At 36.4% G+C, this 249,872-nt stretch overlaps 1 long non-coding RNA gene across 1 annotated transcript; it reads left to right on the top strand.

Moving 5' to 3' along the window:
- The first annotated feature begins 15,380 nt into the window (after window positions 1–15,380).
- Window positions 15,381–228,009, top strand: LOC311431346. The gene is made up of 6 exons (XR_014689367.1): window positions 15,381–15,489; window positions 56,935–56,981; window positions 143,520–143,571; window positions 167,509–167,622; window positions 225,927–226,025; window positions 227,771–228,009. It is a non-coding gene; the product is annotated as an uncharacterized lncRNA (long non-coding RNA).
- Window positions 228,010–249,872: the final 21,863 nt, after the last annotated feature.

The raw sequence follows: 249,872 nt of genomic DNA on the forward strand, positions 1-249,872 counted from the left end.
CTCCCTCTCCCTCTCCTTCTCTCTCTTCCCTCTCTTTTGTTTCCCCATGGGCTAACTGGCAAATATATCAAAATACTTTTAATTCATGGGAATAATAACTGAAAATCTTCCACATGCTCGATACTGCTTAGGAACTTAGAGCATGATTTGAGTTCAAGTGTAAGGGACCTTTTTTTGGGCTTGCATTCTCTTTTTTCAGTTCTATTTTATGTATGTTTGTATATACATGTATACAACTTTGTTACTGGAAAGCTATTGTGTGTTGTTCCATGAAGTCTCTGAGAGGGAGGATGGAAACTGAAACTGGATTACAACAGCAGTTTTGAAGGGAAGTGGATCCTACTACCTAGAGATGCAGCCTATAATGAAGCTTATTATGTGTTTCACAAGACTACAAATTCCCATAACCTTAATTGAAGTTTTTGGGATTTTCTTGGTGTAGGTTTTTAAAGCTTTGACTGTTAGGCTCATATATTAGGTCTGCGCGGTTTTACTTGAGAGTAACTTTTATACTCATGGTAGTACAACTAAAGCTTTCTAAGTGATTTATTTGTATATAACCTATTTGTCAAAAGCCAAATGGGAAATACAAAATAACTTCACATGTACTTGTTATTCAAAATGATTTAGTGGGAGCTGATGTGGATTTTATTTTCTTTAAATTCTCAAGATTGGGAAAAAATGTTACTGAAGTTTAAATGTCCTAGTATTTACCTCCACTGCAATCGTGGTGTCAAGTATTGTATCTCTTTTCCTGTAGTTGTTGCTGATTTCTTTTGTGTTTTCTGCCTGAGAAAGACTGTGAAGTCTTCATGTCACAGCAAGATACAAATGGCTATCAGTACTGCTGAATGTTTCTGTTATCTTCTGTTTCCAAATTTGCCCTGAAAAATTATTTTATTAATTGAAACAATTTCCAGTATCAGCCAGAAAATGTCTTGTTATTAAAATTCATATTACATATATGAAATATAAATAAAATCAATTAAAATACCTAGTTCTGCTATGTTCATTTAATTTCTTCCTAACTGACAACGTACAAAGACATTTTGTATGGGATTTTTCTTTTCTATCTCTCTTCTGAAAGCTTGTTGGGATTCAGCAGTCACATTCTAGATCATAGTGTACTATTATGGGATATTAAGGAGACATCGCAGTGCTATCAATGCCACCAGTGTTCCAGTTCTTCTTTAGATTGGTTGTTCATCACCTACCTTTTTATTTGCCTTCTCTTTTTAGTATTGATGATGTTACCAGTTGTCCCATTGTTGAAAGGAAATGAATTCAATAAGATTTCAGTAATTCTTACTGAATTCACTAAGAATTCAGAAGGAAAGGGAAAATATTTCAAATGACCAGACGTATGTGAAATTGGTAGGTGCTCTATAAGCATAAGCAACAACAGGTTAAAAAAAAAAAAAAAAAAAAAAAAAAAAAAAAAAAGTGTTGCTTTATGTTTTCTTGTTTTGTTACGGAAGATTTTATACCTGCTTTTCAAACAGAGTAATTCTGTTATGTTGTAATATACTCTGTAATATACTGTGTTGTATTTGATGGGCAGAACACTCACAAGACAAATTTCCATTTTTTGAATTTGCTTTTAGAACAAAATTGTGGCTTTGTTCAGTGCTGTTTACTTAACACTTAGTATCTACAGAAGACTGGTTCTGATTTTTAAAGGCCATGAGATAGGCCTTTTTTTTGGTCTTAGTATAAGGAATACACTAACACTGTGCATTCTTTAGATCTCCATTAGAAGTTCAGACGTCTTGAGCTGTGCTATGTTTGTACTTCCAGGAAAGCAGGCCTCATGGAGATTTCTTTGTCTCCGTTTTTTTCTGTCATAAGAGGTGAAGCAGTTTTGCAGGATGAACACAAGTACAACTAAAAGAGAAGGAAAAGCAAAAGCTAAAGTTGAGCTAAAAAGACTGAGTTCTGAAATTATTGCCTAGACATTACAGGGATGAACAATGTGGGAGGCAATGGATGTAAAACTCCATGCCAAAATTGTGTGTGGTAGTGATGGGAATAAATCTTAAGAGATTCTTTTTATTAAAATCTAATCTTTTAGATTAGATTAGTACTGAGGATTTCAGTCCAAGTTCTAAAGGATCATTGCACTTGAAATTATTGTTATTTTGACTGGATGGTGGAAGTAGGACAAACTGTATAGAATATCTCAAAATACCTTGGCAAGACTTGTAGGGAAAAAATCTCTCTCTATATATATATAGATAAACTAACTGATTTGAGGAGAAACTGGTAAGCTTTTGGTGACACAAGTGCATCTTCAGATCTGCCACAGTAATGCACATCTATTTTGATGTTGCAATTAGTATTTCTGCTAACTAGCTATATTTCCCTTGGTAGTACAAAGAAGGTGAACTGGAGGTTCTTTAGATGAATATGGCCCTTATGAAACATTTGGGGTTTTTGATGTTAGAATTCTGATATCTTGTTCTTACTTAGCTAAGGATTTCTGAGATGTCTGGGATACAGTGTGGTGGTTTAACATCAATGGGCAGCTAAGCACCACCACACAGCTCTTTCACTCCAGTTCCTCAGAGGAAGAAAGAGACAAAATACAATGAAAATAAGCTCATGGATTGAAATATGGGCAAGGAGATCATTCAGCAATTACCATCATAAACAAAACAGACTCATCATATGGAAAATTAATATAATCTATTGCTTATTGATAAATTAGAGCAATGAGAACTAAAGGCAAACTAAAAACACCCTCCCCCCACCCCCATACCACTGCGTTCTTCTTCCTTCCCCTGCGTGGCACAGGGGAATGAGGAATGTGATTTGCAGTCTCTGCTGCTCCTTCATCTCCACTCTCTTTTTCTGCTCCACGTGGGGTCCCTCCCACAAGATGCTGTCCTTCCCAAACTGATCTTATGTGGGCTTCCCACAGGCAGCAGCCCCTCAAGAATTGCTCCAACATGGGTCCGTACCAAGGGGTCCATCCGTGAGGAGCAAACTGCTCCAGCACGGGTCCCCCATGGATGGCAGCTTCCCCCCAGGCCCCCTGCTCCTGCGTGGGCTCCTCTCTACGGGCTGCAGCTCCAGCTCAGGGCCTGCTCCTGTGGGGGCTCTCCATGGGCCGCAGCCTCCTCCAGGCCACATCCATGTGCTCCACCAGGGGCTCCTCCACAGGCTGCAGTGTGGAGATCTGCTCCACTATGGGACCCATGGGCTGCAGTAAGACAGCCTGCTCCACCAGGGGCCTCTCCACAGGCTGCAGGGGATCTGGCACCTGGAGTGCCTCCTGCCCTCCTTCTTCATTGACCTTGGGGTCTGCAGCGTTGCTTCTTGCACATTTTCTCTCTCTTCTCTCTCTCCTCTCTCTGCTGTTGCACAGCAGTTGTTTCTGTTTCTTAAGTCTGCTCTCTCAGAGGCACAACCAGCTCTAGTCAGTGGTGGGTCCCTTTTGGAGCTGACTGGAGCTGGCTATGATAGGACATGGGTTTCTGCTCACAGAGGCCACCCCTGCAGTCCCTCTATTACCAAAACTTTGACACATAAACCCAGTATACAAAGGTAAAAACAGAGCTAGAAAGAAAATATGTCTGTCTGCTCTGTCATTTTTCTCTTGGTTATTTGTCTGCAAAGTATATCTTTTACTGTTAGTTTCTGGCTAAATATTATTATCTTGTCTGACAAGACTGTGCTGTCATCCTACTCCTATTTTGCTACTAGAGTTGTAGAAAGTCCGCATCTTATTACATCTATTTTTCAACATCTATAAGCAAGTAGCTTCTCAGAAACCAACAAATGTTTTCAACTTTAAACTTCAGAACAAAATGGACCACCAGCTCACAATTTCTACTAAATCTTTCTGCAGATGAATGAACCATAGCACTGATAATCATCCTGTGTTAAGTATCCATTTTGTTAACCACCCTGCTCCTATTTACTAGGAAAAATGATGCCTTTGAGTCAGCTTTTTTTGCACTTGAGTTAAAAGCAGCTACTGCTAGTATCATGCTGGGTAGGTAAATGTATTCACAGGCACAATTAGAATCTCTGGATAAGGCATCTTCTATTAGAAATGGGAAAAAGTTCTGTTTCTGCTTCAGGTTTTGAAATAATTTTCTTTTTCAATATAAGACAGTTATAGACTAAAGTAAAACCAAAATAGTTTGAAATTATCAAATGTAATCTTTTTTTTTTTTTTTTTTTTTTTTTTTTAAGCCTTTGTATACATTTGGGGAGGAGAATGAATTTTGCTTAGGCCATGTTTAGTGCTTTAGGCTAGTTATTAAAATGTACCAAATGGAAAACCTGTGTAGATTGTATGTTTCTTCTCCAGGATTTTAAACTATATTGTGTCACAGAACTGATTCATGGTCCACTTGACCATTTGTGGACCATTCAAGTGGGCCACTTGAATGTCCATGACATTCTTTTGTGTAGGAAGCAAGCTGGTCAAAGTAGAAGCTGACCAGTTACCCATAATGCTCCTCGCAAATGCATATGACAGATGAGACGATAATCGATTAAAACAGGAGTACAAGACAGCTTTACTACGAGTGGTTTTATAAGTTTTCTATTTATTAGATGTGAAAGCTTGAACTTCAGGGAGCTCTTGGAATGTCTCAGTGAATATTACAAACTCCATTTGAGGTTTTGCAGAAGTTACAAGGAAGGCAAGTGTGTCTGGATTTTTCATGTATGAGAACAATAAAAAAAATGTTATGACTACAAGCTTTCACAGTATAAGTAAAACTTTAACTAAATCCTTTTTTATTATCTATTTATTAGTATTATTATTTATTTTTATTTTTTATTTTTTTAACTGGAATATATGGGTTATAGCTGAAACTAAATGAACACAGATTTCCTGTGATATGGGAGATGTGTCCCTGTGCTTGTAAGCACTGTCTGGAGAAACAGGCTCTCAGTTGCTGTTGGGTGGTTATGCAAGCCTTCACGTCTATATCAGGGACAAATGCACTCCCTGGTCTGGAGAAGTTCTAGGTTTACATATATATATGAAATATAAAATATATTATATATATATAATTATATATTATATAACATATATAATATTATATAACATATATAATATTATATTATATATTATATTATATAAATATATTATATATTATATATTATATATTATATAAAATTCTGGTTCACTAGAGATGTTTTTCTGAATGTCAGATTTAGAATTTTGGCTTTTTTTTTTTTTTTTCTAAATTTCTGTTGTTTACCTTGCTCAAATCAACCCTAGGATTGCCTTAAATCTTGATTTGGTCAAAGCTTTCTGACTTTTATGAAAACAGCAGAATCATTTTCATTAGGGATAGATTCTGGATTTTTGCATTATTAAATACAAAATGATGAGCTTTAGTGATTTTTTTGTGGGGGTAGTTTTCTAAACCTGAAGTAGAAACTGGAAGTTATCAACATCTTGTTTTTATGCTGAATCAGTTAAGCCTGAAATATTAATTTTTAATTCACTTAAGACTGAAAAACTAATTTTTCAAAAAATTAATATGTATATTTTTTTCTAAATACTTTTGGTCTCTCATAGGTTATAGATAAGGTTTTTGAAGCCTGTTCTTGTAGTCAATATGGTTCACACTTCTGTAATTGATATACTGAGTATATCCCCCAAAAGCTTAGTTATTATTAGTAGTCGCCAATACATTTAGTCGTGTTGATTTCTGTGGATAAAAATTGCAACTTTACAAGTTTCCAGCTTGCAAATTTTGGCTTTTTCATTTAGTCCTGAAGGGATTTTAGGTCCAGACAAGGACGCCTCATACATTTGTAAGGCAGAAGCATCAGTTTGAGCTTCCTCTCCTTCATCATCTCCTTCCACTCCCTTGTAGAAGTTGCTGTTGAAAATATCATTTTAGTACCCAGTTTTCCATTAAAGTCACTCTCTACTACAACTCATATAGCTATGAATCATTGAAGTCAGACATGATCCTAAATATTGCCTTTCAGAATCTGTATACTTTATACGTTATACTTCTGTATGACTTTACCCCACTATCCTGAGGATAAAAACCAGATTAACTCCAGTAATGTTCATAAGCCAAAACTTGAATCAGCATCTGTTCTTAGGTCCAGGAGCACCTAAGTCTCTAGAGTTGGTAATGATCAGTTATTTTCCATCAAGAAATGTCATCATGAACTTTATATAATTTGTTATTAACAATTAAGGACTCCCAAAATTATATCTAATCTCCTTTAATCACTGTTATTTTTTACTAATTTCCATTGCATGATGGGAGGGAAAACTTTTACTTCTCTGAGACACCATTGTCACGGTATTTCTTAAATTTTAAGTCTTTCTGGCTTTAGAAGTGCAATATATTTGCCTTCCTGTTAATTGCTAATACTGAACTTCAAAATTCTTTCCACAGTTCATCAGCTGTAGCGAACTGCCTTTCACTATGCTCACTTCACAAACTGGTTTGATTTCATCTCGTATTCCCACTGTGGGGCAGATGGCAGAAATGGCTGATGTCTGTGCTACTCATGCATGGTGTCTTCAGATCCCTGCGTCAGAAATGCATAATGTAGAGGGAAGCAATTTTTGGCTGCTCACTCAATATAGCTCCCTTGAGTGATGAGGCTTGTAAGCCTTCAGGCTCAAATCACAGAACTGTTTTGTTTTCCTTGTCTCTGCTCTCTCCCTCCTTCTACCTCCTGTCTGTCCATCCTTCCCTCCCTCCTCTTCCCTTTTTTGGTGAATTAAGATGTTAGGTTATTAATTCTGCTCTAAAACATTGCTGAATGCAAAATAACATCAGCTCCATGATTCATTCTGCTTCAACAGTTGGAATAAAGCAGAATATGCTATTATATAATATGAATATCAATGTATTATAGATTGCAAGTGCTGACAGAAAGCTTACTGGTGTTAAAACAAAATACATAGGCTGTAGTCAATCTTTTTAGCTTTCATGAAACCTTAGTATCAGTATTTGTTGCATAAAGCTGTAACTATTATTCCAATGTAAAAAATAAAGCAAAATAAATCCGTAATGTAATTTCTATACTTCATGTTATCTTTATTCGCTTAGTCTTTTTAAGTGGTGTAGTGCTTATGTTATAAAGAACAAAATTATCTTATTCTAAAAACCATTATTTCATCTTCTGTAATATTCATGCCACTCTGTTGACAGCAGGGCCAATGAAGGTCACAGCAAAAAGCTATTTAATTTGAATTTTTCCACTGTATAGTCCAAAGTTTTTATTGCATCTGGTGTTATGTGTTCCTTTAGCCCATTTGCCCAGAATTTTTATTCTGTGTATTACTCCTTGAACTTTAGTTCTAAAATCTAGTGTTAGATTTTATGCTTTAAAAACTACTGTAACATGCTACAGCTCTTTCCATGTTCCATTATGGATGGTGGGTTCTGAAGTTTAAGTTATGGCCCATCTTTGCCCCTAGTATTGACTGATGATGTTTGATAAGGACAACAATGGAATTTTGATTTTCTCAGGCAGAAAATAGAAACTAACTGTAGGACCTCAGTGTACATTTCCCATCTGAGGTAGAGTAAGATGTTAAATTCTTACACACCTTTCAGCTATTTTTTTTTTTTTTTTGGTCATTGATCTGTTATCAGAATACCAAAATACTATCCAAAGCTTGATCACTTTCTGAAATTTTTGTTAGTATCTTGAGAATCCAGCAAAAATCCAAGGTCTCCACTGTAATAAGGGCTATAATATCTCAGCTCATGTACTTTAGAGATCATCCTCCAAGAAAGAAATGGAAAAAAAAAAAGTAAAGGTGAGTTGAATTGAGTGACTTGCCAGGATTTATGGAGCTGGATTCAGAAACTAGTTCTAAGATTTCCTAATTTTGATTTCTGATCACTTTACAATAAAAGCAGTAATCTTGTATCAGAAAATCGCATTTATGCTGAGTAAACCTAGAGAAAAACCTGTAAGATAAAAAAGGATACTGTACAGTTGAAGCAGAAGGTTTGTTGACAATACAAACATACATTAGCCAGTCTGTAAGTATTCTAACAGCAAATTATTTTATTAAGCTATATAAACTTTAATGATTTTTAAATTTATTTGATTAATATTCATTTGTTCCAGCCATATAGAGCTCAGGCTTTATGTTACTTTTGTTCTTGTTCATAAACTCTCCATTAAAAATTCCCAAAGGTTCCGAATTGAATTCTAAATGGAAATTCTATGTGGACACACATCATTGGAAGCCCAAGGAAACTGTATAGAAAGTAAAAGCACAATATGTATGTGGCTCAAATGCATAAACATGTTAGAAACTGCTTTCAAATGACATCGCCTTTAGAGCTAAGGGCAGAAATGACATATAAGCAAGTTAAATGGCATTTTCCACTGAAAGGAATAAGTATAAATATCTTTCTTATGAAAAAAAAAAAAAAAGAAAAAAAGAAAAAAAAAGAAGATTAAAATATTTTCTTCTTTGTAAAAAACAAGATTTAAAACTTATCTTTAAACAGGCAAAAATATAATTCGCATAATTTTAAAAACATTATAATGTTAAATTATGCTATTAAAATTCTCTAAATCTGTGATAACTGACAGTTAATTTTCTGGTTTTGATGTGCAGTTATCATTGTGCGGATAGTTTTCTGTGTGCTCAAGTTTTGGACCACATGTCTGTTGAGATTTGCAAATCTACATCAAAAGTTTTAAAAGATATATGGAAGTCAGGGAGTTAAAATGAAAATAGAAAACATTAAAAACATGGGCTTTTATCCTAGACATGAGCTTATCAAATATCCTTTAAAGATACTAGTTGATCCTTTCCAGTTAGTAAGTTCAAAACAATAGTCACAGCTGGGGTTATTTTTGGAGTAATATTGTATTACACTCAGTATGTGTGACAGTACATGTACAGAAACTGGAATGAAATATATACTGCAATATGATGAGTTACAGAGAAGTGACAAAAAAAAAAACAAAAAACCTTAATTGGTTGGTCTCCAAAACAGAAACACTTGGTTCAAAAAGCACATTCCTTTATAGTACTATAAGAATGGAAAATAAATTACAGTACCTTAAAGGGCCAGATATCAGCAAGCTTTTGATGACATTAAGCATGTCTAAAGTCACAAAATGAAATTATCAGTAATTCAAAACTGGCATAAAATTGAAAGGGAGATGTATACTAATGTTGCTGTTTTGACTTCAGTGTGCTGAAAAAGGCACGCTGGACTATTTGGATTTTTTTTTCAACCTTTTACAGCTTTCCCACCTATGAGAAATGAGGCGGGAGTTTAAAAGTTTTAGGAATCAGAATAAAGAATAAAAAACGCAATATAGAAATATATTTTATTGTTTTTCCAATAAATTAATATAACTAGTAATAAAACTAAGCATATGTGCATAACAGTTTATCATTCTGCCTGAAATTTTTTATATCTTTTTTTCTACACTATATTGTTCTACCTTTTAACTCAAAACTCTCAACTTAGTCTTTAATGAAGACCATGTCAGTAATAGAAAGACCCATCCAACAAACAAACAAATAAATAAATAAAATTCAAGGCTTCCCTTGAGATGTACCAAAAAAAAAAAAAAAAAAGTGCAGCTATCATTTTGCTATGCTCCATCAGTAATTCTTGTGAAGACCTCATCTGATTTTCTTTCAAGAAATATGGAAAGTCTTGAGATCTTTCTTAGTGAGTTAGAATCAATGATCTTGTACCCTCTGAAGCTTGAACAGATTATTTTATTCCATTATTTGTGAAGGAAAGATTTCTGTTGTTATTAAATTCAAAATGGTCTGCATATTTCTCTATCCAGTATACTGGTGTAGGATCTAAACTGTGAGCTTGGCATTTTTGATTTTATGTTTAGCCCATGTTTTGGATTTTAATTGCAAATTTTCACATTTATACATGGAGAGGTATCAAGCTAGCAAGATTTACCAAAATAGGGAAGTACTAAAGTTTCAAGAAGTGATTTGTAAGTATCCTTAAACTGAAAGGGAATAAAATAAACAAGCCTCTTTTCATTACTGTTAAGCATAATAAAATACTTTTTATTTGGTGTTGACTTTAAAAACAGTGTTAAAGTCTTTGTGGGTAATTGTGATGAAAAGAAAGTAAAACTAAGAAAGTAATGTGCTATCATAAAGGAAGTAGAGATTATATGGAAGATAGGAAAGGAAAAAATGTAATTTGCTTAAATACTTTGAATGCATGAATATGAAGATCACATTAATTAATCCATTAGGATTTTATTCACTCAAACTTTGAAAATTTAGCAGTAAGAACTTGAAACCTGATAAAATGTCATTCTTCTCAGTGTTGTAGCTAAAAAAAAAAAAAAAAATGAATTTAATAAAGGAGGTGAAATACAGTACATTTTATCATTGAGGACTTACATAAGTGCAATATTTAAGACTGTAGCTATTATAAGCAATAAAATTTTAGCCTATTAAACCAACAGCTGCATTTTTATGGTTTATTAAGCCTGAAATATTGCTAGCTTTCATGTATAGCCATATAACCTGTGCCTTTAAGACTAATGTCTTTATAAAATAAAGTACACATGTAGTTTTGTATACAAAGTCTGCACTTATGCTATGTATGTTTTAACCATACATAAACCATATAGTTGTTTTTTTGATCCCTGTATACTTTGCTAGAATAATAAATACGTTTTAAAAGGTGTATACTATGAACTAGATCTTTATTGTTTCACTTTTTCTCATTCTTCTTTCTTTGAAAGTTATTCCATGTTGGCATTATTTTTATTAGTTGTAGTTCTTTAATACCCTTGTCACCTTAAATCAGAACAGAGGTAAAAAAAAACAAACAAACAAAAAAAAAAACACACATTTGTCCCCAAAGTATTTGTTTATACTTTTTTGTATTTTTATATTTTTATTTTTTTATTTTTTATATTTTTTATATTATTTTTATATTTTTTTCATTTTGAACTATATATCTTAGAAAAAATAAATCAACTGCTTTGTAAGGGAAATATGTCTTTTTTTGTACCTTTATTCTTGCTTAAAGGAGATGCTACATGATTCATGTTATAAATTTTAAGGCTTCTAAATTACCTTTGTTACAGACCTGAGGACTTGGATCAGTGAAAGGTGGGAATTACCTCAAATTGGCTGGTACCAGAGGTTAGTACCTAGGCAGTTGTGGCAGAATACTTGTGATCACCAAAGGGAAGAAAAGGATCAAGGACAGGTTTTCTTTTAGCTTTCAAATCTTAGTAAAGAAATGGAATCTTCCCACAAAACAGCTGAGCACTTAGCTGATAACTAGAGCTGATAACATAGAGCCCTATTATATAATAGAGGGTAGGGTGAGGTGATGTCTATATTATTTTTTTGTAACATGTCAGCTATGCAAGTTATAGACAAGACACTTCTGTTGCAGAATATGGGGACATTAAGCTTTCATCACCCTAAAACAGTGTGAAGATTAGAAAAAGATAACTCTCTCTCTCTCTCTCTCTCTCTCTCTTTCTCTTTCTCCATCTCTACCTCATTTATATATGCACATATATACATGCTTACCACACATTCAATACAATTCTAAGTTCTAACCATATGCTACATGAAACTTTTATTTGTTGGTTCTGCAGCAGAACCTCTACAGACATTCCTTGGGAGTATGGTAAGAAATATGTTTTTCAGGAATGTCAAAGTAAAACATGCCTAGGTAACTTGAAAATATTGGGCAAAATTTATACATAGTTTTAGATGTGGATACATCTGGAGATGCTGATCTGAAGCAAATTTTAATATCTAAGATTTCTTTATCAACAGTCAGAAAGAAACATTGCTTAGTAATTTGTGGTATCTCAATAATATAAATGTTTCACATAAATTCCATTATCTTTATTGGTAGAATACTTGAGACTTTTCCAATAATACATTAAAAATGTGACTAATATCTTTAATGTATATGTTTCCTGGGAGCGAAAATGCGGCAGTATGTGTTTTGATTTAAGTAGTAGATTTAACTGATTTTTCTCCTAGAGCCAAATGAATCAACCCAGAGTGAAAATATTGACAGAAGGGATTTTTGTTGTTGTTGTTGTTATTGTTTTGTTTTCAGGAAAGCTCTTATAAAAACTGTATTCCTTATTCAGCTGAAAAATTATAGTTATCATCTAACTGTTTTCTCTGTTGCATAATCATGTCACATAATCTCACCCAAAATGGCAAAATAATGTTGCTCTAGAGATTTTGATTGCTAACATTAACATTATTATGATATATTAAAAATATAACTATTTTTTGATCACTTCCTGACCAGTACCAGGTTGTCTCTGAAAATTTTTATTGACAACTCTAAAATGGATATTCAGGAAGAGAACTACTGGTTTTAAAACTTGTCCATGCTAATGCATTTTTTCCAGAGTAAAAGGGACTGAGGTGTGCAGATAAGTTTGAAATTAGGATTACTGTTCAATACCTTTAAGATTAGTCTAATGTTTTGTGTTTTTTTCTGTTTTATTCCTTGCTGTGCATAAATTAATGTAACAAGTATGCAGTATCTTAGAGCTGCAGCAAACAGCTGGAAAGACTGGAGCTAGTTCTCTTGAAATACAGGATATTGATTTTTTTTTCTTGATATAAAGCAAAGAAACATAACCCAACTTTTCTTTTCATAGATCTTACTTGTGACTGTTTCACAGTGTTGCTACTATTCTGTTTATCAAAGGAAATGGATTCTTGAAGGACGTGAACCAGACATGATATTTTCTTTTCTCTGTGACTAATTAGGCAAGAGTCAAATAAGGTAGTTTGACATATATTGGCAAAGATTTACATCATATCATCCATCACCAAGAGCTCTACAGGCAGATAAAACATAGACTTCTTTCATGTCTCTTTCCAGAGTATTTCCAGAGTATTTTGGGGCCAGCTGCTGAACATTTTCTCCTGGAGACAATAAGGGATTTTTCCTAAAATGTGATATATTTTTTTTTAATGTTCCTGGCAGCTTTCATTGCTTTCATGAAATGGTAACGGCAAAATGGACTTTCCTTATAGAAAGCTAATATTCAATCTCTATGCTGTTTTGGATGCTTATAAAGTTAGCAGAGGTAGGGAAGAAACAACATTTTAAAAGCCCGTTATCATTGCTCAATACCTCACCTGTTTCCCAGCCTTCTGAATTCATGAGTAGTACAGAGACACACAAAGAAAATAATCGTTTCCTTCAAAGAAATCTCAATGATATGTTCATTATCACTCTGTGGTGGGTCAAGAGTGTTATTCTGCTGTATGGAGGATTTGTAAAGTATGATTTAAAAGTAGTAATCTTAGTACGTAAGTTTTTCCCTCACAGTGACGTATTAGACTATCAAACACCTAACTCTTCACATTTCAGCAAAGCAAGGCTGCCATCCTTTCTACTGGATTTGAGTTGGATAAGTATTTTTTGAGGAGGTATGATCAAAGAAAGCTTCCTCTTTCATGTTACTGTTGGCTAGGTTTTGATAGTGATTATATGCTAAAATGGTGGTAGAAGTAATCCTGCATACATGCATAAGCATAAAAATCTTCTATTGATTCAGGCAAACAGGTGATATGTAAAGGTAAAACATAATGCTGGACATTAGAAAGAAGTATTTACGTCACAAATATGTATGTGTAGTTATGACAACAACAAAAACAAAAACATGGTCCAGAAAGAACTTTCCTAAATTGCTAATACATATTCAGAAAAACATATAGATTTAATAATGCAAAATGTAATGGTTTCATTAGTGGTATAAAAAGATTTTTACCATCTGTACTTGCTTATTTTCAATAAGCATGTTTGAAAAAAAACCTAAGGTTTTAAAATTATCTACTCTGATTTAAAAATATGTATATTTATGAAATAGCATAGGAATATATATAAAAAGTGTGATGAGATTGTTTATTGTTAGTCTAGAACAGGCAACTTTACATTGCTATCTATGTATCTATTTTAACAAAATTTTATATCTGCTTTTAGAAATGACCAGTTCAATAGAGTTACTCAAGCAACAAGAAATACACGTTTTGCATAAAATAGTCTTGTAATAAAAATTCTGTGCAAACAGAATTACCATACCCGCTTTTAACCATACAAATGGTTTTGCGTGGTAATATTTATATCATATGCTTCTAGAAATACAAATTCTGCACTGTTGATCTATGAATGAGGATGTGAATGCTGAAGATAGCCTGCTTAGAAACTCTGGGTGCGTTCATACTTTAAGGAAGTAATTTGTAAAATCAGGGTTCAAACACCTTTAATTTAGGAATTCAAATATGAACTGCATTTAGCTAATTATAATAAATTGTATTTAGCTAATAAGCTTGGAGTTGTATGTATGAAACTGAAGAACATTAATAAAATTTGTTCTACAAAATAATAGGTCTATTCACATCTAGTTGTCAAAATGTTTTAAAGTGCTTCATTTCAAAGAAAGAAACATCTATAAAATATAATTCTTCTCTCTCATCCTACTCATTTTTATTCTCTATTCTCTCTTTTAGTGATATTTTTAAATACAAATGTCTTGACTTTCTGAGGTGCTGAACCTCTCCAATTATCTAAAAAGTGAGCAAGCAGAGTGGACTCTGTTTTATTTCATATTGTCATATATGATGACAGTGATTAATGTGACCTGAAATTGCATGTAAAATATGAAACTAATGAGAAGAGATGAACTGAGATAGGTAACTTTTCAGAGAGTTTTCCACAAATTGTCTAAAAGAAGCAGCAACTCATATAATGCTCTAAGTTAAGTAAAACTTCTACATTATTTAAAGTGTTTCCTCTATATAAGAAAACAAGCAAACAACCAAACAACTTTGTATATCCACTGGACATAGGTGATAAGCTTTTAAACAAGAAAAGGAACTACAGAACCCCAGGCTGGGAAAGCACCAATCAAAGTTTTGATTGATTGCCCTTACATTTCTAGAGAGAGAAACTTCAGTACAGTATTCTCAGTCCTGGTTATGCCAGCAGTAGCGATTAGTCAGAGCTCTCTGTAAGACCTTGCGGACAGCCCTTTCAAATTGAGCAAACAATTTGGAAACTTCTCCCAAGGTGTTATGCACTGAAATTATGTCTTCTCTGATAGTTGTTATTGTTCAGACTTCTAATTGAATTGGAACTCAAAAGGTAAAAGGTCTCTCTCAACTCCATCTCTGTGCATACTGCCTCATACACACTGTCCTTCAATTCAAGAAATTGTAGTTTGTCTCTATGGGAAGAAGCCATGTAGACTACTACCTTCACTTCCTTTGAAAGCAACATGCTGTTGTGTTATGAATATGCTCTTCTTCCCTTTTGCTGAATAATCCTACTTTGGGGAGATTTTGTACCAAGGAAAGAAGTGAGTAGCTAAACCCACCCACTGAATGCTGGTATTCTTAAGTGCAGGACTAGATTCAAGTAGATACTGTTGGTCTAAAAAACATCCCCAACATGCTATATACATGCACTAGGAGAGGGATTTGCATGGACGACTCCTCCTAAGAACCACAGACTTTGGAGGGTGAGTAACCATTCTCTTTGTTCTGAGAGATCAGTGAGACAGTATCCAGTAGGCAACATTTTAAGTGTAGGTAAATAAAAAAGTTTCTCCTTTTCTGTTAAGCAAAAGTGTTGTCATGGTTTTTATCTGAAATACTACAGATCTAATGAAGAGTTCAGTGTTTGAAATCTCTTCTCTAGTTGTATGTTTTGTTGTGTAAAATAGAAATAATAAGCACTGGAAAGCGGGCATAAAGGAAAGGTCACTAGTTTTGCATCTGCAGTTCTATATTTGCACAGGTTGCTAGGCAATGTGAGAAAATCATAGCTCTTAACTGCAAGATTGTGTTTTCAGGCATCAATTATTAAAAGGAAATCAACAACTGTAATTGCTAAAACAATTCGACACAATTACTTTTCTCTGATGTTACTAATCCTTGCAACTAATCCTTGGCAATTATTAGAGGTAATTAGTATTGTTTAGTTTGCATTTACTTCAAAATGAGTAGACCCCTCCTCCCTCTTCATGGAACATCTTATATTTGTTTTATAATAGCATGATAAAAATCTCTTTCCTTCTTTGAACATAGGAAGTTAGTTATTCTCTTAAGCTTTTGCTTCTATAACCATTGAATGTTGTGATAAGTGTCATATGAGTTATCACATTTGAGAAATGTACCTACCCTCTTCTGGTTTTATGGCAGCTATTGAAATGAAAAACATGGTTCTGGCTGGTTCTCCAGAGGTGTGAGACATCTAACCTATTTCTAATAGGCATGGAGAAATTCCTCTCAAAAGATTTATGAACTGTGGTATCAAAGTATTGGGTTTGAATTTCAGGATAGAACTGTAGAAAGAAACTTCAAATGCAAAGAAGAATAAAGAAGAGAAGACTGAATCAAAGGAGGAGACCACTGCCTCCCCTGGGGGACAGTCTGAGGCTCTGCCTGCATAGATTGGGAAGCACAGTGACTCATCAGGGTGCCTGGGGATATAACCATGGTGGGGCGAAAGGTGAAAGAAGCTTCTTTTCTAGCTTGCAGTGTCACTTCATATTATACATAATGGATGAACGCAGTGATGTACAAGATCTAAATGCTTAAGAGTCTGCTTCACTTCAGAATTTCTGTTTCTGTTTTTGGTAATCAAGATCAATTCCTTTTATATCTCCCAAACTGTACAGGTGGGGTAACAAAAACTGGATTCACAAATTACCTCCCAGTTCACTGTCTCAAGATTTCACATGAGCAACTAGCTAGTTGTAAGAGCAGAAAAATAGTAGGAATCTCAATTTAAGATTTTAGTTTCTGTGACATATACAATTCTGACTGTTCTTTAATAAAATTTTCACTGATCACTATGTTTTACCCAATAAAACACCATGCAGAAATGTGCTGCTAGTAACCCAAATTCCACTTGTTTAAATTAATTATAATTAATGACAAACAGTCCCTTATGATTCCTCCTCCTTACAGCCTGGTGCTGTTCAGTTAGTGCTCTGCAAGTTTATGTCTCAATGGCTCAGGTTAAACTGGTTTTAAGCAGAAAATCCCTGTCTGAATATCTGAAATGCTTTAGTGACTACATAGGGTTAGAATTTTCAAGAGTTTGAGATTGTGTTAATATAATCCAGAAGGTGAAAGTGTCTTTTACTGTCTAAACTGATCACATTAGGGGCCATGATTCATGAAATTTACAAGGAGACTTGCAATGTAAATCATGTAAATCTTTCAGGGACCTGCGTAACTTATAACTGAAATGTAACTTTAGTTGTTGAAGCAATAGAGATGAAGCAGAGGAAGAAGGTATAGAATCACAAAATGATAGGATATCCAAAGTTGGAAGGGACACACAATTTGAAAGAAGGATCACTGAGTCTAACTCCTGGCTCCACACAGCAACACCTCAAATCAAACCATATTTCTGAGAGTGTTGTCCAGACATTTTCTGAACTCCAGCAGGCTCAATGAAATAACCACATCCTTAGGGTTCCAGTGCCTGACCACCCTCCCAGTGAGGAACCTTTTCCTCACATCCATCCTGAACCTTTCCTGTTGCAGCTTCATGCTGCAGTCCTTGGGTCCTGTCATTGGTCACCAGAAAGCAGAGATAGAATCTGCCCCTGTGCTGCCTTCGTGAGGAAGCTGCAGGCTGCCATGAGTCCTCCTCTCAAGTCTCCTCTTCTCTGGGCAAAACAAAACCAAGAGATCTCAGCCACTCCTCATAAGTCTGGACTGCCCAGAGAAGTGGTTGGGTCACCATCCCAGGAGGTATTCAGAAGACGTTTAGATGTAGAGCTTAGTGATATGGTTTAGTGGAGGACTTGTTAGTGTTAGGTCAGAGGTTGGACTGGGTGATCTTGGAGGTCTCTTCCAACCTAGATGATTCCGTCAAGTCTTCCCCACTAGACCCTTCACCATCTTCATAGACCTTATTTGGATACTCTCTAATCATTTTATGTCTTTTTTATACTGTGGCACTCAAAACTTCACACAGTGCTCAAGGTGAGGCAACACCAGCCAGAGTAGGGCGGGACAATCACTTCGCTCGACCGGTTAGTTATGCCATGCCTGATGTACCCCAGGGTATGGTATATCTTTTTGTTGCCAGGGCACACTTTGTTGATACCTTTCCATGGGGCTGCTCATTCTCTCTTATCCCCTAACCTGTACATATATCCAGGGTTGTCCCTTCTCAGGTGCAGAATCCAGCACTACTTCTCGTTAAACTTCATACTGTTGGTGATTGCCCATCCCTCTTATTTTTCAAGATCTCTCTGCAAGGCCTCTGTACCATTGAGGCGGTCAACAACACCTCTTCATTTACTATCATCTACTTGGTATACCTTTGAGTCCTGTGTCCAGGTCATTTATTAAAATACTGAAGAGAACTCACACCAGCAATATATTATGTCCCACTAAAGGCTAGTAACTATTTATAGGGTGTTCAGATTTTAACAACATAATATAAATGAATGGCCAATGATACCTGAAGCCTAATATCAAGATTACTTTAAATAATATCAAGTCAAAAGAAACCTGTCTGCTCTGATTCTCAGCTCACTGACGCAGATGCTTTATATTAATTCAGATATTCTCAGTACAGTCAGATACAAAAATAAACTTCAATAAATATTTGACACTTTCAAATAGAGATTAAATTTTGCAGTCATGATCAGCAAAATTTTGTAACACATTTATAAAGTTTGTTCCCTAAAATAACCTCTGTGATAATATAGGCATGTGCTTTTGTTGCTTGGCATTCCTATTAAAAGACAAACTGGGCAACTGGGCCTTTGTTTCTTGTGTGTGCCTGCACATGTGCACACTGCTTTGTAATGGTGCTGTTTACTCACAATGTGTTTCTGAAGTAAGATGGCCTTCCTTCTTATCAATGGCTGCAGAGGGCTTCAAAGCATGTGGATAAAGAAGATGTACAATAGCTGCACAATAGCAGCTTGCATGGTTACAGACTATCCCATTATCTGCTTCATATTGCTAGTCTCAGGGTCTAGTGAATGTCAGTGCTACTGGCTTTAGGATATAAGCACACTACAGACAGAAAATGTTATTAGAAAGTGTTGTGTGATTTACTTTGCCAGTTTTGTTCATTTTCTTTGTGTCTCTTAGAAGAATACATCTAACTTCAGAGTTTAACACATTCTATACAAGGAGAAGGGGTCAGGTAATGTTTGGAAAACCTCTCTGTGTGGGCCCATATACAAGTGACTGGCTGCTTCAAGCCTTTACTCCATATGGAAACATACTCTTTTACTGTGTTATGCATTATAGTTAGTACTTGTTATTCCAATTAAGGCAGATAATGATCAAATTCTTTCCTCATTTCCTTCCTCCAGTCCAGGTATTTCAGTTGCAAAAGGTAATTTTCTATAATTTCTAGGTAACCCAAGTCTGATGCATTGTTCTTTTGCACCAGGAAGGCCAGCAAAGTATTCTTAGCATGTTGTTGTCAGACCTTATTTGCCTTTACAAGAGGAGCAGGTATACAGAATTTCCATCAGCTGGCAGAAGTTGGGGGCAATGTATGTGACAGCTGGTTTCATGGAAAGGGCAGTGCAGGTGAGGACAGTGATGATTGTCAGTATGGTTAATTGCATGGCACTTCTCAAAAGGGAAAGAAGATGCCTGCAGGAAATGTGTGTGTGCAGTGAGAGATGGCAACTGAGTACTGACTCAGTCATACTCACGGTCATGGTCCTTTGAAGGCTGTACAAGGGTCATCTTCTTTGTCTCTAACAACACGATATTTCTCTGCAATTTCATTAATAAAAAATAGATTAACATTAGGATACAAACTCAAAATTTTAACTAAAGTATATTGAAAAACTTTATCTCTGTGGAGAATCATTGTGTGGAATCCTGCAGCCATAATATAATTTTAAGGCATTGTATGAAAAGATCTAAACAAACTGTATTGAAAGGATCATCATATATCAAATTATAAAGGTACTTTCATTTGGTGAATTTCTTATTCAAAAATAATTTGCCACCTAGTTTACCATGATTTTCTTCATGAAAATTGCTCTTTGGATTTTTTGATTGTATTCTTGGACTGTATAGCAGTAGAAAGTGCTGAAAGACTGTATTTGCTCCTTGTAGCAGATTTGTTGTCTCAATATTCAATAGAATAACAAAATTCTAACTTTGTTTCAAGAGCTTGCCTTCTTTCAGAACGTGTTGAAAACTAAAGTTGGGAAATATTTAATTTTAATTTAAATCACTGGAGGTTCTGGTTTGCAGTCAAACATTAGTAACCACAATATGGTTTAGTAATTAGAGCTGATTTAGGCTGAAATTTGAAAAAACAACAACAACAAAAATAACTAAATCTGATCAAGGGTTATTATTATTATTATTATCATCATCATAATCATCATCTTGAATAGATCTGTAGTCATGGGATTTGCTTTTAAGTTGTTTATGCATTTATACACTAAGATGAGAATGACAACTAGGATAATTATACCCTAGCCAAGTGAAATCTATTCTAAAATAAAATCTATGAGCAAAGGAGAGAAACTTCTATGAGGAAAATAACTATGATATCAAATACTGGAGAGAGAACAAAGTCCTGTTCATCTTTTGTAATTAAGTTAGGTCAATATTTTGGTACTATAGCTCTATGTATGTACAGTTATCCCTATTAGTATGTTGCACTTTGTAATGTATTCCTAAGAAGAAAAACGCAGCTATTTAATTAAGGCAGGATGCAGAACACTGTATTCATCCCCCTTTTTATGTACTAAACACCTAATACTGGCAAATGACTGGTTAATCATTACTTTTCTGTTCTGTTTTGTTTGTTTATTTGTTTGTTTCTCTCTCTCTCTCTTTTTATTTATTTATTTTTATTTTTTTATTTTCTCCCCAGGTTACAACTTTAAGTGACAAGGCATGTTTATATTTGCTGATTTTCTATTTGTTGTTCTTGGAAAGCAAAGATTTTCTTGATAGCAGATTTGGCAGCAAACACTACTTTCACCTTAATGAAGGCAGGCAAGTACCAGGATTTGATCCTAGCTAGGTTGAACTACATATCTATGCTTAGCCAGGAAAGTAATACCAAAGTGAGCTTTCTATCTCTCAGAGTCTGTGCCATATTATTATTTGCTGAGTTATTTCATGATTTCTTCAGTAGGATGTATTTTAACAATCAAATACAGGCAATTATAACAGCAAGACTTCTGCTTGCTGTTATATTAATATATTATATATATATATATAAAATACACACATGGTGTGTGAAGCAGAACATAGCATATTATACATATCATATAATGTGTATATTATATATATTATGTTTATAATGTATATATAATACATATATTACAGAATCACAGAATCACAGAATTTCTAGGTTGGAAGAGACCTCAAGATCATCGAGTCCAACCTCTGACCTAACGCTAACAGTCCCCACTAAACCATATCCCTAAGCTCTACATCTAAACGTCTTTTGAAGACTTCCAGGGATGGTGAGTCCACCACTTCCCTGGGCAGCCTGTTCCAATGCCTCACAACCCTTTCAGTAAAGAAGTTCTTCCTAACATCTAACCTAAAACTCCCCTGGCTCAACTTAAGCCCATTCCCCCTCGTCCTGTCACCAGGCACGTGGGAGAACAGCCAACCCCCACCTCGCTACAGCCTCCCTTGAGGTACCTATAGAGAGCGATAAGGTCACCCCTGAGCCTCCTTTTCTCCAGGCTGAACAAGCCCAGCTCCCTCAGCCGCTCCTTGTAGGACTTGTTCTCCAGGCCCCTCACCAGCTTCGTCGCCCTTCTCTGCACCCGCTCAAGCACCTCGATGTCCTTCTTGTAGCGAGGGGCCCAAAACTGAACACAGTACTCGAGGTGCGGCCTCACCAGAGCTGAGTACAGGGGGACGATCACCTCCCTAGCCCTGCTGGTCACACTGTTCCTGATACAAGCCAGGATGCCATTGGCCTTCTTGGCCACCTGAGCACACTGCTGGCTCATATTCAGCCGACTATCCACCATCACTCCCAGGTCCTTCTCTGCCTGGCAGCTTTCCAACCATTCCTCTCCCAGCCTATAGCTCTGCTTGGGGTTATTGCGCCCCAGGTGCAGGACCCGGCACTTGGCCTTGTTGAACTTCATGCAGTTGACCTCAGCCCATCGGTGCAGCCTATCCAGATCCTCCTGCAGAGCTTTCCTACCCTCAAGCAGATCGACACATGCGCATAGCTTGGTGTCATCTGCAAACTTACTGAGGGTGCACTCAATGCCCTCGTCCAGATCATCGATGAAGATATTAAAGAGGACCGGCCCCAGCACCGAGCCCTGGGGGACACCACTAGTGACTGGCCTCCAACTGGACTTGGCTCCATTCACCATGACTCTTTGGGCCCGGCTATCCAGCCAGTTTCTAACCCAACGAAGCGTGCGCCAGTCCAAGCCATGAGCAGCCAGTTTCTTGAGGAGAATGCTGTGGGAGACGGTGTCAAAAGCCTTGCTGAAGTCAAGGTAGACCACATCCACAGCCTTTCCCTCATCCACCCAGCGCGTCACTTTGTCATAGAAGGAGATCAGGTTCGTCAAGCAGGACCTGCCTTTCATAAACCCATGCTGACTGGGCCTGATCGCCTGCTTGCCCTGCAAGTGCTGCGTGATGACTCTCAGGAGGATCTGCTCCATGAGCTTCCCTGGCACTGAGGTCAAACTGACAGGCCTATATTAGATATATAATATGCTGTATTCTGCATCACAAACAATGTGTGTCTACACTTATTTGAAAAAGCAATATTTGCCTTGAACCAGAAGCAAGATAAATGATAAAAATGTAGTCCTACAACATCCATCCAGTTTAATCCAACTAAATCCAGAAAGTAAAGAAAGTTGCATTATTTATTTATTTATTATTATTGTTTTACTAATTTACAATTAAGTATGAAACTGCACTGGCAGTTTTCAGTAGACTACCCGCAATTCAACCTACAACAGCCAGAAGCTCTTGGGAAGTGCCAGGAGTTTTCATCAAGGAGGAACCCAGTTCTTCTTTTAGACAGAATTTTCTTCTCTTTACTTGAGATGGATTAAAGAATGGTGATGATTTCTTTATTCAGATGTCAGAATATCCACTCCCTCACTTGTAAGAAACTATTAATGAAATCATCAATAAAGGCTCAAACAGAAGTGGAATCGAAATTAACAGATCTTCTATAAAAAATCTGAAGATCAAATTGGTTAAAAATGGTCAAATTCATCTGCTCTGACATACAGAACTTTTGGCCTAATCAATACTAATATAAGACATTTACAAACTGGAAAAAAGTATTAACTTTGGTGAATTCTCTTCTGATTTTCATTTTAAATAACATTTCAATCCAGGCAGCAAATTAAATGTGTATTTATGCAGCAATAATTTTCAGTTTGCTTTAAACTAAGAGCAACAGTTCAAAATTGGAATCATTTGTATTATCATTTTTTTTTTTTTTTTTTTTTTCAGAATAAATGTTTTTCTGCAAGGGATATGACACAATTGATCCTGATCTTGCTGATATTTTACAAGTTTTTATCTGGGAAGAGTCACATTTCAGAAATGTACAAATTCTCAAATAGTGGTGACTATTCTCAAATAGTCACCCTAGCTTCCTCAAAAAGTGGAAGGGAAAATATTAACATTTACTACATATCTAATTAATTTCCAAAGAGAGATATTATGAAGATATTTAGGAAAACTTGTAGATGCAATTACTGGATAGGAGATGGTTAAGGTAGTGTGTCCCTGGATCCTGAACTTTGATATTTCTGGATACTGAATTTTGTATTGCATTGGACAATATATGCATTTAAAAAAAAAAAAAAAAAAAGTCAGTATAATTAATTTATTGACATATTTGATGTTTTGTTCTGTTAAATTGAACTTGTTATAACTGGAGACATTGCTGGACTGAAGCTACAACAGCAAAATATTGATGTGTAATTTGGAGCTTCTAAAGCAAAAGCTTGGGTTTTCTCCAAAGTATAAGCTGCATACCTTCAAAAGAAACCAAGACACCACTAAACATTCTCACTACAAAACAAATATTCACAGAAATTGCACTATTGTAAAGACTACGGTAAGTGGTCTTTACCCTTCTGCTTAGGTTTCTTGTAGTAGCATTATACAATGGTTACTGGATTGATCATATTTTTGATCATCTTTGTACTTCAGAAGTAATAAGAAGTCTATGATTTCTACTGTGTGGAAACATACTTGATACATAGCACTGTTAAGTATTTGTTTTCAGTTGCATAAAAGAAATGCTGAGATGCATTTCTTACATATAGTAGTAATTTCCTTCTTCATCCTATGGAACCAAAAATGCCTGTAATTCTGAAAATAAATTTCAACTTTGAAACGAATGCATTTGGGGATCTGATTTTAAAGATTTTTACAAGTGTTTTTTTTTTTTTTTTTTTTTTTTTTTTTTTTTTAGAATTTTTAACTACTATCACACCTGACTTTCTGGATGTTGATGAATAATAGATAAAAAGAAACAAAGCTCGAGTTACATTTCTATATAAAATGCCATTTCATTCTCAAAAGTAAAGAAACCATTTCATTTTCATTTTCTGGGATTTTCAACTTCTGTAGCAAACACTACTTGTAGTAGCAGACATTCTTTTTTTCCTACAGTTGAGGTACCAAGTTGCAAGTTGCATTGTACTTTTTTTTTTTTTTTTTTTTCTTTTTTTTGTAGGCTCATAACAGCCTCATAGGCTCATAACAGCCTATTAATATTTGTAACAGCTTTTTTTTCCATCTGTTTCATAGCACTGGAAATAGAATTTGGGAGTCTTATGCACTGGACCTCGATGTTTATATATACCAAAAAATATGGTATATAAATCTGATAATCACAGTGAGAAAGCCACAGGCAATCGACCTCCTTCCATACTGAGTGTCTTTAAACTCCATGAGAAAGACATCAAATATGAAATGATGATTGTTTTAAAGGGGGTTAGAAATCCACTTGGGTATACTGAACACACTTTGATTTTACTGATAGCTGAAATTATTCAACAGTTTGCAGTAGTCTATCTGGTTATATTGGCACCGAGCATTCCTAGGTCTAATAAATTATGATATGAATGTACCATATGAGAATGAGAAGTCACAGTACTTTGGCAACTATTTTGTGAGAACACTTTAATATATTTTAGTGAATGCTGTCAGAATTTCTCGTTGTGGTTATTGACAATATGTCCCTTTCAGAATAAAATCCTGGGGGAATCCTGTGCAGATTAAAACAGTAAGAGTAGTATACTTAAAATAAATAGTAGAGTGAAACTGGTTGGATGGCTGAGAGTATGGAGAAGTGATAAATACATTTCTACAGTTTATTGCAGTGTAAATCACATTTCTGGTACTACTTTAACAAGCTTCCCTACTTTTCATATGTATTATAGTACTGCCTCCTTGCGAACAGACATATGTTCGATATGCAAAAAAAGTCCTCGGGTCTTTATAGACATAAATCTTGACATCACAGCTTTATGTATACAATATTTTAATACTATATAAATCTTGTCTATTTCCTCATACAGCATAATTTACAGAAGTTTTCTGCATTGTTTCTATGCTGTAGATGCATAAAGAGAATCATTGAGGAAGAAAATATGAAAAATGACAATTGGAAAAATACAGCAGTCATATTAAAGATCAAGCAGAATCAATTTCGAAATGGAGACACAATCAAGGATAAAAAAAAAAAAAAAAAAAAAAAAACATAAAAAACAACAAAACAAACAAACAAAAAATATTTCAGTAATTATATTTACTACATTTGTTATCCACTTAAAGTAGTGTAAAACAGAGTACTAACATAAGGGCTGTTTTTAATCACATAATTTTATCTTAACTCTGAATAATATTTTTTGATCTGGCATTGCTGAATTACAGTTTTATTTATATTAAATGTTATTGATCTAGTATTTTATCCATACTTGTGGTGATTTTCTTATGTAATTATTTGATTTCTTATATTTCAAGGATTTACTAGTGTGAGATTACAGAGGTGAAGAAACGTTGTGTAATATTTTCTGTAATGGAATAAATTCTAATTGCTTAGGTCATTGATAGGCTGATTAGGTTGAAATTTTTTACGCTGGCTGCCTGTTTCTTGGCTGATGTGTTTTTACTTGGTTTGTAAGGAAACACAATGATGCCATGTCAGTGCCTACTTATTTTGTCTGCAAGAGCCAAACTGGGGGACGATCACTTCCCTAGCCCTGATGGCCACACTGCTTCTGATACAAGCCAGGATGCCATTGGCCTTCTTAGCCACCTGAGCACACTGCTGGCTCATATTCAGCTGACTATCAACCAATACTCCCAGGTCCTTCTCTGCCAGCCAGCTTTCCAACCAATCCTCTCCCAGTCTGTAGCTCTGCTTGGGGTTATTGTGCCTCAGGTGCAGGACCCGGCACTTGTCCTTGTTGAACTTCATGCAGTTAACCTCAGCCCATCGGTGCAGCCTATCCAGATCCTCCTGCAGAGCCTTCCTACCCTCAAGCAGATCGACACATGCACCTAACTTGGTGTCATAAGCGAACTTACTGAGGGTGCACTCAATGCCCTTGTCCAGATCATCGATGAAGATATTAAAGACTGGGGACTAAGTTAAGCATTAAGGAATGCTAGAACTAATGTCTGTTGTTGTCTGTTGAATCCTAATTTGCACATCTCACTTAAAAATTACCATATCATGATTTCTATCTGTGTCTGTTGCTATGGTTAAACATAGAGAACTAATCTGCAAACAATCGGGTATGTCTTATTATTATTTGCTGTGTAGCTCAGGCCTTTTTTCAATCACAGTACTTGAGCATGGAGATATGTGGGGCTTAATTTTGTGTGTATTTCTTCTGTGCTAATTGCTGTTGTACTCTATGGGTACTGAACTAATTAAATTAGATTTATCTCAACTGTTACTTCTGTATTTATTTTTTCCCGGTGCTGTAACTGTGTTTATCAGACAGATGTTAAACTAATTTACTAGAATATACGCTGTTTATGTATGCTGCACAAAAAAAAACCACTACCAACCAAACAAACAAAAACCACCAAAAACCAGGTTCATGGACAGTGTAGGGGAAACTACTGACATGCTGTAAGTTGTTGTCTTGCCAGTTTCTCATGTGATTTCAGGGTACTTCCAGATCACAAGTTTATCTGTCTCTAGAGTACTTTGCATTTTATCTGGCTCTCTTGCTGTTATTCCAATGCCTTCAGATACAGGGGTGAACATTTAACATTTCCCCAAACTGAAAATGGGAAACTTAGTGGAAGACAATCAGTAACATGTCCTTTGCTGTGAGCTTGTGAAAATTCTGGTTTAGACATACCAGAAACCTTATGACCCACTTAGGCAGCATTAAAAGCATCTTACCCATGATCTCTCTTCTCCCTTTACTTGTTCATGTTTGCAGCACTTCTAACAAAGGAGTCAAGCTTTTTCTAGAAAGGTTGGTATCGTGTAAGGACTATTTATAATCTTCTGAGGTAATTCCCCTTGGAAAAAAATCCCCTTTTCTAGTCCCCTTGGACTTAGAAAAAGAACAGTGCCTCAGTCTGTGATTTTAATGTAGTGTACTGTATACAGAGGACAGTACCTCCTTGAAGAGAAATACTATACATTTATACTGCTGTCAGTATTCTGTTTTGGCTCTTCCTTTTATGCATTATGTAAATACAGATTGCCAGTATGTGTCTGGAAGTTGTTACACTGTTGGAAGAGGTTCTGCAGAGACTTGGAACCTCTACGGTTCTTCAATAGGTTTGTTTTCTAAGTAAAAAAAAGTCTGTAGGGAGATGCAGTAACTTTTATTAAGTGTTCCTGTCCTTCAAGGTAACTTTTGTCTTTGGTCTAAGAAGTAATTACAGTTTTTCTGTTGGCTGTAATGGGAGCTAGGTGGGGAAAAAGAAGCCTGAGCAGGGTCTGTTTGGCTGTTATGTAGGTAGCAGCAGATGCAGGGCCAGATGGTCTAAGGAATGGAAAGTGTGACAACCAGTGTGAGTTCACTAGCTTTGCCCCCATGGGAAGAGACAAAAAGTCATCTGAGTTGTGAAGCTACAGCTATGAAAGCATATCAAGTGTTAATCCAGGGAATGGCCCAGAGGGTTAGGCTGGGCCAATTACACTGAAGAGATTTTAGTGATCTGCAGTGTAGGCTTCTAAAGTTGAGCTCCCTCTAGCAAAAAGAAGGCAGTGGCTCTCAGTACCTCGTGTAGTTTCAGTTCTCTCTACAAAGCCTTCTTGACCACCCTGTGGGTGAACAAACCATTTCTGATATGTAATTTTGTTTAGCTATTAGAAATTGCAGTAGATTGATGGATAGATCTCATAATAGTCCAGCTAGTTTACTTATGTTTTCTAATATCATTTCTTCCTTAAACTTGAATACTGTAGACTTTTATTTATATATATATATAAATATATATGAAAACAAACAAAAACCCACAAACTTCTGATATACAAAGAAAAGTCATGAAACATGGATCTTACTCTGTGCCTGTCTTCCATTTTCAATGTCAGCATGTGTATATTTATATGTCAGCATGTGTATATTGCAGATTTCTCTTTTGCAGGTATTTGATAGTATGAGACATCAAGGATTTTTTTTTAGTCATTATTTTACGTGCTTTTTGTATACATATGTTTATTCTTAATGTGAATCTTTAAGGATTATTTAGAAAGTTTGGCATGTGTTCAGTATCTTTATTTTATGACATTTTCCACCTTCATGTGGTAATACTGCTGAATTTCAAAATAATTGAGATTATCAAGTCTGATGCATTGAAGGCCCATTCTGTTTGTGATTTTATAAGTCTTCCACCACATGTTCATCTGTATTGACATATCAAACTTGCTGTGAAAGCTACAAAGGATAGCCTTCCTTTCTGTTCTTTGAATTGAACCACACAGCTGTATGTCTTGAAATGATATATGCAGCCACCAGCAAAGAAACGGTGATATGGCATGATAGGCAGCTGTGTCAGTGGACAAAGTTTTGTAGCAGGGCTTTCTGTGGTAAAAACTTTCAGGGATTTGCATGTGATGCTTTCACCAATAGAAGTACTTAGGCAGCAGTTCTTGCTTCTCAATTTACACCTAGTAAGAGGCAACACCTACTAAGAGGCAGTATGAGTTTCCTAAGAAATCTTTCTGAAAAACTTGCAGTCTTCAGACATGAGATGTTAGTGCTTACATAAGTTATGGAGTAAGATTTTTAAGTATACTTTATCAAACTCCTTTGAAGTTTGTATCTGTATTCATGAGCTTAGTTTGTGCTGTAGTTCTTCCCCAATAAATGCAAATTTTCCCCCTCCTCATTAGAACTAATACGTAAGATGTTCCTGAGACCACCCATCCAGACAACTTGACTACAAATTGTCACCTGTAGTAGGTTCCTCCTTCTATGGAAGAAGTTTCCCTAGAAAATAAATTCAGTGAGGGAGGCTGCCTCATTTCAGTTCCTTTGTGTTATAGTACAGCATGGAGCTGTAGTACTCTGCTAGGAAAGTAGGCTTGAGTTCAGTACCTGGTCCACTTTAGGGTATAAAAATCAAGGCCCCAGCTGCTTCTTGCCTTCTTGTGCAATAGTGATGGTGTTTCTGCAATGGAGGCTTCTCCTACTTTCCTAGCATAAAATAGCTCTCAACAGTGTGGTCTTGTTACACAAATGGGAAAACTGACACTATAAAGTCCAGATGTTTTTAAATGTCTAATTTTGTTTAATGCTGTAGAAATATTCTGAACAGAAACCATCATCTCAAAAGTGACGCATTATTACTTCACATTATTGTAGGAATTGCTGCATACTTTTCCAGGGTGTTATGAGATGCAATTATCATGTTTGGGACTTAAATGTCAGTAATAACAACATGGGCCATGTAGTTTACCTCATTATTTGCTTCTGGAGGTGATAGTAAGGATCAGAAAAATATTCTGTTGATGATGGAGTTCAATGGTGATTGTTTACTGGTAACAACTGAATAATTTATAGAGGCAAGAGCCGCATACAAATTGTTTGTGTGATTTATTTCAACAAATTGGTGTGAGTGGGCTGGAAAGGAAGTATGCTTGATAGAGCTTTGGATTTTAGAATGCCTACAACTTAAAATCAGGATATTGGTAGTATCCAATAAGTGTAGTATCCAAGCTATCCCAGTGACTTTCACTACCAGCACTTGTCACTTAAAGTTAAGGAAATGTTCCTTACTTCTCTAATTTTACTCACAGACAAAGAGGACTGTGGTCAGCAGTGGTAACTTCAGATGTGTGTACTTGCATGGTCAATGTACAAAGACAACCAGGCCAGCATACACAGTTTAGAATTTTAGCTAATTTGTAGCTAGGCTTATATTTTCTTTACATGCCTGTATTATCTATTAACACTTGCTTGATTTTTTTTTTTTTTTAACAGCATGAATAGTAACTTTTTTAATGAGTAATTAGTCTGAAAGAAAAAAATCTACAGGATTTTTTTTTGAGAAACTCTTTTACTTTGACTGATGTACTCAGTAGTTGATTCAGGTGCTATTTATAATCCAAGTAGTATTTATTACTCAGTTGAAGCTAATTTTGCAATTGACAAATGTATATGTTCTATAACAAAAGATGAGTCTGACTTACTGGTTTATTCTTATTCAAGTGTCTGGAATATAAATCACATGTACAGCCTAAATATCACAAACACAAAGTCAAACTAACTTGTGGTAGCACAAGTTATAGTGCAGTACTGTCCAGAGGGGAAAGTAAATATTAAAAAAAAAAAAGTTCTTATTTCACGTAGGTCAAGATATAGAATATAGTGCTATAAATTTTTAATGACTAATCTTTCTTCATTTTTGTAAGAAGGTAACTAGCTGTGTTTTCCAAGTCTCTCTGCATACAATTATATTGTAACTGTGGAATTTGACAAATGTGAAAACAGTGAGAATGATTACGACTTTGCAGTCTTGTGTTAAGGCAAAGCAGCTGTTGTATAAATGCTTTTTTAAAAAAATATCCTTAGGCATATTAAATATTAGTATTTCTAAAACAAAAGTCAATACTTCTACCAACCAAAGCATTGAACTTGTTCCCTTGTTCCTTACTTTTTGTTGGCCATTTTCAATGATCAATGCCGTATCTGTTGTAAAAAGTCGTTTTCTTTTTTTTTTTGTTTTTTTTTTTTGTTTTTTTTTTTTTTGTTTTTTTTGGGGGTGGGGGATGGTGGGAGGGAAGGGGGGAATGTATGTATTCTACAAGCCTGAATTGAAATATATTTTCATTTCCTGATTAGATGCTCAACCACTTAGAGACTAATGAACCTTTGGATTTTAAATTCCTCTTTTGTCAATGATTTAGTCCAGCATCTAGCAGTCAGGGAACCAGCATAAATTATTTTCTTCTCACTGCAGCAAATTGCCTCCTTGAGAGGAGAGTGGATGTCTCAAGCTGCAATTCAAATGTGGGATGATAATTACATTGGTCAACAGGAGAAACTTGCTGCTAGCAACACACCTGAATTAACCTGAATGCAGGCATGTCTCCTAGTGAAAATTGAGAGAAGCTGCTAGAATCAAAATAAAATAAAATAAAATAAAATCTGATCTCTCTCCACTGCCTAAAGGAGACCATTATACAACCCTGCTAGTATCTCTTGCTACAAGAGCTCAGCAATCTTGCACCAGATATAATACTGAAGGTGACAACTAGTATAGATTTCTCAGCTTTCTGGAGTGTTTTGTTTTGTTTTGTTTTTTAAGAAAAAGCATTCAGACTTTTCCTCTGCAAAGCCCTGACATGTTGCCGTTTCAAGAGGAATTTGTGCCTTTGGTCATCATTCTGCTGATTAAAAGTGCCTGAATTGTATTGTCATATGTTAGAGGACCCTCTGCCTTCTGAAGTTCTTCTGCAGTTCTTGTAGTAATTATAGTTCAGGTGCTCTGGATGTGGCTTCTTTAGTAGTGTCTTAGACAACTTGTAGGCAGAATCTTACATATTTGGACAGTAAATGTAATAATTCAAAGACACTTCATAGCAGGATATGTTCAGCTCTGTATCTTGGTTACATAAGAACACCTACAAGCATTTATTTCTATGTCTAGTTGTAGTCAGAAACTTCAGAAATGCTTTTCTCTATCTTGACTCTGAAAAGTGTATCAAGATAGTTTTTTTTTTTTTTTAAATTCTACTTGATCCTTTTCATACAGTTACACTTTCAACTTTCCAAAGAAATATCTATAAATTATTTTTAAAATTATTAGGGTCTTTGTATGATGAATTTGGTAATATGGAAAATGTAACTTCTAGGAGAGTAAATGCCTTTAGTTAATTGGTTTCTGGCTCACTCAACATTTTAAGCAATTGCATAATTTTTTATAATGGCTGCTGGTCAGTCAAGTACATTCCATTTTGATATTGGCAGATAGAATGAATTTAGGTAGGGGTAATTATAGCACAATGTTGTCTATCCAGGTAGTTAATAACTAATTAGATGAACTGTGATTCTCTCAGAAAATTATACATTTTTTTTTCTGAAAATGAATATTTACTGTGTATGTCCTGGCTATTATGCAAATTATTCTTCTTTAACTTTAATGCAAGGAATCAATTATTTTCATCAGATTTAAATACTTTCTTAAATTTCTTAAACTCTACATTTCCTCAGAATACCCATGTCATTCCTTTCAAACTTTTGATATCAATAGGCTTCCAACTGTTCTCTTGGCTAAGATGTTACTTTATTTGTTTAGAACCAAAAAAGGAGATTAGAATACGGCATCAAAAATGCATGATGGCAAAAGTATGTAAGAGCTAAATTAAAACCAGGCTTTCTGTTTTAATTCTAGTCTTAATTTAAGTAGCATAACTGGTGCTTACAGTTACATTATATACTATATATATTATAACTATATATTATATAGTTAGTTATTTAGGTATAAATATAATATTTATATATATGTATAAATTATATTATGAATATAATATTTAGTTATAAATATTAGCTATTTTTATAGTTAGTATTTTATTATATAGCATAATAATTAGTATATAATTATACTACATATATTATATATATAATATAACTGTAATATATATATTACAGCAATAGTGGTACTTTAGTTTAAAGTTATGTTGGTAACTTCAAGCACTTAGTTTTAGGTAATCTCTAGAATAAAAGGGTAAATACTACTCCTGTGAAGAACCTGCCTTGGTTTTTAGCACGTGCTCTCTTCCCTACCCCAGAGCAGCCTGCAGTAAGTTCAGATATATCCATCTGCTTTGTTAAAAAATGAAACCCTTAGTTAAATATATTGGCTATTTTTACGACTGAAAGCATTTCTGGAAACAATGTTGTTATATGAACTTTCACATGACAGTTGTTCCTAATGTCACATGATAGAGTAATCAAACTAGGAAAAGTATTTGAAAAACACAAAATGTCTACTACTACTTAAGATAAGTTTGTTTGGTAGGAATACATCACTGGCATGTGATGTTGTTATTTGGGCTGCTCAACTACATCTAATGATTAGGAAGCACTTGCCAGACCTAGGTAGTCAGAAAAGTGTATGCTGTAGTTGGTCAAGCAGACAAAAAGTAGTGATAATATTTATTGTTTGAATGCTTACTGAAGACAGTGGAGCATGCAAGCTATCTATATCTATATCATCTATATCTATATCTATATCTATATCTATCTATATCTATATCTATCTATATCTATATCTATATCTTTATCTAATCTATCTATAATAATAGATCTTCTCCTCTAAAGAACCCAGAGCTGAAGAAACCATAGCAACTGGAAGGGTGAAAATGAAACAAATTTCATGAAAATGAGAGGGGTAGGTTGATAATATTTTGTGGTTATTTAGTAAGGCCATGCTCATACCTGAGTTTTGCTTTATTTTTGTAGCTTGAGACTTCTGAGGGCTTAGAAAGCATGAACTTCACATGAACTCTGGCTTTCTTGGGTGCCCAATGGCTGAGCTGCAAGGTATATTATTATATATATATAAATATACCTTTATATTATTGCTTTATAGATACATTATAATTGAGAGCTGCAAGACTCTCAAGCTACATTATGATTGAAAAGACAACATGTAAGTGATGTTTCTTGACATAGCAGTATATATATTTTGCATTTGAATCTTAAAGATTCACAATAAGAGACGTTCTATTAAGAGAACTCACTGTTAAGAGATGTTCCCTCAGGTCTAGGATAGCTATTGTGAATGGGTGCTTATAAAAAAGAAAACAAGTGCAAATTTGAGATTTGTTTGTTTCCATGGAAAATTAATTCCAGTGAAGTTCATGGGAAAACTAGAATCACTTGCTTTCTTCAAGCATGCTTTCATTTCAAAATCTGTATGTATGGGAGGGAAAATAGCAGTATAATTTCCATTCCAAGTGTATTGGATCTGACTTCCTGACAAACTCTTTCCCAGTAGATATTGTTGAACAGGACTCAGTCTTCACAAAACTGCTGTCCTGTACTTCTAAGTGAATCTTCTGTCTCCCTATTTTCTTAAAGTAGAGCTTTAGTTCTTTGAGTTCTTAGTATTGAGCAGACCTGAAATAGGACCCTTCAGTAGTACAAGTGTCTTAGAGAAGTCCTAAAAGTGGTTAAGAAGTTTGGGATTAGTGAGCTGTTAAATGATCCTGCTCTCCTCTACCAAGGCTGACAAATTTGGAATGCTAAAGGTCTTTCTCAAAAAAAAAAAACAAAAACACAAAAAAACAACAGAAGTTTGTCTTCAATGTTCTACTGTTACAAACTGACAGAATACAAATGATAGCAAGGTCATCTTATTAATGATGTCCTTAATAAAATACCTTTTTCCTTTAATTAGTCTTCCTCCTGTTATTATTGTGAGGCTTATATCATGCTTTGAGTATGCAAATTTAACATCAAGTGCTAGGACTGCATCTGCAGTCTGGCCTGGAAAAGGACAGCAAAATCCTCAGCAACAGAACATCTTCAGTCAACAAGGACTGAATGCTGTTTTTGAGGGGGAATTGCAGTTCAGTTCCCTCAAGAGGAACAAGTTGAGTTTACCTTAGTCCTGATATTTTTTTTTTTTTCTAGGCTTGTCTTGCTCACACTACTTGGAGCATAAGACAGGCTTTCAGGTGTTAGGGTTTGTTAATTTATGCAGGAGAGGGGTAGATAATGTGTTAGTAAATAACTTATCCTTCTAATTATTTCACCATTTTCTGGAAGATACTATGTAAGTACTGTAATGGTTGTTCCTTTCTTCTGGTCACTCCTTTTAAAACCACTGGTCTGAAATTCTTCAGGAAAAGAACTTAAAGAGAAGAGATGTCCCAGCATTATGGGTGGAAAACCTCTAACACGAAGCTTAAGTTTGAAGCAGCACACAATGTTCTGGTACCCTTGTGATACTCAGATCTTAAACTTATTTATAAGAATTAGAAATACCGTGGAGAGAGAAAACAAATACCTAACATAAACATAAGACATAAGACTTATGCAGAAGAAAATCTAAGAGGCATAAAGTTTTTTTCCTTAATCTAATTATTTACTTAAGCCAAAACAATTACAAGGAAAGCTGTTTCCCATGTATCTCACTGGGAGATACATGGGAAACACTGATCTTCTAGTAACATTTGAGAAATAATTAAGGATAACTTTAAAGACTCTATTAAATTCTAAAATTATTCCACAGAATCAGTGAGTTCTTTAATCCTATGGTTACAGATTAATAATATGGAATCTCATTAGTTTCCTGGGCAAATATTGTAGGACACTTCAGCAAATTAATTGATGATAATTGTAGTTTAGAATCTAATTCTTGAGTTAAAATTGTCTAGGCAAGATTTACTTAGATTCTAGGAAAAAAAATCTATGTAGGTTAGTGGTTTTTTTTTTTTTCTTTTCATTTTTCCCCTCTGCTTTCTAGTATATAAATGCATGTTTAGTGTGGACTGAGGCTTTTTTTTTTTTTTTTTTTTTTTTTTTTTTTTTTTTTTTTCTGGGCATATAAACTGGGCATTTTCTGACACTTACTGCAAATGCATACTGTGGAGATAACTGGAGAAAGAAGACATACTTTTCATTTCCAAAGTTAATGCTTAAGTTCATATGATGGTATGGTCAATGTCTCAAAGTCACTCTGGGGAGTAACATCTGAGTTTCAAATACACACTGAATTATCTATGACAGCAACTGTAGCTGTTTCTGGAATAGGCTTTAGCATGTCAGATATAATAGAAAGTAGGCTTATTTTTGTAGAACTGACCTCCTTGACTTTGGGAAGGAAGACAAGGGAAGTATGTATGAGTGTGCCTTTGTGTAAAACAAACAGGTAAAGTTGATCAGGAAGCATTTCCTTCCCTGTAATATACCTGTCCTGGTTTCAGTTAAGACAGTTAATTTTCTTCCTAGTAGCTGGCAGAATTCTATGTTTTGGCTTAGGATGAGAAGAGTGCTGGTAACACCCTGATGTTTTAATTGTTGCAGAGCAGTGCTTACGCCAAGCCAAGGACACAGCTTCTTGCTCTGTCCTGCCAACGGGCAGGCTGGGGGTGCATCAGGAGCTGGGAGGGAACAGACCCAAACAGGTGACCCAAACTAGCCAAAGGGGTATTCCTCTGTCCTAATTCAAACCAGGACAATACCTCACTTAAAAATACCTCTTTGAACTATTTTTGATTGCTAGACAAAAATGAAAAATTTAATATTCTTGATTTAAAAAAATAAATAAATATGAGTTTGACTGAAGGTTCTTAAATATTTTCTTGAAGGAATTTTCTCTCTTTTCTGAAAGATACCAGGATCAGCCAGCCAAACAAAATGACAGTGGCTGGTTGTGCTACTACCCCCTGAGGTATAAAGTTTAAATTAAATCAGGAAGTGTCTTAGCAAATGTCATCCAGGTGTTTTTCTTCTCTTTTAAGACATGATGCACTGTATTCTTTCCTTTCCAGTCTTTGGTAAAGCATGGTTCTTCTGAACCTTTTTGTTCTGTATATATATTAAAAAAAAAAAAAAAAAAAGATCTTGAGTATAACAATCTTCAAGAAAAGTACAGTTTCCATTTCAGAAATTGAATGTTAACTCAAAAGGGAGATTCAGTTAAGTAAATTCATCCTATGCATTTCCAAACAGTCCATTACTTGCCAGCAAACCATGGTATAACCTATTCAGTTTGAAACAAACATTGAAAACTGCTTAACTGTCTTAAAATATAAAATTATTGGACAGTCTTAAGATTAACAACTTCAACATAATTGTTCTTTTTTTATTCTACTCTCATCTGACTTTGAAAAAAAATAGTTATTTAATCTAAAGTTATTGTTCTATTCATGAAGTGCTGGATGATTAGTTCTAAGAAACTTGAATTTGATCAGGGACTCTCAAAGTTTTGACTTAAGTTGGACCTTTTCCAGGTCTGATACAATACATTACCTTCAGTGAAGTTCTAAGTGTGAAGTATTTGCACTGGCAGTTAACAGTTGAATACTATTTTTGCAAGTAATCAAATCTGATTAAATATAGTCCTTTAGTATTGAATAGTTGTAGGGATTCATGTTGACATACTTTATCTGTAACTGTGGCCACTACATAATAGCTACTCTGGGGAAATATATTGTAAAGTGTCTGTAAATGGCATGAATCTGTTTTGTCAACATTACTTAAAGCAAAATGATACCTTCCCTTAAAGGAAAGTGGTATAGATATGTTGATGCCTATGATGGGTTCAAAAGTGGCTCAGCTATGTAGCTGTTAATCTGGCTAGATCAGATGGCTTGTTGCAATTTCCATTGTATGGGAAACTCTGGGAAAAGCCATTAAATCATGTAGTCTTTAAATTATGAAGATGGTCACGATATATATTTTTGCTGCTTTAGGGTGGATGAATAGTTAAGTGTTCTTAAAGCCATCGTTATTTGTGAAGTGTCTATTGTGTTATGTGGCCACCATAAGTTTCTACAAGAGCTAAATCATCACCTGCAGAGCCTTTGCTTCCTGCTTGCTATGTCATAACTAGTAACAAAATGGCAAAACCTAAAGAAAATACACTTCACTGGGGTGTTACTTGTCACCTAATGCAGTAGTGGAGGGATTAGAAATAAGACAGAGCTATTGCAAGTATCATACATGCATTTTCATGTGTGACTGTTAAATTGTTTCCTTTGGGGAAGATTAGATGAGCAAGAAACCTAGCTAAACCCAAGGGAGAGTGATCACTCTGACAGTAAGTAACACACAGAATGCCTCCTGCTGTAAGCAAAGAGCAGGTGCAAGGCCATCTGATGAAATCAAATTTAACAAGTACAAGTCTATGGGATATGATGACATGCATACCAGGCGCCTGAGGGAACTGGATGGTGGAGTTGTCAAGCCACTCGCCATCATATTTGAGAACTCATGACAGTCAGGTTGAGCCCCTGGTAACTGGAAAACAGGAAATATCACTCCTATTTTTTAAAAGGGTGGGAAGGAGGACCTGGGAGCTACAAACCAGTGACCTTACCTTTGTGCCTGGAACAGATCCTACTGGAAGCAATGTTAAGACACATGCAGGAGGTGATCCAGGACAGCCAGCATGGCTTCACCAAGGGCAAAGCATGCCTGGCCAATCTGGTGGCCTTCTGTGATGGATTGACTGCATCAGTTGACAAGGGAAGGCTCACTGATGTCATCTACCTGGGCTTGTGCAATACCTTTGGCATAGCCAAACATGACATCCTAATATCCAAATTAGAGTGAGATGGATTTGAATGGTAGACTATTCAGTGGATAAGGAGTTGGCCTGAAGGCTGAACACAGAGTAGTGGTCAATGGCTTTATGTCCAGGTGGAGGCTGGTGATGAGTGGTATCCCTCGGGGTCTGTCTTGGGACTGGTGTTTTTTGTTTAATATATCTATCAATGATATAGATAGTGGGATCAAGTGCACCCTCAGCAAGTTTGCAGATAACACTGAGCTGAGTGGTGTAATTGATACAAATGAAGGAAGAGATGCCACCCAAGGGACCCAGACAAGCTACAGAAGTGGACCCATGTGAACCTAATGAGGTTCAAGAGGTGCAAGATGCTGCACCTAGATCAGGGCAATCCAAGACATCATTACAGACTGTGAGATGATCTCATTGACAGTAGCCCTGTGGAGGAGGACTGGGGGGTTCTGGTGGATGAAAAGCTTGACAGAAGTGCGTGCTTGCAGCCCAGAAGGCCAGTTGTATCCTGGATTGCACCAATAGAACTGAAGCCAGCAGGTTAAGGGAGGTAGTTGTCCTCCTCTGCTCTGCTTTTGTGAGGGCCCCTTTGGAGTGCTGAATACAGGTCTAGAGCTCCAGCAAAAGAAGGATATAGAACTGTTAGAGTGAGTACAGAGGAGGAACAGAAAAAGAGGTTTTGGAGCACCTCTCCGACAAAGAAAAGCTGAGAGAGCTGGGGATGTTCAGCCTGGAAAAGAGAAGGTTCCAGAGAGGCATTATTGCAGCTAAAAGAGGGGAGATTTATATTGGCTGTTAGGAAGAAATTCTGTACTTTGAGGGTGGCAAGATGTTAGCCAGAGAAGTGAATGACACATCCCTGGAGGTATTTCAGACTAGTTTGGATGGGACCCTGAGTAACTTCATCTAGTGGGTGGTATCCCATCAGATCTAGGTTGAAACTAGATTGTCTTTAAGTCCTTCCCACCCAAGGTGTTCTATGGAAACAGTTTTTTATATTTCTGTGACTTAGCACTGATCTTGAAGCTCTTTTAACAGTCATGACATCAAATGTTTTAGAAGTGAGAATTTATTCTGCTGAACTTTAATTTCTGCTGTCTTTATTGTTCAATATAGACAAATTGTACTGTTAAGGGTTTTGAATATCATCCTCTTCCAGTTCTACTTATTACATCATCCAATGATTTAGGTTTGCTGGGTTCAAATATTTCAGCTATAAGATCTTAGGTGAAAGATTCTGTATAAATACAAGGTCTTATAAGTGAGGGAATCCATCATCAGGAAAAGGAAGTAGAAAACTAACTGTCAGAACCTGTCTGTATTGCAGCAACACACATGTACTTTCGCCACAACACCTGAGGTGCATGAAAGGGTAAATCTGTGAGTTATGTTAATTACAATGTATAGTTCTAGCACACACCAATTACTGTTGCCTATACAGACCTTCAGGAAACCTGTTCCTAACTGCTGTTGTTAACTTTTAGACTTCATTCACTTAAGTGCAGTACTTATTCTGGCAACTTCACTTTAATAGCATAAAGTGTAAACAATGCTCTGGTAGCACGGGATGGCTTTACATACTTGCTAGAGTTTAGAAAACTGTTTTTTTTTTTTTTTATTATTATTATTATTTTTTTTTTTTTAAACACCTCTCCCTGAAACTAAATGCATCATTGTTGGTAGATTACATATTGACAAACTGCCTTTGGAACTGCTAGAAAATGCAAACTGCTGCTTATATTCAAACCTGAAGACATGTTACAGAAATAATTACTGTTAACAACAACAACAAAAAAAAATGTTGCTTCTCATCAAGTTCTGGCAAAAAGCAGGTATAAGGCATTGAATTTGGCTTTCTTAAACAAAGGTATTCAGATAATGGTAAACTAGGGAGACACTTAAACAACAACATAGAAACATAAGCAATCTACTCCCATGTGACAGTAAAAATTAGGGAAATAGAGACATTAAAGGATTCCTTTTATTTTTTTTTTTTTTGGGGGGGGGGGGGGAGGGAGGACACAGACACATTATTGCTGCGTTCATTTATTTTACTTATGGTCTTTTCCCAGGATCTACTTCAGTGGATATCTGCAGCCTACTCAGTCCAAACATAAACTATCCAAGAACCTTTGTACTATTTATGGAAACTGTTCCTACAAGAGGCTTTTATGCTGATGTTACATCCTTTATGAGAAATAAAGTGTAGTAACAGAAAAAGTAAACTATTTTAAGTATGTTTTTACACTTCGGAAGAAACACTCAATTAGTCTTATTTTTATTTATTTATTTATTTATTTTTAACTAGGAAACAGTAGGAATTGGATACTACTTTTGAATCCAGTTCTCACCTCCTGCCTGCAGGATTTGGTCTTACCCACTAAAAGATTATAAACAATATTGTCAGAGTTTGAACGATTATAAAGACCTTTATTTCTATGCAATGTATTAAGAAGATAAAATGCTAAGATTTCAGGTAAGATTTGCTTCCTCTTTTTTCTTTTTTTTTGGCAGGATTCTGAAATTTGACTTGATAATGTTCCTGAACCTGTTTAGGGCAAACTGAAATCAAACCTGTCTTCAAAGTGACACAGATTTTCAGTTTTATCAGATAAAAAAAAAAAAAAAAAAAAAAAAAAAAGATTCCAGAAAAGAAGAGAACAAGAGAAGGGGAATAGAAAAGGGGAGGAAGAAGTAAAAGGGCAAAATGTCTGTTCTGTGTCAAGTCCAAAAGCAATGAAGTTCTGTATCTCCAGCAATACTGTAGCTCAATAGCTGTGAAATTACTTTATGAACATAGTAGCAGTAAGATGGAAGGACCACCTACAGAATCACTCACCCTATTTCTAGTATGCACTGGTTTCTATCTAAAGTGAATGAGCAGAGAGAATATCACTTCATTCCTTCAGATAGGACTCCTGTATAAATACTAAGATAAAAGTAGTTGTTGAAAGCTTCTTCTTGGAACAAGAAATGCCTATAAGATCCAGAAGTCTCACCTCACATTGATATTACATTTGAGAAGATTGCTTAAAGTCATTCACTAAAACCAGGAATGTAGTAAAAAGACAGACATGACATTTCCTGTTCAGATATGTCTTCAGTAAAGCACTCTTCTTGCAGTGTAAGTTCAAAGATATATTTTCCTCCAACTGTCACTAATCAACAGAAGGGTTCCTGGCTATCAGACAGTTAATCTTGCAAGCTTCTTAACAGAGAACTACTTAAATCACAATCTTTCCTTCTAAAAAAATATCTACTATTTGTTTGAAAGCTGTACTGATGAGACCAAGGAATTCAGTGGTCTGAGAGAGGTCAGTTTTGATAGATAGTTATTCTTTCCTTGAGTTATAGCACATTGCAGCTGGTTTCAAATAAAACAAACAAACAAACAAACAAACAAAAACACAACACAACTAGTCCCCTCCATGGCCCTCCCACTTTCCATAGAGTCCTTAAAGGAACCCACATAACTGAATACAGATTGCCTGCTGCATTACATTTTAGATTTATTTGGAATGCAAGTTCTTTCTAAGCACAATGAAGACAAAAATGCTTACCTCTCTTCCTCATCCCCAATCTAGGGAAAAGATTTGATTGATATTTCAAAACAGTATATATTATTTCACTACTTAGAATATAAAATACAACAGAATAAAATAGTTGTTTTCCACTGTATATTAGCTGCTTACTCCAGTTCATTTTATACTTGGAGTAGTACAGTTTATTTGCTCAGTAGTCCTGTTCCACATGAAGTGGAGTGAGAGGAGAGACTACCTATAATGATGGGTAGTGTAGAAGCATTAATATTCTACTAAAAGTAGAGAGAAAATAAATCCTGCAAAAAAATGCATTAGGTTACAGAACAATCATTGTTTCTTGTAGTATTTTGGACCTAGTGTGCTTATGATTTAACTTTAACTGCTTTCAGAGTAAGAATATCTCCCTTATCTTTCATGCATACTAGATGCTTAAATAAGGGGTGGTAATAGATTTGATTACTTTGTTAGAACTTATTGAATGTTCTAGATGGTGAGATTCTGGAATTGTTGATACATCATTAGTAAACTGGAAATAACTTCCTTTAATCTTATCAGCTGTAGGGATTTCTATTTGTTACTCAGCATTCCAAGTGTCTATGGTACAAAAACATCATTACACAGATGCATTTTATCAAATTTTCTTGACTAAAAGGACTGAAACTTAACATCTCTGAAGAAGGCCAATAGTGATAGTATTTTTCACATATCTGTATGACTAACATGATGAAGAATAGTCTCCAACCCTAATACTGTTCCCTTCACAGTAAATATGCAGAATTGAAGAACACTGACCATAATAACAGCAAACACAAAAGCTGTTAAAAAATCATTCTATGGAATTTTAAAATCTGCCAAGTGCTATAGCAATAAAGAATCACAGATCTGTAGGGTCTGGAAGGGACGTCCAGAGATCATTGGGTCCAAGCCCCCTGCCAAAGCAAGTTCCCTAGAGCAGGTTGCCCAGGTAGGCATACAGGTGCATCTTGAATACCTCCAGAGAAGGAGACTCAACAACCTCCCTGGACAGCCTGTTCAATGCTCTGCCAACCTCACTGTGAAGATCCTTTACTTCTTTTGCATATTGGTGCGGAACATCCTGTGCTCCATTTTATGGCCATTGCCCTTTGGCCTGTCCCCACAGACCATTGAAAAGAGATTGGTCATATCCCTTTGTCTCCCACACTTCAGGCATTTATGAACATTAAGATCCTCTCTGTCTTCTTTTTTCGAGGCTGAGCAGACCCAGGTCTCTCAGCCTTTCCTCATAGGGAAGATGCTCCAGGCCCTATATCATCTTTGTGGCCCTCTGCTGAACTCTTTTTCGGGAGATGCCTGTCTTGCTTTTTGTACTGGGAAGCCCAGAACTGGACACAGTACTCCAGATGAGGCCTGACCAGGGAAGAGTAGAGGGGGAGGATCACCTCCCTTAACTCGCTGGCAATGCTCCTTTAAATGCACGCATGCATCTAAATGTAGTTTTGCCAATAATATTAAACATAAAGGTACTAGGGCTTTTTTTTTTTTTTTTTTTTTTTTCTTGTTCAGTTACAGTGAAATCTCTTAATTGAATAAACAAGGTCATCTCAAAGCAGGACTAAGTTGTATTTGTCCTCCACTCCCTACATAGATAATGGTGTTGTCAGGTTTGATTGTATTTACAAATGAAATTAAAAATAAGTAAATGCAGAATTCTGCACTTCCTGCTTTGGTCAATATGTGCCAAGAGGAAGCTTATTAACTTATTAATAGTCTCTAAAATAAAAGATTTTTTTTTTCAAGCAATCAACAACAATAATTTTCCTATATTAACCAGCATAAAAATTAATAGCAAAGGGTTGCTTAAATGCAGAATGCTTCTGAAAAGGTTTATGTGGGATAGCAGATACAAGCTCTTAGAAAGAATATTTTTAATAGAATTTGAATCCTTTCTTAACATGAATTATGCCTTGGATGTGTTGAAGCATAAATATTTTCAAAATGAGACAGTTCACTCTACTCTAGGCCAGGGAAGATACTCTTAGCAAGGGTAGTCAGATTTTTTTTCAGGGCTTTTAATGTTGGGTGCTGGATTTCCTTTCCTTGCACTTCTAGAAATGCCCATCTATTTAAATAGTTCAGAAGCAAGATGGACTAGACTTTTAACTTAGATATTCAGTTAAGGCCTTAGCATTAGGTGAGCTGCATAAAGATGTCATTTTTCTTTATTTCTAGCAATAAACATTTTCTATTATAAATTTATCAGATATTTTCCTAGCTTTGTTGTTGTGTTCTTCCTATGTAGCAATTTAAAAAGTCCATTTTCCTAAAAGTTATAAAAACCATATCCTTAGTGAATGAAATGCGAAAAGAGTGTAAGTGATATGAAATAACCCTGTATCTCTCTTACAGACTAATTTAGGTAAGCCTTAAAATTATTGTAGTAATCTGCATAATGTCGCAAGTAAAAGTCCAGATTTTCAGACTTCATCATAATCTTAAAGTCAACAAGCACTGTTCAGATTCATTTTCACGTTTAATGCTTCATTGCTGTGCAACAATAAACTGTTAAATTCCCAACGTTCGTTCCCCTTCCCCTTCCCCTTCCCCTTCCCCTTCCCCTTCCCCTTCCCCTTCCCCTTCCCCTTCCCCTTCCCCTTCCCCTTCCCCTTCCCCTTCCCCTTCCCCTTCCCCTTCCCCTTCCCCTTCCCCTTCCCCTTCCCCTTCCCCTTCCCCTTCCCCTTCCTCTTCCTTTTTTCCTTTTCTTTTTTTTCCAGAAAAGCAGAACACAAGTACCTAAACAATTCACACTTTAAACAGCCAGCTAATGTCATAATTCTCAATATAAAATATCTACATGTATATACATGTACATGGGCAACATCTTAGTATCTGTCAAATTTTCTACAGTTCTTTCAAGTGACTGCAACCTAAGTTTCAGTGCTCCTTTGGTGGACCATAGTCTCTGGGAAAGGAACATATGCAGCAAAATCTGTAGATAGTTGAAGATGACTTTTGTGGAACATCATTTTACTTACAAAGAAAATCTCTAAATCCAAAACTGAAATAAAGTTGATGTAAGTAAGACAAACTGACTTCATGGTGAACTTGTAAGCACCGAGACGTTCTAACAGCATCTAAAATTAAATTGCCATCGTCAAAAGACACTTAGGGTCATATAATCATAGAATGGCTTGGGTTGGAAGGGACCTTAAAGATCATCTAACTCCAACCCCCTCCAACTCCATCTAACCCCCTGCCGTAGGCAGATCAGGTTGGCCCACTAGATCAGGTTGGCCAAGGTCCCATCCAGCCTGGCCTTGAACACCTCCAGGGATGGGGCATCCACAACCTCTCTGGGCAACCTGTTCCAGTGCCTCACCACCCTCTGAGTGAAGAATTTCCTCCTAACCTCTAGATCTCCCTCTTTTTGTTTAAAACCCTTCCCTCTTGCCCTCAAATTACGTAATTTTGTGCTTATCTAATTGCCTTCATGATCATTAAGTTTTTCAAATATTTTTGAAGTTTTGTTTTCAAGACAGTGCAAGCAATTCAAAACAAACCTTAGTGAACAATTTAATATCTGAAGAGCTGTTCGAGAAGTCATTTTCTATTATTGGGAAATGTTGTTGGAAAAAATAATGTTATCTGAGGGTATTAAAGATGTTTACATCTGTTGCATCTCTAAAGCTTTATACCTAAAGTACTTCCAGAATGTCATCACTCTAATATCTGTTAAAAGTTTAGTCTCGAGAATTACAGGATCCAAAGCCACTACAGGCTAATAGAGAAGCAATGTGTTGAACATGATAGTCTACTCAAGACTTGATTTCTTTTGCTTTAGTTTTATTTTTTAGTATGTTCACACAAAAGCTTTGGGAAATTTTAACATAAAATGTAAGGGAGGAAGCTTCACAACTGGTGGGAGCACCTGTACTGTGGGAAGGGGATAAAAAACATATAGGATTGCATTTTTTTTTCCTTAAAAAAAAAAATAATAATCCCATGCAGATTAAGAAAAGCTCATTTAAGACAATTAAAAACTCATAACAGTGCTTGTCTGAGGAATAGGCCAATGAGGAAGGAAAAGATTAGGCTTGTTCAGAATTATAGAATCATTAAGGTTGGAAAAGGCCTCAGATCATCTGGTCCAGCCATCCCCCCCCCCACCAATGTCACCCGCTAAACCATGTTTCTAAGCAATAAGTGCAATTTTTCCTTCAGTAACAAGGGTGACTCTACCACCTCCCTGGAACCTCCCTGGTTGGCAACTTGGCAAGTTGAGGCCATTTTCTCTTGTCCTATCACTAGTTATCTGTGAAAAGAGGTTGACCCCAAGCACTCTCACCTTCCTTTCAGGTAGTTGTAGAGAGCTATAAGGTCTCCCCAGAGCCTCCCCTTCTCCACGCTAAGCAACCTCTGTTCCCTCAACTGATCCTCACAAGAAATATGGTAAAGAAGAAGAAATCTATGTTAATTGGAATGGGCTGAGGACTACTTTGTAGAATACTTGGCACATCTCGAATGAGACTGGTAGAAGTTATTTTTGTGAGTGCAATATGATTAGTTCAATAGAGAGTGCTAATGAATACTGCAAGAATCTGGAAGGCCTAAATTTAGGAAGAACAAAAGTGTTTTAAAGTTGAGAATGTAATAAATTGTGGGTAAAGCCACTATCCATCATATTTTAGATATTGTAGCAGTCAGGTGAAGTTTCCTGTGACAGGAAGACGGGAAACATAACCCCCTTTTTTTAAAAAGGGAGAAAAGACTCAGGCCAATCTGTCACACCTCACTGCCTGTCAATGTCATGGAGCAGACAGTTTTCGTCCTGGAAACTGTACTAAAGTATGTGGAAAATTAGGTGACAGCCAACATGTCTTCACTAATGGCAGATTGTGCCCTTCTTGTCCTGTCAATATCTGATTGAGCAAAGAGTTGTTTTCCATCTTTTTTTATGGAAGTAAAAAGATGAGTAAAAAGCCCCTTCAAGTACTGAAACACTGCAATGAAGTCAACCTGGATCCTTCTCTTCTGTAGGCTGAACATCCCCAGCTCTCTCAGGCTTTCTTTGTCAGAGAGATGCTCCAGCCCCTTGATCATCTTTTGGTGCAGCTCTAACAGATCAACATCCTTCCTGTGCTGGGGGCTCCAGACCTGGATGCAGTACTCCAAGTGGGGCCTTACAAGGGAAGAGCAGAGGGGGACAGTCACCTCCCTCATCCTGCTGGCCACTTGTCTTTTGATGCAGCCCAGGATGCAGTCGGCCTTCTGGCCTACAAGCACACACTGCTGGTTAGTGTCAAGCTTTTAATCCATCAGAAGGATGTGGAACTATTAGAATGAGGAGGGCTGCAAAGATAATCAAGGTGCTAGAGCACCTCTCCTATGAAGACAGGCTGAGGGAGTTGAGGTTGTTCAGCCTGGAGAAGATAAGGCTCTGGGAAGACCTTAAAGCAGCCTTCCTAAAGGTCTTATAGACCCCCTAAAGGGAGTCTAAAATAAGGCTGGGGAGGGACTGTTTGTCACGGAGTGTAGTGGTCGGACAAGGAGTAATGGTTTTAAATTAAAAGAGGGTAGGTTTAGATTAAATGTAAGGAAGAAATTATTTACTATGAGAGTGGTGATGCACTGGAACAGGTTGCTAGAGAAGTGGTGGATGCCTCATCCCTGGAAGTGTTCAAGGCCAGGTTGGATGGGGTTTTGAGCAACCTGATCTCATGGGAGGTGTCTCTGCCCATGCCAAGGGGGATTAGAATTATATGATCTCTAAGGTTCCAATCCAAACCATTTTATGATTCTATGAAATTAAGTAATGGCAGGAATAAAAGAAGTTAGTAGCTGGCTGTGATAAAGTAATCAATTTCTCTGGGAACTGATAATATTGGAATTGACTGATGTTGTCTAAAACTGATTGAATGATGAAACAGTGATGCAGAAGAGCAATGTATTTTTTTTTAATGTCAAAATTATTAATAAAATTAAACTCATAAATAGATCATGGAATAAGTAAATTAATTTTAGGGAATTAAAAATGCTGACAATTAATTATGGAGTGAGATATGCAGAAAAATGATTATATATATTTCTTCAATTATAGTGTTAATTTAAACATTCATTTATTAATTACAAAGGGAGCAATCAAAGAATTAATGTAAATGTAAAGTCTGTGAAAAGCCTGACTGTATCAGATGTTTTTGGTGCAGAAAAAAGACCGGAGGTTGACAATGGAGAGCATGATAGCCTGTAACTTTTAAGACCCTACCAGGTCTACTATTTTTACCATATCACTTAAAACAGGGTAACAGAGGAGATGGTAGATTAAAGCAAGGTTAACACTGCTAAAATCAACACAGTTTACTGTAGTTCAATTTTGAAGAACGCATCAGATGTAGGAATTGTATTCTATTTGCACGGTTTATAACTGGGTTGGATAAGGAAAACTTAGTTTCCATTTAGGTGTCTGATTGCTGTGGAAATGCAAGATATGACTGCAGAGTAGGTTATCAGTGTCTGGAGCAGGTACTGCATAGTCCAGAGATAGTGTCTAAGATCTTTGGTAGGTTGAAGTGCGAGAGTTAATAAGAATGAACATTGTCAAGCTGCTCCTTCCTTTCCTGTCCTTCAAATGGACCCTCATTTGAAATATGGACAAATAAACAAATACTACTAGTTCATCTAATCAGACAATTCAAAATACTGTACACTGTAAGCCAATTGTTTTCAAAGTAAGAATCAGCGACTAATTCTTGAAATTTATGGCTTTTTTTTTTTTTTTTTTTTTTTTAATAATTATGCTGTTTAATGCAGTTCAGTGGCCTATAGCCCCTCACACCAGTTTCACAATGTTTCTGAAGGTTTGGTACTTATTGCTGTTGCTAAGAATAGGTTGTAAATCTATGAGCTGATACAAGTTAATAAAGATATAAAAATAACTAATACATGTACTATCCAACTGCATCAACACATTAGAACTTCTCACAGCAATTGTCAGAAAAAACTGACAGTTATTGAAACTCCTCCTACTCTATAGGTAAAAGGCAAGTGATTAGAAGAGGAAGTGGTTACTGAGTATGGAAAGCCTACTGAGGAAAGCAGTGAGCAACCACTAGACAAATTATTCATGTCAAAGGCTAATATTCCAGTGGTGCAACAGTAGGAATGGATTGGATTTGTACTTTTGCATTCCTACTCTGAGAGCACTTAATATGTTGCCCACTAGAGACAAGGGTTGCAATCAAGGCTGGGAACTAAATTAGTCATATAGATCAGTTGTAGTTCCTCTTCAGCTGTTACAAATAAAGGCTATTTGAGTGTCAAAATTCTGAAGAACTTTTTCCTCCTTCAGGAGTAGAAACTGGAAGTCCAGAAAGGTAAATTTATTGTTTGTGATGGTGCATAGTTGCACCATCTATGTTTCCAAGTATGTTCCATCATAGTTTCCAACTATGCCACGGAAACTAGTGTTTGGGGATAAAGAAAGGGGCCCTCAGAGCCAGGTCTGTCTCAGCAGCTATTGGCATCAAAGCATTTCTAGAGTTGCTGAATGTTGGATGCCATAAAGTTGTGATTCTTAGCAGACACAGAGACAATGTTGCACTTCCAGCCAATGTGGGTAAGAAGGTTATTGCCTGGTTTTCACTATTATTACTTTCTGCCTGCTTACTTTTACTAAATTCTAAATGAAAGTGACTGTCCACAGTGGCATGCTGTAGTTCTTTTTTAGTAGTGGGAAATGATAGGTGCAGAAGTATTTCAATTTGTTTGGAGGATTAAAATTGAAAGTATGGGAAATCAGAATGTGTCTTCCTTTCATCTCAGTTTTGTTCTAGTGTGACTTGGGGTGAGTTACTGATTCAGTTCCAACGATGACATTATGTGCAGCATGGGAAACTTACTGGGTTCTTCATAAAGCCATTTGAATAGTGGAATTTATTAAAGGGCAAAATACTGCGGTTGCTACTATGCTTGGAAGATTCAGGACTGTAAGCTGTTATGAGGGGTGAAGCTGATAGCAGCATTGGTTAGTAATGCAATTGAGTAATTTTTTGTTATATTGTCTTGTTTTCAGTTGCAGTTGCTTCTGTAGTTTAAAATGCTTATATTTTTTACTGTAATATAAATATTAGATTATAAATAATGTCTCCAGACAGAAGAAAGGTTAATAGCAATTGAGACTCAGTCTTGGGAAATTAGGAGAAGATGCCAACTTGAAAACTCAGGCTTTTATGGAAGTACTTAAAACGCTTTTCTTGATCCTCTGTGGTATTTTCTACTGTGAAGGAGTTTATAATGCATGTATAAACTTATCCTGGAGATATTCAACAGAACCTACACAAGTGTCACAGATTCTGTTGCATGCTTTTTTCCTCTCTCCCCTCCATAAGTGTTAGGCATGGTCTGGAAGCAGTCTACAAGGTCTGTTTTTTGCTTTTAATATACTGAGCAGGGCGTATTCTAATGACAGACATAAAACAGTGGCAAATCTGGGAATGGTTACAAATGCTGTTGGTCTGAACATTTTAAACGCTCGACATATTTGAAATTAACTTATTGTTTTGGGGGATGAGGTCTTAGAAAAGACTTAGAAATTTAATTAATTCTTAGAAATTCAAAAATGAATTCCCTCATTTTGTATTTCTCATTTTTCTTCAGTTCTTAGTTATGCTTTCTTAAAAATATTCTGCTATGTGGTGAAGAACTGGTAATAGAAGACTACCTACTACATGCAGAGAATTTTGATCATCAGTCATAGTTCTGGATGAAACTATAGTGTTTGGAATGAGCTACGCAGGCTTTTTCTTCTAGGTGAGAAAAGAAGGTAGACTGTTGCTGATACTGAATATTTGCATAATCAAAACATTCAATCATTACTTTGAAGCGTTATGTAATCAAATTCTTTCTTGTCAAACCTCCATTATTACATCTCTCAGAAAGCAGATGTATCATGCTTTCACTGATATCTAAACAAAAACAGAACAAACAATAATAGAAAAAAGTTTTTTTAAAAAAAACAGTGAGCTTAAAACAAGTTCAGGCAAAAAGTGCCGAAGGGAAAATAAGCTTTCTACTTTAGTGGTCCTCTGAGAAGATCCTCCTGCAGTTATCTTTTCTATTCTATCAAGGGTGTTCAAAGTAAACTAATTTTTAAGTTTTATTCATTTTACCACACAGGGACAAACGAGCTCGGTGGAGTAACTCAGTAGAGAAGGAGTCACTGACAAATGTGTTAACAAATCATATGTCCTGTGGAGCTCCCTTCACTTTAACTTTAATTTTTACAAGGTTAGTTATAGTTCAATATTGTAACAGTGGCATTATGGCGTGGTATGGAAATTGAAAGGATTTTCATCTTAGTCTAATTAACTAAAATGTTACCATATTTCAATGGAGAAAGTCTCATGTCCTAAGTGAGAGAAAACCATTATCTCACATCTAATTGGCACAAATTAAAAACATTGCATAGGTGTTTAGGATGGGTGATGGAGTGTTTATGCCAGTAGCGATCTTCAACAAAAACCCACTGACTCCATATGGGGTATTTTATACCAACATCTTTGCATAGCAGATGTCTCTTTGGGAAAAGCTTTTAATTATTGGGATCAAGAGCAGTCTACCACTGATCATTAGAGTGTGGAGATCCAAAGTGGAATGACTGGTACCATACACAAGTACTTCAGTCTAAGCATGGGTCATTACATGGATTTGTCTGGTTTATAATGTTTCTGCAAAACTTTCAGAGATTTCGGTCTATCTAGAAAATAAGGCAATTCCTGGAAAATATTTTCTTGTTGTCCTTGTGATTTCAGAATATGATTTGTTGGGAATGTAAACAAATAGTGCAGAAAAGATTTCTGCATTGTCAAAAGTTGCGCCAGGGGAGTTTTAAGTTTTAGTTTTAGGTTGGATGTTAGGAAGAACTTCTTTACCGAAAGGGTTGTTAGACATTGGAATGGGCTGCCAAGGGAAGTGATGGAGTCACCATCCCTGGAGGTCTTTAAAAGACGTTTAGATGTAGAGCTTAGTGATATGGTTTAGTGGAGGACTTGTTAGTGTTAGATCATCGAGTCCAACCTCTGACCTTGAGGTCTCTTCCAACCTAGAAATTCCGTGATTCTGTGAAGTTAAAATATACAAAAATTATTGGAGTATAGTTTTATTTATTTGTTATAAGTATATGAGCAAATACAGATTCTCTTGAAGGCTTTATATATTCCTTACTTTTTTTTTTTTTTTTTTTTTTTTTTTAAATCTATTTTGTAAGTAACCCTGTTAGAAATAGTGCCTCTAATCTCTGGTGACTTGTCTTCTCCACAACCCTCTACTCCACAAAGAGTTCTGAGAGCTTTCAAGGGTTCCACCCCTTTAAATACAGAAGCACTTCTGTTGACAAATAAATAAATAAATTAGAAAATGTACTGAACATGACAAGAAAAACTTATTTGCTATTTCTGGTTAGGAGAAATAATTGAAATCTGTTTACTATTAAGTCTTTCACATTTTATATGGAAATGAAGAATCACCCACTCCAAGGTTACCTGCTGTTCACTTTACCATAACACCTACTCTTTCAACGTTTGTTATTTGAGTTCACGTTCTGACTGTCTTTTGCAGCTCATTTTAAAATGAAACATAGAATAGCCAAGCTTACTGTCTCTTAGTATTAAAATTAAATAAAATAAACTGATGGATTAACTCCAGTCTGAGGAAATTGTAGTCACATACCTGTTTTAGCAAGCAGAGAACATAAAAATAAATGCTCATAACAAACTGTCAGGTTATTGGTCCATTTCTCTCTGTCTCTCTTTTTAAAGTTGTAGCTATGCTGCTCTGCTTTCCAGATGTTTAGAAAATTTTGTTGTTTAACAGCCCATATACTACAATTGCTAGCTTATTTTTGTGTCATTATAGACTTTATCTTAACTATTTCTTCTTCCTTGCTAATACTGCTACTACAGCAAGCATATTTATAGACAGCTCTCTGCCTTTCTTATTGCAGTGGTGAATAAGCAAAGTGTTTTTAAACATTTATTGTAGACTAGAAAGTCTCCTGATCTGATTAATTGGTTTTGGTTCCTTTCTGGTTTATCTGGGAGATTTAAAATGATAGACAGTAAAAGATCACAGAACTGCCATCTCAGCATCAAAGCCACTCCTCATATTAGAACAGGGATGAATATGATATAGCCTTGAAAGACTTACAGGACTGAAGTTTTATGGAAAGTATGGGATAGGCCCCTTTGATATGCAATGGCAACCCAGGGCAATGACTTTGAACTTCAGCTGGAGAGAGATCCACAAGGGCAACAAAACATTTTCAGTATCTGGTAGAGAAACAAAACAGTTGTCATGATATGGTGCAGCCCAGTTCTGCACTGGTGTCAAGGCAATCTGAGATAGTTTTCATTGTAGGAACAAAACGCATACCAAAGATAGAAAATATCAGAAGTCATGTATTTTCTTGAACAGGCTATGTGCTGGGGACTGGTGGCAGCTTAACTACCATGGAAGCTGGGACCAAAGGCTGAGAACAGCAACATAAATATAGAAGGTTAAGGGCATGACTGAAAAATGTCTCCCTCTAATGATAAAGGCATAATACATAAATTCTGTGTTACATAATATTACATAATATTATTACATGTATTACATAAAATACATAATATTCTGTGTTACTAAATCCTTTTAAATGAGTTGAAACACAGTAGTAGCTATTACATTTTGTCATATCTTATTGTGTTGATGAGGCAGTAGACTAAGATGGAGTTAATAGTGCTGGAGTTTCTATTTGCTTATAAAAATCAATGGAATTTGGAGAGTAACAAGTATTTTACTGGAGAACTAGCTGCAGATTAAATTGCATATTTTTTCTTCCAAGCTTCTATTGTCCTACTGATCCTATAAATGTTTGTAGTAAATATGCAATCAAAGCAAATTGCAAAAACATGAGAAACTGTGGGGAAAAATTCATTTGCATTCACTTTTAATAAGGCTGTAAATCCTCTTAATGATCTACTGTTGTGGTTTAACCCGACTGGCAGCTAAACACCACACAGCCGTTTGCTCACCCTCCCTCCTACCTCTCTGGGTTGGGGGAGAGAAATGGGAAAGTGAAGCCCATAAGTTGAGATAAAGACAGTTTATTAAGACAGAAAAAAAATAATATCAATAATAACAATAATGACGATAATAGTACTAATACTACTAATTTGTATGAAACAAGTGATGCACAATGCAATTGCTCATCACCTGCTGACCAATGCCCAGCCTAACCCTGAGCAGTCTGGCCCCCCCACCCTGGCTAGACCCTCCTATATATTGTTTAGCATGACGTCAGATGGTATGGAATACCCCTTTGGCCAGTTTGGGTCAGCTGTCCTGGGTTTGTCCCCTCCTAGCTCTTGCTGCACCCCCAGCCTGCCCGCTGGCAGGACAGAGTGAGAAGCTGAAAAGTCCTTGGCTTGGTGTAAGCACTGCTCTGCAACAATTAAAACATCAGCATGTTATCAGCACCCTTCTTGTTCTAACCCAAAACATAGCTACTAGGAGGAAAATTAATTCTGTCCTAACTGAAATCAGGACAACAGTGATTCAGGCATTTGCTAATGTAAGAAGCATGCAGTAATGCCGGGACCCACTCTTTTTCTTATTGAAAATGATTCCAGGCTTGTTAGCCACTTTTGAGAGCTACTACTTACTTTCATTTGTATATTAAATAGTGGACAGTTATTGCATTCCTAGACAACCACTGACTATTCCTTTATAGCTAAACTATTGAATAATGAATCATTCTCTGAATATGTTAAGCACTTTTTAATCCCTTTATAACTTAATTGGAACAGAAATCACATTTTTTTTTGAAGTATTTTTCAAAAACTAACTAAAGTTCTGATATCAAAAAATGTTTCATCAAACAAAACTTATTTTCAGAAGCATAAGATCTTTACAGAAAACTAGTTTATTTCCAGGTTATAAAATGCTTCGGAGATTACATGTATATTGTTTCAACTGACCTGCACTGGTCTTTATTTGGAGAATCGCTTTTGCTCCAGCTCAACCTGTGAATTAAGGCTCTAGAGCCTTAATTCACAGATACGCTAATTTGAAAGTAGAATCAGTCTGACATGTGAATGTGTACTCATCATCAATGCAAAGTCATTTTTTCTTTTTTTTTTTAAAAAAAAAAAAGCTTTTTGCACTGTTTCAAAACTCTAGAGAGTGATAACTATATAAGAAAAAAATTATAATTTGTTTCCCACAGGGTCTCATATTTTCCCTCATGTCTAGGGAAAAGTCCACAGTGGGTCAGATTCAAGAAGACAATTACTTTGGCTGCAGTACAGCTGCTGCAGCTTACAGTGATACACCTCACAAGTGCCCGAATTTGTTTTCTTTTGTTGTTCTTCTGAAGATGGTGGTTCAAGAACTTCAGACTTTGTGTTTGTTTTTTTTGTTTGTTTGTTTTTTAATGTATACTAGGGCAAAATTTTCCCCCAGTAATGCTGAGTGTTCTTTCTACTCTTTATTTTGTTCTTCGCCTGTGTAGTAGTTGCTGTCATAATGAGGAAAGGAGAAGAAAAATATGCTCTAAAAATATTCAGTCTTGTTGTTTACATTACATGGCACTTTACACTAGTTTTTCAGGGGGCGGGGATGGGTGCTCAAACACCGTAAGCAAAATTGCTACACTTCACATGTTAGTAAAGCTTGTATAAAAACAAAATATGCAGAATGGCTTCTCTTTATAGCCAAATGGACAGTCTTTCTTACATTGCAAAAAATGTATTTTTGTGTCCTCCAGGAGTTGAGCTGTGATTAAAAGTTATTTTTAACTGACAACTTGTATTACATACAAAGACATCTACTGGCTTGGGTCACACATTGGTTGAAATGAAGTCACTCTGTACTTCAAACAGTGGAACAAAGTATATTCCAAATAAATATTTGAAAGCACATTAAAAGCTTGATCTTGTCTCAGTGATTCTGGTCTTAGAATGTCTGAATGTGCAGCAGATAGAGATTGAGGAAGGAAAGGAAAAGAAGAAAAAGAAACACATTTAAGAGCATTGCTGCAGTTTGCCTTTGTTTTCACTGACCATGTTCCCAATCCGCACCAAGGCTGTAGTTATGTTTTACTTCTCAGAACTTTGTTACTCTATTGTGCAGAACAATGATTCCATCCTTACATTCCCCTAAAAAATAGTAAACTGTTGTGTTAAAAAAAATTGGTTGATCTCACATCAACAGAAACTACTTGGAACAATTTGCCACAAACATTGCAACAAAGCTATTACATCCTTTCATTTTATTTGCATATGTAATCATATTTCCTGGAGGGGCTTCTTGATATAATTGTATTTTTAGTTAAAGCTGTTAGACAAGTCTCAGCTGTTATTTCCGTTTCTGGATCAATGGAGTCTAAGCAATTGATCAAATAGAGGATTGGATTTGAATTCTTCAGTACATAAAATATTAAACAAACAAGCAAGAGTATCTATTCCTTTGATGTAGTAAAAGTAATAGGAAAAAATATAGTTACTTTGCAAAAGTGCATTTCATTCTTGAGCTACACTTGGAAATTTTCTCCCTGAAAAAAAAAAAAATATATATATATATGCTGGGATATATTGGGATATGTGCTAGGATGCCTGATCAGAATTTTAGATGACCTGTGGTTTGTATCCAGGATTGGATGCCAATAACACTTTTCTATTTAATTATTTTTAGGTAACTTAAGTTGCCTGCAGGAAGATTTGGGAAGAAAAAAGACCTCTGTGAGTCCGAAATGATAGTATGATAAATGATAACTAATGATATAACAAAAATTTAAGGAGTTCCATCACCCAAAAAATTGATTGCAGTTTGAGATTTCATTTCTAAAAAAATACTTTTATCAAAATGTCAATTTACCAACAGCTTTCTGTTTAAGCCACAGTTTTGCAAATATTATTTAGCTTAGTAAAGAGAGGTTGCTCAGATTTGGATTCCATTCTAATTTAATTCCTTGTTCTAGTTGTTTATGAAAACTTCCTTTAGAGATGAAATTTCTTAGAATTAAGAATTAAAACTCTTGTTCTGACAAACTGGAAACTCTAGAAGAGTTGACAGTTATTCCTGTTCATCACTCAGCACTTGTAATTGCATGGGTCTTATGAAATGACCAAACAACTCAGTGAAAAAAATTAGATGATAGAATATTATCTGTTTAGCTACTTTTCTAAAATATTTCCTCTGTTTGCTAGAGCAGTCAGAATCTTTTATATAAAATGGATTTTAAAGGAAATTAGAAATACAATTTCAGATCAAATCAGAATTAAATGTTTCTTAAGGTATAAGTATGGTCTTTTATTAGTCACTTCTTTAAAGTAGAGAAAATATCATTTTGAGTCTCTATCACTAGTTTTTCAAGGATTTTCTATTTCAAATGTTGTTTTGCACTTATTCCTTCAGCAACTGGTAATATACATTTTTACTGGGGAGGCTTTTTATGTATGTAGGAAACATCTCAAGTATGGATTTTCTATTTTTGTTGACATATATATTAATATGGAACATATTACTATGGCATATAGTAATATATATATGGAACATATATAGATGGAATATATATATATAATATGGAACAATTATATTTCAAAAAACAGTATGTAAATTTTCATACAGGTATGTAAATATTGCAACTTAGAGGACCTGTTTACTTGCAAAATAGACTTTTCTCATTTTATTCTGCATGATAAATCTTAGCCCTTTAAAGAAAAGTCAAAGGTAACTGACCTGCATGAAAGGGCATGCAGCAATTATTTTCCTGAGGCTTAATAGGAAATAAAATATTTCAAAAGGAATGTGAAATAATGGTCAGTTGAAGCAGGCAGAGTAGAGTCTGGATAACTTTAATCTGTAATATTTTTAAATAAATAATCACAGAAGACAGGACAAAATACGTCTTTAGTGCTGGGATGGGTATATGCATTGACAATATTTTGTCTCACATGAGCACAGAAGTGCAAGTAAAAAGAAAGAGGCACGTAAACTCATTCAGGCTGCCAAACAGAAAGCTGATAGTAGCTCCATTTTTGCTGCTACAGAAACAGATAGAAAACAGTAGACAGAAGTTTTACTAGTAACCCATGTGTTGGTCTGTGGATTCATCTCAGATGAGTTGATTGTTCTAGTATGAAATCTAAGTTAGCAGCAGCACCTTTCCACTATAAGCCCTTGCACATTCTGCTTTATGGTTCATTTGCATAAATTACTTGCAGAACAGGAGTATGTCTACAAAGGTCACTGTTATAACTAATGATTTTTATTTCTTTTTTTTTTTTTTTTTTCCCACAAACATAAATGCCATATGCAAATTTAAATGACTGTGAAGATGCAGTGATTATTATTCCTGGTTCAATTTGCTTATAGACCATGGTAATGAAGATATATGAAAAAAAATCTCACAAATACACTAATATTTCAAAAATGCTTATAAGTAAGGTGAGTAGAGTGAATGAACATGAATGTCTTCTATTTAAAAACCATTTTTATTCTAAAAATTGAAAAGTTTTGACAACAAATGTAGCTTAGGCTAAGTAAGCCACTTTCTAGTATTTTAAACCTCACATCTGAAAGTGCGTTTGTTTATTTGTTGTTGTTTTATTCTATTATTTTATTATTATTATTATTATTTTTTTTTTCAGGAAACTATGCTCTTTGAGGAATGTTTGTATGGTCTAGTCTCTGTCTACTAATTAGTAGGCATAGGTTTCTGATAAATATTTTACAGCTTAAATTGCTGCCCTTGCAGAAAGGGTTATAATTTGTATTAACTCATTTAAAATGACTACTGATTAAAGTAAAGAGCAGCTGCAAAATAGTCTTAAATATTTTTTTTTTTTCATTTTTTAAATATGAAAAACTCCAAAGTTTTCACTTAATTGTAAATATATATATATATATATATATATTTTTTTTTTTTTTCCATCTTCTGTGTGTAATACCATTTAGATAGAGCATTCAGTAGGTAATATTGAGTACTTGCTTGCATAATTTTACTATAAGAATATTTGGCATGCCATTCTACATCCTAAATCACCAGTCTTGATTCAGTCACAACTAAAAATATAGGAGATCATATTTGGGATCTTCATTACATATCCTCTGCCCTAGCTTCAACTTTCTTATCCTTTCTTCCCCCCTTTCCTTTTCACAAAGTGGTTGTAGTAAACAGCCAAGGTGAAGGACACCTTCCCTCTTCCCTGAGCAAGGAAGATGTCTTCAATGCATGTTATGTGTAGTTAGTGTCTCTTAGCACACTGCAAAATCATGCTTTTGTTCCTGAGATCTTTCAAAAGGTGCAAAAAAGCTGCAAGCATCTCTACCTGCTTTTATGCTACGATCCATAGCTTATTGTAAAAAAGAGGCTATTGTATCAGAAAATCTAAGACCATAAATAAAGCTGAAGACCATAAATAAAGCTTTTGTCACAGCTTGCTACTGAATACTGAGAATGTGTGCATTACACACTGCTAGCTTCTGCCATGTCTGCTCTAATGATCTCCTGGCTTTTGATACAGTAGTGTGGCACGTGCTGTATTAACCAAAATGAAGCACATTTTGCAACTGATGAATATTTTTTTCTAAAGCTGGACTTTCACCTTTTTGTAACATATGTATTGTAACATATTTATTTAAAAAAAAATAGGAAAAATAAACTTTTCTCATTCATGATGAGATGCTAAAAATCTACAGTAAAATTTCCTTATCATTGGACAGTGTCCCTTCAAACTCGTATGTTTGCTAATTCATTTCTCTTATTTTTTGACTATTATATTTTTAATGCATCTTCCAGTGCTAATATGTTTATCTTAAATGCATATACATCCTGTTCTCATGTGGAAAAAATCATCGTTTGAGATAGATGTCAGATATAGTTGATAATACATATAATTATTGTAAATCTTTTTCATCAGTGGGTTTAGCAAGCATAGATACCTTAGTACATCTTGAAAACATTAAATTCATCTGTTCATATTTTAAAAGTTAGTGTAGACACTTAATGGAGGGATAGGAAATGTATTTAAAAGGCAGCAAAACAGCTATTAACCAGTCATAATACATCTGTTTAAATCCATGATTGGTAGAAATACAATTTAATCCATGTTGTCAGTAAAATCTTTGGATAAGTAGGGATTTATCCATCAACTTCATCAGTTGTTAGTTCTAATGATTTTTTTTTTTTTTTTTGGTCTGAAATATTTGTATTTTGCAGAGTAGGAAGCAAATGGTGCAGAGCAATGATATTCTTCCTAATTTACTGGAATGCAACATCCTAGTTTAGGGAAGTAACTGCCCTTAGAAAGATAATTTTTAAGGTTCTTGTTGAAGAACTTCCTGAAGCATTTGGTGTGAACCACAACCTGCCGTGATTGAAGGATATCTTTTCAGGTCAAAAGTTAAAGCCAAGGAGATAGCAGAAAATATTTAGAAGAATTATCACAGAAGCAGAATAACTATCATTTATCATTAACGATACTAATGATATTATTTAGCACCCACTGTGGACATTGGAAAGCAAAGGTGACAAAAAATAGTAGACTTGGCAGAGGGAAGAACCAGAAAAGTTTTTGTTCATTAGAGGGTCCTAGTTTAGACCTGAACCAGTCAAGAAGGAATTAGGTGCTTATATGGCAGAGGACAATATTTCTTTCTTCCAACGTACTCCGTACAATTAGAGGACAATCTGTGAGCAGGAAAAATAAATAAATAAATAAATAAACAACAACATAATAAACAAAAGAAATGTAAAAAAAAAAAAAAAAAAAAAAAAAAGGTCTCTTAAATTCCAAAGGAGTTTCAGTTCTTTGCTCTGGTGAAACAAAAATAAAATAAAATACAGATATTTAATAATTTTATTATCTGTATTCAGATTATGCTAGGCAAGCTGAAGAGTAGATAGGAAACCCTTTGAGAAGTCCATGCTTCTAGCATGTTTTTGAAAAAGTAATCAAGCCAAACAAATAAATGCAAGTAATATTCAAAGGCATTCAGAAAGACATTTCATATGTATGTTACAACGTATGTTTGTTACTGTAACATACTGTTACAAGTATGTTACAACGATGTTACATTTCACATTGACATCAAAAAGGGTAATTTTGCTCACTAAAAAAAAATAAAAATATTCTTAGGTTAAAATTTTGCTTTGAAAACAACAAAAATGTTAAAAAAACTCTTTAAAGTGTTTTACAATTTGTTAAAGGTTTCATATTTGTTTCATATTTGTTTCATATTTGTTTGATTTTTCTCTTGGGATAAAGATTGAGTTTAATGAGTTTCACCAATATATACAATCTCTGTATCAGTCCCCCTAATACAACATGACAGCTCACAGGAAACATTCCTTGGAGAGAAATGTTACAGAGTATTAGAGGATTAAAGACTAAAATGATTCACTGGAGTTGACAGACCAGTTATTTTTAAAACAGCTTCAGATAAGTTTTAAAATGCAAGAAATGCCCTTACTGCCAAAATCTGTCTTATGTTAGTTATTTCAGGCATGTGAGTGACTTGATTTCCATTCTTTTTCAAGGCATTTAATAAAGATGTTTTTATTTTATAAAATTAAATTTCAGAAAGCGATATTTCTGACCCTTCTTGGAACAGGAGGGCATAGCCTAGTCTGTTAAGAATTATTTAGGTTTGGGCAGAGTTCAAGTTCACAGGTAGATATTTCCCTATAACTGATTTTACAGAATGTAATTTTAGCTACATACCACCTAATTTTGCTTCTTATCTCAGAATAACATCTTGTCCACGTTTATACATACATACATATATATATATATGCATGCTTGTACGAAACCTTTCTTAGCCAAGACAATAGCTATACATACAATAACTAAATACTACAATCCATGGAAGTTAATATTTCAAGGTTTTTTTGTTGTTGTTGTTGTTTGTTTTGTTTTGTTCTTTAGAAATCCAGGAGATTGCATTCACAATAATTTCTATGAAATAAAGCCACTATTGTAATCATTACAGTTGATTCCATTGAAAAATTATAGCTAATTTGGTTGGGCAGCCTATGAAGAAATAAAAGCTAATTTGTTGGATATATTATTTATAGCAAATAATTTTCCTTCATTTCAATGACGTTATTTAATAATTTCTTACATGCTGCCTTAGAACAGTGAATCTCCTTCTCGTGGTTTCTTTTCCCCGTACTCTTTGAAGTTTTACTGCAGTCCTAGATGGCTTGTCATGGCCTTTATTTTTGCATACAACATTGTCAGTTCTTGGTACCTTTTTTTTTTTCTTTCAGCCTTTCTTATTTTGAATTTTAGGAAAGATTGGTTCAGAGAACTATCTTTCAAAAAAAGAAACAAAGCATCAGAAAAACATCAGTGATTGGATGCTTTTAGGGTCTTAAATGCAAATTTCTTTATGTCATTCTTCTATGTGAGATACTAATCTAAAAAGTCTTGCACAACTGTGAAGGAAAAAGGAGACATTTCTTGTCTGAGAAAAGAAATGTAGGCAGTCTTTTTTGATAAGTCTTCTATTTCCCTACAATGTCCAGGGCACTCTTTTCTTACTATGTTTGTTTAAAGCTGCTTTTTCAGTAAATCTTGAATTCAGACTGTTACAGCCATGTTAGAGAGCCATTCCAGCACTGATGAATGAAGTGGGAACAAAAGCTAGGGACTGCTCCTTCTAGCAAACTATATGTGGCATTTTAGTTTTCTATGGACGTTAAAGGAACAAGGAATAACACTGATGGCTTTAGCAGTCAGCAAAGTAGATCTGTACTTGCCCTTCTACCCAAGGACTCTGGTGGATTTCTGCTCTCTGAAGAAGGTGCTGCTCTGCTGCTCATCTTGTTTCTCTCAAAGTACCCTCACTGGCATTGTATGCATCCTTCCATTCAGTTAAGGAGGTGTAGGGGTAGTGTTGTGATCTCGAAGTTTCACGGCAGTTCAGGCTGCTTGGAAATTCTGGTAATTGTTCATCTTGTGCCATTTCATTTAGATTAGTATCAAATATTACAGAACTATTAAATGTTTATTATTTGTTTATATATTTTTTTTCTCTCTCGTCATGCAGACTTCCAAGTTTCAATCACTTGGAGGGAGATCAGGCCCACTGTATAATCATTAGCAACTTTCAAAGGTGTGTGGATTAAGTAATTGTTTTTGTCAGTTTATTCATGCCACAGGTCTGATCCACACTAGAATTCATGCAAGTGCTTATGCATGCCTGGAAGTGATCCACTGACTAAACATGGAAGTCTAAACATGACTAAAAGAAAAGTTGCTTTGCTTTGCATAAGCTTAGGCTATTATGTTATTTCTGCTGTCTTAAAGATGGCAGATGTGCCTCAGTGTTTTGGAAAGATTGACTCAACTGAATGGTTCTGAGCAGAAATCAGGTTCATATGCTACACCAACTCAGCAGAGTAAAAGTCTGCATGGTCATGTAATGAACACACAAACCAGATGTAGCCCCCATAATTGCAAAATTGCATGACAAATTGCAAGTTACTAAAAAGCTCTTTGTAGGAGACCAAAAGTATACAGTCTTAATATCTTGTATGGTTTTCACTATGAAAAGAGGTGCTAGAAAACATTAAAAAAACAAAAGCCTTGGTGTCAGAGTAAGGCTTGAATCTTTACTGCTGCCGAAATCAAGCAAATTTCATGTCCAACATTCTTGCAGCCCACAACAATGCAGACTAAGCTGTCTGTGGCGCTTTTTTTTTTTTTTTTTTTTTTTTTTTTCCCAAGAAGCTACTGAATTCCTTGCTGCTATAAAGATGGAAGACATTCCTCCAGTCATTTAGCATAGAAGATGATACTGCAAAGTCCTGTGTTCAGTTGTGACCTTTTTTACAGTGTTCCCTATTAACTTATTTTTGGGCAGTGGTTCAAAGCAATCTTAGAGGACTTACCATACCAATCTAGGTGCAGTGACGCACATATAAAAAAAAACAGGGTTGTTCTTTCTATATATTACTGCCCAGGTAATGAGTCCTAATTATTTTTTTCTCCATAGGTAGCAGTAGCAGAGCTGTGGTAATGAATCATTTGCCATCTGAAACAACCCCACTGCAATGGTCCATTTTCCCTCTGAAATGACCCCTTAGCTTCCTCTTGCCTCTGGCATGTGCTTCTTTATGGGTAACATATCCATTACACTTGGTATCCTAGGTCCTGTGTCAGGTACTGCTTTCAGATAACCCTGCCCTTGTCACACACTCAAATGAGTTCTTCAAAAATGCTGGAATAACTAGTGTGATATCTTTTTAATGGCTAACCTGTATAGTTTGCTTAAATCCTGCTTAGCTCCAGTTATTACCACAGTTCTTAATGTTTTTGATTTGATAATCTTGGATTCAAAAATGAAGTGCTGGGTGGGAGAGAAAATGCTACTTGGAGCCTAACTGAAAAAATATATTTCTTACCAGCTGTTATGAAACATTGGGATGTTTCCATCATCGTATTCTAGTTTTAATGATTGAGACTGAAAACCACTGTGGAGATTAATAAAAACTCCACTTCTTTTGTACCTAATATTTAATGAATTGCATCTGTTCAGCAGTTAGGGAATCTGCTAGGTTAACAAAAACTTGTTTTCTGTGGATTGTTTTGAAAGTTCAGTCTGCCATAGCAGTTATCACAACTTGTGTGTCTAGAAACACTGAATCAGCCTGCAAATCTGTCATTCAGCTGAAAAAATAAAGTGGAAGATGACAAACCTTCTGAAACAGTGCAATTATTTATGAAAGCATAGGTTCATTGAATTACTGGTACTGTTTTACCTTTCATGTAGTGATTTTTTTCTTGTCAAGAAGAGAACATTTCTTATAATTTGTTACTTCTTATTTGGCTTCTTAACTGCCTTAATTTTAAATGGAATACAGTCATCTGCTTGACTGACCCATCTTCCTCTCCTATTTTAAATATGCTATATATATAATTTATGACTCTCTGAATATGCTAAATCTTGTGCTTTTAAAACTATACTCATGGTTATTGCTTTGGACACATCTAGATACAAACATTTCACTGCTGATTGATAAGAGGCAATCTAATGAGTAAAATGATTTGAGATCACTTAGGCTTCTAAATAGGGAAAGTATTAATTTTAAATGTAAAATAAATAAACTATGGGAGAAAGTTAAAATACTGTTCACTGAAAATTATGGCTATTTCAAATTTTTGAGGCATTCTATCAATCTAGAAATATCTATACAGTGAGAGCATTACAGCCAGCAGCTGTTCTGTGATTTACTTGGAAATTGACTCTAGTGATTTGTGATGTAGTGTTTCACCAAACAAAGCTATTGAAAAATTCTAAGCATTTACACAACTCCTAATTTCTAGTTATGAATCCAGGTAATTTGCTATTAGCTTGCAGTCTGCAAAGAGCTACGTCTGTGCCCATCTGCATGAAACTCAAATTAAACGAATAAGAGCTATATTTTGAGTGTGCAGAGCTAAGAGCAACAAGGGGCTATAAACATTAGAGACCTAATTACACCACAAAAGCTTCTGCAAGGTTCAGGCTGGTAAATGTTTGCTGAACTATGATAGGAAAAATGACTTTGGTTGCCTGGCAACTAGATTGCACAAGCTACTTTGGTGGAAAATCTTTGAGTTTGATAGCAAATTCAAAATGAACATTTCAAGTGAAGAGAATAAAAATGGTTCCAGAATCTTTAGGCAATGAAAAAATTAACTACATGTCATTCCAAATTAAAATGGTAATGTGTCTAGGAATATTAGTGGGGCTAGGAATATTTCTTGGGAAAAGAGCAGCTAGTTAATATGGCTTAAAATCTTGTGGAAAATGATGACTTGGCTTAACATATTCAAAGATCCCTCATTCCCCAGTTTCAGAAAACTAAATTGCAGCAGCCTAACCCTGTCAGATGCTGTGCACCCAACTGCAGTGACACTTGCTGCTTCCCTAAGCTTCAGAGCTGTTCCCTATATCCTTGAGAAAGAAGCATCCTGAGATGTCCCAAGAATGCACTGTGCTATTTGTATCATACTGGATGTGTTAGGTTAATATATTTACCATGGCTGACGTTGCATCTATCACAGGTAAACTACTTCTGTTTCTTTTTCTTCATATGACAGAACTTTCTTACCATACAAGCTCTCTTCTCATCCAGTGCAAACCAGGAACATTTATTTGAGTAGTATCTTCTTATATTTTTTTTTTTCTGTTACACACATTAATCAAATTCATGATCAGTTTATTTATTGATTTATTTTAATCTATGGACAGCATATATCAAAAAAAAAAAAAAAAAAAAATACTCTGGATCCCTCTGTGGGTGCTAGGAGATCTGTGGAAGATAATATTAGGTTCAGCACACTGAAGTAGATCAGGACCATGGGATATTAGCTGGGACACATGCAGTACCATACAGAACGTAAATTCACCAGATAATTGTGTAACAGTGATTTCCAGTTGTGTCCAGTGAGCCCATGAGTATGTGGGTCCTATTCTCTTCCTCCTCCAGAGCCCTAAATACATACAGTTCATGGGCTTAAATTGTAAACTGTGATACTGCTACAAGCTTTGTCCAATTTTACTACAAGTCTTCTAGATCTTCCAGTAGAGGTTCGTTTTTGCTAGAAAATGAAATAGGACATTTTTTCGTTCTATTTGCTAATACATAACACTATTTTAACTAAGGCGTGAGTTTATTGGTCTTTTTGCTGCAGGAATGTTAAACTTGTAGCTTATGAATGGGAAGGGGTGAAATATATGCCATTTGTGGAAAAGCTCACTGTACTACTACTCCTTTCCAGAATATGGAAAGAACTCTCATAAAATTGTAAGGCAATTAAAAAGTGGAATATTTCTGGGCATTTCAATGTGTTTTGTATGTTAGATTGCAGCCTCTGGTTCCTACAAACATTTGTGAATTCCAGTTACTTGTGAAGGGCCTGTTCTTTTGCCTTAGTTTGCAGGTTATAGCGTTTGTAAGGGTGGGAAAAAATACATGTACTTAGACTTATAATGAAAACTAGTCATTATAGAGATAAAATTATGATAGGATAAGACATAACTTCTACTCACTTAAAAATTTTGATATAGGAAATTTTGCTACAGGAAGTTTACTATTGTCCCCTCCCCATGTATTTGTTTTGTAGCTCTATCTTCTGTTAAATATTAAAGCATCTTAAAGTTGGATTGTAGAGATTTTAGAACAGTTAGTGCACAACATGTCAACTAACCTTCTTTCTGTTCAATGTAATGAGCTATAACTGCAAGCTGATGTTCAAGAAAAAGCTATCCAATTCTAAGATGTGGATTAACTTTTTTTTTTTTTTTTTAAATACAGGATTAATAGACTGTCAAATTCTAGCCTTATTCCAAATTCTGTAAATAGAATCTATATAAACTTTCGATTTTAAATTGAACAATATTTCTCTTAATTTAAATACCTGAGGCAGCTACAGTGTGCTAATAATTACCTCTGTTTCAGTTTGTGGGGCAAACTGGCTCCTGTAATTAAGACAGTTTCTAAAATGCTCTGGAAGCTTTTGATAAAGGTATTTTAAACTTTATAGTTTATCTTCCTTCCAGATTGGTAGTCAGAAAGAAAACGTAAATGTTCTTACTTATATTTATATGCTATATTTATTTGTTTTTAAAGCATGAGGAACTGTTTTTCCTTATTTTAACCTAATCTTTAATTTAAAGTAGCAATCCCTTCTAGCAAGTAGGTATTTTAAATAGATGTGCAGTTCACAAGCCAATAAAAAGCAGACTATATCTGTGTTAAGTTATAGATAATCCAACAGAATGAGCTTTTAATGATTAGATTTGTCTGATCTTAAGTGGCTTATCACCTGCTTTAAACAATAGCCAAGTTTATCAAAAATCACAGAATAAGTTGGATTGGAAGGGAACTCTGGATGCCACGTTATGCTGCCCACTTTTACTGGGTTTACATGACAAAACGTTGGCAGGGCCTGCTGCAGGGCTGCACCATGCCAGCCACAGCTGGTTCCAGATGGCTCTAAAAGCCCACCACAGGGCATGGCTGGGTGCAGCAGCCACAGGTGGGAGCCTTTGGGAAAACTGTCTAATAATATTATCTCGGAACACATTTATTTATTTATTTATTTCCCCAAATTGGCTTTCCACACTCAACCAGATCATAACTTTCCACACACTTTAAGTCTCTGTCTTCCATGTATCTTCCTTCCATTCCTCCTCCAGCAGTTGCTTGTCCAACAATACAACACAGTAGGCCCAGTAGTTGATTTTGAGGACCCCTTCTGCTTTCCATGTCATTAGTGAGCTGCTGCTGCTATGTCAGGGAAGAAGGAGCAGTGCATACACCATGCAAGTGACAGAGAAGTTTACCAGAGGGTGTCAGGTCCTGGGCTGCTACCAGAGCGACAGTTAAACCAGGGAAACTGTGTGGTTTCACTGGAAAGCACAAATGGCAGTGTTGGACCACAATTTCTACACTGAGCCTCTTTCAGTGTTTTATTTAACATTTCCCAGCCACGTGTCACGGGGTTAAATAGACTATTCACCACATGCTGCAGCTTGTTTATGCTGAGTAGGCAATCCAAATATACTGACACTTTGAGACAGGTGATGAAAACAGTTTTTTGGTTTGTTTGTTTGGTTGTTTGTTTTATGATTAAACATCAGCTGGGCTGTGCCTGCTAACAGCCAATGAAAACCCAGTTAAAAAACCAAATTTGGTAAGAAGCTCTACAGTTTATAAATAGAAGAAGCCTAATGTTCAGCAACATTTAGAATTCAGAATGATAATACAAGAAGCTCTTTTACACTTATTGGAAAACTATTTTGAAAACCATTGTTAACAAAAACTGTTAAATTTTATTTTGTGGGCATTACAGCTGAGAAGTGCACATGTGTCTCTTCAGGTTAAGTGTCTGAAATTCTTTAAATCCAGTATTAAAGCTAGCAGGTAAAATAGATTTGTAGTTGTTTTGAGGAGAAAGGGAATTCTTGTAGCCCAAACCTTGTATATCAAATAAAAAGAAACTGCAACATTGTCCTTCAATAGCCAAGGGAAGTGATGTTGTGCGGGAACATTTAGACAGTTACAGAATAATACTAAAGGGTTATATAGAAAAGAATGCAATAAACTCACAGTAGACTAGAGCAAGATGAGTTAACTTCGCATAGTACTTAGCCAGTGCTAGGACACAGACCTGAATAATTATGCCTTACTCTTTGAAGTCCATGACCCACCAGGAGAGGCTCAGGGTATTGGGCTTACTTAGGCTAAAGAACAAAAGGTGAGGGGGAGAAGGGATGTGCAATGGGAACATAATAAAGCCTTCTATTGCCTATGGGAAAGTTATCAAAAAGATGGAGTCAAGCTCTTTACAGATATGCATAACTGGGACCGGAGACCTTCTGAGGTTTCCCCAGCCTGAACAATTTCAATTCTTTAGTGACTCTATCCAGTCTTTTCTGTGTTTAAATAATAGTAGCTTTTAAGGAAAATTAGCTCTGCTTTATTAAGGTTTCTAATATTTTCCTTCAGATAGGAATCATTTGTGGCTGACTTTGTACCTGTGCTGAGAAGCTGTGCAAATATACAGTTCTCATTTAAAATGTACTATGGCTTCTCTGATTTAGACAGATTCATGCCTTTAAGTTGCAGCCAAAGTCAGCTTTTACCTTGTACTGTGCTGCTTTTTATAAGCTCCTTTGCACAAAGATGTTTTGATTTTTTTGCATGCTGGGAAAAAAAAAGAAAAAAAAAAAAGAAAAAAAGACTCATTCTTGACTGAATGTATTAAAACTGATGCCATGAAACTTTCATTTGGTCTAAAATGAAGTGTTTTGTACCTGCATGCCTGTAAGTAAACATGCGGAGTGAGGGATAGATTTGTAGGAAGCAGTGGTGATGGAAATTAGTTGAAACAGTTTTTTTTCATATATCTAGTACACAGTGGAATGGGTTGCCTATGCAGACTGCACAGCCTCCATGCTTAGGGGTTTTTGAGGTCTGACTAACACACTGAGCAACCTAGACTTATCACTGACTAAGCTGGAGGCTTGAATAGAAACAACTTTGACTTACCTTCAGTCTAAATTATTTGATGACAATGTATCCATTTTATCCAAAGGTTAACCTACATAGGATTGAGAATGACCCCACTGTTGTATCAATGGTCAATGTAGATGACAAGCCATTAAGTGCCATACTATACAATGGTTTGGTCTCTGGAGGTTTCACAACTGGTAACGCTGTGATTTCATTAAATTAATGAAACAAATAAAAGAGGCTGTGAAGTTAGCCTCTTCGGTTTTACTCTCTTCATTATTTAAAAAGAATAGGAAAAATGAGAGAGAGTATGTTATGGTGGCTACCTAATAGGACACATCATATATTCAGTATTTCAGAGTGGGAATTTTAATTCCTTACAAGACAGAATGTGCTCTCTTCCCAACCCCAGCAAGTAGTATCTATCCCTCCCTCCCACAGTTTTAGACAGGAACATCCCTGATATGCATATTCTGATATTCTTGAGGCTCCTTATGAGATTTCTTTACCATGCCTACAAAGGCCATATTTGTTCTAATCTGGATGATTTATTTCTAATACCAAAAAATCTGAGGGCTTAAAGGAGAAACAAACAAACAAACAAAAAAACTGTGAAAGAATGGTAACAATAAAATATTATAGTAGTGCTCTTAACAAAATAAAATTATGTAAAAAGATCATTGTATGAGAGCCAAGGAATTGCACAGCTGTAAGGGCAGGACAAATTAGCTCCTATTAGGTTTTATTAGTAATTGTGTATATGAGAAAGAAGCATTCTTATGACTCTGTGCCTGAGGAATATTTAAAGAGGTGGTGGTGTTGGAGGCATCAGGATCAACTGATGCTTTCTACATGTGGAACCCTGCAGTGCAAATTATGGTATCTGTTTTCAGTGCAGAAAACAGGACTGCAAGGAATTTTTATTGTTTAGACAAATATTATATGGCATGATAAAATAGTCCACTATAAAAATTATTTGATCAACATACTATTTAGTAGTGATGTAGTTGGGAAACATTAAAACTGCAAGTAAATAAATCTACACTACTTAGCATATAATTAGCATTCTATTAGCATAGAACTCCTTGAAGGAGTGCCACACTTCAAATGATTCCTGATTCAGGCAATAATAGAGTGCTTTCATCCAACTTAATACAAGAAAGGTGTGGGAGAGAACTGGGCGGGGGGGGGGGGGGGGGGGGTGGGAAATAAAAACTCATTATTTGAGATAAAGACAGCTTAATAGGAGTGATGATGATAATAATGATAAAAGAATGTACAAAGTATGTGGTGAAAAATGCAACTGCTTACCACCTGCTGACTGATGCCCAGCCCCTCCCTGAGCAGTGGACCCACAGTTTTATTGTTCAGCGTGATGCCATCTGTTATGAGATACCCCTTTGGCCAGCCTGGGCCAGCTGTCCTGGCTCTCTCCCCTCTCAGCTTCTGGTGCACCCCCAGCCTACTCATTGGCAGGGCAGCACAAGAAGCTGAAAAGCAGCTCTGTGTAAGCACTGCTCTGCAACTACTAAAGCATTGGAGTGTTATCATCATTATTCTCATCCTAAATCCAAAACACAACAGTGTACCAGCTAGGAAGAAAATTAACTGTATCACAGCCGAAAACAGGACAGACACACTCTTGTAAGGGGAAACTGAAGAACTTGGGTTGAGTTCAAAGCTTAATCGCTTAGACTTTTTTATAGCAAAGCATTGCATTTGTGGTTCTGAGTGTAGTAATGAAAACTGATCCTAAGCATTCATCATTAGACTTTCAGATGAGAACATAGTAATTTTTTTTCCACATTAGTAATTAGTCACCAGGAAGTGGGTAAGCATTCCTGAGCTAAATTGTCTGAATGACTTCAAACCATATCAGTATATATTAAATATATACATACATATATATATATATATATATATATGAAATACCCTAGAAAAATTTTTGTTGACATTGAAACCAGACAGTCATACTGAAGGTTCAATGGACATCAGCTGTCTGATTATTTTGCCTTGAGCTACATGCTCCCTTTTTATTTATGCAATTAATTTGTCATGTAACTTCAGTTCTAATCACATTTTTGTTGTTATTTGCCAAGATGAGTGATTTTTTTTTTGTTTGTTTGCTTAGCTTCACAAACAACTTATAAGTAGAAATTTTGACTGTGACAGAATGCAACTTTTATCCTGTTCTACATCCCAACAGCAACTTTTTCAAACATGCAACTAACATGAAATGGAGTTAAGCAGCAGTTAATACTGCATTGGTTCACAATTACAATTTCCAGAATAACAGAATCATGAGAAAGCTGTGATTAGACAAAGAGGCATTGTTTGGTTATGACTTAATGGTAGTAGGTGGAAATCAGAGTGGAACGTACAGAGTTCGCCATAACCCAAAAAGCCATCAAGTTGACCTGTTGCAAGATTGCAACAAGTAAGACCAGCAATAGTACACAGTGGGAAGGGGGAGAGTTTCTGTAAAGATATTTTCTATTTCTGTTCTTCCTTCTCTAATTACCAAGTTTGCTATTTAAGACATTAACTATTCTACTTTATGTTCCAGTAAAACATTACTTTTGAGATTGAAAGCCTTTCATTTCATCCTCTTTGTGTCTAAAAGATGAGCCTGCAAGAGAGAGCTAACTATAATAAGGTCTAGAGAGACCAAGTGCAAAGATTTTCTTCACTCAGATGCCTGGGAATCTGAAACATAGGTTGATATAATTAAATCTTATTTTTTATAACTTTCTTTTAGTGTGGAGTATTTTTCATGAGTATGATTTTTATTTTTATGTACTGAGAATTATCACATCTATCCTTTCCTATATATATATGTTATCCCTCACTGAAATGAAACTGGTGTTACAATCCTTATGTATAGATAAACGATATTTACCTGTTTTTTGAACATGAATGACCTCTTGTCCTTCAGAGGAAAATGGAAAAGTATATATTTTTCATATTACAGGTGAAATAAATATAAAAGCATTTTTAGTCTCTGCTCTTTTATTCAGTTTGCATATGCTTATCTTTAATATAGTTAAATAACCTAATTGACTTCAGTGACTTTTACAATAGTGTAGCTATTCTTAGCAGTAGGTTTAATCATTTACTTTTGATAATCAAAGCTCTTTGTATGGCTGATGGTCATTACACATCTGATTTTGAATAGAAGGTGTCTGTTAGCTTGATAGAAAAAAAAAAAAAGCTCTTGCTTTTTGAAGCAAACACATACTGCAAGAGAAGTTCTAGCAAAAGCACTTTCATAGTGCATTTTTAATTGAATTATTCAGAGCTTATTCTATAGAGGGGGAATATGAAAGAGAATATGCGGGTGGATGTGAGTAAATTTAACAACACAAATACGTAAATGTGTTCACTTTAAGGACCTGTCACATGTCATTATTCTAAATATATGCTTTAAGAAATTTTAATATTTATTTGTGTGACTTTGTCTTGGAAACACGTTTCAAGTGTTTTGTTTTTCATTTTCAATTTAGAAGACTTGGGTTTAATAATTAAAACTAAATTAGAAGGGAATAAGTTTAACTCAAAAGAAAAAAAAATGCTCATTTTACAGCTTTATTAGACACCATTTTCCTTCACCCTGCTTTTCCTCTATGAGCTGCAGCACTCCCTGGAAGCAAGACTCCTCTACCACAAAGCACCTCCTACTGCTCTATCCTTCATGTTCCCTCTGCTGTTTTTTCCCCTTCCTTTCTTTCCGCCGGCTGCCGGGCAGTGCTGTGTCCTCCCTTCCCCAGGCTGTCCCTGAGGTGAGGCACCACCATCTTGGCTGCTGGGCCCAGCCGTGCCATGCCGTGGGGCTGTTGAGCAGCCCTGGCATTGCCCTACACAGCAGCCCCGCAGTGCCCCACTGCCAACACCTTGCTATTTACAACCAATACAGTCCTACGTCCAACACAGGCATTGCCTGTATAATCACAATTCTCTTTGCCGTGTAACGAGAAACTTTTCAGGAAACTTCACCTCTTCCATACTCAGTCTTCCCAGTTTATGTTCACCATGTAGTTGGATTAAACACTTGTTTCTACAGGTAGATGTATGTATGTATATATGTGTATGCATGTAAATGTGTTCTTGAGTGTGTGCATACACCTAAATGAGCTGATTTTGCAGGCCACAGGAGTGCTGTGGCTGGAGCCATGCCCTGGCACTTCTCAGCCCATGTTGTTGTTAACACTTAAAGCAGGAAGACACTGCCACTCTCACAGGGCCTGGGAGGACTATCCATGAGGCAGTACCACCTGGTGCATCTCTGTTATAAGACCTGGGTAAATCGTGCTGTTGAGTGTCTTGAAATTTAGTCTGAGTAAAAAATTGCGTGCCTTCCCCATCAACAAAAAGGGATGCATATATGTATGTAGCAGTATACACACACACACACACGCTACTGTGGGAAGTATTCAGAGACACTCTCAAAAGCCCACAAGGGAACAAGCAGGAGATGTGGGATAAGGCCTGTACTTGCATTCATGTAGTTTGGTATAGATGGCTATTAAATTTTTATTTATTTATTTATTTTTCCTGTTAGGATCATTTCATTTAAGAAAGCAGTAAGGTTAAGGTTAATCTATAGTTTAGTGGAAACAAACACTGCAATACAAAGATCTGTAGTCTGGTTTTGGAAGTGACATCCCAGATTGGGGTGGAACAAAATATATGATTTGGTTAAAAAAAAAAAAAAAAAAATTGCATTTCTCCGTATCAAATGCATACGTAGTGGACTCCACTACTAGCAGCTATTCACATGGTGTTTGATGCAGATACTGTTTCACTCTGTTGCATAAGACAAATATATAGCTATTAGTTATTAGTTACAAACACTGAATTTTAAAACAGAGCTGTCAACATCACTGTCAGAGTATGTCATCTATCACCAGACTTCGAGGAATCAAGTTTGCTTTAAAAAGCTGTTCTGAAAGCAAAGGTCATACAATAAAATTAAAAATGCTTCTTTTCTACTTCATGTAAATATATCATACTTGGAAGGAAGAGCATCAGTAGTCTCTTGTATTTGATATTCCAATCTTTAATTGCCGTTTGATCATAACTTTGTATAATTTCATTTCAAGATAGGTCTGTTTTCAGAGCAATTCAATAGATTTCCCTAAGCTTGCGTCAAAGTTCCTATGTAACCATGTAGTTTTACTCAGTGTCAGCTGTCTAGTGTGTATCACAAAGAATAACTGTTTTTTTGTTTGTTTGTTTGTTTGTTTGTTTTGTTTTTTCCTTCTCAATTTTCTATCCTTTTGTTATATAATTTTATCCCCATACAGTTAGGTCAGTAGAAGGATCTCTTTTTGCAGCTAATGAAGTTTAGATGCAGATCCTCTCTTTTTCTTCTGACATTTAGCAGATGTGAGAAGCAAATGAGTTATTCACTGCCCCAGATGTACACTACATTTTCCTTTCAGCCTGAATACCTAGCACATGACAATCTGAATTCTCTACCATGTTTTCTCCAAGCACATAAGACCATTTCACACGTTTATATATTTACATTTAACACAGACCAATCAGAAGCAAGTATCGGAGAAAATATGTTCTTTTGTAAGATTGCATTCTTACTCTCTTCAATATGCTAGTTATTGTCTTTCAAACAAATGTTTGAAAGATGTTTTAGTGAAAATAATTATTTTTTTATTTTGACCTGAATTTTGTTGAAGCTTGGTATTTAACAAGAGCACAGAAATTCACAGATACAACAGAGACATTCCTTTTCAGGAATCTGGATGTCATTATCTTTGATTGTTAAAACACTATCAGAAAGGCTTACTAAATAGAATTTCAAAGCTTTTTGTGACATTTAGTTAGCTTCTAAGAAGTTATCAATATTTTTTGTGACAATGCACAACATGTGTATGGTTGCAATATTCAATAGTGACGTGTTTTAACAAGTGAATGAAGGTGTAAGACATAAGTTTTGTAAAGAAATATTCATCTTACTGGTCAAATATAGAAGACGGAGAGCATTAAACATGCTCTTTAAAGTTACTACTTGTTCTCATATAGTAAATTACATTTGTAAAATGTGATATTTATATTAAACATGGGTAATAGCATATATTAAATTTGATTGCCTGGGGTATCTTAATACTAGCACCAAAATCTGTCTTAAAAATATCACATCACAATTATTAGCTTGCTACATTTTGTTATCTGCTGTGACTCACTGCAGCAGTAATTCTCTGTACAAATTGTTGATGTACTGTTTTGTCAAGAGAGTTCTAGCAGTATAAATTTAATCTTTGCTATCACTAATAGTTGTGCTGCAAGGCTATGCTTATACGCAAAATTTGTTTCTTAGTAAGATGAGGTATTCCTCTAAGTGCAAAACTATGATCATGTATGTACAAGTATATATGGATTCAAATGCTACATTTAGGTTGGAATATATAAAGAATGGAATAGTTTGTCATCTATCCATGCAGCTCCAAATGTGTCTTAATAACATTTCAGGTGTTTCTCCTGGCTGTTTTTGTTTGTTTCTCCTCTTGTTTACCCTGAAGATATTCTATTAAGTGATGACATTTTAGGATGTACTGTTTGATTTGCTTTATTATGGTGGTATCATTCTAAATACATGAAAGTTCCTAGGTGCTTAGAAGATAGTTCTAAAGACTGTAGGCATTACTACATGGTTATTACCAATACAGTTTTAACAAGTAACCAAAGTAAAATAGTATTCTGTAAACATTCTAAAAAAGGATAAAAGCTCATTCAATGTTTTCTCTTCTGTCTCTCGTGAGTTCTGACCTTGGGTTAATACATTCTTGGAACAAAAATAAAGTATGGAAAAACTGCATTCATTTAAAACGTTCTGTATATTTGAAATGACTGGAAATGAAATCTGATCAAGATGGCTTTAGCAGCAGCATCTACAATAAGGGAGCTAGTGTTTTGTCCCAGTGTAGGGTATCGTACTAGGGCATTTTGTTCAACTATTTGGTCTAAGGGTTCCTAACCCTGAGACAGCTTTGTGCAGTCTCTGGACTACATTTTTGGTGGAACTTCTTCTGATCAAAATTATATGAGATAAAAAGAAAGAGAGAATAAATCCCACTGTAATATTAAAAATGTATGAAAAAGTGCTGAGATTTGGACAATACATTGGCTTTTACTGGGAGGGAATTATCTTTGTGTTGAAGGGAAAACCATCTTAAGTTTGAAGAAAGGTTTAATTAAGAGTTGTCACAGAACACTGATGAGGAATGTTAGTAGGTGGAAGTTGGGGCAAGAAGGGACAGCTTTGAGAGGCTCAAGCTGGAACATGGAGGGCAACCTGGAACAATGTCTTCAGTGAAAAAAATAGGTGGAAATCTGTACCGATATAGAAACACACGAACACTGCCTTGACTTAACATTGAGGTTTTGAAATTTCACTATTGCCTCTTATCAGCAGAGAATGTACTGCCAACATCTTTCATGTCTCTGAAGTGCTTTTTGAAGCAGAAATTAAGAAAATACTGCCACCAACACTCCTGCTCACTGAAGTGGTGTGTTGGCTATAGTTTCCAGCCTTGATTGCATCCAGGTAGATTGTAATAGTTTACCAGCTGATTTAATTATGCTTCAATTTGCTTTTCAAAAAATGGGGCAATGCACAAAACTTTGCTTCTGAAGTTGTAGGCCAAGCATTCAAAAGTAGTTAAAAATGAGTATTAGTTGCCTATATGGTCTTCATTGGAACAATGAAGAACTTTGTCATATTCTTGGTCTTCATGAAAATTTTATTATTTTGTATTGAATATTGTATAGGACCAAAATCAATTCTGTGCTGGTTGTGGGCAATGCTTGATTACAAGCTTACTTTTTTTCATCAATTAAAAAGCATGCAGGAAACACGTCTCAGCAGTTAAGCCAGTCAGGTCTTTCCCTGTGAGTACTCAGTTTTGTTCCTGGCACTGAAAAGATTTCATGAATTAAAAAATGAAGAGTTTATGGGTAGTCATTTGGTGAGGTGCTTGTTATTTTTGCTGTTTAAGGGGGATACTAGATCACAGTTTCTGCAACTGAGATTAATGGGGACTGTGTTTTGAACATGAAGTATTGCAATTATCTAACTATTCCAGGGGAAAAAGAATTGTTTTCCATAATCATTCTGGGTAAGCAGATTTGTGAATGCTTTTCAAGCTTTATCCACCATTGGAATCAGGGCATAGAGATTTTCATGATCCTTTGTTTTGCATACATATTGTAAAACTAGTCTAATATCATTAAACACCTAAGTGTTTTACAAATGACACCCATAAAAGAGTGCATGAAATATGCAATTCTTTTGTGTATGCTACCAACCTGGGGACTAATAAATAAACAAATAGATAAAATAGGAGGGAGTGATTTACCTGGTGTGTAAAGATAAAAGAAAAATGAAGGAATCTCTTTAAACTGATAGTCCCTGGGTTAACGAAAGTTTTGTTGTTTTGTTTTGTTTGTTGTTGTTGTTTGTTTGTTTGTTTGTTTTCCTGTTAAGGCTTATCTGCTGTGCTGCTGTTTATGTCAGAAGTGAAAGCTATTTCACTTGCATGCTGAAGCTGAAGTAACAGTTGTTTTTATTTCAGCAGGCCCCTATGAGTGATAAGTTTATAGACATGTAGAAGTCTTGCTGTAAATCAGAGCCTGATTTTACAAAATGGACAGCTTTAACGATTGTGCAGAGGATACCACAGCCTTGAAAGGATTTAAGCTGTTATTTTTTGATAGCATAATTTAGTGTTCTGATATGAGACTCCCCAATTTATGTTTATTTTAAAGTTACTCCAAGACAACTGGTGAAACTGCTTACAATACAGATTACTGAAACTTTAAAAGGCATTGTACACTAGATGTAACAAAATTCCAACATTGCTGCTATTTTAATTCTTCATAACTTTTGTGAGTTGTAACCTATTTAACATATCTTTATTAATTTAAAGGATTTCAAAAGAAAACTTAAAATACCCCAGTAGAAAATGAGAGGATTTTTTAAATTAGTAATTATTTTCCTCTTCATATAACTGTCTCGTATACAAAATAAAACAGACAGTCTTTAACAGGACAGCATTTACAAATCTTTACAGAAATTAAACTACTGGATTTGCAGTAATTAAATACTGTAAATACGATACTAATTCAAACTATAATAATTTCAGTTGTTTTCTAAGATGAGATTTAATTTATGAGCAAAAAGTTGGAAGCCTCCATTTCTACAATAAGAAGAGAAGGCTAATCACATTAAATAATCACTTTCTTTACATTTCAAACTAAATGTTTTTGTACTAAGTCCTAGAAGCATTCCTTATTTTTCTGCTGTGATTTCTGTTATCTTATCTGGACCTTGTAAGAAGAAGAGAATATATCTCGCACAAGACTGTGTACAGATTTCTTCAGTTTGACTTCAGGGCAAAACTCAGATTAAAACTTCAATTGCTAAACTTATCAAGTAGATTGCTCCTTTTGGAACTATGTTGTCTGCATCACAACAGTCCTTTCTGACAGGGGCTTAGCATAATGGTGAGGTTGGAATTAGATGCTATGTAAAAGTATGATTTCACAATAGTAGCAATCCCTCTCATGCCCATGTGAATATTGCATGCAGCTGTTGCCATTATCCTGTTCTGTGGAAAAACAAGTAGTTGTTTCTTGGGCTATCAATCCAAATTTTATCCTAAGTATTATATATGCTCTGATGAGATCTCGAATCCATTTGTGTAGCTGCTTTAATGCTCACCAGCTAATCTGTCTAACTTAAATATAGATGCTGAGACATCTACTTTATGTGAAACAGTTGTTCCAGAAGGCTATATTTAACAATAGCTTTTTTTTTTTTTTTTTTTTTTTTTTTTTTTTTTTTTTAATGTGTGATCTGGGACTTATTTGCAATAGTCATCTCTAGCGTGTAAGAGAGAGCATATGTATACTAGAGGTGCAGACATCCAAATCTGGCTCACTTTTCAAAAGTCTGTAATAAAATGTAGTCCTTTTAAAGATAGTGTTCTAAGCAACACATTTTAAAAGAAATGTATTTAGGAGTACTGCTGTGCTGTTTTCTTAACTGTAAAGGAACTGTGCATATGAGGACTCAGACACTTGGAAAGCAGAAGTACTGAAAGCCAAAGTAACAAGGAGACTTCAGGCCTTCTACAATGTAAAACAACACATTGTCAGAGAACACATTAAAGAACATTTAGTAAAAGTTCATAAGGATGGTGAACATGCATTCATTTCTGTATATCATGGATGTTTAGTTATTCTTCTGCACATGTTTTGAAAACTAAAGAAAGAATTAAAAAAAGGTTCTGTAACGTGAAAGTCATGCTTTCAGTCATGTTAGTCTCAATGTTTAGGTGTTCAGTTTGGCTTGAACTTGGGTTTTTATTTAGAGTTTTGTCTAGAAACTGGGCTTGATGTTTTGCAAGATTGAGGGACTCTGTTTCTACTAGTGATGTAAAATATTCCTGTAACTATTACTTATGTTATTTGAACACTTTACTTGGTTTCCATTCCAGGGTGAAAGTTCTGGAGTTCTGGAAATTTCAATTAATATTATTACAGGTGAGGGTCAGAGTTCTGAATTGCTGAGTTTTTCTAGGGTAGGTATTTTGGGGAAAGGCAGAGGAAAGCAAGAATGTTTAATGCATTTTGTTTTCCTGGAACTTCCATTTTAAGAATTTAAGATTAACATCTGAGGAAGAGTTTTTATCCTCTCCCTTCAAGGAAGAAGCATTCCTGCAAAAGTGTCTTTTCACATCTAGACCTTGTGAAGCAGAGCTATTGTCCACTACTAAACAGTTATAAAGCTTTTTAGATTCTGTAAAATTGAGCATGTGTATTTACAGAACAGAGTGTTCAGAGGACTGTTCTAAAGGGCAAGCAGCCCCCTGATAGCAGCCACATTGTCATTAACACATTTCTCACAGTTTTTAACCAATTTTTAGGATAGACTGGTAGACTAAGGCTGGTTAATGTACAAAATTGGTCTTATTACATTATGAAAAGACAAGAAGCCAGTGTTCAAGCTGTGATGAAGGAGTGTTTGTCTTTCATAAGTGAAATACAACAGAAGTGTAAAACAAAATGTTTCTATATGTGCAAAGACCTATTGTGGTCTTTGTTTTCCCACCTGCTCACCTATGCAATAATTGTGTGTGTGTTCATTTGCTTATTTTTCTTTCTCAATCTAAGCACTTTAAGTGGGGAAATATTTCACTCATCTGAATTGTGGGCATGCTTTTACAGAACATCCCTCTACACTTGGCCATGTGTTCTTAAATGTTGATGCTGCATATCCGCGCTGTATTTGTAGCTGTGTGCTGCAATAAAGTTGAGGACAAAGCCCAGGGGATGGATTCTGCAGCTTTGTGGAGGTATCTGAGCAAGGTGTACTTGAAGCCAGTGAATTGCCCCCTCCAGTTAGAACTGGCAACTGTATGCAGCCCCTTGCATGATCGAAGCAAGGCTATGTGCCATCCACCTATGGAGGACTTTGTTTGAAGTTATACTTTTGTAATGTAACAAGCCTTTCAGAGAGAGAGAGAGAGAGAGAGAGAGAGAGAGAGAGAAAGATGAAGCAAAGCCTTACCTTTGCTTTATAACAGTTATCCTCATAATAATATCCAGCAATAGTCTTAAGTATATTCTATCATGAAGCTTTACAGTGGCTTGTGATCAGATTGAACATTTTATCTGAATGTGAATTGTTGGCATTTTTTATTTCAGAAAGCTGGCCTTTTTCTTACATTCTATATCTTCCAGGACTCCTCTGGGAATGTCAAAAGGGTTTTTTTGTTTGCTTTAAAGGTTTTTGTGTTCAAGGCTATAACATATATACAGCACTCTACCTGTCATTTAACCAGAATATCTTCATTTTGTTTCAGAAAGCCTGCTCTTGGTCTTGACCTTGGCCATTTCCCCACCTGTTCCTTTTTCTGCTATAAGGCAATTGTATCCTGTATAGGCAGTGAGGCCTTTAACTCACAAACTCTCAGTGTTGGTAAAACTACATACCAGTGTCAGTTTGCTTTTCAGTGAAATATAAAATCTACCCCTCTCAGTTATTTATTTATTTATAATCTTCAGGTGCAACAAGATTGCAATTGCATCTGAGTAATCCCACTTAGAAATTCCTAGGTTCTATTTTTCTCCTTCCAGAAATCTTACTTTCATCCAGTAAGGAAAATAATCTTTACTTTCAAACTCATCTTTATTGCTGTGGTCAGCAGCACTAGAGAATCACTGATATGTTTTTTCTTTTTTTCTTCCTTAAGAGTATACTAGAAGCTATCTTAGTATGAACTCCTGCCTGCTGCATTTTTGCTTTAAGTGTGTTTGATTTTCTGTCAATTATGTTTCCTTCTTGTTGTGGGTCTCAGTAGACTGTGTGTGTGGTTTTTTTTTTATTATTATTTTATTTCCTTTTTTTTTTTTTTCCATGTTGCATGTTCTGGGCAAGAAAAATAATCAGGAGTCACACTGATTTTGAAAGCAGTTTATACAGAAGTCCCAACTTCAGTTAGATTTCTACCATGTGTATACAATGATGTAGGTATTTGTTCCATTCTCTTTGCGACACATTCTCTACGAGTCAGGCATTCATATGCTTCCTGTGGGGACCTAAGATTCAGGTCAAGCAACAATAGAGCTGAAAGGTCAAGGCAACTACAGTTCAGAGAACATGAGCATAAATGGCGGAGGAACTTTCTCATACCAGAGCAGATATATCTGAAACAAACAAAAAATCTAATTTTCAAAAATATGATTTCTGAAAAGAAATATTTATTGTGTGAGTCCTAAGGTTAAATGTTACAAGCTTAAGTTTTACAATGTTGATAATTAGTTTGGCAGTAGATTGAAGCAGACTAAGATTTGGGCTGTATTTAAATTGCTGTTCAAACTGAAGTTAGGTTAGCACACTGAACACTACCTTCTTCCAAGACTGAGGTCTGGGCGAAGTCCAGCCTTCTCAAATCATTCTGATCTAGGAACCTACATGGTGGTTGGGTCTTCTGCCCACAGGACACATCTGTAAATCATCTTCACCACCATTCATTGCAGTCAGAATGGACACAGAAAGAAACAGACTGAGACAAGAGAATCTGAGTCCCACCAGGGCTGCGAACAGAAACTACTAATGATCTACAACTGGGACTCAAAGTAAGAGGATAGGCAGGGAGGAAATTTGAAGAAGAAATGGTCTCAAGGGTAGACTCATGCAGACACAAAATTATATGTTCTTTGCAGATTTATGCATTGTAAGACAAAGGGTTAATTCCATGTTTGAAAGGCATTGCATTTGTCTGTGTCAAATAGACTTTACTGCAGCTATTGCAGATTAAAAAGGTATTTTATCCTTACATGTACATGAATTAAGAAATTTTATTTTCTTAGACACCATCTCCAGTCTGGATGAGTGCTCACTTCCCTCTTCTCCTTATGTGATTACATTACAGGACATGTCCTTCAAGGCTGTTCTACCTAGCATCTAGGGTCTGTTACAGTAGCTGTATTAGATGCCAGACTCTCCTGATTGAAACTCTTTAGGGAGGCCCTGCTGCAACAAAGGGAGGTTTTGGCACATACTGTCCAGTCCTTGGAAAGTTTTCTAGGAAACATTAGGAAACATTTTGGTTTGTTTAAGCATTTTGAAGATAAAATAGCACATCTATAATAGAACATTTGGACTATTCTTTTTCTTGTAAGCTGAATTAACCATCTTGTCTCAAGTACTCTAGACTTGTCTACAACATGTACACCAACAAAGTTGCTGTTTATTTGGAACAGGTCTTCAGCTCATCCATCCTAAAGAAAACTGAAGAAAACATGGTTCCCTTCACAAGCGAAAAGTTGAAGCCTAGAAACATAATGAAATTTATATTTGATCTAACTAGCACCAAGTGCAGTGAGATGTCACCCTGTAGGAGACACACTCTTAGGTATCTAACAGAGGTATGAACATAGGATCTCACAATCCTTTGTGAATGATTAATGTGCTTTCCTGTGACCTGCACATAATTTTCTTAATTGATCATGTTTCATCTAAACAAACTAAAATATTAATGAGGAAGATATCTGCATATGATCAAACTCAGGTGTGCATTCCTAGGAACATGTAATCAGTTATTTGGCAGACTGAGACTGCACTTCAACCACAGACCAGCTCATAAAAAGGTTGATTTTTTCCCCCCCTCTCTTAGAGAACAGTTCAAAAATATTCTCACTATGCCTGTGTTTAAGTATGTAGTTTGTCACATTTGCCATAACTGAGGCTTTGTGTCAGAGTTGGGGATTCTATGTAAATAAATACTCATTGGTGTAGAATTTTCTTGGTAGAAATGGGGTTTTAAATCAATCACTCTTAAGTGTTTAGGGAAGAGGTGCATAAAGGCACCTGGTAAAGCCTTCAGATGTTTCTGGAGGAGAAGATTAAATGTAACATCTGCTATGTTGGGGATAAAAATGAATACATTTCTGTAGGAAATAAACAATTTCCATGAGTGAAGACAGTGAATCAAGAAGGTTAGTATGAAAAGAAATCACTATGTCACTATAACCTGGAAATTTAATCTACATTTCATCAGGATGTTGTAGAATTTTGGATATATCGTGAAGCAGTTTTTCAGACTTTAAAGGTCAGATCTTGTATTTTATGACCATTTATATATTACAGCTTCCTAAAATCCCTTTGAATGGCAGTTTTTCCTTACATTTTGTAATGTTTCTCCCATTCACTTCAGAGGATTTTATTCACATTGAGAAGTATAAGCTGTTTATTCTTGCTTGCTAAATTCAATTTTAGTTTGGAGTGTCCACTTGAGCTGAAGGAGCAAATTTTCTTGTCTGTATTATTTCTGATAAAAAAGTCAGTGTACTCCAGTGTTTCATGAACACTTCAGTGACTCTTCTACAGTTTTAGAAGATTAGATAAAAAACACGTTACCCTTCAATGGATTTGTGTGCAGAACCCTCACATTATTTTATGCTAAAGAAGTCCACAGCCCAGATGATAGTGTTTCTCCTCCATGTATGATGCCACTGAATCTCTCTTCAAGTTCCTTGAGTGCTGAAGACAGCCTAGTAGCAGGTTTTTGTCCACCACAGCTCAGGGAATTTGGCCCTGAGAATGTAAAAGATGTGTAAGCAGAGTACCTGGTGTAAAAATTATCTCCATTTTAGAACCTCACTCAATATTAACTTTGTTTTCAAGGGACACGTGGTGGACATTTAAAAACCTAGTTAAATATGTTTTGTTAGTTTGCTCTTCTAGGCCCAGCACACAAGTTAACACACTGAATTTATCCAAGTCTGACAAAAAGCAGAAGCACATTAATTTTGCTCACCTATTCAAAGACCCTTTCCTGGGGTCATCGGGTCACATCTTTAGTTCCCATACAACAGATTTTTTAGCATAAGAGTAGTTACACTGTGCAGCCTCCTCCAGAAGCCTCCAGAAGGAGTCTCTGGCCATCTTCAGCAATTGTTGAGGAAGTTTATTTTGAAATTCATGGGCAGCCTGGCTTCTTACAACCTCCTAAAAGCAGCTTTCTGAATGGAGGCCCCATGGTGCATCAGAGCCTGATTGTCCAGCCACTTATCAGAAATGTTCTTCTGAATAGTTTCCCAAGGCTGGAGCTACCAGGTCTCTTAAATCAGGTCTCTTAAAAAGGCTCTTAGCTATTATGTAACTATTATGCTACTACTAATTTACCTAGAAGTTTTTAGAGTTTTGCAGCACTTTACTTTGTATTTTGTTTGTGATTGTGTTCTTTCAAGATGGTATCCTAAAACTGAGCGTTGTTGCTCTGGTTAGCAGTACTGGAGCAACTGTTCTGCTTTGAGAAAAATTGGAATACACTACAGACTATTTTTTTAACCATTTCCATGGTTCTAAATCTAAACATAATTAAATTCTGAGCTGTCATTCAATATATAGCTGAATTTAGCTCACTTATTTTGAAAGAGATGAAATAAGAAAGATTAAAAAAAATATATCCATAAGATTAAATTTCATGTTGAATTACAGGAGAAAAAAAAAAAAAAAGACAATGAACACAGATACCTCTGAAAGGAAACTAATTAGCCTTACAAAAAAATCTGACAGAATTAGAGCAGGTTAGGTAAAGTTCATTACTTTTTCTTTTTTCTTCCTGTCATTTCCCCCTTCTGTATCAAGCGATAAAGTTCTAAGCTACGCAATTCAAACTAAAGTGAATATTCATTTTTGGTTTATTAATTTTGTCTAATCTAAGAAGAGAAAAGTGAATAATTGTGACAGAGGTAATTTTAGATTACTAATGTTCCTGAAATTGTGGTGCTGGGTTCCTGTCTTGTTCCAAATTTCACCTCCTGATTTTGTGCACTGAGTCCATTTGTTTGTTTCTTGCTGTGTATCAAGAACAGCATTTTAGCACAGTAGGTAAAATGATGATGTTATTAACACAGGTACTGCTTTAGTGGAGTTCAGTTTGATATTTAATTTTTTTCTTGACTATATGATTTCAAAATTCTACTTGTTTTCAACCAAAGAGAGACTTTAGTCACAGCACTAGCTCTGGTCTTTGATATATGCTTTAAGAGTAAAAGGAACCAATCCTTGGACACTGAGATCTTATTTTTAGTTGAGACTTTCCTGAGGTTTACTGGCAAACAGTAAATATCATTCCAGCTGGAACTCTCTGAATCTCATGGTATAGGGCAAGTGTTGTACTTTTACAGTTCCTCAGAAATTTAGGACCTGGAAAAATTAGAGGCATTTTTATTCCATTTAAATATTTGAAGCTGCCCAATTTTCTGTTAATATATATTAATATATATATATAAATATATATATATGTATATAACTCATGAAAGTAGAAAATACCTAGTTTATTTTAAGAATAATATAGAATTGGCTTTTTATTGGGATCAGTGGTGAAGCACTGCTGTGGATTTACACACAAACTTTCTCTGTAAGTGTATGTCAGATTTGCTTATCCTAAAATTACACTTATACAAGCATTATTAGAGGTTAAAGAACAAATTAATAAAGACCATTATGTTCCTGATTCCTCTTATTCTTGTCTGCAGTATGTCTGTGATGCAGGCAGATGTGGGCTTACTCTGACTCTACTACATGTATAAACTACTTAGTTATGTAGATGTGTTAGAATAGCTGAGAGCCCAAGTTAATATATGCTGCCTACACAGGTTTCAATTCAGTTCAAGAGCTGATTCACATTAAGTAAATACTGACAAAGGGAGCCTTTACCTTTCTCAAGAAGCTGATATATCCTATGGCAAGCATTTAACAGCCTCTGGGAGGTGGTTCCCAAATTAAAATGTGTGAACCATTAGCTCAGGAAGCTACTTCAAAGTAGACAGTGCATATTTCCTGAGCAATAGAAATCCTTGTGCATGATGCCTAGCTCAGAGCTAGAAGCAATCAATGCTATTACTGCTAGTATGGGAAACCTTACACCTGAGAATGAGTCTTCTCAGAAGTCATTTTGAGTTGCACTTGGTACCTGTCTTCTGGAGATGCACTGTGTGTTCAAACTTAGTGATGTTCATTAATGTAACAAACTTAAGGTATTGAAATAAACTTCTGAGCCTCTATGCCCAGTCAATTAGTGGCAGATTTTGTGATTAGCTGTTCTTTTGAAGTGGATGCCCAGAATAGGACAAATATCATGACACAGCACTGATGTATAATATATAAAGATGCACTGTTGCAATACAGAGCTGACAAATACTGATTTGAGATAGAACTGGTTAATCACAATAGAAGTTTAAGAGAGAAAACAAACAAACAAAAAAGTAGCTCAAATAACCTTTTATTATTATATATATATATATATATATTTGGTCACAATTATTTTACTATTAACAGCAAGAAAAGCAAAGCTAAACTAAAACTAGACTACTTTGCATACCATGTGCCAGTATGAACTTCAAGAAATAGACTTAATCATAGGTTGTCTAATTTGTCTTTAACATAATTTGCAATTCCTTCTTTTTTAAACTAAACATGTTCTGGTTCTCTTTCCCACAATATCACTGTGTTTCAGGTGAGATGTTACTGTGAAGTGAATGAGGGGAAAAAATTGTCTGTATGTCTGTAAAATAAAGTAACTGAGAAACAGCATCACAGAAGTAGTTGTTTTGAATGACTTAGTATGCTTCTTAACTCTGCACTCTTAATTGTCCTGTTAGTCTGTTAATGTAGGACTAAATGCCTTTTTTACTTTTTTGACCATATATGATTTATTCCCTTCCAGTTACTAACTCAACAGTTCAGCTCTTACATGTTTTGCTTCTGTTGCACAAATTGCTCACAAAACCACAAATGCTTCATCTATTCTTACCATCTTTGTAACAACAGCATCCTAACAAACTTATTCTATTTCCATTAAAGAGTCACCTTAAAACAGGTAAAATAGGTGAAAAAATGTTCTTTGCATAAAGTGAATTTGATTCAGGCATCATTTTTTTATGTAGAAAAGGCTATATGCATATGTTTGGTCTCAGCGCCATAGTACCTTACAGTTGCTATGGTAACTAGAGAGCAGCTGAGGTTTGTTTTCTCTATATTTAGAAAAAAAATAAATCTAATATATCTAAACCAATTTAACCTCTGTACGGCTGAGAACATTTCACCTAGAAAGGAGCTTTCAATTATGTGATAAAAGCCTCTGACTCACCGTTCTAAGGCATGTCTACATGGGGGCACACAAGAGCAAACCTGCAGACTTGACTGACAAGATGTGGAAGCTGTATAGCCCATGGCTATGACAGGACAGGTGAATTCAGGTGTAGCTCCAGGCTTGTTTGGGCTTCTAGATTACAGCTAGTCTGGCGGGTTTATGCAAGGCACAGGCTAATATTATGCTTATTATGCACCTGCCCATAAAAAAAATACTCAAATTTTCAGCTGGACTTCCAAATTGTGAAGTTGTTGTTCCTCTAGGTTATCCAGGCATTGCAGATGAACCATATGCAGCCTTCATTCAGCGCTATTGCTGCAGATACTGCTGCAGAGTACAGTGAAAGGGTTGAAGGCCTCAATCCCTACAGGCATGTCAGAAAACCTACAAAATGGTGAAAAAACATGGAAGACAGGGTGCCAGAGACAGTCTGACATCTGTTTAATCTTACCTGACCTGAAGCTTTGTAGAGCAAGGCTGCATGTTACTTTTACTCCCCACAAATAAAATACAAAAATACCTAAATATTAATGAGAGTTCTGTTTTTAAATCATGTGAGATTGGAAATTAGTTTATGTGAGGCTGAAAGGGAGCACTAGGTGAAAAGTTGTTTTGTGCTCTAGAAATCTAGTTACTTACTTGTGGAAAAGTGATTGCATGGAATAGGTTTTTAGGTATTTTAGGTAATTCATATTTGTTTATTCATAGGTAATTAGGTATTTTAGGCAATTCATAGCTGAAACACATACTATGACTGAGCACAATTTGCGCAACATCTCTTAACTGTCTGAACACTTAGCCAAAACTACATGTCTTGTAGGAATTTTCTTCAGAATTTTTACTGCTGAGCAGTCAAATTCAAGGATTCAGTTAAATATGGCAGTGCATAAAGACCAAGTCATACAAAATCATCCTTCCTAAATTTTACTGCAGATTTCCAACTGAATGCCTGTTTGCACAGCAGGTGACCCAGCTATAGCTACATATTGGTACCTGTGCCTGTCACTAAGGAATTTTGAAATATATATATTATATATATGTTCTTTGGTTAAAAAGTTAATTTAATATTTTTTGACCATTATCACCCTATGTCTCTAAAATATTTAATTTTTTTCATTAAAAGGTTCACCATATACCTGCCTTTGTGATAAAGTTAAGGCATATTAATACTGAAATATTGTTTCTTTCTGTTTACTTTTTTTTCCACATGTGGGTCAGAGTTGCATAGAAAAAAACAGAAATTTGGCAGGATGGCTGTTTACATTGTAATTATGGTTAACACTGGGAGCCTTAATGCTCCTAGTTATCTAGAGATCTAAAGTGCAATTGCAAGCTTTGTCAAACTGTCAGACCACTTTGGCCACCTCCAGTTTTGAACACAGTGCTGTACACAGGTCTTATTCTCTAAAAGATATGGATAGTTTATTCCTACATTTCAATTGCATGCATGCTCTGTGGTTGTCAAAAATGTAGAGTGAATAGATACTGAATGCATATAAAATTACAAATAAATGTAGCGCAAAGTCCTGTTGCGAGGTTGCCCAATGACGGTGTTGATACTTTAACACCTTTTTCCTTTGGGTAGTTGCAAGATGTTTACTTGTATAGAGTGGTAATTGAAACAAACTGAAGGATTCTCCAACATCAGAACATTTTCATAAGAGGCCAAATTTGGATCCAGAACATAAATGTCCTCATAATGTGTCTGTGTTGATTGCTACTATTTACAGTTTATAATCACTCCAGATGATGTGTCTGAGGGCTTTCCTTTCTTGTAGCTTGACTACAGATTATTAATTATGTGAACTGGTTCAATAATAAGTGCAGAGTAGTTTAGGAGAGTGGCTTTAATTAATTCTACAAGCATTGACTATCTTATTTGAATTAAATCATATAATTGACTTGGAAAGTTTATGTTTTGGAATTTTGTCAGTGATGATCACATGATACTAAAGAAGATATATATTTGATTGTAAACGTATAATTTTTTAGTTTGAAATAGCTGTGTTTCTGGAAGAAGAGAGATGCAACTACATGCTGATGCATCTTCCATCTCATTTATGTATAATCCCTGGCAAGTGATGCTTTATATCCTACATCCTATAATCTGGACTGGATTTTAATAGGTTATAAGTGCAATTTAAGGTTTGGAGATGTCTTCTCTTCAAAAAAGCCTTTTAATCATCTATCTACTGAAGTCTGAGATCATAGTTTCCAGATAAACCTGGAAAATTTTTCAGTGAAATTCCTGCTTCAAATATGCTTTTTCCTTGGTTTATAGCCTCTCTCTGTCCAGATAATTTTCAGAAACTCTGTCCCCATGCTCTCAGTACTAACGGTAATTGAGCTGATAGTGTGATTATAGGGAACAAGAAATTTCATTTTTGATGGAAATGAATTTTGGATACTGGTATTGCTTTATGTGAATCTGAATCCTATATATATATTAAATGTAATTCAATTTCAGCACAATGTGATTATTTATTTATTTTCTGGAATGACAGTAGATAAAAAAAAATAAAAATGTCAGAAGGGAATTTCCACTGGCTATCTCAGCATGTTTAGTCAGTTTGAGGGGTTCTAGCTGCTGGCTGTTATTTGAACAAGCTTCCAAGTAAAGTTCGTGACAATGTCTGTGTGATACTGCTATTTGTTACGTTTCAGTGTTCATGTCTATGTTTAATACAAGTGATTAAATTCTATGTGCTGACTATAATAAGTGGGGGAAGCCACTGCATGTTCTCTTGGAAAACAAAGCAAAAGAAAACTGTACAATACTGGTACATATAATGTACATATACTGGTTTCTCACAAAGTCATTACAGTCTGTAAAAGTAGCCTCACTCTCACAAGGTTACCTAGGAAACTAAAAGACTGGTATAGATTTTGTGATTCTAAGGAAGGAATAGATTTGGCAAGCCCTGCTGCTTTCCCTCCGTAGCTGCTGAACTTGTATTTTCTCACTTGCAATTTTTTTTTTTTTTTTTTAATGGAAGCATTTCTCCACCTGCTGGCTCTAAGGAAGTCATTGCAGCCTTCTAAGCAGAGAGCTACATTTAGACAATGTGTATTACATAATGGATTTCTTGTGTAAGAAAAACCTGTTTGGGACTAACATTTCTATGCTGATACTTGAAAAAGGCTTTTTTAGTGAGTAGCTTCATAGCAGAGTAACCTGTTTTTAATTTTTCCTTCAGACTAGATTTGATGTATTCCAACAGATAACATTTCTCCATGTATCTCAATTACAAGTGAGACAATATTGTGAAGGCAGTTTGTGCAATTCTGTTGCAAGGAAATTATTTAGGATCAATTTCTAGCACTTTCCAATGGCTCAGATATATACTTGTATGAATAATCAGTTATATAAAATGCAGAAATATTAGTAGTGTATAGGGTAATATCTACTGACAGGTAGGATCATAAGAAACGACACTTTCAGGTATGTTCTGAAATTTTCAAGGTCTGCATCAGTAGGCAACAGATTTATTCCAGTAGTAATTCTTACAAGCTGTAAGCAGAAGATGAGGCAGTGAGTATGGCTATTATACGGCCTTGCTGTGTCTCTGTGCTGGCTTGGATTTTTTTTTGTGTTTTTACTTATTTATATTTGTTTGGGTTTGTTTGTTTTGCATTTTCCAGTTCAATAATACCAAAGACAAATATTCGTGGATTTGGAGTTGTTGGTATGCACTCACTTCATTCTTTACCCTTTACCAGCCAGTCTTGTATGATTTGGTGCCCTGTGATGATATTACTTGTTCCAGGAATAATAATGTATAGAAAAATCTAAGTAAAACCTCCAGAGTTGATAAGACTTCCTGTAGAAGTGGATGCAGCTATGTAAATTTTGCTTTGCAAAGCATTGGCCTTGTAGTTACTTCTCTCCTTCTGCTGCACACCTGTTTGCAGCATGTGAAAATAATACTTCTATGAAGTGCTACTATCCTGGGCAAGTGCCAAATACGTTATAAAGGATAGCACTGTTTGTAAATCCTGCACTGGACAGGTAATGAAAATCATCTCATTTTCCTCTTAGTACTTTATTTTTTGCTTGACTTAAACTAGTGTAAAAGACTCCTGCTGTTGAAAATGTTACCTTTTTTGTATATTCTGGGACTGATGCTTGTGTGTCAGCTACAATCATACATATACATTAGCCTAAAGTGATAGGTTTGGAGTTTTATTATTTTATTTTATTTTATTTTATTTTATTTTATTTTATTTTATTTTATTTTATTTTATTTTATTTTATTTTATTTTATTTTATTTTATTTTATTTTATTTTATTTTATTTTATTTTTAATTGTTTCCAGTGTGTCAGACTTTTGATTTGGCTGATTGTATAGCTGCATGAGCTGAAGAGAGGGAGGAGGGTAGAAGACACTGAAGGGAGGAATATGGAATCACCACTTACAGAAATAGCTCAAGTTAAGACTGGCTTTTGAAAATGTATCCTTCTTTGGTAGAAATTTGGGATTCATAGAGAACATACGAATGCAGGCACAATTATTTGAAATCAGTTGTCACTGTTCATGTAAAAAAAATTTATAGCGTGCTACTCTTTATACAAGCTGCTTTGTTCCTAATTGTTCCTGCTGTGGAACAACTGGGCTCCTGATGTGGAGCCCATCAATCAGCTAAGTGCCATACAGGCACTTGCCCGCTCTCCCCAGGTGAAATGGGGGAGAGAATCAGAAAGGTAAAAGTGTGAGAAACATTGAATGAGATAAGGACACTTATGTCACTTAAGTTAACTAGGTAAAGCAAAAGCTGCATGAGCAAGCAAAGCAAAACAAGGAATTCACTTGCTGCTTCCTATTGGCAGGCAAGTGTTCAGCCACTTCTGGGAAAGTAGACTTCATCGCACATAACAGTTCCTTGGGAAGATAAACACCGTCACTCTGAACATCTCCCTTTCCTCCTTCTTTACACCAAGCATTTATTGCTGAGCATGACATCATATGACATCATATCCTTTTGGCCAGTCTGGGCCAGCTGTCCTGGCCCCTGCTCCTGGTGCACCCCCAGCCTCCTCACTCTCAGGGCAGCATGAGGAGCTGAAAAGGTCTTGGCTCTGTGTGAGCCCTGCTCTGCAACAACTAAAACGTCCATGTGTTACCACCACTATTTTCATCAAAAATTGAAAACAGCATTGTGTGAGCCTCTACAAAGGAAATTAACTTGACCCCAGCCAAAACTATGACAGTCTCCTTCAGGAGAAATTTAGTAGACAGAAGGTTCTCTAAATAAGTATGTATGAAATTGATGAAAGCCTGACATTTTAAGGCCACTGTCAATATCCTTTGTCTACAGAGATGTACAACTATCTCATTCTCAAATCTGAAGCAAAAAACCTGTTATGTCTAGCAATAATTGATCCCAGATGATCTTATTAACTAGGACAGGCTGTGGGTTTTCCTAAGAACATAGAACTCTTTTCTTCATGAAGTAGGAAAGAAAGTGGAAAAAGTCTTTTGTTATCTGTCTTGGCTCTTTTGAATTTTAAAGTTGCCTCTGCTCTCTTCTTTAAAAGAAACTATCTGTAAGCCTGAGGTCAAATGAGGTATAGAGCTGGCAGATGAAAAGAAAACACCAGAGGTCAATTAACATTATTAAATCATATCACAGAATCACAGAATTTCTAGGTTGGAAGAGACCTCAAGTCCAACCTCTGACCTAACGCTAGCAGTCCCCACTAAACAATATCCCTAAGCTCTACATCTAAACATCTTTTGAAGACTTCCAGGGATGGTGAGTCCACCACTTCCCTGGGCAGCCCGTTCCCATGCCTGACAACCCTTTCGGTAAAGAAGTTCTTCCTAACATCTAACCTAAAACTCCCCTGGCTCAACTTAAGCCCATTCCCCCTCGTCCTGTCACCAGGCACGTGGGAGAACAGGCCAACCCCCACCTCGCTACAGCCTCCCTTGAGGTACCTATAGAGAGCGATAAGGTCGCCCCTGAGCCTCCTCTTCTCCAGGCTGAACAAGCCCAGCTCCCTCAGCTGCTCCTCGTAGGACTTGTTCTCCAGGCCCCTCACCAGCTTCGTTGCCCTTCTCTGCACCTGCTCAAGCACCTCGATGTCCTTGTAGCGAGGGGCCCAAAACTGAACACAGTACTCGAGGTGCGGCCTCACCAGAGCTGAGTACAGGGGGACGATCACCTCCCTAGCCCTGCTGGTCACACTGTTCCTGATACAAGCCAGGATGCCGTTGGCCTTCTTGGCCACCTGAGCGCACTGCTGGCTCATATTCAGCCGACTATCCACCATCACTCCCAGGTCCTTCTCTGCCTGGCAGCTCTCCAACCATTCCTCTCCCAGCCTATAGCTCTGCTTGGGGTTATTGCGCCCCAGGTGCAGGACCCGGCACTTGACCTTGTTAAACTTCATGCAGTTGACCTCAGCCCATCAGTGCAGCCTATCCAGATCCTCCTGCAGAGCTTTCCTACCCTCAAGCAGATCGACACATGTGCATAGCTTGGTGTCATCTGCAAACTTACTGAGGGTGCATTCAATGCCTTCGTCCAGATCATCGATGAAGATATTAAAGAGGACCGGCCCCAGCACCGAGCCCTGGGGGACACCACTAGTGACTGGCCTCCAACTGGACTTGGCTCCATTCACCATGACTCTTTGGGCCCGGCTATCCAGCCAGTTTCTAACCCAACGAAGCGTGCGCCAGTCCAAGCCTAGGGCAGCCAGTTTCTTGAGGAGAATGCTGTGGGAGACGGTGTCAAAAGCCTTGCTGAAGTCAAGGTAGACCACATCCACAGCCTTTCCCTCATCCACCCAGCGCGTCACTGTCATAGAAGGAGATCAGGTTCGTCAAGCAGGACCTGCCTTTCATAAACCCATGCTGACTGGGCCTGATCGCCTGCTTGCCCTGCAAGTGCTGCGTGATGACTCTCAGGAGGATCTGCTCCATGAGCTTCCCTGGCACTGAGGTCAAACTGACAGGCCTGTAGTTTCCCGGGTCAGTCCTCCGGCCCTTCTTGTAGATGGTTAGATCATTATCAAGTTCATTCTGGAAAAATTAGATTTTTTATTTTTTATCTTTTTATTTTTGTCTTTACCAAAGAAAGGGGAATAACTATATGCTCAAGGGTACATATTTTCCTGGACTAGCAAAGGCATTGCTGCTTTAAGTAATGAGTGTATTTCATGATGAAACACATTATGTGTTAGTTGAAAGATAAAAAGTAAAATGTCTGTTAAGGTGTTTGTTTGTTTACTCTGTTTAGACTTTCTATTTTAATTTGTTCATGTAACATTAAAATCTATTTCTATATATTTCTATACATAAAGAATTCCAGAAGAAATAGCTGTCTTCAGGAAATTAATTATCTCTCTCTGACATTTAGTTTAAATTTATCTTTGTCCAAACAGAAGTTTACAGTGATATTAAAGCATTTCTTTTTACCACAAACTTCTTAAATACGTGCAGGTACCAATAAGCTCACTCAGAGTCTCATATCTTTTTGGGTCTCAGAAGTGTTCATGCAATGACATCTCCCATATAAAGCAGGTATTAGTGCTCACCTCACAACAGATATTTTTGTAGCTTCAGATTTGAAAACCTGTGTGGTTTGTTCAATTTATCTGTAGGGGGTAGGCTTTGCCTAAAAAAAAGATATTACTTAGAGGTACTTGAATTCAATCTGAATTCCTTTTCTGTATATGTCTTAATTTACATACAGTTACTGTAGGATGACTATATAAATTTAAAGAAAATACAAATTCATGAATCTGAGATTGTTCATGAAAATATGTTGGTTTGTGTAATCTTTTCTAGTAATGGCTAATTATGTAATGTGTGCATAAATGTCCACAGGAAACATAAATATCTTTAACATTAAAAAACAAAAACAAACAAACAAACAAAAAAACCATAAATATACTTTATTTTAAAACTTTTATTTTAGCCTCACTTGTCAGGATGGATGAGGTTGAATAGCAGATCATTATAATGAATTTGGTATATCCTTGAGGAAAAGTCATGTACAAAGACGAAAATGCCACTTCCTTATCAGAATAACTTTAATTTCAGATATGAGAACAAATATACTTCCATCACTTTAATTTTTCTTTTATCATTTCAAACTATGTCTTCTGAAAGCCTTTCACATGAGGTATTTGGAGATGGAATTTGAGTTAGACTTTCCTATAACTATGTGGAAAAATAGGTATTACCTAGACCTGAATTCCTGAAAGAATCGACACTTCCAATACTTAAGCATTTTGAATTACGTACATTATTATCAGGCTTTTTTACTGGTTGTATATCTGACGGGAAATGCTGAAATGCTCAGTCTTGTATGAAACTGTGATATCTTCTGAAATGACACTACTTTGGTTAAAAAATAGCTCTGAACTTTCACATCACCATTGTTAAGAAGTCTGATGGACTATCCAAATTGATTGATTGATAGACTCTGGGCAAAAGTTCTTCAAATGTTTATTTGGGGAAGAAGCTGTATGTACACTAATACGCTCCATTGCTCTTGTAGTGAAGACAAAAATGTTTGGTTATCTTCTATAAGTAATGGAAGAGGAATATTTAGGCAGCCCATATAGTAAATATCTATAAGTAAAAGAAGGTTATAAGAAGGTTAATCTGTATAAAATGCAAGGGTTTATTTAAATGGGTTTATTATTATTATTTATTTATTATTACTTAAATGCAAGAGTTTATTAAAATGCAATTTTAATATAGCATTATTTTATATATATATATATAAAAAAGAATCCCTTATTTTTGTACAATTTTTAATTGATTATCTTTTGCATCTACGAGCTAAAGTCAGGAAATGCTATTCACTTATAGTTGTGCATTATATTCTGTGTTTTTCAGGCATTTTGGCCTATGCTGTAGCTATTTCTTTTATAGCCCCGTGATTCAAATAACGAGGTATTTTAAAGTCCACATTTAAAACAAAATTCCTTTACTAAACTCTGTGTAGAGGAGCACAAAAAAAAGTTATAAAACTACTGAAAATAATGTGAGAAGTACTTCTGGAGGTATCAGCCTGAATGCAGGATCAGCTGATATTTGTGATTATCTAAATGTATCTAAATGTACTTTGAATTAATATATGACCAGTAATTTAGGGAAGCTTATGCAGGTTTATGCAAATCTGAATGTCAAATTTATATGCTACTTTGATTCCATAAAATCTTTTGATTATTTTTCTATGGACAAATGCCAATGAAATATTTTTAACCATCTTTTCAGGTGGAAACCAAAAACTAATTAACCCCTTCAACAACTTCAATGGTGTTTGTTTGTTTGTTTGTTTGTTTTGATTTTTGTTTTTAAACTTAATAACCTTGAAAAAATTAGACTTTTCAAAAATTCCTTATTGCAGTACTGTTTATTCTGTTTTAAAAAATGCATGAGAATTTCTCATAGAACTTGTTCTGTTGTTCATTATATAAACCATATTTGTTTAATTGATTCCAAGTATTTATTTTTAAAGGGACTTAGAACTCATATTTACAATACTTTAATAAAATATTCATGAGCAGTTGCAGTTCTTTTCAATAAATACTTCATTTTCAATACTTGATGTCCCCTAACACTTCTTCTCATGCTGAACTAAGCGTCTTTTCCTGTTACAGAAAGCACTTGAAAACAAATGTAGCTCCATCTGTTGCATAACTATTTTGGGGTGCAACTTTTAACAGCAAAAAAAAGCTGGTCAAACTACTTATTTTACACAAGCGGTAAGACGAGGATATTACTTAAATTACTTTCAGCAGTCTACAACTTGAGAAGTTTTGAATGCATTTGATATTAAATTGTTTTATGTGGGTAGCTCAGGCTTGGTGTGTATTTTCTGCGTTTGTCACCTTAGACATAGGCCAGCAATTCAATCTTCTCTTTCCATCTAGAAAAAGCACTGTTCTAAAGCTACAGCTTCAAGGTTGGCCTAGCAAAGCAAATGAGATGTTCCAAACAAGCTTGTTTACACAGGTTACTCTGTAGACTTTTTTTCTTTATTGGATTTCGCAGAAGGTGAATCTATCAGTGCTAGCTTTCTTCTAAAAGTTTTCATAATAGTATCAGTCAGGTCTAGTGCGATGTTGGACCCCAATACTGAATCTCATTTTTGTTTGCATAAGTGACACTGTAGGTGATGTCATACACCTGCCAATTTACATACCTTTAGAAATCCAGTTTGCAAACTTGTTATGATTGCTGCAATTTTAGGACCTAGTTTTACAAAGTGTAGTGGGTTTACATGGCAAGGTTTTGGTAGCAGGGAGCCATAGGGGTGGTTTCTGTGAGAAAGATCTAGAAGCTGCCCCATGTGTGGTAAGGGCCCCACTGCTGACCAGAGCCGAGCCAATAAGCGATGTTTTGTGCCTCTGTGGGAGCATATTTAAGACAGGGAAAAAAACGCTGCGCCACTCAGCAGCTGGGAGAGTGAGAGGAGTGAGGAACAGCCTTGCAGGCGCCAAGGTCAGTGAAGAAGGAGGGGGAGAGGTGCTCCAGGCGCCGGAGCAGAAGTCCCCTGCGGCCTGTGGTGAGGACCATGGTGAAGCAGGATGTCCCCCTGCAGCCCATGGACTACCACGGTGGAGCAGGGTTCCACACTGCAGCCCGTGGAGGACACCACGGTGGAGCAGGTGGACCTGCACCGATGGAGACTGCCGCCTGTGGAAGACCCCTGCCGGAGCAGATTCTGGGCCAGACCTGTAGCCCGTGGAGAGGAGACCACGCAGGAGCAGGTGACCTGTCAGGAGCTGCTGCCCATGGGGGAGCCAGCTTGGAGCAGTTTTCTCCTGAGGGATGGACCCCGTGGTACGGACCCATATCTGGAGCAGTTCTGGAAGAGCTGCTGCCTGTGGGAAGCCCACGCTGGATCAGTTCATCAAGGACTGTATCCCGTGGGAGGGACCCCACAGCACAGGGGACTAGAGTGGCAGAGAAGAAGCACTGTAGACTGACCATAACCCCCATTCCCCCATTCCCCTGTGCCGCTCAGGGGGAGGAGGTGGAAGAGGGTAGATGGGGGGGGAAGGTGCTTTTGGTTTCTTTCCTTTGTTTCTCACTTCTCTAGCTTGTTAGTAATAAGCAATAAATCTCACTATCTCCCTATGCCAAGTCTGTTTTGCCCGTTACAATAATTACTGCGTGATCTTCTTGTCCTTATCTCAACCTTTGAGCCCTTTTCATCGTATTTTCTCCCCATTCCTTTTTGAGGAGGGGGAGTGAGAGAGCAGCTGTGGTGGAGCTCGGCTGCCCACTTGAGCTGAACCACGACAGAAAGATGGACTTTGTCTCTTCTCCCTGTGATAGTCTTCACTTTTATGCTTGAGTGATTACTAAATAAGCCTGCAGATTTTGGTTAAAATATTAAGCTTACATTCACTCTTAAAGCTGACAAGACCACATCTGGTAGCATTGTGTACATTATGGATTTTCTGCTCTGTGTAGACTACTACTATTATGTAGTAATTCTGACTCCAAAAGGCAAACAACGGTATAGATAAAACTAAGTATTTGAGCTTTGAAAATATATATACATATACATATATACATATATCATATATATACATATATCTGAAGATATATGTATATATGTGTATATACCTTCACACAATTCCTATACATTTGCTGAGAATTTGATTTCACATTTAAGAAATAGCCTGTGTATGGAGGAATCATACTTTCATCACCCATTTAAAACTCCTGAACTAACCATTAATAATTTAACTTTGCCTTTAACATATAAATATGACAGTCATTAAAGATGACATTAGTGATTAATATATATATATATATATATATTTGTCTGTTTTTAAAATAAATGAAACTGTCAAATAAGGCAGGAGTGAGGGGAAGAGGAGTAGGATAGGAAATAATAATTGCTAAAGCTGGCATTATGCAGGATTGAAAGACTGAGTTGACAAATCAAGCAAGATTTACAGATCTTTTAACTTCATGAATACTTTGCTCTGTGTACAAATATACAATTCAAAACCTGTAAATATCTAGCAAAGTGATAGTAAGGCTAGAAATGAAAGTTTACAAGATGAACATTTTTAACTGAAGCTGGAAGATAACTGTGTCCTCCTCCTTTCCCCCCCCTCCCCTCCCCCATAGCATCCTATCCAACCCTAATGAGGTTAATGAAATATGGCTATTTTTCCCAAATCAGATCTGGACAGAGGCCTACAGTGCTCTTTATTTTGAAAATAAATTTTGCTCACAAATACAGCATAATGTAACTACAGCATAATGTAACTACATCAAAAAACTTCCAAAGTGAGGTTATGAGTTCTTTAGCCTTGGACAAAAAATATATGTCAAAATCATACTGTCCTAAATTTGCAGCCCTTTTAGAACCATGAAGACATTTTGCTTCTCAGTAAAACAACTACTGTAATTGGCTTTCTGTAAAAGTAAGAAATACTAATCTTGTAAATGAGGTCAGCAAGGTGAAAAAACATCTGATAAGGACACAGTTGAAAGCTACTGCAAGTAAACAATATGTGTTTGAGTGTTGCAATAAAAATAAGCACTTTGGTTAAGGGACAGCATAATTAACATCACTAGTGAATGTAGTATAGTACAATAGGGTTCAATTCCATGACACTTTCTGTGTCAAGAATGTACCTCGTTAAAGCAGAGGATGAACTTGTTCTTCAATGATGTAAAGATTTTGTAGAAATCCAACTCCATTGTCTTCAAAACTTAGAAATTATACACTGAATAGATTTATGAACAGAATTCTGTCTCTAACTACAGAGGACTCCTACTAGCCATAGGATCACTTCCTTAATTGCAATACAAGGAAACCTGAGTACACATTTTGGAGGCCATCCATTCATTCTGAATTGACAAATTTGAGATTCTAAAGGCTTAATTATAGAATGTTGAATACTTAAAGTTGCAAGATAAAAATCTATTCCAACTGTGCTTGGAATGTGTGTTATGTAGACCGCTCATTCTCTCAAAGTGGGCACTCAAAATTATTAGGCCATAAAAATATTAAGCCTTTGAATTCCATCTTCAAAATGAGATTAGAGTGCTCCCTTGCTTAAAACATATTGTAAGCAAATATTAACGATCAAAGTCTTTAAATTCTACAATGATGTGTGGCATTGAAAAGCCTCAGGGAATTTAACAATGTAGTTAGTCTTCCTTTAAAATGGAGTCAAATAGTGTAGTAAATAAGAGTTTGGAATGATATTGAATAAGAGAAGAAACTATTTTAACAGCTGCTTATTTAATGAGCAGCATCTCTTTTGGAAACAAAAAAAAAAAAGGTTGCAGTCCACTGGAAGATGGCTGCAAACATGTAATCAGTCTGGATTGGACACACAAAATGAAAAAAAGCATTTTATTTTATTGAATATAATATTGTATATGACAGACAAGGCTCTTTGAAGCAAGCAGTACAGTCCACAGAGAAACTGTCAGCTCTAGTCTACAGCACCTTGTATGGAAAAGGATGGTATCTATGAAGAGATGATACCAGCTTTGCCTAGAGGGCGTGAAATACCTGCAGATAGTGTTCACAACAAGCTGAACTATTATTTTTTGATAGACCTGAAGCTTTCTGCCTTAATGTCTCCTCTCCATGTGTGTTTCTTCACCACCATTCCCTTGTCGTCATCTGCCAAAGACCGTTTTCCCCTTAGGTTTATCTTTGCTGTCCCTGAATGCAGAAAATCCTGTTCCCACTTAATGATGCCCTTTTGACAGTCTTTACCCAAGAATTCATCTGTCTCCTACCCCAACTCTTTTATACTTACCTGTTTCTGTTTTGTGCTCCTAGACCAAATTTCCTTTACCAGTAGCTGAGGTCTTCTTCCCCCTCCAACTTGTTTCCTTTACTTTTTCATTCTCATAAATCACCCAAAACCGTTTACTTCCCAGTATTGGTCAATAGCCTATTTCTTTTCCAGAAAATAATACTTCCCTTATTTTCCCTATTGTCCTGCACAGATCTGTTTCCTTCACAGACATCACCATCCCATGGTCCAATAGCGGTTGTCTTGGGCAATCTCTTTTTTCCCAGTCCACAAGACTATCTCTTCTGCTCCCAGATTCAGGCCATTTGAGGGCCCACAATCTCTGGAAAAATTTCTCCCAACACAAGTCTGAAAATTGTACAGTAAGCATAGTCCCTTAGATAATGCTGAATAACAACAATAATAAATCTTATAAAAGTTTAATACAATAAATTATTTTTCAGAAGAGTGTTTGATTATATTTGATTAAGTTTCATCAGTTTTTCATTCAGTACAAAACTCCACACATTAAGTACACACCTGTCTTTCAGTTTCACCCTTCAATCCCTGTGGAAAAGTGTGGGTTTTCAATGAAGTCTCCAATGAGTCACTAATGTTTTAATGTGGTTTAGAGGCAGCAGAAAAAAAAGGCATTCTCCCTTCAGGGAGAAATGGCATTCTCCCTTTCAGACCTTCCCACGGGTCTGAAAAGTCTGACTTGACTGTATTAAAAAGAGAAATTTGGAGTGTGACAGAGAATATACATTTAATTTTGTCAAAAATAAACTTGCAAATTTGAAAGTGTAGTAGAAAATAACAGGTGACATTCCAGTAAACTAAGGTTTACTGGAAAAGGAGAATTTTAATATGCTTTTAAAGTACTTCTATATTGCTCATTAGGCTGGGTAGCACTGAATATATATATATATATTTATATATGTGTGTTTCCTGTGGGCACCCTAACGTGTCTGTCTAAAGTTCTAGTTGCACTGTAATGTTGAATCATGTGATCATCTTCTGTTATGAAATGATTGGCTTGGTAGACAAGGCAAGAGTAGTGAAAATTGCTTGACTTAGTACTGTAGTGTACCTTGACTTCAGTAAGGCTTTCAACACTGTCTTCATTCAGATTCCCATAGGGAAACTGATAAGTATGGGCTGAATGTGCAGACAATGAGGTAAATTGAAAACTGGCTGAACAGGCCAAGAGGGTGGTGATCAGTGGTACAAAGTCTAACTAGAAGCTAGTAACTAGCAGTGTATCCCAGAGGTCAATACTGAGTCCTGTTTAACAACTTCAGTAATGATCTGGATGGTGGTACACATGCTGACAACACAATATTGGGAGGGGTGGCTGATTCATCAGAGGATTATGCTGCCATCCAGAATGACCTGGAGAGGTTGGAGAATGAAATGAACCTCTTGAAGGAGGTTCCTAAGGAAAAGTGCAAAGCTGTGGATGAGGGGAGGAACAACATCATGAACCAGTATATGCTGGGTGCTGCCTAGCTGGAAAATAGTTTGGCAAAGAACTTGGTGGACCTGGTTCAATGCCAACATGAACCCATAGCAATGGGCCCTTGCTATGAAGAAGGCTAATGGTATCTTGGCTGTATTAGGCAAAATGTTGCCAGCATGTCAAGGAAGGTGATCTTTCCCCTCTGCTCAGCACTGCTGTAATTCCACCAATGGAGGGCTACCAAGATGATCGAGGGACTGGAGTCCCTCTTCTGTGAGGAGAGACTGAGAGAGTTGGGATGGTTCAGCCTGGAGAAGAGGAGGCTCAAGGGGGTTCCTATCCATGTATACAAATACCTAAGGGGAAGTTGCAGAGAGTTTGGAGACAGACTCTTCAGTGGTGGCAAGTGACAGGACAGGAGGCAATGGGCACAACCTGGAATACAGGAGGGTCTCTCTGAACATCAGAAGGCACTTCTTTACTATGCAGGTGACAGAGCACTGGCTGCCCAAAGAGGGTGTGGAATCTCCCTCCTTGGAGATCTTCAAAAGCCATCTGGGCATGGTCCATGGCTGTAGGTGTCCCTCCCTGCTTGAGCAGGGGGGTTGGACCAGATGGACCCCAGATGTCCTCTCCAACCTCAGCTATTTCATGGTTCTGTAAATATTACTAGCAATCAAATTTCAGGTGGAAGAGCATAAAACATAAAAAGGTCAGGTGGTTTTGTGGAGAGCAAATGAACTATTGTCAGATAGGGAAACAAGTGGCTGGGGAGTAGCACAGCAGAAAGGGACCTGGGGTTGCTGGTCGACAGCACGTACAGTGCCCTGGCAGCCAGGAGGGCAAAACACATTTTGGGGTGCATTAAACACAGCATAGACAGCCAGTCAAAAGAAGTGATTCTCCTGCTATATTTAGTGTTGGTGCGGCCTCACCTTGAATACTGTGCATAGTGCTGGTCTCCACAACATAGAAAGGACATTAAGGTCCTTGAAAGTGTCCAGAGGAGGTCAACACAGCTCTTTAAAGGGCTGGAAGGCATGTCCTGTGAGGAGAAGCTGAGGACACTTGGGTTGTCATGTCTGGAGAAAATGAGGCTGAGAGGAGGCCTCATGGCTCTTTGCAACTTCCTGAGGAAGGGAAGCAGAGAGGGAGGTGACAGTCTCTACTCCCTGATAACCAATGACAGAATGCATGGTAATAGCACAAAGCTGTGCTGGGGAGGTTCAGACCAGATATCAGGAAAAATTTAATGTGAGGGTGGTCAAACAGCAGAACAGGCTTCCTGGTGTGGTGGTTGATGCCCTGTGCCTGTCAATATTCAAGAGGCATTTGGATAATGTCCTCAATAACATGGTTTAACTTTTGGTCAGCCCCAAAGTTTTCAGGCTGTTGGACTAGATAGATGATCTTTGAAGGTCCCTTCCAAATGAATCTCTCCCTTCCCCTCCCCTCACTCACTCCCACTCCGCTATAATGTGAAAATTTGTCTTTTCCTTTTTAGAATGATGTTTTCTTCCTTGCCTTTTGAGCTCTTCAGTGCTGTTGTTGTAAATATAATTTTCAACAAAATCAAGCTGGGGAGAGTAAGTACTGTCGCTAAGAAAAAATCTTCACAGAATTGCAGTCATGCCCAACTGAAACTGTATAGCTTTTTTTCAGGACATTGTCAGTTCAGAGGAATGACCTGTAAGACTGTAACGGCTATTGATTTAAGAGCTGGGCATAATGAAAAATCTAATTTTGATTATAAATATTTGCTATTGAATCTAGTCAAATAAATATTTTTGTTTTATGAATAATTAATTTTATTGATTAAATATAAAATACATTATTCATAAACTTATTCTAAATGTAAAACAACTGTTGGTATTATGACTTTATAGTTGCTGTGTCTTGGTGAGAAAAGTATTGATACGAAGATGAATAACTGCATTTTAAGAAGGTTGTAGTAGCACTGAAATCATGGTGACAAAGTTGGATAAGGACAAAGTTGATGAAGAAACACAGAAAGCTAGCATATTATCTCACCTGTCTGAATGAAAATTTAGACAAATTTACTGATTTTGAACCATCTGGCTGCATAGACTCAAGTACTCATGTAAAGGAGACGTGTCTAGCAGCCCCGTCAATCTAGATTAGATTGGTTTGAACTACTGTGGAACAGTAGGTTTAGGAAAATTAAAACAATTTAATGCCTTAAAAGAGTAGCAGGGCTAAATAATGTTAGCAAATTAAGTGCTGATCAAGACATATTGGCCAAAGCACTTTTTTTCTACAAATATAGATTTGGATCCCCTGACACATTTGGCAAATTTCCATTTCTATTTTTCTTCCAGAACAGTGCCTCCTCTTGAAATGATCCCCAAAGTATTATTGTTATTTCAGGTCAAAGTTAATACTGTCCTGAAATTTAGCTATACTAAGGAAAGTGCTGTGAAGCACTTGAATAAGTTATTGCCATGAGAAGGCTACTCTTTTTTCCCATTTGGTTTTGTCTTCCGTCTCTCTCCCCTCTCTCTTTCTGGCTATGTATTCCAGCCCACACATATTATTTCACTATTACATTAATAAATATTAATATTAATAAATATTACATTATTATCCTGTTCTTACCCCTGCCATCAGAGTGGTTCCAAAGAGTGTTTATCAATACAGTGATAGGCACTTTATATAAATAAATATATATATATATATAAAACAAAAGTATTAAATGTTCATGATAAAATTAAGCCGAATACGTTATAAATTTTATAATTTATTCCTCCATAGAAGTTATTTTTTTTAACTATTTTAAAATTATTTTTTACCTGATTGTGACAAATCAGTTATTTGCACAATTGCATCCTGGGAAGACTGACCATATGTTGATCAAAGGTCACCTAAGAAGGATAACCTTCTTAGAAGGTTAGCTATATCTGCCTACTATGATGGTTTTCTGTTTTGTCATTCTAAAGTTTGTGAAATTTTGAGAATGGTCTCTAATTAAAGATAGGATTTGGGTCTTGATATTCTGGCAAATATGGTTTAATTATCTGGGGGCCTGATAACACAAACAAGTGTTCATATTCAGACAATCCAGCTAATATAACATTAATAGACAAGTATGTTTGAAATGCGTTGAATTTCCTTAAGATAACATTACTGGAAATTTTAAAATTTCCAGTGGAAACTTGACTCCAAACTCTTTCAGCTTTCTTTGAAATAGCACTCCTAAAATCCAGTATGATAAGTTTCATTGTCAAGCTGACGTTACTCTCATATTCACCTTAAGAATTATAACAAGCTTTGGAACGTTCTTATGCAAAATGATCTAAAGTAGCTGATCCAATTTCCAAAATTTTCATTTGTTTCAGGCTCTTGTTATTGTAACTGGTTGCATTATTTATACTTCAGAGACTGCAGATAGACTGTTTGTATGCTGTATCTATGCTGGTAAATTAAATAGTGCCCAGGAATGTCTCTGTGCACTGGCATTCAACCATCTGTACTGCCAGCCAGCTAGAACAATACCTAGTATTGTTTTTGGCCTGTGCCAAGTGGCACTCCCTCAGGCTATTTGAGTTCACAGTCTGTGAATTAGAGTGATCATTTCCAGGAATCAGTCCCAACTGGCACTGTGAGTGGCCCTGTTCTGAAGGATAAGAGAATTTAACATTATGAATGCTGTCTATTTAGTGATGGCTGGCCTCAGCATTGGACAATGGTCTCAGGCATAAGTATTTTACTAACCTAAATGCAGTCACAGTGACCTTGATAAAATTAACTTACCATTTGATACATAATTTCCTATGTAATTTTGTAAGGAGTATCTTTCCTTATTTTTTTTATTTTTTTAAAATATTATTGTTCTGAAGTCTTGAGTCTATATGTGTTCAAAATTTCTCCAAAAGCCAAGGCTGGGTCCTTGTTGTTGTTATTATTATTATTATTATTATTATTATTATTATTATTATTATTATTATTATTATTATTATTTTAAGTCAACATTCATCAGACTCTTCTTGCATATTTCTACTTGGGCCATACACTACCACTGAAGCTGTACAGAGTCTAAAACTAGCCATTTCCTGTGATGCAGAAAAGTGAGTGATCCTAGCCACTTCTCATTTCCTATTTAGATGGACAAATAGTGCAAAAGATCAATTTACATATGATGTGTTCAATGTTTTCATGTTTGTTCCACTGAAACTCCTTTGTAGCGAGAAAAAAAATCTCATTCTTAGCATAATACTTCATCAGTAGTATCATGCTTTAACTTTCAGCAGTTAACACTGATGAAAAAATGTTGAAACCAAAATCTAAGCTAATTAAAGTTTATGATCCCATGAACACATGCAGTTTGAGCAATGGTATATAAATGCTTTTGCTTATGTGTAGTCTTAACAGTCATACACACTAAATGCTGAACATATTTTCCACAAGTGTTTTGTTTGCTTGTTTGTCACAGCATTTGGCTTGTATGTCACAGCAGTTTCACATTGGCTACTGTTACCTGAGATGCAGCCCTGGATGGAACAATGCTATCACACTTTAATGATCATTCTTCCAGCTTGAGTGTTCCCACTCATGTTGCACAGATTAATAATCCTGAGATCTGATTTTATTACACTGTCAGGAAGATTCAGGGTTTTCTTCCTTTGAGGTAAAAAGACACAGCTTTCTTCAAATGTCAAGGAGTCCTCAGAAATTTTGTGAGACTGAGTAGGAAGTGGCAGAGCTCCTGGGAAAACTTGCTTGGAATTGTTTTCCTTCAAAAATGAGATCAAATTCCTCAGGTTTATTTTCAATTAAACAATGGTAGAGCATGATTGATATGGAAAAAAAACCACAAACACAAAACAGCTCTTTCTGGTGAAGCTAGGCAGGTACCCATAAAATTTCCTCTTAAAATTAAAAGATTATTTTACACTTTATTCTCCTTGATATCAGGATTTTTTTTTTTTCAGTAGCTAAGCTTTATTTCACAGAAAACTATTTTGATCCACTCCTAATTTGAGCTGTAAGGGGGCATTTATATAATATAATAATATATCATATTATATATAAATATATTATATTATATATAAATATAATATAATATATTTATATATTATAAGGGGAATAATATTTATTCACCTTTCTCTTGGAGTACCAAGACATGAGTGTACCCACTTTATTAATATTATTAATTAAAATATTATTAATTATTTTTATTACCATGACACTGTGATTAAAATATTTTGCAGGCTAACATTAGTTCTAATTCTGGAAATTAGGGTGAGTGTGAAAAAAATATTGTGAATATTCAGTAGCTACAATACTCTTAAACTGTTCAAGGAAAAAAAAAAAAAAAAACAAAACACAAAACTATTTTGAACTATTAATTCTGGTGTTATGTTAATCAGAGCACTATGTTTTCTTCCTTAAATTAGGCATAAGTAACAGAAATTCTAGTTTGTTATCCAGATGAGAAAAAAAAAACAAACAAAAAAACCAACAAAAACAAACAAACAAACAAACAAAAAAACACTAGATGGAAATCTAGAATTCCTTATATGGGAAATTATATCTCCAATTATTCTTTCTATCAAGTTTATAAAAATTATATTTCATCTTCAATTCTTTTTTTTTTTTCCTCTCAAATATGAAGGTTTATCTGTTATAACTCATCTATACAGAACTATTTTCAAATGTTCTACAACTAAGGCTTGAGAATTTTTCCACACAATGGAAATAGGCAACTTTTTTTTTAACCTAATTATATTGCTTCTGTCGTTTTAATGTATTGCAGAGCATTGCAGGCTGTTTTCCTGTTTGGGACTTTATCATCTAAACTGTCACAATGAATACCTGATAAAGGCACAGAACTCAGTGTAATTTGTATACTTACACAGTTGTCTTGCAGGGTCTCACAAGAGCCTTACAGATTGAGAATATGAGGTGTCGGCACACAGTGAAACAGAGAAAGGAACTGAGAAAAGCACTGTTGTCATTGGCATACAAAATGTCTCCCCTGAACAAATGGAAACAAATAGATAAATGCAAATATGTAGTTTTAAAACCCAAAAGGATGAGTGGGGCAAACAGACTTAAAATTCCACTTGGTTGTATAAAAAATATTAATTAATTGATTTTCCAACAATAGGTATGATGGCTATTAGGCTGCTTATTTTGTTTTTTGCAGTTTTGTGCAGAAAGTTCTGGAAAGTATTTTTCCAGTCTCACAAAAGCTGATAAGCTGTTTAATTCTAAATTTATATTTTATGTTCAGCCTGCTTCTTAAAATGTTAATTTCTTCTGTTTATTTAATGATATAGGCCATCAACTTGTTCTACTAAGCAATTCAGATAGTTGTTTCAACAGAAGTTTCAATAATTTCACCTTTACCCTATGTTAATACCATATACAAGTCAAATCATTTTGCATCAGTGGTCCATTGGTTTTGTCAGCATTTATAATATGTACAGACTCAATTGTTATGAACTTTTATTACTTTCAAGATTCTCTTATAAAGATCTAAAAATTAGACTTGATTTTTCTGAATTTATAGTTAATTATAGTATGCATAGCTCTAGAATGTTAACTTATCTGATATAGCTTTTGCAAGATAAATTGTGGTTGTTGCTTCAAAGCCTGGCTGTAAGCCTGTAGATGTTGTTATGCAGTGTCAAAAGAAGGGAGTAATACCATAAGCAATGCCTATTATCAGTACCCTAAGTCACTTAAGGAAACAAACAATGTAAATTAAGTGATTAATTGAGCTCTTTTAATAGATATAAGAGCCTCTGCCTGGAGGGGATACTGAAAACTTATCTAACTTATCCTCAAGGCATGGGCAAGCCCAGATAAACTCAGGTCGTTTCTGATAGTATCTGTGGGAACCATTAGTCTTATTTTTGCAAATACTGATTTCTGTAATCTAGTTTCACATTTTTCAACAAGTCTAAGCAATAGTATATGGAACATAGATTACTGTGGGTGAACTGAGGTTTGAACATGTTTATTCTGGTCAAGATCTTAACGCGGAAATGCTAGTTATTGTGTGTACATCTCTTCTGTTTCCTAGCACAGGCAAATATTCTCTTCATATGATTTTTCTGGTGTCTGTGTTTTCAAAATGTTTCCCCTTTATTCTCTTTTGATTTGACATAGTTTTGATATAACATGCATGGAAAGCAATACAATAGAAAAAGTATTTAGCTCATTAATTGCTATTTACATTTTGTAAATTACTTCTGTACTTTGTAAATTATTTCTGAAATAACTTTGAAGTGTCTGTGGCTTGTGCAGTGTATGTTAATATTTTAATTTCAGTGCACATGAGCACATTGAACAAACAGCAAAAATCAAATTAATACTACCAAAGCAAAATTATTCTTGTGTTTGTGGAAAGAAAAATATCATTGGTCTTCTTGGAGTGTCACAATGAAAGGATGAGGGACAATGAACATGAGATGCAACTAGAAAAAATCCTAATAGGTATCAGGAAAAAAAAAAAAAAAAAGGAGTGATTGAATACTGGAACAGGTGGCTGGAATAGGCTGAAAGATCTCTGCCTTTGGATATGGGATCTCTGCCCTTGGGTCTCACCTGGATACGGCTGGGATTTCTGCCCTTGGATTTCACCTGGATATGGCCCTGATCAACCTACTTTGAAGCTGGATTTCACTTCAAGTTTGACTCTGATTTGATCATGAAACTGGACTAGGTGACATCCATAGGTGCCTTTCATCCTAAATTATTCTGTGATTCTGTGATGAAGTTAATGAGACATAAGGCATGCCCCTCTAATAAACAGATGTTGACTAGGGACCTCTGACCAGAATTATTTTCTGAAACAAGCTTGATTTCTCATTGGGTGTAAGCCAGATATATAGACTTTCTACCAGCATTTTATGGTCATTTTTGACTATTTTTTATGGTCAATTTTGACATGTTATGACATTAAAACTCCCCTACATACTACCTAAAGGCAACAGGTGGAAGAAATCAAAATGCTAACACCATGAAAAAAAAATATTTGCAAAAAAATCCTTGTTTGAAAACAATATTTATTTGTTTATCTATTTATTTATTTATTTATTGCATGATAGGGGAAGAGGCATATGTTGCATAGGCTTTATGCAGTCATATTCCTAATTTAACAAATTTCTACTAACGTTTGCAATATGCCTCATCTGTATTTGTATATAATTGCTTTCAGTGCAAAAGTTAGTCTTTTCACTAAATATAATTCATTACACCTCTGAGACAAATTTTTTGACTTACAGGTGTTCTAGTAGGCTATCTCAAATGAGTGTTTGTGGATTTTGCTTGATTCTAGCAAGCATACTATCAGTTAAGTGTGGATCTCTCTTTTTTAATGATGTATTGCATTTAGGACTTGTGAATCACCATTCAGTCTTAACAGGTCATTCACCTTTGTGGAAGTGGATGATTCATAGCCAGATCTTAGACACAGTATCTCAAGGGTGTAATATATCTTTGGATTTCTTACAAATGTCAGAAGAAATGTGTTTACTCCAAAAGATGTTACGTGGACAATGTACTATGATCACACCTACTTTTTAAAATGAGTAACATTCTAATGTAATTATATGGAAGATATCATTAAGCAACCTTAAAATAATAATTTCCAAGAGAGAAGATACATGTATGTTTTGCAATGTATTTTATTGATCTGAGGGGTTTCAGCTCTCAGTTTTCCAGTTATACAAGATGAAAGGGGGGAAGACAGTGGGGTGGTAAACTGGAGAAAGAAGAAGAATGAATATTCAAAGTACAGTGGGATTGTAGTGGGAAATAGTAAAATGGAAGATTAGAATGAAGAAGTAGTCAAGGTACTGACAGCTCAGGTGGCAAGACTCCTTACCAATTTCTAGGGAAGCCAGCTGCTACATTTAGGTTTATCATTTACTGTCTGATTCAACAACTCCTTAATGAAATTCAGCATGACACGGAACAGCCCTAGGATGTTTTTGCTTATGCTCTTGCTTTGAGTGCTGCATAGGAGGCTACTAGCCCAGGCTATCAAATTACCAAAGTTAGTGAACTCTTCTTGCACCTTTCTTTGATCTGGTGCATACGAGCCACATCAGAGAAGCAAGCAATTAAACTTATTTCTTAAAAACAATTCCCCCCCCCCCCCCCCCCCCACCAACACACACAAAAACAAACAAACAAACAAAAAAACCACTTCATTATTTAAATGGAAATCATGTATGGAAATTGTGCCTTGTATAGTAAATGTTCAGCAAATCCATTTTTGTTTTAATACTACCAATCAGAGTCTCTCATATTCTTTTACATGTTTTGAGCAAGAGGGAAAAGTATTCAAATAAGACTAGTCTTGTGACACTTCTGTATTACCTGAGTATAGTACACCCAGACTTCACATGTTAGAAAGTGCCATAGAAGTCATTCAAAGTACTATTTGTTCCCCTCCAGAGGAAATTACATTCTTTATTTGTTTTAAGTCAATGCAGGCTGAGAAAAAAAGTAGTAAAGAATTCTAAACAAGAAGTTGTAGAGAAGATAAAACAAATTTGAAAAAGAATTTAGACTTATTCATACCTAGGGTTTTCAAAAGGAAGTGTACAGGCAGGAATAATATTATTTGGGAACTATGACATTGCTTTTCAGTAGAGCAGAACTTATCACAGTAATTCTTTAGATGACATTTTTTTGCAACTAAATTTAAGAGCCAATTAGTACTTATTTTCATAGGATAAGTCCTTATTAATTCTAGTATTTAGAAGTTAAACTTCTATGAGAAAAAGTATATTACTTCAAGACTTCAAGTTACATTTTATAATTATCTTTCCTTCTTATTTATAACGTTATTGGTTGATGTTCTCTATGTATTTTCTGAAGGATTTCACACCATTATTTTAAAAATAATGAAAGACAAACTGTTAAAAATTAAAAACACTTATAGAAATGCATATGGTGGATCTTGTAAGCTGCAGCCTACATTCAAGAAAACCTGCTATTATAAACCGGTTTGCAAATGCAATGACTGCTTTTTAATAAATGCTTTTTCTAAGTACTTGTCAAAGAAGGCATTTTGTGATAGGGAATGATTGTTTCTGAATACCACTAAGAAATTTCAGATATAAGACTGCAACCCTGGGTGGTCTATAACAACCCATGCAAAGTTGTTTAAAGCTAAAGAATGGGTTCATCCCCAAACTAAGCATCAGTGTTACTACCAATAACTCCTGAGGGGAAAAAAAATGCTACAAGGGTTTATGGCAAGTTAACCTTAAAAATATGTACTTTTCTAATATAACATGTTGGCTGATACGATTTTCTCTGTTTGAAAAAGGAATAGAAAAGATTGACTCTCAGCTTCTGAAGATGGGAGGTTATCTATCCAGAAAAATATTGGGAGCAAAATCCACAGTGCAAGGTTTATTACCTCTCTTCAGTTCTGAATTACTTGGCCCATCTTCAACAAGAACTGCAAAAAAAAAGAATCTCTTAAACTGAAACAGAGTCATGAAAATGATCAGAGAACTAGAAAACATTATAAACTTCAGGAACCTAATCCATTTTTAGAGCCAGTTTAGGTGTAACTGTCAGCTATCTCAAGTTTAAAGTTTTGATAACATCCCTTGAACTAGTCAGAGAGATAAAAATAAGATCCGGTGGATGGGTGCTGAAACTGGACAAATTCAAAAAATAATGAAAAATGCAAAAACTTTCAGCAATAAGGGATATTGAAAGATAAGCAGGAGTTAGAATTCTCTATCCATAAAAACTTCTTGTTCAGTTTTAGTATTTTTTTCCACTAGGTGCTAAAGTACATTCAGAAATGAATTTGTGTAGTCCTGCTATACTGGAAATATTCTTAAAATGATTCTTTCTAGTTTTATTTTGATTTATGAAAATGGGATAGTTCAAGATATGTGCTATATATTATCCAGGCTCCTGTGGTGTATTCACTGGTCATCGCTAGTATCTGAAAATACAATGAATGGCTCTGTTTTACTGTTCTTCTCTTCATTATCAGGAAGGTAAAACAACAACTCTTGGTTCATAGCCTGAAAAACAAGCAAAATTATTCAATCCCAAGAGCATTTTTTCTCTTTTTATTAAATAAAGGAAAAAATAATCTGAATGAGGTAATAAAGTCTGGAGTTACGCCTGTTTTTTGTTACATTAAAGACACCCACAAATAGGTATCCATAAGTTGAAAGCTAATTGATTCCACATTTCATAACTCACAGGCAAGATTCCAGCTGCCTGCTGAGATATGCTGCATTGGGATCTCCTTTAAAAAACAGCTCAAGAACCATATTTGAAAAAAATAAAATAAATTACCACTATTAAATTCAATAAAGTATGAAATGGGCAGGACATGAAATTGACTGAGATGACAAAGTCAACATAGATTTGAGTCTAGGTGTGATGATGACAAGCCTTAAAAATAGTTTTTTGGAGTTATTCTTTTCATACATATTGTTTCTGATTATTTGTGCATTACTCTCTGTTACTTGTAAGGTGTCCAAGCCTATCTTTTTTTTTTTTTTTTTTTTTTTTTTTTTTTTGATAGTGTAATGGCTATAATTTACCAGATACTCCAAACTGTGTCCCTTGGAGCTACCTCTAAGGAGTATTAATACAAAGGAACTTCCAATTTTTTTCAGATTTACCTAGTTCTATACTACACTTTAGAGCATATTAAACTTCTGAAAAGATGAAACAAGTCATTTTTCCTACTTAAATAAATATAAATAAATAAATGAATGAATGAATAAAGACATATTCATCAAAGAAGAAAAAGCCCTGATTCAGTTTTACTAAAAATAGTCACAGCTTGGCAAACTACATTTCCTAATTTAAACTGGAGTCCCAGGTAGAAATTTAAGCTTTAAGAAGCCACTTCAAATTAGTTTCAAACCTTATGGCACAAAGCTTGACAAAACATTGTACTTTTAGACTTATCACTAGAAATTTTATGGAGGGGTAGAACAGTGCAGCAGCTGAGGAGACTCCTCAGGGCTTAAAGAGCAAGTCAAAGTCACTGTGGGAAACCAACCAACTGAGAGGGACTACTGACTGAAAAGGACACCCAGGCACCAGTGCAAAGCCACGCAGAGTACAGTAGCCTTCTGTCTGAGTGCAGAGGCCAGGGCACAAAGTCCTTATGAGGCAGATAGAAGTTTAGCGGCAGATGGCGGGAGCTGGACAGGGTCTGGCATTTAGGGATGGAGACAGCAAGAGGGGTCAGCCGGATTGAATAGACACAGATACCTCTTTAAAAAATGATGGTATAACTACAGGCAGAAGGTAAGGTTATACCCTATGTCATAAGTGTCATTGATATTAAAACCTTCCCTTTGTTTAAAGCACAGTGGATTTTCTGGTTCACACAGACGTATGTCTTGTAACCATTCTAACAGTGTTCAAAGCAAAGTGTGTGGAAAATCCTTTTTTGGTCATTAGCACACAGGAAATACGTACTAAGAAGCAGTGACTCTGAAGATGATCAAAGCATTTCTGCAGAAAAGCTTGCATTATTTAATGAAATTGTTCATGGTATATCTGCATGGGTGCATGAGGGTGACCTGAAGATCTCTGCCTAACTTTGGAACTGACTGCATGAGAGCAAGATCTGCCTTTGATGCAGCTTAGCCATATTGCTGAGTTATTTTGCCTCATCTAACAAGATAATTCTAACTTTTGTTGTTGTGGTTTGTTTTTTGTTTGTTAGTTTAATGTAGTACTCTACACTAGAGAGCTCAGCTCCAGTTACCATCAATATGAGTTCAGTTGTCTCTTTAGCTTTCCTACTTAGCACCAATACAGATGTATTTCTGTATCATCTGGCAAGGTCACAAATTTCCAGACCTTCATTCAGTCCTGGTCAGTCCAGATTCATCTGAATAAACTTTTGAAAATACTTACTGTCCTTTTGGACTAAGTAATTATTATGCAATATATATTTCTCCATGCACTGATCATAACTTTTCAGATGGCAAAATTTAACTTACTTTGGCTAAGTCATCAAGACATCATTTCTACCTTCCTGTTTATCTCAGGATATATCCTCTGTAGCCTCATAATCATAATCACACACACACACACACATATATATTTGTTATACTAAATACCATACTAGTGTGTATGTGAAGGAAATTCTAACATTTTTACAAATACTCAAAAAAAGCAGAAGAAAAGAAAAAAAACAATTATTCTGCCTAGGAAGTATTAAATTCTTTAGGATGAATAGTGCTTAAGAAAAAATGTACTCTGAAACATTTATCACAAATAAATAAATAATAATAATAAAGTAAAATAGAGTGGGCTTATTTATTTATTTATTTATTTTTCCCTGGGACATTTAATTAGCTAAGGAGATAACAGACTTTCAAAAACAGAAGAAAAAGATGTTGCTATGGATTTCTATCAAGAATGGGCATATGTTGCTGGTCATAGACAACTGTTTTGGAGGTTCTAAACAGAAATTCTTTTTTTCTAACACAATCATATCCTGCTCAAGATAATTTTGTATTAGGTTTCAATCTAAGTACAAAAGTGATTTGATCACTGAACTAAACTAAATATTCACTGAAACATGCCTGATTATACTTAAATACATAAAATAGAGAAATATTTAAAAATGGAGAATGAAAACACTGGGACAAATGAAATTATAGCAATGATATTTTTAGTAATAAGAAAAGACAAGATACCTCTACAGGAGGCTTAACAAGTGAAACTTTTAATATTATTACTGCTTATTTATAAGAACATATATAATATTTACAGTTATCATAATTGCTTATTATTTATCCCAGCTAGAGAGAAGATAAGTTTTAAAATGTTCCAATTATGACAAGAGATGTTAAACTCATGAACTTAAAGAGCCGAGAAACACAATTTGTCAATGTTTAAAATAGATCTCAGAATACCTGGAAAATATCCAGGATCTTAGGCAAGGGAGATATTTATGTGTTAATGCTTAAATTATTATTGATTTTGGCAACTAAAGTGGTAAATTTGGTATTGATTCTAGCCTAAAATGCTGAGGAATTGGCTGTGTGAAAATCTCCTATTGAAATATATATGTCGGGGGTCTCCCGATTTATTGAAAACCAGTTTGATGAACACCGAAAGTTCTGTCTCCAAATAAGACCTGAAGATTTGGCAGTAAGCTGAGCTATCTTCCAGTTTCTGAAGATATGCCAGTCCAGATTCTAACAATAAATTAATCAACCCCTATCTAGAAAATAGAGTCAAAACAAACTCCCTGATAGATAGATAGATAGATGTATTGAGACTGTGTAATCTTCTTTGGAATTGATAGCTTGGGTTTGGCATTCTTCACCAGAAGAATATATGAGATTCTATGAGATTAGAATCACTTCCTTTAAAATGTGAGATACTCAACCATAAGAAAATCAGGAAATGCTGTGAGGAAAGAACTTATGAAGTCCAAAAGAAATAATTCCTCGTCACATCTCTGTTCATTTTCTTTTCTCTTATAACGAGTCCTGCTCTTTTGAGGCCCTAACAGCAATCTTCTGAGGAAAGTAGAACTAAAGAATGATGAAAAATAATGATGTAAATTATTACAAAAGCCCTTTCCAAGCATATACTTCTCCATTTACAGAAATTAGGCAAAATCCGTCATCAAAATCCATCATCAAGATAAAAAGCAGAAGAAGAGAAAAAGGTTTAAATTAGTGAAAAGAAGAATGAATAAAATTAAATGACAATATTCTGTAAAGAAATTAAAGTTACTGAGAATAGCAGAGCTATACTATCTATGACTTAGTTGTAGTTAGAAAATGGACAAATTACAGATATTTGAACAAAGAAACACTGTCACTAAAACGTCTGTGGAACACACAGAATGAAACCCAGCTAAATTCTAAGTAAAAATCACGTTTGCTGCTGCTATAGACCTCTGTTTTGATTTCTCAAATGTGTTTGACTTCTCCTAAACATGTTATGTGTTCTCATTTATGTTCTCAGTTGGGCATGCCTGGGTTTTTGAGAGCTAAACACAGCTAAATGTGCCAATTAACTGTTCTACAATGTGAGGGAAAAACAAACAAACAAACACAACACAACACCAACCCCACCACCACCAACAAAACACCTTCAATAGGCAAGCATTCTATAAATCAATAAGTTAAAGTTTCAAATGAACATAGGACCTAACTCACTTATCACATGTTTTTGAAATGACTCATCATTGCATGGTTTTACCTCGCTTAATTAGGTTCATTGCTTGTATCTCTCTAAAACTGAGCAAATATTTCTGTTAACCTTTTTATCACCAGTTTTCATGCTGTCAAGAAAAGCTATTTCCTTTATATATTGTACTAAACTTTCTGAGTGATGTCAAATATATAAAACAGTAAGACTGTAGCAGAGTAACAAGTATTATTTTCTGAAATTTTAAGTAGCGGTACTGAATATAATTGTTATGAAAGGGTCTGGATTAATTTATAGTTAATGTAGTTCTAAGACCGATTTCTATGTACAGCACAACCAACACTTTAAGACTGTAAAGTCTTCAGATATCATACTTCATCTAAGTGTAAAAACATGGGAAGCTGTGTGCAAATTTATCCATATTAATTTATTTGTAGGTGTGGTGGTTTTACCAGACCCAGTACAGTAGGTTAACTACATTACTTACTACTATTAACAAGTGTTTTATAAGCTGTTCTAGAGCTATGTGAAAGTGAATCAAAACTCTGATATGTTTATCCTCCAGTTTATAGAAATATCAATTAAGAAGTTTGCTTCTTAAATGAAGTTTTCAGAGAACTTGAAGGTTTGGCACAGCAGAATTAATATCTCACCACATGGAGTTTTAATAGTTTAAAGAGTGCGACCATATGCATATCCTAGCAAAGACTTTGGATAATTTCTTCATGTGTGGGCTCTGGTCCCCGAGCATAATATTTTGCAGACTGGAATTGAGAGAAAATGGGTGTGTGACAAGCACTGGTTTATTAAATGAAATTAAGTGCACAATGAGGAGTACAGAAGACAAAGAAAATAAATGTAGCAACAGCACTGAGTTTGGAAGAGATGGTAGACAATAAGCCAAAAGCTAGTCAGCAAATAGAAAACATTCGAATGTTTATTTGTTTATTTATTTATTATCAATAATAATTTGTTACTTGTAGTGGCATCCAGTGGCTGTGTGAGTACACTGCATGGGCCACGATGTACTCAGAAGCTTGCTCTGGTAGGAAAGGTTTCTCTGTCCCTATGTCATATTAGTGCTGAAAAAAAAAAAAAAAAAAAAAAAAGGCAGAGATTCATTTGAAGTGCCACAATAATGGAAGAGCTATCCAAGAATAAATAAATAAATAAAAATGTTCTCTTTGAAGCAGCTGCTTGTCTAAGAGTTCTGTACTTCAGCGATGATGTATGCAAAACCACTTTCTGCATCAATCTCTACCTAAATCCACGGTGTAAAGAGGAACAGGTTAAAGAACTAAATTCATACACTAGATGACAATGTTTGTGATAAAAGAAGTCTTTTTCCAATATTTTTTGATTAAGAACAATTGTTGCAAAGACATACATTTAGGTAAACAATATTCTTCAAATGCTGCTTTGAACAGCAGCGAGGAGAGGAGACAGGTCTTTTTAATGCCTGTTTAATGTACAGTTGAGCCTGTGGGCTGTATTTCTTTACATAAGTTTTTACATATTTTCCCTAAAAGGTTTCAATTTGCAGCTCTCAGCAATTAAAGTTCTCTCATCTTTTTAGCTAACAATAATTCTGTCTTTGAAGATGGCTTGACTACTTTCATTTTCTTTCCACTTCTGTTCCCACAGATGACACAGACACAATTTCTATTGTTCTCAGAGTCTTGGCACTGCTGATTAAGCTATGGCTAGTTTAGTGTCCAAGTTGTGGCTATGATTTTTTTTTTTTTTTTTTTCCCCTTCTAGTTCAAATTGAGCTGGTCTGTTGTCCAACCCCTTCCCCTGTCCCCCAAAATCTAAGTGAAAGGTAGGTCTTCAATGCCTGCATTTACTGTTAAGTTACTACTACTAAAAGGTGATTGCTGACAAGTGCAATTACACAAAAACTTAGTATTTCTTTTTTTTTTTTTTTGGTGGTGTATTTTTGTTGTTGTGTTTCTTTTTGCTTATCATTGTACAAACCTTGACAAGTTAAAGAATCTGATCTATGTGAGCACATATGCACCATCATTGTAAGGACTTGTTACCTGATATAAAAACTTCCACTAAATTATTTAAAAAATTGGAAAATAATAGGTAGAGTATGAGTATGGCACTATAGAAATTCATTGATGTCCATTAATAGGTATCTAAATACTGGATGTTGGGACTGAAGAACTCAATTAGCACCTTTATGGCAAAAGCTTTAATTCCTTCCATCTTCAAAGCTGCTGTGTACCCCATAGATCTCTTAGACACCTCTTGGGCTACACTAGTGACCTCTTTCATGGATTTTGTCCCTGCAATTCCAACCTATACATATGCTTATTTTTCAGCTTGCCACACTGGGACCAGGGACAGAGTTTGTGACTAAGGTTAGAATCACTTCATCCAGGCTGAGATACACTGAATAACCTAACCTAATATTTCTCAGATTATATTTTTTTTTTTGCAGTCTTCCTCGTGAAATTTCTGATGCGTATTCCCTTCAAGGTCAGCTGCTTGAACAATATGAAGCACCACCTCTGAAACGGCATTTTTAAAAGCATTAGGTTCTCTCCTTGGATAGTGTCTTGGCAGTTATTTTAATTCTCTGATTCTTTAAGACTGTGTAAGTAAGAACGCTGATCAGAACGGATATTTCCCTATATTAAGAAAACAGCATCAATTTGTAAACAACCAACCAACCACCAGCAACAACAACAACAAATCTCTGGACTTTTCTAACTGCTTGACAGTTTTAACAGAAAAACTATGAACTCCAGGATGAAATTTTTATTTGAAGCTCAGGGAAGATCCACTCACCCTGGATTAGCCAACTGTAAACAGATAAAAAGCAGGACCTGTGTGCAAACCTTAAATGGCATTCAGCTAGGTTAGTCTAGAGCCAGGTATTGTATACTGTAGTACCTCAAAGGATTATGTTTTATTTTTGTTTAGTGTCTGAAAGAACTGTTTTATTTATCCTGGAGAAGAGAATGCTAAGGAGATTTCTGTTTGCTCTCTCCAAATACCTCAAGAAGATTATAGAGAAGGTGGACAGTATTCTCAAAGGTACACTATGGGAGGAAAATAATATGGTCATAAATTGCAGAAAGTGAGGTTTTTGCACTGACTTTCCATTTTTAAAGAAGAAGTCAAGAAACAATCTTAATTGTGGAGTTGCTACTATCTGTGACATACTACCTGTGACATACTACAGACTGGACTTATTTTTCAGTGATTCTTAATATTTCTCAAATTTATCACTATAAAAATGAGTATAATAACTACTGTGGTGTAAAATCCATATATTCAGTTTTCTTTATACTTTGGCAAAAAATGGAGAGTAAAAAATACTATCATTTCTGTCTTAATTTCTTCTAAAATGTGGAATATTTTTTAATGTACTGCATTTTTACTCTTTGATTGTAAATATGAAAAGAGTGCAGAGGACCAAGCACAAATAGAGGCTCACAAATTAAGTCAGGTTGGCCTGGGCAGAATACAAATATGACTTGGCATATTCTGTGTCGAAGAGCTTAATTGATTACTTTTTTTTTTTTTTTTCTTCTAATTTGTTGCGATGTTGATTTTTGCTGTTAGAAAGAGTATGTGAAATATTTATGATTAGTTTTGATGTTGAACACCAAGTAACTCCATTATCTTCAGAACAACTACTTTGAGTTTTTGAGTTTGCAAAATTACAAGTAGAAAAATTAACTCGCTTTGCTGTAACATATGTTAGTATAGGAAAGCTTCAGGCTTTGAAATATTTTTAGTTTGGCTACTATGTTTACAAAGCATTTATAATATCAGTGCTTCTCTAAGACAGAAGATAGTGACAGAAACCAGAGCATAACTTCTGCTTAATTGACCTTTGACCTCAAATTGACAGACAGCTGGTTGCATGTGTTTGCTGAGCATATTCTAATGGCAAACTCCAAAAGTATTAAATGTTGGCTGAAACTTATTAATACTTTGCTATTTATCTATTTATTTCAGGGGAGGGGGAGCAGATGAGAGAATCAATGCCCAGAGGAATGTAGGACAGAACTATGTGATTTCCTTCTAAGCTCAGCTCCATTTGGGTGCACAGCAATGAATTCCAAGGCAAGCATTGTCTGCAGGGAGTGAGATATTCAAAGAAAATTGAAAGGATAAAGATGTCAAAGCAAATCAAAGAAAAAAATTGAAATGAAAAGAATATGAAACCAAGCTCCACAATATTACTCAATTGCTATTGGTACTGACTGCCTGCTTTTCACAGATGTGAAAACAAAGCTTTTCTTCTGATGACTTTACAGTCTGAATTACCTTTACCCTAAAGTGGTGGTGAGAGGAGTATGAGTTCCATACAACAAGTTGCTAATGAGATACTTCACTGATTGTGCACTTAGAAAGACCAACACAGTTGTGGGGAAGCTTAAGATGGAGAACAAGTTGTTGCACTGCCTTCAGCATGGTATTCATTTAGTTTTGTTTCCCATGGGTCAGAGACATTGAATATGGCCGTGCTAAGAAGTTCATGCAAAATTTAATTGTAGAGAGCTGCAAATTGTGCTTCTTCTCCATTACATGATATTCCATTTTGAGAAATAAATCTTTTTCTTGCCAGATTAGATGGATTGGTGACAGCTGTGAAGTGACTACTGTTATCATAACAAAACTATAAAAATTAGCTGCAGAGACACTATTATCATTTGCAAAATATGGCTTGTTTTATAAAGTGCTTTGCACACACAAAGAATTCTCAAAAATAAAATAAAATACAATAATTGTGATAGAAGTGGGGAGCTATTAAACATGAATAGCAACTCTTTACAATAACTGTGTGGCCACCATCTCTGATGTAAAGTAAGTCATGTATTATTTAATGATGGCTTCAGAGCTGCACTTAAAAGCTCTTTTACTTCTTCAGAACCTATTCATATAGATGGACTCTCAACCATTTTATTAGGAGGGAGTTTATACATCCTGTCAAAATGTTATGATTCTCTAACTGGCAGAGTAAGAAAATAAAACTAACAGGTATGGAAGATGTTCAAATGCGCAATGCTTTTCCATTCACATGTGGATCTACAGCAGTCTAGATTGGACCTGAAATGTTAAATAAGAATACTTTTTGTCAATTATGATCATAATAGTTAGCTCTGGAATCTGATGAAATACAGCCACTAATTTCAGGCAGACATTAAATCCATAAGAATGTGTTAATTAGTGTTAATCATACAGCTACATAAGTATAAGTTGTATAAGTAAATAAATAATTCAGTGAAATAAGAGAAAAAAAAAAAGAAGAGAGAAACTAGAGACTTGCTTCTGATGTAGCTTACTGTTTTCAAGCTCAGGTACTGGCTAAATTCTGTTTAGTGTTTGATATATTGCAATCTGACAGTAGAACATGTTAAATTTACTTAAAAATTATGTCTGTTAAAGTTTTTTTTTTTTTTTTTTCCTGATGCATATTTAATTTGAACTGCTTTTATTAATCAAATACCTATATAATATGTGACAAACTATCAGAGATTCACAGTTTTCTTCTTTCTCTGATTTGAACAGTTTGCTTGCAAAGGTTGTTTGTAGGTGTTTTAAGTGCAAGTGTTGCACCCCACACATGCTGAATATAAAAATTTAACAGCAGTTATTGCTGCTATTAGTTGAACTAATGAAGCAAAATAAAAATAAATGACATAATCATAACATCGATAGTCAAAGATAACAGGTTTACTTTGAAAAGTAAATCACATTTCAGAGAGCAAATGCTTTAGCTACTGCTGTTTGGACCACAGTCAAGCTAAGCAATTTATGTGAAAAGTGACCTCTGTTGTGAAAAGTGAATCATGCATGCAATTTCATTCTGATGCATAATACTGGCTACATTCATTAACAACCCTTGAGGAAAATATCCTTATTGTTCTTAGGTTTCTCTCAATTAAAGCTGTATAGAAGCTCTGTGCAAATATTTAGATGATTAAATAAGGAAAAAATCAGAATGTGGCATCTATCTTTAACATGTGATCTTGCAGGGACTTTGAGGAACAAAGTATGACAAATGAACCTGGAAATAAATAACACACTTTTTTTCCCCAGTTCATTTTCTTTTTTGTACTGTACTAAGTCTCCCTAAAGAGCCATAGAGGACATTATCTTTATATATATATATATATAACTTAGTTTATTTATATTATGTAATGCTTTACAAGTGTTACATATGTTTAAAAGTGTTTAAATGCTCTGCTTGCTTCTGCAGTACTGCTCACAAGCAATCTCTGAAAAGTCTGCACTGCACACCTGAAGAGTATATTATAAACAGTCCCAGTATACTTATAGAGTGGGAGTCTCAGATAAGACTTGGCTCTCTGAGATGCAAATTAGGTGGTCAATCTGTTCTAATTAAAGATATCAGAGAACAGGCTATTAAGTATAATATGTTGCTGAATTTTGCTTTCATTAATCATGAATAGCTTTAGTTTACCAATATAGCTGTGGTCATAAAGTAGAATGTATCCTTACTCTCATTAGCTGTCTTCTAACAAAGTTATGAAAGAGACAAAAGCAGCTCATTTTGTAATGTATCAATTACATAAGAAAAACAAAACAAACAAACAAAAAACCACAACTGCTTTTTCTGCTTTTTAATATTTTTATAGCTATAATATTTTATAGCTTCTGGAGGAAAACTAGGTCCACTTCTCTGTCCATCAGATACATTAAGACAGCACTGGGCTGTAGTCCAATCAGGCAAGAACCATTTAATATGTAAGATAAAAGATGTAGCTGCAGAATAGGGAAGGATGGACTAGTTAATTACAAGAATATGGCTTCTTCAGGAAATAGGATTGCACAATGAGGTTTACTTTTTAAATGAATAAGTAATAATCAATATTTTCCTACTTGTTTTGAAGAGTAAATAGTGAACTGACTGAGGAAGCATAAGATTGAATTTCTTTCTTCTCAAAATTATTCTTTAGTCAGTGGTAGGTAACCTGACAAATCTACCAAGAAAACAATGGGTAAAAATAATAATAATAATAATTCAACTAGGATGATTATTAGGTTTATGACAATCTGTAACGTAAATGGTGTAATGCACCTATACTTTTAAAATTAGTTTTTCTTAATGAAGCTAATGGCCTAAGATTTGTAGACTGCATAAGTGAAGTGTGTACAAGGATGAGGAGGGGATTCAAATAAGGAAGAAAAAAGAATTGGTATGTTATCTGTACCAGATGATATTGATGATCTGGTTTGGAACAGCAGAACCCTGATGAAAAAGTTTAATATACCAAATCACTTAATAACTAGATTAAATTTTAAAAGCTATTAATTATATTTAGATTGCTTTTTCCACCTTAAATTTAAGGTCACATGAAAGCACAGATTAAAATTAAGCTTTGTCTAGATTTTTTTAAAAATCATTTTCTTAGTGGAAATGCATATGAATACATGAAGCTTTGGTGTGTACATCCACATTCCTTTCTAAGGAAACTAAACTACAAACTCAGGGTGGGAACCAAATGCACTTCAGATTGTAGTGGGCACACATAAGTGTGCAAGGTAAAAGCTGGGCCTTCAACAAGCAGCTTTGAACAATTTTGCTTATGTTGCAACCTTAGACTGTCTGAAAGTGAAAACCTTCATACTTCATGTAGTTATCATGTTGAAACCTTAGCACCAAATGCTTTGATTTAGTAATTAGCTACTGTTTTCCCAAATTATTTGCTGCTGTAGACATCTGTAGAACACAAAAATAATCTCATTTGTTTTTCTGGATAAAATGATGGTAGGAATTCTGCTAAATCACACTCCTTTTTGTTATTTATTATATTTGATATCCAAAAAAAAAAAAAAAAGTAATTTCCCAGGGAGGATATAATAATGATTCACAATTTTTTAAATCTAGGAATTATTTGCAAGCTTATATTTTTGTACTTTTATGTAATGTTATTCTATAACTACTTGTTTTTGTCTATAGATCCCCAGCTGTTGATGGTAGCATACCTCCAGAGAGGTGGTTAGTGAATTCCTGGTAATATGTTTATGGAATATCTTAGTTGGTGAAAACAGATTTTCATTAGGAAAAAACAAACAAACAAAAACTAAGCATTTGTGTTAAGATTACCAAAATTAATTATCCTCAGGAAGCACCTGACCTTTATCTATGCACCTCTCCCAACAGCCCAGCACACCTTCCCTAGCATTCTTTGGGACATTCTTCAGTGCCTAAATACTTTCTTCAAAGTAAATCCTTGCATGTAATTTAGGACCATTTCTTCCCTCCCCAGGACTTCACATTGGACTGAATCAGTGGGAATTTCCTTTAAAAAGTTAAAGCTGTTTTAAGCTGTTCATACAGCACAGATGAACTGACACTGTAACTGACTCAAGCCACAGAAATTCTGTTCTGAGATGGTATAGCTTTTGGCTATTCATCAACTGCAGCTGTCTTTTGTGCCTGTCTTCCTATCTTGTTTTTCAGCTGTAGAATCTGTATGTCTTGCCTGTCTCAACCGATTATCTGCATTTGCAGAGAGAGCTATTTGAGGCACTGATAACATTAATTGAATTTGTATCCTCATTTTGAGCTTCTGTATTACTGATTTTTCTGTTTCTCACTTCTTTTGCAAAATTATTTGAACAAGACACTCATCTGTAATTTTAGGCAAAGAGCAGAAAGTGCATCTTAACATCAAATGAATCAACAACAAAAGTTCAGGCCATTTTTGGTGTATTCTTTCTAATGGGGCATTGTGCTAGCTACCCAATTACTATAAACAATTGTCAACATGTTTTATACTGTTTTAGAAATTTTCTATTCTAGCACACTCAAAAATAGCATAATGCAATGTCAATTCTCTTAGTTCTGTCTAGAACATATGCTTCAAAATCTTAGCTTTATACGGCAAAGTGTCCACAGTTTTATGTCTGTTACAGAACCACCAACCCTGCTTTTGTTTTGTTTTGTTTTTAATAATAATGTTTTCAAAACCACAGCTGACTAGATACTTTTCCTAATTTGTGTTAAGTACTGAAGAAGTGCAGTCCTTTTGTATCTACTCTTTATTCTAAAGAGAACCCTTCCTCTAGACATTAGGAAGAAATTCTTCACTGTAAGGGTAGTGAGGCACTGGAACCAGTTGCCAAGAGAAGTTGTGGATGCCCCATCCCTGGAGGTGTTCAAGGCCAGGCTGGATGGGACCTTGGACACCCTGATCTAGTGGGTGGCATCCCTGCCTACAGCAGGGGGGGGAGGGGAGGGAGGAGTTAGATGACCTTTAAGGCCCCTTCCAACCCAAGCTATTCTATGATTCTGTGATAACTCTGGCCCTCAGCACACAGACTTCATTACAGCTGAAGGTTAAATTTCTCCGAAATGCCTACTACCTTGGCCTCAGGAGAAAGCAATCTAAATCCACCCTGTACATTTATGGTTTATGTACGGCTGAATAGGGTCAGTCAAGGACACAACTTAGTGACCCTTGTCTCTTTATTTGGCCTAAAAATCGTGTATCAACAACATGAAAAAAGTAGTCATCAGTCATAACGGGAAGGGTAATGTGTCCCATTCTGTTTTGATTCCTGGGTTATACCATCGTTGAAAGGAATTCCTTCAGAAATGATGCTCACTTTAATCCTAGAGTTTTTAATTTCCTCCCAAATATAATGTACCAATATCACTTAGTGTTCAAAGTTCATAAAACAATCAAAACTAGGATTTGATTAGTTCATACCGGAAAACAAATCTATTGTTATTTCAGAAATACTAAAATTATTTTGTCATTATGTCTAGAGGTTTTGTAACAAATAGCATTCTTCATTAGGCCAGGTTTGTCTCAGTGTTTTGATTCCCATTGGTCATACTCAAGACTGATTCAGACTGGGAATCTTTGCTAAATTTTTCAAGGGACTATAAAAGGAACAGTCCAAATATCACCATTTCCTTTGAACGGTTTGTAGCCTGATGCTCACAGTTGCCATATTTTTTTCCTGACCACTTTCAAATTTGGACACTGTTCTAGAATATCATCTACCCTTCCCCCCAAAAAACACAAAAGTCTGGCAATACATAAAAATACACAGCAAACTTTGTAAGACTTTGTCTTACAGGTACAGAAATTCAAAGATGCTTGTTTTTGAACAAGGCCATCAATGACTCAGTTTTGAGAAATTAGGACCCAGAACATAAATCCCAATCTTTACCCCTCAAAACACCTTGGGCTGCACATCTACTGTTAGCTGCCTAGCTTAGGACACAGATGTAAGTGGCTGGAGCTAGAGAGTGACTGTAAATATTTAATTCAAAGTAATTCAATGTATTTTAAAATCCACCTTTCCATATATGAAACTGAGTCATCTAGTGGTCAAAGTATGTAAGAAAGAAATTAGCTACTCAACCCTGTTTGAACTAGCAACGGCTAGAGTAAGTTGTGGAACTGGAAAACTCACAGCAGATTCCTGTAAATAGGCACTTGATTGAAGCAAGCCTTCCTATACATTTCCTGGATTCTTAAAACTGCTGGTGCTTAGTACATGTTTAGAACTATGAAAGCGTAAGTAGTTGATTTTTATGGATAATCTGGATATGGATAATAAGTTATTGTTATCACAAGAAACAATCAGACTTGGGCCTTTATCACAAGAATTATTTTCCTGTAAGTAGAGAGCTTTACTCCTTAAGATACAAGTGTTATGTGTAAGCTCTACTAGTTTGAGCTATTAAAATTACTGCTAATTATTGTGTTTTCTTCATCTCCCTAGGCATATATCATGTTCTCATGATGAACAAAGGACTAAGATTTAAACCTCCTGTGCTGTAATTTTACTTGTACATGAGATGCTATCTCAAATAAATAGGATAGGAGCTGAAAACCCCGATGTCACAAAGGAGGAAGCCATTCCTCTTCTTTGGAAAAACCGAGTCAGCATATTACTTTTAAGGCAAGGCTACCACCTAGTGGTCTTCATTTATAACGACTGACTGCAGCTATAGATTTTGCAGATACCCAGATGAGGAAAAACAACACTCGCTTCTGCTTCTGCTTATTGTTAACAGGATCAGTCTTTGAACAGGTAAAACTCATATATATTTCAACAGAAGAAATTTAGAAAGAAATAAAACAAAAATTTATTTGACTTTATGTATAGCTGGCATAACAGCTGCTGAATAATATACAAAATTACAATACAGTTGGTTTGTTGAAGCCAAACTGTGGAGATGCCAACTTCTGGAAATGTGTCCTGTTAATAGAGAATCACAAACACAGGAGTCTGTGTTACAGTCCCTCTGTTTGACATGCATGAGTGTAGTGGTTTAACCCGTCCGGCAGCTAAACACCACACAGCCATTCACTCACCCTCCCCTCTCCCTCTCTGGGGTGGGGGAGAGAAATGGGAAAGTGAAGCCCGTGAGTTGAGATAAAGACAGTTTATTAAGACAGGAAAATAATAATAATAATAATAATAATAATAATAATAATAATAATATGTACAAAACAAGTAATGCACAGTGCAATTGCTCACCACCTGCTGACCCAGCCTAACCCCGAGCAGCCTGGCCCCCCTGCCCTGGCTAGTCACCCTTATATATTGTTCAGCATGATATCAGATATGATGGTATGGAATACCCCTTTGGCTAGTTTGGGTCGCCTGTCCTGGGTCTGTCCCCTCCCAGCTCTTGCTGCACCCCCAGCCTGCCCGTTAGCAGGACAGAGCAAGAAGCTGTCCTTGGCTTGGTGTAAGCACTGCTCTGCAACAATTAAAACATCGGGGTGTTATCAGCACTCTTCTCATCCTAAGCCAAAACATAGCATTCTACCAGCTACTAGGAAGAAAATTAACTCTGTCCTAACTGAAACCAGGACAATGAGGTTACTGCTGTTTTCTGGCAGCAGTACTCTGACACAAATAAGAAGCAGGGCAAAGAGTTGATTGTCTTCACTGATGCTAAAGTTTGTTCAATATAGACTTTTTTGAGTAATATAGCTGATTAAAATTGTTTACAACTTGGCTTTACTGTGTTAAAGTGCACTTACTGTGGTATCAGGATAAAACTGTGATTTAAAGTTGAATGTCTGCCTTTGGTATTTCATCTGTATTATGCTTGGGAAAACTGCCATCTTAGCACAAATGAGGTCAAAATTTATGAAAGCTGGGGGATAGCTGCCTTAATCATATGCAAAAAAAAAAAAAAAAAAAAAAGATTTATGTTTTACAGAGTAGAAAAGGAAAATACTGCTTTGCTACATTGTTTACCATTACACAAATTCTATGCTTACTGTTGTTCTAGTATACTATGTTACGTCATTGAGAATTAATACTGCAGGCTTTACACTTTACATCTATGTATATCACATTAGAAAGAGGATCTTTTTTTTTTTTTTTTTTTTTTTTTTTTTTTTTTTTTAAGTCTTTGTAACACAGGTGTTGCTCTGATATCAAAGGCCTTAGTGATTTTTCAGCAATGTCCATTGGAGACATTGGGGAGTCTGTCTGGTAGAGATACCAGAGCTATTTCTTGCATTAGAAGCAGTACCAACATTGCTTCTTCTACTTACGTTGGACTTATGGACCATTTGTAGAGGTCAGGGAGCCCACATGAGGTCTGTCACAAGAAAGAATACAATATTCTCTCAGTACATCAACAAAAGCACTCCTGCATCTGATTTCTCTTTGCTTTCCTCAAGGCTTGTATTAAACCAGTGGGGTAAGATGGAGATCTATTAAACCAGGGCCAAGCCAGTTACATTTACTTCGAATTTACTTACTAAACTTTCAATTTACTTTGTTTATCTTCCATCAGTCTGAAAACTTAGGAGAGGTAAAAAGACATCCAGAAAGGTAGTAATAGAGAGTGAGTCACTCCTTTTTGAAGGAAATTCGGAGCTTTACTTTCCCCAGTGGATATTAATATTATCAGGAGCAGAGAATCCTCTTCCAGCTTTACCATGACATAAGCCTTCCTTATATAAATGGGTAATGGAGAGCAGGAGAGGTGGAAAGGCCATAAAAAAGAAAAAAAAAAAAAAAAAAAAAAAACATAAAATCACGCTTTACCATCTCTATTTTTTCTCATACAGATGAGGAAAATTGGGATGAGGATACTAATGTACAATTTTGATAAAACACAAAAGGGAAAATACATGCAAGTAAAGTTGTTAATATCTTGGTGTATGTTTGAGAAAAGATCTCCTGACTGGGGGAATTTCTTTCAGAAAGATCTTATCTACTCAAAGAATGTGAGTTCAGTGTTACATCTCAAAGAATTTCTGAGTTCTGTTGCAAAGACGGGAAACTATAACAAGTCTTCCTGATGTTTATCATTTTCAGATAAGACATATAATAAGAATAGCTAATGAGCTGAGTGAATACACAAAATTATTTGAAAAAGAGGACTTCAGGAAAAAGAAATGCATACTTTCTAAAAGGCTTTATTAAAATTGGATGGTGTCAGCATGTATTTCTCCAAATAGAAGCAAAATACTAAAACACCAAAGAAGTGCTGAGAAATGAGTTCTTCACTGTAGGAAATGTTTGAGTACAATTTATACCTATTCATACATTATGTTTTGAAGTAAAATGGAAAAGATTCACTTTCACAAGCAGCTGAAACACTGGAGCGTGAAGAGAATATGACTTCTGCTTTAGATGTGGTAACAGTCCCCAAAGAAATTCAAGTTCCTTAACTGAGCGGACTTCTGACTTCTGACTTTTATGTGCCAGGCATATCTGTATCAGGGAACTGTTTTATATTTTCTCCTTGACCAAGAATATGAATTTAGTTGTCATAGGATATTTCAAGTTGGGCAGGAACCCACAAGGGTCATCGAGTCCATTGTGTTGTGTGTCACATAAAATGATTGAAAGACTCAAGGAAAATATACAGACTGTATTTTTTTTTTATGTAAAGTACCAATCTTTACTTTTAAATTATTGCATATTTGCCAGTGCAAATATTGTAATTAACTTTGTTTTGTCATTTTTACATGTACTAAATGTATAGTCACCAGTAGGTGTAAGTCATAATCTCTCTTTCCAAAAATGACATCTTGCAGATACTTTTAGGCTGCTTATGTCATTTCAGCTTATGTCTCTTGCCTCTCATCATATCATTATACAGGCATGAAAAGCTGTGTCATCCCCTTCTCACAGTCCCTGTGCTTTGTCCACCTTAAGAAATGTGGGGTCCCAGGTGGGCATTTGCTGCTTCTTGGTAATTAAATTGTTAGTGCAGGGAGTCCAAAAATGGATCCAGCCCACTGGGAGGGAGTCCCTTTTCTCTGTAGAGGTTCAGCCAATTTTCTACTACCTTTTAAAGTCTGACTCCTGTGTATATTTCATGCATTTGGTTCTAAGGATACTCTGAGAGACTGTCTCAAAAGCCTAAGTAAAAGTAAAGGCTAATAGATGGCTTACTTTCTCTGTTTTCCCTGAAGCAATAACCTCCTCCTTAAAGGAAATCCAGTTGGCCAGGCAGGATTGGTCCTTTGGAAACTGAACCCTGAAGACTTTTCTCAATATCTGTCTTGACCTTTCTGTGTCTGGGGAAGGCTTGCAGGAGGAGTCATTCCTGATCTCTGGACTGTATTCTCTGGTTGCCCAGAGAACTCGTAGGCACTTCCCATCCCTGGAAGTGTTTAAGGCTAGGTTGGATGGGGCTTTGAGCTACCTGGTCTAGTGGTAGGTGTGGATAAATGGTCTTTAAGGTCAAACGTGGCAGTTCAGGTCTCTGGATGCAGGGAGTGCCTGAACCTGTTGCTGACATCTGAGGGTGGCAGAGACATCATGTGTGTGAGGTGTGAGCAGGTGGATGACCTGCTCAGCCTGGTGGCAGCGCCCAAGGAGGAGGTGGAGAGATTAAGGACCATCAGGGAGTGTGAGCAGGAGATAGACTGGTGGAGCAACTCCCTGCCAGGCCTGAAGGAGAGGTACTGGGAGGAGACACCCCAAACAGGGGTGTCTCTGTCAGGCAGAAGGAGGGGACCTAGGAGGTGGGGAGGAATGGAAACAGGTCCCTGCTTGCCGTTGCAGGCAACCCCCCTCCCTACCATCCTTGCCTTCTCAGGTGGTCTTACACAACAGGTTTGAGGTCTTGGAGCTTGAGGATGAGGTTGAAAGTCTACCCAGGAGGTTGCCTAGGGTGAGGAAGTCAATTCCATGCCTCAAGACTGCTTCCACTAAGAAAAAAAAAAAAAAAAAAGGGTAATCATTGTAGGTGACTCCCTTCTGAGGGGAACAGAGGGCCCTATATGTCAGCCTAATCCTACCTGTAGGGAAGTCTGCTGCCTCCCTGGGGCCTAGGTCAGGGGCATTGCCAGAAACAAGAAGGCTTGACCTGTTCACAAACAGAGAAGGACTGGTGGGAGATGCAATGGTCAGGAGCTGACTTGGGCAGAGTGACCACAAAATTGTAGAGGTCTCTATTCTCGGTGAAGTCAGGAGAGGGACCAGTAAAACTGCTGTCTTGGACTTCTGGAGGGCAGACTTTGAGCTGTTCAGGTCACTGGTTGACAGAGTCCCTTGGGAGGCAGTCCTAAAGGGCAGAGGAGTCCAGGAAGGCTGGGCACTCTTCAAGAAGGAAATTGTAATGGCTCAGGAGTGATCTGTCCCCACGTGCCCGAAGACGAGCCGGCACGGAAGACCAGCCTGGCTGAACAGAGACTTGTGGCTAGAGCTTAGGAAAAAAAAGAGGGTTTATGATCTTTGGAAAAGAGGGCAGGCCACTCAGAAGGATTATAAGGATGTTGTAAGGATGTGCAGGGACAAAATTATTAAGGCCAAAGCTCAATCAAGGCCTGGAGCTCAATCTGGCTACTGCTGTTAAAGATAACAGAAAATGTTTTTATAAATACATTAACATGAAAAGGAGAACTAAGGAGAATCTTCATCCTTTACTGGATGAGGGGGAAAACTTAGTGACGAGAGATGAGGAAAAGGCTGAGGTGCTTAATGCCTTCTTTGCTTCAGCCTTTAGTGGCAAGACCAGTTTTCTCTGGATACGTGTTGTCGACGGAAGGAAGACACAGACGCTCAATATGAGTGAACAGTGAACTTCAACTTTAATGGATAGCTCAGTCGCCTTTTATCTAGTTCGAACATAATCAACTCATACATATTGCAAAAACTAAGCTCAGGATTCGCTAACATTTCCCGCTCTTTTCAGGTAGTTCCTCCTTCTTTTAGCCACCGTCCCGCCTTAGGGACTTTCCCAATCGCTCAAGGGCATCGTGTCCTTGAGCCTGATTGGCTCTCAGCCAGCTGCGTACGTGCCCAGACTCTTGTGAGTTGAGTACGGTACTTTACTAGCCCATTGCCTCTTAACTGCCCAACATCCACATGTCCTATTTCACTTAACCATTCCTCCACAGATACGCAGTACCCTAAGCTGGTGGAAGGGGATGAGGAGAAAAATGTGTCCCTCATAATCCACGAGGAAACAGTTGGTGACCTGCCACAGCACTTATATGTATGCAAGTTGATGGGTCCGGGTAGGATCCACCTGAGGGTACTAAGAGAATTAGCAGAAGAGCTGGCCATGCCACTTTCCATCATTTATTAGCAGTCCTGGCTATCAGGGGAGGTCCCAGTCAACTGGTGGCTAGCAAATGTGACACCCATCTACAAGAAGGGCCGGATGGTAGACCTGGGAAACTATAGGCCTGTTAGTTTGACCTCAGTGCCAGGGAAGCTCATGGAGCAGATTATCTTGAGCGTCATCATGTGGCACTTGCAGGGCAAGCAGGCAATCAGGCCCAGTCAGCATGGGTTTATGAAAGGCAGGTCCTGCTTGATAAACCTGCTCTCCTTCTATGACAAAGTGACACGCTTGGTGGATGAGAGGTGAGAAAAGGCTGTGGATGGTGGGAAAGGCTGTGGATGTGGTCTACCTTGACTTCAGTATGGCTTTTGACACCATTTCCAACAGCATTCTCCTGAATAAACTGGCTGCTCCTGGCTTGGACAGGAGTATGCTTCGTTGGGTTAAAAACTGGCTGGGTAGCCAGGCCCAAAGAGTCATAGTTAATGGAGTTAAATCTGGTTGGTAGCCACTCACTAGTGGAGTCCCCCAGTGCTCAGTACTAGGGCCAATTCTCTTCAATATATATCTTTAATGATGATCTGGATGAGGGCATTGAGTACACCCTCAGTAAGTTTGCAGACAACAGAAAGTTAGGTGCATGTGTCGATCTGCTCAAGGGTAGGGAGGCTCTGCAGGAGGATCTGGATAGGCTGCACCGATGGGCTGAGGCCAGCTGTATGAAGTTTCATAAGGTCAAGTGCTGGGTCCTGCACTTGGGGCATAACAACCCCAAACAGAGCTATAGGCTGGGAGATGAGTGGTTAGAAAGCTGGCTGGCGGAGAAGGACCTGGGAGTGTTGGTTGATAGTCAGCTGAATATGAGCCAGCAGTGTGCTCAGGTGGCCAAGAAGGCAAACGGCATCCTGGCTTGTATCAGAAACAGTGTGGCCAGCAGGGCTAGGGAAGTGATTGTCCTCCTGTACTCGGCTCTGGTGAGGCCACATCTTGAGTACTGTTTTCAGTTTTGGGCCCCTCACTACAAGAAGGACATCAAGGTGCTCGAGTGAGTCCAGAGAAGGGCAATGAAGCTGGTGAGAGGTCTGAAGAACAAGTCTTACGAGGAGCAGCTGAGGGAGCTGGGCTTGTTCAGACTGGAGAAGAGAAGGCTCAGGGGTGACCTTATCGTACTCTGTCGATACCTTAAATGAAACTGTAGCGAGGTGGGGGTTGGTCTATTCTCCACCATGCCTGGTGATAGGACGAGAGGGAATGGGTTAAGTTGTGCCAGGGGAGGCTTAGGCTGGATATTAGGAAAAAATTCCTTACCAAAAGGGTTGTTAGGCATTGGAATGGGCTGCCCGGTTGAATCACCATCCCTGGAGGCATTTAGAAGTTTAGATGTAGAGGTTAGTGATAAGGTTTAGTGGAGGACTTGTTAGTGTTAGGTCAGAGGTTGGACTAGGTGATCTTGGAGGTCTCTTCCAACCTAGATGATTCTGTGATTCTGTGGTTCAAGCCTGTAATCCAAGAAGGGCTGAAGAGGCAGTTGGCTGCTAAGGCTGTAAAGGGTCGTAGATAGCCACATAGGATCCAAGTAGAGGGATTGCAGAGCTTCCCCAGGATCCCCATGTCTATTTATAAGCCAGCTTGACAGTCAGGTATTGTTTTCCCTCCTCAACTGAGAACTGTTTTTAGTGAAGCTTGGTTTGCTTTCCTATTGTGATTTCAATGTGGAGCTATGAGAAGAGCCTGGCTGTAGAGGAACCTGAAGAGAGCAGAATGTGCCACCTTGGCTTTTCCTCTCCAGAGTGACTCAAGCCAGCTGTATCAGTGTTACTTCATATGTCCTGTGCTTTGTCCTCATGCTTACCTGGGCCTCTTGTGCATTTGCTGTAGCTTGTTAATGATCCATGTTGTGGTGAGTCCTAAAATGGACCTGGTCCTCCTGCTGTGATCAAGCAACTGCTGAACAGGGCTAAGAATTGCTTCTCCCACCCTGCTGGCATGAATACAATTAACAGTTTGGAGGGTGGGAAGTGGAGAGATGTAACCAGTGTGTCAGACACCATCATGAGCACAAAGAAGCTCAAAAAATTTGGGCTTAGGCTGTAAGGACCTTCCAACAGCAATTTGAGAATGTATTTCAAATGTGTTGCTCAAATCTAGACAATGAACATCTACTACTTTGAATAATTTATTTTATTGCAGAAAGATATCAAGCTGGCCAGGCAAGATATCTGTTCACAATTGTTGAACATGTAATTCACAGCGCAATAGACAACCAGAGTTACTGTAAATTTATTATACTTAGTCTGCATTCTTGTAGGAACATGTCATATTCACTATTTGTCTGGTGTGTATGCTTTTCTTTTAGTCCTCCTTATACTGAGCCAAAGAAATGAAGGATAATTTACTGAAAAATACCGATCACTAAGTTGCTGTGGAATTTTATTTTATCATGTCTTATTTAGGAATATGATTGTAATCTTAAGCATGACTGTATATCTTCTTGGACCTAAGATTTTATTGCTGCTTGGTGCTTGATATGACTCATTCGAAATACATCTATGGACAGCCTGCTACATATTTCAAAGTCTCTCTTATGACTTTTAAAAAGTAATATTTTAAAAAGTAATATCTTACTGCATCTTACCAGCAAAAAACAACCTCCTCCCCCTCTTTTTTTTTTTTTTTTTTTTTTTTGTTTGTTTGTTTGTTTGTTGAGGCATGAAAAATACTTCATAAACAACACAAGGGCAGGCAATGTATGTTTATCAGTGTTACTGGAATATCTATGTTAATGAAATATGTAATTACAGTGCTAATGATCATTAATTCTCCAAGGCAAATGATTATTTGAGAGAATGTGTTGTCATATCAAAAATTAGCAGAGCAGAATAGTTATAATTACTACAAATTTAACCGAATATTTTCATAATACAGTTACACATGGAAAACTCTATTTAGGGGAAAAAAAAAAAAAGTTTCCCTAAGTGAAATATGGTTAGTGAGCAGCTTTCCATTGACTAAGTGATTCTGTAGGGTATTAATGGATTTTTACAATTTTATTTTATCTGAAAAATATTCTTGTTTGATTTAGGGATGTATTTTTGATAGTTTGTAAGATGTCTTTATTTTTTTTTTTAATAAACTAAGCTACAACAAAGGAAAACAAAAACAAAAAAAATTAAAATAATCCAAAGAAAAGCAAACACCAATTTTCTCTATACAATTTCCATTGCATTTTTTCCTATGTTTTTTCTGTACGTTTTGAAAAACAGCTATTTTTCTCCACTGAAATATCAAACTGCTCCAGTCCCATATGATTTCATGTCAAATTCAGTAGTACCTATTTAACTCAATTTCCTCTACAAAGACATAAGAAATCTCTTGGGTTATCAGAAATAAGGGGGTCCTCGTAAGGGGGTGTCGAGAGGCAGGAGACCTTTTCTCCATTAACACCAGAGACAGGACCCGCGGGAATGGGGTTAAGCTGAGGCAGGGGAAACTTAGGCTTGACATCAGGAGGGGGTTCTTCACAGAGAGGGTGGTTGCACACTGGAACAGGCTCCCCAGGGAAGTGGTCACTGCACCGAGCCTGTCTGAATTTAAGAAGAGATTGGACTGTGCACTTAGTCACATGGTCTGAACTTTTGGGTAGACCTGTGTGGTGTCAAGAGTTGGACTTGACGATCCTTAAGGGTCCCTTCCAACTCAGGATATTCTATGATTCTATGATTCTATGAAATGCATGGGTCTGTGGGCTTTTCATAGCGAGATGCCATTTTAAAGCATTTAGAGTGGAAACCACAGTAAAGTGGTTTCCAGCTCCTCTGAAGTACATTTCATTTACTCCAGGGACTTTGTGTCTTGAAGGAATAGTATTGAGCAATACATTAAAAAATATCTTCTTAGATCTGTGACAAACAGATCCTAATAAAATAAATGTTACATGTGTTCATCACTCTTCAGGGAGCACAAACCCCAACTGGATTAAAATCAAAATAGTTTGAAAACTCATTTAATTCCTCTAAGTATCCAGAAGAACATCTAAACAATTGTTGGAAGATACACATACATTTGCATCATGGGAGGTTCAGGTTGGATATTAGGAAAAGGTTCTTCACTGAGAGGCACTGGAGCAGGCTCCCCAGAGAAGTGGTCAAGACACCAAACCTGTCAGAACTCAGGAAGCATTTGGACAACACTCTTAGACACATGGTTTGATTTTTGGGTGGTCTTGCGCAGGGCCATGATTTGGACTCAATGATCCTTGTGGGTCTCTTCCAACATGGGAAATTCTGTTACGTACCTGTAGAGACCCTTCTTGTTGCCCTTCACATCCCTGACCAGACTGTACTCTAGGTGGGCCTTGGCTTTCCTAACATGGAATACTTTCACTCTCTTTATATTTCTCCTAGATTACAGGACCCTTCCTCCATGTCTTGTATGCTTCCTTTTTATTTTTGAGTTTTCTCAAATCTCCTGACATCTTTGATTTTGTGGTCATTGGGTTGGACTGTTCTTGAGCTTGAAATAGTTGATCTCTGCAAATAATTCATCTCTTCTGGAACTGTCTTTGTTCCAGGACTGCTGAGGTGGTTTAACAGTGATGGGTAGTTAAGAACAACCATGTCACACTCCCCTTTCTCAGCAAGGCAGGGGGATAAAATACAATGAAGAAAAAAAAAATAATAAAAAATGCTCATGGGTTGAGATAAAGGTGGGGAGATCACTCACTAATAAAAAAAAAATAATAAATAAATAAATAAATAAAGTAATAAAATAATAAAACAGACTCAGTACAAGGGAGAATAATGTAATTTATTGCCTGTTGATAACAGACTAGAACTTAAGAGCTAAAAAGAAACTGAAAACACCTTCCCCTTCTCTTCCACACTCTACTACTTCTTCCCCTCAAGCAGCACATGGGGATGGGGAATAGGTGATGTCAGTCCACAACACTTTGTCTCTACTGCTCCTTCATGGTACCTCTCTTCCCCTATTCCAATGTAGGGTCCCTCCCACAGGATTCAGTCCTTCACAAATTGATCATGGGCTTCCCACAGGCTGTAGTTCCTCAAGAACAGCTCCAGTATGGGTCCCCTGTAGAGTACAGCTCTTGCCAGATCTCTTGTTCCACCATGGGCTCACCTCCATGGGCTACAGTTCTAACCTGGAATTGGCTCCTGTATGGGGATCTCCATGGGCTGCAGCCTCCTTCAGATCATATCCACCTGTTCTGGAAGGAACTGCAGGTGCTACAGGGAACAGGTGCTTCCTCCACAGCCACAGTGGATCTTCTCTGCTGTGGTACACCATGGGCTGCAGGGGGACAGCCTTCTCTACCAGAGGCCTCTCCACAGGCCACAGGGGAACTTCAGCTCTGGCACCTGGAGCACATCCTCCCCCTTCTTCTGCACTGACCTTGGTGCCTGCAGGGCTGTTTCTCTCCTATCTCTCACTTCTTTCTCCCAGTTGCAGTTATGCAGCAGTTTTTTCTCTTTCTTAAATATGCTCTTCCAGAGGCCCAACCAGTATCGCTCACTGGCTTGGTTCTGGATAGTGGTGGGTCAATAGCTACTGAGCTCTGAGTATGTACATAGCAGAGTGGAGAAGAGGAATTATACTGAAGTTTTCCATAGTATTCTGCTCATGGTGAGGCTGCTTAACACAGTGACATGCCCCATCATCGTTACAAAGAGTAGAGATATTACCTTCCATACAGATCATACAGTTTTGTTGTTGTTTGTTTGTTTGTTTTGGGGGGGACAATGACATTGGTTGGTTTCAAAGAAGATAATTGTTGTGGCCTACAGAAGTTGTGCTAGAACATATTAATGAGTAAGCTTCATATTTACTCTGAGTGATAGAATAGGCGTTTTACACCATTTCCCACAGCATTCTCCTCAAGAAACTGGCTGCTCTCGGTTTGGACTGGCGTACGCTTCGTTGGGTTAGAAACTGGCTGGATAGCCGGGCCCAAAGAGTCGTGGTGAATGGAGTCAAGTCCAGCTGGAGGTCAGTCACTAGTGGCGTTCCCCAGGGCTTGGTGCTGGAGCCAGTCCTCTTTAATATCTTCATCGATGATCTGGATGAGGGCATTGAGTGCACCCTCAGTAAGTTCGCAGATGACACCAAGTTAGGTGCGTGTGTCGACCTGCTCGAGGGTGGGAAGGCTCTGCAGGAGGATCTGGATAGGCTGCACCGATGGGCTGAGGTCAACTGCATGAAGTTTAACAAGGCCAAGTGCCGGGTCCTGCACGTGGGGTGCAATAACCCCAAACAGAGATACAGACTTGGAGAGGTTTGGTTGGAAATCTGCCAGGCAGAGAAGGACCTGGGAGTGTTGGTTGATAGTCAGCTGAATATGAGCCAGCAGTGTGCTCAGGTGGCCAAGAAGGCCAACGGCATCCTGGCTTGTATCAGAAGCAGTGTGGCCAGCAGGGCTAGGGAAGTGATTGTCCTCCTGTACTCGGCTCTGGTGAGGCCGCACCTCGAGTACTGTGTTCAGTTTTGGGCCCCTCGCTACAAGAAGGACATCGAGGTGCTTGAGCAAGTCCAGAGAAGGGTGACGAAACTGGTGAGAGGTCTGAAGAACAAGTCCTGCGAGGAGCAGCTGAGGGAGCTGGGCTTGTTCAGCCTGGAGAAAAGGAGGCTCAGGGGCAACCTTATTGCTCTCTACAAGTACCTTAAAGGAGGCTGTAGTGACGTGGGGGGTTGGTCTGTTCTCCCACGTGCCTGGTGACAGAACGAGGGGGAATGGGCTTAAGTTGCGCCAGGGGAGTTCTAGGTTGGATGTTAGGAAGAACTTCTTTACCGAAAGGGTTGTGAGGCATTGGAACGGGCTGCCCAGGGAAGTGGTGGAGTCACCATCCCTGGAGGTCTTTAAAAGATGTTTAGATGTAGAGCTTAGTGATATAGTTTAGTGGAGGACTGTTAGTGTTAGATCAGAGGTTGGACTAGGTGATCTTGGAGGTCTCTTCCAACCTAGAAATTCTGTGATTCTGTGAACACACATGGATTCATTGACCAAGTTGCTCTTGTGACACAAAGTAGGTATCATGCATTAGTTTTTCGTTTCACCTTCACTCTGGCTTTATCTTTGGCTTTTGTTCAGTAAAAATGAACCTGTCATGTCCAAGAAGTTTGAAATCTTTTTAAACCATCTGTTCTTTTCTGACAAGGACAGTAAGTCTATTGCAAATGGGTAATTTATTGTGCTTCTTCCCCTGTTCATTCTCCTATCTTTTCTGTCGCCTTTTTTTTTTTTTTTTTCAATAGTTCTTCCTTCCCATCTCCTATTACACTCTTTCAGAAATATTTACTAATTTTTGAATGTCATGTTTTATGCATATTGAAAATATAGCTATCCCTTAACATAGGATACAGTGTTATAATACATTTACAGCAAAAATAGAACTTTGTTATCTGGATTGCAATTCATGATTCTGCATGTTTTCATGATTGTGCATGTTATCATGGAAACAGGTATTGCAGACTGCACTGCAGACTGCAGTAAAATGATGGAATTTTATCTTCATTGATGAAGTACAGCTTTGTTTTCTCACAATAAACTTTTTTTTTTTTTTTTTTTTTTTTTTTTTTTTTTAGTATTTACTCAAGATGTACTTCCTATTAGTTTCTGTGTTTTCTGTGTTCCAACATCTAAAGTAATTGATTCATCAGATGACTTTTTTTTTTTTTTTTTTTTTTTTTTTTTTCCCCAGATCTGCTTACTTCTCAGCTACACTTAATTGATGTTCCTTTCCTAGAGCAGAGGTAAGCCTTTCTAAAACTCTTAGGAAAAGGTAGAGGTGGGAAACTACTGTGAGAAGAGCTGGATTGACAGGTGGGCTGAATTGTTTCTGGTACTACCTGACCAGTGTGCTTCATGGTAAAATGCTTTCTTGCAAAATGTATCTTCACTTAATGCATAATTTCATCATTAGTACACTCTTCTTTCATATTTAAAGAAGGGTGAGTGGATGTAACTTTTGCTTCCTTTTTGCCCTCTTTTCTGAACTGTAGATGTCACTCTAGGGCTGTCCAATATTGTGTCCTTCTTTCTTATCAAAATAAATCATTGGGGAATGGGGTTGGGGTGGGCGGAAGATGATCAAGATTTTAATTGTTTACTCCTGAAATATTTTATTTTTATTTTACTCCTGAATTTTTTATTTTACTCCTGAAATATGTCGTTATACCTTATCCTGAACATAGAATAATTGCACTAAAACTCTTGCACTGAATTAGAAATTACAGATCTTGGAAAAGACATCAAGTTTTCAATATGTTAGCTGAATGAACAATTTAAGTGCTGTTCAGAAAATACAGTTCCAGTAAACATTAATTTTATTGTGTTTGGGAACCCTCTGAAAGCCAGATTGGTATCTTGCAATAATACTAACACACACCTAAGCATTACAGGCAAGTCCTGATCCCTGTGACATCAGGCCAATACAGTGCCTTGAGTTTTTTACTAATAATAGCAAATTCAGATTTGTTGAACTATATATAGCTCAAACATGCAGGAAATCATCCATGGAATCAATGATGGGTTTTATGTTCAGTACCTAACAGCACCATAATTTGGAAATGTTACATCCCAGACTAGCCTTGGCCTATACCCATTACCATGGAGGTGCCTGGCATTCAGAGCTGGGGCTGCCCTTGGCCCCTGGTATCCTTCTCCTAGTAGGGCCTCAGAATGGGTCCAGGCTCTGCCTGGCCCAGATGAAGACACCTCATACTCAGCCTCAGGCAGCTGCTGGCCCTTGCAGTGACTCAGCAGATAGTTCAGGAAGGGGCTGTATACCCAGGGCTGAACTGTAATGGGGTCCTGGGATGGGCAGGGTCTGGGGGAGGGCACTTGGGATGATGGGCAGAGCCAGGAAGGGCTGGTGGTGTCCCCAGGAGCTTGACAAAACAAAGCTGTGAACACCAGCTGCTAAAAAGAAGTGCTGGAAGGTAGGTGAGGTGAATACTAACCTTATTTCCTCCAGATGTTACCCTGCTCTGTCTTAAATTATTAAGATTTTCATCAATAAGCTTTAGGTTGTATTTGTTTTTGTTCTGATCCTGTAAAGTTTTGTCTAGGGAAGAACAACATATACATGTTGATATCCCTGCAGAAGTTTCATATTTTTATGGGTACAATGTGGTGGGTACCCCACCACAATATTAACTTTCTCATTCAAATTGCTAAATTGCTTTCTGAAATCTGCTGAGTGTTTCAGGTGCACTGTTAAGTGAATATCAAGAGATTTAAGAAGATAAGATTTTAGATCAAGTTTTGAGTTCTAAGAAAGGGAAATCAGAATCTAAATCCTCTCCTTAAACTGAAGCAAATAAGAGCTGTTGCAAGGAGCTTACATGAATATCTCTTAACTTTGCGTTTTTGAAAAAAAAGGATTTATAATCAGGCAGGTAAAAAGGCAGTTTGACAGAGAAGTATCAGCTTACTTTTTCTGGTCTGCCAAATGTTCTGAATAGTGTTTGTTGAAATGTCATATAAAAGCAGCTTTCTGTTTTACGTCTACACTAAAAGATCTGATAGCATGTTGAAAGTTACAATTTAATTTCTGTAAGAATTCTTCTCAAACAAAATCAGTGTCTTCCTTTTAGTTATTTACCTCTTTACAACTTGCACAGTAGTATAGGTTTTTTTTTATTCCTCCCCAGCTGGTCATTCTCTATTGAGCCACCATCAACTTCTTTCTTAGTCCATTTTATAAGTATAATCAGACCTTTAAACAGTCATACAAATCCTTAAAAAAACTGTTTCTACAGCACCATATGCTGAATTATTTCCCACTCATCTTCAATATTTCTATGCATTCTGGAAGTGATTGTTTTCCTATTACGATTTTCCAGTAGGAAAGCTGGGGAGAAGCTTTGCAAAAGAGAAAAATGTTATTATTAACATGAAGAGGGTATGAAGATTCTCAGTATGAAGAGGATACCCTCCCAAAGTCCAGGTAGCAAGCTTTCTGTGTAAAACTGCACCATTTCATGATTACTGCATCCAAGGCTGCCCTCGAGTTTCACTTTCCCCACTATGATTCTATGAATAAAAATTCTTAATCCAAGACATATGGACTTGCTACCAAGGAAGCTTTCAAGGGCAGTGCTTTAGCTACCCATTTTCCAGGCCTTCTGTGATCCAGCCCAGCTGTGTTCCCTTGGGTCTGGCTGCTACAAGAAGACCTGTAAGAATCAGAGATCACAGAATGGTTTATGTTGGAAGGGACCTTTAACAATCATCTAGTGCAATCCCCCCCCTGCAGCGAGTAGGGATACCTTCCACTAGATCAGGTTGCTCAAAGCCCCATCCAACCTGGCCTTGAACACTTCCAGGGCTGGGGCAACCTGTTCCAGTGCTTCACCACCCTCTGAATAAAGAATTTCTTCCTAGTGTCAAATATAAATCTACCCTCTTTTTATTTAAAATCATTATACTTTGTCTTGATATTACAGGACCTGGTAAAAAGTCCTTCTGCATCTTTCTTATAATATCACCTAATTTATTGAAAGACTGCAATGAGAGAGATCCCTGGAGCTTTCTCAACTACAGGCTAAACAACTCCAGCTCTCTCAGCCTTTCTTCAGCGGAGAGGTTCTAGTCCTTTGATCATTTTCATGACTTTCCTCTGGACCCACTTTAACAGGTTCATATCTATCTGATAAAAAGAAGCAGCAGGTATCTGGCTCAAATAAATCTTACTTCACCTTTAAATGATAATGCTATATGCTTTCTGTGAGACTTCTTTGCTGTGGGAATGGTTGTTCATAGAACAGGCTATAACTCTTGAAGTAAATAGGATACTAAGGATTCAAGAAAGCAACATTGCTTTGGGGGTAAGCAGTTGCAGGCCTTTTTCCTTGGAGGGACATTTAAGTCACTTAAGCAGTGCTGTGCCGTTTAGTTGAAAACAAAGTTGATTTATTACTGCGAATAAACAAAATGAAAGAGTAGCGTGCACAAAAGTCAATAATTTAGTAGATATGGTGTCAAGACCACAGCAAGTAGAATTAAACTGTGACATTGTAACCATGGTAAAAAAGCTGAAGTGATCAATAATTAAATTATTCAGCTTCAGATAAATGAACAAACAGATTTGCCTCAGATTTCAGGTCAGAACCTAGTCAAAGGATTCCTCATCCAGCTGATGGAAAATTATGTGGGTGTGAAATTCTGCTTGAGCAAATGATCTGATTACTCCATGTGTATCAGGTAGGGAGTTCTTCAGCATGGTAGCATGCAACTTGTGTCTAACCCAGTTTTGCTAAAAGTGAAGGATTGAGTATGGACCTTGTGCACAGCATGGTTAAAGTCCATGGCTGTGGAAACTTCTGTCTGGTTACAAGTGAGAAACATTATACTGCTTGTGTCAGCTCTATTTCTCACTTTCATCTTCTCCGCACATTTCATACATGGTGTATATTTGGAAGGTAAGATGGAGGCACAGGGCATTGCTAGTTCATGTAATTGCGCAGTCATAAAGATCACTGGGAATCCTTATTGCTCTAGGAAAGCCACAACAAAATAAGTTTTTAGGCCCTCTGTTCTGAAATTGGCAATATTTGTAGTAATGCTATTTTTATATAATAATTAGGTCTTATAGTATTTACAGTCTTTTAATTTCTAACCATTTCTAGACAAATTTTCTGTAACATGAAAAGGAAAGCTATAACACACTCAAAACCCATAACTGAGAAAAGAAATAATCTCCTAATCTCATGGTTTTCGTTTATGAAAGAAAAGCTTTCAGATTTTTTTTTTTCTGACTTATGTTCTAGGGTCTGTTTGGAGTACTTTCTGAATATGCTAGGGTAGCCTTACCGGCTAGGTTGGCTGACTTGTACTTCATAGAATGGCCTGCGTTGAAAAGGATCTTAAAGATCATCCAGTTTCAATCCCTCTGCTCTGGACAGGGTTACCAACCACTAGAGCAGGCTACCCAGAGCCACATCCAGCCTGGCCTTGAATGCCTTCAGGGATGGGGCATCCACAACCTCTCTGGGCAACCTGTTCCAGTGTCTCACCACCCTCTGAGTGAAAAACTTCCTTCTAATATCTAACCTAAATCTCCACTGTCTTAGTTTAAAACCATTCCCCCTTGTCCTATCACGATCAACACATGTAAACAGACGTTCCCCCTCCTGTTTATACGCTCCCTTCAAGTACTGGAAGGCTGCAATGAGGTCCCTGGAGCCTTCTTTTCTCCAAGCTAAACAAGCCCAGTTTCCTCAGCCTTTCTTCATAGGAGAGATGCTCCAGCCCTCTGATCATCTTAGTGGCACTCCTCTGGACCTGTTCCAAGAGGAATCTTTCTTGTGCTGGGGGCCCCAGGCCTGCATGCAATATTCCAGGTGGGGTCTTACAAGAGCAACCGTTGTAACCACTGCACCACTCAACTTGGTGTCATCTGCAAACTTGCTGAAGGTGCACTTGATTCTGTCGTCGATGTCATTGATAAAGGTGTTGAAGAGCACCAGTCCCAAGACGAAACCCTGAGGGACACTACTTGTGACCAGCCTCCACCCAGACACAGAACCGTTGACCCCAACCCTTTAGCTGTGACCAGCCAACCAATTCTTTATCCACCTAACAGTCCATCCTTCAAATCCATACCTCTCCAATTTAGAGAGAAGAATGTGGTGAGGGACCATATCAAAGGCTTTGCTCAAGTCCAGGTAGATGATATTCATCATCCTCTCTCTGCCCATGAAATGTTCTTCACAGAAAGGAGACCGTGGGAAGGACAAGTATATTCTCTTCCCATGGACTCAGTTTTGTAATTTATATCATTACCTGTTTACGAAGAAAGCATACTCTCAGACAGTTTATGAATGTTTAATATTTGAAATATACAGTTTACAGTCATGATCTTGAATTTTGCAGGGACCAAAAATAGTCATGAAGATGTTAGTAATTTCAGTTAATGGGATTTTAAAAAGTCAATCAGAATACAATGGATATTTCAGCATCTATTTGATAGGGGTTTACCTGAAGTCCCAAATTTTCATCTCTATTCTTGATGTAGTTAAATAGTTACTGCAAGGCTTTCATTTTTTTTTTTTTTTCCAAAAGTCATGCTTTTCAGAGAACTAGCTGTGGTCTGTTTCAGGGATGTTTCAGGGATAATGTTTAATTCTTTCTTTGAGTAGAAATGTTTTCTTCAACACATCAAGCGAAGCTAATTACTAATGTTCTTACATTGTTTCTAATACATGAAAAAAAATAATTAAAAGATGTTTTGTATAAGTTTCTTCAACTTCAGTGCTATTCAATAATTTTCAAAATCTTCATTACAGACATATGATTTCCTTAGGAAGTGACCTTCAGAAAGAATGCCCTGGACACAAGTTACTCAATTTTTAGAATTAAGCAAATTACTATCGGGTTCTACATATATATAAAATACATATATCGGTAAGTAAGGAACTAGAAAAGCTAGTCTAAATGCAGGGAAACTGTAAGAGGAGTGCTCCTAATACTTAGATTACCTTGTAAAAAAGGCTGCATCATAATATACTTGAGTGATTTTTAAGTTGTTTTTCTGCTTACTCTTTGCAAATAATCTAAAGTATGATCTTACTTTGAAGAACAACGGAAAAAATACATCTTCTTTAGTCTTAATGGCAGTTCTATCTGTTACTCTACTGATTCATAGAATCATAGAATACCTTGGTTGGAAGGGACCCACAAGGATTGTCGAGTCCAACTCGTGGCTCCACACAGTTCTACCCAAAAATCAGAATTTAGACCATATGACTGAGAGCATAGTCAAAATGCTTCTTAAACTCTGACAGGCTTGGTGGAATGACTACATCCCTGGGGAGCCTGTTCCTGTTCGTGACCACCCTCTTGGTGAAGAACCTTTTCCTGATATTCAGCCTGAACCTCCCCTGTTGCAGCTTGACTCCATTCCTTCAGGTCCTGTCGCTGGTCACCACAGAGAAGAGATTAGCACATGTCCCTCTGCCCCATGAGGAAGCTGTAAACTACCATGAAGTCTCCCCTCAGTATCCTCTTTTCCAGGTTGAACAAACCAAGTGACCTCAGCCACTCCCCATATGTCTTCCCCTCTAGGCCCTTCACCATCTTTGTAGCCCTTCTCACAGAATCACAGAATTTTCGATATCACAAAATCACAGAATTTCTAGGTTGGAAGAGACCTCAAGATCATCGAGTCCAACCTCTGACCTAACGCTAGCAGTCGCCACTAAACCATATCCCTAAGCTCTACATCTAAACGTCTTCTGAAGACTTCCAGGGATGGTGACTCCACCACTTCCCTGGGCAGCCTGTTCCAATGCCTCACAACCCTTTCAGTAAAGAAGTTCTTCCTAACATCTGGACACTCTCCAATAGTTTCACATCCTTTTTGTACTGTGGTGCCCAAAACTGCACACAGTACTCGAGGTAAGGCTGCACCAATGCAGGATAATCACTTTGCTCAACCAGCTAGCGATGCTGTGCTTGATGCACCCCAGGATACAGTTGGCTCTCCTGGCTGCCAGGGCACACTGCTGGCTCATATTCTTCTTGCTATCAACCAAAACCCCCAGATCCTTCTCTGGGAGGCTGCTTTCCCCCAGTCTGTATGTATAGCCAGGGTTGCCCCTTCCCAGGTGCAGGACCCAGCACATGCTCTTTTTAAACTTCATACGGTTGATGATTGCCCAGCTCTCCAATTTGTCCAGATCTCTCTGCAAGGCCTTTCCACCCTTGACAGAGACAATAGCTCCTCCCAGTTTAGTATCATCCACAAACTTACTCAAAACACCTTCAACTCCTACATCCAAATCATTTATGAAAACATTGAAAAGAACTGGCCCTAAAATGGAGCCCTGGGAGACCCCACTGGTGACTGGCCATCAGCCTGATGTAGCCCCATTTACCATAACCCTTTGAGCTCTACCCATCGGCCAATTGTTCAGCCATCGTATTATGTTTTTGTTTAGCTGTATGCTGGACGTTTTGTCCACTAGGATCCTATGAGAAACCATATTGAAAGCTTTACTAAAATCCAAAAAGATGACTTCAACTGGCTTCTCTTGATCAACAAGATGGGTTATCTCATCATAAAAGGAAATTAAATTTGTTGAACAGAACCTACCCCTTATAAAGAGATCAGCACACGTCCTCTCTGCCCCATGAGGAAGCTGTAAACTACCATGAAGTCTCCCCTCAGCATCCTCTTTTCCAGGCTGAACAAACCCAAGTAGGATGCATTGTCCCCCAGATGCATTCCAGTAACTCCCAGGATAATCTTCTCCATAATTTTACCAGGCACTGATGTGAGACTGACAGATTTGTAGTAATCGGGGTCTTCTTTCTTGCCTTTCCTGAAAATTAGCACAACATTGAAAAATTCTGATGCATTTTATCCCCATCTGATATTGCAGTTCAACAAGAATTGACTTAAGTTATACACTGCTAGCAAAACAGGAAGAAATAATCTTTTAATACACAGTTATGTTTTGTTTGTTTGTTTGTTTTGATTTTTGTTTGTTTTCTCTTTAATTATCCTTTTAGTCAGAGCATTTATCCAGGACAAGGTTTCAGATTTTCAGATTCCTTGAGCTGCCTCTCTCCCTGCTACATTTCAAACCCCAGGAGAAATAGTTTGACACCAATGTGTGAGTTCTAGTACGGAATTATATGAAAGAAGTCAATATTCCTCCTTTACAGATGAGAAGGAAATAGAGGTTCATTTGGACAACATTTCCAGTGAGGCAAACATTTAATTCCTGGCACAAAATTCATGTACAGTGCTGCCAAGAGCAGAGCAGAACTGACATAAGAACATAATGATTGTGCTGTGAGATATCAACGATCTATCTAGCCTTGTAGCCTCTCCAAGTGTGCCAAATCTAGGCAAGAATATAGGAATGAAACAAAGTAAGTACATTTGATACATACCAGAGTATGTATCCTTGGAGGAAAAATCAAATTAGTTTTGCAACATTTACAAACTATTATTGTCTTCTGTCTCCTGTGTCTTTTATTCCAGATTGTCTATCAATCATGCGAAGGAAAAAAAATCTTTTTTTTTTTTTTTTTTAACTGCCATCATCTATTTTCATCTGGCATTACTTAATTCTTGTTTTGAAAGAAAGGACAACTTTTTTTTTTTTTTTTTTCTTTTTTTTTTTTCCCCACACTATCCCTTGTGGCCATATTAGCCTCTTTTGTGTCTCTCTTAATCACCTGTTCCTCCATTTCCACTGTTTAGTGCACAGAAGCTGTTACAAGTCACTCTTGTCATCTTTATTCTGTACCTACTCTGAGATTCCTTTGAATCTTTTTTTTTAGATGGAGGGTATGAGTACTCAGAAATACTGTATTCAGGATGATACTGAAATATGTAATCATAGTGTGGCATAAATCCCATTGTTTCCTGTTTATTTATTTATTTATTTATTTCCCTCTTGATAGTTTCTAGCTTCAAATTGATTATTTTAACAGCTTCTGAACAGTAAACCAACATTTTTTTTAAATCTATCTGCTATAGTTCCATTTTTTTTTTGTATGAGCTAGGTTAGTTGAGAGTCCATTGTTTTGTCAGTTACATTAGGTTTGATTTCCCCTATCCAACATAAACCATTTTACATTTATCTACACTGATTTTCATCTGCCAGTATTGAAAAGTGTTTCTGTAGTTCTTCCTCGAGTCCCCATCTAGCTTTAGGAAGCCTAGTATCAATAACAAATCTTGTCACATTATTCACCCCTTTCGAGAATATATTGAATCACACAGTTTCCCTTAGAGATCTCTACAGGATGCTACTGGTAACCTCCCTACCTTGAGAAAATAAATCATTTTCTCTTGTCATGTCTTACCAATATTTTGATTAATTATTTATCCACTAAATAATTAATGTACCATGACACTGTCTGGAGAGGTCTTCAAGAAAAGTACTAAGAGCAAGGCAATTTCCACATTAAATACATAACATACTGTTATGTTTCCACAGTACGTCATGTTACCACTCTTGGCCCAGACGAGCTAAGAAGATGTGTCCTCAGGTATCTAACAGAGCACAGAGAATAGTTTCTGGTTTATAGTACAAAAACCTTCTTTTGACTATACACAGACTATTTGGCTGATGCACTGACCATGATCTATTAACTAGTTGTACTGCTCTGTGTGGAGGAATGGTTAAGTGAAATAGGACATGTGGATGTTGGGCAGTTAGGAGGCAATAGGCTAGTGAAGTACCGTACTCAACTCACATGAGTCTGGCACGTACGCAGCTGGCTGAGAGCCAATCAGGCTCAAGGACACGATGCCCTTGAGTGATGGGGAAAGTCCCTAAGGCGGGACAGTGGCTAAAAGAAGGAGGAACTACCTGAAAAGAGCGGGAAATGTTAGCGAATCCTGAGCTTAGTTTTTGCAATATGTATGAGTTGATTATATTCGAACTAGATAAAAGGCGACTGAGCTATCCATTAAAGTTGAAGTTCATTGTTCACTCATATTGAGCGTCTGTGTCTTCCTTCCGTCGACAACAGCTCTGTGCTTTCAGATGTGTAGGAAAGTATTTTTTGTGCCACTAAAAGTAAGAGCCTATTAATCCTTTTTTTTTTTTTTTTTTTTTTTTTTTTTTTCTGCAAAGCAGACAGGATTAACATATTTGAATTAATTTAGGATTTAGATTAGTGGTATGGATGTTCCTAGAAAAAGAGGTGTTTTAAAATAAAGGTGTTTCTAGAATTCATGTGTTATGCACCATGACTGCATGATTAGTAGCATAACAGTGAAGTTAAAACAAAACTACAAAAGGAAGAAGATAACATGCTCTCTTAATGGTATGTAATCACAGAATCACAGAATGATTGAGGTCGGAAGGGACCTCTGTAGATCATCTAGTCCAACCTCCTGCTCATGCAGGGCTCCCTAGACTATATTATCCAGGACTGTGTACAGACAGCTTTTGAATATCACCAGGGAAGGGGACTCCACAGCCTCTTTAGGCAAGGTGTTCCAGTGCTCAGTCTTTTGTAAATAGATTGCCATGCATGTTTAGTGAATGAAAATAATTATTTACCATGCAAGTATATGTTTTGCAGGAGAAAAAGTAAGAATAGATGTCAGCCCTTATATCCAAAAATATATGTTTTATGAAGAATGTTTGATGAGAAAAAAAAGTATGTCACTACAAATGAAGACATAAATAACTATACCATGTCTTTTTGCATCATTTTTGTTTATGTTAAAATATCAAGTTGAACATAGTGCATATTCCAGAACAATATCTGTTACATTACCTAAAATGTTCTCTAGTTCAAGAAGTGAAAGGCAACAGAAACATGAACATTCAGTTTTGAAAGTATATCACAATGTTGGTGCCATTTAATGTTGTGATGTTCTGACACATATTAAAGTTTACTATGGACCTGTAAGAATCTGAAATTAGTTCAAGCTGGTTAGTCTGTGCCTTCTGTTCTCCATAAAATAAATCAATAGGATAAAATTATTTGTAAAACAATGTAGAACCATGCCACTGCCAGCCACTGTCATATGCCATAGCAGCACAGTGAAGTGTTGCACTTCATTGTTCACTTTATTGTGGTTCCCAAATAATTGAAGTCTTTTAATATTTATTTTTTAAAAGGGTTATGCTATGTTATGTAATTTTCTATTTTTAAGGTCACAAAAACATATATGTCTAACTCTTTTAAAGTGAATTAATACTTTAGCAAAGCCTATTTAATTCAACGCAAGGAACTGGAGATGAGTTTCTTCAGTTAGTTTTGTGGTCAAACATAGAATCTTGTATACCTTGTCTAAAAACTTTGTATAGAAACATATACATGTATACCACATATATATCTATGAAGGGGAAGGGGAAGGGGAAGGGGAAGGGGAAGGGGAAGGGGAAGGGGAAGGGGAAGGGGAAGGGGAAGGGGAAGGGGAAGGGGAAGGGGAAGGGGAAGGGGAAGGGGAAGGGGAAGGGGAAGGGGAAGGGGAAGGGGAAGGGGAAGGGGAGAAACCTAGGTAGAGTATGAGCATTCCACAGTCACACTGTCTTGTGAAGCAGAGACAGTATGAAGTCAAGAGTAAATTTTTTTCTTTGCATTTATTATAAAGGCCTCAACTCTTTTACACCACCTTCTAATTCTATGATTATTCTCACTTTATTTAGCCAACTAAAATGTTGGCTATTATCCAAATATTCAGACATTATTTATTAAAGTGCCTAAGGCCTCATTTAATGAAGTAGGTATGGCAACATCGGATATATATATATATATAAAAATGTATCTGGGTATCAAAGGAGGGATAGGTCAAACTGACCTGGAGAAATACTTGTCTTTGCCCTAAAGGGTTTCTAGACAGCTAGTTTCAAAAGGATTCCTAAACTTCAGGATTCTTAAACTTCAGATAGTTTAGTCTGAAGCTTTGCTATTTTCAGAGCCCTAACCACTGATTGCATAGATATTTATTAGAAACCATTTGTGGTAGCTCAAAATTTTTTTTCAAATCGAGCTAAATAAAATAGACTTCATATGTCCAAAGGACAGAATGTGATTCTCATTTGAGAATTGTTACATTACAGAAGACTGCCTCTTTGAGAAATAGGAAAATAGGAATGTTTATAATCCAGAAGAGGTTTTCTGGCTAATTTTCAAACATACACTGCTAGAGCACTTTTCATTACTTACTACTATTCCTTGTACAAGATTTATGTGAATCTTTTCTACCACATGCTTCGATGGTTGCACCTTTGGCAGACCTGCATAAGATGAGAGCTGTCAGTAGGGAAGATTCTATAATTAGAAAAGTACTCCTGTTTTACAGACAGAAAACTTGGATAAAATTGAAAAGGTCTTTCTTTGGTTCCCTGGCAAATTTTTGCTGTAATAGTATATTTTTTGTAATAGAATTTTCTTCCACAGTTTAAATAAATAAATAGTGAATCTAAATAAGATGCTAGTAACAAAGTTAATTTCACAGTACATACCTTAAGAAATACAGGCGTTAGCTAATTTAGGAAGAAAATGGTTTAAATGCTTTCCTTTTTTAAAAGAAGTGTCAAGGAATTTTTGTACAATGATTTTTATATCAGTCATTATTCTTACAGATTCTATACATAAAAAAAGAAATATCAGCATTTAGATTTAAATGGTTGATAATTTGAAAAGTATAAATTTCACAGTCAATAATTGTCTAGTGTTTTTAACAGTCAGATTACTAAACCTGCAGTATGTAATTTTATTTTCAAATGTGTTGCTGTTGCCTTTTCGCTACCACATATAATCAAATATACTTCATATAAAAGTCTCTAATGTTCTTTTTCTGTCAGAGTAAAATATTTGAGATGACTTAAAAATAGAGAGACATGTTTTCTAGGATATAGAATTTGTGAAACCATTGTGTTTTTTTTTTTTTTGTGTCATTTGTTTGTTTTTTCCTTCTTTTTCTGATGTCTTGTAGGATTTGTTTTATATCTTAGAGATACCATCATTATCTTTGACATCTAGTCAGTGAGAGGCCCTTATATTCTCCTAGCATCCTTGGATTTAACATGTGGTTAGATATGTTTTTCATTTTGTATGTATATGTTGCTGATTATGCTTATTATATGTATATGTTTATGTAGCTGATTATAATGTTGCTTCTATCAATCTGTACAGAGGAAAATGACCTATTGCATATGGTACCTGATGAGCTGACTGTTTTACTGTATTTGTTAGTGAGAAATACAACTGCAATAGTTAACTATCTGTGAGTAAGATCTATGCTGAGAAAGTAGAAGAATGTATTATTACAATACATTCTGAAACTTCAGAATTTGTGGTTAGTACAGTAAAAAAAGGAATTAGCCAAAAGTGTCAGAGACTGAGGCAACTCACATATTTCTATTTTATAGTGATTCCCCATGAGCTGATGAGTGGGAGAAGAGGAAGATCCATTCCCACAGTTTTCTGCAAGACAGTCGTCAAACTATATTTGTAGATGGGTCAATGGGATGATCTGCTGAATCTCAGTGACAGCCTGTAAAGCCTTCTTAGACACGACAGAACTTCCAGCAAAGATTTAGTACAAATTTTCCATAGTTCAGCTGTACTTGAAACTGTCAGAAACCCTTAATTATACGTAGATGCTGTGCTTGAATACTGAGCCTCCCTGTGCCAGCACATAGAAAGCAATAGCATTTGCCCCACAGAGTGAAATTCCAGAGGAAGAAAATGAGGAATCAGTGTCCTAGTGGCTATGGTGCTCAGGCATCACTGTTCAATTTTGGGAAACAGAGCTTTTGACTTCCTCATATTCGGTGCCTTTGCCTTAACCCAGAAGCCACATTATTACATACTGAAACAGTGCAGTATTCCTGATTTTTCCACTATATATATAAATATATATATTTCATGTTTCATATGATGGAAAACAACAGCTATTAACAACATCTATAAATTAACTTGAGGTTTGTGAGATCTTCTAGCTGAAATTACTTGGAATCACTAGTTGTTATAAGAAGTGAGAATCAGGTATAATTTGTGGTACCAGAAGGCAATACTGATGCTCAGAGTTTGTAACTTTGAGACAAATAATTTTTAATTTCCTGATGCAAATGTAAAATGACTTCTATTAACATATAGTTAGTTTCGTTGTGAACTCTATTTCTTTATGTATTGAAGTGAATTCTTGGATAAAATATGAAATTGGAAAATCATGTTTCTTAGGAGAGAAATGTTTATCTCATGGTGTTTTTATTTCTCTTTTCTGTTTTACTCTGTGTTTGTAAACTGAATTTATGAACTTGCAGTAAAGTAAGTTGAATTCTCTGATATTTACAGTACCTAAGAAATCCAACCTCAGCAGTTCAGTCATGAATCTTTCACATTTTGTATAATTTAGTCATCAGTGTCTCAATTTCTTGATTGATTGTCCAGTATTCTATTATATGTTATATTAGGTTTATAAATGAGATCTTAGATCACTGTGCACAGTGTAATATAAATTTTTCAATTTTGATTGCAGCAGTCAGAAAATGCTACATAAATCATTTTCTCACACCCTGCAAATCAAGTGATATTTTCCCTCTTGAACTGTAAACAAAAATCTATCACCATAAAAAAAACAAATTGCTTTAGTAACATTGGTGTAAACTGGAGCACGTCCAATAACTGTGGGCTTCAGACATAGCAAGACCAGCTTGTAGCTTTAGCACTTTAATAATGATAACAATGGTAATGATGATGACAATAAAATACAGAGAATACAGTACTTATACCAGGAGAAAAAATAGTCTGGGTGGGTTCTCAAATTTGGGACCTTGATTACTTCTTTTTATGTTGGGGGCTGAGGGGTGGGGCATTACGGGCTTGGAGAAAGCTTCAGAGCAAAACTCTACTGTCTAGTTTAACTGGTTTTAATAAATTTATTTTTCCACTCTTCTAACACTCAGAGACTTTTAATGTAAAATGATAGAATGATAAAATGATAAAATGATAGATGTGCTTTGTTAATAACAGGCAGATGTGGAAAATCTACTGTAAATATTATGCTCATATGTGTTTCCTTCACTTCATCATCTCATGATGATTTCAGTTTTAAGTGGATTTAAGCAGCATACATAATTCACAAAGTAAATGAGATGAATAGTTGGTATGCAAGTAAGATTTAGCAAATGGCTACAAGTAAAGATAAAGTGTATGAACTGAGATTGCATGCCTTGGATACTGGTATAGGGTTTGTTTCAGCAAGTCTTATACTCAGCGGTGATTGCATTCCTGTTTCTGTCAATGGGCCTGATTCTACATTCATTAGTGGCATTTAATACCCTACATTGTATGTAGCTTCTTGTGGAATTAAATCTATGTAATTATTCACTGTGAGTATGGCTAATGAATTTCAGCCCAGTGGGATTATTTTGAGAGAACCTATAATTTGTTGATGTATTGACACTGGTATTGCTTGCTTTCTTCCATCTGTATCTCAGTTTAACCAAGACTTTTACATGTTTCACTGTAACAAATGTGTGAAAATAAGAGTCAAAAACTTCCAAGTCAAACAATTGAAGTGACAGAATATGACAAAGGAAGGATGAAGGAATCGTTTCTTTACAGGGAGTTGAAAGTTATTAAATATCTATAGTATATTAAGCAGTACTATGAAAACTCCTGTTCATGATTCTAGATTCTCTATACATTCAAAATGGAATCACTTTCTACTGATGTCCCTAGTTTTAGTACTGTTCTCAATATATTACCATATAATAAATTTTGAAACTGTATCAAGCATAAGAGTTTATATTTGATGTCCAGAAGGATACCTTAAAAAGCATATATTGTAACTTCTGTAGGCAAAGTTGTAATGTTCAGATTGGGAAGATGATACAAATGTTCATAATGTAAAAGGTTAGCGTGAATTATCAAAAACTGTGATACATGCTCTAACCCTGCTGGAGAAGTGTTCAGGAAGGTATCTCTGCTTGAAACATGTGGCTGGTAGTGTGAAGGATTGCAGAGTGAATATTTGTACTTGTTCCTTTGGGCCCCAGCCTTCTGATCCTAACTAAAAGAGTGTATTAGTTTTCCCCTATACGGCACATAATCCTTTTGTACAATTGTTTTTCCTTCTGCAGGCACATCTCATTATAAAACATACGTTTCGGTGTTAGGTGGGAACAAGTAGGAAGAGACAGTGTAGGAAGAAGGCAAATGATAATGATGGTATTCTTGCCTTTATCTGTATTATGACTTTCCTTGTAATGCTGATACTGCTCTAACCTTTAAGCAAATGTTAATTGAGACTGCATCAAAGAAAATATTTTGTTGAAACAGCCTAATGTGTATTTATTATAAATATAATAACTATATAATTAAGAATTATTATATAATTTGTTGCACATTAGTTGACAAGTATAATTTAAAGGATGACTTTATAAAACATATAAATTTTATAGATATATTCTGAACTTAGAAAATAGTATTTTATGTGGCAAGTGCCTCATTTAGTTATAAAAATACCTATAAATAATTCTTACAATATAAACAAAATATATTTTAATAGCATTTGCTCTGTTTCTGTTATTTTTGTATCTATGATTATTTCTGTCTACCTAACACTGTAATAAGTAGAACAGTATAGGTTATAAGATGTTTTCTACTTCAGTGAGCGTGTATTTAATTAGATGTCTGCAGTGCAAAATGAGAGGAATATACCAGTATATATTTTGAATACAAGTTAGAACAATCCTTCAATTAAAAATTTACAAAGAAAAGTGAGCAAGAAAGGTCAAAAATATACCTCAAGGAAAAAATAATGTTCTAAAAGAATAGTCTGTGGCCTTTGCAGTTAAAATGTCTCTAAGTATGTCACTTGTACCATTGTCCATGGAGCCAAAGGATACCATTGTCCATGGAGCCAAATATCATACCACCACAAGGCCAACCTCTCAGGTCACATATTTTAAGTGTAAACTCATCCCTCTAATCCCTTCCTGGAGATGTTTTCCCACCGCTTACTTTAATGCCCTTCAGAGGTATTTATGACTGAAGTCACAGGTTGGCCACTGCAAATGAACCTACTTCTAGGGCTGTAGTGAGAGAGTAGGAAATAGTGCAAGATCCTGGAGAACTGGGTCTCTTCCCTGGTAACTCATAACATGGTGGGGACATGTTCCCTGCATGAGAGGAGTATCAGAAAACATACTGTTGCACAAAGTAATAGATTTGTTAGTTTCCTCTAATTTCACAGGAAGAATTATTCAAGGACAATGTTCATACTTTTCATACTTTTTTTTTTTCCCACACATAATAAAAAATACTTTGTAGAGGTACATTATTACCATTCTCTATCCAGCATGTACTTATTTGGAGAAAAAATACATCATCATTGTGTTCTTAAAGAATGCAATATGGCAAAATAAATAAATAAATAGATAGATAGATAGATAGATAGATAGATAGATAGATAAATTATCGTGCTCATTATGGTAAGCAAGAAATGAGAACATTTTAACTAAGGAAGAAAAACTGCTAGTCTACTTTTTTTAGGATCCTGTACTTGTTTTTTTTTTTTTTTTTTTTTTTTTTTTTTTTTTCTGTGAGAGTGAGATTTCTTTTAATTTAATATAACTCTGTATTTGAATCAAGGAGTTTGGAAGCAATGCTAGTATGTAAGGTCATCATATTTGAATTTCTAAATACCTACTGACAGCTGTAGTTTTTGGAAAGGAATTTAGTTTGAAATGGCTGATGTCACTGTGAGTACAAAATAAAAGAGTTCTGCCACAGGCAGTATATATAAAATAATAAACCAAATTGATTACTATCATATATTTACAATTCTGTGAAGCTTATGCTCTTAAGATGATTTCAACTGAAAGTAGTGATATGTTAGTGACAACTACAAGACAATAGCAATAATATGTAGTCTGGTTGTAGACCACTTCATAAATAAATCAGGGTATGGGGAGACATTTATTCAATATTTTGGTTTAGTTCTCAAATTAAAGTTTTCACATTGTGTAATTTTCTTAAAAATAAATAAATAGTTTAAATCAATAAAGAAGTCCAAAATATATGTAAAAAAAAATGTAATAATGCAATTAATTTTCCTCTCTTCCTTTTCTTATCGTGCATATATACAGTCATCTTTGCTAAGTTAGTGAATAGGTGGGAAAAGTACTATTAGATATTTCACTGAGTCTAAGAAGTTCACAACTGTAAATCATAAAAAATACCCCTAACTAATATTTTGACTCTAAGATCAAAGTAAGGCATCGGCTTTAATATAGTTGCTTAACTTAAATATGCACATGTTAAAAAATCATGTTAAAATAAATAAATTTCATGCATCTTTTCTTCTGTTGTTAGCAATAGCAGGATTCTACCTTCTCTGTTTTTCCACTATTTTTTTCGTTAAGGAAAAGACATCTGACTAATTTTGATATGATTTTTTTAGGGGTGGAAAGTGCAAGATTAGTGGATTAATCCGTTTTTGTTAGGGTAGTGTCCTTGTGGTGGAAAATATAAATGATTAGAATTTATTGTTTTGAAGTCAAATATCTTATTTTTGAAGAGCATTATGGAAGTCTTCTTGTTCTTGTATTTGAATACACATATTATGTATTTGAATACACATATGAGTGTACATTGCTAGCTAATGGTTATATAGTGTGTTATTTATATTTTAACAATGAAAAATACAGTAGCTAGTCAAGATCTGCTGAACTTTACTTTCTAAATACTAGACCCCTAGAAAAGCATCTTTTCAGATGCTTTTATCTTTCATCTTTTAGTTTTATAATCTATATCTCATATGCCTAATTATATTGGTTAATTGAATTGCTTAATTGTTTATACATGATGTTTGTTTGTTTAATTACTTGAAATATATGTCACCAAAAAAAAAAAAAAAAAAAAATCAAAGAGATGAGATCTGCCTGGAATGTCTCCCTTGTTTATTTTGCTAATTTCCCACTCTATAGAGAGTCTCTGTTTCTTAGCTCCTAAGAAGGTTTTCCCATTTTGTAGGTGGCATGTAACATCGTTTGTGGAGTGACTCATAATTTCTTATTTACGATAAAACATGTATTTGTCCACTGTGATGATTTGGTTTATATTATACTACTCCAGACTGTTGCAGCACAGGCAGGATTTCCCTAGCCCTTGTATTAACACCAGTTTTTCCTTTTGTCTCTATGGGAAATCTACAGGAATCTTTACAGGAAATGAACATGAACAATTTAGTTATACCATTTGTCTTTATAATGCCTCATTAAGTTTTACACTTTGTGTGTCTGTTGGTGGGACAGGTACCTGGTGTTTTCTTGCTGTTTGTTAGACATGTAACTTCCTAGAGCAGACAGTCATACTCTCAGCATGATGGTGTTCAGTGAAAGCATGGGGAAAATCAGAGGCCGCTTTCTTTTGTTATCCATCTCTGTAGATGTTCAGAGAATGAACAGGTACAGACTCTAAGCTCAATGAGAATATGTCTGAGAAACTGGGAGTATAAATTATGGAGATTTTTTTTTTTTTCTCAGTAGTACAGAAGTAAAGCTCCAAAATACAGATTAAAGCTTTCCAGGACAAACATTATCTAATCACTTTTATTCAACTTTTCATGAGTTAAGTAAAATTAATTTAATACAGAATATAAAGTCTTTTTTTTTGGTTTTAAGGAAACAGGTTAGATCTTTTATCTGAAATAATATTAGTCACTCACTACTCCTTGAAGGAAACTTTTATACTCTAATTCTTCCCTTGAGTGGAATACGAACTTTATAGTCTACTTTCATTTATAACAGTTCTTTCTATTTCTGTTTGTAGAATTTCATTTTCATGAAGAAGTAGAACTGGATGTAGATAAGCACTGTCTTTTTTCAGTATTTTTTCTTAGGAAAATAAATTTTTCACAGAATTAATTTCATTAAAATATTTCTAATTGAATCTCAATTTACAATGTTAAAATGATTCCTTTTCTCCCGTCATTCTTTCTTTTTCTCCATGGGGGAAGAGTGGGCAAGGATGAGGCAAGATGGGGAAGAGGGGGCCATTTTCTTGAAACTGTGATGTGTTGTTAAGCTCCATTTGCCAGCCTTGGTCTTATCACTTCAGAAAGATGCTTAATTTCCATTTGACACTGTAAAGAAAAGTAAACATATGGGCATCTTGTAAGAACTGGTAATGTCACCATTTCATGTTTAAGATGGAGACAAGCAATTCATGTTTTCTCATGGAAATTAAAACCAACGGGACCACTATTCTGTTCAATCTTGCTTCAAAGTTTGGTTGAACAGCGAGAGAGGTGGGATGGATCTTTTCTTTCAAGTGCTTATTGATCATTGCAACGAGAAATCCAGCCCAACATATAGCTCCACATGTGACAATAAAAAGGGGAAAATCACTCAGCTGCACATTTTGACAGTGACCTCAGCGGACCAGTATGTTCCTGTGTGTTAAAGAGAGTGCCAAAAACTAGTCCCAGCTGCCTGCCCAATGCTCTGCCACAACAATGGGTCAAATTAATTCTACAAAGTGAGGAACCATTGTTTGATGTAGCTCAGGTTTTGTACACATTGGAACATCCTCCATCTCTGTGTGCTTCCAAGTGTCTTCATTCTGTATCTTGGTCATTAGGCTAAATGGCATAACTGTTATAAATTGCCACTAGGATTCTATTATAATTAAAAGATTTTATTTAATATTTTTTTTTCTCACTTAGTGGAAGCAGAATAGAACATTAGTTCTATTACTGTATACATTTTGAATTGTTTTAGTATATTGATTTACAACAACTATTCAATATATTCAATATTCAATAAATATATTTAATATATTTAGAACAATGCTTTAGATGTGAATAAAGGGTTTTCTTGTTACTACAGATGAAACAAAAAATAAGGGGAGCAGCCTTATTACTAGAGGTAATAAGTACTCTACAACACAAATTTACTCATTGCTCTTAATTTCCTTATCAGCATTTCAAAACATCTCCAAGCACATTTATTCAACATTTGGAAGACCTAAGGTTCACCTCAGCTTCCTCTATGCTCGGAGACTGTCTGTTTGTTTGTATGAGTTATAAATTTGGCCCAGTCTTACATAAGGGTTTTTAAAGTGGTTTCAAAAATATTTGCTGTACAATTTTTAAATATTTTATTTACTATAATGAGATATATTAATGTCCAATAGTAAGGCCTAAGACTTAAACAGGTGAAATTTGATGATTTTTCAGAAATTTGTTAGCTTAAGCTGGACAGAATAGTCATTCAAAAAGTTTTTATTCCCTATCTGCATGAGTATTCCATTACATAAAACATAAATACTGCAGTTTGAAAACTTGCAGTTCTTCTTATTATTATGATACTACTCTGAAATTAACTTCTCTGAATCTATTAGCACTAATTCTTTCAGAAAAAAAAATGCTGCAAACACTTCAAAATAAATTAATTGCAAATTTAAGTGAATATCCACCAGAATTTTTTTGTGGTATTCACCTAATACCAAGCATTTGTATTATTTTACACATGCAGCTTTCCAATTTATTTATTTATTTGTGGCTTGGCTGTAAAAACCCTCAGTTGAGGATCCATATGAACAGAACTCTACCTAAACTATGTCGTTCTTGCTTTGGTCCACACTTTCACATGACTGAGAAACAGACTGCACTCAAATAATCATCTTTGTCTATTTTCCTTTTTAAACTTACGCCTCTGTTTCAAGGTTCAAGCCAATGCTTGAAACTGCTAGTGGGTAGATACTTCAAGAGCTGGTGTACAGTAGTCATTCAATATACACATCTGAGAGACAAAAATGAAAACTCTTGTTTTATTTCAGCAAGAGACTGGATAACAATCAGAGCAAGAGGGCAATTTATTATTAATATTACTAGAGGGCAAAGTGTCAGGAAAGCAATCAGCAGATGAGCAGATAAAATGGTGGTGGAACAGTACCGCATATCAGATGAGTCTGTGAAGTGATGATCAAGAAAGGCTAGGAAAAGATAGAATGGATATGAAGAATAATTCTGTCATTGGCTCTCCTAAATGGCTTGCTATACTTGATACAAAACTGCTGAGGAAAAACAATTTGACTGTATTGTAGGAAAAATTACATTTGCCACAAAAACAAAACAAAACATAACAAAACACCTTCAGAACTGTATTGTGTTCTATTGCCATGTGCATTTTGTCATTTGCCAAAATGATCTTCATTAGGTAAACATGACATTACTTGAACTATTTCCTAGTCTCAGAAATATGTAAAGCCTTACATGACACAGATCATTAGTACAAAGGAAAACTACTCAGTAAAAGCAGTCTTACAAATGTTAAATAAATTTTAAAATAATCTTAAATGATCGATTTTAGAAAAGGTATTTTAAATAGCCTGAACATTGTCTTTTCAAAAACTCATACCTGTTTTTCTTTAAAAATGTGAAAATAAATAAAACACTTTGATTCTTTCCAGAAGTCCACATTTTTTGCTGACTTCAGGCTGAAATTGTTTGTAGTTTTGCCTATCCCAATACTCAGTTCTTTACATTACCTTGTCAGAACCATGGGTGAGTGAAGTCAGACTGAATGAGTGTGTGGTGCCAAACCTTTGTCTGGAAACAAGTATGCTTAGGTTGATGATACATCCTATTAAAGTGTTGTTTTCTTGATAGTTCACATTCTCACTGGAGATATGAAATGCCCAGGTTCCAGATCTTGTCCCAGTAAATTTTTCCCAATTGAAGATGTCAGCAGGAAAGTTTAACGACAGCCTGGCAGTTAACGCAGTTCTCTGGGCATCAGTACTGTGGCTTCAAATTTTGTCAGAGGAGGTCATTCAGTAGAAGACTAATATCTTTGCTATATATCCTACCCTGTACTTATTGAGTGAACAGACAGAGGAAAGACAGTTTCTTCTTACCTGAAAATGTAGTTCATACCCTCCTATTTTTCTCTAACAAAAGTTATACCTCAAGTCAAATCTTATTCTAAGAAAGACTGCAGAATATAACAAAATAAAGAAATATTAACAATGTAAAATGTAAAGTAAGACCTATTTATTGTTTTAAAATTAGTATTACAGAAATATAGCTTGATTTTAATTATCGGACATGTTCTCAGTTATTTAATAACTGTTGGTTCCATTTTAGTTGGCAGTGTTTTATGCATTTATTAAAAAAAAAAAAGGGGGAAAAAAAAAGTGAAGTTTCCTGCTGCGTCTTCTTCAGCCATAACACAACAGTATTTTGGAGGAATATTTGTAGCTTGAAAAAATAGTATAGAGGAGAAGTTGCCTTGGGCTTGGCTTGTTGTCTTCATGCTTGTCATGCCTTTTGCAGCTCTTCTGCTACAAAGGAGCCTGAGGAAGTTGACTAGTGCAATCTAAGAAATATAAAATATAGGTTTACCTTAAAAAAAAAAAAAAAGGAATCAATAAAAATTAGTATTAATATCTGCCTAGCTGATTTTTTTGTTTGTTTGTTTGTTTGTTTTTTTCTTCCTCCCCTAGAGGAAAAAAATCTATAAAGCAGTAACAACTGATTTTATGATTTTACTCTTAAAGATGTGCTTGATGTTCATTATCAATATATGCAAGAACACATCAATGTGTAGGGTCATTTGGAAACGCATCTCTTACTTTCAGTTTGCAGTTAATAAAAGTGACTTATTAGTACACAGGGCAGGATAAAGTATTCTGCAATAAATATACTTAAAATATATTCACCTTCATATTTTACAAACATTAAGGAATTATCTGTGGGATGTAGCTGGAACAGAAAAGAAAGGCATTTTGAATCAGTAAAAATAGTCATGGTAACTTTGTATCTGTTACTTCCTCTTTGCTATGGTGTATGAGATATAAGTGGTTTTTCCAGCACACAGTGCTTCTGTCATAATGACATAGAAATTAGTTTTAGCTCTTCATTACCTTTGAACATCTTCATAGACTAATTTAAGATCATGTATTTCTGTTTTCCATACAAAACTAGCTACACTGAAAGATTGTATAGTTTTTAATTGTAAATTTGTTAGGTAAATATTTATTCTCCTACTGTACATCTCAGAGTGTAAGTTTTAATAGATGAAATAGTCTATTTGGGGGTTGCACTATGTGACCTCCAGAGGTCCTTTCCAACTTTAGCCATACTGTAATTCTGTTAAATGAAACAACAGGTACATCGAACTGCCTGTAGGTAGGACTATGTTTGTGTTTTCAGTACTTCTCCTGTTTTGAATTTTCTACTACAGGAAGCATCTGGAGTTTCCATACTGAAGAGACTATTTTTCTGGCATGTGCCAAGACACTGAAAGTAATGCTGCCTTGGGGAAAGGATCACAGATGCTCCTTGATTTCTCACTGAGGTAAGTTTGTCACCAGTCTCCAGATCTACTATCATTCTTTGCTGTCAGATTCTTTTGAGAGAGAACTGGAGAGGTCTGTGTTGTTCTGGTCCACATCCCCTTAACACGTTAAGCCAAGGAAAATGGGATTTTGAAATGGAAAGACTAAGCCTGCCATTGGCCTTTGTTTTTTCTTATTTTTATAAGTGAATCACAGAATCATCTAGGTTGGAAGAGACCTCCAACATCACCGAGTCCAACCTCTGACCTAATACTAACAAGTCCTCCACTAAACCATATCACTAAGCTCTACATCTAAACGCCTTTTAACTGGCATCATTATATTCAAAGGGATCGTCCGATGCTAATGAAAGATTTATTTTCCCCTTTTATATGCTTAGTGTTTTCTACTGGGTCTTTTGCAGTTATTAGCCATATAAACAACCTGTACAATTTCTAGTGCTGAGACAAGGGAAGCAGTGGAGGCTTAGACAGAAGAGCCAGACAAAGCTTTTTTGAGGCAGGGTACAACTCAATCTGAATTTAGTGATATTTATAAAAGGCAAGTAAACAGTGCTGGGTGCGCAGGGAGCCTACGCACTACCAACACGCATGTACAAATGTTGAACTTTCAAAATATATAGAACATTGTTTTTACATATTCATAACAAACCCGAATACGCCTATACATATGTACAATCAGAAAAGTTATTGATTGAAACATAAACATGGCAAGGTTCCAAATTCTGGCAAGTGTTTAATAAACAATCCTTTAAGTCTATTACTATTAATGTCCATGACTGGGGGAACATAGTTGGAGGTGGTAATCCTGGCTGAAGTGCTCCCATATCTTCTATGACTTCATTAATTTTTCTCAGATTATATAACAGTCTCCATTTTCCATTCCTTTTCTTGATTACAAACACTGGAGAATTCCAGGGCTAGTCGTGCGAACAATATGTCTCACTTTAAGTTGTTAAGCATCTTGGCCTTCGGGCCCTATGTATCCTATTTTTCCCGGATCAAAGGGAAACATATCCATCTCCTTTTCAAGGCCAGTAGGGCCTGGGTCAAAAGGCACGTCTAGGTCACCAGGGGGCGTAACAGCAAAGGCCTGCGATGGCAGTAGCGGCGGGGTAGCCGATGGTGTAGCAGAAGTGGACGAGTGTGGACGAGCCCACAGCTCCCTCACTGGCAAACCACATGTTTCTGACTGTGGTCCCACATGGCTCTTTAAGGCCTCAGAGATTGCTCACCAAGTGCTGAGCAATCCCACCGCAACTTTGTCATTTTTAGTAGCAGAGTCCCACACCTTGACCTCAATTTGGTCCCATATTTTAGGATCATAAACTGTTAATAAAGAGAATAAGCTGTAAGATTACCAGGACAGTCTTTGTTCCTAAGGACGTATGATTCCCCATGATGCGCAACTCCTTACCAACGAGGGGCAGTTGTGTGCACGGGTCTGCTTCCCTCAGCTCGAGCTTCTCTCCAGCTCCAGCGCACCTATTTCCAGGGACTTTCTGTATGAGCTTCTTTGAGTGTTTTGCTGAGTTTGGCCGAACCTATCTTCATGAGGCGATCAATGTCCCTGTTCCTGTCTTGGTCTCTGTGTCTCTGTTCTGCTAGCCTGTCCCTATTCATTCTTTTTTTTTTCTACTTCTTTATTGATGACATAACTTTGTTATATCATGTTGCTTTTTTTTTTTTTTTTTTTTTTTTTTTTCTTGAGGACAGGCTCCCCTCATACCCTTCGCCCCACAGCAGTCCTTTTCAAACAACTTTTCATTGATCATGCAACTTTGCCCGGCAACCAGGAAACACCCAGCAACTTCCATGCCTTAACGGCTGAAGAACAAGCAACTCGAAATGGCATGGTGTCTCCTGAATCACCCTTTGTTCCCTCTAAACTCTTTTACATTCAAGATGGCCTCATTGTTAAGAATCCGATGTTATCACCAGCCATGGAGCTTGTTGACCCCCATGGCCACACTCCCACATCTCCCCCTTCTTTATTAACACCAACCATCTTCTAGACAGGAATTATTACTCCATATATCACATTATGATACAAAATACTAGTTATCAGGTCAACATTGCTTTCAGCAGGATGTGTACATACTCAGAAGTAAACTCTCTGCTTCTGTTGTCTGGGAAAAGATTTCCCTTATATTGCAAATGACTGATAATTGAATAGCTTCAAATATGTGCTATTATGTTATGTCCACAGGAACATTTAAATAAGATTCTGTTCTATTGTTTCTGAATTTCATTGCAGAGAGATGGTGCTTTCAGTGGAAAGTAAATGAGGCTGACAGCACTTACAGTTTTCAGAAAAAAATATGCAAGCTGTTCAAGGATGTGTAAAAATGCAGATTGACATAAATTGAGTCACTATGATAGAAACCATTCATGCAAAGCGAGAAGTAATGCCATGACAAAAAGTAGAAAAGTAGAGTGAATATGGGGGAATTACTATTTTATTGATAGTGAGTCACATCATTCTTTTAGTTGTTTGAATGCTAGTGTAAATTCTATTAACATGGGAATCTTGGATATAATTTTAAAACAACAATAATTTCTGTAGAGCAAATCAAATATTAAAACCAAGCTGTGTCACTTAGATTGAATTATTTGAAGTATGACATGGATAAATTATCCTGATCAGTAGAGGAACAGAAATTGATCTGAAGGGTGCCAGGATGTCTGATATGTCATTATATCTATCAAGTAAAAAGGAAAGAGCCATGAATTGAGGACAAGGGCAGAAGCTCAAATCACAAAATTTATAGCTGATAAGACCTGAGGTATTTCTCAGAGCTTTCACCTTTTGCTGTATAACCATCTGTAGTTAGCTAAATGACTGTGTTACTCTGCAATAAATTTCATCACCAGTTTTATTGCCAAGTGACTTCTATCGTATCCTTTGTGGTGCTGTGCTCACTTTCAGCATCTCAGCAGACCATCTCACTTCCTACCTGTCCCAATTAAGACTAATCCACAAACATCTCTGTTACCACCAAAATGCTGGAAGGAACAAAAAGGCTTTCTAAGATAAGGATCATGGCATTTATTTGAAAAGATTATTGCTATCTTTAATAAAGTATTTTTGAATGTTTCTATGGAGGACATGCAGGTTGCCCTAGGCTTCCTTGGCTGAATGAGGACTGGCAACAATGTTGTGGTTGTAATTAAAGATTTATTATTGCAATTGGTGTAACTTATTATCTATAATATCTCTGCAGATTGGATCAAAGTCTTATCACTTTACAGTCATAACACAGACTCAGATTTTATGTAAAAGATTTTGAATCACTCAGCCTTTGGAGGAGGCTAATGATGGTGTAGGCACCCCTGGCCATCAGGCATCATGGGTTTTGATGTCCAGTAGCAGCAGGTCTGGTCCAAGTCCCACACAGGACTTGATGCTGCTTGGTTTCATGGACAGAACTCCCTGTACTGTTATGTTTCCTGGTTCCATGAAGTTGTCACTGCATCCTGGCAACCCAGCACCTTGGCTCAGTGGGTGTGGGAGAGTGGCCATTGGGGTCGACAAGCCCCATGGCTGGTGATAACATCAGACTCTTAATGATGAGGCCATCAGGAATGTAAAGAGTTTAGAAGGAACAAAAAAGGGTGATTCAGGAGACACCATGCCATTTCGGATTGCTTGTTCTTCAGCCGTTAAGGCATGGAAGTTGCTGGGTGTTTCCTGGTTGCCGAGCAAAGTTGTATGATCAATGAAAAGTTGTTTGAAAAGGACTGCTGTGGGGCGAAGGGTATGAGGGGAGCCCATCCTCAAGATGGAGATGCAACAGGAAGCGTGAAGTTATGTCCTCAATATGGAAGATAAAGTTAGGCCCTCAGTAAGAGAGATGAAATTATGTCACCAATAAAGAAATATCAGTTACTGATCCTAAAAGAACCCTGGTGTTCATGTGGTCATTATGGCACAATTGGGTGTCTCCCTTCCTCTTTGTGACCTAGCACTTAGGTCAACTTGTTCATGAGTGTCTCCACACCTTGGCACCAGAGAGAGAAGGCTGGGAGCACCAAGTAACTCTTCATAATCCTTTAATTTAGACTTTTGTGAATAATCTGTGTATTATCAGCATGTTTTGTTATCAGCGGTTCTTTCTTTTCCAGCCACTTCTATGTAGGCTGCTATCATCGACTGCTGACATTTTAGTGGCATCCATATTTAATTATATTCTGCTACAAAACCCGATTACTTTATTCCTACACTTTCTTATATTTCAGGTTCTCTTTCAAATAAACTCTCTTCTTTTATCACATAAGTTTAATGTCCTGAAATTTGCTACTCAGCTACTTACCTTCTGTGATGAAATAACTGTAATAGTTTCTCACTGGAGGGTGTCTTTGTGTTTCCTAATTATGGCTTATGCTATAACAGGAAAACAGGAGTTTTCCTGTTAAGTGTCTTTGTTATTACACATATTTTTATTATACAACTTAGATTTTTATGGTTTAATTCAAACTATAATTAGTAAGAATGACTGTAAGTTTCCAAGGACTTGGTGTATTGTCAACACATGAAAAATCTGTAATCACACACTTGACAGTTATGAGGAATCAGTGGTCTTTCACCACTGAACTGCATCCTATCTAATGTTATCCAATTATTTAATAAACATTTTGCATGGATAAGAAGGACTACAGGGCTTCACTCATATCATCTGGTTTGGAGTTTCTTTAGTTTTCCTGGATCTCAATTTGTGTATAAACTCAAATGTCCTTCAAACAAGTTAAATGATGTCCTTCATCAGACTTCACAAATATTTTTGAAAAATGAGGAGGAATGAGAAGGGGAATTGAGAGGATTATTGTTCATAGCTTAAAGATGAGAAAACTTTAGTACAGTGATTACGCAGTCTGACATCAGTAACTGGATCCATGGCAAATCTAATACTGGAATAGAGAATCCTAGCTCTTTCAGCTCAGTTTTAGCTATTGCACAGCTATTGCTTAGGTCAGTTAGCCCAAAACTCAGAGATGTCAGGTTTGCATATCACAGCAAATTTGAAAATTATAATGAGACCAGAAATATTTCTATCACTCATAAAATATTAATGCTGAAAACTGAGGTTCTCAAGAAATCATAAAAATATAAGCTTTCCCCAGGAAAAAACATCTCAGCCGCATCTACATCCCATCTCTCTTACTGGTTGCATTAATAAACACATCATTTAGTGCACTAAGCTTTATATTTAACAAACAGTGACGGAAATATTTTTGTACAGAATTTATAAACTAGTGTTGCAGGACAAACATTAGATGAGAAAATTTCCTGGATTTCTTGAGTGCCTACCGTCTCTATGGTAAAATAAAACAAAGCATGTCCTGTCCTTTGCACCCCAATTAAATTCTTCTCTTTTCTGTGTTGCTGATATGATAAAAGAAATTAAACACTGAAAAAATCTCAGGCTATATCAATCAGCCTATTTTTCTTGAGGTAATGTACTGTGTGTAACAAGAAGAGCTGTCTTATTTTCCAAAGTCATATCCAGAGAACTGTCATCCAGAAGACCACAGCAAACTCCTACAAAGAATTAATAACCAGAGAGAGAGCTCCTCATGCATGATTGCTATTGGTGGAATGGACTATTTGTTATATCTCGGTCTCAGGTTTTGTCTAGTCCTATTTCTAGAATCAGTAGTTTGAAATCCATTGTGTATTCTCACAGTTGACTGAAGTAAGTTAAGCATAGTTTTATGGTATAATTTAAATTGGGCTATCCCATATGCCAATAATGCACATGGCAAGAACACAAACATATAAACTTTATAAAAAATAAAGCAGAAAATCAGGCACACATACTCCTCAACTTTAAATTAGGTACAACAAACAAGTCACATGTTACTGAACTGTACACAAATATCAGACCTTCATGAACTGGCCAAACTTTCAGCATGTTACTATCCTCTCAGCCTTGTACTGTGACTTTCTGCTGCATCCATGCTTTCCTTTATTCCCTATGTCAGCCATAAAGACTGTAAGTCTATTGTATTAAAGGGTAAGGGAGTTTGGCAGGACCTAAACCCCTTTGCTTTCCAGCTTGTCCTCAGATATCAGAAGGGCTGGAGGCGACTTGGCTTAGAGTCTGGGTGATGCCCAGTTTGGCACTGTAAGTCCATTTGCATTCAATATATTAAATTACCATGATCACAGATGCACAAATAGCACAATCCGAACAATAAGTCCAGTCACGTTAATCATTAATCATGATCATGGATGCACAAATAGCAGAATACACTTTCAGCCTAGTAAATAACTGGTGTAATTTATTGAAGCAACAGGAATACAGGTTCTTTTAGATCACCAGTGATAAATACAGTCTGCAAAGCACATGCAGATACCAAGAATATGACAAACACAACCAACTATACATGTGCTAACTTATGAAACAACTCTATAGAGAATGTTAGGTTTCCTGGGGAAGCACTCTGTATAACCGAGAGTTTGAATCTCATCCCTATGCAAGGGAAGAGAGTTTACTGTGGTAACCCTAGTGGTTTCTGTAATGTTACAAAGAAAAACAGCATATGTTATCTTCTGGTTTGTCATGAATTGATGCTAGCATGTGTACCACCTGCACTTAATGGAGAAGGGAAATAAGACTCAGAATGATTTTACCAAGGCTTATAAAATTCTGGTGTGTCTGGGCACAAAGTTAAAAGCTCCTGGAGGACTGACAGGTATGAAGTAATCTGTATTATGTTTTGCTTTCCTCCCCTTATTTCACAGAGCTTTTAACAGTAATAACTTTTTTAGCATACATTTATGCTCTGGATAGTTTTGCTGCCAATGTAAATGCCATTTTTTACATCAAGGTCATTGTATAGCAGAGTTTCGCAGGCTATTCTCTTGTATTATGTAGGAAAGTTTTCCTGGGGCATTGTGTTATATAAAATTATGTGGGAATGCTCCTATATGTATATTTACTTTGATGAAATTTCCCATTATATTTACTTTGATGAAATTTCCCATTATCAGGCCAAATAGTTATCATGCATTTTGTGTTTTGATAACAAGAATCATAGTGGGGAGTGAGGGGTTGAGGGTTGGGGAAGAAGAAATGAAGTACTAACTCAACAGGAGACCACGGCAGAAGAAAGCCAACATTTTACATTCACACACACTTCGCAGCCTCACATACACCACTTGTTTCCTTTCTGTACTTCAAACAGCATACCCTGTGCACCTTTGCACTCTCCCAAATCACTCATTTCTCACTGCCTCTATCTCACCAGAAGGAACAATACAAGAGGACCAAATTCCCTTATTTCCTTCCATCATCACTTCCATGCAAACTCTCATGTTCTCTACTGCATTTCAATGGCTTGCAAAATGACATTTCAAGTCATGTTATTCTGAAATGGCTAAACAGTGTAAGCTGTTATAGGAGAATTGAATTTATTGAGTGTTTGCTAGGGAGTGATGCTGTGAGTTATTCATATCACTTTTTCAGGAGTTCAGTAACATCAAAATATGACACTTAATTGGATAAAACTATTTTTTCTCCTCTTCCCCTTTTCATTGTTCTTTTAAGACAGAAGATACATTCCTTAGGGCCTTTCTGGATTTTTACTTACTGTCATCCTTCCACTAAGTTTTTACTATCATGCCATTTCTAGAAGCATTTCAGTTCAAATATTATAATGCAAAAGGTTGGGATAAGTACTTTTAAGGGTAAAAGAATCATCCTAATTGGTCAAAACAAAGGCCCATCTAGAACACTATCCTGTCTCAGACAAATAACATTTAGTGAAAAAGAAGAGAAACAGTTTGTGTTATTCTTCCCAGCCTCCAGCTGAAGAGTAGATACTGTCTTGTGAATTTTTGTTCCTGTGAAGGAAACTAGCACAATATGTAGCTCTTTATTAAAGGTAATTATTTTTACAAAACCTTAAATTGTTTCAAAAAAATACTATATAAAGAAAAATCTGAAAAAGCCTATGTATTCAAATACAAATTGTTAAAACCTTCTAAATGTTGCATAGATCTTAATGTTAACTAGGTTATCTAAATAGTTTTTTTTCTTTTTTGACATTTTGGGGAAATTATACCTGTTTTGATGGATTTCTAAAGATATTACTGAAACACTATGAATTTACTGATTAAATTCTAGATATATTACTACATATAATGTGGTTTGTTTGTTTTGTTTACTCTAAAACATTAATGCTGAAATTGTATTTTGGCATAGGTCATCTTTCCTCTTAAAAAAAAAATAATAAAAAAAATAGATTAAGTTGGTAGGAGAAAAGACTTTTAATTTTAGTTTCATTCTTCTTACTTGTAACTATTTGATATTTTTATCAAATAAATGTTATCCATCTCTGTTTCAGATATTAGTTTTATGGCCCATGATTCGCAAGTACTTTTGTTTTCCTTAATATTACATTAAAAATTGGGGTTATAACCACAGAAGTTCTAAAAATGAATAATGCTTCAGGTCTCTACATGATTCCAAACTAAAGTTTATATTTCTAAAGAAAAAGACCATCAGGAAAGTAGGAATAAAAGAGTTTGGTAAACTGAATTTCCTAGGCTTCACAAATGTGTTTCTGTGTGAAAGTTCTATTCAAAGTTTGCAGGTGTATGAAAAGATATAAAGCAAAAATGCTATGTTGAGAATAGTAGTCAAATACTAAAAAAGTATCCTAATTCTGATGTTCTGTGAAAATTTTTCATTAGGACATTTTTGTTATCTCACAAATATAATAAGATGCAAAGACCACTGAATTAGCACCAATTTTAGAACTAAAGGCACGTGTGTCATTATGACACACAGGTCTTTTCAACTCTGTGCTTAGTGCATCAGATGGGTTTCAGTAACAGTGCATTATTTTTTTTGTACCATATAGACCAACCAGTTTTCATGGGTATTCCTGATGTTTTCATACGATGTGTTTATGTTGTTGATCCTGCAACAACCTTCTTCTGCTATATTTGAGGGAACATGTGCAGGTTATGTCACCTGGATCTGACAGCCTGTTCATAATTATTCAGTAAATACAAACCCAAGATTAAAATGATAAGTAACTAGTTCACGAATGTGAGATAATTGCATAGCTTTATACTGGACCAGAAAATTATTAGACTACCAGAGTAATACCCAGCTGCAAACAGTTCCCAAATTCAACACTAGAGTGGTAAGTCCAAAGAGGTAGCTCTATTTCTCAGTTAGACGTGAGCTAAGCTATTTTTAACTATCATTTTTCTCCTGTCTCTGAGTATTGACACTGGAAAATTTGTTTCTTGTTTGTGTGAGAAAGACTTGGTTGCTTGGTTTATCCTTTTATTTTATTTTATTTTAATTTTATTTTATTTTATTTTATTTTTTTATTTTATTTTATTTTATTTTATTTTATTTTATTTTATTTTATTTTATTTTATTTTATTTTATTTTATTTTATTTTATTTTATTTTATTTTATTTTATTTTATTTTATTCCCAGGCCTGATCTAACCTAGGTGGCATTCAGGGACACAAAGGGAGATTGTGATCTCCAAAATACATTGGTTCTGCTTTTTTATATAGAGGGGCAACAGCATGCCATTTAATGAAACTTCAGTAGTATTTTTCTGTTGCATTTAAGTTGCAAATAAAATAAAATATGTTTTGTAGATAAACTAAGATCTACTGTTTCTCATAAGCTACATGAGATATCTACTAATTAATCACACTGAATTTTATAATGCAGCCTAATACATAAAGAAGCAGAGTTTATAGATAAAGATACAGGGAGGTTGTTGGTTTTGAATGAAGGCAGAATGACTTACTTTCATTTCACTACAAGGACTTTGCAAACATGTCACACATATTTTGAAGCTTTAAAGGTAAAAAACAACTTTCTGTTTCTTCAAATTTAAGGGCAAAATTGCAAGATTTCTGAGAGGAATTGTGGCTTTGTATTGCTGCCTCTATTCTTTCCCAAGGCTGTTTTATTTAGTAATTTTAAAATATGAATCTTTAGAGACATGACTATGTTCAGGAATGTAATCTGTCACACAGATTTTCATGGTATGTAATTTTGTCAGCTGTATAACCAAGATGTAGCATCAAGTGAAACATGCACCAAAGATACAGATCAAAATAGGTGTGAGAAGGAAAACAATCAGATAGTAGCAAGTTCAGCTCACACTATGCTGTGTAAAACCAGAATTTTTGTCCAGGTAAGGAAACAAATAATGTAACAAGGACTAAATGGATTTTTGAGTTGAATAGATTGTGTGGGTCAAAAACAACAAACTAACAAAAAATAAAGTCAAGATATGGAAAACAAATGGTGCAGTAGGTAAGATAATAATAAAAGAAAATCAATATCATATTTGTTTTTTTTTGTTTGTTTGTTTATTCACATTAATTTGTCTTTCTTGAACCTGTAAAGTAGTGCACTGAACCTATGTTGATTTAACACTGCATGTAATTCCCTTGCTTTCCTTATCATCGTGTGCAGACAAATGGAGGTAGATGCAGCAGTGAGGGACAGGCTCAAATTCTGTTCATGATGAGCAGAGTACTAAAGGAGGTGAGCAGTGCAGTGACATGTAAAAGATGTAACCTAGACCATCAATTACCTCCTTTTAGCTGCATCCCAGGTGGCTGCATCCCCTACATTTGAAGTCCACTAATCAATTGGAACTTCACTCCAATATGTAGTATCTATTCTAGGAATTGCAGCTCCTACACCCTACAGCTACATATGCAGTCACCAGTGTATAAAAAAGAATCTTATTTATATATATTATTTATAGTCATTTTATTCCTGTAAAATAAAGTGATCTGTGCTCCTACAATATCAAAGCAAATACCATTTTCATAGTTTCTAGTCTATACTTTCCTTTTTATCTCACTGTCTTCTAATGGAGAGAATAGTGCTCACATGGAGAGAATAGTGTGACAGTTTGGCATGAATAATTAATGTTGGGAGGGTTTCTAGCTTTATTTGAACCTGTACACCCACTTTGAGAGGACATCATTGATGTTTAATAAGTATAAGCTTGAAAAACGATCATCATCTTGCTGTCGTGGTTCCTTTCGGTGATTTCTGCTTCATGTCACCAAACCAACAATCTCTTACTGGGGAAATTCTGTAATATGTGTTATTGTAATATTGTGATAGCCTTGTGATTTCTGGAAGGGAATGAAGACTTGACCACAATTTCTTCTTCCTAAATATATTCTTCAGTTTTGAGGAAAGAGTGGATAAAAACATAATTATCTTGTTAAAATTTGGTGACAGGATTTAGAAGGCAAATGACTATCAGAGTATTACAAATCTCTGACTTACTCTATCTGTACATGACATTTGTCATAATTGATCATAACTGACAGCATAGAGTCTGTGATTTCAGGATAAGAACATAACTAATTGTAGGTTTGTCTGTTTTCAAACTGTTTAATTCACATTACTGAATACACTGTGTACAGTTTGGACTGCCAACATGTTTTTTAAAAAAGCTCATCTTGGAAGAAAAAATGGTCTTTTGTGCTTCTTCTGCCTGTAATATTTCTTCTGAAAATGCAGTGTAATTTGAAATATATATATATTTAATTATAATCCTTGATCAAAGGATCATGGAGCTTGCAAAACAGATGAGATTCCTATATTAAACTGTTTAGTGGTTACTTGATGAATGTGATTTTAAATGTTCCTAATCTAAAAGTTCAGTTTGAACTATTAAGTATGATGCGATAAATATTTATAATCATATACTGGAGAAATAAAAGATGGCTAAATCTCAATTTTTAATAAAGAATTTACAGGAAATACTGAAAATACTGACAATATGTAGAGTTTTGACATGATTGTTAAAACCTATTCCTGGGAAAAAAGAAAGACAGGAAGATCTTGATTTTCAGACTGTAGATCATAGAAGCTGGCTGAATTGGAAAATTATTTTGTTATAATAATATGAATCTGACAAATGCAAAGAATCACAGAATCATAGAGTTGAAAGGGACCCACAAGGATCATTTTTGTTTTCTGCAATAAATATCAGTGGGGCATAAGATGCAGCTATTATTTCATGAGAAAATTCTGACATAAATTATTTATATGAAACCTCTAAATCGGTGAAATTACAATTATGAACCTATTTTTTTTTTTTTCTACTTATATACATAACTAAGCTTCACTTACAATGACTCACTTAGATTAGCAGGCATGAAACAGAATTCCTGAAGAATAATAATAAAACACGTTAATACGTTTTCCATGAACAGTCTCAAACAAAAATTTATTCAGAGAATTACATTTACCCTTCTGACAATGAAACAAACAAATAAGCAAACTGTTTTAACATCAAATAATTGTACAATATTATCATGCTAATATTTGATTTTTTTTTTTTCTGAAAGCAAAAGATATATATTTTTCAGGAATAAGTGTAACTGGGGGAATATGCCATTTTCAATGCACAATTCATGAAAAAGAAAAAGGGAGAAGTTAGTGTTACTTATTTATTGCAATTAAAGATGTGTGGTGAAAGACATTATGTATGCATTATTTCTGATATTAAAGTGTCCAAATGTCTTTTAATGTAAATATGTTTACATCTTACTTCTTTTGGCTTTGCCTTTGTGTATATTACAGTTAAATTGAATTTATATTTGTTAACCAGGATAATAAAAATATGATCAGCTACTTTCTTCATTTTCAAAGTTTTACGTAACTGTCATTGTCATTTATATGTGATTTATTATGACTTGTTTTCCTTCAAAGTAATGCAAGGTTAGGAATCTGTAAATTAAGGTTAATCTGTGAATCTTCTTATGAACAGTAAATGATTCTGAACTGACATTTTGAACAAAGTCCTCTCAGATCACAAGAGAAGCAGATCCTAGTGAATTCAAAATCCTGGCTATTTATGAGAGTAGAGTGTGACATGATGAAACGGATGCATATTAGATGCATTTCAGGAAGGACAATAATCTCTGCTCAGTCCGCAATGACATATGTCAAAGAACATCAGAACTGGCTCTGAGGAAACACTGCTCATCTGTGAACAATTCATCAACTAAACCCCAGTCAAATTGCTGAACCGTTTCCTCAAGTTATCAGTCTCTGATTGGAGAATAATTAGGACAGTGATAAAAATGAGAACATAGCTAAAAAAGCAATATGTGACACATGAATTCTATCTTAAAATGATATGGGAAGGCAAATGTAGAACTACTTGTCATACAGTGCTGGATAACAAATTTGGTTCATGCTTGTGCTCTTGTGCTTAAGGAGGAGTCACACACAGAAACAGGATCACAGGATAGTGCCAAGCTGTGGAAAAAAAAAAAAAAAAAAAAAAAAAAAAAGAGATTAAAGATTATATGAAAAAGATTTTCTACAAGATTTGAAGGACTGAGAGCACCAGATCATGCTTTTATATCAAGCTGAATAATGCCACAGCAAAAGAAGGTTCTATAGGAATTTACAAAGGCACAGAGCATGACAGAAACTGGAAGCAAAAGTACCATGAAAAACTGACAAAAGGAAACAATTTATGGAAAAAAAAAAAAAAAAAAAAAAAAAAGGAAGGTGATGAAACACAAAAGACAATTGTAGAAAAATGGGCTGTGGAAAAAAATAAAAATAAAAACTAAAATGAAAAATCTGTTCTTTTGTACGTACGGGACTTACACTTTGTGAACTATTCCACTATACACCATTAAAAACTAATACTGCTGCTTATTGACAAAAAGTAGAATTGAACATACTATTTTCCTTTTGACTGTATCAAAAAAATAAATAAATGCTACAAGGAGAAAGGTTGTTTACATGATGCAAAAGCCAGAGAAATCATGCAGTTTGAGCTACAGAATGAAAATAATTTAGTTTATAGAAATAATCCATCTACCTCAGTCAAAATGTACTTTTGTTTTATTTATTTATTTATTTTATGTCTGTTTATAACTTGATTTCCTTTCTGAGGTCTATGATACATATTGAGGAATATTTAATAAACCAGCATCAGAGTATAAAATAAAATGTGAGAATCAAATGAAAGATATCAAAATTTTAGTTATCAGCATGATTATGTATCAAAACTAGTTCTGAGGACTTCTCTTTTAACAGTCCCACCTTGCAATTAGAATTTAAAAATACAAGACATCACTCAATTTATCTCTAACCAGTCTAAAGACTGCATGTTAGGTTTTGAAATAATTTAGCTCCCAAACATCATTCATAACCAGGCATGGTAGTTTGGTTGCAGCAGAACCTTGAAGTTTAAGCCTGATACTAAAAGAAACAGTTTTGTTACTCTATTTTCTTGCATTACTCTCACATTGTTCCATGTCTTGTTCTGCTGCTTGCAAATATATATATATATATATATATATATTTACCAATTTCCATAAACAAATAAGGTTTCTAAAGCCACTTCAAAGATAAATAATAGTTTGATTTGTAATTTGAAGATCTTTGCTTCAGTGCCTCTATTGCATCAATCACCACTGAAGCAATTATTTAATTTGCAGTTATACTTGGAATTACATCATATTTACATAATTAGTATACATAAAAAAGAAAAGATAACTTCATGACAGAAATATTAGGATTCTGACTATGATAAGGAATGAAAACATTTTCTTTTGTAAAACACGAACTAAAAGAAAGTAGAACACCTGTGGACCTGGATACGGAATGGTTATCTAAGTTATTTGGCCTTAATGTGATCAATACTTTAACTGACTAAAATTAAATAACATTGTGTTAATGTATGACCTTTTGCATGTCTATCTTGTCTTCCAGCAATTAATGGAAGCAATGGCGAGCTGGAATATATACTGTGAATACAAAGAACTTCATGAACTTCGTTCAAATTCTGAGAACAATGGCTATGAAGTCTGCTTTAAATTCATTTTTGTTTTGTTTGTTTGTTTTTCCATAGGATTTTAGCACCTAACAAATGATTTCTAGAGATAGATCATTAAGGATCAATAACCAGAACAGCTCCATTTCAATCTCCCTATACCCTGATTTTTCTTTTTACAGTTAGACTTGTACACACATGAAGATGCTGAGTACCCCTTAGAGTACATCGATCCTGTTACACTGATTTTCTCTCATTTTCTGTTTTTCACCAACTCACTAACAATCCAAACCATACTACTTTGTACCCAGGTTCTTCCCGGGAGCCTGGAAGCTTTGGTTCCTGCCACAAACATAGTTTGGTTGCAAACTGTACCTGATCTGATTACTTATCTCCCCACCGCCCCCCCCCCCCCTACCCCCCCCCCACCCCAAGGCTGCTGTGGGGTTGTATGTGTCAATAGGGTTGATTCCAGACCTCATCCACTTCTATTAGGTTTCTGGGCAATTTCCAGTTGCTCACACAGCATCATATGGAGAGCTGTTCTTGTAGTGCTCTACAGACACAGACTGTAAAGAAGCTGATTGTAAAGCTAGGAATCCATATGTAAAGGTTTCCATAGATGCTTATGGCTCTGAGTCTGGACTTGGACAGCCTCTTCCTAATTTTCTGGATGCTTACTTCTTGTTCTTCCCAGGCTCCAGTTTCTGTTTAGAGAAAAGGCTGCTGGATCTAGGATAAACAGTGAGAAGATTGCATAGATGCTATTAGGGAAACAGCTGTCAAAAGAAGCCAGCACCACATATGCTGTTGTGAGAGGAAAACTGCTTTCAGAGTAGGAAAAACTGTATGTGAAGCTGTAGTAGGTTTACGTGGCAAGGTTTTGGTAGCAGGGAGCCATAGGCGTGGTTTCTGTGAGAAGGATCTAGAAGCTGCCCCATGTTTGGTAAGGGCCCCACTGCTGACCAGAGCTGAGCTAATAAGTGATGTTGTTTTGCGCCTCTGTGAGAGCATATTTAAGACAGGGAAAAAACACTGCATCACTCAGCAGCTGGGAGAGTGAGAGGAGTGAGGAACAGCCTTGCAGGCGCCAAGGTCAGTGAAGAAGGAGGGAGAGAGGTGCTCCAGGCGCCGGAGCAGAAGTCCCCTGCGGCCTGTGGTGAGGACCATGGTGAAGCAGGATGTCCCCCTGCAGCCCATGGACTACCACGGTGGAGCAGGGTTCCACGCTGCAGCCCGTGGAGGACACCACGGTGGAGCAGGTGGCCCTGTACCAACGGAGACTGCCGCCTGTGGAAGACCCCTGCCGGAGCAGATTCCAGGCCAGACCTGTAGCCCATGGAGAGGAGATCATGCAGGAGCAGGTGACTTGGCAGGAGCTGCTGCCCGTGGGTGAGCCAGGTTGGAGCAGTTTTCTCCTGAGGGATGGACCCCGTGGTACGGACCCATATCTGGAGCAGTTCTGGAAGAGCTGCTGCCTGTGGGAAGTCCATGCTGGATCAGTTCATCAGGGACTGCATCCCGTGGGTGGGACCCCACAGCACAGGGGATGAGAGTGACTGAGAAGGAGCAGCAGAGAAGAAGCGCTGTAGACTAACCATAATCCTCATTCTCCCATTCCCCTGCACCGCTCGGGGGGAGGAGGTGGAAGAGGGTGGATGGGGGGGGGAAGGTGCTTTTGGTTTCTTTCCTTTGTTTCTCACTTCTCTAGCTTGTTAGTAATAAGCAATAAATCTTACTATCTCCCTATGCCGAGTCTGTTTTGCCCGTTACAATAACTACTGCGTGATCTTCTCATCCTTATCTCAACCTTTGAGCCCTTTTCATCATATTTTCTCCCCATTCCTCTTTGAGGAGGGGGAGTGAGAGAGCGGCTGTGGTGGAGCTCGGCTGCCCACTCGAGCGGAACCATGACAGAAGCAAGTTAAAAAAAAATAATATAAGTCAGATTAAAATAAATGCTAGAAAAAAAAAAAAAGAAAAAAAAAAAGATTTGATTCTTCTACTGAGGTTCAGTTCTGTCACTCTGTCACTCTGATTTCAGGCTTTGTTCCCCAAAGTCCAGAAAAAAGGGGACGATGTGGACCCATTCACACTATTTAACTGGTGACAACGTTACATCCTTGTGCACATCAAAGAGCATAAAGACACTCTTGGAGTGTCTTGTTCTCCTCTTCCAAGGGGAAAATGATTATTCACTATTAGGCTGTAATATAGACAGTAAAATCATAATACATTGCCCAATCTAATATTCATTGCATTCAAATAAAAGTTCAAGCACTCTTCCATTTCAAATCTGTCCTGCAAAATTGAGTGCCTAAATATTAGATATTTAGATCTACATTTATGTGTTCAGATAAATGTTGACATTTTCAAAATTGTCAGCCAAACAACTTAGATCCTCAGAAAGTGAATTAGGCAGCTTCTTTTTGGCTACCAGTCTTTTTTTTTTTTTTTTTTTTTTTTTTTTAGTAAGGAGCTTTAAAATCGGAATTCTTCCTGTTGCTTATCTACAAAACAAGATGTTATCATAGAATATCAGAATAGCTCAGGTTGGAAGGGACCTCAAAGATCATCTAGTTCCAACCCCCGCTGCCATAGGGATGATGTAGTGGGATGCCACCCACTAGATCAGGTTGCTCTGGGCCTCATCTAACCTGGTCTTGAACATCTCCAGGGATGGGGCATCCACAACCTCTCTGGGCAACCAGTTCTAATGCCTTCTTCACCCTCTGAGTGAAGAATTTCCTCCTAATCTAAAATCTAAATCTCCCCTCTTTTAGTTTAAAACCATTCCTTCTTGTCCTGCAATTATCTGATTGAGTGGAGTTGTTCTCATTTTTTTTTTTTTATAAGTCCCCTGTAAGTACTGAAAGGCTGCAATGAGGTCACTCTGGAGTCTTCTCTTCTGTAGGCTGAACATTCCCAGCTCTCTCAGCCTGTCTTCATAGGAGAGGTGCTTCATCACTCTGATCAACTTCATGGCATTTTACAAATGTCTTATACATTCCTATAGCTCATGTTTGTCAAAGTAAAAGTTCCAAAATTTTTATAGGACCATCAGTATTAAGGTAGAAAAATGAATAGTGTTTACCTTTTCCAATTTATTGTTGCTGAAAGGCCATGGCTGTTATTGAAAAGGTCTGTAAACATAACCTAATTTATTTGCTAGTAAGAATGGCTCACAAAGTTTAAGAATTATGTCACCAAGAATTTGTAAAATCCAACTTTAATTGGGATTAGAATCATGATGCAGACCCTAATTTGTTGGGTTTAATAGATTAAAAGCCACAAAACACTTTTTTTTTTTTTTTTTTTTTTTTAAATAGCCGAACTATTACTGTTTTCCTGTTAAGAAATGTCACTTTTTCTTGTATGTCATTCTTCTTAATCTTTAATTAGCAAAAACATATAACTGAGCTTCAACAATTATTGCCAGATTATTTAGTGTTAATTACTAAATGGAAATAGCTCTCTGGAACCTCTATCAGATTTTATACTGTGGTACATTTTTGTACCGCAATACAAATGTATACTGCAATACATTTTTCTCATGAAAAAACAGCCAGCCAGGCTGATTAAGAATATATAAATAATTAAAAACATCATAGCCCTTGCTGTCATTTCAATGATAAATTCAATATATTGTTCCTATCAGAGCTTCAATATTTGTTTCATTTCCCAAATCTTAATTATTTCATCATTCTGTACTTAAAATAAAAACAAACAAACAAACAAACAAACAAAAACAACAAAAAAAACAAAAAGGAAGATTCAATAAAGCTTAAGAAACTAAGACAATAAGAAATAGAGGCAATAATAATTTTTAGATAGACATCACTCACAGTAGATTACAGTACATTTGTAAACCCCAGGAAATGCATATTTAACTTATTTTAAAAGAGATTATAAAGAATTTTGTTTAATGTGTCCTAGGTTAAAACATTATGTAGGAAAAAAAAAAAAAGTTGAAATAATATCATAAAATAAATTTATAATCTCAATACAGTTTAAATGCACCAGAAAAAAAAAAAAAAAATCGGATAATTGAAGTTATGATTGTAAGTAAAGAAGTAACCAAGGTTAAAAGAAATGACAGAAAAAAAAAAAAAAAAAAGGAAATGTTATTAATGAAGTGAACTTTATTCATGCAGTGGTAAAATAGCTAAAATATTTTTATTCTAATGCAGTGCATGCTAATTCTAGACAACACAACAGCAGAGCCTGGAGTAATACAGAATGAGAAATACAATACAGATATTTAAAAATAGAATAATTTAATAAAAACAAACAAACAACAAGAAGAAATAAAATAAGAACTGTGACCAAAACAGACATATTGCTATGTATTGATGGCCCAAAGAGAATGAAAAGAGAAAGATAACATGATGGGATAACCTTGCATTGGCTAAACAGATGTAATACAAATAAAATTATCTGTCATGGAGTAACATGGAGTCTGTTTTGAGCAAATTTACTTTGAGAATAGATGGTTCTATTTGTATAGTGGCATCATACAGTTCTTTAAGGTCATACTAACATAGATCACCACAGGAAAGTGAGGAAGTGAGATTACCATTAATTAGAATCATGAGGAAAGAAAAAGAGATTTTTTTCCCCTTAAAAAAACAATAAATAGCAGAGGGTAAGGGATTAGATCTAGAAAAATCAGTGAAAACATATCACAGAAATAAAATGAGAATATGGGAAGAAGCAAGACAGAATAAAGATAAAAACATGCATGTATGGCTCTAGCATGAAATTAACACTTCACAGAAATGGATATCAGAAGTGGAATAAAATAAAGTAGTGTTATGAATCATGACAAAACAAACTTGACACTTTTCTTTAAGATGAACAGGTGTTTTTAAAACAAAGAATAACTCTATGGAGTTCTGAGTAAAACATACAATTTATTGCTACGTTTTAAAAGATAAATTTTAAAAGAATAGTGAGTAATAGGACAAGAACTGCAAATATGATTGCATGGATTGAAAAGAGAACAATATATGTTAAAAGAGAAAATGCTCAAAAGAAGGAAATTGCTAGAGAAATCCCTTAGAATTTTATCTTAATGCTGAACTCCAGCATTCCTTTATGACTGTGGCGAGCCCTTCTAACCCCAGGGAGAAAAAGCAGAAAGAAAAACATCTGAATTCCTGGCATGGCCATTACTTATTTGCTATTTTTACTGCTTGTTTGTTTATTTGCTTTCTGTGATTATTCATAGTGAAGAAAAGAAGAAATTGTGAAATCAGGGATGCCAGAAGCAGTAAACCAATAGTACTAGGTCTTGATTCTCACCAGGTTGGTTCTGCAATAGTTCTCCTATAGTCCTCCTATAGTATTATACATTGGTCATAGTACTGATAGCAGCAGCACAAGGGAGCCCACAGTGGATGTGGAGCTAGTTTTCTACATCTAATTTCTGTATGCCTTTGTCTTCTGAGACTTAAGTCAGGCAGGCGGGGCAGGAGGCCGGTGTGGCTGACCAGGAACGTTCTAATGGAGATTAGGCGGAAACAGAGAGTGTTTCGCTACTGGAAGGAGGGCCAGGCGTCATGGAAAGAATACAGGGATGCTGTTCGTGTTTGTAGGGAGAAAGTTCGAGTGGCCAAAGCACAGCTAGAGTTGAAGCTGGCTGTGTCTGTGAGAGAAAATAAAAAGGGTTTTTTTAGATATGTAAATGGAAAAAGGAGAACTAAAGAAAACATAGGGCCGCTCCTTGATAGGGAAGGTCTCCTCACAGACGATGACGTAGGCAAAGCAGAGACGCTTAACGCCTTCTTTGCCTCTGTCTTCAATGCCGATGATGGGCTTCGGGACCCAGGGTGCCCTGAGCTGGAGGACCGGGACGGTGGGGATGACAAACTCCCAACTGACCCTGAACGTGTGCGGGATTTGCTACTCCACCTGGATCCCTACAAGTCCATGGGTCCGGATGGGATTCATCCCCGGGTGCTGAAAGAGCTGGCGGATGTCATCGCGGAACCTCTATCAATTATTTTTCAACGATCCTGGGAATTTGGAGAGGTCCCAGTAGACTGGAAGCTGGCAAATGTTGTGCCAATTTTCAAGAAGGGTCAGAAAGAAGACCCTAGCAATTACAGGCCTGTCAGTCTCACGTCAGTGCCTGGTAAAATCATGGAGAAGTTGGTCCTCGGACTTATTGAGGCGCACCTGGGGGACAAAGCAGTCATTGGTCCCAGCCAGCATGGGTTTGTGAAGGGTAGGTCCTGCCTAACTAACCTGATTTCCTTTTATGATAAGATTACCCGTATGGTGGACCAAGGGAAACCAGCTGATGTGATTTTTTTGGACTTCAGCAAGGCTTTTGACACGGTTTCCCATAGGATCCTACTGGACAAAATGTCCACCATACAGCTAAATAAAAACATCATACGATGGGTGAGCAATTGGCTAACGGGCAGGGCCCAAAGGGTTATGGTAAATGGAGCTGCATCAGGCTGGCGGGCGGTCACCAGTGGGGTCCCTCAAGGCTCCATTTTAGGGCCGGTACTTTTCAATATTTTTATAAACGATCTGGATGTAGGAATAGAGGGTATTTTGAGCAAGTTTGCTGATGACACCAAACTTGGAGGAGTTGTGGACTCAAATGAGGGCGTAAAGGCCTTGCAGAGGGATCTGGACAGGTTGGAGAGCTGGGCGATCACCAACCGCATGAAGTTCAATAAGAGCAAGTGCCGGGTCCTGCACCTGGGACGGGGAAACCCTGGCTGCATGTACAGACTGGGCGATGAGACACTGGAGAGCAGCCTAGAAGAGAGGGATCTGGGGGTCGTGGTAGACAGCAAGTTGAATATGAGCCAGCAGTGTGCCCTGGCAGCCAGGAGGGCCAATCGTATCCTGGGGTGCATCAAGCACGGCATCGCTAGTAGGTCAAGGGAGGTGATTGTCCCGCTCTACTCTGCGCTGGTGCGGCCTCACCTCGAGTACTGTGTGCAGTTCTGGGCACCACAGTATAAAAAGGACATGAAACTGTTGGAAAGTGTCCAGAGGAGGGCTACGAAGATGGTGAAAGGCCTGGAGGGGAAGACGTACGAGGAACGGCTGAGGTCACTGGGCCTGTTCAGCCTGGAGAAGAGGAGGCTGAAGGGAGACCTCATCGCAGTCTACAACTTCCTCGTAAGGGGTTGTCAAGAGGCAGGAGACCTTTTCTCCATTAACACCAGTGACAGGACCCGCGGGAACGGGGTTAAGTTGAGGCAGGGGAAATTTAGGCTGGACGTCAGGAGGGGGTTCTTCACAGAGAGGGTGGTTGCACACTGGAACAGGCTCCCCAGGGAAGTGGTCACTGCACCGAGCCTGTCTGAATTTAAGAAGAGATTGGACTGTGAACTTAGGCACATGGTCTGAACTTTTGGGTAGACCTGTGCGGTGTCGAGAGTTGGACTTGATGATCCTTAAGGGTCCCTTCCAACTCAGGATATTCTATGATTCTATGATTCTATGATTATTAACACTAAAAGCTGAATCTCCTAGGAGAAGGCTGCCCTTTTCCTTTCTGTATTTGGAAAGGAAAACTTGTGTCCTGACAGTCCATTACTTTTTGAGACAATTTATGCAACCCATTTAGACAAGGTGTAGAACCCAGTGTACCCTATTTTAGTTGTAATGAATGTAAAGAGCAATTGTGAATGGCACCTTGTACAGACCAGTGAAATATGGAAACAGTACCTGGGTATACATATGAAGAGTAAACTATGAGGGAGATGTTAGTAAGCCCATGCTTAGATATTTACCTAGACTGCATGCTTAAAACACTGCTCCATTCCTCCCATTTCCTATTTTACCGCTAACAATTTACTATAAAGCAGATTCTGGCTGATTATATTTGCAGAGCTGATGTCTTTCTAGCTTCCCAGTGCAATCTTTTCATGAAGAATTTGTCTTACAATGAAAATAATTTTGTGCTCCTTGTAGGTTATTAATAGCTTTGCTGTCACATTTATCTCTGTATTTATAGATGAAATTATGTGCCTTCTTTGGTCATATATGAAGTCAAATATGAAAAAGCATTTCACATTTGAAATGTGCCTCAGATGTTAGCAAAGTCTCTTTTACACATAATAAAGAGTATAAGCAATATCCCCTGCTATCTGACACAGCGTACAACAAGTTGCAAAACAGTCTCCCTTTCAATCAAGGTAGAATATTTCTATAAAATAACTCAAAATAAATTAATTTTATTGAAAAAAAAAAAAAATTAACCTTTTCACTTTCATCAACTTACCTTATGATCCAAGAGAATTGAGGAGTCCTGTTTTCTGTAGAAGTTTCTAAGCATATTGTATTGCTACCATGCTTCCCAGTAGTTTGGGATTTGCCCACATAAGTTAGTGTGGACTATTATATATCTCCTCCAAACATATCCCAACTTGGAAAGATGTTCACAAGTTGAGTAACTTAACAAACTGAGCCCAATGCCAGGCTGACAACTACTCATTCCACACTGTGGTATTGGCTCTGCTGATTTGTCTGGACTTGTTCATTTAATAGGCCCTTTAAGAGCTGCAGAGTTGACTTAAAACCTTTGTGGCAGGCAAGTATAGCAAGCAAATTATTAACTGCCAATTTTCCATTGAAAAATTTTCCTGTGTGATTCTTTCAACTGTTAAATGAAGGATTACCTTTCTTACATGATGCTTACTCTCAGAACTCAGCTGTGCTATATGGATCAAGCTGACAACTTTCTACAAGTGGAGAGCATCACTGGCTGAATCATTTTGCTTCAACACTTCTGTCTAGCCTGTATATTTTCAGGCTCAGCATGCACAGATAGGCCATTGTTATATCACTGGAGGTATTTCATTACTTGGCAAACTATTTTTCATCTGTGCTAATGATCTGTGTGAGTTTGCATTGATCTCCTGGAAGGAGAAATGCAGCATATCCAGTGAGAAAAGTAGAAATTAGACAATGAAAGACAGCTGACTACCAGACAGATTGCAAATCTCTTTTTTCATTTAACCACCCAGACCTGTTTTGTTATCAGTGACTTACCCAGGCACTTTTGGGTGCTGCAGATGACTGCACTGCCCATTTTTTTCCAAAGTTGTTAAGAAAAAATCAGTTGATTCTGCTTGCTCTAGAATCAAACAGTGTAAACTGCCTGATGGCTTGATGATACAGCAAACAGTTGTTCCTATTGAGCTTAAATGATTGTGTCCTTGTTCCATTAGATCTCTGTCTAGAGAACATCAAATCTGCATGTTCATCTGCAGGGAGTTCTGAAAAGACTGACAGGCAGTAAGGTGGGGTGGGCCTAATTGTTCTGTTATGAATCAAAGAACAAGAAGTCTGTCCAAACTATTCCTTGAAGTTAAAACTGCCCTTACCAGTTACTTAAAAGGAAGCTGAGCCATTAAAACAGCAAAAATACCAGATTCTCCTGTCCTATCAAGGTGCAGTACAAAACCACACAAGTGCCAAGTCCTCATCTATAAAAAACAAAGTTTTATCTCCCCGGTTGCTATATCAGTTTAAAGGATTTCTGGTAAATTTGAAAACAAGTAGAAGAATAAAGTTATCATTTTTTCTATTACACTTGTTTTTGTAAGAACAATCAGTCTCTGGAATCCAATGTAATAGGCACTATCCAAACGCAGACTGAAAAAATAAATGCAACACATAGTTTTTTTCAGACCCAGCTAAAACGTCTTGATTGCTACTGCAGATACAGATGAAAAATGCCTTGATTCCACACTAGATTAGAAAGAAAATGATAAAGAAATGAAATGACTTGTCAGATTTAAACAAAATATCAGAGACTGGAGCTCATGCTTCATGACTTTCTGTGTGGTGTTTTTTCTACTGACTCTTCCCTTCTGCCAGCTTTTTAAATAATTATGCCAAAGATATTGGAATTAATGGACTGAGGGTCACCACAAGGTTCATGGAGCTGGGAATTGACTGATTTGTCTCAGGAATTTTTATCTATTTATTTATTTATTTATTTATTTTTTTACCTGACATGCTTCATTGAACAATGGATAACAGTGCACAGTCAGAGTTTATCAGAAGCAAACCATTCATATGCAATCTGATTGTACACTGATTAATAACAACTATTATGACATACAGCCCAAAGGAATCAGTGAGAGAGTAATGATGTCCAAATGTTCATGGTGATTAGATACACATATGTAAATAAACCAGTTACTAATAGTGTTAAGAAACTATGTACCTATTGTTTCCTGTAATTGTGAAACAAATCTAATGTATTTAATATGTACTGTAATATCACAGAATCATAGAGTCACAGAAAGGCTGAGGTTGGAAGAGACCTTTAGAGATCATCTAGTCCAACCCCCCTTGCCCAAGCAGGGTCACCTGTAAACCTGTTACACAGGATTACATCCAGGTGGGTTCTGAATATCTCCAGAGAAGGAGACTCCATAACCTCTGAGGGCAGCCTGTTCCAGTGCTCTGTCACCCCCACAGTAAAGAAACGTTTCTTCATATTCAGCCAGATCTTCCTGTGTTTCAGTTTGTGCCTGTTGCCTTTTGTCTTGTCACTGGGCACCACTGAAAAGAGTCTGTCCCCATCCTATTGACACCCTCCCTTCAGATATTTGTATACATTGATAAGATCTCCCTCTCAGTCTTTTCTTCTCCAAGCTAAACATGCCCAGCTCTCTCGGTCTCTCCTTTTTTGAAAGATGTTCCAGCCCCTAATCATCTTTGTAGCCCTCTGCTGGCCTCTTTCCAGGATCTCCATGTCTCTTTTGTACTGGGGAGCCCAGAACTGGACACAATACTCCAGCTGAGACCTCACCAGGGCTGAGTAGGGGGGCAGGATCACCTCTCTTGACCTGCTGGCAACACTTCTTAATGCAACTGAGGATACCATTGGCCTTCTTGGCCACAAGGGCACAATGCTGGCTCATGGTTAACCTGCTGTCCACCAGGACCCCCAAGTCCTTCTCTGAAGAACTGCTTTCCAGCAGGTCAGCCTCAACCTGAACTGGTGCATAGGGTTATTCCACCCTATGTGCAAGACTCTATGTTTTTCTTTACTGAATTTCCTTGGGTTCCTCATTGTCCAATGCTCCAGCCTGTCCAAGTGCCTCTGAATGGCAGTACAGCCCTCTGGTGTATCAGTCACTCCTCCAGTTTTGTGTCATCCACAGACTTGCTGAGGGTGCACTCTATTCTATTATCCAGGTCACTGATGAATAGACTGAACAGGACTGGACCCAGTACAGACCCCTGGAGGACACCTCTAGCTACAGGCCTCCAACTAGACTTAGCACCACTGTTCACAACACTCTGAGCTCTGCCATCCAGCCAGTTCTCAATCCATTTCAAAGTCCACTCACCCATCCTTTCTGAGCTTTCTGACCTTTCCCACACTTTCTGAGCTTGTCTCTGAGGATGAGATGGAAAACAGTGTTGAAAGCCTTGCTGAAGTCAAACTAGACAGTGTCCATTGCTCTCCCGTCATCCACCCAGCTAGTCATTCCATCTCAGAAGGCTGTCAGGTTGATCAAACATGATTTCCCACTGACTACTCCCGATCACCTTCTTCTTCTCCATGTTCTTGGAGATGACCTCCAGGATGAGTGTTTCCATCACCTTTCCAGGGGTAGAGAAGAGGATGAATATTAAATGAAATATGAAGTAAAATAAAATATTAGGTCATCCTATATTGCCTTATAATTATTTCAAAGCTAAACAAAATCTCATTAGCTGAATGAGAAACTTTTTTTTTTTTTAATTGCCACTACTTACAAGAAAATAATAGTTGCATGAATTTTCTAAAAATATCTATTCATAAGGGTCACTGGCATGAAGTTACATGAAAGCTTGTATTTTGAATGGTTTAGTTCTGAAATTTGGGAATTCTTTAAAAACCCTTTGGTTGCAAATAGTACATTATATATCATGTTTATGTTTTTCTCTCACAAAATGCTAGAGACGTAAAAAAAAAGAGAATTATATTGATTATTTTATTTCAGAATTTCTCTCTTGCTTTGCATTTATGAATTAATACACTATTTCAGACTCTGATTAGAAAAATAAAATGTCAGGAGACTTTCACAAAGAGAATATACCATAACTCTTTTTTTTTTTTTTTTTTAACCATATTGGCTTGCTGTGGGCTTTCAAGTAATTCAGTAGAGCTTCAAATCCAGTCAGATCTGATTAAATATTCAGACCATTTCAGACTGCCAGCAATGTACTAGGAAGTTATAATGCAGGTTTTAATAAGCCACAGTCACTGAGCTATCAAATTATTGATTGATTATTACATCATGATGGGCTTCCTTTGTGTTATTTTTCCCTACTGTGTTATCCCTGAACAGTGTAACTAGAGACCCACTGGCAGGTGGCCACTGAAAGCTATTGATCAGGCTTTATTCCTGTGGATTGGAAAATCCCTGCTTTAAGGGTCTTATTTTTTAATGGGAGAGAAAATGGACAGACCCTGAATAGACATTGATAGATAAGTCTAAAGGGACAATATCGGTCTGCATGATAGGAAGCGATTATATTATTTTGTCAATCTAACTGCAGTTAAATGTTTTTGTATGCTTCATGGTAAAAGAGATTTTTAATGAGCATCTTGAAGAAGGGCACTGTGGTAACTTTATAAATGCTTTTGAGAAGCTGTTGCTAAGCTCGAGGGTCAGAACAGGAAATGCTTCATGTAAAGTATGACAAAAGAACAGATCATTGCCATCTTCATGAACTGCAAATCTCTGGAAGGGAGATAGAGATACTTATTGAATATAAAATTTTTCTCATGTCTATCTGCATACAACCTCCACTCTGTATATAAAGCAAGTATGGACTGACAGGTAGATCAGGACTGTGACAGCTGGTCTACTTCTAAAGCACCCAAAGAGATCTTGATACTTAGTTATTTTCTGCTTTATGTGCCAATTTCTAGACACATTATCATGCAGCTTAGCGATTCAAAAGTTTGAATAATGCAATAAAGCTATGACTAGGCTAGATGAACAGCCTACTATATATACAGTATACTTCACTGAGCTCAAATAAAAATTGTAAAATTTTAAATAGGAGGTGAATTTAAGAAAAAAATATTTTTCGTGTCTACACGGACATGCTTTTAAGAGTTTATGCTTGGTCTTAGACATGGTGAGAATTATGAGTGTAAACATTGCATCTGAGCATTTCTTTGCATTCATGTATTTGAAATGTGATTTCTCCCTGCCATGGAGGCAAGAGCTTTACTGTATTGCAGCCAGAAACTTTTGAGCAGAGCAGCTGTAGCTCTTCTGAGGACAACTTCATTCTCATTTAGTACACTCTTTTAGTACATTTTTTTTTTAGGTTTCTATGAAGACATTTCCTTATGTATAGGCCCAAATTCAGTTTAGGAAAACTTATTTTAAAGTGCCTTAAAGGTATACTGACTTCCTTTTATTATCTTGAGGGATAAGTGAATTACATTTCCTTCAATTAATTGCTTTGTAACCAATTACTGGTGTATCCTGAGAGATAATACATTAATACCATGCAGTTGTTACTTATCTTTCTCATCTTTCCTGACCAGAGCTTAGTTGAAAAGAAACTTTATAATCTAGAATTATTTTTATAAATATGTATGTATTTATTTATTTATATTAACTATTTTCTGGCCTTAGGGACTTGACCCCAACTGAAATTAGCTCAGGCTTTCACTCCCTTTCTAAGAACTAAACTGTAAAGATAACATTAAAAAAGTAAATCTGAGATTATTTTTATCCAATAAACTATGGTTCTTAAATCTGATTCTTCTAAATCACTGCTTCCAGAGGTCTAGGCCAAGGGCAGAATCAAGAACTGCCTGTGCTCTGCTGTTAGAATGGGTCAATAGACAAGGTTCACAGTCAAATTATCTACTTGTCATGATATTGTTTGCAGCAGTGCCCTTGGTGACAATTCAGGGACACACAAGTATGACCTATGCATGAACTCATATAATAGCATGCATTTAACTCTTTAGGAGGTGCTGAAAAATTCATGCAGCCTGTAGCTTTCCCCTCTGTCCTTGCCATGGTAATGTTCAGGCAAGGCACATTTTACAGTGCTGTTTTTGACACTGGCTGCTACAGAGGTGTAAAAAATTTGTGAGGAGGCAGCACAAATGATTAATTCAAATTGCCAGCAAAGGATACGGTGGGTGCCACATACAGTGTCTTAGGGACAGTGGAGAGCTTCCTGTATGCTGTTTCTGTCTGGCACTTTAGAGATGTAGATAATGAATACTGTCAGACAGATCTCTGCAATTTCATATGTTTTTAAACACTCCTCTCTGAGAGGAAAGTTAAGAAGGATTTGACTTGTGCTCACCTTCACTTTGACGTATATTCTATTTTAGCAAAATCTGTTAGGTTACCACTTATTTTTCTACTTTGTACCATAGATGTTGCTGCAAAGTTTTATTCGTCAGTAGTATATAAATAAAACTTAATGGGAGGGATGGAGTTAGGTGACTGCACACAAAAATACGTAATATATATAATGCATATACATATATAATGTTGCATTGGGTTTATGTAGTGAGGTTTTGGTAACAGGGAGCTGCAGAGGTGACCCCTTTGAGAAGAGTCCAGAAGTTGCTCCATGTTAGATAAGAGCCAGTTCCTGCTGGCTACAAAAAGGATAAGGAACCTGCCCCTGGCCAAAGCTGAGCCAATGATAGATGTTGGTTGCACCTTTGTGTCAGCAGATTTAAGAAACGGTAAACAATGCTGCACAACAGCAGCTAGGAGAGAGGAGTGAGAGAAGCAATCCTACAGACACCAAGGTCAGTAAAGAAAGAGGGGGAGGAGGTACTCCTGGCGCCAGAGCAGAGGTTCCCTTGTGGCATGTGGAGAGGCCCCTTGTGGAGCAGGCTGTCCCCTTGCAGCCCATGGGTCCCACGGCAGAGCAGATCTCCATGCTGCAGCCTGTGGAGGAGCCCCCGGTGGACCAGGTGGAGGTGGCCTGGAGGAAGGTGCTGCCTGTGGAGAGCAGGCTTCAGGCCAGAATCACATCCCATATTGAGGAGCCCATTCTGGAGCATGTTTACTGGAAGGATCTGTAACACATGATGGGGTGTACACTGGAGTAGTCCATTCCTGAAGGACTGCATTCCGTGGAATGGACCCATAATGGGGTTTCATGAAGAACTGTATGCTGTGGGAATGACCCTATGCTAGAGCAGGGGAAGAGCATAAGGAGGAAGGAGTAGCAGTGATGATGTGTTATGGATTGACCATAACCCCCCATTCCCTAACCCCCTGCACCTCCTGGGGGAGAAAATGTAGAGGAATCAGGAATTAAGTTGGACCTGGGAAGAGAGGAAGGTGAAGAAAGGTGTTCATAATTTTGTTTTTATTTCTCATTATCCTATTCTCTTATTAAATTGCAAATAATTAAATTAATCTTCCACAAGTCAAGTCTGTTTTGCCAATAACAATAATCACTGAGCGATCCTCCTGTACTTATTTTGGCCCATACTTTCTCCCCTGTCTTACTGAGGCTGGGGAGTAAGAGAACAGCTTGAAGAGCACATGGCAACTAGGCAAGCTTAAGCCATCACTAATATATATGTAATATATACATACATATATACATATACCTATTTCTTATTTAAATTTATATTTATGCAGAAAATATCCATTGTATGATAGTCATATTTAAATAAATATAGCAGAATTTTTAATAAAACCAATATGTGTCTATATTAACCATGTATACTTATAGAATAATTTAAATATATTATGTAAATAAATCTAATAGATTGATCACTGAGGAGGTGATGGAGCAGCTAATCCTGGGAATCCTTTCTAGGCACATGAAGGACAAGAATGTCATCTGGAATAGTCAGCATGGATTACCAAGGAAAAATCATGTTTGCACAGTTTCTGTGATGGAATGACTGCCTTGGTAAATGAGGGGAGAGTAGAGGATATTGTCTACCTTGACTTCAGTAAGGCTTTTACACAATGTCTATTTAGATTCCTATAGAGAAGCTGATAAGTATAGGCTGGATAAGAAGACAGAGGTGGATTGAAAACTGGCTGAATAACCAGTCTTAGAGACTGGTGGCATGAAGTCTACTTGGAGCTCAATAACTAGTATAGCTAGTATATACATAGTGTATTCCTGTTCAACACCCGCAATAATGATCTTGATTATGGGACAGATTGTACCCTCAGAAAGTTTGCTGATGACAGAATAATGTGAGGAGTGGCTGATACACCAGAAGATCATTCAAAGGGACCTGGAGAGGCTGGAGAAATGGGCTGACAGCAACTTCATGAAGCTGAACAAGGAGAAGTAAAAAGTCCTGCAACTGGGGAAGAACAACCCCAGGCACCAGTACATGGTGAGTGCTACCCAGCTGCAAAACAACTGGGTAAAGAAAGTCCTGGTGGACACCAAATTGAACATAAACCATCAATGTTCCTTTAATGCAAAGAAGGCTAATGGTATTCTTAGCTTCATTAGGTGGAATTTTGCCAGCAAGTGAAGGAAAGAGATCCGTTCCTTCTAATCAACTCTGCTGAGACCACACTTTGAGTACTGTGTCCTGTTCTGGGCTTCCCAGTATAGCAAAGTGAGACACTGACATACTAGAGGGGCCACTAAGATGATTAAGAGACTGAAGCATCTCTCCTATGAGGAAAGGCTGAGAGTGCTGGGACTGTTTAGCCCAGACAAGAGAAGACTCAGTGAGGATCTCATCAATGTGTATAAATCCCTTGAGGGAGGGTGCAGAGATGACAGAGCCAGGCTCTTTTCAGTGGTGCTCACTGATAGGACAAGAAGCAATGGGCACAAACTGAAAGACAGTTTACCCCTGAACATCAGGAAACAATTGTTTATTGTGCAGGTGATTGAGCACTGGCATAGGTTGCTCAGAGAGTTTGTGGAGTCTGCCTCCTTGGAGAAATTCAAAAGCTATCTGGACACGGTCCTGGGCATTACGGTCCTGGACACGGTCCTGCTCTAGGTGATGCTGCTTGAACAGGTGAGAGTTGGACTAAATGACCTCCAGAGGTCCCATCTACCTCAACTATTCTATAACTAAAATGCATACACTTTTCTTATTTAATTTAAATCTCACAAATTATCACAAAGATACAAAAGAGATCTGAATGATATTCAGTGAAGAATTGAATTTGAAAGGGTTGTTCAAACAAGATTATAGATAAAATCTAATAATCCTTTTTCTTGCTCTTTTTACAATAATATAGTGTAGAAATCATGATTCATATCCCTGAAAATATGTTGAAATAAAACAGTCTTAGATTGTGCTCTACAGAGAGCTTTGTGAGGTTCATGATAATTGTTATCATGCAGAATGTGACCACATCAGCACTTTGTAAGTACAGTACTGTTCCTGCCACAGCAGAAATATTGAGTGCTCATAGCATCTGTGGATCTACAGAAGCAGAAAAATATCAATGTCCTTTAGTGACTAATATCTCTTAATAAATCCACCAAAGGAGGAAGACGTGGAACAATACCTTTCCCAGAGTTAAAGATACCTATTTTATGTGAATTCTGATTATCCTGACAACTGGAAAAAAATGTTTCTTAGGACAATCAGTTTAATGAGCAGCTCAGAAAATCATCAGCACCAAAGGAGAAACTCACAGGGCTTGAGTAGGAGTAAAGTGCAGTGGTTTTTGAAATGACTAGTTTCTGAAAATTAAGTGACTAGATATTTCTAAAAATACAGTTATTGTTATGTTGTTACGTTTACAAAGATAGCTTTGTTACCAGAATGTTATTTTTTTATTATTATTTTTTTTTTTCATTTTAACTTTTTTTCTTTCATGGTATAACTTCAAGAATGTGATGATTATTGGAGAAAGGGGAAGAATGTGCCATGAGCTGCTACAAGAAAAAATCTTTGAATTATAGAACAGGGCTCCGTGTTGTAGCACAGTGTTTACTTATTTGCATTTAAGATGCTTTGCTCTAACAACTTGTGGTATGGATGTAATATCAAGAACAGTCTGCAGAGAATCTTTGAGTGTATGAGCCTCCTGCTGGAAGCACTTGGGTTGTCCAAGCACGTAACACAAACATGCAAAGTAAATAAGTCAGAGTTCACTCTAGAAGTGGTTCCATAAAGACTCGGTTGCTGAAGTTTTATGTAATTTAATTCATCATGAAGGAAAACTCTAATTTTCCACCAAACATTAACAAAATTATTTTAGTGATTTAGTGTTATTATTATAGCATTGTGACTGTTCATTTGTGCAGTAGTAAAGATCAAAATCCAAACCCAAATATTTGTGAGACATACATATACCCCTTCATTGAAAAAAAAAAAGGATCTTATATTTTTCTAAATTCTGTCTAATTAATTTTATCCTTTTCTAGCATTCTTTCAACTTGTTTAAATAAAATTGATTAAACAACTGTTAGCAGCTTTGGCTGAGAAAAATAATGATTTAAGCAACACACTACACTTAATCACACTACTTGATGAACTGTAGAGTCAATATTATCACTACAGGAAAATCACATTAAAACTTTGATAAAATTTGATAAATTTATTGTTTTTGTTTTTGTCTTCACTAATATATTATGTGCCTGTTTTAATCTGCAATATTATCCTGCCTGGCTACCTAATGTTAAATCAAAGGAGTTTGTCTATGGAAAACCAATTAAAAAAAAAAAAATAAAAATTGATGATGCTATTAAGCCTTAAAGAGACAGCGTGGAGAACAATTAACTGGTGAATGCAATTTCTGCTTTCACAAAGATGGATGGTTTAGGTTGACTTGTTATACAACTTAATCCAGGGTCAATCTAAAACCATGAAGACCATAGATCTGATCAGGAAAGCAGACTAGGGAGACCATCAGATTCGGTCTGGTTAAGAGATGAGCGCTCAACTGTGTAAGGTGTGAATCTTTATCAGCCAAAAGCCTGGAGCAGGATGCATAGGGCAGTGAGATCACTTGTAACGAATATATATATGCATCTAAAAATAAGACATTGTTAGGTTATGTTATAAAAGGTTAATCCCCTAACCCCATACAAAAAGTAGCACAGATGCATAATGCCAGATGGCAAAACCCTAATAACTCCATCAGATGAGTTCTTATTCTAGCCCTTCCCAGCGTTGTCACCAGAAGGCCATCAGCCACATGGTCCAGGGGTTGCACAATAGGAGCAGATCTAAAGAGAACACTTTCCGACTGAGAAGGGTTACTGTCTATGGAGGCATGATATTATGGGATATAGGGGAAGAATGTCTTGGGATTGTACAATATCTTGGGAAGTTCAGAGGAGGAACCGCAGTCGAATTAAAGGGTCAAGGTGATCTGGGGAGGAAAAAGTGGGGGGGGAAAATAGCAATAGGGGTCAGTTGCATAAACAAGCAGCTGGACAGTGTGATCATCTGGCCATAACCTGTACATGATTTCCCAGTTGACTGGCGGCTAGCAAACGTGACGCCCATCTACAAGAAGGGCCGGAGGGCAGACCTGGGGAACTATAGGCCTGTCAGTTTGACCTCAGTGCCAGGGAAACTCATGGAGCAGATTATCTTGAGAGTCATCACGCGGCACTTGCAGGGCAAGCAGGTGATCAGGCCCAGACAGCATGGGTTTATGAAAGGCATGTCCTGCTTGACGAACCTGATCTCCTTCTATGACAAAGTGATGCGCTTGGTGGATGAGGGAAAGGCTGTGGATGTGGTCTACCTTGACTTCAGCAAGGCTTTTGACACCATTTCCCACAGCATTCTCCTCAAGAAACTGAACTGGCGTACGCTTCGTTGGGTTAGAAACTGGCTGGATAGCCGGGCCCAAAGAGTCGTGGTGAATGGAGTCAAATCCAGTTGGAGGCCAGTCACTAGTGGCGTTCCCCAGGGCTCAGTGCTGGGGCCAGTCCTCTTTAATATCTTCATCGATGATCTGGATGAGGGCATTGAGTGCACCCTCAGTAAGTTCGCAGATGACACCAAGTTAGGTGCATGTGTCGACCTGCTCGAGGGTACGAAGGCTCTGCAGGAGGATCTGGATAGGCTGGACCGAAGAGCTGAGGTCAACTGCATGAAGTTCAACAAGGCCAAGTGCTGGGTCCTGCACCTGGGGCTCAAAAACCCCAAGCAGAGCTACAGGCTGGGAGAGGAATGATTAGAAAGCTGGCTGGTAGAGAAGGACCTGGGAGTATTGGTTGATAGTCAGCTGAATATGAGCCAGCAGTGTGCTCAGGTGGCCAAGAAGGCCAACGGCATCCTGGCTTGTATCAGAAGCAGTGTGGCCAGCAGGTCTAGGGAAGTGATTGTACCCCCATACTCGGCTCTGGTGAGGCCGCACCTTGAGTACTGTGTTCAGTTTTGGGCCCCTCGCTACAAGAAGGACATCGAGGTGCTTGAGCAAGTCCAGAGAAGGGTGACGAAACTGGTGAGGGGTCTGAAGAACAAGTCCTTTGAGGAGCGGCTGAGGGAGCTGGGCTTGTTCAGCTTGGAGAAGAGGAGGCTCAGGGGCAACCTTATTGCTCTCTACAGGTACCTTAAAGGAGGCTGTAGTAAGGTTGTAAGTTGTAGTAAGGGTTGGTCTGTTCTCCCACGTACCTGGTGACAGGACAAGGGGGAATGGGCTTAAGTTGCGCCAGGGGAGTTCTAGGTTGGATCTTAGGAAGAACTTCTTTACTGAAAGGGTTGTTAGACATTGGAACTGGCTGCCCAGGGAAGTGGTGGAGTCACCATCCCTGGAGGTCTTTAAAAGATGTTTAGATCTAGAGTTTAGGGATATGGTTTAGTGGAGTGGACTGTTAGTGTTAGATCAGAGGTTGGACTCGATGATCTTTGAGGTCTCTTCCAACCTAGAAATTCTGTGATTCTGTGATATGATCAGTACAGTCTGTCCTGTCTTCTTATTAAATATAATTTCTGTTTTCCTTAGTGAGGGGACTTTCTTATCTGCATGTATGTGTATGTGTGGAGGTCTATGTGCCAACATCTGGAATAGGATCATGTATCATATGGGCCAATGAACTTGTTGTGACAGCAATTGGAAATGCTGACGTACACATTGTGTGTATGTCTGTTTGTGTGTCAGTGTGTGATCAGTAGCCAACATTAAGCTGCACTAGCTGGTGAATAAGATAAGAGGCTTAGTAGACAACTACTGGAAAGGCTATAAATCTAAATACTGGAGAAACAAGACTTTGCAGGATGGCTACTGGGGAGACCAGGGAACCTGAGGCAGCTTCTGGAAGGACTGCCACTACTGTTTAGTAGTGCTAAGGTCATGGATCTAGACTAGACTCATCTGCAAGTGTGCAGCAGGCTAGGATACCAGGGGATGCAGGTGCCAGAAACTGGATAGGCCTTGCATAGAAGGTGAGTTACCGGAAGGATCCATACTGCATGTGCTTCTGTGTGTGCCAAGAGGTCTGAGTACCAGCAGCTGGACTGGGGTTGCAGGCTCAGGAGATGGCATACCCACCAGCACCCAGAGATCACAGGATCCAGGGACCAGTTGCTGGATACAACAGCTACTGGAAGGATCCATTTAGTATGTACATGCATATTTTCTACTTAGTAGGATTTCATCTTTATCAGCACAGGAAAAGAACAGGATGAAGTCATTTGTGCTGTTTGTGGTTGTGTGAATGCTGCATTCCCTGTTTGTATTGCACTCTGTATGTGTGTAAATGGTGTGTGTGTCTGTATGTGCACACTCATTGGGTCCTGGAAACAGGGAGCTGTGGCAGCCTTGTACTTACTGGACTACTGCATTTAGGAGCTCCTAGAAGTATTAAGTATTTCCAGGTAAAAGAACAACACATTATTATTATTATTATTATTATTATTATTATTATTTTATTTTATTTTATTTATTTATTTTTTTTTAAATGTACACCTTTAAGCAAGGTTATCTGAGATGAAGTGGGTACTGTGTGACTAAGTCCATTCTGCTTACTTGTTGAGCAGACTGAATATTTAAATCACTTTGTTTTAGGGGCCACAGGTTTTCATTTGTGTCAGGCTGTAACTAAACATGTATGCTGTCTTAAGAGACTATGCTCCAAATGTAGCCACAAGCTGACCGGAACAGCAGGAAGCTCATATGAGGCATGTCAACTGGAACATGCTGTAATCTCTCTGTACCTATCTCTCTAGACATGCTTATATAAAAATGTTTTAGTCAACTTCTGCCATAGAAGCCTGGAGGGCAAGATCTTACTGGTACAAAACAGAATGTGAATATGGTTGGTGACTAAATTGCTACAGTTAGCTGTTCTTTGCTGTGATGGAGGAGTTCAAACCTGTAACTTGGAGAGTGCTCTTGAGAAGTGCCGAAAAAGGTGTGAATTTGCAAATGCTGGTAAGGTGAGCTTTTCTTTAATGATATCATTGATGGATCTTTTGATATTTTGCCATTGGAAGTTGCCTATTCATTGTTGAAATAACAATATTTCTTTATAACAAACAGCATTCCATGGCATTTCAAATCCCAGTAAGCTCATCATGCTACAGATTATCACACAGAGCCTCACTTCTAGTTTTCAGTCACTGAGATCTGTTATTTCTGCTGCAAAATAATAACCTTATTCAGCATTTATTTGTCTAAATGATCACTTAAAATAGCACATTATCTTTAATTGGAATTTGGATGCAAATTCACCAGATATTTATGCTTGACTTGAGTTTGCTGCTTGACTGGAAACCCAAAGATAGTAATCAAAGATGAGGAGGTAATTCATTGATGTATCACTTATACTTGCCTAATAACTATAAACTGAACAAGTCTGAAGCTACCAGTCAAATAATTCAGCACTAATATGTGTCCTCTGAGGTAGTTATGAGAATACTCCGTTTCCTAATTAATTCTTTAAACCTTTTATTGAAACATGAAGTAACTGACCCAGAGCCTTTCTTGCAAGAAGGATCACATGAGAATTTCATGGATTATCTTTGTTTCTGGTTATTAGTATTGCATTGGTTTTGATAACATTCAGGCCTTCCCTTTGAAATCAGCATTATTTGGGTGGTGGGTGGGGTAGTTTAAGAGGTTATTCTTTTGCTGTAATGTTTGCAGAGGTCTGCTCTATTTGTGTCATCGTGAAGTATCATCACTTAATATGGCAGGAATCTCTCCTGGAAACATGTGAACCTACAATTGGATCATAGGGATCTGTCCTTTAATATTGCAGACAACCATATGCTATAAATCTCTTAATAAACCTAGAAATTTAATAATCTAATCATTGCTCTCTATTAGAACCAAACAACTCTTTTGACTCTATAACTCATACTGACAGACTGCTCCAAAACTTTGTTGCTTTGAAACCTTTCTTGAACTTCATCCATTCTTTCTCATACTAATATTGTTCTTGCTTTTCAATATATATATATACATTTTTTTTTCCAGTAGCTACCTTCTGCTGTGTCTAGGCAGAGGAGTATTCTCTCTTAGTTTTATTTTGCTAGGATGAATAATATGAAATTTTCTTATTTCCATCCATGAACTGAAGCCTCTATTCTCATAATCATGCTGCTGGCTGTTGACTAATCCTCAGGTCTTGTTTAAATTCCTCTTCCTAAGCTTGGATTACCAAAATTGTGCTCAAAGTTCAGTTTAGGTTCGAAGAAATTCCTCATATTTTCACATTAATAATACCGTATATGTCTTTAAACTTCTGATATACTTCAGGGTCATGATCACATTTACATTTTCAGGAATGCATTGTATTATTTGTTACTTAACAATCCCGGTCTTTCCCTTCCTTGGTTTCCGGTGGAACATTCCAATTTATAAAAGAAATCCCTGACATCAAACTAAAGTGTGTAGCCTGGCAGCTTTTCCTGAAATGTCATTTTGTCATACCATCTTTCTCCTCATTCCTTGCAATTGTATTCCTTCAGTTGATTCTTTCAAGAGTTTATTGTTTCTTCTATTTAATAAATCATAAACATAACAAAATATGCAGATAAAGAAAATGTTAATGCTCTAGGTAAATATACCTTCTCTGTTCAATTCCTTCCCTGCAGTGGTCAATAAGTACTTTACATAGTTCATCATAGTTCCACCTGGATCCCTACAAGTCCATGGGTCCAGATGGGATTCATCCCCGGGTGCTGAAAGAGCTGGCGGATGTCATCACGGAACCTCTATCAATTATTTTTCAACGATCCTGGGAATTTGGAGAGGTCCCGGTAGACTGGAAGCTGGCAAATGTTGTGCCAATTTTCAAGAAGGGTCAGAAAGAAGACCCTAGTAATTACAGGCCTGTCAGTCTCACGTCAGTGCCTGGTAAAATCATGGAGAAGTTGGTCCTCGGACTTATTGAGGCGCACCTGGGGGACAAAGCAGTCATTGGTCCCAGCCAGCATGGGTTTGTGAAGGGTAGATCCTGCCTAACTAACCTGATTTCCTTTTATGATAAGATCACCCGTATGGTGGACCAAGGGAAACCAGCTGATGTGATTTTTTTGGACTTCAGCAAGGCTTTTGACACGGTTTCCCATAGGATCCTACTGGACAAAATGTCCACCATACAGCTAAATAAAAACATCATACGATGGGTGAGCAATTGGCTAACGGGCAGGGCCCAAAGGGTTATGGTAAATGGAGCTGCGTCAGGCTGGCGGGCGGTCACCAGTGGGGTCCCTCAAGGCTCCATTTTAGGGCCGGTACTTTTCAATATTTTTATAAATGATCTGGATGTAGGAATAGAGGGTATTTTGAGCAAGTTTGCTGATGACACCAAACTTGGAGGAGTTGTGGACTCAAATGAGGGCGTAAAGGCCTTGCAGAGGGATCTGGACAGGTTGGAGAGCTGGGCGATCACCAACCGCATGAAGTTCAATAAGAGCAAGTGCCGGGTCCTGCACCTGGGACGGGGAAACCCTGGCTGCATGTACAGACTGGGCGATGAGACGCTGGAGAGCAGCCTAGAAGAGAGGGATCTGGGGGTCGTGGTAGACAGCAAGTTGAATATGAGCCAGCAGTGTGCCCTGGCAGCCAGGAGGGCCAATCGTATCCTGGGGTGCATCAAGCACGGCATCGCTAGTAGGTCAAGGGAGGTGATTGTCCCGCTCTACTCTGCGCTGGTGCGGCCTCACCTCGAGTACTGTGTGCAGTTCTGGGCACCACAGTATAAAAAGGACATGAAGCTGTTGGAAAGTGTCCAGAGGAGGGCTACGAAGATGGTGAAAGGCCTGGAGGGGAAGACGTACGAGGAACGGCTGAGGTCACTGGGCCTGTTCAGCCTGGAGAAGAGGAGGCTGAGGGGAGACCTCATCGCAGTCTACAACTTCCTCGTAAGGGGTTGTCAAGAGGCAGGAGACCTTTTCTCCATTAACACTAGTGACAGGACCCACGGGAACGGGGTTAAGCTGAGGCAGGGGAAATTTAGGCTGGACGTCAGGAGGGGTTTCTTCACAGAGAGGGTGGTTGCACACTGGAACAGGCTCCCCAGGGAAGTGGTCACTGCACCGAGCCTGTCTGAATTTAAGAAGAGATTGGACTGTGAACTTAGGCACATGGTCTGAACTTTTGGGTAGACCTGTGCGGTGTCGAGAGTTGGACTTGATGATCCTTAAGGGTCCCTTCCAACTCAGGATATTCTATGATTCTATGATTATATGATTCTATGAATTAAGTAGGGATGCATCCACTGTGCAATAGGAAAGTGATAAGTGTATATGTGCATAAATGTTCCAGATGTTACTGACCAAGGACCGTCTTCCTTTTGATCCTGTAAGAGGAATACAATGGCCATACCAGTTCACCTCAGCAGGGCTGTGTAATCACCTACTCTGTACTTATAAACAAAGACTGTACTTATAATAGGCGTTTGTCTTTCATGAGTTTGCAAAATCTTTTTGTATATAAACAAGCTTTCTAGATTAAAAGTAGAAACATACATTTTATTCTCTACAAATAGACCAGAGTCATGTAGTGAATCAGGAAAGCTCCTATAACTGGAAGTAAATTAATAACATTTACATTGTTTCTAAAGACCTGCTTAATTTGCTAGTTTTTGTACCATTTTTCTTACTTGCCACAAGTGTTACAAGGGATTGTTGTTTGAAAAAAAAAGAATTTCTGTTTTTATTGGAAAGGGTATAGATTTGAAATGAACACAAATAATGGAACTGAACAGCAAAATATACATGTCTTTCTTTTTTTGGGAATACTATTCAGACTTTTACATAATTGCTTCTGGCTGCTATTCTTTATTTACTTATATCTTTCCCCATCAAACACTAAGATAGTTTTGTGATCTTAACTGATGGTTTGTCAATGTTTTGAAGATAATAGTGCGACTCTTTGGAGCCATATATATATAAATATATATATATATATATTTTTTTTTTTCCTAATCAGACGTCAGATTCCTCTTTCCTCAGTCCTGCCCTTGATCCAAAAAACTTTGTAGTTCAAGGTCTTGCCCTTGCCCTTCATCAGTCAAATGTCATCATGTCATCTTTCATTTCTTCTGACATGTATCCATATAATTGAACAGCAGTAACTGCACAAGAACTATTCCCTTAGTGGTTTCATAGACTATTCACTTGGATTCGAATGTCTTTTTGTTCACGTTATAGAGAATGAGCTGTGAACTGTTGCAATTTTAAACTCAAGTGCTCTCAATATTTGTGAAATCAAAGTTCATAATGGAGAATTTATACTTCACTGTACAAATCAACTTGCACTTTTACCAGATAATTATTACCTAATCACAAGGTAAAAAGAAAGCTATATGATCCAAAAAACTAGTAAATTCTATATGATCCTTTATATGACCCTCATTTTTCATTTTATGTAGGTAGTTGTTCATCATAATTTTAAGTGAACCAGAAAATAATTGTTGTCTGAAGTATAACTTTTTATAAAAATAGTTTTTCTATGTGTTTTATTTTTCATATTTCTCCCCAGAACAACCTGCTAAAAAGAAAAAGGAAAATTAAAAAAATAAATAAATAAAATGCAAACACAAAGTTTAGGCTGGCTTCCTTAATTACATCACCCAAATCTCATCTTGTAGGCATATGGCATGAACAATAAGACAGCCTAAGTAGAAAACTGGAAATAAAGATAGAGACAGTCAGTGTAAACATTTTCTGAAGAATAATTAATTTGAAAAGGAAAAGACTTTTGGCCACATATATATATACAAATACATATATACACAAGTGTGTATGTATATATACATATTTGTGTAAGTGTATACATAGATGACAGTGACAACAAAGCCCAAAAGATTCACACAGCATTGTGAGCAATCCTAAAGTAAGTCCTTAAGCAAAAAGACACATATTTCAAGCCTGGCAGTCTGGATTGGGCCTATGTCGTTAGGTTTGGGTAGGAAGGGAGCTGAAGGGGTAGCCTCTGTGAAGTCGAGAAGCTGACCTGCATTAGCAAAAAGCCAGTTTCAGCCAGCTCCAAATGTGTCCCAGTGCTAGCCAAAACTAAGGAATGTTGGTTGCATCTCTGGAAGAGCAATTTTAAGAAAGGAAAACAACAACAACAACTTCAACAATGAACACTGCACAACTGGAAGAGAGGAGTGAGAAATGAGAGAGATCCATCTCTGCAGACCCCAAGGTAAGTACAGAAGGAGGGCTGGAGGTGCTTCAGGCACGCAGCACCAGTTGCCCCTGGTGGAGCTGGCTGTCCCCATGCAGCCCATGGGTCCCATAGCGGAGCAGATCTCCACACTGCAGCCCATGGAGGAGCCCCCGGTGGAGCAGGTGGATGTGGCCTGGAGGAGGAGGCTGCGGCCCATGGAGAGCCCCTGCAGGAGCAAGCCACGGGCTGGAGCTGATGCCCATGGAGAGGAGCCCACGCAGGAGCAGGGGGTCTGGGGGGAGCTGCCGCCCAGTGGGGAACCCCTGTTGTATCAGTTTGCTCTTAGAGGGACCCCGTGATACAGGCCCATATTAGAGCAGTTCTTGAAGAAGTTTTCAGTTTGTGGGAAGCCCATGTTGGATCATTTAGGGAAGGATGGTATCCCATGGGAGGGACTCCACGCTGGAGCAGGGGAAAGAGAGTGAGGAAAAAGGAGCAGCAGAGATGAAGTGTTATGGACTGACCACTACCCCCATTCCTCCTTTCTCTGTGCTGGAAGTAGAAGTGTATGGAAGGTGGGAAGGTGTTTTCAGTTTGATTTTAATTCTTCACTGCTCAAGTAGTGGCCAATAACTTCCATTAATCTTGCTTATGCTTAGTCTGTTTTAACTGTGCCAGTAACTGTTTTGTGATCTCCCTTTCCTTATCGCAGCCTATGAGCCTTTTTTCATCCTCTGTAGTTTTGAGGAGTGATAGTGAGAGAGTGGTTGTTCTGGAGCTGAGCTACCTATCAGTGTTAAACCACCACATAGTCCACCACTCTTTTATGAGGTCTCTTTCTTTCTTAATTATCACTGAATGATATTATGGAGTAATTTAAAAATTTATGTTTAACGGATTATAAAACCTCTTATAATAAAATGAGGTTTCTGTTTCTACCCATCTGTGTATCATGAAAAAAAAAAAAAAAAAGAAAAAAGAAAAAAGAAAACATGATTACAAAGAAATAATGAGAGTTAATTTGTAGGAGTTGTGCCATTATATTTAGTTTCCAGAAAATCTGAGTCTTTCTCCTGCAGTTGACATTTTCCTGTGACAGAACTTGTCCAATTAGCTTTTTTTTTTTTTTAATTTAAATATATCTCTGTCAATCCAAGCAATGACAGTCCATTACCTCTCAGCTCAAATTCTTAATGTTTATTTCTGTTGCTTGAAACATACAATAATAATACAAGTATTATTAGCAAGTGTTCTCTCTCTCTTTCTTTTTTTTTTTTTTCTTTTTTTCCTACACAAGGCTAGAATAATAGTCAAAGGTCAGTATTTTCTTCCTACAGCATTTTAATCCCACTCTTTTTCTCCATGATTTTTTTTTTTTTAAGATTATTTCCAAGTAAAAGAAAATTATGCATGCCAGCTGAATGCTCCTGCCCATTGTTGATTTATTTAGGTTTTATTTATATTGCTTGGTCTATATTTTATGTATTTATTCTTCAACATTGTGAAATTAGCTCTTCAGTTCTGCCCTTTTTTTGATTTACAACAGGCATACTTTGAGAGAAGATTAATAGAGACTCCACTAAAGTGGATACTTACACAGATTATTTCTTTGCTCCTGTACTACTTCTGGTAATTGGTGGAAGTTGTGGTGGTAACAAGGTACCCAACCAGTTGAACTGAATACTCTGAATCATTTGTTGTGTGCCGCAGTTCTTTACCCTTTTGTATGAAAATCGTTGTTTTCCTTCATGTTGTCACCATGGCCCACATTGCACAAACTTCAGCATTGCAGTGAAAGATATTACTAATAGGAACTTCACTGCAAAACCATGCTAACAGAAAGCAAATAGAGCTAGTTCAGTAGAAGAAGGTGTGTTGGATTAACCTTGGCCAACAGTTAAACTTCCAAATTTGGGGAGTCACCCACCCTCAGCAGGATAAGGGAAGAAAACAGGAAAAACAAGAACAGATCTCGTGGGGTGAGATAAAGATGGAGAGATTGCTTAACAGTTACCATCACAGATTAAAGAGACTTGGGGAAAAAATAGTTTATAGCCAGTTAAAATAACTGGCTATAGTTATAGCCAGGTAGTGGGAACAAAAAGACAAACATTAAACAACATCTTTCCTCCCCTCCATCTTCCCAGGCCCAAGCTGACCTCTCTATCCCTGACCCCTCCACCTCCTCTCCCTGAGCAGCAAAAACATCTGTTCGGTGCAATATTACAGGTACTTTTATAAAGAGTAGTGTGCATGTTAACATACTTACAGAGAACTGTCCTGTAATTCATGTTAAACCTCAACATTTCTTCAATGAATACACACTTCTAAGAAAATACAATGTTGAAGCTTTTTCTTTTCTTTTTTTTTTTTTTTTTTTTTGCCTTTCAAGGTGTTGTTATTGTCCTGCTATAAAGGCTCAAGAGCCCAAAGAAACACTAATCACATGAGTAGCATTGCTACTTCTTGCTCCAGGAAATTTATTCTAGGATCAGAAGAATGGGAAAGTCTCATGTGGACTTGTCTTCTCGCAGGGAGTCTGAACTGTTTGAATTTTTTAAGGCTGAACTACTTGAAGTCTTGCGAGGGCGCAAAGTTCTTTCCAAATCCAAAGTTTAAATTAGAGAACACACTTTTGTTGGTGGAAACAAGAAGAGAGCTCCTCCAGGATCTACTCTCTTTTGATCCAAATCAAAACTTTATGTCATTTTAATGTGTGTATTTAAGATTAAAATAACGTTAAAAAATACTCTAGAAGGTATCATAAATAAAGGCATCCATTTTGTTGCATACACACACACACACAAAACAAAAAAAAATTAAAAAGAAAAACGGAATTTTAGTTCAGTATGTTGTTGAAATAAACCGTACATTTTCCATTTCAAAATATGAAATCTAATAGGCATGTACAGCTTCCTGAATGTGATTTTGTAAGCATTTCATTAGCTGACAAACTGTGATGAGCTCAGGGAAAAACTCAGATGGAGAACTATTTATGTGAAAACTGTTGCACATTTTGTTCTACTGGAGCTAATAAAAATGAATATGCCATGTGAGTACTGTGTTATAGGAAAAGAGATCTCTGTATTTCAAACTATAACATTCCAAAGAAGGGAAGTTGGAAAAATATGAAAATGTCAGGAGTCAAAGATTGGCATAAAGCTATTTTATGACATATCTGACTGTATAATCTTCTGAAGAAATACATTTCAGAATTAATAGAACATACAAAATACCCTTCTGGGTAAGAATCAAAATTGTTTAAGGAACAAAAGACAATAAATGAATATTTTATCTAAAAAATAAAAACAACAACAACAAAACGGTAGTGTATATTAAAGATAAGACCAGATACCTCTTTAGTGGGAAAATTGACTTTGAACATGTAAACAGAGAAGAATTAATGTTCTGTTCTTATATTAATAACAGGGGTGGCCTCTGTGAAGTCGAGAAGCTGACCTGCATTGGCAAAAAGCCAGTTTCAGACAGCTCCAAAAGTGTCCCAGTGCTAGCCAAAACTAAGGGATGTTGGTTGCATCTCTGGAAGAACAATTTTAAGAAAGGAAATGGTATCCCTCCCATGGTATCCCATGGGAGGGACTCCATGTTGGAGATCGTCTAGGGAATGGCACCATCCCAATATTTTCCACAAATTCAAGAGTACAGCTCTGGGTAAATCTGAGAATCAAACTTTTCTGAACACAGTTCAAGCAAGCAGATGGGATTGGAGTAAAATAGCTATGGCTGTCACTACGTCACTAGTCTGATTAGTGCAGATTAATTTATTATCATTACACTTTTCATTTTAGTTTTTGTTTTATATCACTTTAAGACTCTGGTGAGTTTCATTTTGAATTATATGCAAATTTATAATATTCATTTTATTGATATGCAAAATGACCCCTTCATCTAGAATTGTGAACTCAGGGTGAGATTTATGTTTATAATTTTTTATTTCAGTATTTGGTAATATGTAATTTAAATGATATAAATATAGTTTGTTTTTGTTTTTGTTTTTCACAATTCAGTATTTGTTCTCAGTTCTCTTCCTTTAATAACACTTAAAAAATAAATGAATCCAGGTTTTCTGATTCCAGGAGATTGGTTATTTAGTATTCTAGCTGAGAGTAGAGATTACCCATCTTTCTCCCACACTAACGAGGAGTTTATTATCATATGTCAGGGTATATAGCTAGGTCAAGGAAGCTACAATTACCCCACCAGAGGAGGGATCTCCTAAGTCTTGTAAATGAACGGTGACAATTACAGTTGTTTTTTTTTTTTCAAGGGAGAAACTTGTGCACTTAGGTAGAGTATTCTTGTGTCAGTAACCACTCTGAAATTTCTCAGAATATAGAAAAAGTAACAGAATTCATGGAAGAAATAAGCAGTGTCAATTTATTTTTCCCTGCTTCTTAAAAGCAAACAAACAATTAAAACTAATGTGTATATATCTATATATATAGATAGATAGATATATATTAGGATTTTGTATCTCTAAGTTTCTGGAGTATAAGCAGGAAGGAGGCTAACATAAGCCATCATGAACTGAATTTCTGTCAATCAAAAATCTATTATTACTACTATTAGTTTTTTTTAATAGTATTATTATTTTTAGACAGAATTTATATCCAGGTCCTGGTTTCTGAATCATTTATCTGTGTTCCTGGAGGGGAGGAAGGGGGGGAAACAGTTGGAAAGTTTGGAAATATGACATCTAAAGTGAATTACTTTGGAAGCACATTACACGTTTGGCTATTTCTTTCAGAGGCTCAGCTCAGTGCATAAGATTATGAGCCTTATTACAGAAATTCCTTAGTTTTTATTTCTAAAGCAATCTTCTGATTTCTCGTATTTAACTTGATGTATCACATTATTCAGTTTATGAAACTTGCTAGTGAGGTCTTGAAAGAAAACATTCTTCGCCCCTCCCAGTTTTCTGTGCTCACCTATTCCTTTGATCTTTGAGACACTTCGTTTCTTTCTTTTTTGGTATCATATGAAGGAGGAAGATCAAAGAAATGTCAAAACAAAAGAATTGGAAAATTGACAAAGCAGTAGGATAGCTGTGACAAGAAAATAATACGAGCTTTAATCAATTAGTAAGACATACCAGACTCTTTCTGCTACAGATAGAATGATTTAAATGAAGAAGATGTAAAGAACTGGGTTCGTGGCTGAAAAGAGTGATCTAGTTGTTAGTCACTGCTCTGTATAACTACCCACAAAGACTTACTGGAGGTATCAGTCACTTCACATACCTGCCTTGTGCAGTGCATGGAACAAAGTTTAAGGTTAATTTTGAACTCTATTGTAAGTGGTTTAAGTAAATTTTGTGGGAAGAAGTACGAAAACATTCAACATTAAAACTACCCAGATTAGTAGATAGGATATATTCAAGTGTGTAGGTGTGTATGGGTTTAGTCATCATTTAGGAATAATTTAACAGTGCTAGTTTATTGTGTTGATGTGTTTCCATTTGACACTATTACTTTAACAGCAGTAACATAGAAATGTATTATAGATGTACTCTTTACTACTATCATATTTGGTGATAAAGGTATCTTAAATCTGGACTTTGAAAGCTTTCTTTCAATAAGATTTCAAACAGAAATTGTTATGGAAGGATATAGTAAAACCGCTATTTTGAGTTTAAATTAATCCACAGATGATACTAAATACATTTGCCTTGTAAATTTCTGAATCATTTTAATATTGATCACTGTAGTTGGAACCATAAGATCATTTTAGTACTTCTTTTACACTGCACTCATTCACATAGAAATTTTACTTTTACAAATATCACAATTTGAAGGGGAAGAGAGGTACTTCAACCATAGAAAGAATATTAGGAAGTCACAAAATACAGTTATTCTGCAGCACTGTTTCATAATTCTTAATATTCTCCTGACAGTCAAACTTGGGATTCATAATTGGCTTTTGTTGATAAGACTGCTTTGCAGCAAAAAGCAAGACATGGGTAATTAAGTAGGTGAGTGATGCTGCTTTATTCAGCTGCCTGGAGTTTCAAGAAGTGAAATGCACACAAAGGAGAAAAACAACCCTCCTTTCAGAAATAAAGAAAAAAAAAAAAATAAAGAAACACACTGAAAGCCAAGATAGAGGAACTACTTATCTGTATAAAATACATGAAAAAATGAAGTATGATTTCCAGTAAAATATCTGGCTATCCTTTTAAGACTGTGCATAGCTTATGAATTTACATCACTGTAAGTAAAATATAATACTAAATATAAATGTAACTGTATGAAAGAATCAGTAATTCAAGTTAATGTTAAATGTAGATTTTAAAGGTGAGAAGGACTACACAGATAATTGTCTTCTGTGCAAATGATGAAGTTTGAAACTTTGTTGCCTGTAGGTAAACTACAAACTGCAGATTTGAAATTTGATTCAAATAAACACGTTGAAACTTGTACTGTAACACCACACTATATGAAATCTTGTTAGAAATAATGCTTGTGCAGTGTATATCTATTTTATATAGAGTGGGTATGAATTCATAGAACAGGGCAAATACTCTTGCCTTCTTACATTACCAAGGGTACTTACAATTGTAGTATTATACATTGTATTCTGTACCTTTGCAAACTTTTACCTATTCTACCCTTACAATTTTAGTGGAAGAGCTCTACTTGTGCCTTCTGAATAAATTTGCTGCCTAGTAAGATAGTATTGCTAATTGCATAAATGCCATACATCAAATTTAAAGATACGTAGACACAATAATTTATTAATTTGTTATAGTCCACAAGTTGAGTATAATTAAATTTCAAGATGCTAACTTCCTCCTCTTTGTCTTTCTTAAATTATCAGAATTTGACTGGACAAAAACTCAAGCAATCTCATCTATTTGGTCTTGCTTTCAGTAAGAAGATTAGCTGATCTACAGAGGTGTCTTCCAAAGTAAATTATTGTATGACTCTGTTCTTTCTCCCATCTTCTAAGACACTTTTATAAATAAAAATGTATTCTAGAAAGGTTGTAAACTGGAATGTTCATATGCAAACACCTAATTAATATTATATTTTCAAAAAAAAGCCTCTATTCTTATGGCCATTTCATATTAAATATTTGGTGTAAGTGTCTTTTAAGTGACAGATAAATTACTACTTCTACTTGGCAGATGCAATTTTAGGTGAACAAGGAATGATCATTCCTAATTTCCCACAACACTATAACTAGGCAATACCACTGAGGGTCATTAAAAACAAAAAACAAAACAAAACAAAAAAAAACAACAACAACAAACAATGAAGTAGCTTCATTGCCTAAGGTACTTCAGGTCAAAAATTAAGTGGGGAGAAAGGGAAGCAAGGGAATTAGACACCGTCAGATAAAATAGCTTGCTCAACACCTCAGATACAATAGCCTCACTGTTGCCTTTAGCTCAGGAGTTCATAAATTTTTGATTGTTGGAAGCTGAGTTCGGTAGAGCAGAAGAACAGGTACAAAAAAATAAGGTACTCTTCTTGCACATGCTGTTTCTCTACTCTGACAATGATGGAATTCTGATCTGACATAGCACAGATGTTTTGCTTTTATGTTCTCAGAATAGCATCATGGAAAAATTAAGAGACAGACTAAAAAGAGAATTCTGTAAGCTTTAAGCAAGGTGAATGTTTCTATCTTGACAAGGTCTGAGAGCTAGGAATTCTTCCTGATTCCCTGTAGAGAGATGAGAACAGTCCAATAAACAGTCTGAAAGTAGTGGTTTCTGCTTTCTTTCAGGGGAGTGTGAGAAGGTACCTCTTCTTTTTCTTTACTAGGAACGAATTTGGGTCCACAGTATTCAGGTGTACCCTATCCAGAAATCTGTTGGCTCTTTATTTACAGGACACATCGCCCTTCCAGTGAAAGTTTTTTCATCACACCAAAAAGAACTGAAGGCAGGAAAAGAACTGCGAGGAAAAGCACAACAGTGTAGCTTATCATTTACAGCAAAATAAATCCTAGATTTAAATCCACACTGAGCATCGCTTACACATTTTGCAATGTGCATAAACATCTTTGAACAGGGGCTGGAATTTAGGTCATTATGCTTGATGGTCAAAAAAGAAGAGAAGGCTCAATGTCAATGCCTTTCCTGTATTCCCTATTAACAAGCTCCCGCTGGCTTCCCACTAGGTCTATCGCTTTCAGCTGACTGCAGAAGTGTACTAAGTGTGTTGGCCATTGTGACAACTCTTTGTAGGTGCTTGATTTTCCCTAGCAATCCTGGACACCTTAACCTGTACTTCTGGGAACCCTCTTCTGAACCCCTTCTTATTCTGCGTATCTGCTGCTTTCAGCAGTTAGGATAAGGTAGCTTTAGGAACCAGATACAGATCCCAGGTTTAAATGCCAAGTCTTAAATCACGTAACTATTCTACAATAATCCCTAAATACTCAAAGATAGCAAAAATAGCTTGGCTGTCTTCATATTTGAAAGGAGCAAATACATTTTCTAGAACCTTTCTTAAATTTTAGGAACAAACTGCTATGTGATTTAGAAGAGAAAAAGCTTGTCTTAGGATAATAATAGCGTCTCCTGATTGCCTCGTTCTACCTTCAGTGACTCTCACCTCCTTCCATCATGGTTTTATAGTCCAGAATACTAAATAAAATTGTACTGTTTGGGTTAGCAATACCCAAACTGCTAGCAGAGCACAACTGCTTGGGCTGTGCAAACTGTAGCAATGCAGCAACCAATGGAGGGCAGGAATTACAGCAACCAAGTATGCTCTCTGAAGCACAACTTTCTGTCTTTTTGAATAAATACCATTAGTTATTCTGTTAAGCTGCAGCAATTTAACAAATTTACCTGAGATTTAGTCCTCCCAAGTCTTTGTCCAACTCTGCAAAATGTTCAGATAAAAGGTTAACATGATAAAATGTATTTTGCAAATTCAAAATCAAAATTTTAACACCTAGTTAGTATTAAACAGAAGTTTCTGGTCAGGTTTGGTTTGTGGGTTTTGTTTGTTTCTTTGTTGTGTTTGTTGTTGGTCTTTTTTTTTTTTTTTCTTCCTTGTTTCTTGTTTTTGTTTTTCAATTTCTAAAAGTATTCTTATATTAGAAAATCTATCTAACCACTTTCTTTGCACCTCTTCTAACTTCCTGCATCTGATGGGTTTTAAAGTCTTCTAATTCACTTCCATCTCAAAATTGCTGCTTTTTATAATGCTTCTATTCATGTAACAATATAGGTAAAAATAAAATAGATTTCACTTATTTTCCCCATGATTTTCAGTAGAATGGCACCAAAACTGCTAGAAAGTGTATAAGTCCCAAGAATATTTAATTGTATGTGATATAAAACAATTAACAGAAACCAACCATTTGCATTTTAATAACATTGTAACTGTCTGGTAAATGAATGCATTAATCTTGATTAGCTGGGTATCAGACACTGGATCGTAGAGTTCACTGATGTGTGTATGGTTAAAGGAGATTTTTAAGTCATGTTTGAAATAATTTTCTCTACCAAAGGACTATGAAGAATAAGTCAGGCTTGACTAATATGATGTAAGATCTATAGTCACAGTAAGAAAAGAAAAAAAAAAAAAGCAAAATCTGGTAAGTTTAAATAATATGGTGACTCTGAAACAAAACAATCGGATGGGTCATCAAAATGAAACTAATACTTTCCATCCATATTTAGATATTAGGATTATATATATATACATAAAGTATATATATATATGCATATATATATACATGTATAAAGGATATATATACACATGTACATACATATATATGCGTTATACACATATATATATATATACATATAACATATATATATGTTATACATACACATATATATATATACTTTGTAGGTTGAAGAGGAAAATCAGAGGTGGATTTGAAAGTCTTACTGTTATCCGGATTGAATTCAGTTTAAAATAGTCACTGAGTAAGAAGCTTGGGAAAGTCACAGAATTAGAATAGGGCTCTGCTTGGGGAAAAGGCCAGGCTGCTATTGATCTCCAATATAGATCGAAGATAAGATAAATTGAAGATCCACACAGGAATAGTATGAAATGAATTTATGACTGTGAGGTGATATTATTTTCTCCCACAAACCCTGTTGCTGGATTTCCATTCTCTTTATATGTATTGCAGCCACTAGAGTATAACAGGAATTCGCTTGTCATATATTGTCATATATATATATTTTTTTTAGGTAAGGTGTTTGTTGCCACAGAAAGTACATCTGGATGGTACATCCTGTAATGCTTCAATCTGACTGTATTTGTGATTGTCTGCAATGATTTCAGCCATGCTCGTTCTTCTTTGGTTGCTTCTCAGCTAGCTTCTTCTCAGTTACAAGGGACTGTCTGTTCTCAGCACTTCTATGCTACCCTAGTTGCATCGTTAAGCAAGAACAGCTTTCATCCCTACTTCTTCACTGATTCTGAGGTGAACACTAAATCAGTAGTAAACATCAAATCTACAGCTTTTTCTCTGAAAAGGTGTTAAGTCTGTTTTGTCTGTGATAGTGATTTCTAAGTGGTATCCCTTTCTCTGTCTCAACCCCATAAACTTTTCCATCTCATTTTTCCCCTTTCCCTCAAGGGAAACTGAGAGAGTAGATGGCTGGGCATCTGGCAGCCAATCAAAGTCAGCCAATCAAAAGGTAATATAGAAGGTACTACATACAGAAGGTAATACATATAAAGAGAATGAGGCATAAAGTACATTGTTTTTCATGCAGGTTTTATCACAGTTGCTTCATAATTTTTATGAAAAAGAAAAGAATGGAAAAGGTAAAGCTCCATTTAGCATCATTTTCCTCCTTTATTTTGGTTATTTCTATCTCTTATGAAAGTTACTGAACTGTTAAAGTTAGATTTTTAAGTTTTTTTCCTTTGTATCCAAAAGTCATGTCACATGATTGCCATTGTGAGGGACATTATGCAAAACACTGACCTAAAAGACTGAAGACAGGGGTGAATTCTGATATGCACTGTAACTTTAAAAATAGAGGCACTGGAAAATGGAACTTCCGCAAAGTTTTTTAACTGAGGCAAAATTTGAAGATAATTCACTTTATATACTCTCACCCAATCTGTGTCTTATCATTCATACTTTTTTTATAGAACTCAGGTATCAAAATGATGTCAGGTGATTTAATATTGGCTATCATTTCAGTTTAGTAATTTGGTAGATAATCATAAATAAGACAAAAACAAACAAACAAACACAGAAGAAATTAAATGAGAAGTTCTATTTTTCTGTTATCAAACGGTAATGTAATGTAATGTGCACATACTATCATGGGCAATCTACTTTGAATCCATTGTTTTCAAGGAAAATATAATGCCTCACAACATGAAAACTATCATGAAATCTGGAGTGGAATTGAAAATGCTTGCATGTAGTGCATTTCAGTTTTTACAGCTTATGCACAATGCATTATTCTGAGTAATTTTCTGTACAAGTATAAATTTAATTTTATTCAGTACAGTCCACTCTCCAAAGTCTTTTCTCACAGAATATTTCAGAAGTTAGTATTGTGTTAATCAAAGTTTTGTATTGTGTTAATAAAAAACCAAATGCAATAACTTTCTTGGCTAACTTTATAACACCATTAGTGGAAAGTCATCAGGAATGATTCTAACATTCTCTTTCTACTATAGTGGATGCCATGAAAATTAACAGCTGTGACACTAATCTGTGGCTAAATCACAGCTAGGTTGTTTTCATTGTTCATTATTCCTGTTGCTCTTTCTCCTCATTTTACTTTTTTTCTCCTAACTTCCTATTTCTATTCTCTGTAACGCTTAGTTTCTTCCCGTTTCTCACTAGCTTGCCAATTTCACCATCCACCAGTCCTGAATAAGTCCAAAAGCTGAGATTTTAAATGAGAGACTATGATGAAAACTCAATTTCCAGATAGGCTGACCTTTCTAAGTACAGTTATGGTTATTCAGAAAATGCTTCAGCAGATATGGTTTTACTATAAAATGTTTCTTTGCTTTCTAAAGCATTTGGTACTCGTAGTTGCTTCAAAGGTACTTAAAATTCAAGCAGTCTATGAGATGAGATGGGATTCTGCCTCTCTCCAGTTCTGCTCCACATGTAAAAGAACATTCTCTCAATGAGAGACAGTTTAATACATTATATATGAGAAAAAGTAGCAAAGCAGAAATTAGTGTGTACAGTAGTTATATTTGAAAATTAAAGTGGCTGGATATTTTAATGAATGGAATTTTTGCATAGTTGCACTGGAAAAGGACTTCCTATAGAGGGTATTTATTTTAAAATGCATGTGATATAGAGGGAATATAGGATGATGTTTGTAACCATTTTTTGGATAGAATTCAGTGTGATCATATGGCTCTGTTAGACAATCCTGTACCTATTCAAGAGGCAAGATCTATTTTTTTTCTTGAAGACAAAAAGTTTCGTGGTTAATAGTGAGAGAAAGATTTCATAGGTAGAAGTATTCTTATGGGCACTTGAAGCTTTTATGATTTTTTCTTTTGTGAAATATGCCAATGTCCTATAGAGATAACTAGAGGTTTTTGTCAAGTCAGAAGGATAAAACATATGTCATTTATCATGGTTCTACAGTTTATCACATTAATTATTTATTGAGTTTTGCAATAAAATAGTTTGTACCATTTTAAAGGCAAAGGTAAATGTAAATGTATGAAAGCATGTTTTCCACACATTTTTACAAGGCTTTTAATACAACTTGCCAAAAAGGAGACAGGGAAAGGCAAATTTGCTGGAAATATATACAAATATTTGCTTCAAAAACAGATGGACATTAACAGTAGTTTCAAATCCAAACACATTATAACTATCAGTTATGAAGCCTCCCAAGCTATACTAAACCTACATCTTCCCCTGTAGAAATCTGTGGCTACATTGCGAATAGCATGTGAAGGTCTGGTATCTTCTTATCAAATTATTTCCTGAAGTCTATAAATGCTTTGCAGACTGTTTTAGTTTTACACTGGCAGGCAGCTAAGTACCACACAACCACTTGCTCACTCTCCCCACATGGGATGTCAGAGAAAAAACAGGAAGGTGAAAGTTTGAGAACTTGTGGGTTGAGATAAAACTCTAGGTAAAACACTAGGTAAATCAAAAAAATGTGCATGCAAGCAAAGAAAAGAGGGAATTCGTTTGCTACTTCCTATTGGCAGGCAGCTGTTCATCCACTTCCAGGAAAGCAGTACTCATCATGCCCTTGGTTTCTTGGAAAGACAAACATAATCACTCAAAACATATCTTCTCCTCTACCCCAGCCTTTATTGCTGAGCATGACACCAAATGTCCTGGCTTTGTCCCCTCTCAGCTACTTGTGCACCCCCAGACTCCTTGCTAGCAGGGCAGCATGAGGAGCAGAAAAGTTGTTGGCTCTAAGCACTGCTCTGAAGCAACTAAAACGTCATTGTCTTATCACAACTATTTTCATCAAAAATCCAAGCCACAGCATCACACAAGCTTCTATGAAGGAAATTAACTCTATCCCAGCCAAAAGCATGACACATCATAGCCATGGCTATGAAGTCATAAAAAGTTTTGCATAACTGAATTTACTTCTAAAATTTCTCTTTATTTTCAGATTAATTTTCTAGATTCTTTGCTCTGAATTTCCTAGTTTTCTGATACTGTAACATAAGTATTGTAATAATGTGTATAAAAATGAAATCATTGCTGAATATTTTTAGTTTGGATTGCAAATACTGGGATATTTAGTTTAGGAAATTTACCTTCTTTCTCAAAATGCATTGCAAAACAAATATAACATGTTACAAAAAGAAAATATATTTTATAGGAAAAATATTACTCCCTTTCAGGGTTCATCATTATATACAAAATAGATTTTATTGCTTTTTGTTAGAGTAGGTTATGTAAAACCTACTGAAACAAAGATTGTTGACTTCATGCTGCTTTGCTATATAAAAAATATTTGATGCCTAATATTTCTTAGTTATGTCTTTCCACAGTTACTCCTGCATAATGCACTCCTGTATAATGGTCAAGTAGTCCAGGAGTTACCTATTAATAAAGTAAAACTTGGAGTTGGATGGTAAAGCAAGATGGCAAAGGGCACATACAGGCACTACATACTTATTCATCTGTAAGAAGCTAGCTTGACCGTATGTTCCCCTAGGAAGGTCTGGGATTAGAAACATATCCATGTATCTAACTGTTGCTCATTAGGCTTATGAGTAAATAAAGATGTTATTGTGTTTTGTAACAATTTGATAGAATATTTAAAAACATTGATCAAAAAAATTTTTTTAGAAAAAAAATCTTTTTTTGTTTTCTTTCCCCATGCACCCCAAATTCTCAGAAACAGTTGCGCTGATTTTGATTGTACTTTTAAATCTTTTTTGACTAAGTTTAAGTAAGGGAAATATCATCTGAAAGGACTTTGCATAATAATGCTGCAATAACTGAAAGAGTATGATTAGAATTAAAGTTGAAATTCATCTATAATACATTCTTATTAAAACAGACACTACTGCGATCTGCCATGCTTTAGAATTTAAGTGAACATTCTACATTTCATTCATTACAAACTATCTATTACTAATTTAAGTTGAAGAAATATTCAGGTAGGACACTTACAATTGTGAATGTGAAAGTACAGCCATAACTATCTTCATTAACATTAAAATACATAAAAACATGTCAACAGTTCACATTTCTATTTTTTTTTTCCTATGAAAATCATATTAATTATTGTTAGACTTGATGAAAATATCTGTATAGCAAAGGTCTTTAAACTACTTGTGAGTTTTAAGGTGCTTACTGAGGTATTAGAAAATTACTTATTTTGTTGTTATTTTCATTGTTGTATTGTTCTTCTGGTCTGCTTTCACAAAGTTCAGATGACTTTCACTGTCTGTCAATGTTGGCTGTGTTGGTGCTTGTTTTATCTAGATCTAGAACATTTACTTCAACATTGGACATCTGCTGTTTATTAACTGAATGATTCATACAGCTAGAGTACAAGAAAAAATGGTGACAACATCTGTGTGCTCTAGAGGAACCCCTCTTTTGTTGTTGTTGTTGTCGTTGAAAGAAAAAGAGACCCACTATGGAAACATTCTTGATTCCTTTCACATAAGGCAATCACATCTAGGTCCAATTTCATTCACAACAGCTGCAGTATTTAAATTTTAGCCATTCCCCACCTCTTTTTTCTCATATCCCATTCATCCATTGCGTTGAACGGTATAAACTGCTGCGGCTCAGGTCAATACCTTCACATCTGTGTGGATGCTAAATTGACTGGCCAGAATTGCTCTCCATTGCTGGTGCCAGCTGGCATGGAATAACCAGCACCCATCCTAACAAGCTCTCTCAGCCTTTAAAATATCTGTTAGGAATGGTCATTGGCCTATGAGAACTCTTGGGGCACAATCAGAAATGTTTTGAAAGAAGACTAGCTTATCCAGGCCAAAATCATGACAGGGACTGTTATAATATATTGAGCACACATATGCAAACACACACATACACACAGAAGAGGGAAAAAAATGTTTGTCTAAATGTCCAGAAAAATTTTCTGGTACTATTTAATTTAGCAATATAGACATAGCCAAATAGATTAGATTCATATGGTATTCAATTTTATTGTCTCTGGATCCCAATTCCAGACTGGACCTTGAAGCCAAGAGTTTGGCATAAAACTCTCCATAAATATGGGACAAGTGTTAAGTATCTAAGAAAGAAGCACACAGCTAAGACACTGAGGGGTGGATAAATTGAATAAGAAATGCTGAACAAAAAAAGGACCTAGTCAATGACAGAGAAGTAGCACCTGTTCATTGTTGTAGGTGTCTTTGACTCATTGCTTCCTCCTAGAGCTAGATATCATGTTTATTTTCTGAAGACTGCCCTTTTCTTCCCCTTTAAAAACTGTGGCAATAGCAAGACTTTGAGTGACCTGTTCTTAAACCTTTTTATATCCTAAACATTTTTTTTTTTTTTATACTACAGCAAGAAATGTGACTTCAGAATCCCACCCTACCCTAAGGAAATTCAAACCCACATGCTCACTTTTTAATTAAGCACAGTAGTTACCAGGATCTGGAGTAGGTAAATATATGGGCTCTCTACACCATTCTAACTACATCTGCGAATAAAATAATCCAAGGTTAACTAAATCTGCAAATCTCTCAAGATTAATATATTCACTTAGAGAGAGGGGGAGTCCTGCCTTCTAGAGTGCTTTATAGATGTCTATATATATGTTTATATATAAATGTTTATATATTTACTGCAGTAGACATAGGAACTGAACATTTTAAGCACTGCAAAACTTTGGACCACTGGAAGGAAATCAGTTTTTAAATAAAAGTCATTATTTAGTACTATTTAATAATCTTTAAGTCTTACTATCATGATGCATGCACATCTAGAATGATGTACTATAACTATAGTAATGTTACATTGCTCTGTTAATGTTTCTGCTCTGTTAATGAGAGTTCAGATATTCAGTGTGGGATGTCATGCTAACTACTGTTAAATTTCTATGAATTATTCTACCCCAGAAATAATGAGCTATTACTCTGAGTTAGGTCTTCTTACTCAGAACAGCTCTCTCCTGAGATCCCTTTCTTCATAAGTGAAAGGACAGAGATCACCTATCTGAGACAGTCCAGTTCCAGTTGTGCCTCTCACCTGAGATAGTCAAAGTTTTCACAATTAAGCAATATTTGGGGATTTTATTGAATTATACTATATTTGGGGTTAACCACAACTTAATGATATGTTACATTAGAATTATTGTTATTTTAAAACTCCAGTCAAAATTTCTGTTTTAAGAGAAGAGAATAAGATGACACAATGTCAGAGTAACAGGGTAAACACACTCTATGTTATACTCAGGACCCCAGGTTTTTGAGTGTCTAGCAACTGTGCAGTTTATTTTCTTCAACCCTTGTAGGTTGGTCCTTGGTCCTATAGTCTTATTTTCTGTTAAAATTTAAGTCAGTTTTGGACTAAAGACACAATAAGGAAGTAAAGTCAGGCTATAGAATGGCTGAGTGATGGCATAGATTAGGAAAAAAGCACATTAAAATGGACGTGAAATGAAAAAATAACTAGCTTCCATACCTACTATCTAACAAAAATGTTTTATAGTGGACACATAAAGAATTACAAATATGAAAGTCTATCCTCAGAAAGTTTTATGGAGAACTGTTATTAAATTAAAATTAAATTCTCAGCAGAAAATAAAGTACTGGTACCTAGGCTCAAAGGATTAGAAATACAGTAGCAAATGAAGAACTTTTAAAATAATGTTAGCTGTTTGTTTTACAGAAAGAAAATAGTTCAGAATTAGTCTATTAGATTAGCTGGAAAAAAAAATAAATTCCTAGATTTATTGATATAGAGATGAAAATGATACAGCTATTTTCATTGAGTTTGAACTTCTGTAGCTGCAGGATGGTAATTCCTTACCTTTACAAGGAGGGTATCTCCTTCTCATCAATTTGAGAATAATATTGATTTCAATAACTTATGGCTAAGGAACCTCATGCCTTAATGTAATAAACACTATTTTAATTCTGGGAACTTTTTGTATAGTTTGTTAAGGCACAATATTTGACAAGAGAAAATATCTTTTTGTGTCTTTTGACTGGAACTGTTACAGCTGCAAATAATCTTTTTTAACACATTTTTAAAAGTATGGTAATTTATTAACTAATTTAGTTAAAACTTTGGTCAAATAGCTCTAACGTTGCTACAGATGAAAGAGTTTACATATGTGAGACAAATTTTTCATTTATTCTTAATGTCTGAGAATCAATAAACTTTTTTTTTTTTTTTTTTTTCAGAACCCAATGCAATAATCGATGCTTTCACCAGAAATTAAACTGCTACCATGGTTACATAAATATATATAATTCTATGATGATATTTCATTCTTCTACTATTTCTATCAATATGTAATAAGCTATTATAAGGTGATTCCCTAAAAGATGAATTAAAATGCTGTTTTCTCCTGTAGATTGTTCTTCATCACATTCTGTAATGTTTTGTTTGGTTTTAATAAATTACTGTCAGTTCAGTAAAACTCTCCTACTGTTTGATCTTTGCTAATGAGCCCAAGTAAATATCTAATTTTCAGAACTATGTGAGTAGCACAAACATAATCACATATAAATGAGGCTAAGACAGAACATAATGAATTATTAAAATATAATTTTTATTAATTTTAATGACTATTTTATTAAGTATGGTGCCATAGAATATAACTTGTGTTCTCAAATATACGTTTTTAATGAGGTATACAGTAATATTGTCCCTTTTGACAATTAGATATATTCACAGATTCACAGATTCACAGAATTTTCTAGGTTGGAAGAGACCTCAAGGTCATCGAGTCCAACCTCTGACCTAACGCTAACAGTCCCCACTAAACCATTTCCCTAAGCTCTACATCTAAACGTCTTTTAAAGACCTCCAGGGATGGTGACTCCACCACTTCCCTGGGCAGCCTGTTCCAGTGCCTCACAACCCTTTCAGTGAAGAAGTTCTTCCTAACATCTAACCTAAAACTCCCCTGGCTCAACTTAAGCCCATTCCTCCTCGTCCTGTCACCAGGCACGTGGGAGAACAGGCCAACCCCCACCTCGCTACAGCCTCCCTTGAGGTACCTATAAAGAGCGATAAGGTCGCCCTTGAGCCTCCTCTTCTCCAGGCTGAACAAGCCCAGCTCCCTCAGCCGCTCCTCGTAGGACTTGTTCTCCAGGCCCCTCACCAGCTTTGTCGCCCTTCTCTGCACCCGCTCAAGCACCTCCATGTCCTTCTTGTAGCGAGGGGCCCAAAACTGAACACAGTACTCGAGGTGCGGCCTCACCAGAGCTGAGTACAGGGGGACGATCACCTCCCTAGCCCTGCTGGTCACACCGTTCCTGATACAAGCCAGGATGCCGTTGGCCTTCTTGGCCACCTGAGCACACTGTTGGCTCATATTCAGCCGACTATCCACCATCACTCCCAGGTCCTTCTCTGCCTGGCAGCTCTCCAACCATTCCTCTCCCAGCCTGTAGCTCTGCTTGGAGTTATTGCGCCCCAGGTGCAGGACCCGGCACTTGGCCTTGTTGAACTTCATGCAGTATTTATTTATACTTCATGCAGTATTTATTTATATAAATAAAGTCTAAGGATTTGTCCCCAAAGACTTGGGTCAATAACAGCCCATGGGATGGAAAGGATAAATTGGAGTAAAGTCATTTTTATTCAGAGGCTAACAAAACTGTATGCAACTAAATCAGCAGGATGTAGCTATAGACAATAACCAGAATAACCCCCAAGGACAAAGCTGTTATTCTTACTAAGTCTACAGTTGGAAGTCAAGGTAGACTCCATGCCATACATCAACTGTGTAAATAACTGTGTTCTAACTACCAAGCACCAGTTGCCTGTGTACTCTTAGCCAAATATTTCTGTCTGTCACAAAATGTGTACTAACAATCTGTAGACAACTGAACCCACTATGGACATATGTGCAATTCAAGCTGTGGTGTAATGTAGAGATAAGTGATCTAGCTTGAAATGAGTGAGCATAATTACAGGAAGCATTGAAGCCAGATTAACACATGCAAATTGCGCTTCTTCTTGGTCAGGTAAAATCACTAGTTTGTGAACACTGTTCTGGGAAGCATGATTTTGTAAGTATCAGGCAGGTGTGGTCTGTGCATAGTGAAAGACTGCACAGCAGGTCCTTGGGAGCAATAGTGAGTGAGCTAATCATTTCATCTCTTCCTAACTTTCTGTGTGAGTAAATCCAATAACTTTATAGTTAAATTTAGCTATGATTCCTGGTTTGGATAAAGTTCCAGTCTAAATAGACTAAATTTAGACAAATAGTTTGGCAGAGGCCAGCAAAAACTTCAGGTTTTGTTAAAATATCAAAGACTTGCCTTGACTGGGACTGGTTATCTTTTCAGCTGAAATGCCTATGGTTTTATATTCGTTATACATATTTTTATTAAGCATAGAGGATCTAACTTTATATATATGTATATGTGTATGTGTATGTATATATATATATATAAAAATATTCCTTTAGTATGCATGAGAAGTCTGCTTTTGAGGAACAATGAAGGCAGGCTGCTCTGCAAAGGAAGGTGACCTAGATCCACAAGTCAAAGCAAAGCAAGCAGCAGCAGCAGGGATTCAGGATCAAGGTCTGGGCCAGTGTCAGATCCAGCGATGGTAACTGGGGTCACTCAAGAGCCAAGCAAGCACTCAGCAAGTCCATAGTGATGAGATAGGGCCAAGGTCAAACCAGAAGGTCAAATCAACAGGTTGTGGGTTTGGATAAGAGAAGTACAAGATAGGGTGCAGACCTGGTGGTAATGCATCCACAGCTAGATGCCAAGCCCAGCAGCCTCAGCTTCATCACTGTCCCAGTGAATGCTGCTTCTGAAGCTTCTTCCATTTTTTTAAATTTTTTTCCCAAAGAGCTCTGAAGTAGGCCAAGTTTTCTCAAACAGATCACTCTTATCAGTGAATTGATCTTGAATGCAGCCTGTTAAATCCTAGGAGGGAGGGAATGCACTTTCTTTTACCTCACTGTGAATCTGTGTCACACTCACATCAAAACAGTTGCCAGGCTTCTGAATGGTATTATTTAAGTGTAATTGGTAGTTTTAAGACTTCTCCAAGAACAAGTTCATCTGAACAGTGCTTCTGCTCACTGGATGTGGGCCTTTGAGTCCAATTCAGATGAAAGGGAACCTTGAAGTCACTCATATCCTGCAATTCCTTTATATTTTGAAGAGATGTCCAAAAGTGCAAGCAGGTCCAAATATTTTTACATTGGAATCTGTGAAAGAATTGGGTCCACTCTTATAATATTTAGCATTCACTTGTTTTACTCGTGGGGCTGAAAAGCATCAGTAAACTTCACTTGTCCTCAGTTTGCTTTGCATCTTCTCTTTTTATCTCTTGCGGTTGACTTGTACTTGCAAATTAAATTTTTGGTTTTGATATTGATATTTGATTTTGAAGAACAGTTTTTACTTTTTATTATTCTACTCTTTCCTTGTGATTCATAGTCTCAGACACAACTGCTGATAATTATATAAAATTCTGTTAAATTTTCCAGTTGCAATATGACATCAAATTTGCTGAAAATACTTGCATGTTTCCATAGAATTATGTTTTTGATATTTACTATTGTGGTTAAGGTTTGCATGATTTTAAAAAGAGGTTAGATAGCATGTCAACTAAAAATGAATTTTGTTTGGAAAAAGTAGAGAAACATTGCATGCAAGCATAAAGCAATTTGATAACGTGTACCTGTGATATTACTGTAACAACTAGATGATATTAATTTCAAGTAGATTGCAGGCCATTTTTTCTCTGGATCTGAATGTCTGAATGGATCATTGTTTTTGTAGGATGAATAAGTATGGACTGTAAAATAAGAGTGTATAGGCAAGTGCGTTTTGCAAGTAAACATTGCTTTTTATCAGTATTTGGTTCTGGAGGTTGAAATGGTCAGGCTCAAGAGCTCATTACTGAGGGAAGCTCAAGGTGAGTGTTTTTTCCTTGTCTTTCCTCATCTAATGTCAGGCATCTTTTTTACTTCTTTTGCAGGGTTATTTTGTTTTAATGGGACATATCTCCTGCCTATTCTACATCCTCAGCTTTATATTGCAAATTTTAGTACTTGCACACATTTTTATGCCACCTTCTTCTTTTTTTTTTTTTCCTTGTATTTATTTATTTATTTTTTTTCTGCAGCTCTACCACATCATTTTGCTCCTTTGTAGTTTCACATTAATTTTATCCTTAGCTATGATAAAAATTATTTTTTCTTGTGCTATTGATAGCGTTGCAGTGCTACAACTTGCTTATACACTTTTGTCAGCATATACTTTACTGTAAAAAATCTTCCCCTAGCCTGCCTTTATCTTTCATTTTCAGCTTTCTGTGGATATAAATTCAGCAGTGGGCGACACTTGAATATTGAAAAGGCTTAAGAAGCTTAAATCAGGCTACAGAATATCCTAAAAAATTAGAGAAGATAGCACCTGTAATAATGAGGTCAGACTCACACTTATGTGCTTATTTTGCATACAAATATTGTAAATGAGGCTTTATGTGATAGTTCTATCACGTCAAAGTTATTTTATTTTCATATTATTTGCACAACAACATTCAAACTCATTATTTGAACACCTGAACATGAAAAAAACTTTATTTTGTAGTTTCTACAGAGACTCTGTTGGTATAACTTTTCTTCTGTATAAAGCTGTGTGTAGATTTCACAGTCACACCTGTGCGGGTGATCAATGGATGGAAGTAACTGTGAAACTGCATCTGGAGTTTTCTAATAATTATTTTTCACAATGAGGAAAAATTACAAGAGGAAAATAACAATTAGGTAAGATAACTGTCATCAACATGAGTACATGAACATGACAACCATTGGACACACACTTGTAAATCCATCACTGCTAGGGAGTGTGTAGGACAGTGGAGATTAGTCTTTGATATGTTGGTCTTAGGAAGACCAAGGAGTTTTCTGTGGTGAGGAATAGACACAATTACACTGTATCAATGAAAGACTTGCACTTTCATGTCACTTCAAACATTCCTTTGTGAAACTATTAAAGTTTAACATTATGCCCATATGAAAATAGGATAAAATACAAAATACTTTTGTAGTCAAGCTAGCTAGTGAATTGTCAGAAGGGGGATAGGATAGACTTCTAAAAATATAATGTTTTTGTTTGTTTGTTTGTTTGTTTGTTTGTTTTTCCTCTCCAACTACACATAAAGGAATTCTTATATGTCTCAGTGATCAGACGAATTATCCTAAGCATTGTGTACCTTTTTATTTCATTTTTTTGATTATTATTATTTTGTTTCTTAAGAATATGGCTGATATTTTGTGCAGGCTATCCAAACAGAAGACTTCCATTTTGCAGAAAGGTCCTAAAATATTACTTTCTGAATTGTAACTAGCTATCCATGTTGTTAGGTGTAGAATGAATGGAAGCATCTTCCTGCAAGTAGTCAAAATGATCAAATGCAGGAGAGAAGCCTAAAAACACAGGAGGAGGGAGTATGGATAGTGGGGATAGGAAAACAGTCATTTATACAGCTAAAATTATATTCACAGTCTCGGATTCATGAAGGTAGTAAGTACGCTAAAACACGGGACGGACACAGCAGAATTTCAAGACCTGAGTGTGCATAGTGTCTTTTCTTGCTGCTGCTTCCATGAGAAGATCCCGGCACGTGCCATCACCTCCAAATCTGTTCTTCCCTCCAGTTTTCTCCTGTTTACCAAAGGAAATCAGAATGCACAAGGTATCACACTGTGTTCCAGTAGGAGCACATTTCCTTCACAATTTAGACATAAAATTATGGTTGTAAGGATGGAAAAGATTCCAGTACATTGAATTAATTCTCCTGTTCAAGAAACCAATGATGTCTTTTTTTTTTTCTATGTCTTTTATTCTCCCAACAGTACGTCTACAAGAGGCTTGTGTGTTCAAAAAGTCATCTGTTTGTTCTTCCACTTCACCACTCATTGTTTCTAACATACTTTTTAGGCCATCTCACCAATGGCAGAGATTCCAGAACATGTCCAGCCAATTTACTCCATAGTTTTCTGATATCACAATTATCTATTTTTTTCCTAACATCTAGTGAAAAATTACATTTTATTATTACTTTCATTATTGATTTTTGATATATAATTGGCTCTTCTTCAAGTATTCTATGATTCTATGTTGCTCTAACCTGGAGACTGTATTTCAGATGGAGTCTGACCAGTGCTGGGAAAAATAATTTGCAACATTTGATATCCATACTCTTTATATAACCCATATGATATTTACTGTTTTTATTTTTAACTTTAGCTAATATTTAATTGGTGACCCCCTGAAATGTGTGCATTCCTTTTATTTTTCCCATTCTGTATTTGCAAAATTGACTGTTTCCGTTGAAATGTAATACCTCACCCCTCAGTTCCATTTGCAATATCTCCACTTATGACCTTGTTATCCTCATGTTGTTTACTCAATGCTTTTTGTAAGTTTCATTCAGGAGGGTGTAACTGCCTCCTGTTTATGACTTAAAACATGAGTGAATTATAATTAGGAGACAGCATACCTTGCTGATCCACAGGTCTAATCTTCCTTGAAAGATCTATAGTGTTTGTCCCTGTCATTGATAATACTTTTAGCATGTGACAAAAATCTCATTTTCATCTTAAAAACAAACTACAACAACAAAAACAATAAAACAGTTCTATTTACTTTTGCATACTTTATTTTCAGTTTCAGGTCATTATGAATTCTAATAGTCCTTTGATGGAGTTGCAGTTCTCTGGAGCTGCTGTTTCTTGCAATCATAATAAACATTGAATGATTGAATGCATTATTTCACTGATACTATGTGAGAAAATAATTCACTTTACAATAAAATAAACACACACACACACACAAATACCTTAACGTCTGGGCTGTATTAACAGAAGCATAGCTAGTAGATTGTGGGATGTCTTATTGGACTTTTTTGGCACTTGTCAGTACCGGTTCTGGAATACTGTGTCCAGTTTCAAGTTCAGATGAAGAAAAATGTTAATAACATGAAATAAGTTCAGTGAGGGACTTGCATACTCTTGGAGAGGCTGAAGGACCAGGGTTTGTTCTGCCTGAGGAAGAAATAGCTTCAAGGGAAGTTATTGAAAAAACAGGTCCAAGCTCTCTACAGCAGGAAAAAAAAAAAAAAAAAAAAAAAAAAAAAAGTAATCATTTGAATGAAGTAGGTTCAAACTGAATATAATTGAATGTAAGAGGAAAAAAAAATGCAAGTAGAGTGCAATCAAGACAGGTTTTGCAGAGAGGTGCAATCTCCAACCTTGGAGGTTTGCAAAATGTGAGTGAGTGTCCAGGGCAAATTGGTCTGAATTCATGATTAACCCTAACTGATCACGAAGTTGGACTATAAACCTCCAGAAGATCCTTCCAGACTGAGCTACTTTATGATCATAGGATAGATTCTTTCTTAGATTCTTTCTCTCTCCCTCCCTCCCTCCCTTCCTTCCTTCCTTCCTTCCTTCCTTCCTTCCTTCCTTCCTTCCTTCCTTCCTTCCTTCCTTCCTTCCTTCCTTCCTTCCTTCTTTCCTTCCTTCCTTCCTTCCTTCCTTCCTTCCTTCCTTCCTTCCTTCCTTCCTTCCTTCCTTCCTTCCTTCCTCCCTCCCTTCCTTCCTTCCTTCCTTCCTTCCTTCTTTTCTCTCTTTCTCTCTTTCTCTCTCTTTCTGCATTTCTTCCTGTCTGCCTGTCTGTTTTTTTTTTTGTTTGTTTGTTTGTTTGTTTTTTTTTTTTCCGTTTGGTTTGGTTTGGTTTGGTTTTGGTAGCAATGGGGAGTATAGGATAAATTATTCCAGCATCTATTGCAAATTCCCCCCATTCCCTGCCAAGCCAGCTTTCAAAGCAGAGTAGTGGGGAATACTCAGAATTATATGGCATGTGGTGGGTTGCATACTGGGGCTCCGGATTCTAAGGTTCTGCATCATTCCTAGCTCAAGCCTCCATAAAATGGTGTGACCCGCCTCTATAATGTATTAAAGTACATGGTATGTACAGTGTGCTTGACATTATTCACAATACATGGGAATTCAGGGAAATACAGGGGAAATACAGGCAGGATGAGAAAAAAAAAAAAAAAACAATGTTGTGAAATTGAACCAGTTCAACACTCCTCAGAAATTCAGAAATGTAGACAAACTGAGGGGACAGTTCCTGCAACGTTAGCTCACACATGAACTATAACATTCTTCCTTGTATGTTGAAAATAACCTTTTTAGATTGGAGTCCTTAAAACATTAATTTCCTACAAAAATAAGACTCAAGACAACTTTTGCTATCCAGTGGCAGACTTGTGTTACAAAGTCCCACTGAATACCCAGTTGACTTAGGTTCTTTTATGGTACCAAAATATCTAAGCAGCACACATTTCTGACAATAGTTACTCCTTCAAAACCCTTGAAATAAATCAGAGCTATTATTCTCGTTTTACAAGAGGGGTTCTGAGTGACAGAGAAGTATAGAGACTAGCCACAGTTTATTAACAGTCCATGGATGAACAAGCAGCCGAACCCGGTTTTCTAAGGAATACCAGTGCTTAACAGAGAAAAAGAACAACAGTTCTTTGAACCCTGAAAGAGTCCTTTGCAATAAAATGGCATGCTACAGTAATTCATCATGTTGGAGCTGTGCTGATGAGCAGTCATTTACTGATGTTGAATAGCCAGGCTATAGCACTCCTCAGCGTACTGCACTGCCTTCAGAGGCTCAAAGGTCAGACTGCAATCTACATTTCCCATTCCTTGTCTGAACAGGGATGCAGTTCTGTTATGAAATGAAAATTCAGTCTCTGGATAAAGTGAGCCTTTCAGGTCACTGTCCAAAAATTCCTTTAATCTGAATAAATAATTATATGGATTTCTGTAAGATAGTTTCCATGATATTGTTAAAAGGATAATTCAACACTATGAAGAGACTTCACAATAAAAGAAAGTATATAATTATTTTCATTTTAGAAAATTTCTGTTTTTCTTGTTTTCTACCTGGATATGATGTGTAGCTGCAAAATATTACTGGCACTGTTCTAGTCATGTCTGTTGTGTCATTTATTTGCATAAAATATCTTCCTGACTTTCAAATTCTCTATCATGACTGCTTTTATTACCTTGGCTCCTTTTATATCTCTGCATACTAGTTACTGGTTATTGGTATCTAGTGCAGAATTATAACAAAATCAGATTTACAATAAGGAATTGAAGTTCCCCAAGGCTTACTGCATCTCCTTTTCTACTTTCTCCTTGCAAATATAACTTAACATTTAATCTAAGTCAGAGCATTTTTATTTTTTTTTCCAGAGAAATTGGCCTACATTTTCTACATTTTGCTGGGAGTCTTCCCATTACTCCATTCTGCTACTGCACATTCCTATCTAGGGATGCAACTGAAAAAATGCCTAGTATAGGTATGCACCTCGTTGGCATAAAGGAGTTATGGTGTTTTTTATTCCCATTGTCCCCACAATCAATATTGGAGTATGAAAATATATGATTTCTTTTGTGACAACATTTATTTGCCCATTCTCCGGCCTGCCCTGAGCGTGCTTCTGCAGAACGTAATGCAGATCAACATAACTATACCTTTCAATGAAAACAGTGAATATTAAAATATTCTGTGCAAATTGACTCATTCCATGGTGGCTCGTTTGTGAACAGATGCTAAGTTATTCATCCATGGGTTGCATTTTTCCCTCCAGGGTATTTCCTGATGGTTTATGCATATTTGCCAGGACAATGCCACCTGCTTTCCTAGTATCCAGAGGGTACATGTAGGTATACAGACACCTTACTATCCTGCCTGCTCCAAGAAGAATAATTATATTTTGAATATTTAGTATTACTTTTGTATCTGTGTAACTCCTTAAAGTTGCCACAGATGTTCCAGAGAAAGGATCATGATGTTTAAGAAAGGATTAATGGAACTAAATGTGAAATATTGCAGTTAACTATGGACCACTTTGTTTTGCTTCTTTCCAAAGGTAGTAAATGAAAGTAATCTTTAACTGTTTTCATATCATGGAATCAATGGGAATAGAGTAAGAAGCCACTTTACAGTAACAGTTCCCAATCCTTTACACTGTTACTCGTATCATTATAGGATACGGAGGAGAAGATAGGAAGATAGTTCATTTATTATTATTATTATTATTATTATTATTATTATTATTATTATTATTATTATTATTATTTTAGAGGGAAGGTGAAAGAATGATTCCTGGAAAACAGTAGGAGTTCCAGTTAAGGACTGTGTGCTAACAACTGCTAGACTAGAATATAGGCCTAGCATTGATACCTACTTACATTGTTGTAGTACCTATATGCTTTCAATCTAATACTAGAAAGATACAAGAGTTTGCTGGCTTGCATTTCCCTTTTCCATCATACAAATAAGTGTTATTCAGAAAGCAGATGGCAACAGTGGGCCTTGCCTTGCAGCTTTCCTGTACATTTGATATGTTTAACCTTTAAGTTTAAAGGAAAACAAACCAGCAAACAAACAAACAAAAAACAAAAACAGCATTTTTAGGCTCATTATGAACCATTAAAGAAATAAAAATATAAAAAAGGAAACAGCAGATAGCTAGGAGTCTAGAGTTTGGAATTTGATTTAGTGACTTTAAGGAGGAACAAAGCTGCTAGTTATAGTGTGACCAATCTTTTGTGAGATGACAAAGATTAATAATATTATTTTACATCATCCCCTTTAGAGTGGTGTTGTGGTTCAGCCCTAACAGACAGCTAAGTACTGCACAGCCACTCATTCACACTCCCCAGGTTAGGTGGGGGAGAGAACTGGAAAAGTAAAAGTGAAAGAACTTATGGGTTGAGATAAGGACAGTTTACTAAGTAAAGCAAAAGCTGTGCATGCAAACAAAGCAAAACAAGGAACTTGCTACTTTCCATCAGCAGGCAGGTGCTCAGCCACTTCCAGAAAAGCAGGGCTCATCACACGTAATTATTTTTTGGGAATACAAATGACATCACTGAAAGTGTGTGTTGTGTCCCCTGACTTCCCACCTTCTTTCTTCTTTCACCCAGCTTTTATTGCTGAGTATGACATCCCTTTGTCCCTATGGGACATCCCTTTGGCCAGCCTGGGTCACCTGTCTGGTTCTGTTCCTTCCCAGCTCCTGGGGCACACCCAGCCTCCTCAATGGCAGGGCAGCATGAGGAGCTGAAAGGGCCTAGGCTCTGTGTGAGCACTGCTCTGCAAAAACTAAAAGATTGTTGTGTTATCACCACTTTTTTCATCAAAAAAATACAAAACACAGCTTCATATGAGCCTCTATGAAGAAAATTAACTCTGTCCCAGCTAAAACCATGGCAACAGGATAGTAAGAGTAGGCGATAGGTTATTCAACTATATAGCTTGTTTTTTGTATCAAGATAAGCATTTTTCATTGTGTAAGAATATAGTTTCTTCTTTTGTTATCTTTCAGGATTACTGTCGCCAAAGGTTCTGAGAATCTCTCTTCCTCATAGACTATGTATACTGCTGGAGTTCTCTGTATTGCTCTGCTATAGAGTCTATATTTTTAGTCTTTGATGTTAATGTGAAGTGAAATCAGAAAAAAAAAAAAAAAGATATGGAAGTGTGACTGTTAGTGGATCCTTTGTAATGACAACCCCTGCTGTTTCAGAGGTAATCCAGAAGATTCTTGCTCTGCTTCTTACATTTCATATGTGATTTGCTTATATGGGTTATTCAAAGGAACATGGCTGTGGTTGCTAACTTTTTGTTAAGTTGTGAAGAATTTAATGTCTCTGTTTCCATACAGTGGAAACTGTAATGTTGCAATATGAAAATTTCCTGATGATAATACCCTCAGTGGCTGTATTAAAAGTTTCTGTCTTTAGCTCGGAAAATCACTTTCTCTGAAAAGAAGTGCTATCCAAACACAAACTGGAATTATCCATCACTGGATAGGACCCTTGTTATCTTAACCAAATTATAAATCAATGGTATCAGGAGACCATCCACAGAAGCTGGTTCCATTAACTGTGAACTATAATGAGCAAAAAGGTTTAAGTTTAACAACATTATTTCTCCCTACCTCCCCTTGCTGAGGTTTTGTTCACCTGCTTTCTTGTTTTAAGGCCTTGAGTAATGCATGTGCCAACATTTTCAAAAGTCAAGCCTGTAGCATTTAACCCACTTTTGAAAGGAGCACAATATCTACAAAAGAATCTCAGACACTACCTGCATATTTGTGAAGTCAAACATCACTCTACATTTGAAAATAATAAAAGTTTATAACACTGAATATTGTCTCCTTAGATGGTTGCTTTACTACTGGTAGTTGCTTCTCACACATCAGATATGACAGATGAGAAGATGAAGGTGTCAGTTCTTCAAAGGAAAATTGGCAACTGAGATAAACCATGACTGAGCAAACTAGACAATATCCCTTATCCTTTTCTACTTAACTCAGGATTAAGTCACCGAACAAATATTTTTCATGTGTTTTGCTATAGCTTTCAAAGCAGAATATTTTCCCTTCTCTTGTGAATTTGGTGCTTTTGAAAAATGTGAAAACAAAGCACAGGAAACAGTGTTTTCCCTTTAGCTCTTATTGTTACAATATGTTGTATTGGTTATTTTTTAACAAGTAGCATCAAAGAGTTTTAAATCAAGAAGAATGTCTTTGTGACTAGAGCAAACTCACCTCTCTGTGAATAACATTTCATCAAATACTTTCTCATGGATTTAGGGTATCTCTAACGTTCTTGTCCCTCTTCAGCTGGTGACGAAGTGATACACCCAGAAAGGTGAAGTAGCTGGAGATGTTTGTTTCTAATCAATTAGAACCAGCTAAAAAGGATAACAGAAGGAGAAGAAAGATTTGAAAGCTGTATTCTGTTTCTGCTTCCTTGAACATGAAGGTCTATATTCCTCTTCTCCACAACTTTGTTTGTTTCCAAAAGAGAGGAAAGCAATTAAAAAGATGGAGATGTAAAAAAGGTTTTGATGACATATTTGCACGGTGCATTTCACAAAGATATTCAAACCCCTCCTCCCCCCCCGCCCCATGTAACATTCTGCCATATTTATCCTCTTTTCAGCTAACACTTGATAATATTATAATTTATTTATTTATTTATTTATTTTTCCTAAACGCATAGTGAATATTTTAGGAGAGGTAAATTAAGAAAAATGATTGCTATTTATAATTTCAAATTGTTTAAGCATAAGCTAATTAGATCTTACAGTGTTTAACCCTTCCATAAGCATGAAAGCATCCACTGCTGATTAATTGCATCTCATAAACATTCACTTGTAGGTCTGAGTTAAAATGTCAGAGAACACAGTAAATATTTGTGATTTTACTTTTTTGAACATATATTCAATTCTCCTATAGGAGCAACTAGAAGTCAAAAATAAAATAAAATAAAATAAAATAAAACAAAACTGTATATGTTTAGAAATCTTTCAGAATATTTTCCTACTTATAACTTTGTTAATTGGCATATTGAAAGTCTTTTACCTTTGGAATGTCTTCCAACTCTATGATCTACAAATTACTGAATAAAGGTAGGCTTGTTTTTATATTTTAGTGAAGTTTTGGTGTAGTGGCAGCAGCCTGACACAACTGTAACTCTTTCACTTTAAGATAACATATGGAATTGCTCAGATAAACTTCCTCCCTGTGCTGTTGTGGATTTAATCCTTCATGAACACCTGCAGGGGTTAGAGAATAGCCATTTATGTATACGTTCAGTTCTTAGACAAGCAATCTCTCCTAAGGTAATGGATTTTATTGCATGAACGCCATAATGTCTGAATTTAGCTGAAGTAACAAAAGTTTATTTATTAGTAGGCATAAGACAAAAGAATAGCTTTTACTGAGTTTAGTGATTTTACTGAGTAGTGAAAAGTAGTGAACACTACTCAAGAACAAAGCTGTTTGCTTAGCACAAAAAAAATAATATTTTTCCTTTTAGAATTAGCAAGCAGGATTTCTCAACCATTTTCATTCAGTATGTGCTAGTGAAAATGTAAGGTTTATACCCTACCTATAAAAGCTGTACGCTACTTTGTCTTATTTGTTCTGGTGAAAAAAAGACTATCCTTCTGACAGTGTTACACATGAATCAATGACAATTCATTGGTATGGCAACAGTGATAAAGTCTCTATAGTCATGCTTTGTTTACATACAGTGAATCAAAATGTATTTGTGGTTAGAGTCTGTAAATATTGTAATAGAGTCTGGTGATATGATAAAAGTGCAGAAACTGTTGCAGTCCTCCTCATGTCACAATATAAAATTGTGTGAAAAATAACAGTTAAAAGTCTGATTCTTTTGTTTGTTTGTTTTGTTTCCAATAGCATTTTTACACTCTCATTGGTTTCAGAGATTAAAAGTTACAAAGAAAAATAATAATCATTGGAGGCTAAAATTGTAATTACAAAAGTAGTAAATGTAATTATCTTACAGTATGCATTTTCTTTGAATAGTACAAACAATTTAAATTTACAGTAATTTTTATGTATGCTTACAATAAAGTTTTCAAGAAAACTGGACATTAGGCGTGATTATATTGGTTTCTGGATTAAAACAATTTTTCATATCAGAGTGAAAATTCAGTTGTCCAAAAGATTAATAGTTTCTCTAGAAAAAGCTCTAATGCTTCTGATACTTTCTCTGCCATCTACTGATAGTGATTTGCCTTTTACCTGTTATTAGATCTACTTCTAAAAAGAGAATGGAATTATTATATGGAATTATTCTAACACCAAATGAGAAAAAAATATTTAATATTTATATGGCTTTCTTATTCTCTTTAATTACAGGGAGCATGGAAGGGTACATTAAATGTTTGAGTGACTATTACTGAAAATTTGGGATTGGACTTCTCATCATGAACAATATCACAGGTCACAATGATTTAAAATAACATAGTTTCATTGTGAATTGACTTATATGTGGACAGTCAGACCTCTGTTCAGAGGCTTCCTGTAGTAAAGAGCCTCCCAGTAGTAAAGCACAACTGCCTTTATATAATGGTTTTGATTGAGATACATTAATTTCATCATAGCAGCCTATATGATGTTATGTTTTAGATTTGTGACCAAAAGAGTACTGATAACACACCAGTCACTGGTTTAGCTGCTACTGCACAGTGTCAAGGACTTATTTTTTTCCCTCTCTGACCTCAGCAAATGGGCAAAAGGTTGTGAGGAGCACATGTGGGACAGCTGACCCAAACTGACCAAATACAATGTCGTGCCCCAAAACAAACAGGGAGGGGGACTGTTTTCTAGGGTTTATCTTTGCTAGGATTGGCTTGGTGCCAGTTGGCTTGAGGTGAGCTATTGTTTTTTTGTATCAATTGTTTTTCTTTGCTTAGTTTTCTTTGTTTGATAAAAACCTATTAAACAGTTTTTATCTCAAACTACAGGTTTTCTTCTGATTCACCCCCCTGGGGAGTGAGTGAGCTGCTGTGTGGTATTTAGCTTCTGAGGTTTACCCTTAACACTCAGACCAAAATGCAACATAGTGATCACCCTGGAAAGCAGAATTCATGGTGAAGATGGTACATTTACAAAACATTGTTATGTGAACATTTCTGAAAACAAGATATCTGTAATCAAGAATGCTATCAGAAAACAGGGATGATGTTATAATGTCTTACATGCTATTACAGTATTTTGGAGCATACAATCAGCATAAAGCATGCTTATAGTCTCTATAGTCATTCTTAAGTTCAGGGAACAGTCTCCAGACAGAGCTTTCACATCTGTGCTACACATTTTACTGCCTTGTTTCCAAGGAACATTTGTAAAGAGGGAGACAAATATTGTCTATCTTTTCATACTACTTGCAGTCATTGACAACAGAAGCTCAAAAAGGTCACTTCTGACACTGTTAGTTTGCTTGCTCTTGCAAAACTTTCTCTTGCAGATTTCATTTAATAAAATTGTTGTGAAAAAATGATGAAGAAATAGTTATTTTTCTGAGTTTAAAGTTGGGATCATGTGCGTGTAATGAGTAGAAGTGAAAATGAAGCAAATGAGAAAAGCATGCTTTTACATCTGGGCTGAATACAGTGCAAAGTGTTTGATAGGTATTGCAGGTGATATCATTCAATTTATTGGTTCCTTTCAAATTGGGAACCATCACTGTAAAATGGCCTATGATGAAGTAGTATTTTCATTTTCTAAGAGACTAAAATACCTTAATTGAGGGAATGATGGATAGTGAAAAACGTATCCTGGCTGAGGTTCTGGTCTCCATGTGGATGCTCAAAGTTTCTTTGAGAATGAAAGCTTGTTCATGAAAACCTTTATAAACAGAGAATGGGAATGAGTAGGAGTATATCTGTCTGAGCACTGACTTTGTTCCATGTGGAAGTTGCAGACTTTCCAACTTCTCGGTTGCAGAATTGTATAAAATATAAAATACAAAACTAACTGCACTTATCAAAATATGATCTTTATTGAAAGTGTTGTTCTTTAAATATAATTCTATATCAAGAATTTTATGTGATAAAATACTCATTTCTGTAGGCCTGAGGTACAGCTTAAATCTGTAGCTGAACACAAAGGTTTTCACTTGAAGACTGAAAGGATCTTACTTATGTTTATATCTAGTTATGCTGAAAACTAACAGTTTAAGCTTCAGCTCTTTAACATGGCTGCACCTTTACTGATAATGATGCATTTAGTAGATGCATGGAAATACTAGCAGGAAGATATGACAGGTGAGTCATTTAGAAGAGTTTTGTACCTCTTAGACTGCATCTGAGGTATGCATAGAAATTGTGCAAAAAACAACCACTTTGCATACAATAGTTCATTTTTATGTATTAGCAAAAATAAGTTTTCCATTTTATCCTTCCTCTTGCTGTTTTCTAGTGCTACAGAAATCTGCTGGTTTACTGATCAGCCTTTTCATTGTATCTGAAGTACAGTAAAGCCTTAATGAACAAGCTAAAAAGTAGTCTGCATTTTACAAGCCTGCATATAATAAAATGTGTGCAAAGAAGTGAGGATCTCTAGTACTCAGTAAAGATTTAGTAGCATGGACCTCAAATTTGCAAAGCATTTTGGATCTTGTGCCTCACCCAGCATACTTAAAGTTATCTTAGGCATTTATCTTCAAGGACATGTTGTTAGCAGGAGTGTGTTGTGCTCAAGTTTCACTGAAAAAAGCAGTGTGAAACCTGGTGAATTTGGAACGCCATTCCAAAAAAAAAAAAAAATAAATGGAACTTTCAATTTTTATTTATGTATTTATCTACTTATTTACTTTAGGCCACTAAGAAATTTTTGAGGGGTTTTATTAACTTCCATTACTTTTTTTTTTTTTTTTTTAAATCATCACTTAACTTACATCCTGATTAAACGTATTCCAAGCCTTTCTAAATTATTCTTAATTACAAAAGCTGTTTCCATAGTTACAATTTATGTGCTCATTTCATAATAGACTTCTTTTCACTTACTCAGCTTATTCCATTTATCTACCTTATTTGTTATTTGAATTACATATAAACTTCAGGGCTGCTTATCATTTACAGCTTTTGGGAAGGAAAAAAATGTATTAAGACAGAGATAAAACATGTTTAGTATGCAGCTAGCTCAATTACCAGGGAATATCATTTAGACTTCTCTCCTTAATAGAGATACAGGCCTTTGAAGAGAGTCTATAAGAAAATAAGCCAAAGAATCAATTAGATTCTCCTAGAATTCAATAAAATCCAATAAGCACCATTTAAAATGTGTAATAATTTTTAACTAACAACCATAATTTTTACTAGGTTTGCAAAATACAGATAAGTCTTGGAGACATTTAAAGTATTTCTAAACAATTGTAATGCTTAAAGAAGTCCATTAATATTTTAATTAAAGTAGCAAAATATTGCATTTCTTTCTATTATGCTTATTTTTTTTTAATTTTTTTTTTTTTTTTACAAAGGGCAGATTTTATGGCTGTTACTGTGTTCCGTGTATCACTTCAGATCCATTTCATGCCTCAGATGTATAACTAAGTCACTTGTGCTAATCTTCCCTGAAATGGTGAACTGCACATACCATGGATTTTTTTTTTCTCCCTTGGAACAGAGATGACCTAACGGACTTTTTAAAACTGTAGAATAAATTATATGCAGGGTATTCTGGTCCTTGGAATTCAATACACACACACACACATTGTATCAGTTATACAATGTATCATACATGTATTTTGTCACATGCTATTGGAAATGCCACTTGAGTTCTTTCCATTAAGGGATCATCTTCAGAAGTAGCAATTGAAATTGAAAGCTCCCACATAGAAAAGCTCCCACCCTTTTAGTGTAAAGTCACTCCTTTTTTTTTTTTTTTTTTTTTTTTTTTTTTTTTTTCCCTACTGTACAATAGCATATAATCTGAGAAAAAAAGTTAGCACTTTATGCACTTTTATGCTCTCTCCTTCCCTCCTCCCCCAGCTATCTATCGTCCTGTTTTCATAAGTCCAGTGTCACACCAACATTTCCTTCAGGGTTACTGCTCAGCATGTGATTTTTGGTGTCAATAAATAACATCCATAGACATGTTTTTTCTTTGCCCTATTGAGGGTAAAGGGACCCAGAGGTGTTGTTCTTGTCCTGGGCGCGTCACAGGAACCCATCTAAACCCTTTCACTTTCTTCCAACTTGGCAAGTTTGAGTCTCTGAGGTGCTTATCTATATCAGTAGCAAGTACCTACTACTCTATGGGCTCTTTTGGAGTTACATGATCTAGAACTAAGGAAGACAATTTCTTTCTGTGCTGTCATATAATACCGTAAAATTATAGTGTTGAGATCTAAGTTCTTTTTATACACTATTCTCATCTGGGCAGTGTTAAAGAAGCACCCATTTTTAGAAGAGTGTTGGATATGAGAATGAACTGTTTATGTGCAATAGTTTCAGCATGATGAGGGCACATCAGAGTAATTGGCCAGAGGTTTGTATATTTGCAGTGAGTGAATGCTTGGTATGCATTGGAATTGCTAGGAAGGTATAGAGTAATAACCTACATACACTGTAGGTATGGTGCATTCTTTGAACATGTTACATGTACAGTGTAGCTGGAACATCTTGGAACATCTTTTCACTTTGAATGTGTGTAAGCTTTGTGTGTGGTGTGTAAGCTTTGTGTGTGTTGATGAAGTTATCACAAACAGACCAATGAAAACTTTAACACAATAAAAGACACAACTGGCAAATTAACAAAAATAAAACCAAACAAAAATCATCAAACAGACATGCTTAAAATAAATAGTATGTTGACCTCAAGAAATAACATTGCACATTTCTAAATTTTTTTTTTCCTGTTCACTTTTCAGCATTCATACAATTAGTATTGTGTTATTAAGACTGGCTTTGGATGACTGTAGTAGAGAACTATTCTACCACTATGGCAAAAAACATACAGCCACAATTAGAGAAAAGCTACCTGAAAAATGGGCTGTATCTGCCAAAATTCTTTAGGGTGTCTTGAAGTGTGAAGCCTATTGACCCTTACTAGAAATGACCTGGCAACTCACTTGTGAATAACACATTTATTCTAAGGATGTGTGTAAAATCTTGCTTCATCCTCATTGTTACAGAGTCACTGAAAAACAGCATTAAGGTTATTTACTTCCTGAGTTTGTATACATTAAATTCAACTTTTGCCACTCCCTGTTGTTCTATAGTACAATGCTGAACTAGTCAAGAATGGCATGAAAAATAGAAAAATGAAAGTGGCAAACTTTTAACAGTTCTCAGCCATTGTTAAATTATAATTTATCATCCGTTTCATACTTGACTAAAAATAGACTTTGAAAACAATTTCTCACTATCCGTATATCTTAGTTTAAAAGTGGTATTTTTAGTAGACAGTTTAACTTGTCTCCTGAATATGAAAACAAGTTGGTGCTACACTTTCATAAATACACTGCTTAGATAAAGTGCTGAAATGACTTATATCCTCCAGTATATCTAAAGGATGATACTAAGGTTGTCTCCAGTTCCACAGCTTAAGGAGAAGATTCTATATTTCACTCTTACTGTTCAGCCATTTAGAGGGGAGCTCCTGTGTCTTGAGACTTAGTCTTTAGGGAAGATGTAGACTGAATCTTTACCTTTAACAAATTGACAAAAATTTTTAGTTACAAGTCAAACCTAGGCATAGTTAGACTGCCCTCAAGATGGGCCTGCAATTGAGATGCTAAATTATCTTTCATGGAATGAGGTAACTGCCCAAGTTCAAAAGGTTTTCACCACACACTGTAGACATAGCCATTATGCTGCTGTCTAAACTGTTTTGGTTTCCAGCATAGTAACAATACTTCATTTTCTTCTTTATTCAGGCAGTCATCTATGCCACATTTATGATTTTTTTTTCTTCACTTTTTGGAGTACCTGGATTTTGCTTTAGGTACTTTGCTTTAGGTACTTTGCTTTAGATATACCAATGTCAAAAAATAAAGGAAAACCTTTATTTGGGGAGATAAGGGGAGATGGCCAATTTTATACAAGATGTGCCAAAAGCAATGAACAAAAATAGTGCATACGTATTTTGTTGTCACAGCATCAATGGCATTCTCAGAATTGCATGTTTGTTACCATATAGTGATTTTGTGTCAAATGTGAGACAGCTAATCTGATTTTTTAAGTCAAATGAGGAATTCTCATTGGTTGTGATGGTTTTTAAATGGCTTGCATGTCCAACTACACTTGTGATTAAGTCACAATAGGCCCATCTCCCTTTTCTTGAGCTCTGAAAAAGAAAGTAGAGCAGGTTTCTCCAAGGTACAAAAAACATTTAGAATTGTCTACGCTGTAGGAAAAAAAAAAAAAAAAAAAAAAAAAAAAAAAAAAAAAAAGAGAGAGAGAGAGACAAAATAGATAACTTTCCAAAGTAATGCTTTGCAGTTATCTTTCACCTTCCTTTAAGAGTAAATAAGCTTGCAGAATTACACATGAGGTTAAAGTTACATTTCTTCCACCCTGAGCTTTAACTTCCAAATTCATTTTTCATATATTTTCAGTGTTTGAAAGACATATTGAATAGGCTGTGGAATAAAATTTAAGCACCACCCTCTTTATCTTTTCTAAATGTAGGTGACTCTGCATAATACAGTGGCTCTCTAAATTACCCTTCACCTTTCTTTTCTGTATATGTTAATAAAATACTCTTCTGCTCTCCATGGGATCATATAATGGTGAGTGGTGCACACATTATGGAGTATGCCAGTGGGTCACAAATTATTTATTTTGCTTAAATCATGATTGAACATTTCCTTCTATTGACTTTCTATGAGACTCTTTGATTGGCAGAATGCAAGCTATATGAATCAATTGGTTCCTTAAATTAAGATAACCTAAGGAAAGATAATCTATCAAATGGAATATTCACTTTAAATCCATCAGAACTTAAACAGCTGAAGAATACTCTTCAGCTGACTTTTGTACTGTTCTAAAAAGCCTTGGATTTGATACTGATTTCCATGCACAATAATGAACTGTAGTTCTTTCAATTTATTTTTTTTTTTCCCTGATTCAGAGTCAAAATTTTGAATATTTCTTGTGTGATATACATTTATTAAGGGAGGATCTAACATTTTTAAATATTTAGATTGGATCTATAAATTGTGAGCTTTCCACCTTCTTTTTCACTACCATTTTTATGTACATGTAGAATGTCTGGATATTTAGCTGGTATAATAAACCTGAAGAGGAGACTGGACTAGAAAAAGTAGCAATAGCATTTTCTAAATGTAATACAGTAGATGATACTGTATTATAGCATAGCTAGCAAAAGAAATCCTTGCTCATCCTAGCAAAAGATACAAAAAGCTCTTCCAAATACTCCTGGAAATGACTTATTTGTTTAGAAATTTGGTTATTTACTAATATAATGGATTGTTACTATTTATCTGTTTTATAGGAAAACACTAAGCATCTCTGTTGTGAAGCAAGAGTCCAGTAAATGAGCTTCACTATAAGTCTGGGACAACCAAATACTCATATCCTCATGAAAAACACAATCCATAGTTAAGCAAAAAGTTTTATTTGGTAATTAGTAAGGAAAAAGTGGAATATTTGTTCTTAAACTATAAATAAGATGTAAAGAGAATCAAAGGTTATTCCTTGCTTGTTTGAAGGTAGGATTTTACTTCTCTAGATGTTTGAGTATTTATTGCTTCAACCCTTTTGTACACATGGATAGATATAAAATTTCACTCTCTTCTCCAGTCAATGGTTGATTTCATCAGGAGTAGAATTAAAACAATGTGTAGAACTTCAGAAAATCTCAGCTTCAAAGTGTGCCACTAAAGACTATGGCAGGTTTCTTATTTAGTCAAGCTTTGGG

This window comes from Aythya ferina (genome assembly GCF_964211825.1).
Source record: "Aythya ferina genome assembly, chromosome: 2".
Taxonomy (NCBI): Eukaryota; Metazoa; Chordata; class Aves; order Anseriformes; family Anatidae; genus Aythya; species Aythya ferina.